General features: G+C 38.5%; 2 protein-coding genes across 3 annotated transcripts in view; both read right to left on the bottom strand.

Moving 5' to 3' along the window:
* ammecr1 (AMMECR nuclear protein 1) overlaps positions 1 to 50553 on the bottom strand; it is an 85082-nt gene extending 34529 nt beyond the window's left edge. Inside the window, exons 1-2 of the mRNA XM_079847043.1 lie at positions 48821 to 50553; positions 21863 to 21973 (exon numbers count right to left, since the gene is read on the bottom strand). Of these exons, the coding sequence (XP_079703169.1) occupies positions 21863 to 21973; positions 48821 to 49290 (581 nt within the window). The 5' untranslated portion in view covers positions 49291 to 50553. The remainder of the gene's footprint in view (positions 1 to 21862; positions 21974 to 48820) is intronic.
* A 14958-nt stretch (positions 50554 to 65511) lies between these two features.
* kif4 (kinesin family member 4) lies at positions 65512 to 220509 on the bottom strand. Of its 2 annotated transcripts, none has more exons than XM_079846990.1 (31): positions 220249 to 220509; positions 218865 to 218988; positions 218644 to 218758; positions 180378 to 180568; positions 180171 to 180260; positions 169866 to 170032; positions 168357 to 168451; positions 157421 to 157540; positions 152411 to 152586; positions 152230 to 152291; positions 146047 to 146179; positions 145619 to 145677; positions 145434 to 145539; positions 122237 to 122341; positions 119905 to 120090; positions 119721 to 119824; positions 119465 to 119609; positions 116711 to 116821; positions 116477 to 116560; positions 114809 to 114922; positions 113286 to 113441; positions 110026 to 110123; positions 81657 to 81786; positions 75984 to 76154; positions 74415 to 74519; positions 72490 to 72567; positions 72263 to 72355; positions 72022 to 72183; positions 69028 to 69143; positions 68825 to 68944; positions 65512 to 65978 (listed from the first exon to the last, which is right to left on the bottom strand). In XM_079846990.1, the coding sequence occupies exons 2-30, from the start codon at positions 218985 to 218987 to the stop codon at positions 68869 to 68871; spliced, it is 3471 nt and encodes a 1156-aa protein (XP_079703116.1). In that variant the 5' UTR covers position 218988; positions 220249 to 220509; the 3' UTR covers positions 65512 to 65978; positions 68825 to 68868. The 2 variants fall into 2 exon arrangements, with proteins under 2 accessions (XP_079703116.1, XP_079703115.1); XM_079846989.1 differs by having other exon boundaries at positions 69039 to 69143.
* Positions 220510 to 264963: the final 44454 nt, after the last annotated feature.

Below are 264963 nucleotides of genomic sequence, written 5' to 3'. Positions count from 1 at the left end.
ACTGAAAATTCCAGATCAAGCGCATGCGGCTAAATGTTTTTTCTTGTTATGAATTGTATCCTATTTTCCGTTATTACCGTTAACTACGCGAAGTGATATGGAACTGTAATGCGGTCAAGACCTGCCTGGAACTACTTTAGCCGTGCGTTTCCCTGAAAATAATGCACACCTTAGAACGTTCGTCAACCAATCAGATTCAAGCATTCAACGGCCCTGTAGTATAAATATATATATATATATACACACACACACACACACACACACACACACACACACACACACATATATATATATATATATATATATATATATATATATATATATATATATATATATATATATATATATATATATATATTATATATATATATATATAATATATATATATATATATATATATATATATATATATAATATATATATATATAATATATATATATATATATATTATATATATTATATATGTATATATATATATATAATAAAAAGACTTCCTTGATAACAATAGTAATTATATCAAACCTATTGTGAATAGAACATAAGAGTTGAAGGCCAGAGCTCTTTAAAAGATATTATTTGTAATAATCCGGTTGCACATCATCGGCCTACATCGCAAGTGTATAAAAATAGAGTAAACCAAAAAATGCCAAGGTATAAATCCAGCCTCTTTTAGAATACCATTATGAATAAGCCCTACATTTCCCAAAAAGAGTGAAAATCTGTTTGGCCTGTTGGTTAAGGTTTGATGAATAACAAATGTGACCTCCTTTCACCTTATTTTTCCAGGTTCATTTTTTGTTCAAATAAATCAATTCAATTAAAAGTTTGAAATCAAACTTCCCAGCGCCATTGTGTGTAGGGTAAGCTATTTGGGCAATGAAAATTAATCCATATCACTATCCAGCGTCCAAGTTGTACATTTAAAAAAATTCAGTAATTCTTAATAATTATGTTGTAAATTTGATAAATTCATGACATGTATCACTTTATTCTATAAAACCTATTTTGTTTGAATTCATTTTCAGTACATTCAAATAATAAATATTTTATGTTTTGATATCTTACACTCCCAAAATGAGAGGTGACGCAACCACACAAATGAACAGACTATTTTAAATGGTATTTTATAAGAAGAAATTAAAAATAAAATACTGTGGCATAATTTTAGGTTTGAAACCTTTCATATAAACAAATTTTATAAATACCAGTAGTTTCAAAGTTGAGATAACTGAAAAACCTTTGTCCGGCAATTTGTATATTCTCAAATATCAGCGTGGCACAACTGCAAACATGGGTCATTTGAATTGACAATGTAATAACAGTAAACATAATGCAGCATCCAGAAACCCAAACTGATCCTTGTGGCAGAGAGAAAAAGGTTCGAAGATCTCTCTCATATACTGATAAAAATAGCTATTTACAAATGTGGGTAGGTTGGTACACTTTCCATGTCAGACGGTACAACCAATGTAAAACTAGGAAATGCTACTTTATGATAAACTTCTTTATTCTATGTATGAACTTGTTACCATAGGCGAAAGATAATACAGGCATTCAAATAGAAGCCTGTTCAATGTAAAATCAGTTGCATAAGTCGGATGGCGCAACCAGGAAGTCTGGGGGTGCAACTGCAATGAATGTCACTATGAAATAAAAAACATTATTTAAGCTAAATAATAAATTTAAGCTAATATTGTCAATTATTTTTATTTTTTTATTATTGTTCTAAAATGTTTAAGTTAAAGATGTTTTATACTTTCCATGATAATTTTAAAATAATTTTAGATGCCACTATCATATCAAATAAAGAAAAATCGGTCACTTTATTTTTAGGTGTCTTTAACTACCATGTACTCACATATGGGTTGGTTTAAGGGTGAGTTAAGGGGTAAAGAAAGGTTCATGAGTGTAATTATAGACTGTGCTGAAGGTACACAAAGTCAGGCAACACAAACCTATTTCATGACTTGAAACAATATCTGTTAGCACATGCAGAAACGAAAATAAATTATTGTGTCTATTAAGAGATTTATTTTAAGGAAAAATTTGCGGAAAAGTGTAAAGAATTCAAAAATGTGAAGTGTTTGTCATGTTTAATTAATTAATGGTCTGGTTTCTACAAATGTCACTTAAGCCCTAATCGGACGGGATTAACTACAAGTGTAGTTGGAGTAATGTAATTTTTCGACAGGACGTCTGTAATAATAATGGCCTATTCGCAACAGTTATGTCTGGCCAAACGATGTTTTAATTAACTTATGTTGGTAATAGGCATTAGTAACTGACATTGTCCGTAATGATTACTGAAATGACAATTTGAACAGGACTAAAATCAATGAGAAGCTATTTTATTTAATAATTTTAGGTAATAATTACTTTACCCCACCTCTCCATGTAAAACTAGTCCTGTCAGAATAGGGCTTTAGGAGCAAAAATCTGCCTTTAAACTTTGAGAAGATAAAGATTGACATTTACTGTGATAATTATCGTTATCGACTGATATGAAAATAATTATTATGATAATTTTTTTTGCCCATATCGCCCAGAACTAAGCAGCATCAAATATTAAAAAATCGTCCACCCTCTCCTTCACCAAAGACAGGATATGCAGACAATGCTTATCCTGGGAGCCTGGTTTCTCCCAAGGTTTTCCCCCCAAAAAATTTCTCCATTCTGTCACCTTGATGGAGTTTTGGTTCCTTGCCACTATTGCTTTGGCTTTTGGCTTGCTTAGTTGGGGACATTTAATATTCAACAATATTACTGATCTGCCTTAAGGTGGATGATGATGCAATTTTCTTCTAGAAACAAACTTTGTTGTATTATTTATGTTATCACTGTAAAGCTGCTTTGATACAATATGTATTGTAAAAAGTGCTACATAAATAAAGGTGACTTGACAATGGCTGTTATAATGGCTCCATGTAGATATCTGCCTCCTAATTCATGCCTAAGAACATTTTCTTAAAAAGACGTGCTTAAAGACATGAACAGTAAATGAATAAAAAAAGAAAAGTTTTGTAGTCAACATTTGAAGGGGATCAAAACCTTTCATCAAAGTTATACATGAATTTTGAATACTCGTCCTTGTCTTAGGACAGCTTTGATGAACTTTTTTGATCCACTTCAAATGTTGACTACTGTATATAAGAGTCAATGCAGTTCTATTGTCAAAGTTTTTATCTTAGACTGTCTGGAAAATTTAGACATTTATGCCTGGCTCACACTACAGGAGTTTTAAAATCCTAACCGATTGTAAAATCTGGTTGCAGCACCTTCCCTTAAATCTTAAACATGTTCACACTAAAAGATTGGAAAAACACAGCGCGTCACACACTACAAAATGTTAAGATTATCGTGCCAGAGGAAGCGCCTCACGTGATCTCACGCAGCAGATCGGAAGCGAAAAAGCATGTAGGCTAAACACAATATCTGTCCTTCATATCAAGTCATATTCGTGGAAAGGTAGCCGTGACCAAGGAAAGCGAAATCTTTCAAAAATCATCCTTTTAACATTTAAGGATATTTCTAATGAATGGCGTCAACGCCAATACAATGAATCAATGCCATTGATCATGAAGTGACGCTTCAGCGTTGCCCATGTGCCACATTGCTGCTCAGCTGAGCCTTGTAAGTGGAGCTCAAAGCTCAAATTAAATATTAAAATAATTAACAGCTTGTTTCATTATATCTATCTTTGAATGAATCCTCTCTTTTTTTTACATTTCCGTTGAATGAACAGGGTAACTAAACCCTAAAACAATTTTTTTAGTTAATGATCTGTAAGACTGGGGCTTTATTAGTGCTGTTCATTGATTCGAGTAAATTTTTTGACATTTGGGTATAAAGTTTTAATTCTACAATATAGGGTGTAAAACATCTGAGTGCTGCCCTCTTCAGGTTGAACTAATGAATTTTCGGATGTTGCGGTACTGCATGACGTAAGCAGGTTCCAGCTCACCACGCCCTTGGTACAAGCTCACCCACACCCTTGGCACAAGCTCACCCACACCCTTGGCAGCCCCTGGTATAAAAACATCTTGTTTCGTCAAAACCACTGTAGTGAGTCAGGAGTTGGAATTGCGAGCATTGAAAATGATCAGGATAGCCTATATTAGCATCTAGTTAGCATAGCATTTATATAGTAATTTAGATTATTTTGTGTAGCCTATGTAGTTAATTCGCAGTTAGTGTAGTATTGTTAGAAGCATAGTTAGTTAGTGTCATAGTATTCCATCAGTTAGGAAAGCTTCAAGTTAGGGTAGATTTTTAGCATTAGCTTTATCTGTATTAAGTACAGTGGGACGTATGTGTAGTGTTGCTGGTTGCAACAGCACTGCTCGAACTGTAAAGCGGCGCAGTGCCAAACGCTGCTCCTCCTGCATGGACTCCATCACTGCAGCGGCGTCTTGATGTGAGTGAGCACATAGTCACAATTTATGTTAAAGTTAATCCTTGGGTCGACAAACGCACAGGAGCGTTTTGCTGGATTTTTTCACATAGTAGCAAAATAGACTTAAAATACTCTGTCATTTATCGTCATAAAGACTTAAGAAATATGAAAAAAATAAACAGTTAAATGTCTACTTTTTCCACTTAAAATCTAAATAAAACATTGTGCTTTTGTAAAATAAAAAAAATAAACAGGGTGTGCTTTCTGCCTCTGTGTCTCCGTGAACTTTTTTTCTGGAGTGCGTCTCTAAACTTACACAAAAGATGGAGATGTCAGTCGTTCTCATGGCAACTCATCTGCGCATACAGAGAGCCTATTGAAGCGAGTCTCAGGTGCACGCCCCCCCGCTCAGTCCCGCCCTCTGTTCGTCCCCTCTATCTCCACTGGGCTCTGCCCACTTTCCCAGGATTTTTCAAATATTGGCAGGGGGTGGAGTCAGGCTCTGACCAGGGGTTTAGTTACCCTTTAATGACTCACTCAAAGACCGTCCCTTCCCGCCACCTAGTGGCGTAACAATGTAACTGGACTGAGTGACAGCCTGTCTAGAATGCGCAGAGATCAATGCCAATACTGGTCAGCAGAAAGCCTCTTATAAAAGTGAGATTCGAGGAACTAACTGTTATAAAACAATGGCCTAACAAGCTCATTGTCAGGTTTATGTTGTGTGTATTATATTATGTGGACCTGACCCTTATTTTGACATTGTATCTTCATTTTAACACGCATGAATTTAGTTTCGGTTTCATTACGGAACATGTACTCGTCTTCGTGCCTGCTGACCACAGCGTAACATTTATTTATATTGCGCTGTTGAGTCACTCAAAATTACCTCAAGGGAAATTCCTCCACCATGACAGCCCTACTTGTTTCTTATTGGCTATTTTGACAGTACTGACGTAACCACAGTCTTGCTCATCCCGATTTAAAATCCTAAATATCAAACATGTTTGATGTGATCGGGGAGAGCCCGATTTGTGTGAGAGCAGATCAGGAGGTGCAAGATTCGATCTGTGAATGCCTCACATTTCCAGATAATCTGCGCCGAACATCGGAACCAATCGAGGTCATCGACAAGATTTTTTTCTCCGATATTCGGGAGGGGAAAATCGGGGATAAATCGGCCTTAAACTCCTGTAGTGTGAGCCAGGCATTAGGAAGTTAACATACTGTAGGATTTACCATGCATTTGTTTGTGATTGGATCAATTTAGACCACATTCATGGTCAATCTAAATACAAATATAGATCTGGATATGATATAGATGGTAATGCTAGGTGTAAAGGGGGCCATTGTTTGTGTATGTGCACTGATTATACCATTAATGATAACTAGTGATATAACATTATACTGGCCAGAGCGGTGTTTCCCAAAAGCATTGTAAGCCTGGCACATGTGGTCTCTTCAATCTACTTAGGCTTATAATGCTTTTGCAAAATGCGGCCCAGGTTGTTTAATCAGCCGATGTGTGGGCATTTGGAGATAATAGGTGTTATGATCTTCATGGTTGGCCGATTAACAGTAGTGTTATGAACTGAAAAGTTAAAAAAAAAGTTTCCATTTAAACAATTTTGTGTACATTGTATTTGCTAACATTTACCTGTATTTAAGGGACAATAGAACAAACAAATGAATAGTCAACACTGAGGGCACACTAGGGAATGGGAATATATATATATATAATCATAATATATAGATCATAATTTAGAAAAAAGGAGCTATACATAATTATATCTCCCAGCCTTAGGTGAAACACCTCTTCAAAAAAAAAAACAACAAGGAAAAGAAAGAAATCTGTCATGCATTTTGAATTTCTATTTACCCCTAAGTGAAGAACAAAAAAGAACTTTGACATGAGTGTATCAGAGCCTTAATTCTTCATCATTGCCTCTTTAGCCCATCCCACTTGCACATTATATGGACAGACCAAAGAACTACTACTACAGACTGCTCATTTAAAGGGGTCATGAATTGAGAAATCAAATTTTCCTTGATCTTTTGACATAAATGAGGTCTTTGTACAATAAAAATATCCTGCAAGTTTCAGAAATCTAAATTTCCTCATTGAAGTATGACATAATAATGTGACGAAAGACCGCCTCTGCAGAAGATCAATGCCTACTTCAACATCATTGCCTCTTTAGCCCCGCCCAATTCACACGTCATGTAGTAGTAAATATGAGAAAGAGAGAGATGTAAACACAGGATTACTCCAGCAACAAAAATTATATAGAGATGCCTTAGAAGATTGCAAGACGTTCTGCAGTGCCAAGTTGTGGGAAAAAAAACAGTCTTTGCATTGCCTTCCTTGTAGAGATGCACCGATGTATCAGCCACCGATATTTATCGGCCGATTTTTTATCAATTTACAACAATGGTTTATTATTTAACTACGTAAAGGCACTAAACTGTTTAATGTCTGCTACATAATCCAAGATTGATCCATAATCTAATATTCCTGCTGTGCTGCTGTCTGTGTTTTAATGTTAATCAAACAACAAAGGACAAAAAAAATAATTATATCGCTCACTACTCTTGACTAAATAACTTTTGTAACTTTCATAAAGATTCATATGTACGGTATGTATAGGACCCTATGATTTTAGCAATGCGGAAAACGCGGACGGAATCACGGAATCCAGTCATAAAAACATCTCTGGTTACTGTTGTAACCTCGGTTCCCTGAGAGTCACCCAACGAGCCATTGCATAGCAATGCTGAGGGAACTCTTCCCCATCTCCAAATTTCCTGAAACCTTATAGGATAACACCAGTAAAATAACTGGCCAATTGTTGCAAATATGCAAATCACATGCAAATGTTGACAATCCCTCGGGCAGTATAAAATGCGGGGGAGCAACAATTGTATCAGAACCTAGACTGAACGCTTGCACAGCTGATGGAGCGGCAAACACGACGGCATACACAGTCTCGTTCCCGCCTCTCAGGGAACCGAGGTTACAACAGTAACCGGAGACATTTTAAAAGCGGTCACTTCGACATTGCGTTGCAACGCTGCGGGAATGGTGTACAATTCCGGCATGAGTAGCGAAGATCAGCCCACCAATCACGGAGTAGAATAGCACACGATTCAACAAACAGTGATGCCGCTACGAGTGCTTACAGCTGGTAGGTGGACCTAAACCAATGGCAAGCTCAGGTACACCAATATCAGATCAGCTCAGCTCAAGCGAGCGGGCTGCACTGAATACAATCCAACTTGTAAAATCTGGCGAAAGTGTTCTATAAAGACCAAAAAGCCACAAAACATATATCCCACAAAACATATGGACGTGCCCTTAGACCAGGCCCATGAAGAGGCGATAGCCCTCGTCAAGTGAGCTCTGATGTTGAGAGGGCATTCCTGTCACTGGCTCGCATAAGCCAAAGCGATAGCGTTCACTATCCAAGTGTGAGCGCCTCTGCTTAGAAACTGCACGTCCCTTAGCACAGCCACCGTAACACACAAAGAGCTGGTCCGATTGTTGAAAGGCAGCCGAGTGGTCCATGTAGCCCCGCAAAGCCCAAACAGGGCAAACAACGCTCTGAGCATCACCGTCATGCGAGATCGACGGCTCAGAAGACAAGGCGGGTATAGAAATCACCTGCGCTTTAAAGGGAGTAGAAAGAGACTTAGGCATATAACCCAGTCTAGGCCGGAGAGTAACATTACAGTCATCGGTTCCAAAGCAAATACAATCGCTGTCCACCGAGAGCGCAAGTAAATCTCCTATGCACTTAGCCGAAGAAAGTGCGAGAAGCAAAGCAGTTTTGAGAGAAAACTCTTTAACAGCAATAGTTGCCAAAGGCTCAAAAGGGCCTACAGAACCAGCGCTAGGTCCCATGGTAGTACCGAAGGTGAGCGTGGGGGATCTAACCTCCTCTCCCCCTGAGAAATCTGACCACTAACCCATGTCTCCGCAGCACCGCCATCGCGTGCAGTGCGGAAGCCACCTTGTCCGTGGAGGTGTAGGCCTTGTCAGCAAGGTGGCCGGTCAGTCTGCACAGTCTCCTCGACGGGGGGCATGACATCTGCGGCCGGGGGTGAAGGCTCTCATCAGAAAAGAGACTGGGGAATGGGGCAACGGCCCCGGGCAGAGTTGTCACAGTCACCCCAAGGGGGAGAAGGTCCACCAGCAGCATGTCAGCGCAGTGCCCACAGTTGGACTCAGCCTCAGCCTCAGCATGGGCCAGGCAATACTTGTGCGGGTCGATGGGGCCCACGCAAAGTCGACAGAAGGAAGCCATCGGATGCGGTGAAGTATTTTGTGTTCGTCTTCAACGATGGCAGAATGAAGGATAAGATTCTGATGCAATTGTCAAACCCCCCCCCCCCCCCCCCCCCCCGCATTTTATACGGATCGTCAACATTTTCATGTGATTTGCATATTTGCGACAATTGGCCGGTTATTTTACTGGCATTATCCTATAAGTTTTCAGGAATTTTGGAGAAGGGGAAGAGTTCCCTCAGCGTTGCAACCCAATGTTGAAGTGACCGCTTTCGAAAGGGAATGGAATTTACTGTAAACGCGGAATGTTAATGAATTTGTCAACGTTTTGATGAATAAATAAAAAGTAGCTCAGTACAATGAAATAAAGTCGCAATATAGACTAGTCTGAATATTGAGCCACAAAAAGAGCATTTAAATATGAATCCTGCATGTTCTGTGTTTCTGTGTGAATGAATGGCACAGACATGTGGTTTTCATTTACCTCACACACACTGAAGCACAAGTGACGCGCACTGTTTTTTTCAGCCTCTGCTGCCTCACTATACGAGGACATGAATCCATGAACTTCAAGAGTCACTTTGTGAGCATTTTACCATTCATTTGAGAAAATCTATCATCATATCATAAACGCATAAACTAGAAGGTCTTCATGGTAAGCCGCCAAAATCAAAGTTCAGTTTAACTTGTAATTGTGACAGAAATATATTAGTTTTACAGTAGAATTTAGCTACGTCTCAATGTAATGATAATATATGTATTTTATTTATACAGTGAAGAATATGCAGTGTTATTTTACATTTGTTTACTTTATATCTGTACCTGAAAAATGTTAAGCACTGTTTATTTCATATGTATCTTTGTTCTGTTGTATTTATGTAGGCCTGCTGAATGCTAAATAGATCCAATCCATGTTCATTAGAAATTATTTGATGATGCAGCAATAAACTAGCTAGTATAACTTAATGCATGGTTCCTTTGAACTTTGCGGGTTTAAAACGTGATCAAAACACCATCTATTTTAATGACAAAAGTTCAAAAAAGAGAGCAAGTGAAAAATATTGGTGTCGGACTCTGCCAATAATTGTTTGTTAAAGTCAGTAAGCATGGCTGATTTATTTTTAACAAAGTTCCAGATTGCCTCAGTAAAGACACTTTGTCTGTTTGCGTAATTTTTAAATGAGAAACATTTTGACACAGGCTTTTCAGAGACTAAAAGATGATGCAGTGCCGACTATAATGGATCCGACAGTAATGCGAGTAGCGATGTTTTAACCATGTGTAACTATTGCTTTGTTTGTTAAAGATCGTTTGATATGTACTCATGAATATAAGAATGACAGTGCGACAAACGATGGTACATTCATTCATACTTCATTTATACAAAACCGCAAGTTATCCTGTCAACTATAAGGGTGGTAACTCCAAGTACTTAAACTTTATTTGTCACTACAATATGTAATAATGTAATAAGCATATGTAATATGCATATATGTTTCACAGTTGGCAAATGTTTCTATGCAACAAGATAAACACCTTTCTGTATTGTCTTCATTTTAACACTAATATAAATGTAATAAAATACAATACTACCTCACAAATACATAATGAATAAATATAAATAAAGATGATTACCAAGATGTCGCAGACTGCAGTATCCTTGGTATTTGAGGAGTAGGTTCGTCTTCTGATTCGGGTTTAGACTCTGGCTCCAACATGTATGGCGAACATCGGAAGTTTTCAAAACAATTCCACACGTGTAGTGGGTATGTTGAAAATTATTTAAATATGCAAAACTGTCACCCAATCATACCAATGGGCAGTTACTTCCAAGTCTTGAATGTGGCACGCCTATCAAAACGGAGTGTTTCAAAGAGAGGGTCAAAAACAGGATAGAAAATAACCTATTACTTCTAAATTAGGATGTTTTTTGATGTAAAAATCTTGCTAACATTATAAGTGGACCTCAAAGAACATTATAAAAAATAAAAAATAAATTGTTAAATGCAGTTCATGACCCCTTTAACTAAGTGTTCAAATAAGAGGGCTTAAATCAGGGTAGAATATGGCTTTTTATTTCTAAATCATATTTTTGATGTAAAAATGCTAGTAACAAAAATGCAGCTCAGAAAACAAAAATTTAAAATGCAGTTCATTATCCCTTTAATGTATCTATATAAATACACTTAAGAAACTTAAATATTTATATTTTAATTTTTTGTCTATTTTAACATTTTCCAAAACAACACTGGACCCCATTAACGTTTTATTGTATGGACAAAAAAAAATTGACATTTGCATACAGGAAACAGATGCATACAGGTGATGATAATTAAATTTTTGGGTGAACCATCATTTTACAGCAAATGATCGTGTTAGAAAGGCATGCAACGATTGTACTTAATTAAAACGTTTATGGCAGCAGCACCTGTGATGCTAAATTCTATCTACTCGTTACTATACTCATAACATAGAAAGAAAAAAAGAAAACAGACATTGTTATTGGTTATATAAGCTGCTACAAAGTTAATGAGAAAATGGAGAAGTGGGAATTTGGCAGCGAATACTGGGTTGAACTGAGCCAAGGCACAAGCATCTGCTCTGGTGTCTCCGTCCCTGCTGCGGGAAGAATGTGGCTGTAGATCTACAGATGGATGACATGGAAGCAAGGTCAAGCAACTGCTAGAGATAGATGTGTCTAAGATGTTCTTTATAGGCAATGCATGTACACGTGTAAGTTATATGTACAGGCAACTTCAAGTAAACCAACTGGAGGTCAACTTCCTCCTGAACAGAGTTAACCAGGAATGTTTAAGACAGCACGTGGAGAAGTTTAGTCACATGGCACTCTGAACGTGAGACTCGTCAGGGCTTGAATTTCGATGTGGTTATTTTGAGCATAATTTTAACCATTCGATTAAATTCATCATTCATCATTAATCATTTGAGGTCTTGCACTTAATGCGGGAAATTCCCGCAAACATTTAATCACATTGGCATGTAGAATGTATGAGTAAATGACTCCACACAGATTATAAGATCAAATCAGTAATTTAAACTTTAACTTTTACAAACAGTGCGAGTGGTTCAGCGGTGCTGCCTCTTTCTCTCTCTCTCTCTCTCTCTCTCTCTCTCTCTCTCTCTCTCTCTCTCTCTCTCTCTCTCTCAAAATGAGCTACACATCACCCATTGCATCTGCACAAGGCAAGCGTCAAGCGCGCTGCAGGCGGAGATACCAGACTCTTGAGTTTCTGGAGTCGGGACAGTTGACGGAACTGCCACTTGCCCAATTGGGCAAGTGTTGCATCGTCACTAATGTTTATCATTTGGTCGTCTTTTTAAAGGATTAGTTCACCTCAAAGTTGAAAATTGTGTCATCATTTACTCAACCTCAAGTTGTTTTAAACCTGTATGAATTTCTTTCTTCTGCTGAACACAAAGAAAGATATTTTGAAGAATGTCGGTAAACAGACAGACTTGGGTCCCATTGACTTCCATAGTAGGAAAAAAAAATACTATGGAAGTCAATGGGACCCAAGTTAGACATTCTTCAAAATATCTTTCTTTGTGTTCAGCAGAAGAAAGAAATTCATACAGGTTTGAAACAACTTGAGGGTGAGTAAATGATGACAATTTTCAACTTTGAGGTGAACTAATCCTTTAAGTCTTACCAATTTACACATTCAAGCAATTTTAAACTATTCAGTACTTGCGCGCTCTCTGAAAGATGGTTTTCTCTGCCCACATACAGCATCACAAACAGCTTGCTAGTAACAAAACTGAGCACGGATTAGGCTATAGCGCTTTAACGGTCAAAAAATTCTGGTCTTGGCGAGTATTCTCGTAAACACAGTCGATTATGTCTTAAATAAACATAATTATGACTTCTAAACATAAGTAGTTGATAAAGAAAACGTAACATGGATCCATGCACTAGATCTTAAAGTGACAGCAGCAGTGTCTGTCATTAATGTTGATAAAATAACAAAATATAGCTGACTGAATGGTAAGTAATCAGGATTACTAGCCTATGTATTTAATGTATCCAGGACTAAGAGACTATCCAGTGTTATTTTACATTTGATTACTTTTTATTCAGTTTCTATATTATATCTGTACCTGAATACTAGTGTTAGACCTACCCCAAAAAAAACGTATTTCATTATTTCTCTTTATTTCACTTGAATCTTTATTTTATTGTATTTATTTGCACAACTTCTTTCAATTTAATTCAAAGATTGAAATCAAGCTTCCTTGTGTTGTATAAACTCGTGAGCAACAACATTACCCCATTGTAAAAATAGAAATACAATGAGTGAGCAAACATTTAGGTAAGATAAATGTAATTATTATAAAATGTTTAAACAAAAATCCCTCCCATAAGAATCACGTAAGGTGGGAATTCCCCTTCTTGTTCCTCTATGGGGTCCCGAGAATATAACCCCCAAGAAGAAAATGTACATTTTAAAGATGAAGTTCAATGCAATCAAAAATATTTGACTACTAAATTCATCAGCACCATGGTCTGAGGGTACATGCGAAAGTTGGGAAGAGCACCATGAGATCTGAAAATGATATTTTTGCTCATTACTTTAGAAATTTGTGTCAGAAAATCCTAACCTTGGTCTCTGCGGATTCCTTGGGTCATGCTGAATCGGTTGATATTGACAAAAATTTATGTTGACAAATAAAAATGACAAATAAAAATAACATGAAAACATGACTATGAAAACATGACCGTACAGTGCATCCGGAAAGTGTTCACAGCGATTCACTTTTTCCACATTTTATGTTACAGCCTTATTCCAAAATGGATTAAATTAATTATTTTCTTCAAAATTCTAAATAAGTTTGTTTGAAATCTTTGCAAATGTATTACATTTTTGGCACCTTTGGCACCAATTACAGCCTCAAGTCTTTTACTCTCAAACTCTCAAGCTCCATCAGGTTGGATGGAGAGCGGTGCACGGGCATTTTCAGATCTCTCCAGATATGTTCAATCGGGTTCAAGTCTGGGCTCTGACTGGGCCACTCAAGGACATTCACAGAGTTGTCCCGTAACCAATCCTTTGTTATCTTGGCTGTGTGCTTAGGGTCGTTGTCCTGTTGGAAGATGAACCGTCGCCCCAGCCTGAGGTCCAGAGCGCTCTGGAGCACGTTTACATCAATGATGTCTTTGTACATTGCTGCATTCATCTTTCCCTCGATCCTGACTAGTCTCCCAGTTCCTGCCGCTGAAAAACATCTCCACAGCATGATGCTGCCACCACCATGCTTCACTGTAGAGATGGTATTGGCCAGGTGATGAGCAGTGCCTGGTTTCCTACAGACATGACGCTTGCCATTCAGGCCAAAGAGTTCAATCTTTGTTTCATCAGACCAGAGAATTTTGTTTCTCATGGTCTGAAAGTCCTTCAGGTGCCTTTTGGCAAATTCCAGGCGGGCTGTCATGTGCCTTTTACTGAGGACTGAGGAGTGGCTTCCGTCTGGCCACTCTACCATACAGCTCTGTCAGAGTGACCATCAGTTTCTTGGTCACCTCCCTGACAAAGGCCCTTCCCCCTGATCACTCAGTTTGGCCGAACGGCCAGCTCTAGGAAGAGTCCTGGTGGTTCCAAACTTCTTCCATTACAGATGGAGGCCACTGTGCTCATTGGGACCCTCAATGCTGCAGACATTTTTCTGTACCCTCCCCCAGATCTGTGCATAGATACAATCCTGTCTCAGAGGTCTACAGACAATTCCTTGGACTTCATGGCTTGGTCTGTGCTCTGACATGCACTGTTAACTGTGGGACCTTATATAGACAGCTGTGTGCCTTTCCAAATCATGTCCAATCAACTGAATTTACCACAGGTGGACTTCAATCAAGTTGTAGAAACATCTCAAGGATGATCAGTGGAAACAGGATGCACCTGAGCTCAATTTTGAGTGTCATGGCAAAGGCTGTGAAGTATGTACATGTGGTTTTTCATTTTTAATAAATTTGCAAAGATTTCAAACAAACTTTTTTCACGTTGTCATTATGGGGTATTGTTTGTAGAATTTTGAGGAAAATAATTAATTTAATCCATTAAGGAATAAGGCTGTAACATAACATAACAAAAGAAAAGGTGAAGCGCTGTGAATACTTTCCGGATGCACTGTATGATTAAAAAAAAATAATAATAACACTGCTAGATTATGATGCATCAATGTTATCGAAAAATAAATATCTAAAAGGAAATAGCTGCTTGAGGTAAAGCTGAAGAGTAAATTATCTCCAGAAAACTGAAGCCCGTTCTATGACACATCCTATGAGATTAGTCAGATATCCTAGATTCATAAACATTACAACTAGCATCTGCACAAAAGGACTCAAATGCACGTGAACTCGAGTGTGCTCGTTTTTTACAGTCTATGGTTTGAAAGGGAAACTCTGGATGCGTTCTTCCCTTAACAGTTGATACACGGGCAACTAAAGCAACGAGAATTTACAACATTCTATCACAATCCTGTTCTCATTATAATGCTATATATGGCGTGTATATTGGCACTGCACATCTTACACATTTTATTTTTCATGATAGAAAGCGATTAGTCAATGTGCGTTATCGAAGTCAACGAGACAACTTTAAATAAAACAGGTTTACTGTTAAAAAATGAGGAAAAAATAACACTGCTCCATTATTAATATCATCAATGATTTTGAAAAAGATTTTGACCATCTCAAATAACACAATCATAGTCAATGCATTTGAGCTCAAAATGAATGAACGGTCGGTAGCGTTTTGCTAGCTGGTTATTAAACAACCAAATGCGTCTTATATTTGAGATTAATCAGATATAGACAACAAAAGTAATCTTACAACTCACATCTGCAAAAAAAGGACGCCAATGCACACATGAACTTGACCGTGCTAGTCTGATGTGTACTTGTTGTGGATGTGCTCTTATTTTGCGCTGAAAAACTAAAGCGCAGATAATTTACAACATTCTATTACAATCGTGTTCTCATTATGTTATGTTATGATAGTTTGGCGCTGCACATCTTGCACTTAACTGCATTTCATGATCAAAGTGATTCCAGGCATCACTGCAGTGCACGCTTTCAAATCCAGTTTCACTATTTCGCCGGTCTGGAAAGCATGCTGTCTAACGCTAACAAATCAGACCTCAGGAACCGCCCCAAATGCTTCGATAAAAAAATAAAAAATAAAAAAAATAATAATTATATATATATATATATATATATATATATATATATATATATATATATATATATATATATATATATATATTCTGATAGGTTAAATTTTCATGATCGATCGTCGCTGTCACATACGAGTTCTCGAGTACTCTTGCCCATCCCTAGTTGATACTGATTTTGCCAGGATAAATCGGATAAATTGCCTATGTCTGACATTTTGAAATTTGTCATAAATTGTGATATTTTCTTAAAAGCTTTGACCTTTTGGCACAAAAGTTTTTCAAAAGATCAGGCTTTTTACAGAAAAGTTTTTGAAAACATTGTCAAATTAGTTTTCTTAGTGACATAACCTTCCTTGATTTATGCCGATTGTGATCTTATATCAAATGTCAGAGTACTTACCAACATCTGACTAAGATAAATGTACCATATGTCAGAAATCGAGTATTAAATAAAAATAATTGTATTTTATAGTACAATCACTACTAATATTTACTAATATTTAATTTCTTCATTTACAGATATTAAACCATTCAGCTAATATTTTGGGGGAAAACGGCAGGGGTTCCTAAAGCAGGGGAAGCCAACCCTGCTCCTGGAGGGTTACCTTCCTGCAGACTCCACTTCAGGGAGGGGAGTATGGAAGTAAAATAATGTCAAATGTTTTTGAAATAAAAAGCCTGTTGAATTGCACTACTTGAAAAAAAAATAGGCATTGCATTAACCATGCTTGCATTTTAATGCATTGTATTTTTAGGGCTTGCATTTTTATGGGCTGAAATTCAGCATGGTTGAATATTTAAGCTGTGAATATTTCAATTAAAAACATTTCAAACACCTTTTCATTATTAAAAATTCAATAATCCATATTCACCTTTCATATTTCACTTCCAAAATATGCAAACTGTTTAAAAATACAACCAATAATATTCAACAGGCAATTTTCGGGCCATTTTATTTCGCTTTGCAAATTCGCTTCCACAAAATTCAGTGGTTCAAATTCGACAGTAAATTCAACATTCACGTCCTGGAACTGCAGGAAAAGCAATAGATTACCGAGCATACTCTCCATCTGCTGTTAGTCGACCTCACCATTAGATGGTGCAAAAGTGCGTGTTGTTGACGAAGACCAGCAAAATAAGAGCAAGTCATTCATTCATAAAACTCATTTACAGCAATGTAAGTGTATTTGTGATTATTATGACGGCGGTTTTATGTTAAATTCAGTGCCTTCACGGTTACTTTTTCTGTGTAGGACTTGCATCTTTATCTACCGTGAACAAGATTATAATGTTATTCCCCGATGCGGATGTACAGATCCAATGTTACATTTTTGAGGTTGACATATATTTATCTTGGTTGTTTAGTTAGTTGCCTTAACTTTATATTGTGGCGATGTGCTGCATGCAAGCTATTAGGGTTTCCCTCAATACTTCTGGACATATACATTAACGTAGATTAATGGACTACAGTGATGTAAAAGACCAAACTCGCAGTCAAGCAGATTGACTCAGAATAACGCGCAAAGCTGAGCGTTTCCTAGTGATCGACTGGCATAAAGTTGGCTTGATGTTGGACATTCGCACATTTAGGGACCGGACCGTCTCTAAAGTGTATACGACTTATACACGTTTCTAACTCCGATAGCATTTGAATAGAACGACTTACAGTCATAAAACCAACTGTAAAGTGTTCATGTAGTGTCAGGCATAATGCGCATTGCGCACCCTTTGGATTTTTGATATTTATTCAAATAAATGTAAGTTTGCTATTGAAGTTAGAAACATGTATGCCAATGTTGTATGCAATTTTAGAGACGGTCCCTAAATGTGCGAATGTCCAATGTCAAGCCAATTTTACATTTAGTCATTTAGCAGACGCTTTTATCCAAAGTGATAAACAGTTAAATTAACAATAGGACAACAATATGCAAGTGCTATGACAGTTTAAGCTAATGCAATACACATAGGCATACTATATATAGTAGGCTATATCAGTATCACCAGTAGGCTTATATGTATATCGCCAGTATATCACGAAACGCTCAGCATGAAACTTTGCGCGTCAAGTTCATATTCTGAGTCCATGCTGACCTGTAGCCTATATAGTAGCCTACAGCCTACTTCCCCAATAAGGTGCAAGACTGATCTTTCATATCGCTGTATTAGTACATTAAGCTACGTTAAGCGTTTTGTCCCAACTGAAGGGGAATCCTTGAGTAGGCTATGAGGTATTGAGGGAAACCGATTATAATCCTGTTCATGGTAGAGAAAGCTGATGACATGTAGAATACACAGGTAAAGTAACAATGAAGTTATTGAATGAAACATAAACGTACAGCTTTTGTGTGTTTATCATCTTTTCCGCACATACTGAAACAGATAATCATTTACATTTTATGAATGAATGTCGTCGTCAACAACAAGCGCTTTTGCACCATCTGATGGTGAGGTTGACTAACAGCAGATGGAGAGTATGCTCGGTAATCTATTGCTTTTCCTGCAGTTCCTGGACGTGAATGTTGAATTTACTGTCGAATTTGAACCACTGAATTTTGTGGAAGCGAATTTGCAAAGCGAAATAAAATGGCCCGAAAATTGCCTGTTGAATATTATTGGTTGTATTTTTAAACAGTTTGAATATTTTGGAAGTGAAATATGAAAGGTGAATATGGATTATTGAATTTTTAATAATGAAAAGGTGTTTGAAATGTTTTTAATTGAAATATTCACAGCTTAAATATTCAACCATGTTGAATTTCAGCCCATAAAAATGCAAGCCCTAAAAATACAATGCATTAAAATGCAAGCATGGTTAATGCAATGCCTATTTTTTTTCCAAGTAGTGCAATTCAACAGGCTTTTTATTTCAAAAACATTTGACATTATTTTACTTCCATAGGGGAGGGGGTTGTAAATGAATGTACTAGACACACAGATAGATCTTAAATAGGTTACAGCTCAGTCTGACATCATTATGAATTATAATGATTTGTCAAGTAGCCAGCACTAGTGAACAAGGAAGATTATGCAGACATGTACTGATCTGCAAGACAATGTTTTATTTTATTGCCAAACTTGTCATAAACTGATAACTATTTCTACTGATAATTACTGATGTATTCAAGTGTGCAAACAAGCAAAAAAAAAAAAAAAAAAAAAAAAAAAAAAAAAAAAATCACAAAATGTAGTATACAGAATTGAGGAAAAACAAAATGTGTTTTAACAAATATAAACAAACAATATAAAAAAATGTCACTTAGGGCAAAACGTGCACACATTTCAAACATACTAGGTTAACAACATTAACAATTATTAACAATTTGAAACTGCTACGACAGCGGGAAGGATGCATGGGCCTCAATTTGCATTATTTTAAAGTTATGTTTAGTTTTTACCTAAAACCTACCAAGTTCAAACAGTAAAACACAAATGTGGATTTTTCATAGAATGGGCTTAAACAGCTCGCCCTTTTACAACAGATTAGTTCACAAACAAATGATAGTCGTGACCTAAATATGATTCTCATTTACAGTAATAAACCCTAAAATTCGGCATTAGTAACTTAGAGGATCTCCCGTTCTTGGCTCATTCTGAGTCAGAATTTTGAATTGTTTAGTGTGCTTTGCGAACCAATTTAACAGGTTAACTGAAAAGAATCAGCTTGTTCACAAATCAGACACCGCTATTGCATCTCGGACAGGGTAACAAATTCTTCTGTTCAAAATAATGAGGAACGACACGTTTTTATGAAATGTAGTGGAGTAAAAAGTACGATCTTACACTTTGGAATTTAGAGAAGTAGAAGTAAAAGTTTCCCAAAATCAAATACTCTGATAAAGTACAGATGCTTGAAACACGTACTTAAGTACAGTAACAAAGTAAAAAACTATAGTTGCAAGCAACGATTACGGGCCCAAGACCGGCACCACCACCCCGATGGCTTTAGGAAAACTGTGCAAGGTGAGCAATATGCATTTAAAGTGAGTAAATATAAAAGAGCATATATGAAGAGCAGGACGCGAGCCGTGGAAACGGAGAGAGGCCGGTGGCACGAGTGTTAATGAACGCGCTACACCACTCTGAAGTCCCTGGAGCTCCAAAGGATAACAGGAGGAGTGACGACAGTAAAAGACGAGAGAAGACCAGGCCTGGGACATTTACGTTGCGTGTATGTATGAGCAGTCGGCTATGAAGCACAGTCTGCCGTTTACTTCTGTTTTATTTTTTAAAACTTCCATTTACCGTTCACCGGTTCCTCATTCTTCCCTAAGCCTTGAACATTGTTACATTTATATTTAAAAGCATTTTAAATTGCACATTAAAATAAAACACTTGGAAAAATAATTACCAATAACTTAAGTAGGGCTTAATCTTTTTATTTTACCTCAGATCACATGCGTCACAGAAATGACAGCTCAAAAGACAACTGATGTGCGGGAGTATTTTGAATAAGAAAAAAACCCGGAAAAGTTGTATGTAAGCTGTGCCATTTCAAACTGGCATAATTCCACTAGAGCCAAGCGTAACCATATTCAGCACATGCACGTAGGTGAGATTATAACTGAGCTTAAGAATCAGAACGAGCTTTATTTGCCAAGTGTACATGTGCTTTTTTTTTTTTTGCCCACATTGCCAGCCCATAGAACCGCTTGTGGGAAAGTTATGAAATTTGGCACACTCATAGAGGACAGTCTAAACCAGGGGTGGGGAACGTTGATCCTGGATGGCTATTGTCCTGCAGAGTTTAGCTCCAACCCTGAAAAAAACACTCACCTGCCTGTAACTTTAGCAATCCTGAAGACCTTGATTAGCTTCAGGTGTGTTTAATTAGGGTTGGAGCTAAACTCTGCAGGACAACGGCCCTCCAGGATCAACGTTCCCCACCCCTGGTCTAAACTGTCACCATAGCAAATTTGAAATCTCTAACTCAACCCTCTAGCACCACCAACTGCCCAAAGTTGCACTCACATTTATGCTAATAACTTTAGAATCGTAAGGTAGGGAAACAAAATCCTTTATTCCTCAATTCGTCTACCCGTTCTCGAATAACGCGCAAAAGAATATGACAAAATTGAATCGTATCATCTTCAGACCGCCCCAACAAAAAGTTATGGATTTCGTGTCGATAGATGAAACCGTTTTCGTATAGCGCAGCAAAAAAGTTGAGGCATGATGCCAAAATGTCTCTTGAGGCTGTATCACTGAGGTGTTTTGGCATATTGACACCAAACTTTGCATGTGTTAGTCATCTTATTCTGATCACACCACACCAGTTTCGTAACAGCTCCACCTATTGGTCAAAAGTGATAAACCATTAAATCTCATTACTACTGATTTTATTTAATTTTTCAGGCATTTTGCCTAAAATCATATTAGTATGCCTTTAATTGCTCATTGTTACGGTTGCTCTAATGCCCAGCCATGCTTGCATGACTTATTGTGCCTTCTTTGTGCTTGCCCACTTAATTGCTGCTTGCAGCTATATTTATTATTATTATTATTATTATTATTATCATCAGTAGAGAGGGAGCACAATTAATGTGGAAATCTGGGTAAAAAAAATATGAATTTGGGCCACTTATGCCTGCAGTGTAAACGCAGCCTTTAACACCCCCGGTGTAAACTCTGCGGCGCTTTCAAAATTTTACATTTCGAAACCTACAAATTCTGGGTCAACCAATAGTTTGGGGTGGGACAATGTTAACTTAAAAAAAAAGAAAGGGAGCTGGTCTAATGCTGCAGTGATAACACACCACTTTAAAAAGGGGCGGGTCTTTTAGAAAAGTTTTCAGAGAAATTAAATCAAGATGCAGTAATATGTTAAAACAGGAAACCCTCATATTTTAGTAATAAATCTAATTAGAAGTCCAAATCTAATCTAATCTAAGTCCCCCAAATCTAAATAAATAAGCTTAAATTAAGCTTGAAGTAATTTTATGATATGAGTGGAGACATATTAGAGAGAAAAGCAGAATTTCAAAGATGCGGCATACCTAGTAAGGGTGTACTCCCTGAGTCCTGAGTGCAGGTTCATGGCAGAAAATGTACCTATACAACCCCTTAACCGCTTGTCCCGGCCGATTTTCCAAGTGACAAACAGTGGGCTGTTGGAAAAGAAAAGAACACCTATTAGCATCAGTAAAATCAGGACTTAAACAAGTGACCATAAAGTAGGACAAAGTGTGAACATTCTGCAAACAATGTATACCAACAAAACAAAAACTAATTCTAGAATTACAGAAGAAAGTAAAACCAATTAATCATTTAAAAGCCAGAGTGTGTTCAGCTTCCACTAAAATCACATACAAAAGGGCTTTGCACCCACAAATAGGATTGAGATCCAAATCTGTACAAACAGATGACACTTGCCCAATTCTTGCTTAATTTGTTACCAAGATACCAAGGAGATAGGAGGAGACATTTTATATAATCATTTTATCAAATACAGAGGACACTGTATTAAAGGTGCAGTAAGCGATTTCTGAGAAATGCTTTTGAAAAACAAATCAACACTAGGGCTGTACCAGTAAACTTGACAACCGTACCACTACAGTTGTAAAGCGCCACCACGGCGGTGGTCTGCCAAAACACATTTTCTTGTATGTGAATGCTAGCCTGGGTTTCCCTATGCTGCCTTGCGCGCAGCGCGATTTTATTCACGCTGCTAGGCAGCCTGGACACCATGGACCAGATTTTCCCCTCAAAAAGGGAACCAATCACAGAACGGGGAGGGAGCAGCAAGACGATGACGACGTCTATGCGACACACCGAAGTAGTTTGTTTATATCTATGGATCCAACATGGCATCAGACGTGAAGTTACCTTTCGATGCAGCCTTAGATAGTGTTCTAAGTAGTTTAGAACGCAAGTTTATTTCGTCTTCTTCCTTGTCGAATTTCTGTCGCTCTACACACGTCATCTGGTATAATTGAAACGACTGGCTATGAGTTACGTACAGGCGCATTTGATAGACATTCGTAGCGCCCAATAAACGGCTCTGGGCATTCGTAAACCACGCCTCAAATACGAGAAAATGAACATGTGGTTCCCAGACCACGTCTCAATGAGAAAGAGGTCTGACGTTAGCCAGGCTATGTGAATGCTGTTTTCCATGAATCTTATGACAGGAGTGAAGCACAAAGCTTTGTTTACAAAATAAATAAAAGGTTAGCAATTAAATGTTACATCGTAGCCAAACATTTGAATTTGTGACGAATGAGAGAGTTGTGCGTGAGCCCATAAATTTATGCTTTGTCAGCTTTGTATTCTTTGGAATTGAAAAATACCAGCCATCTCCGTCAAAACAAATTTTGCAAGATATTTATTTGCAACAGTAAGACTGCCACAGTAAGAGATGGCTATATTCATAATCTATGGCAAAAATTCTATAATAAATTAGGTTAGAGGATAATACAGCACCAAAAGTTATTTTAGAAAAATCATGAGTGCACAATAATTTTATAAAACAACCTGAACATTTAGTGAAAATAAACATTTAGTGGGGAACAAATAAATGGTAAAATGTTCCACCTTGCTCTTTGTATTGTTATAAAATACATTGATGAAAAACAATTATATATATATACATACACACACACCTTAAAGGGGTCATATAATGGTACATGCACTTTTACAAGTTGATTGCACTGAAATGTCTGTTGGCAGTGCCTGTACACAACCATCCTATCATGATTAAAATCCATCCAGTGGTTTTGTTTTAATCTCCATATATGTTTGACCATCTATGAAATCAAGCCGTTCGATATTGTGACGTCATAAGATCGTACGCCCCTCCCGCGATTGTGATTGACAGCCGTGTTTCAACACAAGACCCGCCCTGAGCGAGCTGTGACAGCCGTCGTCATAGTAGTCTTGATATGCTGGAGTAGAATGGCGTCTAAGCGATTGTGGTGTTCTGTTCTTAGATGTAATAAGGAACACAGCAGTCATTTGGATGTTCCTAAATCTGAGCCGTTGAAGATGCAGTGGCTGAGTTTTGTTTTTGAAACGATATGCCCAAAGGATTGACGCGGGGATTCCCTCACGGGGATTCCCCACGATCGTCCATGCTTTCATGTTTACGCGAATCATTTCACACCAGACAGCTTTACAAACGAGAAAAAACGGATCGGTACCAAAGTGTTACTGCTGAACCTCCAGAAGATGTGAGTGTAATGTTTTATTAACCTTTATATTAGTATTTATATTAATCTTTGCGAAATTTGCAAACCTTGCTGCAGGCTTCACAATGAATGCGTCTAAGGTTTACACTCAGGGTACATTACTGCATGTTTTCTATGTATGACGTTCTCAATATAATTCATAATCACACGTTTATAACGAATAACACGTGGTTATTGTGTTAGATACGGTGTACCCACAGAACAGAGGGGCGGGGTGAGCAAAGCTCATTATCATTTAAAGACACATGCACTGAAACGGCGTGCTGAAAACAGAGCTGTTTTTGACCAGGTAAAATTAGTGTTTTCTTACAATACTAATGAGAATTTTTAATTAAAGTATATTACAAACTTTTAATTTAGACCCTAAAGAATCATATTAGCTTGTACAAAAATGGCATTATATGACCCCTTTAAGGATTATTAGGAGCACCATACTAATACTGTGTTTGACCTTCAGAACGCCTTCAGAACTGCCTTAATTCTACGTGGCATTGATTCAACAAGGTGCTGAAAGTATTCTTTAGAAATGTTGGCCCATATTGATAGGATAGCATCTTGCAGTTGATGGAGATTTGTGGGATGCACATCCAGGGCACGAAGCTCCCGTTCCACCACATCCCAAAGATGCTCTGGTGACTGTGGGGGCCATTTTAGTACAGTGAACTCATTGTCATGTTCAAGAAACCAATTTGAAATGATTCGAGCTTTGTGACATGGTGCATTATCCTGCTGGAAGTAGCCATCAGAGGATGTGTACATGGTGGTCATAAAGGGATGGACATGGTCAGAAACAATGCTCAGGTAGGCCGTGGCATTTAAACGATGCCCCACTAAGGGGCCTAAAGTGTGCCAAGAAAACATCCCCCACACCATTACACCACCACCACCAGCCTGCACAGTGGTAACAAGGCATGATGGATCCATGTTCTCATTCTGTTTACGCCAAATTCTGACTCTACCATCTGAATGTCTCAACAGAAATCGAGACTCATCAGACCAGGCAACATTTTTCCAGTCTTCAACTGTCCAATTTTGGTGAGCTTGTGCAAATTGTAGCCTCTTTTTCCTATTTGTAGTGGAGATGAGAGGTACCCAGTGGGGTCTTCTGCTGTTGTAGCCCATCCGCCTCAAGGTTGTGCGTGTTGTGGCTTCACAAATGCTTTGCTGCATACCTCGGTTGTAACGAGTGGTTATTTCAGTCAAAGTTGCTCTTCTATCAGCTTGAATCAGTCAGCCCATTCTCCTCTGACCTCTAGCATCAACAAGGCATTTTTGCCCACAGGACTGCCGCATACTGGATGTTTTTCCCTTTTCACACCATTCTTTGTAAACCCTAGAAATGGTTGTGCGTAAAAATCCCAGTAACTGAGCAGATTGTGAAATACTCAGACCGGCCTGTCTGGCACCAGCAACCATGCCACTAGGGGTGGGCGATATAGCCTCAAAATTATATCACGATATTTCAAGAATATTTGCGATAATGATATTTATGACGATATAAAAAAAAAAATGTGAAAAATTTTTTTATTACATTTATCTCACCTAAATGTTTGCTCACTCATTGTGTTTTTACAATTGGGTAATTTTGTATTTCAGAGTTTACACAACACAAGGAAGCTTGATTTCAATCTTTGAATTAAATTGAAAAAAGTAGCAAAACATATATACAAAATAATAAAGATACAAATAAAGAGAAACGTTTTTGGGTAGGTCTAACACTATTCAGAAATACTACAGAAACTGAATAAGGTAATCAAATGTAAAATAACACTAATCCTGACTAAATTAAATTAAAGGCTATTAATTCTGATTCCTTACAATGAAAGCTATCTTTTGTTGTTTTGACGACAACATTAATGACAGACACATATGGCTGCTGTCACTTTTAGAGCTAGTGCCCGGATCCATTACTGTTATACTGTCTGTCACACTGTCACGCACGTTTTATGGTTATTTCAGACATAACCGACTGTTTACGAATATACTAACCATGACCGGAATTTTTACACAATTTTGCGTGTTTTTTCCCCCGTTAAAGCAATATAATCCGCGAAATAGAACTTTTGTTACTCGCGAGCTGTTTGTGAGGCGGCTTTACTGTATGCACGCAGAGTAAACATCTCTCAGAGAGCGCGCGAGAGTACTGAATAGTTTAAAATCGCAAATGTTTAAACTGATAAGACTTAAAAAGAAGTGAAAATGATCAACTTTAGTTACGATGCAAGTGACAAAAGACAATTCCGTCATGTCCTGACTGCTAAACACAAGAGTGTGGTATCGACGCTTGACTTGTGCAACCCATTTTGAAAGCGAGAGAGAGAGAAGACGCGGCACCGCTGAAAACTCACGCGGTTGGTAAAATCAATATTTGCGGGGGAATTTCCCGCATTATAAGTGGTAGACCTGCGGGAATTATTAAAATACTATTGAAGTAGCTTCTTTTTAGGTACTAAATCGTCATTGGAGGCTGACTTGCTGCTCTCGCGCTCAGACAGGTGTTGTTATTGTGCGTGCTAAGGAACGTAATGCGCCATACGTCATTGCATCGCTATATCAGTGATATCGCGATATGACACTTTTTTATCATGTAAAAATTTATACCGGTATTATCGTGGACGCTATGATATGGCACACCCCTACATGCCACGCTCAAAATTGCTTAAATCACCTTTCTTTCCCATTCTGACATTCAGTTTGGAGTTCAGGAGATTGTCTTGACCAGGACCACACCCCTAAATGCATTGAAGCAACTGCCATGTGATTGGTTGATTAGATAATTAATGAGAAATTGAACAGGTGTTCCTAATAATCCTTTAGGTGAGTGTGTGTGTGTATAATATATATATATTTATTAGAGATGCGCGGATGGGCTATTATTTCATCCGCAACCGCATCACAAAAATCATCATCCGTCCGCCATCCATCCGCACCAACGTCTTTGACCAATTTTCAAAACCGCACCCGCCCGTCATCCGCTGATTGGTGTATACATATATTTTTCATTTGATTGGTTCAACTGCCCGCCCGCCACCCGAATTTATATATATATATATATATATATATATATATATATATATATATATATATATATATATATATATATATTAGGGCCGGGACTCGATTAAAAAAATTAATCTAATTAATTAGAGGCTTTGTAATTAATTAATCTAAATTAATCGCATTTTAATTGCATATAAATTAGGGCTGTCAATCAATTACATTTTTTTTATCTAATTACATACTCTGTGATTAATTAATCTAAATTATTCACATACATAATTTTTTGCTGTGAAAGTATTAAATATTTCAATTCAAATGAATCAATGAATAATCATCATTAGTGACATTAAAGTTCAAAAACTCTTTTATTATTATTTTCACTGTTCATTATTAATTGAACATTATTATTAATAATTGTGTTGAACATGTTATTGAAATAATGTTCAAATGTTCAAAGGGTGAGCATTGAAATAATTGTGCCTAGCAAATAGCCTAATCAATACAATACAATTGAACATTATTAAATTATTGAACATTATTAAATTATACATTTAATATTAAACATTAAATTATAAACATTTACACTTGCTTCTACAGGTTTTTAACATTACTTCGAAAATGCTGCAATTTAAAGTTTGAGAATGTTTTTCCAGAATAAAACTTGTTTTACAATCTTGAGCATGTGTTATATTTTTATTAAATGTGTTTAATTAAGCCATTGCTGCAAGTAATGTGACAGTTAACAATATTTTAGTGTCCAGTTAATCACAAATTCAGTCAGCATTGTCATGACTCATGTTTCAACTGCAAACTAGGTTGTAATTGAATGTACAATTGTATTATCCCATGATGAAAGGTAAGACGGTGAAACAACGTCACGATATCAACGTTGATTCAATTTGCAAAACCGAAGCATAATTCAACATTGGTTCAAAGTCGACATACAATCTTTATTCACCCATATTGAAAGAGGAGACGGTGAAACAACGGCACGAAATCAACAATGAAACAACGTCACGACATCAACGGTGAAACAACGTCACGATTTCAACGTTGATTCGTTTTGCACAATCGAAACATAATCCAACATTGATTCGACCTTGGTCCCTTACGTTCACCGGTGAATCAACGTTGAAATGCCGGCTGTTTTTTTTTTATAAGTAAATGTTCCAATCAATGATCCAGGCAGCGCCAGCGCGTTCTCGTCATAGCCATATTGCGCCAGAACGCCCACCACACACCAGCTTACTGGTGAAGAGGAGACAGTGATGAAGCCAATCAGTATATGGGGATGATTAGGAGGCCATGATGGACAGAGGCCAAGGGGCAAATTTGGCCAGGATGCCGGGGTTACACCCTTACTCTTTTTCGAAGGACATCCTGGGATTTTTAATGACCACAGAGAGTCAGGACCTCGGTTTAACGTCTCATCCGAAGGACGGTGCTCTTTTGGCAGTATAGTGTCCCCGTCACTATACTGGGGCATTAGGACCCACACAGACAACAGGGTGAGCACCCCCTGCTGGCCTCACTAACACCTCTACCAGCAGCAACCTGGTTTTTCTCAGGAGGTCTCCCATCCAGGTACTAACCAGGCTCAGCCCTGCTTAGCTTCAGTGGGCAACCAGTCTTGGACTACAGGGTGATATGGCTGCTGGATGATACATAATGATTACATCGGCACATTTTGGGTAAAAATGGAAAAAATATTACTCCTCTGTATAGAAATGTGACAAACATATGAGTAAATATCTATCAATATTTCTCCAAATGTGCATGCTTTGGAACTAAAAGCCCTGAGGGACGTTTTGTCAAGCATTTCCATGACAACCTTACAGGAGATTTTTTCTGAATGGGGGCAGCTGACGCTCATATTTCAAACAAAAGATAGACAAATATTTACAAATTACGTTCACTATATGATTTTGAGTGTAAGACAGGTGTCAACATTTGAAGCTTGAATCTTAGGGCCCTTTCACACCTACCTTGTTTGGTCAGGATTTTCTGACTTTTCAGTTAGATCCGAATCAAAATTACAGGTGTGAAACCTCCCCCGGACCACGGTCCGGACCAAACACACTAAATTTGGTCAGACAAAAAGAGGTCATCTCGGTCCGGATCAAACTGAACAAAGGTTTGGTTCGTTTCTAGTGTGAAAGCATTTTCTGTATGGTTCGGACTTTCAGACCATTTACAGGAAGTTCCGGTGGTTCTCGCAGGATTGCTTGCAGACTTCTCCTACTTTCCTGCCGGCAAAGATAAAATGTTTGCACAACGAGGACGTTCATTTGGCGAATTTGAACTAGCCTCGAGTATAGTTGGTGCTGCAGGTAGTAATGCCGTAATAATAATAGTAGAGTGGCAACGATTTGCGTCTGTTCATTCATTCTTGTCAAAGTTGTTTTTTTCTTCTTGTCAACGATACCTGCCGAATAGACAACACGCTGACCTCAGGCGCACGTCCGTTTACAAACCAATCAATGTCAAGATGCAGCCCAGAGAGATGATGATGACAGGACGCAAGTATGTAATGTAAAGTTCTTTAGTGCGCTCACATAATTGCAATGTGAAACCAAACCAAAACTTACAGAATGTATAAAATGTATCAAAACATGAACTTTGGTTTGGAACCTTTGGTTCACACTTTCAGGTGTGAAAACGCCCTTAGATCTATTTAATGTATAGTTTGTCAAGCTTATTACATTACATTTAACTAGTGCTGCGATTTTATATTTAAAAAAAACAAATTAGCACTGTTAACGCACTTATTAATGCAAATGCTTTTAAACCATTCATGCGCGATAAGACATAAAAGAACGAGCTGCCTGTGAATGTCCTCCTGACACACACACACACACACACACACACACACACACACACACACAGATAGACGCGCGCCAGTATCAAGTTCTCTTTCGCGGTAGAACTAACAACATGTTGCCAAAATGAACGCGCTGCCTGTCCTGACTGTGACAGAAAGACTCGCGCTAATATCGTGCGTGCGCACAAAACAGCATGACAGAATACAGTTCTCTTTCGAGCTTTAACGAACAATAACACACACAATTATGCCAAAATGTCATAACATAAGAGTAGTCTTATGATGAACATGAAGAGTTGTGATGAAAGAATGAGGCGCGTGTGAGATCCGCGTCTCTGACAGCGGCTGGTCTTAAAGGGACAGTACAGTAGCCACTAATGTCGCTAAAGTTATTCTTTTTTATTTTTTTATTTTTTTTATTTTTTATTATTTTTCTTTACCCCTGACATGTATGATTATATGTACTCTTGTATGTAAATTATGTTTTGTTCTTGTTAAAATGCAATAAAAAAAAATCTGTTGCTAAAGTTAATCAAAGAACAAAGGGAACAGAGAAAAACACTCACTGCTCTTGACTAAAGAACTTTTTTCTTTAGGCTGATTATCACTAATCTGTGTGTGCATTTATTTTCCTTGAGAACCAAGCAAGTTGACTCATGAAACCATTTGTTTATTATATCGCATATCGCAATCGTAATCGCAATATTGACCTCAATTATCGCAATATGACATTTTCCCCAAATCGTGCAGCCCTACATTTAACTGTAACTTTGAGCTAATTTAAACAAAGAATGCTTCAGTGCGTCGGCATCCAGGTTAAAGGGGTCCTTATGCCTTTTCACTTTTTCAAATTTAGTTAGTGTGTAATGTTGCTGTTTGAGCATAAAAAAAGATCTGCACGGTTACAATGCTCAAAATCCACTTTCCAAGAACTACAACGAACGACTCGTTTGGACTACAACACATTTTTTCCAGGTTTTGTGAAGTCACAACGTTACACATTTAAATAAACGCCGCCAACATAATACGCAAAAAAAAAAAGAGGGCGAGGCCTGGATGAGCTGCGTTAGAGAAGACAGTGTTGTCGCTATGTCAAAGAGACACTATTTTTTCCACCCCGTTTCCAAAACTCATTTCTTTGACCTTCCTATGGCTGACTAATTTAGTGTGATTACAATTTATTTGAAACACTGTTCCTGAACATTCTAAGCCCACACTGTAAAAAATTCCTGTAAATTTACATGGAAATTTAATAGCAAAATGCTGTTTTCATGTAATAACTGCAAGTTAATGTTTTTTGCAATGCATTATGGGAGAACTTGGTCGCTTCAAATTGCGTGTTGACCAGCAACAGTATGACACTGTTATTTAACAGTATAATACCATATTTTCCCATGCACATGTGAGTATAGGAAGACATTTTAATTTATCTGAGGTCATTTTGCAGCTCTGCCTATTATTGTTTTATATGTAAACTACCTATTACTTTTAAATATTACATTTTAAACATCCAGTGATGTTTTTTGTGATTTAAATCGGATGAAGCGACTTTGTTTTAATCCACAAGATACCACAGGAACGTGAGCATTGTACAGACTGTCATCACATCACATTCAAACGGGTAAGAAACTTGTATTCAACTTGCACATTTTCCTTAACTTTATCTGAGTAAACAATTAGTGTGAAATGTTTTTTTTCTTTTCTTGTGTGTTTAATTTTTTTACGTGAGATTCAAACCGTCCATTATCTGCTGCTGTTATTTGCAACTACGTCTTTGATTTGATCTGTAAGTTACCAAGTACGTCTAAATATTAACATACAGTATAAAGATCCAGTGAAGTGTAATTAGATGACAGGATAGCGTGTTTTAGTCATGGAAAAGTAACCGAGAAATATATGATAGCTTGTGAGCTCGTTAGAATACACTCAGACTGCATTTGGTTTGTATTTGCTAATGTCATGCACAGTTTATGCATATGCAATGGACACATGTCCCAATCTTTATCGAAGCAAAAGATACGTGAGGTATGATCAAAATATATAAATCTTGTGTGATTACTGTGAACGTGCGTGTTCAAACCGCTGCAGAAATAGCAGAATAACAGATGGACGGACGGAATGTCGATAATTTTCAGATTTTTCTTTTTTATTGAGACTATTTTTTTATGTATCTCTTTTTTACATTATGTTTTCCTTGTCATTGTAGTTAAACTCCTGAAGGCTAACTTTGTAGAGAAGCAAGGCCTCATTCTTTAAAGAACTTTAAGTTTGCCTATTGTTTGTTCTATGAACACCTGTATATATACATAACTATAGTATAACTATAGTTGTTCACCTAAAAATGTTAGTTCTCTCATTTACTTAACCTTATTGTCTCTTTCTCTTGGAGGAAAAATTAAGATATTGCTGTGGAGAAATTATGTCTGTTTTCTAAGGGTGTCACGATTTCGATTTTAAATCGAAATCGATCGAAATTAATGCTCAATCTCGATTATCGAATCAAAATATGGAATCGTCTAGGGTTGTAACGGTATACCGGTATGACGATTTATCACGATATTGGCATGTACGATTATCATATCGTAAACATTTGCTAATCCACGGTTTTGAAAAAAAAAATAATTAAACCAGATCTCATCTGCGCATATGCAACTTCTTTTCACTTGACTGCTTAGACTCCACCCATACATGTGCGCTCGTTTTCCCCCGCCGAAAATAAGTAACGTTATACTTTTGTTATCTGAATAAACGAACGCGGAATTTTCCTCGAAGATGGGTTTAGAGTGCGGATCGGGCCGAATTTTTCTGTCCGAGCCCGACCCGCGTCCGAAAGAGCAGTAACTGAACCCGACCCGAGTCCGACAGGCATAAAGATATGTCCGAGCCCGACCCGAGACCGACAGTTAAAATCTTTTTCCTTTTTTTCATACTAATGAGACATGTACGTTTGTTTGTGTGGAAAGCCCGCTTTTATTAAGCAACTTTAGGAAGGCATTCGGAAATGTCAACAGGTCAGTCAGTTGTGTCCAGACATATGGACGAAGAGTGGCTGCAAAAGAAGGAAATATGTCGAACATGTTCTCCCATATTCGCGAACATCATCCCTCCCTGCAGATAAATTTATAAATGGTAAATTAATCAAATCGCTATAAGTGTGTGTATTAATATACAGCGGAAAAAAAATGTTCTGTGTGAAAGAGCAGCGCCATTTCGCCTAGTACATACTCAAGTATGTGTGACGCTCATGGTGTTTAAAGTGTCTGCTGTCTCACTCATATGAGGACGTGAACACATGAACATATCCAGAGCTGCTCTGCTTTTATTTAAAAGAATCATCATCAAATACACTCTGACTGAAACTCATAGGTGTTTAGTACAACCTGTCAAAATAAAAGTTTGATTTAGCTTAAAGAAATGTTACTATTGTACAATAGAATATAGCTTAGTTATAACAACAACAATAATAAAGTTTATTTAAACATTAAGAAATATAGTTTTTGTCTGTTTTAATTTAGTAAACCTATCCAGACAAACAAAAGTTGTTACATTTCATCTGATTGCATTTTCAATAATATATTTGTATTAAATCATAGAATCCAGACAAATTATATCAGACAAGTTACCCAGAATTTCTGAGGAAATAAAATACATTTCATAAGACTCTACTATCTTATAATAAGGCCTATCTTAAATAATAATTAATAAATTAAGAATAAAAATAAGTTAAGGTTTTATGAATTCAATTGATTAGACATGTTTGTTCAAATGGGAATTTATTTTTTCAAAAGGTAGACTCATACAAATTATTTTTGTTTTTCATTAAAAAAAGTTTGTTTTAATAAACCATAGCCTATGTTCAACCAAAAAACCCTATCTGTTTTCATTAATTTAAGGGCCATTGTAGCAGATGATTAAAATAATAATAATGATTGTTTAATACCGTATATCATGAAACCGTGATATTTTCTGAGACGATTATCATACCGTGAAAATCTCATACCGTTACAACCCTAGAATCGTCAATGCTGTCACGCCCCCGTGTCACGTCAGCTCGGCTTGCCAAGCGGAAAAAAAAAAACACGTGTTGAAGCGCTGCGAGTCAGAGCTGTTCACACGCTCTCACGCACAGAAAAATCGCGAAGCAAAGAGGACACGGAAACCGACAGACTAGAGCAGGTTAATTTATGATATAAAAAAAAAATCTCAGCTCTCAGATTCTGTCAATTTTATTACGAAATTCAAACAATAAATACCGTTTTGGCGCTTGTAAATGTTACGTGACAGATCCCTAGCGCACGTGAACCGATCATCTCTACTAGCTAGTAGAGATGATCGGTTCACGTGCGCTAATAGTAAAAAAAACACGAACACTGTTGAAAGATACAGTACAACTTCCGAAATGTATATTCCTCATACATAATATCGATCAATCAGTGTTTTTCATCAGCGTGAAGAGGTCAATAACATAGCTGGAGAACAATTATGTCACATTTACCTCAGGAAAGCCATTTAATGACCATAATATAGGCTATAGTATAGCACGTAGTTGGCAAGAAAAATAGCTATAGAGTATTTTGCTAAATATGTGTTCTATATTACATATTATATTTTTTTTACTTATATCATTAAATAAAGTTGTTATTATAATAAAAAAATCATTATATTTATTTTTAACCTTAAATAATAGCCTACTACCAGCTGATAGGGCTCTCTGTATGTTTACAGCATTAGGTGAGTTGTTTTGTTTTTTTTGAGACAAATTAACGCCTATCTTGTGTAGCCTACCTAATATTTATCCAAATAAGTCCATATTAAATCAAATCACAATAATTGAATTGAATTGAAATAATAAAAAAGCGTAGCATACCAGAAATTGTACCATGTAAACATTGTAACATGTCACTAAATCTAATAAAATTCAGTTTTGAATGTTAGTGTTAGTGAAAACTCTTAGTGACAATCACAATACACTTATTGTGATGCAATTTTTTTTTTACAATCAAACAAATCGAGAATCGAATCGAACCGTGACTTTAGAATCGAAAATGTAATCGAATCGAGGATTTGGAGAATCGTGAAACCCTTACTGTTTTCCCCAAACAATGGAAGACGAATGGGGACCAAACCTTCAAGCTCCAAAAGGAACATAAAGGTACAGTACCATTAAAGGGATAGCTCACCCAAAAATGAAAATCAGCCCATGATTTACTTACCCTGAAGCCATTCTAGGTGTATATGACATTCTTCTGTCAGACAAATACAATCGGTGTTATATTAAAAAATGTCCTGGCTCTTCCAAGCTTTATAATGGGAGTGAATGGGCACCATTTTTTTTTTTAAGTCCATCGAAGTGCATCTATCCATAATTAAATGGATAGATGGGTTAATAAAGGCCTTCTGAAGCAAAGCGTTGCATTCTTGTAAGAAAAATGTTCATATTTAAAACTTTATCAACTAAAATAACTAGCTTCCGGCAGACGGCTATACGCAAGTCGACTTAGGCCAAAAGAGCAACACTTGACGATGTATGATGTAGACGTAGGAGTAGCGTATGCCTCTCGCAGTTCAAACAAACAGGGCTGAGCAACCGCGTTCGTCATTACGTTGTGCGTCACGTTAAAGTGTTACTCTTTCGCCGTAAATCGATGCGTACGGCCAACTGGCGGAAACTAGTTATTTTAGTCGATAAAGTTTTAAATATGGATATTTTTCTTAGACCAACGCATCGCTTCGCTTCAGAAGGCCTTTATTAAGCCCTCAGAGCAGTTTGGGACACTTATGATGGATAGATGCACTTGTATGGACTTCAAAAAAATGGTGCCCATTCACTCCCATTATAAAGCTTGGAAGAGCCAGGACATGTTTTTATATAACTCCAATTGTATTTGTCTGAAAGAAGAATGTCATATACACCTAGTATGACTTCAGGGTGAGTAAATCATGGGATAATTTTCATTTTTGGGTGAACTATCCCTTTAATCTAAGTCACCAGTCGTTTAATGTAATATCAAAGATATAAGACCAAAGCATCAAAAACAAGACTCCAATTGCTAGATGTACGGTGAAACAAATTTAATCACTTTAGAAAACTGGTTAAACCATGTGACCCGCATAAATTAGGCTGCCTTTATCTTTCATTTACTATGACTATTGGTGTTCCCCATTATTAGCCGCGTTTCCACTGTCGGGCCAGGGCCGGGCCATGCTAGTGCGTGCCAGGGCCAGTCGCGTTTCCACTGTCACTTCCGGGGCTGGATCGGGGCTTACTCGAGGCCAACGGCCAGGATTTCTGGCCCGTCGAATACCTTGGGCCAAAGCGGGCCAGCTCGGGCTAGAGGAGTGGTTACCAACAGAGGAGGAGTTTACCAGCGCCGGATGATTCTGTCAGCATTAAAGACTTAAAAATAAAATAATTTAACTCGCGTTCATGTTTGAATGCCTTCTGTTTGTGATGCAAAAGACTATGCGCGCTAACCGTTACCATAGTAAACATAGTAAACGCTTGAAGATACGCATATAAAAAAAAACATAGCGAACGCTTGAAGAAATCAGACCAACATTAAAGGCTATGACAGTCATGTTTTTATTTTATCTGTCATAGCCTACGTCTCGTCTCTTTAAACCGGACTATCATAAAATAAAGTAACTTTTTTTTCGGGAGCTTCCTCTGTTTCTCTGACTGAAATATCTGTATGGGAGTCGAGAGATTGCTAAAGCTCCTCAGGTCGTGGCATAAAGTTGTAGAAATTATCATTTTTTTCTAAATGTGATGCAAATATGATAAAGAAACAGACGCGACTGAAAAAGTAAGTGTGTCCTCTTTCTTTTGTGAAATAGACCTAACGGTAATTTATTTCTGAGTGACTAATGTGCAATTTTGACAAATTAATTCATTATTATCAATGTATCACTTTTTATTGTAAATCTGTGGTAAAACATCGATGCTTGGGTTTTTAATATTCAAGTAAACAAACAAAAAAAATGCTAGCAAACGGCCGCTTTTATCGTGTTTGTTTTCAACGCTGTTTCCAGTGATTTCTGATTAGTTTTCTGATAAAACTTCCATTTGTTGGTGAAAGGATGGGTTAGTGTGACGTTGTTCCAGAGAGGCGTGTTACGGGCGTGTTTTAGTGAAGCGCTGTGGAGCTTCTGGCCCGACAGTGGAAACGCAGGCCCGGTGCTATTGGCCCGAGGCTATTAGCCCGGCACGGCCCGTTTAAAGCCCTGGCCCGGCCCTGGCCCGACAGTGGAAACGCGGCTAGTGATCTCCATTCTCTTCTTTTGCACTGTAGGGTCAAATAGACATTTCATTTCCATTAAAATATCATCTTTTGCATCATTGGAGTTTAAATCTGCATAAGGGTGAGTAAATGAGATTTTTTTTTTTTTTTTTTTACATAAACCATTCATATTCTGAATATGTTAGGCCTATTGCCTCTGTAGAATATAAGCAACAAGTAGCACATTAGGTTTTACATTTTTTATTTGCAGATACTGATACTAAGACAGTCATCTTAAATTGTTTTCTTTACCAATAGATATCTGCCACACCTGCTGACCTTGAGAAAATGCTTTCCTGGGTCTCCTTGTTTGATCCTTCTTGGTAAGTATGTCATATTAGACATGTCAGCATTTTGTTTCTCTAAAACAAAGCTCACACTCTAGACCGACACATAACTTTCGTTTATCAGGTGAAGATCCACATTTATGTGCCTCATGCTATAATCTACTGACTATAAATGTACTCTGTATGACCTCTGCAGTTAATTCCAAGTCTTCAGTGAATTATCCAGTAGTTTTTGGTTAGAAATTTTTAGATAATCAAAATTATACACTGCAAATCATTTTAATTGAAAATTTTCTCCTCTTATTTTTCAGATACTTTATTGGAATAAATCCAGAAAAGAGGACCAAAGCTGCACAGAGAAAAGAGGTGTGTAAAATAACTGGTAAAACTGTGCAGAAAAAGACTTTAACCATCAGCCCAAAAGTATCAAATGCTGATATATATTTTATAAACTATTTGTTTTGATATAAAATAATGGGCTAGTGTTCACTGAAGCCTGACTTAAGAGTATATTTGTATTTTATGAACAGGTAAGGTATGTATGTATGTATACTGTATATGTATGTAATTATGTATGCCTGTTTTAAGGCATATGGTAAAAGTCTATATAATGTTGTATGAGAATAAATCTAAAAGTTTATCTAGTGTTGTGTTGTTCTCTTTTGTAATCCACATAACAGAAAATGCAGGGTATAATATGCATTTAAAAATGAGATGGGGTTGTGAGTAGTAACACAACTACACAACTACTATGATGAGCTTACAGTGATGGCAAAGGCTCTAAATGTAATGGTGCGTTCAAGCCATGTCGGAAAGATCGTATTTATGAGTTGAACGCAATGTCGTTAATACGAGTGGAAAGCTTGGGATTTTCTTTAAGCCCTGATGTTTATGAATTGAGGGCGTGTCAGTGAGAAACATTGTGGAATATTACTTAAAGGTATTTCACTGTAAAAAATAATCCTGTAAAAAAACGGTAAACTACTGGCAGCTGTGATTTACAAATTTAACAGCATATAGCTGTAGCTGACAAAACAGTATTTAGCTGTTAATTTCAAAAACAGTAACACACCATATTTTTACGGTATGATGCTGGCAACCACAGCTGCCAGTAGTTTACCGTTTTTTTACAGGATTATTTTTTGGTGCATATTTTACAGAGAACAGCTTCCAGGACCTAAGATGAGTACAATGCAGGCTACACAAAAAAGCTTCTCCTGAAATGGAGCAGTTCCCACTTTCTCGGGAAAATCAGTTGTTTGTGGATCATAACTTTTAAGTTTTTCTTATTATTTGTAGTTCCAATTGTAAGTTTTATCTTGTTGCTATGATGTAAACAAAGGGCAAAGCTTTGCCTCTGCGCGCCTGCTAGCCAACATTAGTGTTGATATATATCTACTATATAGTGTTTCTTTAGCTTTTGTAAACTCTCGTTTTTAAGGCCGTTCACCACCCCTTAGGAAAATTAACCATGGTTTTGTGATCGATTACTGTTTGTATTACCATTAGATTTCCAACAAATATCATGATTAAATTGTGTATAACATCATATCTAAAAATAATAACATTACAAAAAAAACATTCCACTCTGAAACGTCCTGTGAAATCCGTGCTTGCAAAGTCTGTGCATTAAATCCGTTCTGCAAGATCCTCTTTTTTGTCACCATTCGAAAGTCTGAATTAGGGCTACACGATACTGGGAAAATATGCGATGTTGTTGAGTACTGCGATTAGGGATGGGCATTTTTCAAAAGTATTGCATTCGAATATTCGGGCTCATAAAATTCGAATATTCGTTTATTTAAAATGGCGTTTAACGAAAAAGCCTTTATTTTTTAAGTATTTATTTATTTATTTTTGTCATCATTTCTGAAGAAGCTTACGATTAGGCAATATAGACAACAAGCTTACAATATATGTTAAAGTTTTCTTTTAATTGAAAACATTAAACAGTAGGCCTATGTGTAAACAAAAAAATATAAAGAACAAAAGGATTTAAGCTCAAGCAGCGCGAACGGAAAAAACGGCTAATAAAGCAGAGTAGCAGATTGCGCCAGTTACCGTACAGCATATGATTATCGTGTTTATATTGTTTCACGTTTATGTTGAGAAAAACAATAATATCCACATGTAGGCGTGCCGCCGGAGAAAACGCGCTGCGCTGACAGACGTTTCAGAGACACAAAGATAACGGTGTTCTAGTTCTAAGTTTCTTACAGCACTTTGCGTTTTCTGTTCTTAAACCTCTACCTCAATGAAATTTTAAGGAAGAATATGTCTCAAAATAATTTTGCTATTAGATAAGTTATCATCTCGGATCACTCGCACTACAGCTGCGCTTACCTGCAGTCGTGATGCAGTGATGGACAGCTGTCTTTCTTCAGTCGACTGCTGTTTGGATTTCATGTGATTTCTCATTGTGGTGATGATATTATAACTCCAGATTAATTAAATAATTTGATCAAAAGTAATTCCATTTTGTAAGATCATTTATTAACCTCATTTTCGACTAGTAATTCCAAACTGCCGCGAGGCAGACGACGACATTATGATAAAATACAAACAACTTGTTAAACACGCGCCACAGTGCCACCCAGTGCATTTAATTATAACTGCGAGTTAGTGCTTGGGATTTATCAGGGATTCACTGCATTTACGACCGCAAAGTATTTACGGCTTCATAAATTCGATAAAATTCGAATAGTATTTTATTTTTCGAATAATAATTACAGATCGAATATTTGAAAATTCGAATATTCATGCACATCCCTAATTGCGATAACGATATTTCTTGCGATATTACATTTCCCAAGAGAAATGCTATTTTTATTAAGTTTTTTTTTTAGCGTTTATATAATGTAATGATCATACTAAAATAAACAGGTAGGCTAATAGATATTCTTCTGATCTTCAGAAGAATATCTGTTTTTTTCATAAAGAGTTAAAGGGGTGGTTCGGGATTTTTGACATCGGACCTCATTTTTAAGTCAGCCTGGTTGTTATTCATCAGTGGAGACATTTTTTTAAAAAAATTATCCAGTCCTTATATTTGGATAGTTAGCCGATGCTAGGCTAGCGCGAGTTAATGGTAGATGTTAGCCAGCCATTAAAAACCGTTTTACCCACTTCACAGTGCACCAAACGCAAATCAATTATAACACTAGACTATCGATGCAAATGTCCGTTGAGAGAATAATGTTAGAAATCAAATTTACCTTTCATCACATTGCATTAGTTATAATTTGTTCCCTGTAATCATAAGCCTTGTCTACAGCAGCAGCGGAGTGATATTGATTACCTAGGCAACCGAGTGAGTGTGAGCCGGTACACACATGTACTACACACACTGTAGTGCGTGTCTGTTCTGTGTTTACTTTTCGCCGCATTACTAACCGGAGCAAAGTAAAATTCCGCAGCTGCTGAGAAACTAGTTCCTTTGGGATCATTGAGATGAAAGGTAAGTTTGATTTCTAACATTATTCTCTCAACGAACATTTGCATCGATAGTTTGGTGTTATAATTGATTTGCGTTTGGTGCACTGTGGAGTGGGTAAAACTGTTTTTAATGGCTGGCTAACGCATCTACCATTGACTCGCGCTAGCCTAGCATCGGCTAACTATCCAAATATAAGGACTGGATAATTTTTTTTAAAAAATGTCTCCACTGATGAATAACAACCAGGCTGACTTAACATTGAGGTCCGATGTCAAAAATCCCGAACCACCCCTTTAACGTTACACATGCAACACTTTGATTAATGGTTGTCTGTGAGACTCTGTTATTGTTACTTGGCATTTCGTTAGCAGTTTTGGTAGATTTGAGCTTACACTTTTTGAAGTCTTCATATAGCTCCCTGAGATTGCGTTCCAGATGACTGTGGAGATTAGTTTTCTCTCGATGTGGCCAATTTTTCGTGCATTTTTCGGCTAGACTTAGTGACACAGTCACTTATGTTCACATATTGCGTTTTTTGCGTGCAAAATGGAAGCACATTTTTCCAGGCCTGCCTATGCCGCGACGAGATGAAAACATCGCTCACGCAGGTCATGGTTGCATAGCAATGACAGACGCAAGCACTTGTGGAAAGAAGGAGATAGCGGCGCGGCCGCACTTTCCATGCGTTTTTAGACGCGATATGTGAACGGCCCCTTTCACAGTACCTGGCTGCATTTATGACACGTCTTCTCTATTGAAGCCAAAATATTGCCATTTCAGACATACAGTTCTCTTTAGGCACAGGTTCTTCGCTGTTGTCATTTTCCTCGCTTGTCTCTACTCCCGCCATTAGTTTTTATTTTCCACTCTCTGCTCTGAGCCACTAGGTTCCCCTTTGGGCCCAATAGCATAATAGCACCTAGTGGGGAGGCAGGTATAAAGATAGTAAGGCCACATTTGATTGGTCGAATTTGGATAAACAACCTATGCATGCATGACACAAATGCTTTTTGCACATAAAATAAATGCAGTTTATCGCACCTCTCTACGATACGGATATCGCATATATGTTGTTCCAAACCCGTAAGAGCTTTGTTCATCTTCGGAACACAAATTAAGATCTTTTTGATGAAATCTGAGAGCTTTCTGAACCCCTCTAGACTAGAGTTCTCAACGGGTCGGGTCGGCCCGACAAACCCGACGGCACCCGCGGGTTCGGGCCGGGTTCGGGCCGAAAATATAAGCAAATGACTCGGGTCGGGTCGGGTCGGACCTCGGGAGGATTTTTTTTTTTCGCTAATTAAAAAATAAAAATTAAACATTTATTAATCATCGCTGCATCATGCTGTTCACCGTAAAGAAAGTCTGTCTGGCTGCTGTGTGTGCAACTAACGTGCCTCGCGGCTCGTGGGGTCAGAGTGTCAGACCACCTGACGCCGCTGCGTGCACGCTTTTAGCCTGGACGAAGAAGATGGAGTTGCCGTTGGTGAAAAGAAAACTTGCCGCAGGTGAATTCACCGTCGCCAGTCGAGGAGTGGGAAAATCAGAGGTCTGGAAAGTGTTTGGAGTGGTGCTGGATTCTGATGGAAATTCAACAGGTTATGTGCAATGCTTAAAATGCAAGGTGCTGATGAAATATGACAGCAAAAAAACAGGGTCGTCCAGCCTGAGCCGCCATACATTAAACTGTGGGCATGATTCGACCACCACCACAACGCAACAGCAGCTGACGAAGTTCCTTGCCAAAAATGTCCCCCTTAAAACAAAACAGGCAGTAACAGAAAAATGTGTTTACATGTGCGCCAAGGCCATTTTATTTTGTTCAGGGAGACGGCTTCTTAGAACTTGCACAGGAACTCATAAATGTTGGTGCAACACATGGCAGAGTTGCTGCAAGCTCTGTCCTCCCATCTCCCAACACAGTAGCAACACACTGTCGGAATTTGGCAGAGGAAAAAAGAGAAGAGCTTGCGAAGCAGGTGAAAGAGATCCTGAACAAAGGAGGAAAAGTGGGAATGTCTACAGATATGTGGACAGATGACTTCAGAAAGATTCACTATCTGTCAATAACGTGCCACTATGTTACAGAAGATTTTGAATTGATCGAAAAGAATCTGACCACGGCAATGTTTCCCGTGGATGAGAAAAAAACGGGCGATAACATCAAGAGGGAGCTGGTCAAGCTCTTGGTCACCAAGTTCGGGTTCGACCCACTGTCTTTAAAAGACATTGTTTGGGTTACAGACCAGGGGGCAAATGTAATTAATGCTCTCAGGTCATACACGAGACTTGACTGCATGGACCACGTCCTCAACACTGTCCTTCGCCATGCACTTGATAATGACGCACTGATGCAGGTGGCACCTGACTTTGCTGAAACAGTGACAGCATCAAAGGCGCTTGTCAGGTAAAGTAGTAGGCTACGGTAGAAATGTTTTACTCTTATAATATTAGTATCCTATTATAACCTAAATCTATATCTATATATTTTTTTTAAACCTGTACTTTATACCTTCCTTTTTGAGTCCTGAATAAAGTTATTATTATTATAAGTCGCTCTGGATTATGTCGCATCAGTAAAAAAATGCGTCATGGAGAGGAAAAAAAACCATAATAAGACAGTGATATATAATAATATAATATAATATAATAGGTAATATAAAATCTGAGTCTTTAGTTTGTGTTTGATGATTATCACTAGGCTACTCATTTGTGTAACAGCAGCACGCTCTCTTATTGTCTCTACAGATATGTAAAGCAGTCGGGAATGACAGCGCAGCTCTCAAAGACCATCCTGCAGATGGTAGATACACGCTTCAGCACTGTGTATTTGACCCTTAAATCCATCAGTGACATTTACGCGGAGCTGCAGGACAAACTGGAAGCGCGTGGAGAGAGTGACAGGATTGAAAAAATAACCCCCGACACTTTGGGCATGCTGGTGTCATTTTTGAAGCCCTTTTATGATGCTCAGCGTGAACTGGAGGGGGACAAATATCCCACACTGCATCTTGCGCTGCTATGGGTAGAGCGACTCCGACACCACTGCCAGCAAAATGCCAATGATACTGCCCAGCTGGCGGCTGTGCGTCAACGCCATGCGCACTGGTTGCAGGAAAAAATGGCCAAGTCTGTCACTGATCTCCACAAAGCTGCAACATTCCTGTGGCCGAAATTTAATCAGTTGCGGATGCTGCCCACTGACCAAAGGGAAAATGTGCAACAATATGTCAAGTCCCGCCTGTCAGCTGCGCAGCAACCGGTACCCGAGGCGGGCCCAGGTGAAGCGAGCCAGGAGACGAGTGCTTCGTTGTCGGCAGCAGCACCGGGCACGGCACCCGCCGCAAAGAAAACACCACGCTTTGATGAATGGGAAAATGTATTCGGGGTCGGGGAGACCGAATCAGGAGAGGATGAGGTTGACAGTTACGTCCGCCAAAGGCCAACAATGACCGACGATCAGGACCTGCTGGGCTGGTGGAAGACCAACAGCTGCGTGTATCCAAAACTGTCTCAGTTGGCACGGCAGGTGCTCTGTGTGCCGGCCAGCAGCAGCAGCAGTGAGAGGGTATTCAGTGCGGCTGGCCGTACCATTGAAGAGAGGAGAACTCGCCTCAGTCCATCCACTGTGGACGCACTATTGTTCCTCCATGATGCCTTATAAGCATGCGAATATTTTTCAAAACTCTTCAAAAATTGTGTGGTGTGAAACGTAGCCCGCCCGCTGCTGGGTACATGTTTGAGTTCTTTTTATTTATTATTGTGTGACGATTTTATTTAAGGCATTATATAGCCTATTTATATATTTAAAGTTTATTGTTTCAGTTGTTTTTGTATTGTTTGTATTGTTAAAAGGCGTGCAGTGAACATTAAAGTTTGATTTGAATTCCCGTCTGCTGGTCATGAATCATGATAATGCGTGTATGAGAAAAAAAAAACAAAAAACGGCCGCGTCGGGCCGCGGGCCGGGTTCGGGCTGATAATTCATGTTGATGTGTCGGGTTACATCGGGCCGGGCTTTAAAAGCCACGGGCCGGGTCGGGTCGGGTTTTAATTTTCAGGCCCGTTGAGAACTCTACTCTAGACTGCAACGTCAAACACATCATAACAATATGGTTGAACCACTGTAGCCATATGGATTATTTTAACAATGTCTTTACTACCTTTCTGGGCCTTGAAAGTGATTGAATCAGTGAATGACGTTGCAGTCTATGGGGGGTCAGAAATCTCTCGGATTTTATCAAAAATATCATCTTAATTTTTGTTCCGAAGATGAATGAAGGTCTTGGGTGTGGAACGACATGAGGGTGAGAATTTTCCTTTTTGGCGAACTAACCATTTAAGACTGTGCTTGTGAGGATACTCGACAAAACGTGAATTTTGTGTTTTTGACCATTCAAGCGCTGTCTGAAGTGGCTTTCTGTGCACACAAGTCATATGTGTGTCACACAGACAGGAGATTCACAGACGCACGCCAGTACAGCCCTACGTTCTCCTTTGTGTCTTACCGCGCTTAAACATTTGCTTGAATGAGAGTGTGATTGTATAATGGAATGCTAGCTAAAGGATGACAGGAAAAAACGGATGGTGCGTTAAATATTTTTAATGCGTTAAACTGAAAAACTTAATCACATGCATTAACGTGTTAATTTTGACAGCACTAGTAACTTCATCATAACATAATTCTACTTTTATTTCTGTATAGTCAAAATAACAACAAAACATTGTGCTTTTGTAAAAAAGAAAACAAACAGGATGAGCTTTCTGCCGTCTTGTTCTCTGTGAACTGTTGGCCCATTGTGGTTTGTTATTACATTAATTGATTTAATATAAATGTGCAATTAGTCGACTAATGGCTTAAATTAATGGCTACTATTCGACTAGAAAAATCTTTAGACGGGGCAGCCCTATAATACACACACTTCAAATATTAATAATCATGATTAATAATCGCAATTATAATTTTTGCGCAAAATAATCTTTATTATCAGTTTAATGATTATTGTGAAGCCCTAATATGAGCCATGACTTAAATCAAGGAACACTCCACTTTTTTTGGAAATAGGCTCATTTTCCAACTCCCCTAGAGTTAAACAGTTGAGTTTTACCGTTTTCGAATCCATTCTGCCGATCTCCGGGTCAGGCGGTAGCACTTTTAGCATAGCTTAGCATAGATCAATGAACCTGATTAGACTGTTAGCATTTCTCTCAAAAAAAGACCGATGAGAAATGAAAAGTTGCGATTTTCTAGGCCGATATGGCTAGGACCTATACTCTCATTCCTGCGAAATAATCCAGGAACTTTGCTGCCGTACCATGGGTACAGCAGGCGCAATGATATTACGCAGTGCCTGAAAATATTCCCCTGCTAGGTAACTTCCAACGTGATGCTGCGCAATATCAATGCGCCTGCTGCACCCATGGTACGGCAGCAAAGTTCCTATTATGCAGGAATGAGAGTATAGTTCCTAGCCATATCGGCCCAGAAAATCGCAACTTTTCATTTTCCGTCAATCTTAGTACACGATGTAACTACAGTTTTAAATAGGAAAAATATTGAAACTCTTTGGTCATTTTTTTGAGAGAGATGCTAACGTCTAATCAGATTCAATGATCTATGCTAAACGTGCTACCACCAGACCCGGAGATCGGCTGAATGGATTCGAAAACGTTAAACTCAACTGATTAACTCGTTGTTAACTCGTTGTCCTGGAGTTGGAAAATGAGCCTATTTTCAAAAAAAGTGGAGTGTTCCTTTAAGGCTGTATCCCTATTTGTAAAAGTATTTCCGTTTTGCAAAAAAGTTCATCCAGACAGCAAGCAAGTCTTTGATAAAGGGATAGTGCACCAAAAAATGAATCCCTTTAAAAACCATCCCTTTAAACTTCAATGACTATTTTTACATGCACATCAAATTCAGTTCAAGGTCTAAATTCGGGTTTAAAGGGATAGCCAACTCCACTTTAAAATGAAAATTCTGTCATCATTTACTCACCCTCATGTTGTTTCAAACCTGTATGAATTTCTTTCTTCTGCTGAACAGAAAGGAAGATATTTAGAAGAATGTCAGTAACCAGACAGTTTTTGGTACCATTGACTTCCATAGTATATTTTTTTCCTACTATGGAAGTCAATGGTACCAAAAACTGTCTGGTTACTGACATTCTTTTAAATATCTTCCTTTCTGTTCAGCAGAAGAAAGAAATTCATACAGGTTTGAAACAACATGAGGGTGAGTATCCCTTTAAGCCATATTACAAATATGATGTGGAGAAGTTCTGTTTCCAATGAGGATTTGCACTAGATTTTACACATTGCTCATTTTAGCACAGAAGCATGAAAGACTTTGTAGACTATTGTCAAGCTGTCATCAGATTTTTTATTTAATTTTTTAATCTAAAGTGTATTTTTGTTGTGGATGTCCCAATTGGGATACAGGATGTGCAATGTTTAGAGAGTAGCCTACAGTTAAATGTTCAGAGAGTAGCCTACAGTTAAAAGTTCATGTTGCATATTTTAGTTAAATTGGTAAGTTTAAAAATTTATATTTCTTTGTAAAATAGGCACATAATATCAGAATATGAATCTACTGATCAACATACTCCAGAATCAAACCGAATTCTAATCGTCTCACGGAATTTGAGGTGTCAGCAAATAATTGTCTATGGCCAAATAACAGTTGACTATGACCAAGACAACGGTTTCATATTTTTGTAATGCAGAAACTTAGGGTACTATCTATCTTAAATACATGCATATGTGTGTGTGCACAGTCCAAATCTGGTCAGTGTCTATCAGCAACAGCAGAGGGAGGCACTGCAGTGAAGACATTCATTACCTAGTTCGACGAACCCTGACTAACCGGATAAGATACACATTCCTTTAACGTTCTTTTTATAAAAAAAAAAAACAAAAAAAAAAAAACGAACTGTAGCTCGAGTAAACAGCTTACCCGAAAGGGTCCTAAATAAAGATTCAATGTTTGGGAAGTGACAAAATACCAAAATATAAAACTGTTTGTGATTTAACAGTTAACACGTGAAATGTTATTGTGTGCCCTGGTATCACTGTTTTTTTTTTTTTTTTTTTTTTTTGCTTTATTGCTAACTTAAATGAAAAATACCGTAGAGCTTTCAAATCTCTGAAGGAAACGTGAACAACTCAGGGTTGTGTTAGCTTACTAGCTCACGGTGGCTAACCACTAACAGCAGTGTTGTTGTTGTTGTTTTTTTGGAATCAAAACGAAATATTACTCGGTGTTTCTTAAAAAAATCTAACGAATTAAAAAAAGAAAGGGAGCTGAGGGTAAGTAAACAGAAAAAGTCAAATATTCGCCTAAATATGAACCGTGTGAACTGGCTAACGTTGCTTAGCATGTTAGCTTGCAGAGAAGCTTGAATAAAGAAGAGAAGGCTAACACCCATTTAATCTCTTTCAGAGAAAAAAAAAAAACATCAGCTCTAATTTAGCTGCTACTACCTAATTATCGGGTAACGTTACATTAGTGATCGATAATTTCACCAGTCTTCTAAATCATACATCCTAAATATTTTAAACCTTCAAATGTATATTATGTCAAAATGAACATTTAACCATAAATAAAATTAAATCTATACGACTAGACTAGCGGGTGTTTATACATTAACGATTTTTTTTTCTAAAACTCCCCAGAAACCTCGAGTTTGGGAACATGACAAACAACAGCTCATCGGGAGGGCTTGGGTTAGCGAGTAAACTATTCCTTACTGCATTTGGTTTGGACATCAAGCAAAGTAATTAACATTACGAAAAAAAAGGCATTAGACCAAGATGGGCACGAGCAAAACTTCGCCAAGGAGCATGAATACTCAAAACTTTGTTTGTTACTGCACAGAAAAAGGAAACACCATCTGTTGTTGAGGCAAACCAGGTCAAAATAGCCATCTTGCTAACGTTAGTACTTACTAGGGGTCGTTTGTAAACCTGGGTGTTCGAGGAGGCTGGTATCCGTATAGATGACAATAAAGCACGTCGAAGCAAAAACAACACATCTCCGCCGAAACGACCATTTTCCTGCCTCCCGAGCCAGGTCCGGGACTGAGAGTCGGGGAGAGGCCCGTTGAGTTGTAGCCTCCTGGAGTTGGGGACAGAACATTGGTGTTGCTCCCGCCGCTGCTGCCGCTGCTGCTGCTGCTGCTACTACTACTACCCCCTGAACCCCCCAGGCCGTTCACCCGATTCACGTTCCCGGCCACGACAGTCGAAGACGACCCGATCCCCAATTCCGATCCACAATGTCCGGTCCCGGCTACCCCGCTCCCCGCCCCGCCGGGACCCCCCGCACCGGGGGATCCCGACAACTTCTGCTTCTTCACCCCGCAGCACCCGGCCGCCATCTTCGAACAATCTGCACCGACACACCGCTTCCGACCCATCACCGTCACCGCGGGAAGGGCGGGTCGAAACGCAGACCACACGTAGAAATCCCACTGCGTCAGCACGTACGACGAGCAATGCTCCACCTTCCCTTCCTTTCCTTTCACAGACGTAACAAGCGAGAATAGCTTACGTTATATCTCTCCAAGAGAGAGGGGAGAGACTGCAATGTCACCCGATATTATTCCTTCGAAAAGACGTAGGGTACGCTTAAGCCTTACGTAGTGTTCTTAGGGAGACGAGCAGCCGCGAGTCTCCGCAAATTAAATGCTTCGACGGATCCAATGTATATTTGCTAGAGTAAGAGCCCCTCCTTTGGATGCTCTGTTCCGCTGCAACGATGCACGCAGGATTCTGTCAAAGCATGCACGCGTCCATCCATACATGAAATGACAGTCAAGCTAGGCAAATATATGGCCCGTAAAGCAGATCGGATTCAGGTCTCCCTACAAGGGAGTGGGGATCTTGAGTACGCAGGACCCAAACACGCCTCATGAACATTAGCAGACCCGAGAAGCGACGCAGTCTTTCAGTCAATCGATGTAGTTCGGCTGCATGTGTGATGTTAGCACCATGCTAGCCACAGCTCCTCGGTTCACAGCAGCCCTCGGGATCCTGTTAGCCACACCACCTCCTTTTATTGCAAGCCCGCCGTTTAAACTGAACTCGAAAGTTTTCCTTCGATGGATTGGAGTGCTGTCATCCGATTATTCGGGTACATTTTCAAGCGGCATAATATGGCCTCCGCCAGAAATCCACTGGATTCCCTCGGACTATCTGTGTGTTCCGTTCACGGCTGCTAACTTAAGCTCGGTTGCGGTTGAGAAAATATCCTATGCGATCATCTGAGGCACTCGTATTCTCTACTTTCACGCCGGAGTACAGAGCCCAGGACGTATTTTACGACAGATTCCTGCTTATAATACGCATTCTCCGTATTCACCAACTCGTACGTAATCACGGCGCCGTTTCTTCATCGAGGGAAACAGACGTCCTGCATTTGTTATGCGCTGAAACGCATAAATCCGTTTAGTCATCCTTTTGTCTTGTCATCATTAGTTTAAGTCTTCAACCTAATGGAGAAAGAAGACAGCAGTTAGCGAGTATCATGATGACCCAGCAGAATCCAGCCTGTCTGACACGAGCAACGTATGTTCTAGTCACTGAAACGAGTCAAAGTGATGTCGAATCTGCACTCATTGTATTATTTTCAAACTCACTAAACGATATGAAAACCTCTTATTCTCACCTGATAGCCTCACCACCCCTTACTAAACGTATTATGGGTTCACATGACAATAGAAAACCTAGAATATAATTTTTTAATGATGCATAAAAAATAATGATACCACAAAATGTCACTAAAAAGTCATGGGGATTTTCATAGTGCTACTTGTGTTGCTAGAACATTTAGTTATAGTGTCTGAGCATCAAAGACTAGTATAGGCAGAAAAATAATGAAGAATAAAATCAGTTATCAGTTAGAGATATTTTGCTTACTGTGGGTGTGCCATCGCCCAGGGCATGATACATTTACCTGACTAATAATAAATGTTTACATTCGATTAGGTCATGTAGGTAGGGTAGGTCATGTACAAACTTTCTTAATTTGTTATTGGGGGGGCTTTTTTTTTTTGTTTAAAATGAGATAAGCCTAATGGAAAAAACATAAATTAACAATCAGTGGAAACAGCAGTGAAGTACTCCACACTCTTCACACTGGAGATGATCAAACCACAGGATAATTGCAAAAATCTTAAAGAAAAAAAAATGCCAATACAAAATGGAGAAATATGGAAAACCCATTTACAAACACTATTTAAAGAGACAAACACAACCTGTAAACAAAATCAAATAACAAAACAATATGAAATACTGGAAATCAGGGATAACAAAATCTATTAGACTCCAACAATACTGTAAAATATATATTCCAGCATCTAGATCGCATAAGTTATAGGCATTTGTGTTTGGTCTCTGACTGAGAGGTGACTGACTGAGGGTCTGACCCATGTCAGGAATTCAGTAACAGTGTTTACTCATTTAGCCCGGCTTCCAAAGAATAAATATGCATTGTTCTGTAATTAATTCATTCAATTTTGTAGAAAGACGTTTCATTTTGTTCTTATTATCTTCTTGTTTTATTTTTTCTGTTCTTTATGAGACAACTCAATATTGTAGACAACTGTGCCTAGGGTCATGTAGATCAATAACGCACAACATGTATATCCACTTACACATGCACACTTTGTAACTCTTTTACAGCACAATTGGTCACTATATGTTAAAATATAACAATGAGTTTACATGCATGTTTTTTTTTTTTCAATATGTTTATTCTTTCATTTAAACAGTTTACAGAGCTAATTCAGTATTAAAGTTAACAATCTTTTCTAAACCACCCTCTGACAGCACACTTCAACCAATTTCAGAGCGAGTGGCTGCTGTAGAGAATACAATAAAAATAAAATAAATTAAGTAAAATCCATTGAAATAATGAATATTTAAAAAAAAGGGTAACAAATGAAAAAAAGGGTATTATCTTACAAACATATAGTATATAATAGTACTTGTAAACTTCTTTAATTTTAAGAAATCACAGGTTTACATTACCACATCAGCATTGTCTTCTAATATAATTTTTCATATAATTGATCAATTTGACCCAGATCTTCTCAAATAAGATGAATTTTTAGATTAAATATTTTTTTTTTCAACTGGAACATAACATAATAATAAACAACATTTCTTTGCTCCTATCAGGGCCATCTTCATAAAACGTAAATGTACCCTCTGTTCAAGTTGCTAGACTGATTCACACCCTAATAAAATAAATCTTGGAGTTTTGTTAATAGTATATATATTTTCCCAAGAGGTTTTAAGTTTTTTACATGCCCAAAACATATGTAATAATGTATCAGTTTGTACTTTAAATCATAGGGCAACATTCTGAATAAGAACCACTTATGTTATGTAATCTCTCTGGTGTGTAATATACATTGAAACTGAATTAATCTATGTCTGCTGTTACATGAGAATCTTAGGGCATTTTTACAAACAATTCCCCAAGTATCTTCTTCAAAAATACATTCCAAATCTTTTTCCCGTTTGAATTTAGAGGATGTTGTATCCTCTCCGTAAAGATCAATGCAATTGGCATACATATAAGATACATAACCTTTGGGCCCCTTTTTTCTCTCTTATAATGTTATCTATTGGTATCTTTTTTCTTGATCTCTGACCCCAACCTACTGACAAATGGATTGCTGACCTTCTTCACAACACAGGTCTGGAGAATGAATAATGCCTTATCTAGGGGAATTTCTTTGTATCCATAATCATACAGCTTTCATTTGCGCTGCCCAAAAATAAAAGTAAGAAATCTGGCAGTAATCCTCCTTTCTTAGATGGCATATGTGATAACTTAAATTTAACCCTTGGTGTTTTGTTTTTTCCAAATTAATGTTCTAATCAAGCTATAGAGGTTAAAAAACATTCGTGGTATAGGGACTGGAAGAATTTGAAATAAATATAAACATTCTGAAAGATCACTCGGTTTTTTTTTCTCAATTTACATAGCCAGTGTAATTACAGAGGACGTGATTTCCACCTATTTAGTCCTAAATACACAACTTTTCCTGGATTCCATGTGAAGGGGAAATTTTTTAAGGGCATTTTTTTCAGCAACTAAATTCATTGGCATCATAACACTTTTATTCATGTAAATTTTATAGCCAGTTAGTTATTGATCAAAATTTTTCCAATACTTGTGACAAAGTAGGCAGAGATAATTCCGGGTTAGTAAGATATAACATTATGTCAACAGCAATATAATGATTTATTACACAGCTCTTTGGAATACTTGATTCTGATTGGTCAATCACACTATCCAGTGGTATGTTATTCCTCGATAACCGCTAAAGTAGATAACACAGGCTCATCCGGGTTACTGAAATCAGCAGGACTATCCACTAGGAATGTTTTTTTCTTCGTGGAAGTTTTGCGTTTGGTGAGCTAATAAAATATTAAAAAGTCAAATCAATATTTTGTGTAAACAGTTACTTAAATATTCCATCCAGTATCGTGAGCATGCTCTCTCATTTCATACAAACGCTGCTGCTGCCATTTTGACTATTGTTTTTGTACACTAATGGATTATAAGATAACAAACAGATATGATATTAAAACAGTTTCATCTCAAATCAATATCTCTTATCCCCATAATTATCTATGTGTTGAAATGCTGTAGTTTGAACTTGCCGCGCTAGCAACTGCTCTCTCTCCATGGAAGCTTTGCATTTAAAGACCTAATAAAATATTTTGTGTCTTATTATTTAGATGCTTTGCGTCGGGGTCCTGATCACCCTGTCGGCGTTTATTCTGGATTATCCCTTACATAATATGTTCAGCTCCTCCTATTTCTAGACCCAAGATTGACTAATTTGTCCGTATTGCAATGGCCAGGGGTTTTACTGCCAATACAAAAAGTCGTGGAGAAAAAGGACACCCCTGCCTGGTTGTTCTTGATAAAGTAAATTGTGATGACATCGGAATTAGTTTGGACAACTGCAGATGGACTTTTACATAACATATGGATAATGTCAAGTAATTTTGGACTGAAATTCTATTTTTGCAGGACTGCCAACAAGTAAAGCCATTCTACTCGGTTGAAAGCTTTTTCAGCATCTAGATAAAGTGCAATCACTGGGGAGTCTACTTGTTCTGCCGAGAATATGATATTCACAAGCCTCTGTATGTTGTCAAAAGAGGACCTACTGTATTCTTAATAAATCCTATCTGATCCATATGGATTAGATTTGGTAAGACTTGCTCTAGACGTAATGCAATCATCTTGGAGAAAATTTCGCAATTAAGCAATGAGATTGGCTGGTATGAGGCACATAAATTATGATCTTTACCAGGTTTCAATAGAACAGTTATCAAAGCTTGATTAAGGGATTCTGGTAACTCTTTTTTTGTGAATTGCCTCATACAGTATGATTGATAGAGAACAGTAGATTGACTAATTTTTGAAAAAAAAATTCAACCAATACAGCTAAGGCCGAGACTGCAGTTTGAATCTCTCCTTTTGAGATTTCTTTCTCCAGTCTTCATCACACAAAACTGGAATATTCAAAGAAGGTATGAATTTCAGTTTAATCTACTCCTTGGGTGTTGTACAATAGTTTGTAAAAGCCAAAAAACTACACACAGCAGTGAGTATTGAACACACTATGAACACACACCCAGAGCAGTGGGCAGCCTTTTCTTTTTTCTTTTTTTGCTTCGGCGTCTGGGGAGCGGTTGGGGGCTGAGGTGTCTTGCTCAATACCTCAATTTTGGGTAATGAGAGTGGAAGAGAGAGCTGTACATTCACTCGCCCTACCTACATTTATTGTCGGTACTGAGACTCGAACTTGTGACCTTCAGTCCACAACTGCCCCTAAAAACAGTGTTGTTATGGTTTTGCTAATTTCTTCTTTTCTAAGCTGCCAAGCTAGAACTTCCCCTTCCACCAATCGTATCCCCATGTTCACAATAGCTCTGCCATGACCTATGAAGAACATACTAAAGAACATGCTTTTTTAACTTCTTTTAAAATATTATATTCAAAATTTTTACAATGTAGTTGTTGGAACAGCTGAGCATTTATACTGTAGTGTTGAAGTGTTCTCGTTCCATTGTCATAATTTCCTATTCAAGTGATTGTATTTGTGATTGGTACTTTTTTCTTTTACTGGAGGATAAACTAATAATTTGATTCTCAGACTACTTTATAATCATAAAGTTAGCAATATTATTATTTATAAAACAATGCCTCAGAGTTATTTAGTAAGTTGTTGGTGAACCACCATATTACAATTTGACAATTTTTTGACAAAGATTGTTGTATTTACATGAGTAGAGGGGCATGGTCTGATAATATTCTTGGCTGGTACTTACATAACTCAATCAAATAATCCTTTCCTTTGGGAACAAAAAAAGAAGTCAATTTTAGAGTAATTATTATGCCTGTGTGAATAAAAGGAGTATTCTGGAGTATTGATTATGATTTCACTTTTCTAACTTTAGTTTGTGTGTAATGTTGCTGTTTGAACATAAATAACATCTGCAAAGTTACAACGCTCAAAGTTCAAAGCAAAGGAAGATATTCGCTTTTAAAGAAATCGTTTTTTAAGGACTACAGCAAATGTCTGGTAGGGACTACACGATTCCTCGCGGGTTAGTGACATCATTAATCCTAAAATTTACATAAACCCCACCCCTAGGAACATGCAATCCATGTTGAGAAGAGGAAGAGTTGTTTATACAGCACATTTGGGAGTCTGTTCAAGCTGTCACATCCGTCTTTTCACATGCAATACAGTATGTTAAAAAATGCAATAGCATGTCACTCTGTAGGCATCTTACAACAGTTCCCACACAAGCGATTTATTGATTATCATGACAGAATATGCTAATCAAAGACTTGAAGAAAGTTAACTTCACATCAGCAACATAAATTCATCAACTAACCATTCAGAAACGTCGTGTTGCATTCTACATGTTGTGACTTCTTCTTGAGTCTCTCCATCATTGTCTGACTCCAGTTTAAACATAAAAGGCAGAATAGTTTCTGCCATTTTAGTGCATGTCTGCGTGAAGTAATCGGAGCTGCTAACACACACACACACACACACACACACACACACACACACACACACAGACACTCTTGTACATCTATCTTTATGAGGACATTCATTGACACAATGCAATCTCTATCCGCTTACCCTAACCTTACCCATCACAACTAAGTGCCTAACCCGACCCCTGACCCTAAACCGACCCTTGACCTCATTATAACCTTATCCCTAGAACCAAGTCTTGACCCTCAAACAGGCCTCTCAGAAACTGACGACCGGCCAACATGTCCTCACTTTACTCTCTTTGTCCTCACTCCAATGGACTAAAACTCAAACTGGTCCTCACAAAGATAGTTGTACAAGTACACACATACACACACACACAAAGCTCTTGAAGCCCTGCCCTCTGTGCCGAACAGCAACTCATTTGCATTTAAAGGGACACACACGAAACAACGCATTTTACTGACCCTCAAAAAGGAAACAACTTTAAGATGCTGTAAAAAATATTTGTGGGGTATTTTGAGCCAAATCTTCACATACACACTCAAGAGAGCAACAGATACTTATTTTACATATTGTAAAAAGGGGCTTTATACCACCCCTTTTCATATTTCAAAGATTTGGCAACTTGGTTTAATGCCATAATTTTGACAAGATTACCTATCCAATAAATTTTCTAAAATAAATTTTACTAAAAAATTTGACTAAATAAATGTCCCCTCCAATTATCAGCTCTGCAGCAGGGCATGTAAGTTTAAAAAATAAATTATGAATAAAGTCAGCACCCTCCATCTCTGGATGATATACATTAACCTACTCTCTGTAATGCAATTATTCCTCTTAAAAGAATGTATCTACCCACTTTATCTTTATCAATAGATTCCATTTGAAAGGGTATGGTTATCAATAAGTATAGCAACCCCTATTGATTGTGAGGTAAAGGAAGAAAAGAATACCTGTCCAGACCACTGTCTTATAAGGTTGATGGTCAGAGTCAGTCAAGCGTGTTTCTTGTATTAGATCAATTCCAATACTATGCTTTCTAAGGTATAAAATTACTTTTTTTTTTTCTTTTAAGCCTTTGATTCAACCCATTAACATTCCAGGTGACATTCATATTTTATCACACTTGTCATGAGCTATAGATTGTTTATTTCAGCCAAATAACCAAACATACCTGGCTAGCCACCTAAACCGGCGTCATGGTATAAACCCCAGGAGCACAGAACACAACAATATTGATTGAAACAAAAGGCTAAAGAAGGAATTAAAAAGCCAATTTAGGGGCTGATTAAAACAGCCAGCCACTGTAACACACCCATTTTGTCAGTTGCAAAGGCGGACAAAACAAAATGGCACTTAGTGCATGAATTGAGAGCAGTTGATGAGATAGAAGACTGTTCTGCAGAGGTCCCAAATCCACATACACTGCTGACTAATGTTTTTCCTGCTGCTAATTGTTTTACTGTAACTGACCTATGCTCTACTTTTTCAATGTCCCTTTAGCAGAGGAAACCAGAAACCTTTTTTCACCTTCACCTATCAAGGTAAACATTATTCGTACACCATAATGCCTCAAGTATTTTAAAATTTTAATTTGATCAAACTTCCTTGTTGAGTGATTAGGATGGAAGACACAGTAAGCAGACCACTCTTAAACAAAACTCCAAAAGAATGGGTGTATAGAAACAATAAGGGTTATAACACAGAACCTCATCTCAGTGATTTGGCAGGATGGTCCGAAGGAAATCTCAGTTAGATCCCTATCCTAACTGATATTTTAAAAGCGACTTTTCCTATAATTGGTCCCAGTATCCAAGCGTTGATAAATTCATCTTTGGACACTGGGATAGTTCCGAATAGTTTTAAGCATGCGGTTGTTCAGCCTTTGCTTAAGAAACAAGGTTTGGATGAGGGTTGCTTTAATAATTATAGGCCTGTCTCTAAGCTATCATTTTTATCAAAACTTGGAATGCATCGGGACATTAAGAAATGGTTAGCGCTGGGCCAGATTGGCTCCAACTTAATGAGGACAAAACGGAGACAGTTATTTTTGGTTCTCCAAAATTGAGTAGTAGTAGAGCTAAGCAATCATTTTCCCTCTGTTTCCTCCCAAGTTAGGAATCTTGGTGTAATCATGGACTCAGAACTGTGCTTAACTAAACAAATAAATTCCATGGTTAGGAATAGTTTTTATAAATTGCGGATTATTTCCAATATTAAATAATTTTTGTCAGTGCAAGGCTTGGAGAAGGTTACGCATGCTTTTATTACCTCACGCCTAGATTACTGTAACTCTTTGTATCTGGGTCTCCCTCAATCATCTCTTGGTCGCCTCCAGTTAGTACAAAATGCAGCTGCAAGGCTGCTGACCAGGACTAAGAAATATGATCATGTCACCCCAATTTTAGCATCCCTTCATTGGCTCCCGATTTATTTTAGAATTCAGTTTAAAATCTTATTGTTTGTTTTTAAAGCTCTTAATAATCAAGCTCCATTTTACCTTAAAGATCTTCTTACTCCTTTGCCACCTTCCAGATTAAGATCTGCAGACAAGGCTCTATTATATGTTCCCCGCTCCCGTTTAAAAACTAAAGAAGATAGAGCTTTCTCAGTTGCCACCCCACGACTATGTAATCAATTGCCTCTGGACATCCGCCTTGCACCTGCAAGGAAAGAAAAAAGGAGGACGGAAGAATCGAAGGAAAGCTTTTTTATACATTGGATTATTTTATCACTCGAGCGTCACCTCACAGCGTCATCAGCAGCACTCAAAGGATTTGCCCTTATGTTGTTGAAGTTTGGTTATTTAAGAAATTCATAATAAATAATAAAGCAAGATACCCTGTTGAAATATGTGAGATGTGTGGTCTATTTAAACTGCAAAGGTAAAGTATAAATTCAAATGATTGTGACCGATGTGAAGGGGGAGGCGAATTTATATGTGCGTCACGTTTAATCGATAAAACACTTCCGCAAAGGATACACCTGTGTATCCTCACTCATGGCTCCTTTGGAAGCCTCCTCACTCCTTGATCCTTGCCTCCTCGCGGTGCAATTAGAGAATTGAGATGTCCTTCAAGATGGCTGAGCTCGATCGGTTTCCGGGTCATAGGATGGAGGACTGAGGAGCGAGGAAACGAGGAGGGATATTGAGAAGCACCCCATTAATAGGGTATACTAAAGTAGGTAATTAAGAAATTGAGAAATGTACAGTAAAGGGTTAAAAATTATGTGAATTGATAGGAAATTAACCTGAAAGAATTTTTTTTTTTTTTGCATACATATTATTTGATTAGTTTCATTGCTTCAACATCCAAGACCTTGATCGTGGAGGGGGCCGGACAAATGGACGTATGTTGAGGAGTCACACAGGATAGAAACACTGGTCTTGAAATGCACAAAATATGAATCATAATTATTTAGTTGTACAAGTTTCAAATTAGGCATCTATAGGTTTACAGTTTTTTTTCAATTGATAACATCCTTTTGTCCAATCTGTAGTCACATTTTCAAAACTCTAAACACAATTAGCATAACATCGGTCTGTTGTGACCATACCATTAACACAATTCATGTTGTTTTCACACAAAATGCAGTCAATTCACACGTTTCTAAAATGCCTACATTTTCTTTACTTATAAGCATTCCCAATACCAAAATCATGGATCTTTATAGTCATTTTTACAAATGCTTAAACGCAGCATTCCAGAAATGAAGACCTATTCCAAACCATAGATACAGTCTAAAGTTTCTACTTCTGCAACAATATCAGCTCAAAAGTATTGAAACAAATATTCAAACAGCTGATAAGTATTTTTAAATGACTGATTCCAATCTCAAACAAGAGACATAGCCAGGTGTTGAAGACTTTCCATTACATGGACATACACAATAAAAAGGCACTCTTTTGATTAGTTTTGTTTAAAGCAACACAGAACAACACAGAGGAGCAGAAAAAGAAAGAAAACGTCTGGACGAGGGAGAGGACTAGATGGTCGAGGGAGAGGACTAGTTGGACCAGGAAGAGGACTAGTTGGACCAGGACAAGGGAGAAGGAGAGGTACGGAGAGAGGAGTAAGAATGTGTGCTGCTGTTCAAAGGAGAGTAAGAGCTGTTGTCACGGATGAAATTAGAGTCACCATCGCATGTGATAAATCATGGTCTATCATTGAGAGAGGCTGGTGAAAGAGTCCAGCCTAATCTCAGATGGTCAACTGTTGCTTCCATTATCCGGATTTTTCAACAAACCAACAGGTAAGTCATGCATTTCATGTGGGCTATCAATGCAGTTGCTATTTACTGTATTACAGTAACTGCTGGCCACCAGCAGTTACAAATACAAATATGTTGTATTTTTGTTCCTCTAAAGGACACAACGACTTCCTCGCTCTGAGGGAAGAAGAGAGCTTCTGAAGAGAGCAGTGAAGACCAAGAACATGCCATTGTAGGATGGGTCATTGCTGACAATGCAATACAACTGTGAGAAATTCAGACCAGAATTGTAGAGGACAACCTGGTATTGCAGAACGTGGAAAGCATCAGCCTGGCTACCATTGCTCGAACTCTGACCAAACACAGAATTCGAATGAAACAGTTGTACATGGTTCCCTTTGAGAGAAACAGTGATCAGGTCAAGGAACTCCGGCACCAATACTTCCAGGTATACGGTGTCTATACACCATGTCTGATTCTACAGTGACTATTCCACACTTCTTTTTTTACCACTATTCTCTATTGCTCTACACGTAAATATACCCACATAGTGAAAAGCATTTATGTAAAAATTGTTTGATTTTTCTTTCAGAGAATTATAGAGTTGGAGGCTTATCAGACACTGCATGAATTAATTTATGTAGACGAGGCAGGGTTTAACCTGGCAAAAACACGTCGACGAGGAAGAAATGTAATTGGGAAAAGGGCCACCGTTGATGTGCCGGGTCAGAGAGGAGCAAATATCACAATGTGTGCTGCAATCTCAAGTGCTGTTTGGTCCTGCAGAAAAGCCAGATTGGTCCCTACAACACAGAGCACCTCCTTTTGTTTTTAGATGACCTCTACCAACAACTGGTGCCAGAAGCAGAACAGGTGGGAGGAAACATGAGGACATTTGTGATTACATGGGCCAATGTAGCATTCCATCATTCACATGCACAAACTGGTTTGCAGCACATCCAAGAATGATTTCCCTTTTTCTTCCTCCGTACTCTCCTTTCCTCAACCCCATTGAGGAATTTTTTTCTGCTTGGAGGTGGAAAGTATATGATCATCGGCCACATGACCAAATGTCCCTCCTGGATGCCATGGCTGCAGAGACATCTCAGCAGAAGACTGTCAGGGGAAGATAAGGCATGCCAAGAGTTTCTATCCAAGGTGTATAGCGAGAGACAACATATGATATGATGTAGACGAGAACATGTGGCCAAATGCGGAGGATCGTATAGATTAAAACAGGACTTCTTTTTTCTGTGCCTTTTTTTTTCTGTCATTTTGTTTTATTTTTGCACACTTTAAACCAAAGGCCATGTATGTTTGTCTTTTTTGTTTCATTTTGTTGATCACTGACAGCAATTTCATATTGCTAATAAAGCCTTTACTGCAGGAATTCTGTCAATTCCTGTTTTTTTCTTCAGTTGTACATTCTATAAAGCATTGATGACTCCTTCACATTTAGATATTAGGTTGTACACATACTATCTAATGCACCATGAATTCACACACACATGAATTAAAAAAATGGATTTCATACTCTATGTTCTATACAGATAGAACTGAAACATGACAAGTAATGCAGTTTTTGTAATGCCACCAACTGTTAGTATACTGTTTCTCGGGAACGGTGGTCCCCAAAAACAATAAATAACATTAGAAGATTCAACAATACATTTTCCAACTGAAACAACTTTAACCCTTTAAGTGTCACCCCCCTTTTTTTAAATATACATGAAAATGCACATTTCGACTTTAAATGGTTGTAATTAAAGAATGCTTTGGAGTATAGACGTAAAATTGGTCTTGTTTTAAAGAAGACATTTGGCAGATTTTTGTTGAAGTGAAATAAATTAAGAAAGTGAAACAAAAAAAAAGTTATATAAGTTTGTGTTTATGAAAATGTACAATTTAAAAAATTTAATTATTCATATTTTATATAAAATATATATTTTTAAAACCTGGCCGACTCTAAAACTGCTAGAAAATCAAAGCCAAAAATCTGAATAAGTTGTGTTTCAAATTTTAGGTTGATATCTCAAAAAATGAGCTTTCAGTGAGATTTTGTTTGGGCGCAGTACCAAACATTTTCACTAGGTGACAACCAGACTCCATTACTGCCCATATAAGGGCGCCTTCATTTCCATATGTGTTATTAAAAACATATTAATATATTTTTTTCTAAAATAATTGAATGGATGATATCTTTTGAACTCTTGGCATGAAAACAAACTGAGGTTTCATCCATTCTTTCATGATTTTTCATGTTCATTGCTATTTCAAAATAAAGGTCTGAACACGCCTTATAAATATGAAAATATTCTTGTTGCAAATTGATAAATTACAGCTCCTCTCTAATTTATTTTGGAAATCATTCACCAAATATGAAAACTAGAGTTTGTAAGCTTTCAAATGATATATAGTTTGTCAAGATTAGTTTATGTTTATTATAGGATATTACTGTTTTAAATATGTAATGATTTTGGGCCCACCGGTGGGCCGGTGACACTTAAGAGGTTAAGAAACATTTTGGGTAGAGGTCAACGGATTCGCTTAAGTCTTTCGAATGGTGCAATGAAAACCATTATAATATCAATTATTCAGCAGGGCAACATTTTACCGCTCAGCAATAATGTGCGATTCATTGAATAATTATGTTAGTACAATGATTGACTACGTGTTCATGTTGGATAGAAAACAAGTGTTAAAGTTTTGACCGAATGATTCGATTTTGAAACGGGTTTGCAGTGTTTTGATATGCGTTTTGAAATGTAGAGTTCGTATTTATTTAAGAAAATGTGGTTTTGGGCAGAAAATTAACTATTTGGCTTATTGTGTGATGTAGGTGTGTTGCTGTGTTAAGAGTTTAGAAAAAGTATTTTAAGAATTGTCAAATGCTTCTTAGCAATTAACAGCTGTTAACATATTTGATTTATTAATTACAGTCGTCTAGTGTAAACCAGTGATTGTCAGTGAAAGAAGCAATTCATATAAGCAAAGCACTCAATTTAAACAGCTCAAGTAAGCACTTCATCACTTTTTCCAGTGTACTACTTTTTGTTCAATTCAAGCATCAATTAATTTCAAAGCTCTTCAGATCGCATATTCAGTGGGAAATTAATATATATTATAGTTCTGAGAATAAATGTTAAGTAAACGAGAATGTATCAATATTTCAATGAATGGGTGCACACTTTTGGTCTAAAAGCTCTAATGGTTGAAAGCGCCGTTTACAATAAATAGGAGCAAACACGATTGAACAGGCTTGTGTCTTATTACATTGAAAATATCAATAACTTATGGTTTCATTTGACTGCGGTTGTTTATTTTAATAAATATAAATAATATAAAAGGTGTGCATGATACTTGACACCTATATGAAGACTTTAGAGTTGGTTGTGTGACTGCAAGTCATTCTCTTCAAATGCTATGGGCTTTAAATTATGGAATATTTTGTGAGCCAATACGGTAGTGAAAATTAAGTGAAAATTTTACATTTGATTTGACTGTTCCAATTTATTAAATAATAAATGAGTTACTCTCAAATGTATATTTATTTGACTATATATGCATTACTGACGCAGTTATTCTTGCATGCAATGTTCCAAATTATATGCAAACAACATATGAAACCATTTCACTGCAGTGTTTTGGAGATGTCACATTATTCGACCTAAAGACCTAATATATATGACATTGAGATATATGACATTACTCCAATTTATGCACCAATAAAGGTTAAAGGTTATTTATGGAACCTAATAAAAAGGGTTTTATTTAGCACCAAAAAGGGTTCTGCTATTGTTACAAGCCGAAGAACCCTAACTTGATACAGTTTAGAACCATTTTTCTTAAGAGTGTATGCATACCTCTTATAAAACCATTTTACTGCAGTGTTTTGAAGATGTGACATTACACTATATTTCAGAGGCCTATAAAGATAATTTCTAATAAAAATAAAATAAAAAAATAGACAGTTATTTTAGGGGACATCCCAAACTATTTGCATGCTTCATGAAACTATTTTACTGATGCTTCGCTTGAACTGAAGGCGCTATAAGATCTATTTAGCCAAAACGTCAGTTCAGAAGTAACAAATCACAAAGCTTATTGAGACTTTCAAATGTCATACAGGCAAATTGCTTAAAAGTCTAAAAAGTCTATAAAATTACTCATGACGTGTGCAGCTCATGTTGTTAGTTAGTGCATTAACCATTAATTCAAATGAATTACCATAAATGATAAACTACCAATTTAACAAACAAATGTATACATTTAAACCACATGAAAAAGACAAGTCGACAAGATAATTAGCAGGCGTAACTATTACATTCTACTACTGTACTACAAATGTTCTTCACGGATGGGTGTGCAGCCAGAGAAGCAGCTGTTTTTGAAGTTTTTTAGGCCTCTCTTGTTCCTCCGGAGGAAGCTGGAAGTGTTGTTCATCGCTTCAGAGTCATCGCTGTTCATTTTAGTTAATTTATCAACTGAAAACAGCACTGACTGAAAGATGGATTCTTGAGATTTAAGAATCGATATCGGTTCTTCAAAAGGAGAATAGACTAAAATTGAGAAATCGATACTTTTACCCTGCTCTAGTCTTCAGTAAACTCTGCCAACTGATCGAACTTCCAATTTGAGCATAGTGGCCTCTAACTGTGATCCCCAACACTGTCTGTAGATATGGCTCAAGTCCCTCCTTCAAAGTGAGTCTATACAAATTTTTCACCCGAGCAGAAAAAGTCTGCAGCACTGTCTTAGATAAAATATGCACCCGTCACCAACAATGTAAAATTGGAATTAACCATGCATAACATTACAGCATTCTAAAACTGATTACAGCATTAGGCACTGATCCTCAACAAACTCGTCTCCATACCAGCGTGATGACTCAGACTTCCAACCAGATTAAACTGGATAAATATTCTGAATGTTCTGATCCAATCTGACTTCTGACCTGTAATACTGCCTGAATCAATCATACACTGTTCATTCGTTGGCCAGAGGAGAACTGGCCCCCCGACTGAGCCTGGTTTCTCCCAAGGTTTTTTTTCTCCATTCTGTCACCTGATGGAGTTTTGATTCCTTGCCACTGTCGCTTTGGCTTTTGGCTTGCTTAGTTGGGGACATTTAATATTCAACAATATAATTGATCTGCCTTACTTGAGGACGATGACGCAATTTTCTTCTAGAAACAAACTTTGTTGTATTATTTTCATGTTATTACTGTTAAGCTGCTTTGATACAGTCTGTATTGTAAAAAGCGCTATATAAATAAAGGTGACTTGACTAAAACATCCTTTTTCCAGGCAGAATTTAAAAAGGAATTGTGTATTTAGATATTTTAACAGCAATATGTTAAGAAATGAACACCACAAAAATAAAAATGAAGTCAACAGACTTTTAATAGAAATAAAATTTACAACCATGACTTTCAAAATGTCATACAGGCAAATTGCTTAAAAGTCGATAAAATTACTCCTGATGTGTGCAGCTCATATTGTTAGTTAGTGCATTAACCAATTATTCAAATGAATTACCATTAATGATAAACTACCAATTTAACAAACAAATGTATACATTTAAATCACATGAAAAAGACAAGACAAGATAATTAGCAGGCGTAACTATTACATTCTACTACTGTACTACAAATGTTCTTCACGGATGGGTGTGCAGCCAGAGAAGAAGCTGTTTTTGAAGTTATTTAGGCCTCTCTTGTTCCTCCGGAGGAAGCTGGAAGTGTTGTTCATCGCTTCAGAGTCATCGCTGTCACTCTCATTGTCAGCAGCGACTGGCTTTTTTTCAAGCTTCAGATTAGCAGGCAGGCAGCCCATGTCTCCAATCTCCTGTTTATGATACAGCAAACAAGTGTGTTTAATCAAGAGTGACTTTAAAGGAATAGCCTACTACACGTCATAATTTACTCCCAATTACCTTGACATAATTATTCATGACATTCTTGAAGCAGTATGCCGTTACTTTCAGGGTCAATGGAAAAAAAAGAATGGCCAAGATAAAGAAAAAATCTTTAAACAAAACTTTAAATTTTATGACAATGTTGTGTGGTGTAACCAAGTGTGCCGCACAAGTCCTGAAAGTGAAGCCGACGCATTTCAATCGCCCCCTGGTGGCTGACTGCAGTGTAGGTCATAAACCCTGCCCACTCCATGTAGTCCAGTGATGCACCTCCTCATGGAAATGTTGTGATGTCATTTCCATCAAGAGGTGTATAAATTTTTGGTCAAGCTCTTGTATTGATGATGCAAGAGTGCAGCACTTTGTAAAGTCTCCTCCAGCACATCCCAAAGACTTTCAATGAATTTAAGCTCTGGACTAAGAGGAGACAATTCATGTGTGAAAATGATTCTTCATGCTCCTCCCAACCATTCTTTCACAATTTGAGCCTGATGAATCTTGACATTGTCATCTCGGAATATGGCCTTGATGTGTCTTCCTACATGGTTGTTTAAGAAATGTAAAGCTACACACTTTTAGAACTTTTTCCAAACACATAACATTATATAAACATAATAATCACTGCAACAATGATCCAAACAGACTCATTTGCCAATTTAAAACCAAACAGCAACTTTTTTTTTTGTCCGGGCAGTGTATAAAATATAATTTCTGCCTCATTCTGTAACAGGAAACCATATCAGTTCACAAAAGGAAGTTATTTCAAACACCCGACTGACGCTAACACGAGTCTGTAGTAAAAATACACCGTTCTCATAAATTGTCATACTTTGACTAAACACAATTAGCATTTTAGTTTCCTCTAAATAAATAAAATCACACGGCATGTGTGGTGAGCAGGACGAATGGTGTGATTACTGATGAGCGCCAACTGAGCGACGCACCGGTCTTGTATCTCTCACAGAGGAGCTTCGGAAGCATAAAAGTAGGAGCGACGACAGTGAAGGACATGAGAGAGGACCAGGCCTGGACTTTACGTTGTGTTTTGTTTGTTTTATTTTGTGTCTGCAGGAGTCGTCCATGAGGGGCTTTTTTGTATTTAAAACTCCATTCCGTTTCTCTACAGGGAAATTGATTTTTAATGATAACTTATAAACCTTTAAAGACAGATCAACTGTGAGCTACGGGGTTGATAATCCATGGTATTTGCTTCTGCTGAAGCCATCAGCCTACCGGTACATTTTCAGCTTATTTATAAAGTCCCCCTGTGACTGTGATGGCCACTGTAGAATCTTCCAGGACTTTTTCTGAAACCAAGCCTTGGTGGAATTTGAGGTATGATTGGGATCATTGTCCTGTTGGAAGGTCCAATGGTGCCCAAGCTTCAGCTTCTTCACAGAGGTTTTCTCCTAGGATTTCTTGATACTTCAACAAATCCATCTTGCCTTCCAAACGCAGAAGGTTTCCAGTGCCAGAGGAACCAAAGCAGCCCCAGAACATCACCAAGTTATCACCATGCTTAACTGTAAACAGAGTGGGGTTTTTTTCAGCTTCATTCTTTCTCCAGACATCCAGAGGGCCGAAAAGTTCCAGTTTTGTTTCGTCGCTCCACAGAACAGAATCTCAAAACTTGCAAACTAGGCTTTCAACTGTGTCTCTAGGAATATTTAGTGCCTTCACTATCTTTTTGTATCCTGTTCCTTGTTTTCAAACCTAGCCAGTTCAGATATTTAGCATGTTTTAGCTCAAGCACACCTGGTGCAACTAATGAAGCCCTTGATTAGTTGCATCAGGTATGCTTGAGACAACACCTTTTTTTTTTGCAGATTTGTGCTGTTGTGAGGGAGGGTAGATCCAGGGGGTAGATTTTGAAACTGCAGAAGTCATTAAAAGTTGCATTTTCAGTTAAATTTGGGGAAACCACTTGAAACATTTTTTGTGTTGAGTTATTTCAATGACTTTTGATTGATTTGTTCATTGCAAACAGCTGAAAGACTGTGCCACTAACCTTTGCCAATAAACCTGCTTTGCAATGGGGGTTGAATAATTTAGATTGCAATTGTATACACATGCATAATTTGTAATAAACATAAAATATTGTTTTTATGAGTGCTGTCAATCTATATATTTTTTCCATTGGATTAAATCACACTCTAGTTGTGCGATTAATCGCGAATAATTATGAAATTGTGAAATTAAGCATACGCCATTTATCTTGTTTAACATTCATTTTGTCATAATTTGCTATATCCAGCAAAGTAAACAATCAGATTGAAGGGCGATTCTTACAAAACGTGTCCATATAATTCTATCATACATATTCTATTATATATATTACACTGTGAATTATTATTCTTTCTTCAGTGTAGTATGGGCACAGAGCAACAACAAAGAGCCTGTTTCATCGCAAGTCAAGCTGCGATACCGAACAGGACCCCATGGAGATGCCGAAAAACCTAAATCAACTTGCATAAACCTACAATTACTAAACACAGCAAAGTACATAAATCAAACATTATCCTGAATGTGTGTGGAAACAACACACACATATTTATATATTTACATATATAGATAGATTCACAAACTTTCAAGGATTTCAAGGACCCGTGGGACCCTGGATAAAGTTTTTTTTTCAAGTATAGTTTCCACTGTAATATTGTAGGGTTGAGATCCATATTGTGCAATAATCAAGGCCTGCTGATAATCCAGTTACACCCCCCCCCCCCCCCCCCCCAGAGAATTGGTAAAAGACCAAAAATTTCACCCTTGGTCTTACCTTTTTAGTAGGTGGCACACTAGGAGGTCTGAAAAATGTAGAATCTAGAGAACTGACTGCTGTGGGGTCCTCAGGGACGACAGCAGGCTCTTTAGACACTTCACTTGTATCAGTATGATCCTGAGGACAATGGCAGAAAAAAATAAGATAAGGACATGGTCATTCACAGGGTAAACCGACAACCGCTGGCTCTTTAAAAGAACATTCTACTAACCACATTGCGACATTTGTCAGGGTCACAGAGACAGTTCTCTCCACATGTAATTTTTCCCTTGCGGCAGCGACAAAGCTTGTTAACACAGCGGCCCCGACATGCACACTAGAGGAGACAGAATCATACACATAAATGGCTCGCTAAAAAAAGCAGTCACAAAATAAATGTTTAATTACAGGGTTCATTCAGATTTTTACCAAGAAATGTCCACGACTTGAAACAATATTCATGACATAATGCTCCATGAAAGTCTATGTATACATGAATTTTTATTCTTATTTTACGTTCAAATTTAGTATAGCATATCTAAAATCAACTAAAATGAATGACTTTTAATGCTATTTAAAGGTCCCGTTTTTCGTGTGTTTTTGAAGCTTTGATTGTGTTTACAGTGTGCAATATAACATGTGTTCATGTTTCGCGTGTAAAAAAAACTATTTTTCACACAATTTACTTATCTGTATACCGCTGTTTTCACTGTCTTAAGAACGGGCTGATAACTTCCTTGTTCTATGAAGTCCCTCCTTCAGAAATATGTAACGAGTTCTGATTGTGCCAGCGGTTCCTGTGTTGTGATTCGACAGCAGCTTAGCGCACGCTGCCCGGAAAGGTCACGCCTCTTACCATAACGTGGAGATGCATGCGCATAAATTGTAACCATTGATCTCTAAGTACAGCGTCCCTGGGAAGGCCAAACAAAGGTGATTGGACTCCGGGATGAAAATAACAGCGTCTCGACGACATGGCGACAAACACACTCTACAAACGCAACTCTTCCTCTTCTCCGTGGGAGCGCAACAAGACCACGCCCCCTTTTTTTGTGTATTCCTGTGGGCGGAGGTTAGTCAAAAAACTGTTCTAGTGACGTCATTAAAGGAGGAAGTAGAGGGATGTAGTCCAAACCGGCCGTTCACTGTAGGCGACTTCTGTTAAATAAAATATCTTGCTTGGCATTGAACTTTGAGCTTTATAATTTTACAGATATTATTTATACTCCAACAACAACATTACACACTAACTAAAGTTTGAAACATGGGATCACGAAGAACGGGACCTTTAAAAAATAAGTACAAGCAGCAACTGTGCCAGACTTTACTTCAGACAGAGAACAATGTCACATGACTGAATGCCCAAATGCCAAGTATTGTAATTTAAATACTGTAATTTAAACATCAATTAAACCAGTGCCTGAAGTTTATTTTGGAAATTGAAATTCTCAATTATCTCACCTAAATCCTAAATGTTTGCTCACTCTATGCATGTTTTTTTTACAAAAGGGGTTATTTTTTATGCAATAGCTTACACCGCACAAGGAAGCTTGATTTCAAATTTTGAAATGAATTAATAAACAGTCAGTAAACAATCAGTAAAATAAGAAATAAAATTACAAGCAGTAGCACAGATACAATAGAATAAATATACAAATGAAAGGTCTTTTTTAATGTAGGTCTAGTGATTGCACTGATCCAATATACTGATACGTTTTTTTTCTCAACTGTTTGTGTTCACTTAAGACATAACCAACTTGGTTTATGAGGATACTTAAGACGGGCATTTTGAAAATTTGTGTGTGCGTTTCTACGTTTAAGCTGCGAAAATGAACTCAATTGTCAAGGCACCATGGTGAGTTTTAGACCAGAAAATTATGCATATAAATTAAAAGAATTAGTAAAAAATATCTTGGGATGCACCGAAATGAAAATTCTTACCCGAATAGGAATATAATGGAACACTTGGCCAAAGACTGAACGAGATTTTTCGCTTTTTTTGTTCTATTTTATTTTGTCAATTTTTCACCAATGCATAAATCAGTCAAAATGTGCTTTTCAAAGAAAAAAAAAATCAAATACAAAACTACAATTTTTTTTTTTAAATATTTATTTAACACTTAAAAATATTTAACATTCCAGCAGACATACCAACAAGGAACAATATAACTTAAGATAAATAAATTGTTAACCTAAAAATATTTTTATTTGGCCATCTTTGAGCCTACAGTATATTAGGCCTATAACTGACTGCTGAAAGAATGTAACGTACTTTGTATGCCTTCAACAAAAAAAAAAGTGCATTAAAAAAGTAAAAAAATGTATTTCATGATAACGATATATACAATTGTTATTTTATTTGTATTAGGCCTATATAAAAAAGAATGAAGCAAATTACAAACTGACAAATATGGGGGAAAAAAAACACTTTTCTAGGTACAGTAGGTCTATTTAACATGTATTTTACATCTTTTATCGCTTGATAAATACATGTCTGTGTCAATGTTAAAGGCTGCTGTCACTTTAAGACTGAATGCTTGGATCTACCAGTAATACAGTATACTAACAGATGTCCGGTTTTAGCCATAACTGTCTATTTACGTGTGATACTCCACATGATGGGCATTTTGAAAACGGTGTCTGTATTTGACCATTGAGGCGCAAAGAGAAGTGAATCTGGGACTGTCTGAGAGAGCTTCTGGTATGCATCATTCAGCACGATACCACAAGTTCTTTTTTCACAACTTACTGCGCATAATAACTTGATGAACTCTTTTTTGAAGATCCTTGTTAAATGTACACACACGCGTCTTTGACATCTTCGCGTCTGGCTTGATCTCCGCACTGACTTGAATTACACCTGTAGTGCTGTAAGTTTTTGCAGATGACGTATTTTTTTTGCAAAATATAGCAGTTTGGAAGATGTGATCCATACTACAACCAAAGGTCAAATGCCATTGCCTATTGGCCTCAATGACTAGTCAAAGTCAAATTACTTGTGGAAAGTGTGGGGTGCACACTGAAAAAGTAGTATTGTTGATTTGTGCTTGTGCTACAATAATTGATTTGGAATTCCAAGAAAGAAGCAAAGCCTAATATGAGAGAGAGAGAGAGAGAGAGAGAGAGAGAGAGAGAGAGAGAGAGAGAGAGAGAGAGAGAGAGAGAAATATTTATGACAGTCTCAAGATTTACATGCATCACCATCAAAAACTTACCCCATTCATTTTCGACTTTTTGGAGCCTCGTCGTGTTCTGTCGTTTTTCTCTGGAACCCACTCGTCCTCTTCTTTCTCAGACTCTGATGGAGAGATGAGTTCATCAAGATCTATGGGCTCTTGCAGACGTGCCCGAGCAGTGGAGTGGCTTTTGGCTTTAGGCTAGATGTAGGGGAGGGGAAAGACAGGTCAGAATAGATCTCTAAATCTTTTTTTTTTTCCCCAGGTGTTGCAGGTTTACCTTAGGTGGAACATATTCAAAAGATGTATCAGGTGACTCATTCACAGAAGAAAGGACTTTCTTTGCACTGGTCAGCTGGGCCAGAAGTAATTTCTGTGGAGATCCGCCCCCAAAACAAAAGTTTTCAGAGTTCAGAAATTAGCAAGCACAACTTATGGAAAACTCAATCGTGAAATTCAGTTCCCACCTAAATTATGGTATGAATTTGTGAGCGAAAAGGCTTTTACCTGCTTGTATTGTTCATTTTCATTCTTAAGTTTTTGGTTCTGATCATCGAGTTCTCGCAGTTTTCCTATTTCCTCTTCCTGAGACAGAAAGCAGACCATACATTTATATTTTTAAATGTTCACTATTTTATTTGCTGAATGGATGTCATGTCTAATATGCAATTAGGTTTTACTGCACACATTTAAATGCACATTGTCTTTTACATATTACACAATGAAACTTCTACCAAATCTCAGACATGTAATCATTTTTGGTACAGAGTGAGAGAGAACATTTTGACAGTGCTGAGATCACCAGCACCTGAGTTCCCATTCTCAGAGTTCATTAGTTTACGGTCTCTGTTTACAGTTCTGTCTAATAAATTGTTAGAACTGGTAAACAAAGAAAGTAAAAAGTATACAAAAAGCATTAGAAAGGAAAAAAAAGGAAAAAACCCTTTAATACCTTCTCATCTACCATCAGCATTCTGCACATATGCATTTATTTACCTGGGTGAATCAAGCTGTGAGATATGCTGAAGTGCGCATTTGTAGACTGCATAAAAACATGTAAACTATGCAAAACGGACGGTCCATGTGAACTGGATGCAGACAGGAGAGGTCACTGAATTGCAAGATCGACTATTTTTAAACCCTTGATTTCACAGTATGCTGCACTTTAACCAGGTGGCCACTAGGGTTGGGAATCGACTAGAGGTCAAGAATTGGATACTTGTAATAAAATTAAAATTTCGATTCCTCTTATCGATTCCTTTGTGAACATTTCAATATGACTGAACCATTTGAACGTGAGACGACTCACGCGCTGTTTTCTGTGCTGCACACACATCCAAATCACGCTCACAGAAAGTGATTTTAAACCATTAGAACGAGAGACGACTCACGCGCTGTTTTCAGTGCTGCAGGCATGTGTAACTATATTGGGCAACTCTTAAAGTGACAGCAGTCTAATATTCCTGCTGCTGTCTCTATAATAACACAAATCAAACAACAAAAGACCAAGAAAATTCACTTGCTCTTGACTGAATAACTAACTATATTTGTAATGTATATTTTATTTATAAAGTGGAGTATTTTACATTTTATAGTTTCTGTAGCTGAATACCTGAAAACACTATTTCAATCGTATCTTTGTTCAGTTGTATCTATGTTGTGATTGCTAAATTTTTATTTGTTCGTTATTAATTACTGAGCGTTTACTTGTCTTTAATAATGTTTGAAACGCAAACGTTCCTTGCGTGAGTGTTCTTTAGCTTGTTGATTTTTTTTTAAAGATATTCAGCTACAATCAAATGTTTTGCAATATGACGAAATGTGAATGATATCTTAGGGTATCTTTATCTAACTTTATTGGAATCGATAAGCAGAATCGAAATCTGATTCGTTAAAATTCAAACAATACCCAACCCTAGTGGCCACCATGTTGTATTCATGTCAAATCACTTTGTACTCCAAGTAAAATGAACATTACCTTGTCTTGATCTGAAAAAAATATGATTCACAGTGCACACAGACTTAACAGTAACTGCCTGCACTGTTGGTTAGTGTTTACTTCCTTTATTACCACCCATATTTTTAACCATTTCATTGTGAAAAATAGTACAATAGGATTACAGAATGAAGTTGTCATAAATAAGTTTATTTTACAGATTTTTCTTTATATAAAGTATATTTATTTTTTCATACAATTCCTTATTAAAATTATGCATTTCTAATCCAGTAAATGTTAAAAATATGTGTAATTTCAGAAATTGTATTCCATGTGTATTTACCATCTTTAAATTAGAGTTCGATGTATACCGGCTTTATATTGATCACCCTGCTCTCTAAGATATCCATCAGCAAAAAATACAAATAAAAAACAATATTGGTTGACATCTACAAGAGAATACATGGAATGTATGGAGAGTTGTAGACATTCACACCTGAAACTTTAGACGCTGCATCAGCTCCTGCTCCCGTTTGGACACCTCCTCCCGCTTCTCCTGTGCCACAGGCTTACTCTGGAGCTGACCGAGGAGATACAGCACCTGGACACATCAGACACAAGGAATAAGTGAAAGGCCAATATATCAGCAACACTCTGTATGTACTTAAAGGGGTTGTTCAGAATTTTGGACATCGGACCTCATTTTCAAGTGAGCCTGGTTGTTATTCATCAGTGGAGACAGTTTTCAAGAAAATTCATCCAGTCCTTACTTTTGGATAGTTCACCGGTGCTAGGCTAGGTCAACGGTTCACGTTAGCCTGCCATTAAAAACAGTTTTACCCACTCCACAGTACACCAAAAGCAAATAAATTACAACGCAAGTCTACCGATGTAAATGTCTGTTGAGAGAATAATGTTAGAATTCAAACTACACTTGCATCTCAATGTTTGCATTACATTTACAGGAAGTGAAGAACTAGTTTCTCAGCAGCGGCGGAATTTTACTTTGCTCCGGTTAGTAGTACAGCGCCGGAAAGTAAACACAGAACAGAAGCGCACTACAGTCGGGACGTCTAGCTAGCTGTCAACATGGTGATTAGGTGTGCATTTCGCAATTGTACAAATAAACGAAATAATACGGCATCTCCAGCTGCTGTTGTCTCTACAGACATTCTTTCTCTTTCTGCCCTTTTAGCATCCATCTCGATTAGTTCTTCGTCTGTGTATTCCGGCTCATACATGTACGGTTCGTTGAATAACATGCATTCCTCGTCTTCAAAGTCTGAAACATTGCCATGGCTTCCAACGTGGCCATAGTCCTATGTCTTGTTGTATAATATTACTGCTTCTGTTGTGATGAGTGTCAGCGGCAGGTAAATACACTTGCGTGATTGTCATATGGACCGGCTCTCTCGGTTGCCTAGGTAACTTAATATCACTCCGCCGCTGCTGTATACTGTGCTAATAAATACAGGTAACAAAGTCTAACTATTGCAATGTGATGCAAGTGTAGTTTGAATTCTAACAATATTCTCTCAACAGACATTTACATCGGTAGTCTGCCGTTATAATTTATTTGCTTTTGGTGTACTGTGGAGTGGGTAAAACTGTTTTTATTGGCAGGCTAACGTGAACCGGTGAACTATTCAAAAGTAAGGACTGGATGAATTTTTTTGAAAACTGTCTCCACTGATGAATAACAACCAGGCTTCACTTGAAAATGAGGTCCGATGTCCAAAATTCTGAACCACCCCTTTAAGGGAAAGTGTATACTTTAGATATTGTAACTGGTCACCATAATAATCACATTTTAAATGGTTCTGCAGCATAAAAATAATTCACAAGTATAAAACAATTAAAATTACAAATTGACAATTAAACTTTATGAAAAATATAAAACTTAGTAGTGTAAAAATAATAATTAAACTTTAGCAGAAAAACCTACTTGCTATTAAATGTCAAAACTAAATGGAAAATAAAATGGAACTAATTCAACTAATTATTTGCCTTTATTACTATAAAAATAGCAGCTAAACATCTATGAGGAGCTTCTATGAAAGCAGACCTTCTCCTGGTGTCTCTGCTCCATTTCTACCAGGTGACTCTGGTGCTCCATGTCCATGGCAGACATAAGCTTGCGTTCATCACACAAGATCTTCTGCATATCCAGCAGGTTGGCCTTTTCCTGCTTCAGCTCACTCTCCAGCTTGGCACAGGTGGTCTTGGAGACTACAACCTGAAACAGGAGCAAGGAAATGAGTTAAACAACTGATTATTATAATAAACTGAACAAAAAAAAAAGAAAGAAAAGAAAAACATTCAATATACTGACTTCTAAACCTACTTACATTTCTCATAACAAAAGATCACTAACATTGAGTTTTGCACCATTGCTTTGGCAAAGTTGTCAATCGAACTAATCAAATCGTCTTTATCAAATTGAAAAAGGCTGCAACTGAATTAATGAAGCAGTAAGAATCCCCAAGAATCGGTGGTTTACAGTGATTTTAAAACTGCTAAGGAGTGTTGTTAGGCATGAAGTTGTTAGGCATAAATAAGCAGCTAAGCGCAGCACTTTTATTATATTAACCGGAAATTGTTTAATTTGTCCATAGTGAAGAAGTCAGATTTAGTAGGTTGTATTCGTATTGAAAATTCCCACGTCAGTGAGCAGCTCATGACCAAGCACTTTCAGCGTCTCAGGGAAGTAAGGTTTACAGTAAATGAAGTTAATGTCTGCATGATCATCTAGACTGAGTGTGTGAGGCTCAGCCTGAGCTGTATCCCTGAGCAGAGGAAGTTGTGGCTGAACTGTATCTAACTTGTCGTCCAGGATATCGCTGACAGGTGTTAGCAGGCAGTTATTGTTGAACAATGACACATGGTGCAGGTGTGTGCTGGAGGGAAAAATGGAAGTTGTCCATAAGAACTCTGGCACCACGTCTGTTAAGGTGGAGGGCATTGGATTTGTAGAATCCTTTGACACCCCAGAAAAGATTGGAGTGTTGCAAAAGCCATGTATTTAGATTTAGCACCAGAGAGAACATGTTCCACGGACTGAAACTGGTCTACTACCACCTAATTAAAAGTGTTTTGAAAAGCTAGATTGATGGTTTGTCAGTGTGTTGTGAAGTTACTTATTTAAATCCAAAATGTTGTTCTGGGTAGGCAGCACATAGTGGTAGCTTAGCCATAGGGCTGGGTATCGTTCAAAAAATGTCGATACCAATACCGATACCTTGATTTCGATACCGGTTCCTGAACGATACTTTTTTCGATACCAATTTTATGAAATCCATTTTAACAAGATTACATAACATATTACCTCAGAAAAACTTTGGTTTTATTTTTTCAGTTTGACTCATGCTCCTTAGCCAGTGCACAAAGGAACAAAAAAAAGCACAAAGGAACATAATATTCCTTATACATATACATAAGGAACAAAATATTTTTTTATAAAGAGCTCATGCTCACCAAAGCTGAATTTGTTTGATCAAAAATACAGTAAAACTTGCAATATTGTGGAATAGTATTACAATTTAAAATCTTATTTGAATATATTTCAAAATGTAATTTTTTCCTGTGTTGTCAAAGCTGAATTTTCAAAATCATTACTTCAGTGTCATATGATCCTTCAGAAACATGAAAACAGTTTTTGGAAACTATGATACATTTTTTCATGATTCTTTGATGAATAAAAATTTCAAAAGAACAGCATTTATTTGAAACAAAAATCTTTTGTAACATTACAAATGTTTTAAGGTCATTTTTGATCACTTTAATGCATCCTTAATGAAAAAAATTCTGACCAACACATTTTTGAACGACATTGTACATTCAGTAAATTGCAATATAAGCACTGTCAGAGTGATCAACAAGGTATCTCTTCATTTACCAGTCAAAGACGGAGCAACTTTCTGCTCTTATGTTTACTCCGTGCACTGTCAAGGGCTTCATCATATCTGTCGCGGTACAGGTCTTTGCAGCAATTATTTTACCGCAAATACTGCATCGCGCGCTGTTGGCATCGAGCCTGGAGAAATGTAGCCACACTTTTGATCGACTTTTCCACATCTTTAGGGTATTGTGAGTGTGTGTGCTCGCGTCTCATTGAGTATGTGCGCGAGTTTGTGTGTGTGTGCTCGCGTCTCATATGAGAATGTGCGTGGACAGTTTGTGTCCGCGTGCGCATCTCATATGAGTAGGCTATGTGCGCAGAGAGTTCCGCGCGTCTCGTGTGTGTAGAGTTTGCGTGTATGTGCGTGAGCGACTTTAGGCGTGTCGTTGTGCATTTCATATGTATTTGTTTGAGCACTGACGTTGACGAGTTAACCCCTTAGGTATCGAAATCTGGTACCGAAAAACAAGTCATTTTTCGATACTCGATAGTATCGAGGCAATTCGGTCGGTACCTAAAAAGTATCGAACTCTGTACCCAGCCCTACTTAGCCACCTACATGTCTGGTAATAGTCACCCACAATCAGTGTGTTGTGCTCAGCCTCTTAGCAGGGCACCTCTGCTGTTTGGCCTTGAGTGTCTGCTAGCTGTAGTTTTGTATCGTGCTCTTTCTTCTCTGATTTCACTTAGGAAATCTTCATTCATAGTCATTATTGGTTCAAATATTTTTGAGTTGTAATGGCAGTGGAAGAGAACCAGCATTGGCTTGTTGGGCCATCATTCTAGGGGTTAAGGATGTTGGTGCCACAATTTGTGATTCTTTGAAACTTTGGTGGCCCTTTGGTCTACTCCATAGAATATGAAAAACTTAAAGGGCACCTATTATGCAAAATTCACTTTTACATGGTGTTTGAACATAAATGTGTGTTGGCAGTGTGTGTACACAACCACCCTATAATGATAAAAATCCACCCAGTGCTTTTTTAAAATCTTCATAATTCATAAGCACTGTCTCAGAACAAGCCGTTCTCAGATTCGGGGCAATGTGACGTCACTTTGCACAGGCCCCACCCACCACTGTTGATTGACACTGCAGTTTGAGCATAGACCCGCCCTGAGTGAGCTGGACACAGTCCACCAGTGTTTCGACGCTGGAGCAGCTGTAGACAAGAATGTCTCCTAAGCGATTGAGGTGTTTTGTTGTTGGATGTAAGAATGAACACAGCAGTCTTCATTTACTCATTTACTTCATTTACTCATGAATTCATGTTATTCGAGGATGGATCAGTACCAACTGTTCGTGATCAAGCTTACAGGCTCCAGAGCGACAGGCCTAACGTGACTGATCACGGCAGAAATGAAGTGAGCGCGCACTTTATGACAGCTCATCGAGTCTTTTACAGATATAACGTTTACCAGTTTATTAAGCACCCACTGAAAAGATGTGTATATTTGTTAGTTGTAACGAGTGTTTTGTGTACTTCGCTGTGTATGTTCCATGATAATGAAAGGGAAAGAGAGAGAGTTTATGGATAAGACTTTAATGCACACTATGTTTATTCAGCTCTTACAGTGATTCTCTGGAGTAAAACTGACGCTTCATCTTTTGTGTGGTGTACAATAAACTTCATTGAACTCATCAGTATATTTTGGTCATCATTCGGGCGGGGTCCGCTACAGCTGGCTTGTATTAATAGTGGATAAAAGCAGATGACAAATAAGTTATATCCGTAATTAAACTATACCTCCATACAGCGTATATTCTCTGGCTCCGTGGGCATTATTGTCCGACTCGACTCCGGGTCTAAATGAACACCTAATGAAAGTTTCTGTTTTGATACTATCAGATGAGATTGTCCTGGCTATGAGCGCGAGGCTCCGCCCTATGGCCTGCCGGCAGCAGCTTATTTGCATTTAAAGGGATACACACTAATGACAAAATACACCAAAAAAATTACAATTTAAACATGCTGTAAAAAATTATCTGTTGGGTATTTTGAGCTAAAACTTCATACACACACTCTAGGGATATCAGAGACTTATTTCACATCTTGTGAAAAGGGGCATAATAGGTGCCCTTTAAAGACAGTGGTCGGGCAAGACAGAAGAGCCCATAATCTAAAACCAATGCATACAGCATTACATTAAATTTAAAGTACCTAATTAAATGTACTTTCAGTTTAATTTAAAATAAACTAAGTGCAAATATCCTGTCTTGCTGGCGAAGGCGATTTACACTAATAGAACAAACAAACTGACAAAAGATTGCAGTCTGTAAATAGCAAGAGTGGCGTGGAGAGCAAGTACAGGGTGCAGTTGATTTAGCCTGTCAAATCAGTGTTTTTCGTGATCCCAACAGACAAGCAATATGCATTCTAGCTATAAGATGTGAGCTAAATAAATAAGTAAAAAAAATAAAACATATAGCCTACATATTTGAAGTGCAGATGAGGATGAAGCAGATTAAATCATTTTGCATTTTACAGATAGTTTTAATCTCGGGCCTCTTTATTAGACTTTCACATTTTTGATGAAATCTGAGCGCTTACTCTCCCTCCAGTGATAGCTACACAACTACCACTTTGACGCTTCAAAAAGTTAAAGAAATCATAAAACTAATCCATATGAATTGAGTGGTTTAGTCAATTTTTTGAAGAGACAAGATGACTTTATATGATGAACAGATTGAACTTAGGCTTTTATTCACATATAAACATTCATCAACTCGCATCAGTTGTGGTAAACGGAAGCGCAAGTATGTTTGCTTGATGTGTGAGAACCAATGAGGTTAGTTCTCGTGACTCAAGCAGGTTTGGTTGAGCTTCTGTTTATGTTTGCTAATCAATATTTAAATGTGAATAAAAGCCTAAATTAAATCTTTGTCTGGCTATGTGAGAAATTTTAAAATGTTATAGCCATGAATAAAAGGCTTTTTATATATTTTCTACATTCTTGAGTGCCTTGGCCTCATATGTTTTTAACATTGACCAATTATAAAAAAATATGTAGTCCTACGCTATTATTATCAGAGCAGCGGAGAGCGAATCAGTGAACGAGGGGGTAGTTTAATTTTTCCAGCATTGCCCAGCACGGCTATACCATGCAACAGCACAGTAGGTCTATTACAAACAGAAACAAGTATACTACTACATAGACGTGTCATGATGTCGGCGCATTATTTGAGCAAATTTTGCTTTTCCGATGAGCATGGAATGTTCGGATGGGCCGTGAGCAAAACAATGCAATGCAAGCAAGATAAACAAACGTTCCTCAAAAGAAATATACAAAGTTCCTTAAAATATACAAAACTGATTGATGCCTTCAAAATATATAAAGTTTTCTAAAGGGGAGCATGCCCCGACCCGCCTAGAGGGCCTAACAACCATACCCCCATAGTTTCACAAAATCCTGTGGGAAACACTGCAATATAACATTTTATTGATTTAAGATTTCATCTGAAAATGCCTCACATTCCCAGATAACCTGCGGCGAACAAACCAATGACCTGGACAAGATTTTCCTTAGATTGTTGAGAGGTCTTGATTGGGGATAAATTGGCCGAAGACTCCTGTAGTTTGATTCGAAGACTCCTGTAGTTTGATCCTCATTTAAATAATCTTATGAATACACTTAATGCAGAATCGAATCGTTAATCGAATTGCATTGTGAATCGCCTCGAATCAAAGCGTTCTGAATTTGCAAAATCATTCTTGAATCCAAAACCTATAAATCGTGAATCAAATCGATGTCTACCTAAAGATTCACAGTCCTAGTGCAAACCCAGCAGCTTCAGTGCTTGGACCAAAAAAATCCTCAAATGTGAAAAAATGTTGCCTTCACCTCAGCCATGAGGACCTTCAGGGCGCTCTTGGCCTCTACGATGGTTGTGATAGAATCCCAGCGCTGTTTCATTCGCCCCTCATTATCCGCATCCAGAACCTTCTGCTGCAGGTCAGCTATCTGAGCACTCCTGAAAGAGTTTAAAGAAAGATATACACAGTGGGTTTAAAAGTTTACACATCCGTTAAAACTGCATCTTTTTGAGATGTAAAAAAAACATTATTAAAAATAAACTCATATCAATTAATTTTATACGCGGCTCCTAAAGCTTCTGTACGTACTAATCATGTCCTTTCAGAGCATTTCAAACTACAACAGGGCACAAGACAAGGTTGTCACCGTTTTCACACTGTTATTTTAAACCCCTTGCAATTACCCTACGGTCCAGTGCACAGGTCTGTGGTATCACCCGTGCCGGTATAGCGCATAAGGTTTCTTTATATGCAGATGATCTCTTTTTGTCTAACCCTCTTATTTCAGTTACTCAATTTTTTCTATTCTAGATATCTTTAGTAGTCTCTCAGGAATGGATACAAACTAAATTTCTGTAAAAGTGAACTGTTCCCATTGAACATCTTCCCTTCAGAATTCATATTCATATTTTCAATTCAAGGTTGTCAGTAATAGTTTTAAATACCTCTGGATTCAGTTGACCCGTAAATTCTCTGACCCATTCAAAGACAACATCAGTCCTCTATAATCATGTTAAGTCTCTCTTCGTGTCCTGGAAATGTTTCCCTCTTTCTTTGATAGAAATGGTGAATCTCATCAAAATTAATGTACTTCCTAAATTTTTATATATTTTCCAGTGCCTTCCTATATTTATTCCAAAATCCTTTACGGTCTTGCAGCGGAATATCAAAACGAATGAATTAAAGACATCTTATGAAACCAAAGTGTTTGGGTGGCCTGGCTCTACCAAATATTCAAACCTATTATTGGGCAGCAAACATTAGGAATCTGTTATTTTGGGTGCAGCAGGATTTGCAAAAATCTCAGTCCCAGTGGGTACTATTGGAAGCTGACTCTTGAACTCAAGCAAATTTACTATTCTTACTATTTGTACTATTTCCCCTTAAAGGGGCTATGTGTAGGTTTTTACTTAAAATCTTTAAGATAGAGTTTTCATTTGTACATGTATGAGCCAATCATGATGTAATAAAAAGAATGACACCTTGACTGTCCACCACGGTTGCCTTTATCAGCCTGCAGGCTCAATTGTGTGTGGAGGAGTCGGGCCCGAATCGGCGCGAAAATTCACAAAATGTGACGTCATGCGCGTTCTCGTCTACTTGGGCTTACATCCGTACGGCACGGCAGCCATTATTAGTAAGCAGCGGCAATCGGTAGTGTTTTCAAATGGACTCTGTGTATGGAAAGAAGCGACCAGCCTCCAGCACAATCCAGACACCCACGGAAACTCCTCTTAACTTAAGTTAAAAAAAAAAACGAGCGTGCGCACCGAGAACGAGCATGAGACTGGCTGCAGTTTCTCTAACGGCCACTGGTCAGTAACGGTTAGAAATTTCAGAACTTACGCAATGCTCCTTTAAGATGTCTATAGTTAAACATTCATTAAGGATTTGGTCTCATTTATGTTTAGCATTAGACCTTAAAGACCCTTTTTGCAATATAGGTGCTTTTCTGTCATTTTTCTCTTTACCAATAGACCCCAACCCCTTAACAGTATTGTTTGGTATCTAGCTAGAATCTGTTGAAATAAACAACACATTGGAGATATGCCCTAAAGGTTTTTCATACATATATTTCAGCCTATTTCCCTGCATTTTTCACATGTGAAACCCTCGTCACTGACAGAGAATGCATTATATTAGTCTCTCTGTCTCACCCTGACCCCGAGGCAGAGGCAGCCTTACCTATGTTTCACCCGTTTCAATTGAAACAGGCCCCGCCCTCCAAGGGGGGCCCCCAACAGACCAGCAAAATCCCATTCATTTTCTCCGTAGGATATTGATTTTCAGCCATAATGTCTAAACCATCCAAGGTAAATTGACCACGAGCTACGAGGTAGTGAAACGAATGTTTCTGCTCCTATAAAAGCCACAAGGTATAAAAATCAACCTTGTTATTTGCGATCTTCTGGAGAAATACTACACTACCCACAATTCTAAGCAAAACACTGACGTCTCTGATTGGTCGAACTCGAGTCGCGCCGCGGTTACCATGGCGACGTTTACCGCCCCCGCGAACGGTGATCTGAAGTAAATAAAGACCGGTAGTTTATGTGTTTTACTTTGCCTTTTTTGCCTTAAGGTTAAAACGTTTTTTTGAGCAGGAAAATAATTTGAATAGGAAATGAAACGTACATATGCCAGTGGTGCTGAAACTAAAGATATACCCACAAATTCATAAACCGTGCCCACGCTTTTGCAGTCCGTTCCCACGGGTTTGTAAACTGTACCAGAGACAAAGCCTAAAAGGACTTTGACTGTACTCACGGATTTGTGGCTTGCCTTCATTTTAGAAGAACACCAGGAGGTACGTTGTTAACGAATCTTATTGTGTATGGTGGAATAGCCTACATAAAATTGTTTTAACTGCGTCTGCATGCTTAAAGTGATTCTCAGTTGAATGACGTGCATCAAAATCTTGTGTTTATTTGTGATAATCTTAGCACTAAAAAAATAAAAAATAAAATAATCTTAGCACTTTAGTATTATTGTCTAACCTGTATTATGACTGATATTTGATATTAGAGCATATGAGCGGAGTGGAGCGGTGAGAATCTCCGCTCATTGCTCACTGAACTGTTCACCCCACTGCTCCCCCGCTCAAAGCTACATCAGGCTGCTCTGCTCATTTTCGCTCAGCGCTCAACGCAGTTTGCTTCGCGCTCCACTCAAACCGCCAAAAAAGGAACAAAAATCTACATGTAGCCTATATCACTCGTAGCGGTCCCCAACCTTTTTTGCGCCACGGACTGGTTTAATATCAGACAACCGGCCTTCAAGGTGTGTGGCGGATAAATACAACAAAATAAAATGATACGACTGGCATAAAAACTGGGTATTTTTTTAAATAGCCTATAATAATAAACGTGAATCCAATGTGTAGGCCTCGCAACTTTATTAACAGTGTCCTCTAACATCGCGCAGGCAAATGAGAAAGTCTGAACACAAACAAAATGCCCCCAAAAGAAAAAAAATCTCTATGTTTTCAGTGCTGATGCGTTCATGTAACATGTAAGGGTGGCGCTGCCAATAAAGCACCTAAAAGCTGTCACAACGAACGGCAAAATTAATGATTATGAATATGTAAAATATAGCAGGAGACATTTAAAAAAAAAATGTATGTCTGTCGGCTGGAAATGCTGACTCGTGATCTTCGCAGTAGTGAACGCGCCTGAGAGAAATGCACATTTCATACGGGAGAGCAGTCTGTTTCCTTTCGTTTTGAATTGTTCCGTTTAAAAGTAGACATTTCAAGCTTTATCAGGGTATCTGCACATTTTTGATCAACAAATTTAATGACTTTTAAGACCTTTTTAAGACCTTCAAGAATAAAAATTAAGACCATTACCACGGAAAAAATATATATAAAAATGACACTCTAGGGTGTTCAGGTTAACAAAGCACATTTGTATTTGAGCAACAGTGCAAATAGTCTTAATAGCCTTTGGTGGTCCAATTCATGCTTTCGTCAAACATGACAACGAAGCTGCCTTGATTCACACTTGACAGAAGTCCCCTTTTTATGTACTGAACAAGTCCAAATCGAGTAAGAGAAGAGGTTTTGTCCCTGCCACAACTAAATGTTTTTGCACATTCCTCAGGGAACATTGCCCTGAAGTGCTCATGTCTTCGTTGGATGTATAGGAGTGATGTCGGCTAACCGTGTGCAAAACCCACAGCATTTCAGCCTTCAGTGTATTAGTTGGGGAGAATGTAAAATGGTGCCCCAAAGACACCAACGCGGCTGTAATGTTAGCCTCAGGGCCGTAGCCTAGCCATCATTTCAAAAGTGAGGGGGACAGAATAACTACCAATTCTTTTTTCAGACTTGTTGACAGGTTTTTCCTTAATTGGCTTAAAATGCTATTTATTTTTAAAGCAATACAACAGAAAGAAAGAAATGCAGATGTTCAGTATACCGTATACTTTATAGGCTATAAAAAAAGTATACTTATACTTTATATACTTATGGTAAAATCCTGATCATGTATTTTACTAGTTAATAAAGCTAACTAAGCTAATAAAAAGAAAATTTTGTACATTTTAAAGATAAATTCATTAATCTGGTGCACTTTGAGTCACTCGAATCCACTGTTAAAAATAAATAATCCACCGGCCAACCGCCCAAACCTAACGTTATATTTTCTGATTTAGATGTCTGCATCTGATCATCGCATTACAATTATTCAAATGATCAGTGTTAAGCATGATAATATGGTAAAATCACACTGAATTAAGCTGATTTAAAAATAACATTTACTTAAAATAAAGTTATTTTGGCAAAATTACATTTCCTTAATAGCCTAGCAGAGTCTTACTAAAACTTTCCAATTGCAAACCTTTTAAAACTACTTCAAACTTTCTAGTTAGGCTTTTTCAAGAGAACTTAGTTTGTAGACAACAAACAAGCAGACAGTGGACAAGCAGATAGTGGCTGTTAATGCATGAAAATACAAATTCAGCATTAACAATCACCATGTTTATTCTAATTTGAAGGGCTTCGATAATATATCTGTGAAAATAAAAGATATTATGAATAAAAACAGTTAGTGAATATTTTAAATTTACAACAAAACTTAATTATTCAACAAGAGAAATAGGCTGAGTTATCCGCATTGTGCAACACAATTCGAATACCACATGAATTATAGATGACAACTTACTTGTAGTGCTTGACTTTTTCGTGAATAAGGAGTGAAGAGTTTTTTTTGCCGTTTTGAACTCATTGCGACCTCTATGAAAATTATTCGGCGCGGCCGCGCAGTTGCGTGCATTTGGGCGTGATGCACGAGTGACTGATTACCATGGAAACGTGAAAGTCACGTATGTAGATAGACTATCCTTGACTCTTTGGATTAAAAATCTCGATGTAGGCAAACAGCTGAATGGGGACAGTTGTTGCCTGACTGTCGCGCTTGTGCTTCCCCCCTTTCATATGCGCGTCAAGGGCTTTGCAGCCCACCGCACTTCGTATACCGTCGTTTTTTTGTAACCAGCCGCTATATTTCTCATCATCGAGCCAGTTATCATTAAATTTGCACTTCCCTATCTTAGCTCGCGTCTGCCACTACACTTCTTCGTCTATTTCTATGACAGGCCTACGGAAAACACGTACTGCCCCCTAAATGGTGTGTGATGCCTGTGCAATAGGCACACGCTACTTTTTACTGTCTTTAGACAGGGACGTGCGCTGGTGAAATGGAAAATACCGGTAGTTTCTCCCGACAAAAGGAGAAACTCCGCCAGATGAAATTTAATGCCGCCCAGATGAAATTTAATGCCACTCTTCAAAAATTTGTGAAATTTAATACATTTTAAGACCTTAAAAAACGTATATTTTATTTAAGACGTTTTAAGACTTAAGGATCCGCGGGGACCCTGTTTATATATATGTCTCAGGTGTGTGAGGCAAGTAGGCTATACGCTGAGTTTCGGTTCATTCATGAGACAAACTCCAGGTTCACGCCGGCGTCTTCGTATCGTGGTTATCCATTTTCTAATATATTTACTTCTTATTAAATCCAGACAATTGGTTGATGAAATATTGATTAAAATTAAGATACAATTAATACAAAACGAAATTAAATTTAAAGACAGGCTTTGTGCTTTCTGTTTGAGGTCTCAGTAAAAGTTTTAAAGCAGTTTTAGTGCTGCTTTCAGAGCGCTCACGTCCGTAACGGAGAACTGTCCCGTTCATAACATTGTTTTTTTTTTTGTATACATTTCTAAATAAATGCGACTTATAGTCCAGTGCGAGGCTAGGCCTATATATGTTTTTTCTTCTTCATGGCGCATTTTTTGACTGATGAGCCTTATAGCCTACTCCGGAGCGACTTATATTGATAGACTAGGCCTACACCTGTATATGAATTCTCATTTTACTTTTTGAAGTACTTTTTGAACTCGATTATTGAGCCGAGTTTTGCCTGAAAATAGTCTACTGTTGATGACTGTGCAAGACAAATGGATTCAGGGTCAGGCTTGATTGAGCATGCTTCAGACTCGTGGTGTGAGCGGAGCGAAATTGGAGCGGGAAATGCGACGCTCCGTCCTTTTGAAATTGCCGCTCTGCGCTCTGTCCAAGATCCGCCCGCTCGCGCTCCCCGCTCGCTCCCGCTCCACTCCGCTCACATGCTCTGGCGTGCGGTGATTTATGTTAGGATGGCGCTGCCAATAAAGCACCTAAAAGCTGTCACAAAGAACTGGCAAAAGTGGCAAAAAATAACGTCCGCGTCCGGTGTAGACACAGTGTTAAAGCTCATTCTGCTACGTTACAACATCAAGCAATATTCCAATAATTTATATAATTATAACACTTTATAGGGCCATTTTGCATTAAGAGTAGCCTAGTTTCACGTTTAGTACATTTTGCTTACTACTTATTTAAAATAGTATAAAACTACTGTACATATGTAATTATAAACGTTTTCATAATGATATTATTCATTTTACTTTACTAAAAAGATCTGAGTTCTTCCTCCACTGGGAGATATTAGAGAAATTAAGATTAAAAATAGAAGATAAGGTTTTGTCAGTGACACTTTTGATATATTTATTGATACAAGTTATGTTTTAAATAACGTGACTAAATTAAAAGACAAAGTCGTTAGTGAAGATTATGCAACAGTATTTAGAATATAATATAATATAAAATGCAATGCAAACTAGTTTGGTTACAGCTCAAATTCTCATTCTATCATTCACCCTGCCTCCATTACATATCTTTGCCACACAAGTGTTTGATCACCACATTTGAGTGATCATTGCAAAACGTTTATATATTTATTCTGTTTATACTGTGTATTCTATATACAGTACCCATCAAAAGTTTGTACACACCAATTGGAAAGTGTGTACAAACTTACTGTACTATAATACACATAAATAATATTGCTACTGTATTATAATATACACAAATAATATCGGCCGATATATCGGTATCTGGCTTTTTTTAATCGGTATCGGCGCCCAAAAATCCATATCGGTCGGGCTCTATTTATAACTATAAATGAGTTCACTTAAGACAGTAATATTTTTATCATAAAATAATTTATGAACGCTTTATTTTTAAGCACAAATTATGCAAAAAAATTAGGCCTATTTTATCCAAACCTGTAAAAGGTTAGGTTATAGCCTATAAAAATAAAGCAATTGCCAATGCCAATGCAATTTTTTTTTGCAAAAACTGAAGGCACGGAGTGCGGATTAGAAACTCGTGGGTACGGTTTATTAATACGTGAATACACCCGGATTGCAAAACCGTCGCAACAGATTTTTTTTTTTTTTCTCCCATAGTTTGACTTCCCGGGCTCCGTAATAATTCAAATTGAGGGGATGTTTGAGCTGTTTTTTTTTTAAGTCAGCTCAGACAATATACTGAAAATATACTACGCAAATCAATTAAGCAGTGAAGTTGCCCTGTGTGAAAGGGCAAGGCTTATTCCAACGTAAAACGCTGTATATATAGTTTTAATCAAATAAGGTTGGATTATTTAAATGTTGAGCTGCCTGTTCATGAAGCAAGTGCACGTAATAAAATAATATACCATTGATGCAAACCAACAGGAATCCTTGCTTTTTCTGCTCTATTATGTTTATGTTTTATGTGGGTAGGGCCCCATATTAGTTATTGAAACGGGCCCCCAGATGCTTAAGGCCGCCCCTGCCCCGAGGTTACTTTAGTAAACCAGGTCTGGTATCCAGACCAGATCTTGGGCCTGCAACACAGAGAAAACCACAACACAGCCATGAATGACAGCGATGACCACGACAACTAGACAATCCCAAGAGAAAGATCCACTGCGAACACCTCGTCAACTAGACAGCCCTCGGCACAGATTTCCTTAGCGGAGGCCATCCAGACAAGTCCTCTGCGCAAACTCTTATGGCCAGCTTCAACAACTTCTCCCACAAAATGCTGGTGTGATGCATTCAAATCTATCCTAATTCAAGCAGAAGGTGTCAGGGTGCCAGTCTGATCAGCTCAGGGTTTGTTTGTGTTGTGTCCTTTGCTTGTCTGGACCACATGGCTGACACATGGTGTGTGTGTTGTCATTCCATGTGCTCTATTGTCACTCCGCCCCTAGTTACCTTATCTCATAATGGCTCGCACTAGGGATGCTCATATTGACCGTTTAACCGTTAACCAAAAGTAAAAATTGACCGATTAATACTATCAGTTAAACGGTTTAAAACGTTTTTTTAAGCTTCTTTTTTTTTGTGTGTTTGCTGCATGGTTTAAAAATAAAATACTATATAGCTTATATTTATTAACTCATGGAGCGCATCGACGCGCAACCACACACGTGACACGTGCCTGCAGACATTTTTTTCCGAGCAAGGCAAGCAAAATGAAGCAAGCGAAAAGAAGCACTGTGTGCGATCATTTTAACAGAAAGGGCGACGAAGTTACCTGTAAATTATCTGTCCCATCGGAGAGGGTGTTTTCTGCCGCGGATCTAACTGTCAACAGGCTGGCTCCAGACTGACCCCACATCACGTTGATATGTTGCTTTTTTTTAAAATAAAAATTCATACAATAAAAAGGTGTTGAGGTAGGGCTGCTATTTTTATTTAACGAAAAATCTTAGTCTAACGGAAAAAAAATTGCCGGTTTTTGAAAGCTTCGTTCAAACGGATTCAGTGTTTTCTTTGTCATCATAATTTGTTAATTAAGTTTAAAAAATATATTTAGTGTAGGCCTATTTTGTTTTTTATTTGTATTATTTTATTCTGTTTTTCTCTCACTGTCAGAAATGCTGCAGGTGCGTGAAAATTTAAACTGAATCCAGGCAAGGTTATTTTCGTAAACGAAAACTGAAACTGAGACTAAAACTATTGGTCAAAAAACATTTTCGTAAACTGAAATAAAATTAAAAATTCATAATAAATGAAAAACTAAAACTAAACGAAACTAACAACTGTTACTGAAAAACTAACTGAAATAAAATAATAATTAACACAAATAAATACTCGTTTTCGTATTTAATAAGCTCTTTACTTTGGTGGAAAAGCTGACCTGTGGCTGTTTAGGGAAATGCCTGTATATGGCGCTTCACACGCGCGAAGTTGCTGAGGCGATTAACCGCTGTCCTGTGACGCGCTCAATGAAGGACCAGCGAACTCATCGCTAGTCCTAAGCGGCTGTTCATAACGCGTCTGTGGCAGTGGAATGGGAAATAATAACTCAAGGTAATGAGATGCAAGTTGAACTTCTTTTAACTTGAGCGTTTTTAGAACGTCCTTTCATTTGCGAGATGCGGGTGCAACAGCAAAACAGGTCCGTCAAGCACAAAACAAAAATTCCTTTAATGTAGGCTACTGTATGTTTGAGATGTCATGCTTTCATGAAGGATGACAGGCTGAAAGGTGCTGTTGTTATCTTCAGGGTTCGAAATGAGGGGGGTCTGGGGGGGTCCCGGACCCTCCATAAGTCATTAGGGACCCCCCATAAGAATTTATTTTTGGATTTTGGGGGGTCCCCGACAAATATATTTTAACATTAAAAAATGATTGTGAAAATTATAGGTCTTTAGTGACGTTTTATATTTATAACAGTAATTATTTTATTTCCTAGCGCGAGGCAGCAATCAGGGCAGCTATTAGCCGAGTGAGTTCCGTCACAGCGTCACAGATTGTTGTTGTGGTGCTCCCGCAGATACATGCTGTAGCTGAACGCGGCAAAACGAAACCTCACAAAGAGTGAAATCCTGAATGAAAATCTTGTAAGTGCTTCGATTATGTTTATATCTCCATAATTGCTTATAGTAAAATATTAGGAGTTCGAGTTCCTATATCAAAAGTTGCATTATACCCAGTGTGATTAGAAGAGGACGTTTGTCAATGTTTCTTGCTAGCTGTATGTTTATGAAGCCAAATGATCTGCCAGCTAACAGTAGACTATGGAAGCTTGTTTCCGCCACAGAGTGAAAAATATAAAAAGGTAACGTTAATTGCGACTTTTTAATCTCACAATTCTGACTTTTTATCTCAGAATTACGTGATATAAAGTCGCAATTGCAGGTTATAAAGTCAGAATAACGTGATATAAAGTCGCAATTGCAGGTTATAAAGTCAGAATTGCGTGATATAAAGTCGCAGTTGTGTGTTATTAAGTCAAAATTGCGTGTTATAAAGTCAAAATGATGAGATATAAACTCGCAATTGCGAGGAACTTGAAATTCTGACTTTTTTTCTCAGAATTGCATGTTTATATCTCGTAATTCTGACTTTATAATACGCAATTTGGAGATATAAAGTCAGAATTGCATGATATAAAGTCAGAATTGCGAGATATAAACTATGCTGAGGTAAAAAATAAAATAAAAAAAGTCCGTATTTTTTCCCTTAGAATTGGACTTTATATCTCACAATTCTGAGAAAAGATGTCAGAATTGCGAGATATAAAGTCGCAATTGCGAGAAAAAAAGTCAGAATTCTGACTTTAGCCTATAAGACGCAATTTCGACTTTATTTCACGCAATTCTGACTTTATAACACATAACTTCTGACATCCCAAGACCATTATCCCACCTTCAACATTGGTCCATATAATTTTGCCTACAGTATATAGTGTAGCATATGGAAGCTTGTTTCCGCCACAAAATAAAAAAATAAAAAGATAATTGCGACTTTTTATCTCACAATTGCGAGTTTACATCTCGCAATTCTGACTTTATTTCTCAGAATTGCGAGATATAAAGTCAGAATTGCGTGAAATAAAAATCAGAATTCTGACTTTTTTTCTCGCAATTGCGACTTTATATCACGCAATTCTGACTTTATATCACGCAATTCTGACTTTATATCTCAGAATTCTGACTTTATATCTCAGAATTCTGACTTTATATCTCAGAATTCTGACTTTATATCTCAGAATTCTGACTTTATATCTCAGAATTCTGACTTTATATCTCAGAATTCTGACTTTATATCTCTGAATTCTGACTTTATATCACGCAATTGCGAGATATAAAGTCAGAATTGCATGATATAAAGTCGCAATTGCGTGTTATAAAGTCAGAATTGTGAGATATAAACTAAACTATTCTAAGGTAAAAAAAAAAAAAAATCCGTCTTTTTTTCCCCCCTTAGAATTGGACTTTATATCTCACAATTCTGAGAAAAGATGTCAGAATTGCGAGATATAAACTCGCAATTGCGTGATATAAAATCAGAATTCTGTGATATAAAGTCAGAATTCTGAGAAAAAAAGTCAGAATTCTGACTTTATAACACGCAATTGCGACTTTATATCTCGCAGTTCTGACTTTATATCTCAGAATTCTGACTTTATTTCACGCAATTCTGACTTTATATCTCAGAATTCTGACTTTATATCTCGCAATTATGAGAAATAAAGTCAGAATTGCGAGATGTAAACTCGCAATTGTGAGATAAAAAGTCGCAATTATCTTTTTATTTTTTTATTTTGTGGCGGAAACAAGCTTCCATAGTAGCAAGGTAGTCTTCAGAATTTTTAATAATTTAATAATTAAATTTTAGGGGACCCCCCCAAGAGTCCTAAGTCATTTCGAACCCTGGTTATCTTTGTTTTTACAAAAGATTTCCAGCTAATAATATTATTATCCATGTGGAGACACACACACGCACACACACGCACGCGCATACATAACAGACAAACACACACACACACACACACACACACACACACAAGCGCGCATACACAAACATACAAACGCACACACACAAGCGCGCACACACAAACAGACAAACACACAAGCGCGCATACGCAAACAGACAAACACGCACACACACACAATCGCGCATACACACACACACACACACACTCTCTCTCTCTCTCTCTCTCTCTCTCTCTAGTCCACTATCTTTGTTGGGACTCTTCTTAGACGTAATGCAGTCCTTCCAGTTTTTCGCGATTCCGCGATCGCTGAATACAACGCAAAATCAACAAATTGTCGCATTTTTTTTGCGATCCTGCATAATTCCTAATTTAACCGCAAAATAATCACAAAAATGAAAAAGACCTCACAAAATATCTCTAGTTTAAAGTTTCAATGCATTTTACGTGGATACAGATGTTGCGCACGCGTGATGTCTGTGAGCGGTCTGTCAGAAACATGGCGAAAGAAAATTTGTCTCACCTGCCCTCTCACATAAGCACCAAGGACCGGGCTAAGCAATATCCTGATATATTGCACGAGAGCATGCACGAGAGTGGGGGTAAATTGTTTTGTGTTGACCGAGTGACTGCCTGACTGCAGTGTGTGTGTATGTGTGTGTGTGTGTGTGCGTGCCGTGCGTGTCCGTGTGTGTGTGACTGGCTGCGTGTCACCGCCTGTCAGCGTAAATTCTCTTTATAGCGCTTGAACAAATACACATAGCAACAATTACTTCAAAATATTCATCTTGGCGAGTATTTACGTAAAACTACCAGTAATAACTGATTGGGACTTTTGTCATTACTGTAGTAGGTCTTAAAGTGACAGTAACCTAATTTACCTGCTTTTGTCAGTGTTGTTAATGTTAATCAAGCAACAACAATAGCTACAGCACAATTAAAAAAAAACGTAAATTATCCACTGTTTGTAACTGTATCCTTGTATTTATTTGTCCTGTTTTGTTTCTTTTTGTTATTTGTTCCTTTTTTTCTTATTTCATTACTGAGTGTTTACTTGATTATTTAAATCATTTCTTGGATGTTCCTGGTTGTGCCCATAGGTTGTTTTAAAAGTTAATTTGATGCGAATTTGATTAGACCAAAATAAACAAGCTTTATGCATTTTGTTTGTGATTTGTGTCATGTATGACTATTGTGCATCTGACATAATACTTTTATGGTAAATGTGATGTCTTAATTATAAAAAATAAAAATCGCACATTTTTTCACAAATTTCTGGAAATTACCACCACAAAATCAGTCATTTTGATTGCAAAAATCACACAAAAAAATCGTGAAATCCTGGAGGGACTGGTAATGGTTTTTATATTACGTATGGTTTTTGCATATTCTGTCTCCTTACACTAAACCTGACCCCTAAACCTACCCATCACACACACACACACACTAACCCCACCCCTAAACCTACCCATCACACACACACACACTAACCCGACCCCTAAACCTACCCATCACACACACACTAACCCGACCCCTAAACCTACCCATCACACACACCCGACCCCTAAACCAACCCATCACACACACACACACTAACCCGACCCCTAAACCTACCCATCACACACAACATTTTGCATTTTTACATTTTCAAAAAAAAACTCATTCTGTGTGATTTATAAGCTTGTGTACCTTAATTTAGGCCCACAATGACACGAGTCCCCATGAGTGTGTGTGCATTCAGGTTTAAGTCCCCACCAGGATAGAAAAACATGTACACCCTCACACACACACACACTCACTCACACACTACATAGATACTTCATTATTTAATCACACTGGCTTCACAGCAGGTTGTCAGATTAATTTAGCTGTTTTTTACTAATTTAAAAAAGCAAAACTATAATAACCTTGAATCCAGGTTCTGTTGTTGATCTGTTGTGTATGCTGCTGTTTGCACTTTGCATGTTAAAATAAACCCTTTGATTAAAAAAAAAATTGTATTTTTTTAAAGGGTCACAGATACGCGTCAATTTTATTTGCATTTAATGTAGGGCTGGGGGAATTAACGCGTTAATCTTTGCGATTAATTTGAGATGTTTAACGCGTTAAAAAAAATAACGCAATTGACGCAGCATTTTTTTTTTGCCTTGTTTTAAAAGGGACAATGTGTAGCTTTTTAGGTATTTTATTATCTAAAATCAATATTTTTATTCATAAATATGCCCTCAATGGTGTACAAATACCTCTGCCAATGATCAGACTAATCCTCGTAAACGAAGAATTTATTATCTTTATATACATGGGACGGGTAGGTCCACGGAGGCTTCCATGTAGTTCCGCCATGTTGAAAAAGTATAATAACAGATAGGGACATAAAGTACTAGGCCAACGCGTTTCCACAACGCGTTTTTAGTTCAGAGCCCGCGTCACGTGACTGAAACCAGCAGACACGGACGGAGCAGTGAGAGGCGCTTGTCACTGCCGCGGCAAGTTTAAAAGGCTGCACTGCACGGTTATTTATAATGGAGGAGTCCATACATATGCTGAGTCACAGGATAATGAGCCCTCGTCGTCGGAAAAAGTCCAAAATAGACCGTAAAAGGAAACGTGACCGGAGATTACAAAAACAAGGGTTAATGTGGGGATAGCTAATGCAGGAGAAAGCTTTCAAAAGAGACCCTGAAGTTGCCTGCTTTCTTCTCGACAGGTAAGTCAATGTTACAGTCTTAAAGGTATAGTTCACCCAAAAATGAAAATTCTGTCAGTAATTACTCACCCTCATGTTGTTCCAACCCCGTAAGACATTTGTTCATCTTCGGAACACAAATTAAGATATTTTTGATTAAATCTGAGAGTTGTCTAACTCCTCCATAGGATTCTAAGGGACTGAAACTTGCTGGCCCAGAAAATGTATTAAGGACATCGTTAATATAGTCCAAGTGACTCCAGTGGCTCGATCTTAAGCGAAGAGAATATTTTTTGTGCGCAAAAATAAAAAAAAATAACGACTTTATTCCACTTTTCATTTCCTTCTCTCTGGGCCTCGGGTCTTTTCACGTAGTATTTAAGCGTAGCGCGTCTGTGTTGTACGTCACAAGAAAAGGTCTTAACATGGATGCTATTGACAATGAAATTTTCACTTGGTGGAAAACAGTGGGTAGCAAGCAGAAGAAATCAAAACATGGTGAAATAATTGAGGCTTTAAACTTCATAAGTTATAAACGGCTAAATGAGTTAATTTCTATCTTCACTTATGGATGCTAAATGTGAAGAAGTGTATTCTAAAAATGCAGAGGCACAAAAGTCTGAGGAAAAGTTTCAAGATATCCAAACACAGCTAGATAAATTACTAGCTGAGCTGTTAGCCCTGATTGAAAAGTGTAAAAAATCACAAAGACACCATTGCAGATCTTAAGGCTAAGCTAAATGCTAAAAGCAAGTCTCCCAAAAAGCTTAACAGCGATTGGGCTAAAAACGTACACTTCTTAGATGAGGCAGCCTGCTCTAATAATCTTGTATCTTTTCAGACAGATGAAGCATGTGATAAAGTTATGAAAAGAGTGCCTGTCTCAGCCCTTAAGGTGGTACGGCACCCAAACGGCACAGAGTCAACCATTCGGTGTCCCTTAACAGTAACTGAATGTAGCTTGTTTAAAGCAGAGATCAGACCATTCCCTTTGAAAGGGCCATTCGAACCATGGTGGAGACGCATTGTTAGTCTAAAACATGCATTTCAACTCGAGCCAAAAGATATTTGGCAAATTGTTATCAGCTCAATTCCAGATGTTCTGATCTATAAGATACCACAGGTTTTGATGACGGGCACCATTGTGCAGTCAATGCATCAAAATGAGCCTGAGAGCGAAATCTTGAATAGACTAAAACAATGCCTTTGCGAGCTGCGTGGTTGTAGTCCTGTTGGATGGGAATTGATTTTCAATCGGAAACAGAGTACTGAAGAATCATTTGAGATATATGCAGAAAATATGTTTGAACTTTTTGAGGAGTATTCTGGAATTGAAGGTGTTAACCACAACAATGTAATTCTCCTTGAATTCCTGCTTACAAATGCAGGGCCGCGTGTACAGCAATCACTCATGTGTGGTGCTTCTCCAGCACAAAATACATTTGAAGGTATTGTTAGCTGGGCAACAAGAACTGAGTCACGGAAACAAATACATGGTGAGGTAGCTGTGTTAGAATGTCATGAAGATCCTCCATCTGCAGGAGAATTCAGAAAGCCACACTGTGGCAAACTGAACAGATTTTGTAATTATTGTCACAAAACAGGCCATACAGAGGAAAAGTGTTGGTCACTGGGCAGAGGCAGACCTCCACCCTATTTCATAAAACGCAGACAATCACAATCTAATGACACGAACCAGCACTCAGCAAGTAACCAAAGCTCAAATGCATCTAAAACTCTTACTGACCTAACAACTTTGGACGCTCAAGGCCTTCAGCTATTAGCGTCATTTGCTAGTCGGGTAGCAGCCCAATAGCAAATAGCTTAATAGTTTACATCTAAATTCATTGAACCTGTCTGCATTTTCAAAATTGAAATTGTGCTTAACACATCGTGCACATAGAACACAATTTAGTTGTTTGTGCTACAACATGCACATAGGCTAATTTAAAGTTTATTCTTGAAACACAGGATTGCTTTACTGTAAGTGTATTTGAAATACTTAAGCAAAGGTGATATAGATGTTGTATTCTATTGTTTTGCTGTGGGTGTATTTAGAACACTTAGGTAAAAGGTTGTAGATGTTGTATTCTAGGCCATGTATCCTGTGAACTGAATTAAACATGTGGGTCTGTGCTGAATTTGGTGACTATAATGTGATTCACAATGAATTTGAAAATCAGAAACAGCGAACGCATCTCATTAATCCTGAAACAAAAACCTTTTCATAGTCAACGTTCCAGAGACGCGTCAGAGAACGTAGAAACTCTGAACTTTGAACAAAAATCATAGATTCTTACGTTTGAATTTATTCTGAATTACTCTGAGATTTGTTTTTCCCAAATAAGATTAACGGATTCGTATATTACCACAAGATTGCGTCAGAGATTGGCGATGGCTAATAACTGATATCAGGAAGTGTGCGGGCGACTTGGATGAGAGGATGGGTTAGGCCAACTAGGATCAGCTTTACGCTGGTTGATTAACCTAGCTTGGACGCTTCCGATGACTTCTGTTCTAATTTAATAGTTTTGGAAAACGATTGAATTAAGTTCCTGAAGGGCATCCAAGGGGGCTATTGAATATATCTTTGATTGTTGCACGTGGGAATTACGGCAAAATCTTAGCTATTTAGCTAACTGCCTCAGCTTCTGATCTTCGGGACTGACCACTTGTGTCGTGCATCCTTAGGAGAAGGACTGCAAAGCGATATAGTTTTCTTATCTATAAACGGAAAAATATAAAGTAAGAGTAAATAGAAGAATCAAACGTTAAAATGGCCATTTAAAAAGACTAAATGAGAAAAGGTATTTGAAACCTAGCAAAGAGAAAAGAGAAACAGCCAACGTATATCTTATCAGTCCTGAGCCAAAAGCCTTTTCATATTCAAATGTATTGACATGAGAACAAGCAGAGATTTGACCGTGCGTTAAGTTGTTACGGAGACTCTTAAGAGACCGAAAACAATATAATTGACTTGTATTGTTAGAGAATATAATTATATTATAACTTGAATTATAATAAACATTATATTACACTCGCGGAGCAGGACAATAATTGGAGAAGTGTGAAAAAAACTGATTAAAACTGAATTTCTAAAACAGATTTTCATTTGTGTGCTACCCAGTGCCAAAAAAAGGGGAAGGGTATGCCTTTATTTTTCACCGTTAGAAAACATGGCTAGAATTGTGGCACAGGTAATAGCAAACCAAATTGTGCAACAACTAAATGTAATCTAATCAGAGAAGTAAATTTACAAGGAGGGTGTAAAATGCTAAACAGCAGATAGAAGTACCACAGTTTTTTGCAGGTCCAAAAATATTTGCACTAACTAAAATGTGTGAACGACACCATAAACAGCAAATGCTAACCAGACAACCCACAGATCTGGCTGTAATGAGAGGAAGCAATGAAGGACTGAAGGCTGAACTGAAAGAGCAGCTTCAGGTGTCACAACACACTGAAACAACAGCAACAATTCAGACTTGGTCAATGAAACTCGGTTTCATGTGACATCTGGAATTAAAATAGCAACTTACATGATAATGGAACAAGTAAAAGAATTCCACACGTCTGAATTTAATGTTTTTGAAATATTGGAATTATCTGTGGTTCGCTCTCCTCTGTTTTCTGTCTCAGGCTTAGGCTACTTCTGCAAAATGGTGGAGCCCACCTGGAGCAAATCCAGGACAGCGGAATTGTTCGAACATAACCTGAGACTCGGGAGATGGGTGAAAAGACATTATAAAAGGCATTTTCACACGTCACACTATCACATTACTGCATAAATATGGCCTCACAGTTTAGAACTGGATCGAAATTTGCAACACAATTGTTATAGATTAGATTCCACCCATCTCCTAGACATGAACACTGAACACACCCCTCCATCACTATACCCTCACAGCATCATCACCTGGGGTAGATGGTCTATCCAGGCTGAACACTGCACATCAGACGAAGATGTGCCATCTTCACACTAACATATCCAGATAGCTTCACACACACAGGGTGGAGCTGATCTCATGATCATGGTCTAACAGAGACACAGAGAATAGCATACGCTATTCACAACAAACTGCTAACTAATGTAACACACATGAACAACTGAATGGCTACAGTCACAAATCAAGACAAATTCTAAGGCAGACCTGCCATTAAATTTCAAACTCTATGATTGTTGGTGGGAGTTGGAAGATCAGAGGGCCCCTGATTTCTCAACTTACCACTAATAACAGAAACATAATTAAAATGGATAAATCTGAAGTGAGACCAATTCAATCAAGTACAAAAATTTACAATTCAACTCTGTCATCGACTGTGACTTAGCCAGATCAATACACACACTCTCTCACAGACACACACACACACACACACACACACACACACACACACAAAAACACTCACAGACAAAAACACACTCTGACATTCTAAAAAATACTCACACAAACACACAAAACCATTGATTGGTTTACACCGACCTCTTGCTGCATTTCTGAAACCCATTTTGATTTCTGCATTTATCCTTTGAGTAATTCAGAAAAACATTTCTGAAACTTATTTTGATTTTAATTTCTGAAACTTATTTTGATTTCTGCATTTCCTTTGAATAATTCAGACAAACATTTCTGAAACTTATTTTGATTTAATTTCTGAAACTTATTTTGATTTAATTTCTGAAACTTATTTTGATTTCTGCTTATTTGTATTTTGTCCATTTTACTTGCAACAATGTATTTGGACATCAATTCAATTGAATCTCTATGTTTGGTTACACCAAAATTTAGCTGACACTCTTCATGAAATGTTGTTTTAACCTAGCAATGGTTGTTTTGTTAGAATGTCATTTATTTAAATGTTTCTAAGAACAGGGTAAGAGCTTGTAAGATCTTCCTTTGTCCTTCCTTGACCCTCTATAGGAGTATTATTGGCATGGTAATTAAAAATCAGGTAATTAATGAGACCAAATGTACCACTCACATTTGCTGACATGAACATGGTATTTTACATTGAACATGACATGATTTTGCTTTATTGCATTATGCGTTCCTATGCATTTCCTTATGACTGTAAGTTCATATGTGCTCAATCGTGAAGCGGACATTTAAGATGCTTTTCAGGTGTCAAAGGAGAACCCCTTCATCCACTGAGGTCTGCCCAGACCACCGTACCGCTGGAGGTGACAGGGTTGGTCAAGGAGGGTAAGATCATCATCGTGGAGAAGGTGCCAGGGAAGCGGAAGTTTCTCCATGAAGGAATGACACGTCAACTGATCAAGTCACAAGAGGTCCAGATTGACTATGAACTTTGCTCACGTCACAGGATTACAGGAAGAGAACCTGAACGCATCCATCCACCTGCTGGACTCAAGCTATACACCTGGTGAGAACAGGTGTTCTGCAGGTGAACACAGCCCACTGAGCTTCTACAGATGCCAACATTGCAAAGACAATTTTTGTGCTTCATCTTCAAGGATTATAACAAACGTCTTACTGTGACCCCGTAAGTGTTCATCAGAATGTGACCCACGGGATCAAGGAGGGAATCTGTAAGACTGAAAATACTGGTTGAGGCCCTGGTCTGAGACAAAGGGCTAATTACCATTTGACCTCCCCCATACGACCTCACTTCCGCAAACTACTAAGAACTCACACAAGAATATGGTTTAATGTGAATGTTTATCATTGACTGTTATGTTTTTGGTGTCATTTGAAATGTCTCAAAGTGAGTGGTACAGATATCTCATATCCAGATAGATAAAATAAAAGGTAATAAGGTTTATAGAAGTTTAGAGAAAACTGGTTAAGCCATTTGAGGGTGGTTTTCCCCATCCCCCATATCACCTGGGCAAACAGGATAAAGGAAGGTGTGCGTGCTTTATCTGGTCTCTTTTTGGCTGGGTACGAATGGAGTAGGTGGTCTTTTTCTCTCTCTCCCTCTCTCTCTTTCTCTCTCTCCCTCTCTCTCTATCTCAGGTACAAGCTGGGGTAAGATTATTTGGTGTAACCAATGTATAACCATTGTACTAGATATTTGAATTGATTGTGGAATTAATCTCTGATATCTGAAACATTAAATTGTTACATTTGATTATTCTAACTGATTTGACATTCTTTTTTGATTCTTTTTTGAATTTGATTCTTGAATTGAATTTACTACCTTTTTACCACCTATTTTACTACCATCACAATATTTTTACTACCAACACGGCTTCAAACTTCAACTGTAGCAGTGTTAAGTGTTAAGTAAAGTGACAAGTAAAGACATGAAATATCTTTCCATCCAGATTTTTTTTTCAAAACGCTATAAATCCATCCAGATTTTTTTTCAAAACGCTATAAATCCATCCAGATTTTTTTCCAAAACGCTATTAATCCATCCAGATTTTTTTTCAAAAGCTATAAATCCATATTTTTTCCCCAAAAATTGATGGTTTGTCTTTTTAAAAAAGTGTTTTGTCTTATTTTGTGTTTGCATTTGAGGAAAAAAACCTGTAGCCTGAACGTTCGTTCTCCATTAACCCTCTGGGGTCTGGGGTGTTTTTGGGGTCCTTGAGATGTTCTGACATGCCCTGACATTTGTGCTTTTTTCAGTTGCTTATAAACATATTAATGGCAAAAAAAAATTACACACTATTTAGCACAAACAGGGCTACCATAATATGTGAGCAACAAGAATGTACATGTCTGCATTTTTGAGAGAATAATGTTTATGCGTGGTTATTGAAAAAACTAAAAACTAAAGTTTCTGAAATAAGGCCACAAAACACATACTAAATATGTGGCAATAAGACTTTTGACTAATGGATTTCATCGCCTAGTGTTTTTTCTTCAAAATGATATGAAAATCATCCTGCCTAATCATCCACAAAAAAACGATACATTGATTTTAGTTTTGTGAAACACTTTTAGTTTGGAAAGCCAATATGCGGATGGGGCGTAAACGCTCCAACAGCATCATGCATATGTAGTAGTTCACACCTGGTGAGACTACGTCCCTGCATACTTAATGAGCCATTCATTCAGGTGACGTGTCACCTATAGCTAACTTAAATATACAAGCTTCATAAAAATGATCATTCTAGGAGAAAATTTCAGATGGCATTTAGAGGCTTTTGCATCTGAACTCTTCATATATACACACACACATATATATATGCATGCACATACATACTTTATAATCTTTTCAAAACTAGTCAACGTCTTTCAAAACTAAAGTATACATTTTATCATACGTATTTCAAAGTAAAGGATTCATTAGTTAGTTGATGACTTTATTTTTGACAAAACACATACAGTATATATTCCTCATCTCAGTATAGCAATAGAGTTTGCTAAAAGCTGTTCATTCAATACAGCAGTATTTGAAAATCGATCATATTTTGTAAAATTACATTTATATTTGCATTTATGTCAAAACCTAGACACTTTTAAACATCAAAAGGACATTTATTAATATGTATTCGTGTCAAAATGACAAATAAACAGATTTTCCTATTCAATTTTGCATGGAAACGCTTCCAAGACGCTTGCGTGTCGCGTGAAAAATAGGCGTCGGTTCTATTTCTAGAATGCACGCGTTTTCCACGCGGCTCGTGCCGCGCCTGAGACGCGCGTCTCACACAGGCAGTATGCAAACTCTAAACTGTTAACATGGATGGGAGCCGAAATAAAAACGGACACGCCACGCAGCTGAGACGCTTACGCCACGCATCCAGTGTTTCACCGGCCTTATCCAGCGGATGTGGGCGTTTCACAGGTTTGTATGGATCGCCTCACATTTGCGTTTGAATAGCGCGGTCTCCGTAGGCGGAGTCACATTAAAACTTAATTAGCTGAGATGAGAACGACTGACATCTCTCTCTTTACATACATATTATATAAACTGTGAATATTTGTTTTTTATAAAAATTACTTCATTTGAAAGAAGATAATTCAAGCTTCATGCCTGTGTGACTGTATGCCTGTTTGACTGAGTATTCGCTGAGTTACAGTTCATTTTCGGACGCGTTTCAGAATTGACTTCACTGACGGAGAGTAGGCAGAACTCGCATCATGTTTATTTTTCTTTGTTTGGCGAAAAGCACAACACTTTGTTTTTATTATGAGCATACACAAAAAAAATACACACTAAACAGGATCGATTGATGTATAACACAAGCATATAAGATAAAAATTAATATTTTTTTTTTATTTTTTTTTTGCACTCATACGAAAAAAAACGAGCCTATCGCGCCGGCGCGATAGCCGACCTCAGGGGGTTAAGGATGCTTTTAAAACTTTCACAGAGACATCAAACAGAAAACACAAAGCCTCTCTTTGAAACGAATTTCGTTTTGTATTAATTTTATCTTAATTTTAATCCATGTTTCATTATTTTGTATAATCACGACACGTTCAGACATGAACCGAAACTCAGCGTATATAGGCTACTCGCCTCACAGACCTAAACAAATTAGAAATATCCTATATCTATTATCTACAGAAAGCTTGAAATTTCTACTTTTAACCAGAACCATTCAAAACTAAATAAAAGTAGGCTATAGGCTAATCCGTAAGAAATGCATTTTTCTCCGGCGCGTTCACTACTGCGAAGATCGCGAGTCAGTGTCAACTTCATCTTTGCAGCTGACACAGAAACACTTGATTATTAATAAACAATTAAAATGTCATAATATATTTTTTACAGCGTTTAGGTGCCGTTTATATGAACGCGTCACCACTGCATGAGAGAGAGAGAGAGAGAGAGAGAGAGAGAGAGAGAGAGAGAGAGAGAGAGAGAGAGAGAGAGAGAGAGACAGACACACACACACACGCAAGGTCTCTCCCTCTCTGCCGTGCGCTCGCTACACGGTTTGCATGCGCGCTTTTGCTCACTCGCTCGCTCTAGATTCGCAGGAGATTTGAACTAATTTCCAGGCATCATAACATTACAAAAGGCAATTGTAATATTTTTTTATTACTATTTTGGTATGATGAACATTCACTCGCCAGTGTGGCGGATAGCCTTTTGAGATTTAGGCTACTCGCCAAACGGAAAATCTAACGCACTAACGGAAATTTACTACCTCGTCAGATGACGTTTACTACTTTTTACTACTTTTTACTGGCCTTAATTTGCCATAATTTAATTTACTACCTTTTACTACCTTTTACAACCCCGCGGAAACCCTGTTTAACCCTCTGAGGTCGGCAAACGCGCGGGCGCGTTTTGCTGGATTTTCTCCACATTGTAGCACTATAAACTTAAATTACTCCGTCATTTATGGTCATACAGAAAAAAGAAATATAAAAAAAGAATCTGTGATATTTCTACTTTTGTATGTGTCCACTTACAATCAAATCAAAACATTGTGCTTTTGTAAAATAAAGAAAATAAACAGGGTGTGCGCTCTGCCTCTCTGTTGCGGTGAACTTTTTTTTCTTGAGCACGTCTATAAACTGAAACAAAACTCAGCGAATACTTGTCACACATTTATGAGCCATACACCTTTATAAACATTTAAGTGTGTACTTTTAAATGATCGGGTTCAAAACGAAAACAAATATTTTCTGTTTAAGTAATTTGTATAAAACCAACAAGATGTCCAGCTTCTCAAACGCGCAAAAGATATTCACATGCAAATCTCCACATGGAACGCGAACGCGCTCGTTACCTCAACAACAAAACACCAAAACACTTCACTTCACTTTTCGTCGAGTTTGAAAGACGCGCCTGAGCTTACATTGGATTTAGGCTACCTCAGAAGAAGAAGAACGCGATTTGAAGACAAGAAAGATTTAAGGTAAGAAATTCTTACATGTTTGTTATTGTTGCATAAATGTCACATTGCAGTTGAACTGTTGCTAGATATATGGGGAATATTATAATATTTAGACCCTTGTTTACTGTTAGGCCTACTGTGTTTGTGGATATCTGGTCAAACGTAGATATGTATGGTAACCATAATGTTTTATATTTGAGCGCGATCGCGTTTGAATGTATCAGATTTTGCAGCGCGATCGCGTTTGAATGTATCATTTGAAAATTTGAAAAGCAAAACACACCAAACGGCTTCATGTTTTTACTATTATCTCATTTCATATCATCATAACGAATGGAAACATTTGAAGTAACATGATAATCAATATATTTTTCTCTAGCTTGGTTGTTACGGAAATATTTTGGAAGATTTATACTGCTATCTATTGTTATTATTATTTTACCCAGCACTGCACATAGCCTATGCCTACAAGGCACAACAAACCTGGTGTTCATTATATTGTTGGAAACATTTGTGTGTGTGTGTGTATTTTGTGAATTTTAAAAAGCAATTTTAACCAGAAAAATCTAATATTTATTTCCAAAATCGTGCAGGCTTTTCTCTTGATATCAGTATGTTCACTTTTTTTTCAGGGCCCAGATGCCACTGAGTCCTGCCGACTTCAACATTCACATGAGTCTCTGGAACATGAACATGGTAAAGTGAAAATCAAACACGAAATGAAAGGTATGTACAATGTTTTTAGGAATGGCACAAAGGTCTCTGTCTTTCAATAAGTGCTTTTTTGCCATTTGTTGTGTCTATTTGGATTATGTTGTGTAAATAAATCCAAACAATCTAAAAGCCATTCTTTTTTAAATCTCCTCATTTACAGTATTGTGCAAGGTTGCTCAGAATGACAGGGGCCTGATAGCTCCTAATAGGGCCGTTAGGGGAGGTTCTTTGTCTTTCTCAGGTGAGAAAAGCTTACATATTAATGAGCTCTCGCATAAGGCTTATTCACACAAAACACGTCGTAAAAATTTTAAATCAATATATTGTCTTCTCTGAATGAGCAGTCAGGGTGATTTTCACATAGTTTTAGAGCAAATATTCTAGGCTATGTCATACAATTTTCAAAAGTCTTGTGAAGAAATAATCAGTAGGGGTTTCATGGCCTTATTTCAGTGAGAATTTTTTTTGTATTTTCACAAACCACGCATAAATGTCATTATCTCAAAACTACAAACTTTTACATACATGCTGTTGATATATTATTGTAGCAGAGTTTGTGCTGAATACAGTGTAATTAGACTTTAGCCATGAAAATGTCACAAGTAAAAGAAATAACCAGAAATGTCAGAGCATGTCAGAACTCCTCCAGGGCCCAGAAAACAGCTCAGACCTCAGAGGGTTAATGGTTAAAGGGAATAGTCAAACATTCGCTCACTTTTAGTGAGGCACAGATATTATTAAAACCTTTCATTTATGGAGTCAGATGAAATAACGAGAATACATATGATTAATATATTACAAATTTAACCAACCAATACTTTGCATGAGTGAGGACAGAACACGTGATAACCTTCCCCGTGTATTGGCGAACCGGCAATTGGACCAATATATAACGGGCCTTACATTACCATAGTTCATGTTTTTCACAGTCAGTAATTCATACTGTAACATTCTTTTTTTCGTTGTTTCAAGTTTCAGTTTGTTTTAAATAACAAACCTGTTCACCGAAGGAAAACTCGAAGTGCTATTGTAAGACATCCTGTCATAGCTTTTTGGTACATAACGGCTACCGTAGATGCAACGCGCATTTGAAAAAGCGAGGCGCTGGAGAGCACTATTCGTTTGAATGCAAAATACAATTTCACCACTAGATGGGAGTAATTCCTACACATAGTCCCTTTAATGATTTCCTGTTGCGGCTGCTATTGAAAATATGCCGTCCCTTCTTGTTCGGCGATCAAGTTAGGTTTCATTCTCGCGCAGCTTTCATGAGCGGGTCTTTTCCGCTCCGTGTGCGTGTGTGTGCGCTCTCCGTTCCTTGTGTGTGTGTGTGTGTGTGTGTGTGTGTGTGTCGGCGCGCTGCGCTCTCTGCTCAATGTTTCTCTCCGTGTTTGCGCGTCGTTAACGGCCCAAACGCTCCAATCATGTAGACCTACCAGTCACGCACTGGAAAAGCAAAGTCCACTCAAATATCGTGAAATTTCTCAGTAGTAGACTTCTGTTTGCTGAGCTGGTATAGTCATGCTAGGCAACAATGGTAAAATTACCTGCTCTGATCACATGCTCTGGTAATAATAGCTTTGTAGGACTATTTTATTTTGATAATTAGTAAAAAAAAAAAAAAATCTGTTAAATTGATTATGTTGATTGATTATTGAAAAGGAATAATATATTGATTAATATTATTTTAATAGGGATATTTTTTCCTGTGTTGTTTAATTTAATTAGGTGATTCTAAGTTTAAATATTGATGATTACAAGCTTGGGGAAAATGCAATTAATTGCAATTAATTACAGCAAATTGTGCAATTAATTAGTTAATTTTTTTTTATCGATTCCCAACCCTAATTTAATGCCAATTCAATATTATAATCTTATCAGTTAACGGTTAATAATCAATTAACGAGTGGCGGTTGTCGGTCGGGAAAATTAATTGAAATGAGCATCCCTAGCTCGCACTGTTTTAGTTTGTTTCTGTTTTAGTTTGTTTCTCACCCTTTATATTCCTCTCTTGTTTTCTGTTATGTGCCAGATCAATCTCTGTAGCTTTAAGTGGGTCGCACACCGGACGCGCAGCTCAGCGCCGCGCCACGTCTAGGACAACTCTCACCTGAAAATCCGTTAGCATCAGCAATTTTCTGATTTCTGTAAATAAATATAAAATTAAATGTATATTGCAGCACGGGGTGAAGTCCGTATATACATTAACTACGATTTGAGACACATAAATGTAAATTTAATATAAAACTATGTAAATGGCGCTCTGTGGCGCGGCAGGATTTTGAACACGGTCCTGAGCCGTTGCTGGGCGCCGCGGACAGACGCCGAAAGGCGCCGCCGGTGTGTGTACTCTCATAGAGAATAATGTGTTCGAATTTAAAAGACGCGGCGCTGCGCGGCGCGTCCGGTGTGCGACCCCTTTTAGTCTTAGTCTTTTCTTCCTACCATTTATCTGAAGTTTTTGAGATTTGGTTATTTCTTCATTTAAATTTTTTTCTGTTCTTCTAGCCTTGTTTTTGAGCTCCCATCTGGTTAGTTTAGCTTTTTCCCCTCCCCTTTTCTTTTTGCCCCCCAGCTCCACTGTCCGATTTGGCTGCCAGATGCCATCCTTCCTGTTGCTCCCTTCCTGCTCCTTTTTGGTTCTTCCCTGCCGACCAGCCCCAAAGGATTCCAGCTACCATCACCAGGTCCCTACCTCTACTTTCCAGGTTCACTCTGGAGACTGTACTCATTTCTCCCCCAGTGTTGCTGTTTGGATCTGCTCTGACATTTCCCTTATCGGACGCATCCTGTTGGGCTGATGTAGCAGTCCCTTGTTTCTGGCAGGAATCCTTCCTGATCCCCCTTCTGACTATGGCCTCACTATTCCTAATTTTTTTCCTGATTTTGTGTGCCCTTGATATACAATAAATCACTTATTCCTGCAACTGATTCCTCTTCTTTTACTCCCCTGACAGAAGGAGCTAGATGAAATATTCTGATATCATATCAATCCACAATCTGAGTTCTGATACAACCTGGAATCAAAATCACAGCATGTTCTTTTATTTGGTCTGGAGAACTGACCTCTCAAGTGAGCCTGTTTTTTTCTCCATTTTTGTCACCAGATGGAGTTTGAATCCTTTCCACTAACGCTTTGACATGCTGAGTCGGGTACACTTAATATTCAGAAATCTTGATTTGACTGCACTGACACTATTGGATTAGAACTGAATGATGACATCACAGCTTTCTGAAGATCTGCATTTCTTAATAGCTGAATTTAACTCATTTCATAATTGACAAACTTTACACAGTTATTGAACAGAAATGAATCAACACTTATTTGCATTCACTGTCATCACTCCATGCAGATACAGTCCAAAACTAGCGTGATTATACATTCACTGTGGTTCAGTTTTAGTATGTCTGACCTGAGCCCCATCTCGGTCTCCAGACTCTCCACTTGCTTGCTGATGGAGGCTTCCAGATCACCTTGGCCTTCCAACTCTGAAATGGTCAGTGTACGACGCTGAGAAAGAAGAAAAAAAAAAAAAAAAGAAAGAAAAAAAAAAAAAATTAAATGCCTCAATCTGCCACTGACAAATGACTGAGGCTTATAGATAGATAAGATGGAGATAGATAGATACATCTTAAAGAGATAGTTCTCCCAAAAATGATAAATCGATTTATAGATAGATGATAAATGAAAATTGACACTCACCCTTTTGGGAGAACCATCTCTTTAAGATTCATCTATCCATCCATCTATGTCAGTGATTCCCAACCCCCGGTCCCCGGACCGGCGCCGGTCCGTGGACCCGTTAGTACCGGGCCTTGAAATATTCCCAGAATAATGTTTCTTTTTTTCTTTTTTTATAATAATAATAATAGTCTTTTTTAAATGCTTTTTAAGTGCTATGACGTCATGTTATTTAATCCAAAACCTAAACAATAAATAGATTAAAATGTGTTTCTTTGAGCGCCTTGCGATTGCTTAGCAACGCGTCATATCTGAACGGACTGCAAAAAAGCGCGCTGCACCTGAAGTGACAGGGAAGTGGAGAGATGAGCGGCCGCGATATTTTTTTACAATGGCTGATTTCATTGCGGACAGTTCTGGTAAAAGGAAAGGCGATGACCAACTCGAAAATAGAGAGAGAGAGAGAGAGAGAGAGAAGTCAAGCTTCATAAATACAATACCTCATACATTAGGTATATGGATATACGACAACAGGCGATTCCGTGGCGCCAAATCCGTTGTGTGTTATTTGTGGTGAAAAACTGTAAGCTGGTTTTCATTCATTTGTGAAGCAGACCTTTTTAAATTTCGTTTTATTGTATCCTGGAATTTGTGTGCATTGTTTTGGATGCATATGTTTTTTATGGATGCTCAGGAAGAACAGCTTGTCTTGTGCACAGCTACAAATATAGTAATATCAATAAGCAGTTCATGCTCACATTAAAATAGTTTTGTTCTCATTGGTCTGATCTGGTATTTTTTTGTTAAAGGTTAAAGCTTAATCTCTAATTTTATACTTTTAAAAATGATTGGCTGAAATCACTAAGTTATGTGTTTGCTATTGTATTCTGAAACTGTCTGACTGTTGAAACTGGCTCTTATTTTCATACAATTAGCCTTTGTTGTCACCTGTTGGTGTGTGAAAACACTAAGTTGCTGTTGAAGTAATTGTCTTTAGTGGTTCTGGAGAGATTTGACAGGTGAAATGGACTGGTATTTTCATACAATTTGCCATTACTGCCACCTGCTAGTGAGTGAGTGCTGTGTGAGTTGCTTTGGAAGTAGACCTAATTGTATGGCAGAAAAGGGAAACATTTTGTGAACCGGTCTGAAAGTTTAAAAAGATTGGTATATTCATAAAAGTAGCCTTTGTTGCCACCTAGTTCATTATATGCAAATAAATGATAGGCTGTTACTGTTTTACACAGTGATATGTTCCAAACGATGCATCTTAAAATTGACAACTGGTCCCTGGAATTTTTTTTATGAATATGCTGGTCCCTGGCACAAAAAAGGTTGGGAACCCCTGATCTATGTCATTGCAAACCCATAAAACATGTTAATCATTTTAATATTCTCTCACAATTTTTGTAGATCTATTGAAAGCCTAAGTAATAAACATTTTCAAACATTAACAAATAAAAACATTGTAAAAGTATTCCATACAAATCAAGCAGTTTAATCCAAGCAGGGCTCTGTGTCTTTAAATTATTGCATTTTGCTACCTTTTTTTCTGGCGGTGCATCTGCATTTTGTTAGAGGTTGCACTGCTTATTTGGGTAAACTTGGTAGTTGGACCAATGTCATGTCTGTTGCATATGAGAAACATCAAAAGGCAAAAGCTCTAGAAGTGGGACAAAATGGGACTACTCATTTGAACCGCAAGGACGTAAGGACGTAAGGACCATTTATGAATTCGCTCCAATAGTCAAGTCACCTTCATTTATATAGCGCTTTTAACAATATGGATTGTTTCAAAGCAGCTTTACAGAGATAATAGGAAATTACCGTAACAGATTGTTTAGGCTTTACAACAGCTCTAGGATAAAGTTATTGTCCAGCTAAAGTTAGTTTTGATTGATTGATTCACTTCCGTTGCGAAGATCATTAGTTATTAATTTAGGGGCCACTAACACGACACCGTTCTAACAGGAAAACCCTTAACGCGCTCCGGCCACCCATCCGCACAAAACAGTGCCTGGTGTCTCGAGAACGCACTCCCTGAAATAGATTCGAAGGTGCAAACAATTATCCGTTATCTCTGCGCAAACCTCAAAAACGCAAACCCGTCACGTACATGCGCATTATGTGTTCAGTCCAAAGGTATGCGCGTTTGAATATATATGTTTGCAGGTGTGTAGTCCTTTACAAATCAACCCTCAATAAACTACTTGTCTGGCCTTAATTTATAATACATAAAAAAATGTTTTCGTGTCTGCGTAGCCACGCGAACCGGAATTATCCCGACAACATTTTATCTGTACTGAGGGGAGGGGAGGGGAGGGGAAGGGAAGGGAAGGGGGGCTTCACAGGGGAGGGACAGTGAAGGCCAGTAGACAACAGTGTAAGCTCAGAGCAGGTGTTTACACTTGCAAACCATTCTTGTTCATGCAACACCATAAGCAGCACTGCGAGATCCAGTGAGAAGTGGTTCGTCAAAAAACACAGTTGTTTAAAATGGTTTTTACAGCTGGAAAAAAGAACAATGCCATGAACGATCTAGTTACAAAGCTTTTCGATCTGCAAACCACCACTATTAAATATGGATCTACTGTAGTACTAACACTTTACTGTAACACTTATTTTCACAGAAAGGTGTTATGTTACTGTTATTAATGATAACAAATTGACAACTGCATCTAAACTCAAGCTCAGTGCTTAATTGTCAAATAATGTGCATAATATTACCCTACCTTCTCAAATTTGTGCACATGAAGCACAAGAATTAATGAGGTTCATCATAAAGCATGTATTTTCAGAAGACTTGGATTAAACCACTCAATTCATACGACCCATAAATCATACATCATTTTAGTTCCAAAGATGAACAAAAGTCTTATGGGTTTTGTTTTATGGGTCTGCCTTGCAAGCACTGTTACAAAGCCCTGACACAAATGTAGTAAGCAGAATGATAGTATATTTCATGCAGAACATGGTGTGTGTAAATCTCACCCGGACTTTGGCTACAGGTCTCTCTCCTGCCTCCATCTGCTGGCGAAGCTGAGCGATCTCCTCTGCCAGCATTTTCCTGTCCTCCAGTAGGTCCTGTAGATGCCGGCGGGCCTCCTCTGTGCTCACAAGCACTTCTACCTCGTTCAGCAACCAATTCTTAACCAAGCAAAATGACAATTACAACTAGGGCCGAGCGACAAAAAGATTAAAGGTTAATTTGAATAAAACCACGTAAAAATGAGGTTGTTAAAATCTTTACAGATGTTACTGTTGTTGTTAATGAACAAATTTACATCTGCATCCCAGCTCAAGCTACTACCAGTTAACTCAAGCTACTGTCAATTGTGCATTTCTAAGAGACAAAACATGTAATGTTATTAATATTGCAACCTGCACTGCAAACTGCCAAAGATACGTGCCATCAAAGTTAGGCAACAACACAAACCTGTTTTGTGACTTGAAACAATTATCCTTTAACACATGCAGAAACTAAGAAATACATTTTTCTATTAAGATTTTAGAGAAGCAAAGTTAGCATCAGTCTGGATTTAGCCTGTCTGCCATTTTTGCCAGACCAATGCAAATCGGACCACATTTTTGTTGTAAACTGGTAGATGTGCATTCAAAAGATTTCAAGTCAATACTTTGGATAATAAAGTAGCCTATGAGGAATTGTTTATGGACCAGACAAAATACCTGTAATATATAATGTTGACTAAAACTTTTCATAAAATTATTTAAAGGCTGCAATGTGAGGTTTATCATTTTGTGAAACTGTTTTTTTTTTGGTCAAAACTTTTTGAACATGAAGTACATGTTAGTAGATAAGTCACCCAACCAATATTTTTTGTTTGTTTAAAATCTGGTCATAATTTTTAATGTGATTTTATACAACAAAGAAAAAGGTGCATAGTGCTGCTAATTTTATTTGTTTTTTGTTGATTTTCTTTTGTTGATTTTCAATTATTTCAGTGTGTGTATGAGTTCTTTTTTGAAAATGTTATCATATTTTAATGGCCTATTAAATGGCCTCTGTTTTTAATGGCCTATTAAAATGTTAAATGTAATGAATATTTGTTGTGCTTATTTGATTCTCAATTAAAACAACTATTACAACATTACTGTAAATAATAGAACCCAGGCAACATTTATATAAAAAAAAAGAATAAGTTAAGTGACAATCAACATATCAAGTTATATAAAGCTTGAATGATCGAGGTTGGGATCAGTATTGGCCAATCACGATGACAAGAATCCAGTCGTAACGGGTGCAAAAATCCTGATCGGAGCATCCCCAGTAGGTGTTGTTAATTGAAAGAAAAAAAATAAAAAAATAAAAAATAATAATAATTCAGTAATATTGACCAATAAACAATATGGCATCGATACATTATACAGCCTAAGCTGGTAGACCATTTAAAAATAAATTCAAACTGTACTTGAATCAATTAGCCAAGATCCAAAAATAAATGACAAATAAGCTAGACGTCAAACCAAACTCTGTTTTTTTCTAAGTTAAGTACCTTGACTCTGCTGGCGACACCCTCGGTTCCACGGTTATGAACGTCTTTACGCTTCTCTGCAACTTCACTTCTCTTCTGAAGTGCATCTTTCAGACGCTTGTTAGCAGCTGCAGCCTGTGGATGAACACTACATTTTTTTACCATACTGTATAGGGCTGTACGATATTGAAAAAAATGGACATTGCAAAATTTAGTTTTTCTGTGATATATTGTGATATGAAAATTTCACCAAATGATTTGTATAGCTCTATTTGTAAATAATTAATCATTCTAGGATGATTGGGGTGATTTTGTAGGGCAGTGAATCATTGCATATAAAAATAATAACCAATTAAAAGCATAGATAAAGACAACAGAACATAGATACAAATTAAATAAGCAGTGCTTAATGTTTTTTAATTATTTTTGTTTTGTTTTAGGTAAATCTAACTGTATTCAGGTTCAGACATTGAATAATCAAATGTAAAATAACTACATTGTCTCTGTATAACTGTATAAATTAAATCTTATTAATAAAATTGACCATTCGCAGGGAGTTTGATTGACAGGCGATCTGACCAATCATAATCCGCCATCTGTCCGACAAATCAGTCATGACAGTTGGTAGATTAACGTTGGAGGATTTGAACTTGAAAAACGCACTGACGTCTTTCCGCGGTTAAAACAACATTCCTTCTTATGTTCATTCATGTTTATTTGATGCTATAAATTAACTAGAAGGAAGAGATGGGTTCACGAGAAGCTTTAACTGAAGCGCCACAGCGATCTGACAAGACACATTCAAGAGCCACAAAACAGTATTTATTGTTTAAATTTGTTTTAAAAAAAAGACTAAATTTGAAAGCTGAGCCTTTGTTTCATATCAAAAGTAACCCAAAAGTAACCTGGTCTGTCAGCGCGTTGTCAGTGTCCTCTTTGCTCCGCGATTTATTTTTCACTGTGTGAGAACATGGTGTGACGTGAGAGCGGCATGGCTTGTCGGACATAGCAACAGTAACTAAAGGGGACGGGTCTTTGCGAACTGTCAATTGATTGTTAAAGCTACAAAAGTGATTTTCTCTTTTGTTGTTTGATTAACATTGATGACCAACAGCTGTGGGTATATTAGGCTGCTGTCAGTTTAAGACGAATGCGCGGATCCAATATGATGATGTGCATCCGTTTACTTTCTCAATTGTTTACAACACATAACCAACTGTTTATGAGGATACTCGCCGAGACGGGCATTTTGACCTAATTTTGTGTGAATGTGTCCGTTCAAGCTAAAAAAAATAAAAAATAAACAGAGATAAAGAACTGAACTCTGTGTTCCAGTGTTGTCTGTGCTGCGAGTTGTCATCTTGCGGTTGATGTTTAAACTGACATGACTTAAAAGTACATGCAAATGATAAACTTTCATTTTATGATGGCTAACTGCAATTAATCCGCAAATCACATGCGTTCCGAATCCTACGGATCACCAATCCACTATGATCCCAAGGATGTGCACATCCTAGATATCAGTCTTAAAGTCTATCAGTCATGAGATATCAGTGTTAAAACGATATATCATGCAGCCCTAATAGTGAACACTGTCCTATCATCTAAGGGGGGAGATGTGTTAGACAACAAAACAGCAGGTGCAAATTAGTTCAGAACTGCTGTACAGCTTTTGGAAAAACAGCTCACCTCCTCTGTCTTGCGACGAAGAATATTGGCCTGTTTCTGGAAGTCTCTCTCCAGTTTTAGCATCTCATATTGCCGTTTACGATCCTGAAATGTGTACAGCAAACATTTAATTTCCTACAAAACCTTATTAATAAAGAAACATGAAAAACAGGAATGTCAAACACCAAAAACGGTAAAATTACACCATCTGTAAATGAAACAAGATCAGAGTAAAAATTTAAGATTGACACTCACTTTCTCTTTGAGCTGCAGTACTTCTTTATCTTTCTTCTGTTTCCACAAACGAAATTTCTCAGAGTCTTCCTTCATCTGTCTCATGAGCTGCACTCGCTGGGACTTCATAGCCTGCACAGATTAACCAGCAATTTTTCCACTGATAATTTTTTTAAGAAAAAGTTTCAAGCCTTATTTGAACCCATTTTCATTGACTAAGGCTACGTTCAGAGAGCAGGTAAATGTGGCCCAAATCTGATTTATTTGGCTCACGTGACTCTTTTGCCACTTCCATATGTGGTACTAAATCCAATACAGGTCAGATGTTTTGCAATGCGACCTCAGTCTGAACCGTCATATCGGAATTCATGCGACTTTTGTCACAATTCTGTGCTCATGGGAGTCATTTCAAAGATTTTACATACCCAACGTTATCAAGACAGATGCGAAAGGTAGTCATGTGTCAGAACTTATAATTATTACAGTGACAGCTCTTTATACAAGCAAAAAATTAGGGCTTGTATCATAAAGGTTTAAAAACTCTGCTCTCTTTTTTCATATCTTCGTCTTTGTTGTCTGCGCATAAATTCGCTAACTTCGGTGGCAGATCACACTTTAAATTAACATGTAATCACTTACTTTAAATGTCCTCTATGTTACTTCCACATAAGGTGCTACTTGACATCTTTTTATCCTTCTTTTGAGTATGCCAGTCAGTCCAAAACCATGATCTGTTTGTACTGGAATCTCATATTGGCCACATTTAAAACAACGGGAGCAGTTATACCAAAAAAAAAAAAAATTGGATCCGAGCAATAAATTGGAATTGAGCACTAAGGCTCAGTGTGAACGTAACAATGCTGGTATGACTGAGCCAAGAAAGGAACCAGCTTAAACAATTTATGCGAGCAGTGGCAATAAGAAAAGTCTATGTAATTGTCATTTTAATGAAACCATTGTTTATAGTTTGAAGGCACGATGCCTTAAAGGTCCCGTTCTATGTGATCCCATGTTTCAAACTTTAGTTAGTGTGTAATGTTGTTGTTAGAGTATAAATAATATCTGTAAAATTATAAAGCTCAAAGTTCAATGCCAAGGGACTACACCCCTCTACATCCTGCTTTAATGATGTCACTAGAACCGTAACCTCCGCCCACAGGAACACACTCAACACAGGCGTATTGATGGCGAAATGTCAACAGACGTGGTTGATGTTTATCTATAATCGGATACCGCAAAAGTTTAATTCGAAGTTGTTAGTTTGCTCTGTCCATTTCACCACGGACTGTTTTTCTAACCTGGAATAATATCAAGCAGGCTTCTCTCAGCGTTTCATACTGACGAAGGGGGCAATTTCAACTATATTCCAGCAAGCGGTAAGTAGTGATTTAATATGGAAGTAGCGATCACTCTTCACATCGTTCGTTTCTCTTAGTAGGATGAAAATAATCTTACTTAAACTGTGATTAATATACAGAAAGCGATCAAAGAACAATCCCTTTCCAATCGCCCAAGCTATCAATCACACAGCGCGAGTTTATCTGGACACTTGCCAAAACTCGTTATGAAATCAATGACGCTGTTACACTGCACAACGAAGCTCTTACTGTATTTATATGCCTCATGTTTGCATTGGTGAAATCATTAGTGAGAGTGCAGAAACTGCGTTGAAATTATAAGATCTTTCACGCGATCAACAGGCTGTCATCTGCTCAATGCTCATCATCACTGCAACCTTTTATGTGATGGGAATAGATCTAAATACTTAAAAAAACTTCTCACGATTCGTTAATCCAGATAGCTGTAATAGTAAAAACGTATAATAGCTGTAATAGTAAAAGTTTTCCAGATAGTTCCACATGTAATGCCAGATATTTCATATGCAAGCATGTCAGCCAATCACAGCAATGGGCGTTTACACTGAAGTCTCACAGCAGACACGCCCCTTCAAACAGAGTGTTCAAACCAGGGAATGAAATCAGGCTAGGAAATATGCCTTTTATTTCTAAATTATAACAATTTTTGATCTAAAAAACATACTAACATTATAAGGGCACCCCTGGAAACATTATAAAATAATAAAAATAATCCATGGAATGGGACCTTTAAATAGTGACCATTTGTCTTTGGTCTTTTGCCCTTTTTAATGATGTCTTAAGGCTGATTTATACTTCTGCGTCAGACCTACGCCGGAGCTTCTATGCTTTAGGTTACGCGTTGGTTTTCATTTATATTTCTGCGTCGTTGTCCACGTGGACGTTCCACTAGAAACAAACATTGATGTATTGTTTTGATTTGATGCTGTGAAGCTGCTTTGATGCAACCCGTGTTGTGAAAAGCGCTATATAAATAAACTTGACTTGATGTGCAATTACACATGTAGAGGGAGCATGTGAAACCCGAGGGAGGGGTTCTAGCAGACCAATCACAGCGCTTGCGGTCCACGTAGAATTGACGTGCTCTTACATTTTTGGAGAGGTGCACGTCAGGGTACGCGCGCTACACACAGCCTACGACGTAGCTACGGCGTGAGTTTGACGCAAAAGTATAAATTGGGCTTTAGGGTTGACAGGACAGGTTGTAACAAATCATAAAATAAAAATAAAATCTAACAAAGCAAAATCTTTCACTGTCTGCATCACTATCCACACAGGCTGTTAGTATGTCCACTAGAGGTGGAGATTTTTTTTCTTCAGATTACACCGCAACCTGGATGTAAGGAACGTCCCATTCCGAATCAGCAAATGAAGCACATGAGGCATTGTAAACACAAACCTGAATCTCTTGGTTGAGTTTAGTAACATTGCGCACAGATGACTCTTTGAGTTTAAGCAGCTTGGATTGATCTTGCAGTTTCTTCTTTAACTCTGTGATTTGTCCTTCCAGCTCTTGAAGTCTTTTTCTGCGTTGTTCACTCAATCTAGAGTAAAACAAGACATGAAAAATAATAAACTATCAAAGTGTCATTGTGTTGCAGCATTAGACCTGGCAATTTAAGTTTGACGAGAAACTGGCACAGATATTGAGTTACTTGGCCTGATTGGTGTCCTTCTTAGCAGACTGCAGAGCATGGATGAGATCTTCCTTCTCTTTCTGCAGAGAGCCAACAGCAGCCTGCAGACTTTGAACATTCTCCTGGAGAGGTGAAACAAACAGTAACATGATTTTCATGGTGTTCAGCAATATCATTTTTATGATTTAGTTTCCAGGCTTACCTGATATTCTGTTTGCATGGGCTCCAAATGACTATCATTCTGACACATCTTCTTGACAAAAGCCTCTTTCAGTGCCAAAACTTTATTGAGCTCAATCAGTTCTTTTGACATCTGTGCCTGCCGCAGTGCATGCTGGGCTGTGTAGGCTTCAGGAGAGCCTTTGGCTTGGGGATCAGCACTGATGTCCTAAATTGAAATTTGAGCAAAAAGCAAAATAGGGTAATAAAAATTTAAAAAATTAAAAAATGATTAGGATTTAAAATCAAAAAATGTCCAGACTACATTAGGGTTGGGAAATCACAGGGTACCTCACGATACTGATAATATCACAATACAGCAATTCTGCGATAATCAATATATTGCTAGACAATCCCATAATGATACATGACGATATCTGTCTAACTATGAAAACAAAATGCCTGTGAAAATGTTAAGTGCAGGTTCTCGCTTTATTCAAGTCCAAACTGTTAGAAAACATCACAAAAAGTTCTTCTGTCTGTAAATTAAATTTAACATTTAAGTAAATTAAACATTATACTTACACTTTTCTTTGTGTGTAAGCTGACACTTAACTGCTTATCAACTTGCTTTATATAAACCCTGTTACATATCTATCCAGGTACATATCCTGGTACGCATTTACCAACCTCTTATTTAAACCTGGGAACATCTCAGTGTTTACCAGCTTCCTTGAAATAAACCTGGGAATAGTGTTGTCAAATTTGGGTATTTATATATACATTTTTAAAATGTGACTATACCAGCATTTCCCCCTAGCATTTTGAGCGCTGTTGAGCAGATTCTTAAACGCATCTGAATTGGTCATGGTGTTCACGTGCTGGCAACAATGATCAGTGCATCTTCGACGCTCTTCACAGAGCGCTTACACAGAGACACGTGAGCGTTTGAAAGCAGGCGTCCATCAGTGAATCATCTATCATCGGATATATTTGGGACCACTGATAGACGAATCCACTGATAGACGCCTGCTTTCAAATGCTCCCATGTGTATCTGTGTAAGCGCTCTATGAAGAGCATCAAAGATGTCTATTTACAACATGTGCGTCCCATCAATGGTATAAAAGCCGAAGTGCGTCCAGACTTTGGACTTAACATTGCTGGGGCATCTATTATTTTACTCATACTGCTGTCCACCATCTTATTAAAAAACTCTTTTCATAGGCTAGTTAACTTATGTTCACGCTTCCCTCATTCATGCGTTGAGTGCCACCTCGAAGAGCCATGAAGAAGTGACGCTTGGAGCAGGGAAATCTATTTAAAGCACCTTATTTTATTAATTAAAATATCAATATTTGGCACCAGTGCATCGATTTTCGTATCGCACTGAGAAGGACAACAATATAATCGCCCTATCAATATTTTGTCCCACCCCTAGATGACATTTCAGTTGGGCATATGACAAAATGAAGTTGCATATGGTAAACTACACCAAAATAGCCATATGACTTCCTTTCTTTCAAGAAATACTAAGCAATTTATTTAGCTGGACGTTTAACACTGTGCATTGCCAAACAATGAATGTGGACGGATAGTGGATGTCAGAGAACACGGGAGGTGATATTCCAAATTTAACATTGCACACAAGTATGGTGTTATATCATTGATTATTCCTCTCATACTCTGGTGATAGAAATAAGGTGCTTATTTGGAGAGTGAGATGATGCACCTCCATTTTTTTCCGCATCAATTTTGAAAGCCTTGTCACATATGTGGGTATACGTAGTAACCAAAGAAACTCATGCAGATAGGTTGGTTTTGTCTGGACACAAATTTTACATTTAGTCATTTAGCAGATGCTTTTGTCCAAAGCGACTTACAATTTAGGACTAAGTTAAGCAAGTCATCGTGAAGAGGCAAAAACAACGCAAGAAGTGCTCAAAATACAAAGTTCTGGCATTGTTGCTCTCTGTGATGGAACCACAAGCCGTCGCTCATTGACCGATCATAGACTTCTGGTAGGGATGTAGAATCGTAGGAGCGAGTGAAAGTAGGAGGGTGCTGAGCCTGTGATAGATCTGTAAGCAAGCGTCAATGCCTTGAACTTGATGCGAGCAGCGAGTGGTAGCCAGTGCAGAGAGATGAACAGAAGAGTGACATGGGCCCTTTTTGTCTCGTTGAAGACAAGACGAGCTGCAGCATTCTGAATCATTTTATTTGATCACTTACAATTAATAATGTGGTGGACAGGCTTCCTGAAAAGATCTGATTTGAGAAAAAAACTAAATAAATCTAATTTGCCTGCAGTCTGAACTTAGCCAAAATGTGCAGAGTGGTGGGTCCCACAGTTGAGAACCACAGACTTAATACATACCGCTGGTGGGCCATTATCAGAACCGCCAGGACTGGAACACTCCACAGATGAAGCACTGGCTGAAGTCATGGCATCAATGGTGGCAGCAATCCCCATACTCTCGCTCTGTTGAACCAGGTCATTTGGTTTTATTGTAATTTCAAATCACTGTAAACTAATGATAATGAAAATATCCTACCAACCAATCAGAACACATTCAGTGATCAAAGTTTAAAATCTTTGGAGTCTGTTTATGGTGTCGTCGAAAAGTTTAAATACTGTATTTAACTATTTTAACTTAACCCTCTGGGGTCTAAGGTGTTTTTGGGGTCCTTGAGATGTTCTGACATGCCCTGACATTTGTGCATTTTTCAGTTGCTTATAAACATATTAATGGCAAAGGTATAATTACACTATTTAGCACAAACAGGGCTACCATAATATGTGAGCAAAATGTATGTACATGTTTGTATTTTTGAGAGAATAATGTTTATGCATGGTTATTGAAAAAACTAAAAATGAAAGTTTCTGAAATAAGGCCACAAAACACAAAATATGTGTCAAAAAAACTTTTGACTAATGCATTTTGTCGCCTAGAGTTTTTTCTTCAAAATGATGGGAAAATCATCCTGCCTAATCATTCACATAAAACAATACATTGATTTATATTTTGTAAAACACTTTTTGTTTGGAAAGGCAATATGCGCAGGGGCGTCAACAATCCTACACCATCATGAATATAGAGTAGTTCACACCAGAGGAGACAATGGGGCCCGCATACATAATGAGCCTTTCATTCAGGTGTGTCACTGAGCCACAGGAAAGAATGATTTGAACACCCTGCTATTTTGCAAGTTCTCCCACTTGGAAATCATGGAGGGGTCTGAAATTGTCATCGTAGGTGCATGTCCACTGTGAGAGACATAATCTAAAAAAAAAAAATCCAGAAATCACAATATATGATTTTTTAACTATTTATTTGTATGATACAGCTGCAAATAAATATTTGAACACCTGTCTATCAGCTAGAATTCTGACCCTCAAAGACCTGTTAGTCTGCCTTTAAAATGTCCACCTCCACTCCATTTATTATCCTAAATTAGATGCACCTGTTTGAGGTTGTTAGCTGCATAAAGACACCTGTCCACCCCATACAATCAGTAAGAATCCAACTACTAACATGGCCAAGACCAAAGAGCTGTCCAAAGACACTAGAGACAAAATTGTACACCTCCACAAGGCTGGAAAGGGCTACGGGGAAATTGCCAAGCAGCTTGGTGAAAAAAGGTCCACTGTTGGAGCAATCACTAGAAAATGGAAGAAGCTAAACATGACTGTCAATCTCCCTCGGACTGGGGCTCCATGCAAGATCTCACCTCGTGGGGTCTCGATCCTAAGAAAGGTCAATGGTCAATGACCTGAAAAGAGCTGGGACCACCGTTTCCAAGGTTACTGTTGGTAATACACTAAGACGTCATGGTTTGAAATCATGCATGGCACGGAAGGTTCCCCTGCTTAAACCAGCACATGTCAAGGCCCATCTTAAGTTTGCCAATGACCATTTGGATGATCCAGAGGAGTCATGGGAGAAAGTCATGTGGTCAGATGAGACCAAAATAGAACTTTTTGGTCATAATTCCACTAAACGTGTTTGGAGGAAGAAGAATGATGAGTACCATCCCAAGAACACCATCCCTACTGTGAAGCATGGGGGTGGTATCATCATGCTTTGGGGGTGTTTTTCTGCACATGGGACAGGGCGACTGCACTGTATTAAGGAGAGGATGACCGGGGCCATATATTGCGAGATTTTGGGGAACAACCTCCTTCCCTCAGTTAGAGCATTGAAGATGGGTCGAGGCTGGGTCTTCCAACATGACAATGACCCGAATCACACAGCCAGGATAACCAAGGAGTGGCTCTGTAAGAAGCATATCAAGGTTCTGGCGTGGCCTAGCCAGTCTCCAGACCTAACCCCAATAGAGAATCTTTGGAGGGAGCTCAAACTCCGTGTTTCACAGCGACAGCCCAGAAACCTGACTGATCTAGAGAAGATCTGTGTGGAGGAGTGGGCCAAAATCCCTCCTGCAGTGTGTGCAAACCTGGTGAAAAACTACAGGAAACGTTTGACCTCTGTAATTGCAAACAAAGGCTACTGTACCAAATATTAACATTGATTTTCTCAGGTGTTCAAATACTTATTTGCAGCTGTATCATACAAATAAATAGTTAAAAAATCATAGATTGTGATTTCTGGATTTTTTTCTTTTAGATTATGTCTCTCACAGTGGACATGCACCTACGATGACAATTTCAGACCCCTCCATGATTTCTAAGTGGGAGAACTTGCAAAATAGCAGGGTGTTCAAATACTTATTTTCCTCACTGTATATGTATATGTATATATATATAAAAATTGGTTCACAGTTGGAAACACAGTTGTTGGTTTTTTCACAAGTTGTGCTTGCAAATTGTATAATATCCAAGATAAACATTTCTAGTTATTGTGCAGTTAATTATCATACTGTATTTTCAGAAAGTTTTGGAATATATTCTCTACCCAAATGTGTCACTACTAAAAACACAATAAAAATTATTTAAAGAGAAGGTTTATATTAACCTTTTAAGATTTTGTTTACATCTATCCTTGTATATATTTTTGCTATTTTATTAAAAAAGTTATACAATCTTAGTTGATTATTTTTGACAAAACATATATACATATTTAACACATGAGCAGAAATTGGGAACATAAGCTTATTTGATGTGGCAGTATTTTACAGTAAAATCTTTATAATCTATCCAATTTTTGTAGTTGATTTTTACTCATCTCAGTATAGCAATAGAGTTTGCTAAAAGCTGTTCATTCATTCACACACAGAAACGCGATTCATATTTAAACCGTCTTTTTGCGTGTACAGACACTTGCGATTAGAACAAAGCAAATATAGAACTGACCTCTTCCTCAGCTGGATCTGTTACTCCTCGAAATTAAACTTCCAGCACTTCTGAGGTAAATTTTCCAGAATTATTATCAAGATAGTATTATTCCTCACAGCGTCTTAAAGTACATGAGTCTGAAAGTGAACACGCGGTGTGTGTTATCCAGCTGAAGTGGGCTCAAAGGTCTGGATGGATCACCTCACATTTGCGTTTGAATAGCACGCGCTCTCCGTGGCGGGGTCACATTAAAACATGAGCTGAGATGAGAACGACTGACATCTCTCTCTTTTCATACAAATTACATAAACTGAGAATATTTGTTTTTTATAAAAAATACTTTATTTAAAAGAAGAGAATTCAAGCTTCATGCCTGTGTGCCTGTTTGACTGAGTATTCGTTGAGTTACAGTTCATTTTCGGACGCGTTTCAGAATTGACTTCACTGACAGAGAGAAGGCAGAACTCGCTTCATGTTTATTTTTCTTTATTTGGCAAAAAATACAACACTTTGCTTTTATTGTGAGTAAACACAAAAAAAATACACACTTAACAGGATCGATTGATGTATAACACAAGTAGTCAAAATCAAAATAGTATTTTGACTCTTTTGCACTGATAAGGAAAAAAACGAGCAGATCACGCCGGCGTGATTGCCGACCTCAGGGGGTTAAAGCCACACTAGGTAGGAATTCCGTTTTGGTCAAACAACGACCCCTAGAGTCGCTGTGGACTACTTGTATTTAACGTTACTGTCGTAAATACCACTCACGCAGAGCAGTCTCTTCACTCACGGCCTGATTCTGATACCCTACCCCCTGTATACCGGGCGGTCCCTGTTCAGTCGGATGGAAGCTGTAACGAGTGGAAATAAGGTGTGTCCCCTTTAAGAGCTACGCGCGCCCTGTTTAACTTTCGGCAGTCTGTATTGTATGTGCACCTCGAACATTACGTAAGCGGATTGTTTCTGTTTGATGCTCATTCGTGTCCTATTTTTGTCTATCAAGTAATGCTGTGGACGGTAAAACGTGTGACAGACAGTTACACGAGTTCGATTGGGTAATAACAGAGACAATTTGTATAAAAGGACTTTGGTAATAAACACAACGCGTTTCAAATCGTCGGACATCGAACATCGAGCTAGCCTCCGAAGATGTCTAAGTTACTAATCCATCAACAAGAACGCCAGGTGCTTTTTAGCTCACACCAACGAGTGAAAGCTTGTCCGAGTGATATACAATATAAGCAATATACTTACAAGTCCAACAGCATGTGAGGACGTGTTGGGGGAAGTGAGGTAGCCTATGCCGTAAAGCAGTCGAATTTTGTAGTTCTTTTTGAGCGCGGGCGTTACTTCCTGAACCCCGAAGTTTAAAAGTACGATTAAAAACTATACAGACCCCGCCAGGCTATGGCAGACATGTCATTCAACCTATTGTAAGTCGATGTACCATCACAAGAGTCTTGGAAATATATTATGAAGGTTGAAAAGTTACCTAGTGCTGCTTTAAGGTGCTTTAGTCAGCACTCCTGTGAGACACAGCAGACAGAGCTAAACCTCATCCTTACATGTCACAGTACCACTGATAACATCTTGTTACTCAACTACATCCTTCAGAGCACTTTTTCCAGTTATCTTTCACTCCGCCTTCATGCTCACCACAGACTCCTCCACTGGTCACCTTTCACTGTAACCTCCACGTCATTAACCAGTTCTCCTCTTTGGACGTCAATGAAGAAACAGACTATGTTCTAGTACCTTAACATTATGCCTTGCTAATATTTTCCACCAGCTTCAGTCTTACCTTACAGGCAGATCTTTCAAGGTTTAATGGAAAAGAAAGGGATTCTGAGTTACATCAACCGATCACTGGAGTGCCTTAAGGTGCAGTGCTCGCTCTTTTCTCCATTTAGATAACTTCACTGGGAATGATCATAAAGGCACATGGTTTCTCCTACCACTGCTATGCAGATGACACCCAGCTCTTGTGTCATTTCAACCTAATGATTCTGTTTGAACTTGTATCTCTGCCTAACTTTCAGCCATTTCTGCCCGGATGAATGAGCGTAAACTACAGCTTAACCTTGCCAAGATGGAGCTTCTTGTAATTCCTGCAGATCCGTCAGTTGACCACAACATCACTGTACAACTTGGTGTCCACTAGTGTTGTCACGATACTAGAATTTCTAACTTCGATAAGATACCTTGAAAAATATCGATATTCGATACCATTTTCGATACCACGGAGAAAAAAAGTGCCACAATATTAAGGAGTTTTTTTTTTTTTTTTTAAGCTAAATATAACAAATCTAGACCATGACAATGAGGTATATTTTACATGAACAAAAATGTCCTGAGGTAGTGCACTTGTTCAAAAGCATAAATGCTGGTTAATACATTAACGTTATTTGATGAACAGATTTAAACACAAACGTGCATGCATAACGCGAGAACAATGCTCACTGGATCGACATGAAGTCAAGTCAGCTTTATTTATATAGCCTAGTGCTTTTAACAATACAGATTGTGTCAAAGCACTTAACAGTAGTGATCGACCGATGTATCGGTTTACCGGTATTTTTCCCGATATTTAAGCATTTTCCCATAATCGGGTATCGGTTTTGTAATATCGGATTCGCCGATAAACGGCGCCATCTTGTGGCCGTTTTGAGAATTCCGCCATTGCAGCCCGCGTCTGAGGAGATTAGTCAACAACAACTCTGTGCAAAGGTAAAACATATGTTCTGCTTGCTTTGCTTTAATTATTCAACTTTATTTAACATAACAGACATGCAGAAATGAGATTTGAGACTAGGGTTGGGTACCGAAACCCGGTTCCAATAGGGAACCGGTTCCGACGTAAACGGTAGTAACCAGACCGAATAAGAACGAAACTTTCGGTGCCTGACGTTTTTTACCGCCCCCTATAAAACATCTCGCGGCACGAATGATCCAATAATAAAACATCTCCAGTTAACCAGCAAAGCATTCATTTAGTTCGTTTGTTAAATAAGAGACGATCTAGCGCTGAAATGTGTTTTTTTAAATCAAGTGATCAAAGTGCTCGTTGCCGCTGCGATCAGTGGCGCGGATACAGTGTTTTCTCGTGGCTCGCGCACACCGCACTTTTCTTCACTCGGACGCGCACTTCAATACGTTGCGGAGATCGATCTATTTATGAGGCGCCGTCTATATGATTATGTGCGCGGAGAGTTTGTGTGAGTGTGTGTGTGTGCTCGCGTCTCAGATGAGTATGTGCGCGGAGAGTTTGTGTGAGTGTGTGTGTGCTCGCGTCTCAGATGAGTATGTGCGCGGAGAGTTCCGCGCGTCTAGTGTGTGTAGAGTTTGCGTGTGTGTGCGTGAGCGACTTTAGAAGTTGTGCATTTCATATGTATTAGTTTGAGCATTCAGCAGTATACATGTATGTGTGACTACCTAGTATACGTGTATGCAAGGGTTTCATATGTGCGTGAATGAAGTTTGATTTAAGCCCTAGATGGCGCCTCATATCTATTCGTTCTGGTGAAATCTCAAAATATAATGGACACAAAGTGTCCCTGCTTGATATACAACCACTGATGAGCATAATCGGTAAAAAAAAAAAAAAAAAAAAAAAAAACTACAAATGCGGATTAGAACCCAACACCTCTGACACGCTTGACTAAAGTTCAAGTTCAGCTGCCAGTGTTCCTCTTCGGGTAAGTCTAGCATTTTAATGCCAACTGCAAATCTTGCATATCAAGTATGAAGTATATCAATATCAAGTATATTTATATGAGGCTATACTGTGTGTGTTAAATATTTCTGCTCAGTGTCAGATATTTCTCTGTTCTGTAACAGTCATAATATGAGAAGACAAAATTTTGATCTTAACTCAAGTGTTTTGTGCTACATCAGTAGCCTTTTAAAGGGCACAATTTTTCATTTAATCAGAAAATCTTTTTCAGAAAATCACACACACACACACACACAGAGGTATTATTTTTTTTGATAAAGTGTGTGCAGTTTAGTTTTCTTAAGTACCGTTTCAAGAACCGTTTAAGCACCGGAACCGTTTGAAAAATACCGAGTAGGTACTGGTATCGGATAAAACCCAACCAATACCCAACCCAATTTGAGACATGAATGCCTGATATAGTTTATTTATGCAGCTTGGTTCTAAAAAATTGAGACGAACTCATGGAGTTATGTATAGCGAAATCCGTCATGTCCTGCACCAATAAAGAAGTAACTTTACATGAATTAAATAAAACAGACATGAATGAGTGCATATTGAAAATAAAAGCGCTGAATTCTCTATCTGTTGTATTTGCTCACCATTAGTCTCGAGAAAAAAGTTCGTTCATATTGCTGAGCACTCACTGGGTTGATGATCAGGAATGCTCAAGCACGGCCACTGAATGAAACTTTTGACAAGATTATCTTGTTTAAACACCCTAAATTATATTATCATTTACTACATAACCATTATTTCGCTAATACAAATCTAAATAAATACCGCTCTGTGGAAATGATTATTTATTATCTCCACACGCGATCGCGGTTGAGTAGCCCAAGTTATAGTTCTGTGTAAATGCATAGATAAACAGCACGTCAGAAAGGATTTCATGATCTAGACCAACAAAAACATTATTAATAATTAATAACATACTAGTGGAACATGCAAATATGCTGTTTTGTTTGTTACTTTCCTGACAATGTTATATTCCAGCTAATATTATTCAGTGAATTAATATTACCCAGTGAATTATTCCTCACTCTTTAAACCTATTAAACGGCACATAAATCTTCTAAAACTGTTTAAAATAAATTACATTTCAATACAAAATACAATACAAAAAATACCTCCAACATGTGGAACCACTTAAAGATACATCACTCAACTATCTTTGAATATATGTTAGAATAATTTTTGTGCTTTATTTTTTACCTCAAAGCTTTTATTTTTAAACAAAGACACTTAGTAACAGTGCACTTTATTTTTTGGACTCAGACCCCTCTATTTATTTGTGTATAAATATAAAGTTTTTTTATGTATGCAAGGAGGGAGTGATTGTTATAAATAAAATTGTTTGTTCAGTTCATTTGTGTTGTAATAATTGTGTCAAAAACAGAAGTATAACAGTAAATAAATATCTGTTCTGCATATCGGTAATCGGCACATAAACATGCAAATAATCGGTATCGTATCGGTTATAAAAAAATCAATATCGGTCGATCACTACTTAACAGTATCAAATTGGAGGATAGAGTGTCAGTAATGTATAATAAAAAGATTAAACATTCAATTTTCAGTTAAAGGCATTTCATTATTGAATTCAGAAATGTCATTGTCTAGCTCAGTTTAGTTTAAGTAGTATCTGTGTAATCAAATGAATGATAATCGCTAATGAAGGCAAATTGCAGAATTAAATAATAATTTTTTGAATAAAGTTAAATAAGCACATTTGACCACAGTTAAAATATTTATTTGACTAAGATTCCTCAGTCACATTATATTAACTTTAAGAATTACGGTGAAAAAACGAGACAACACACACGTACTCATATCAACAACAATTCTAGGCCATCTTGGTTAATATTTCAGAAATCTTAAAATGAGAAGAGTTACCAACCTCTCGAAATTTATATAGATCCGGGTGTTGGTCTTTCAGGTGCTTTGCTATATTAGCCCCCGATCACACCTGACGCGTTTTTCAGGTTCGAGAACAGAACGAACCATCACACAGAACGAGCAGTGCGCTGCGGCTTTTATGTTGCTAGGCAACCACTGAAACAGCTGTCCTGTCAGTCAAGTAAACGTCAATTTAGCCTTTTATTAACTTTATTTACATTCTGTTAACATTGTGGTAGTTACGGTTCGTGAAGTCTTTAAGCTCCTGCTAACCCGCGAGAGCACCACAAGTTTATCCTCCATCATCGCACTCTCCGGGCGTTCAAGCAACTAGCTTTCATCACTAAAACGGAAGGCCCGCGAGGCGCATAAACAGCGCGCAGAACGCTCGCTGGAAACCAATTGAAAATAGGAGCCTCTCACTGCAAAAAAAAAAAAAAAAAAAAAAAGGCGGCCCCATTCACTTCACTTTTGCTATTTAACCAGAGCGAATGAGACAAGTGCGCGTGTGCTGTTTGTCAACGCGCCTTTGGAGAGAAGTGAAAGTGACAGCTCGGCTAGTATCGATACTTCGGGAAATTAGTATTGGTATCGTCCAGATATTTCAGTATCGATATTTATCGAAATATCGATATTTTTGACAACACTAGTGTCCACAACACTAAGGCCAGCCAGGGGGAGTATTTCAACTCATATTTCAACAATCGACCGGTCATGCAGGTTTGCTCTTTAAAACCATCAGGAAAATCAGACCCTTTCGGGTCAGAGTATGCAAAGTCTTTTTGTCCAAGCTCTTGGTGTGTCCCGGCCTTAAAGGTGACATATGCATCACAAGACGGTGTACCCAGAATGTGTCAGTGAAATTACACCTCAAAATACCCCCCAGATCATTTATTATATCTTGTCATATTTGCCCCTTTTTGGGTGTGAGCTTTGTCCCTTTAAATGCAAATGAGCTGCTGCTCCCCGCCCCCATTCAGAAGTCGGCCTATCTTTTACACAAGCTTCGGATACAATAACAAAATACGCTAATCTCACTCATCCAAAATCTCAGAAATAACCAGTAGCGGAGTGCAGACTTAAGGAGAGACTCAGGATGAGGTTGCAACTTTGAGACTGCACCTGGATGTTTCTGAATGGTTAGTAAATACATTTATGTAGTTGTTGTGGAGTTACATTGATTCATCTCATCGACTTGCCTGTACCGTCATGTTTAAAGGCACACTATGCAGTTTCCGTTTTTCTCAAACAGCGACCCCTAGTCTCGCTGTGGAGTACTTGTATTTAAAGGGTCATGAAACCCCCCTCTTTCAGCTCAAGTCTAGCTCACAATCTTTTTGAAAAATGCAACTTAAATGGGCGTGGATGGCTGTGAGAAGAAGGGAGGAGAGTGGGTGTGGCACGGCAGGGGAGAGGGGAGGGGGGAAACTGTCAGCGCCAGTGGCCCATGCATATCGACTGTCACTAAAAATAAGTGGTAAAACGTGAGGAAATGCTAGATTTTTTTATAGCTGGCAAAGTTAAAGTCTAATGAAATACACTGACACCTTATTTTTGTCCTTTCAAAAGTAACTGAATGCCCTGCTACATATATAGCCTACTACAGTAATCACAATTGTATTTAAAACATAAATGTACATGCATATGTATAATTATATCATTATAAAATATATATTTGTTTATACACTATAAATGCATATATTTTAAAATAATAAATTTTCCGCTTAAAAAAAAAAACGTTCCGTACATAGCCTAGATCTACGCGCCCCCTAAACCCAAATAAGAAATTTACACAAATTAAGCATACGTTCCATACAATTGAACGATAACGAGTAACGATAACGAGTAATAACAAGTGATTATTTAACAAAAGGCAAGTAAAACGGTCAGGGTTACATTTTAGACACACACACACCTCTGAAGTGATAGAAAAGTCCTTGGGAACGCATCACTCGCAAGACGCAAACTGCATTGCTGTACAAGGCTGAAGTCCACCATTCTCCAGTTGAATGGTTGCTACGCACACATAGTTTAGATGTGTCCGTGGTAGATGAGTAACCAACCGCCCACAGCCGGAGTCTAGCCCGGGCAGCATCGCGGGGAAAGATGCACTGGAGCTTTTGCACCACGAAAACAAACGCGCGTCCCCTCATTGCCGCTCTCATCTACTACGCGATATCACACACATGGTGTCATGAATAATTAAGAGAAAGTGTCTTCTCATTGGATAAGAAAACTCAGTCATGAATAATTATGAGACACCGATGAGTCATCAAAGTACTATAGTGCTCTGCCGTGGAACTACACGGACACGTGTAAGACGTGGACACGATAAAGATTTTAAACCCGGAAGATGAAAATAGCAGAAAAAAACTAAAACTTAACCATTTCCCCCCCTACTATTAAATCTAACATATGCTAATATTGTCTTCAATGGTGTTCAACACACATACCTCTGTTAAAATCTCAGAAAATTTGATTTAGGGTTTCATGACCCTTTAACGTTACTGTCGTAAATGCCACTCATGCAGAGCCGTCTCTGCACTCTTCCGACCGCGCTTTCTTCATCGTCTCTGACATGATTCATGTCTGAAATGCATGTTAGTGTCTTCCATAGAGGCTGCTTCATATGGTGTTGATGTATGTGACATCATGCCGTAAAGCAGGCCGGGCGCCACCTCTCAAACTTGCATTGCTGGTTTTTCCAGTGGCGGCGCGCATATATATATATATATATATATATATTAGTGGTGGGCCGTTATCGGCGTTAACGCACTGCGTTAACGCGAGACTCTTATCGCGCGATAAAAAAAAATATCGCCGTTAATCTATTCTCCAAGTTGGGTTGGGAGCTTTGGTTGCTGGCTCAAGCTACACAAGCTATGATGACGCAATCTACCCGCGGCCGCGAGGAACACCCGGCTGCAACGCATCATATTCGTCGTCATCTTAAGTAAACACGGCTGAAAGTGAAAGCTGGTGTAAAAGATCCGTGCAACATCCATTATTTGGACTTGGTTTGTATTTAAGCCGTCCGACGTAGACTGTGTGGTGTAACAGTTCGGTAAGTTAACACACGACTAATGCGTTCTACCACCTCAAATTCAAAACGAAACATATCACTGAATACCAGCGCGCGCGTATTATTCCCAATATATCTTAGTGGTGTAGCACATAATCTCTTTTTATTAAAAGCGCCCGATTTTAAGAATCGTTGTTGTGTTTCTTTTTAACTGAAAAGACATCAGTTAGACAATATTCTAATTTTAAATTTGGGGTTTCATAAGCTCCAAGCTATAATAAACATTAGACCTACTTAAGTCTCTGCAGCTAGTGTACTTAAATTTTATTTATCTGCAAAATTATGTTGTATACTTACAGTTTTGCACAATATATGTTCTCAAAACTACATACACCCTTTCAAAAAAAAAAAAAAAAAAAATTTAGCAGTTGTTTAGCAGGGTCTGTGTAACCTGTTCTGAAATGGTTTTATTATAATATCGTTATCGCAAGAGGCTGCAATGTATATCACAATATGGATTTTAGGCCATATCGCCCATCCCTAATTGATAGCCTATAGTAGTTGATAATAACATAGGCCTACCTAATGTTGCCTACGGACGGTAACAGTACAGTAGTAACCTTTTACAGTCTATGAGTAGAACAGCTTTCTCAAGCAGTTTGTGATGCATTTTGGAAACAGGAGATGAGCCCCTGGTCTAATGCGCCACCTGGCTTGAGAAACCCGTTCTCAAAGACTTACTTTTATAGTCATTATTTGGGTAGCACACATACTCTGAATGCCTTCGGCAGAATTCAAATGAGCCATTTTAATCTAGATTAATTTCAAAATTAATCTAGATTAATCTAGATTAAAAAAATTAATCTATGCCCACCTCTAATATATATATATATATATATATATATATATATATATATATATATATATATATATATATATATATATATATATATATATATATATATATATATATATAGTACCAGTCAAAAGTTTGGAAACATTACTATTTTTAATGTTTTTGAAAGAAGTCTCTTATGCTCAAGCCTGCAGTTAAAAAAAAAAAAAGAAAAAAAAAAGTAATATTATGAAATATTATTACAATTTAAAATAATGGTTCTCTTTTTTAATATACTTTAAAATGTAATTATTTTTGTGATGCAAAGCTGAATTTTCATCAGCAAGTACTCCAGTCTTTGGTGTCTTATGATCCTTCAGAAATCATTCTAATATGATGATTTATGATCAATGTTGGAAACAGTTGTGCTGCTTAATATTTTTTTTATAACCTGAGATACTTTTTTCAGGATTATTTGATGAATAAAAAGCTAAAAAGAACTATTTATTTAGAATAGAAATCTTTTGTAACAATATACACTACCGTTCAAAAGTTTGGGAACCATAACTTTTTTTTTAAGAAATTAGTACTTTAATTCAACAAGAATGCGTTAAATTGATAAAAGGTGATGGTAACGATTTATATTGTTAGAAATGTTTTTATTTTGAATAAATGCTGTTTTTATGAATAAATGCTGTTAACGTTTTACTCAATGAATCCTGAAAAAAGTATTCCAAAAAAAATATATTAAACAGCACAACTGTTTCCATCATTGATAATAACTGAGTATCAAATCATCATATTAGAATGATTTCTGAAGGATCATAAGACACCAAAGACTGGAGTACTTGCTGATGAAAATTCAGCTTTGCATCACAAAAATAAATTACATTTTAAAATATATTTAAAAAAGAGAACCATTATTTTAAATTGTAATAATATTTCATAATATTACTGGGGTTTTTTTTTTGTTTTTTTTTTAACTGCAGGCTTGATGAGCATAAGAGACTTCTTTCAAAAACATAAAAAATAGTAATGTTTCCAAACTTTTGACTGGTACTATATATATATATATATATATATATATATATATATATATATATATATATATATATATATATATATATATATATATATACACAGTGAGGAAAATAAGTATTTGAACACCCTACTATTTTGCAAGTTCTCCCACTTAGAAATCATGGAGGGGTCTGAAATTGTCATCGTAGGTGCATGTCCACTGTGAGAGACATAATCTAAAAAAAGAAAATCCAGAAATCACAATATATGATTTTTTAACTATTTATTTGTATGATACAGCTGCAAATAAGTATTTGAACACCTGTCTATCAGCTAGAATTCTGACCCTCAAATACCCCTTTTCCACCAAGGCAGAGCTGGTGCTGGTTCGGAGCCAGAGCCTAGTTTCAAATCGGTTCTTTGTTTTTCCACCGCCAAAGCACCAGCTCCGAACCAGTAAAACTGGTTCTTAAGTAGCACCAAATCATTGCAGGGTCTAGAACGGAGCCAAGAAAGAACCGCTTGCGTCAGGGGCTGGGGGCGGGGTTACCGTGACCAACAAGACGAATAGAAACTTGTGACCGCCATTTTTAAATAGCAGCTAGTCGAGCTAATAGCAGCTCGATTATAATATCCGTCTATGTAAGTTACGGCGAGCTGCACGAACGCGTTGGATTCCGATGTATTTTTGCAAACCCATGAGCATCCATAGTATTGCAACGTCCGTTATTGTTGATGGCTTGTTCGAGATGCATCGGAGCGGCGAGGACCGATCGGAGCTGCGGGAGTGTTTGGAGAGCATACGACTCCTTGTGCTTTTAGATCGCTATCGCAGTGCTTTGATGTCATGCGGCGATCGATCTGCGAGAAGCCGATGCATCTCGAACAAGCCTGGCGTGTTTGTGTTTGGCGCTACCGCACTAGCGGTTGCTGGGCAACATGAGACGTATACAGTGACGTAAGATCTGGCTCTGTTGTGGCTCTCTTGCCGGTGGAAAGGCAAACCGGTTCTTAGTAAGCTCGTCAGTCGAACCAACTCTGAACCAGCTTTGGCTCTGGCTCTGAACCAGCACCCGGTTCTTGTTGGTGGAAAAGGGGTAAAAGACCTGTTAGTCTGCCTTTAAAATGTCCACCTCCACTCCATTTATTATCCTAAATTAGATGCACCTGTTTGAGGTCGTTAGCTGCATAAAGACACCTGTCCACCTCATACAATCAGTAAGAATCCAACTACTAACATGGCCAAGACCAAAGAGCTGTCCAAAGACACTAGAGACAAAATTGTACACCTCCACAAGGCTGGAAAGGGCTACGGGGAAATTGCCAAGCAGCTTGGTGAAAAAAGGTCCACTGTTGGAGCAATCATTAGAAAATGGAAGAAGCTAAACATGACTGTCAATCTCCCTCGGACTGGGGCTCCATGCAAGATCTCACCTCGTGGGGTCTCAATGATCCTAAGAAAGGTGAGAAATCAGCCCAGAACTACACGGGAGGAGCTGGTCAATGACCTGAAAAGAGCTGGGACCACCGTTTCCAAGGTTACTGTTGGTAATACACTAAGACGTCATGGTTTGAAATCATGCATGGCACGGAAGGTTCCCCTGCTTAAAACAGCACATGTCAAGGCCCGTCTTAAGTTTGCCAATGACCATTTGGATGATCCAGAGGAGTCATGGGAGAAAGTCATGTGGTCAGATGAGACCAAAATAGAACTTTTTGGTCATAATTCCACTAAACGTGTTTGGAGGAAGAAGAATGATGAGTACCATCCCAAGAACACCATCCCTACAGTAAAGCATGGGGGTGGTAGCATCATGCTTTGGGGGTGTTTTTCTGCACATGGGACAGGGCGACTGCACTGTATTGAGGAGAGGATGACCGGGGCCATGTATTGCGAGATTTTGGGGAACAACCTCCTTCCCTCAGTTAGAGCATTGAAGATGGGTCGAGGCTGGGTCTTCCAACATGACAATGACCCGAAGCACACAGCCAGGATAACCAAGGAGTGGCTCTGTAAGAAGCATATCAAGGTTCTGGCGTGGCCTAGCCAGTCTCCAGACCTAAACCCAATAGAGAATCTTTGGAGGGAGCTCAAACTCCGTGTTTCTCAGCGACAGCCCAGAAACCTGACTGATCTAGAGAAGATCTGTGTGGAGGAGTGGGCCAAAATCCCTCCTGCAGTGTGTGCAAACCTGGTGAAAAACTACAGGAAACGTTTGACCTCTGTAATTGCAAACAAAGGCTACTGTACCAAATATTTACATTGATTTTCTCAGGTGTTCAAATACTTATTTGCAGCTGTATCATACAAATAAATAGTTAAAAAATCATACATTGTGATTTCTGGATTTTTTTTTTTTAGATTATGTCTCTCACAGTGGACATGCACCTACGATGACAATTTCAGACCCCTCCATGATTTCCAAGTGGGAGAACTTGCAAAATACAGATGTGGCCTTTAAAAATGCGCGTCTCAGAGAGAAGAATGCTGTGAGCACTTCCGAAATTCTGCGGGATCGTGCAGAAGGGGGATTAGATGTTGGACGCAGGAAATAATAAAACCTGTAGATGGCAGTCGAGTTTCATGTGGCCATACTGAGTTGACGAAGTATGACGAATACAATGTTTTCTTTTGCCAGTTACATAAACAGTCACATATTCTTTATAAAAATCTGACTCAAACGCGCATCATTTGTCTTATTTTTTTTTCTGTGTACTTACAGTAGAAGAGACGTGATGTAGGCTATGATAACTGAGTCTTATAACACAATAATTTGCGAAGACCTTTGAAGAGACCGAGATCATTTGCGCATTATCATTATCTAATTTTACATTCAGTTCATTTTTGCATCTTAACGTTTTAAATAGTTTTAACATGGTTGTAATGCGCTTTTCTGCATTACTGTACAGTACTTTTTATATTATCATGTTTCCCTTATAGGCGTCGATTTCGGTGGGGACGGTGGGTATGCACCCACCAAATTTCGTCATGAGTCATTTTGTACCCACCACTTTTAACTTCAGTCCATAATAATTTGACTTTGGGTTCTATTGACCGTTTTCAGTGGTTATGAGGAGCTTAATTAATTTAACCTGAGATGTGCGTTATATCGCCTTTTGATCATTCGTGTTGTCGATTTTTGACACAGTTTCATTATATGTTCATAATAATTTGATTCATAATTATGTCATTTTTTTCTAAAAGTAAAAAAAAACTTTTCTAAAAGCAATATTCTAAAGAGATACAAAGACAGTGTACGCCACCAGATTTCGTCATGAGTCATTTTGTACCCACTACTTTTAACTTCCGTTGACCGTTTTCAGTGGTTATGAGGAGCAATATGAGAGATAATTTTTTGTAATCATTGTCTGACACAACAAAAAAAAATTATAATATTCATTTTATTTTAATTTTCGTGTTCGCATTTATGAGGGGAAAAAACAACGTGTCATGCAGTTTACGGTTATGGACGTGAGCGCTCTAAAAGCGGCACTAAAAGACTGCTTTAAAACTTTCACAGAGACCTCAAACAGAACAGCTGCCTTTCTTTAAATTGAATTTCGTTTTGTATTAATTATATCTTAATTTTAATCAGTGTTTCGTGAACCATTTGCCTGGATTTAAGAAGTAAATATAGCAGACAATCACGACATTGGAGGCCCCGGCGATATCTCATAAATGAACCGAAACTCAGCGTGTAATGAACATTCACATTTACAGTGTATTTAGACACATTTAGACGCATTCATAATCATTACTTTTACCGGTTCTTTGTGGCAAGCTTTATGCGTGCGGTCGTGCGCAGTGCGGCTATATTACGTAAACACTCATGATCCATATAAGTAGGCCTAGGCTAATTAAATTAATATAAAGGGGCGATTTGTCCATGAATTACTTAAATGAACAACTAGCCTAGTATACTAGTCGACTAGAAAAAAAAAAAAGAAAAAAAAACCTTTTAGTCGAAAGCAGCCCTTATTCCACATATTTTCGAACCAGGCAACATGACATCTGTGTTGAGCGAGCGACCGGAATGAATAGCGGAGCGGAATATTCAGAAATGCGCTCTCCACTCACGAGCTCTGATCGGAACAAACCCGAACCTCACTGTCTGCTGAACTTGCAGAATCATCAAAATATAATATTTTCTAAAGAAGAATTTTAAAACTTTATTGGTGGTAGTTGAGAAGAATTCCTCTTTCCATATCCATATTTCCATAATATAAATGTACATTACTGTTATTCTTATTATATAAGAATAATACGTATTTTTTACAACATTTTTAACATAATAGAGAATATAAGTTTAGCGTGTTGTGTGTATTTCCTAATTATAAGCTTTTGGTGAAATTGCAACAAAACTAAAAGAGTAAAAGTGCATAAAAACATAAAAACATGGCGTCGTCTCAAGAAATATCTGCGTACACACGAAACCACTGAAACCGATTTTAAAACGATGTAGCCTAGTAGGCTATACATACCAGACCAGGCACTGTAATTCTGCCACAGTATACTAAAAACGGAGAAGACTTAAAGCATGCGCATAAACCTTGCGCGCTATACAACAATAATATTAGGCACAGTAGCTTCTTTTTTTCTTTTCTTTTTTTATCAAGAACTTTGTTGAACAATATGAACAACCATAAATGGTCTGGTACAAAATATGAGTCACGATATTCGATAGTTAACGGATGCATAAAGCTTGCCACAAAGAACTGGCAAAAGTAATCATGTGTCAAGTATAGCAAGGAGACATTTTAATTGTTTACTAATAATCTAGTGTTTTATGTGTCAGTCAAAGATGTTGACAATGCTGACTCGTCATCTTCGCAGATATTGTGAACGTGCCTATAGAGAGAAATGCACAAGAGAGTTGTCTGTTTCTTTTCGTTTTGAATTGTTTTGTTTAAAAGTGGACATTTCAAGCTTTCTAGATACATTTCTGAGTTTCGGTTCATTTATGAGACGAGCTCAGTTCACGAGCAATGCAAGTTATACCGCGCCGGTGCCTCCATTTCCTGATTAAATAGTCTTAAATGCGTTTTCGTGGACAGAAACCAATATAATCTTACATTTACATTTACATTTATTCATTTAGCTGACGCTTTTATCCAAAGCGACTTACAATTGCTATATATGTCAGAGGTCGCACGCCTCTGATTCGAACCCGGGTCTCTCACACCAAAGGCATGTGTCTTATCCACCACGCCACACCACACCACGTGATTAAATCTTCCTGATTTAATCACGTAAAACATAAGTCTAAACACAAGCACCACTCTTCTGAATGATGGTAACCACAAACCTCCAAGAGTTTGTAAACCAATTGTTTGTAAAACATATTTAATACTTACAAATTCAAAAAAAAAAAAAAAAAAAAAAAAAAAAAAAATGTTTTGCAGTGTATAGGCTAAATAAAACGACATTAAGAAAGTTATTTCCAAAATGTAATTAATTGCACAGTCTTTGTTTTAGCTGCTTGTTTTAGCTGCTAACAATTGCACAGAGTCAAGAAAGTACAACCACCCACCCCCCAGGTCTGCCGATTCAACCCCCAATGCTAATCGATCTCCTCTCAGGGAATCAAAAGAAAACCGGTTTTTCCAGTTTTCACCAGCGTGGGGGCGGGGTTTTAATCCCTTGCAGTTCCTTTGTTTAAATGCTATTTAAGCAAATCTACTATACATACGCTTTAAGTTATTTCAAATTAATGTTTATAGCTTAATTTGTTGATATCGCGTAACTTAATTTGACATATGTTGATATAACCAACTGACATTGTAGATTCCATTGCATGCCAGGAAGAGGCTTATGCTTTGTTTTAAGTAATGAGCATTTACTATAATATAGCCGCACTCAAGCGCACGACCGCACGCATAAAGCTTGCCACAAAGAACCGGTAAAAGTAATGATTATGAATGCGTCTAAATGTGTCTAAACACACTGTAAATGTGAATGTTCATTACACGCTGAGTTTCGGTTCATTTATGAGATATCGCCGGGGCCTCCAATGTCGTGATTGTTTGCTATATTTACTTCTTAAATCCAGGCAATTGGTTCACGAAACACTGATTAAAATTAAGACATAATTAATACAAAACGAAATTCGATTTAAAGAAAGGCAGCTGTTCTGTTTGAGGTCTCTGTGAAAGTTTTAAAGCAGTCTTTTAGTGCCGCTTTAGTGCGCTCACGTCCATAACCGTAAACTGACACGTTGTTTTTTCCCTCATAAATGCGAACACGAAAACTAAAATAAAATGAATATTATATTTTTTTTTTTTTTTGTGTCAGACAATGATTACAAAATTTTTCTCTCATATTGCTCCTCATAACCAAAACGGTCAACGGAAGTTAAAAGTAGTGGGTACAAAATGACTCATGACGAAATCTGGTGGGTACACGTACACTGTCTTTGTATCTCTTTAGAATATTGCTTTTAGAAAAACTTTGTTTTTTTACTTTTAGAAATAAATAATTATGAATCAAATTATTATGAACAAGTAATGAAACCGTGTCAAAATTCGACAACACAAAGAATGATCCAAAAGCGATATAACGCACATCTCAGGTTAAATTAATTATAAAAAACAGGGAACATTTTGTAAAAGCAAAACTGAACAAAATGCATAATTAAAATAATTGTATTAGGCTATGTGTTACCGAATATTTAATACCACTTCCCCATAATGTTGTAATTATTTTTTTAAAACAACATCTGTCAAACTGTCAATCAGATACCTCTTATCTGGTCATTTTTATTTTATTTTAGAAGTCATAACTGTTGATCACCCTTTATATGGATTTTGTGAATATGAATATTTAGAATATTTACAAACTGTCGGCAAGACCTCAAGCCAACCCCGGACATTCTGAGACTAATGTGGAAAAATCTTTATGCTTAATGCATTAAGACAGTTTAATTAAAATATTTATTAATAATTTAATGGCAAATCAGATGCGCCCAACGTATGCTACGCGTTGTGCTGCGACATTACCTCACAAGAAATATCTGCCCAAGAACAATCACACAAGAAATATCTGTACGAATTAAGAATCTGGGTAAGTCGCATTATTTAAGCCTTGCATTATGTTAGGATGATTTTGTGTATATATATAAAAAAATACTGCTGGGTTTTTACAGGCAGAGCCACGTGCATTATGCTCACACTAAATTCTCTGTTGCGCTTAGTATAAATGCGCATTGCATGCACAATCATCTTAATAGTTGTACAAAAAAGTTATGCGCTGGCAAGAACGTCACTTTGCTGTTTTAATAAAAGCAATGTTAAATATTCTGCATGCACTCATCTCCTGGAAACCACAGCAATGACAAAGCATATAAAAATTCGTAAACGTTGTCCAATACCCCTTCTTGTCTTAATGAACCTTTTGCATTTACAAATATTTTCAAATGTTTGTATAATACAGTAGCCTACTGTAAATATTTGTGTCTATTACTATTTATAATTTATATTTTATTGTGGATGTTTTCTCACAATCATGACGTAATGTGAAGTAAAATAAAAAATCTAATGTAAAGTTGTTTTTTATGCGCCACCTGGTGGATATTCTGTGAAGCGAAACACATTGAGGGATTTTTTTAAATAGGCCCCCCCGAAGCACTTGCAGAATTCTGCGAGACTCTACGAGACGAATTGCCGAATGCCGCGGGAGAAAACGCGCGTTTTTAAAGGCCAGATCTGTAGCAGGGTGTTCAAATACTTATTTTCCTCACTTTATATATATATATATATATATATATATATATATATATATATATATATATATATATATATATATATATATATATATATATATATATATATTTATATTTATATTAGAGGTGGGCATAGATTAATTTTTTTAATCTAGATTAATCTAGATTAATTTTGAAATTAATCTAGATTAATCTAGATTAAAATGGCTCATTTGAATTCTGCCGAAGGCATTCAGAATATGTGTGCTACCCAAATAATGACTATAAAAGTAAGTCTTTGAGAACGGGTTTCTCAAGCCAGGTGGCGCATTAGACCAGGGGCTCATCTCCTGTTTCCAAAATGCATCACAAACTGCTTGAGAAAGCTGTTCTACTCATAGACTGTAAAAGGTTACTACTGTACTGTTACCATCCGTAGGCAACATTAGGTAGGCCTATGTTATTATCAACTACTATAGGCTATCAATTAGGGATGGGCGATATGGCCTAAAATCCATAATGTGATATACATTGCAGCCTCTTGCGATAACGATATTTATTATAATAAAACCATTTCAGAACAGGTTACACAGACCCTGCTAAACAACTGCTAAATGTTTTTTTTTGTTTTTTTTTTTGAAAGGGTGTATGTAGTTTTGAGAACATATATTGTGCAAAACTGTAAGTATACAACATCATTTTGCAGATAAATAAAATTTAAGTACACTAGCTGCAGAGACTTAAGTAAGGTTAGGTCTAATGTTTATTATGGCTTGGAGCTTATGAAACCCCAAATTTAAAATTAGAATATTGTCTAACTGATGTCTTTTCAGTTAAAAAGAAACACAACAACGATTCTTAAAATCGGGCGCTTTTAATAAAAAGAGATTATGTGCTACACCACTCACTAAGATATATTGGGAATAATACGCGCGCGCTGGTATTCAGTGATATGTTTCGTTTTGAATTTGAGGTGGTAGAACGGATTAGTCGTGTGTTAACTTACCGAACTGTTACACCACACAGTCTACGTCGGACGGCTTAAATCCGAACCAAGTCCAAATAATAATGGATGTTGCACCGATCTTTTACACCAGCTTTCACTTTCAGCCGTGTTTACTTAAGACGACGAATATGATGCGTTGCAGCCGGGTGTTCCTCGCGGCCGCGGGTAGATTGCGTCATCATAGCTTGTGTAGCTTGAGCCAGCTCCCAACCCAACTTGGAGAATAGATTAACGCCCATATTTTTTTTATCGCGCGATAAGAGTCTCGCGTTAACGCCGATAACGGCCCACCACTAATTTATATATATATATATATATATATATATATATATATATATATATATATATATATATATATATATATATATATATATATATATATATATATATATATATATATATATATATATATAGTTAATTTCACCAAATCATTTTCTGTGATGTGTAGAGGGTTGAAAAGCAACCAGATCTGTCTATTTCTTTATATTTAAAAAATCTTTAGACAAAACTAGAATGTAGTTTAGCCCTAGTTCAAACATGGTTCAAAAGATAAACTATTAATCGTATTTCAATCATGACGATTTCTGCTTTTTAAATTTTATTTAGGCCTATTCATCATTTGCATTATCTTGAATTAGTAACAAGCCTCCACTATCTTTCCTGCTCAGGGTTGCCAGATGTCAAAATCTTAAAAATGCCCCAAATGGAGCTTTTTTTTTTTTAGGATAGATTTTCTGCCCAGTGTTTTACTTCATCTGGTCAATCTGGTAATCATGCACACATGCTGTGGTGGGGCCAGTAAAACTTTTGCAAGCCAAGTAAAAATCTGTACCACTGGACCAAACGGGAGATGCTTAGCACTGAGCCACGTGCCACTTTTAGGATGGCATATATCGGTGTTTCCCCACACATAATTTACTTGGGTGGCAAATGATATAAGGTATATTAAAGACCACCCAAGTAGATCTGATAAGCCGCTGCAGAGAAACAAAGCGAGAGAGATTTCCCATTTCCACTCTTTGAAAGAAAACAATACATTCTCCACTAAAGGTTTTCACCACAATGGTCAAATTCCAGTCAATACCTGCAGATCTAAGATGAGCTGTTGAAGGTTCTGGATCACCTCCATATTCTCCTTCAGTTCCTGGTCTTCCAGGGTCTCGACCACTTTCTTTAGGTCCACCTTACACCTGAAATTAGAGACATGTTCAAATTACTGAAATTTTTTAACCTCATTGGTTCACAGATCGGCAAGACATCGATACTTACGCTGAGTGCTGCCTCAACTCCTCAAGCTTGCTTTGCAGTTTCTCATTTGTCTGCTCCGTCTGAAAGAACAATTAAATTATTAAATTAATGCACAAAATTTGAAGATGAATGGTTAACAGTAAAGTTAGGCAAAATTTGCCAAAGCTTCCTGGATCAACATGCTAGTGGTAGGTACACTGAGAAAATGTGCTGGCCATAAATGTTTTGCATGTCATTAATCTATTTAGTCATTTCCCCTTTTTTTATTTTTCAAGTAAACTGTGCAGGACATTGGTCGTTTTCAGCATTAAACATTAAGTTCTGTTAAGATGCAACCTGTCACAAAAACAGTGACATCCACTGTAATTTTATCACACCGCAATTTGTTGCTGTGCTGCATGAACAAAACTAACATTCTCAGAACTACTCAGCTAAATTATGATCCTCACCATGATGATCCTTTCAAACATAAGAGCAGTTTGTCCCACTGCCTCACTCAGCTCTCGGCTTAGCTTGCTGTTTTCATCTTGCAGACAGCGATTCTGCTCCAGGATCTTTGACACATTCCCTGCTGGCTCAGACCTACAAATCAAACTCATCTTTAGATTTAGATATAATTAACACTCAAAAACTGAGCACATAAAGCAGTTTTTATATTTAATGACAATTGCTTCTACTTCAATACTCATGCTTAAATGTAAGCGATGAAGCTGTATCTGGTCATAAAAACATGTTGACTTCATTAAGCAAAAAAATTATTTATAATATATATGATTCTTTTTTTCTAGGTAACTAACGACCTATGGACATTAAATAGTTTCCTGCTTACAAGCAGATTTATTAATGTATTTCTACTGTTAAAACAGTGATTTAGATATTACATATATATTACAGTAAGTAATTTCGCTGTAATGTACCTTCTGATGTTCATACATTTTGTGCTGCAACTGGTAGTAAAGTGGAACAGATGATTGGTTTGTGTGATGTGGCTTGAACTGAGGTGGCTACAGCAATCTATCAGGCCACATTAAAGAGCGTCAAAACGACATTTCAATTTGAATTCTGAGAGTTACGTTCCTTAAAAGTAACAAGACAAATCTTATTGCAATTATTGGAATAATTGGATGAGAGGTGCACTACAAATAATGGTTAGTGAAGTTTTATTCACAAGTCAACAGAAAACAGCACAGGCTAAAAAGATCTTGGGATTTAAAAATCAATATTGGTTAAAAATCGATTCATTAATATTGGTAAACCCAGACCTAGAAGAAACATTTATATAATTAGAAATGTGATATTTCAACTGCCTTGTGCAATTTAAATATTTGCATTCATATTATCTGATTGTTAATCATGATATCTAAAAATTAATAGAAATTTAAAGGGGTGGTTGATTATGATTTAGTTAGTGTGTAATGTTGCTGTTTGAGCATAAACATCTGCAAAGTTACAACGCTCAAAGTTCATAGCAAAGGGAGATATTTTATTTTAAAGAAATAGCTTTTTCAGGACTACAACAAACGGCTGGTAGAGACATTCTTCCCGGGTTAGTGACATCACAAACCCTAAAAATTTACATAAACCTCGTCCCCGGGAATGCGATTGACAGATTATCATGACAGAATATGCTAATCAATGACTAGAAGATAACTACACATAAGCTTCCTAAATTCATCAACTAACCATTCAGAAATGTCCTGTTGCATTCTACATGTTGTCACTTCTTCTTGTGTCTCCATCATTGACTCCGGTTTGAACATAAAAGGCTAAAAGTTTTTGAAATTTTCAGTGCATGTCTGTGTGAGGTAAAAGGACACAAGCTGTTGTAGCTCCGCCCTCTGTGCTGGGAGCAGCAGCTCATTTGCATTTAAAGGGACAAACACATAACTTCTCATACACACCCTGGGGACATCAAAGACTTGTTTTACATCTTGTGAAAAGGGCATTATACCACCCCTTTAATTTAATAGTTTGGGCTCTTTTGTTAATTCTCACCATTTATATTATAGTAATGTTCCGAGTGAAAGGATTTTTTGTATGGTTTACAGCAGGGAATGAAAACAATTCAACAAAGACATCAGTAAACTAATATAGAAAGTTTATTAAGAATTACGAGTGATTCTGAGAATGTAAAGTTGATGAAAAATGAAAAATATTCAACCCAATTCAAATTTTGTGCAGAATCTTTTCTTTATAACCTCCAACAATCGCTGTCTGTAAGCCCTTAAAAGATTCTGTCACCTCCCTACTGCAATCTTAGCCAATTCCTCGCTAGAAAAAGCTTCCAGATCACTGTTAATCTTTGGTTTTCACGATACCACTGCTTTCCACAAAATATTTTCAATGAGCTTTAAATCTGAAGACTGTACAGGCAACTTAAACTTGGTTCAAAGATCAGTCATAGAATATTACGTAGATTTGGATGTATACTTTGGGATGACTGTCCTGCAGGAAAATCCATTGATCATCAAGCTTCAGTCTCTTAAGTATCAAGCCATTTTGGCAAAGATGTTGATGCCTTTGGTGCAAAAAATTCATGATGTCCTTCATAGGGTCAAGATTTCCACTTCCTGCAACAGCAAAGGACCCCCATAACAAGACTGGACCACCTACATGTTTGACCATAGAGATGGTGTTCTTCTGCTCATAAGCTTTGCCTTTTTTGCACCAGACATACCGCTGATTCATGGCTCCAAAAAGTTCCAGTTTGGTCACATCACTCCATAAAACATTCTTCCAGAACTCTACAAGTATATCCAAATGTTGGTGTTACGGAAATCATCTTGTAGCCATAGACTTTCTACTGTAATAAAAACTTGTTCTCTATAGCTTTTGTGAGAGCTCTTTTGACTTGGCCATATATGCTACTCAACTTTAGCACATGCATGGGCTAAATGTATGTAAGTGTAACATCACCAGCTAATTCAGTTTTGTTATAGAGTTTCCAAAGACTTATACCGTGACATACAAATAAGTGAAACAGCAGTGTTGAATAGGGGTTGAATAATTGACAGCTGTATTAAAAAAAAATCCTATAAAATTAAAAGCATTACATTATTTATTGAAATTATAACTTAATTTGCCACTGAACTTATGGATGCCATTTTTTTTTTAACTATCTTTAAAAAAGGTAACATTTGTATAATACGGTCTATGGGGGTGGTTTTAATCATTTTGATCGCAACTGCATATAACATAATGGCGCTCCACATCTTACATTTAATGGGTTAGTTCCCCCAAGAATAAATTCTGTCATTAATTACTCACCCTCATGTCGTTCCAAGCCTGTTCGTTCATGTTGTGTAAACAGTGCAGTGCTTCAAAACATTAACACAGTTAACCAGTCGACCTGTCAAATAGTCACACAGGCTATTTTAACGATGTCTTTGCAACATAATTGCCCCTTTCAAGGCCCAGAAAGGTAGTAAAGGCATTGTTAAAGGTGCTCTAAGCAATGTTGGGTGACGTCACTTCTTGAGTCTCTCCATCATTGACTAATGGTTTGAAAATAAAAGGCTAAATTTTTTTGTAATTTTCAGTGGATGTCTTTGTGAGGTAAAAAGGACACAAGCTGTTGTAGCTCCGCCCTCTGTGCCGGGAGCAGCAGCTCATTTGCATTTAAAGGGACAAACACAAAAACGTCAAGTATTGTCAAACAAAACGGAGGCTAGCTGGACCCTCCCTCCTTCTCATCCCGTCCCCCATTCTTCTCTTCACTGTTATGAGTCACGATATGAGTGTGATGCTGACGCAGGAGCCGGCCAATACTGAGCCGGCGTTCTGACATAGAACATTGAAGCACTGCGTTTTTAACATTAACAAAGGTCTTACAGGTTTGGAACGAAGTGAGGGTGAGTTATTAATGACAAAAACTAATGACAGAATTTTCTTTTTTGGGTGAACTAACCCTTTAACTGTATTTTCATCTACTTTATCAAGTGATTCCTGACATCTCCACCCATTTTCGAAGCCATGACGAGAAGCCTACTGTAAAAAAATAACACTGCTGGATTATTAATATGTTTGAGTATGACTGCCTCAAATAACCCATAGTCTATTAAAAAAATAATACAACAGCAGGAATATTAGGCTGCTGTCAGTTTAAGACCGAATGTATGGATCCTAGTAGACCTATTGCCCCCTAATAGTAGACTAAATGTTAGTCCACGAGAAGAGGCATGGTCAACTAAATATTAATCAGTCTGTTAGTTGCAGAACAAAAAATCTCCACAGGAAATGCCACAGAAAAAGGTGACGTGCAGCCCCAAACATGACATATAACATGCCATTATGATTAAATTGCCTATATGATTAAAAATCCCACCCTCCGTCCTAGCGCTACCAAATCAGGTGCTGGTGCCACCATTTGTAGAACTTATTGGCACCAGTGCTACTGCTCTCAAATGTTAGTCTGGAGCCCTAGACAATATATCACACAACAAAAAGTGGTTATCGTGACAGGCCTATGCATAGCTGCAGTAGTAGACCAATTCAATGATACTAAATGTGACCCAAAGTCTTGTATCATAGCAGAGAGAGAGAGAGAGAGAGAGAGAGAGAGAGAGAGAGAGAGAGAGAGAGAGAGAGAGAGAGAGAGAGAGAGAGAGAGAGAGAGAGAGAGAGAGAGAGAGAGAGAGAGAGAGAGAGAGAGAGAGAGAGACACCAATCACCGACAGGGGTGGGTGTTGTGTGGTTTTGCGCTCGTGCACGGCTGCCTATGACGGCTACATGCGAAAATCTCACAACACCCACCCCTGTCGGTGATTGGTTGGAACACTATTTATTTTGGTTTTGAGTGGTGGTAAAACCAACTGTTTTTTAGGGCTGTACTGTCCCAGTCGATTAGTCGATTAATTGGTCGATCTGGTTCGACCAAAATTCTGATTGGTCGATTTTTTGCCGCGTTTATTTCATCAGTTTTGCTGCGCTGAGGCGCGCTCATCAGGTGGAAAGCACTAACTGCTAATGGGGGTGTTTTCAGAGTACCCTTGTTTCACTGTAACAGTCTGTCTTCAGAACACCCCCCTTGTTTTCACCTTTTTTGGATTAGCCCAACCCAAGAGAGAGTGTCGAGCGATAACTAGAAGGTTTGATGCTGAATATTATTTATTTAGTTGTGAGAGCGTTTAATAGTCAGTCCTCTTCTAACATGTCAACAACAAAGAAATCGACAGTGTGGCAGCATTTTGTTAAAATTGATAACAGGAAAAAGGTCGAATGCAAAGTTTGCAAGCAACAGTTTTCCACAGCTCGACGACAAACATGACATATCATCTAAAAGTGGGTAGCTGACTTGTCTGCGTTAGCTTGCCCTGTCTGTTTTGAGTAGGCTATATGAACATAACAGAATTTGCATATTTCAATGTTTTAGTGTGATAACCTAACTTTTTTATTTTTTATTTGGAGCCTAATGCGCAATTGCGCTGTGCTGTTGGTTGTGTTAGTTTTGAGCCTATAGGATGCTTTATTTTTCAGTTATGCACTTTATTTTGTTTCTGCTCTTGATCTGGTTTGTTTAATAAATATTCTTTTTTTATTAAAGTGGACGTGCCTTTTGTGTTTATTAAGAGTAAAAGCTTTAAGTTAATAGTCTATTCGTGTCTCAGCTGCAAAGCTGAGCTCATGTTCAGCCTCGCTTGGTGCGAGGACATGCACGGTGAAATGATAGTGTCTGACAGTTATAACTTATTATTATAACATATGACAAAAATAATTGTCTAAATTATGTTGCATATTCCTCAACAGTTCTTGTGATGATATCACTAGTTGACAACATAGTACTATTTTCGGAAATCATAAGCTATGATATTGCGCAGGTGCACGTGACGCAGCGCTGTCAGAGCTAACAGACTCGAGTGTCAGACTCATTTCAGTGCAAAATAATTAGGTCAAAAACGATTTAATATACTGCAAATAGCCTACTAGTTGTTTATGTTTATTTATAATTCATTTAGGCGGACAACAAGGCTACCAAGTCCTGCGCACAGTGCGCATCTAATTAATTTAACGTTTTTTTTTTCTAACGTCATTTTTAGTCGATTTTAGTCGATTTTTAGTCGAAAATTTCAGGACTTCAGTCGACCAAGATTTTCTTTGGTTGAGTACAGCCCTACTGTTTTTGTGTGCAGATCTCAGAGCCTAGGCTGCCTACAGATATGCATTTTTTGACGGCATGCTTATGGGGGGGTAGCTAGCGGATCATTAGGAAAGATTAGATGAATGTGATCATTTATGTTTGGGCCTGAAATCACTGATACAACCTTTAAGGCAGAAAATTAAATAAAAAAATAAAAATAAAAACAACGTAATAGAAAACCCTTAAATAAACCCTCTTACAAGACTGCCAAATAAAAATGAAAAGTCAGTAATGCTTCACAATAAGGTTCCATTAGGTAACATTATTTAATACATTCACTAACATTAACAATGAGCAATTGATTTGTTACAGTATTTATTAATCTTGGTTACCATTAGTTAATAAAAATACAACTAATACATTTTTTCCACATTTACTAATACAATATTAAAATCAAATTAAGAATAATGAATACTTAATGTTTTTTATGAAGTTAACTAATTTTAAAATGGAACTTTACTGTAAAGTGTTACCCAAAAAAAATCTTAGGCCATACCCAGTCAGCACAGATGCAACACCACCACGGGCATGTAGCAGCATCACCTGAAGATCTTGCACCTGTGTTTAAAAAAAGAAAGACAGAAATTAGAATTACCTACATAATTCACTCAGCATTCAATTTAATTTTAAATAACTTAAGTAACAGCTGTCCTTTGAAAACACACTAGACAAAGTACCTGCTGTTTGAGTCGCTTCATTTCTAGTGCGCGTGGGTCAACATTGAGAACAGGCTTATTCTTGATTTTACGGGCACGGTCCGCATAACGCAACGTGTTGATGGTCTCCTCAATGTTGGAGTCTGCTGGACTGACACACGCAATCATCAAGGTGTGGCTGTTTCCTCCGAGGGAGTCTGGGGAAAAGGTTTGAGAAGCATTTCATGACCAACTAGCCCAAAAAAACAAAACAAAAAAAAAACTGTTGACATGTTGCTAGATGTTATAATGTTAGGCATTGGGTGCATCTCAATCAGCTCCTTAGCTCATGAATCAGTATATCGTGTTCATGAACTTGAGCACTGGTAAGGACAGTAAAGGACGCTGGCTCAGTACACATTGGGACACTGATGACTATTTCTGGCGACATGACGATGGTACTTATAAACAACAGCAGAGTCAATGTTTTTCTGACATTACTTGTAACGATATTTAAAGTGCATTATGATCATTTTTTTACTTGTTACATATACATGTATATACATATACAGTTTCTCATTGCGCTGTGTGAAATACAGACGGAATGGTGGCTAAAAACACCCAACCGCTCAATGAACATAGGATACGCAAACTAAATCTCTCAGTTGGATAAAAAAAAACCAAGTGTCGCTAAAAAAAGTTTCAAAGGATGACGATTCTGCATGAACACTGTTGAACATATTCATGTAGTTTAAATGATTGTACTGTGAGTGTTTTATAATGGATGCTTGCCAAAGAAGCATGTTTTGGAGAAGTTTGTGAGGATCCGTGGTGTTTATGTACACATAGGCATCAGATAATCCAAACATGGACACGATTGCTTGTTCTGACAGTGGAAATGTCCATTGATGACATCGACCTGCCTTCAGATCGCTGAGTTTCCACACATTCAGGATGTTTTTATTTTTTATTTGTATTTTGGTGTTTAATAATTCTGAATGGATCCATATAGTAGCTGTATGCAGTCCTTTGGCAACTCCCTGTGGTCTTGTTTGGTATGGCAGGTTGACTTGCGCTTATTTGTTTAAGTTACTGTGTAACTGACCAGAGCAAGTACTTTTAAGTTGTAAAAATTGTCTGCACTGTCATTTTTGCAAAGTATGTTTGAAAAAAAGAACACTGAAGTTTTAAAGGGTTAGTTCACCCAAAAATGAAAATTCTGTCAGTAATTACTCACCCTCATGTTGTTCCAACCCCGTAAGACTTTTGTTCATCTTCGGAGCCTCTGAGTGAGTTCACGAAGTGAAACAGTGCAGCGCTTCTGGGTTGTACGTCAGAACGTAGGCTCACTATTGGCTGACGCTGGTCATGTGTGATGCGCGTGATACTGGCCAATAGTGAGCCTACGTTCTGATGTACAACCCAGAAACACACACTCAGAGGCCCACACAGAAGAAAATGAATAGTTGAATAAAGTCGTTATTTTTGTTTGTTTTTTTTGCGCACAAAAAGTACTCTCGTCGCTTGATAAACTTAAGGTTGAGCCACTGTAGTCACTTGGACTATTATAACAATGTCTTCACTAACTTTTCTGGGATGGCAGATATCGATTACCAAGCAGCCTATGAAGGAGTGAGCCAGCTCTCAGATTTCATCAAAAATATCTTAATTTGTGTTCGGAAGATGAACGAAAGTCTTACGGAGTTGGAACAACATGAGGGAGTAATTACTGACATAATTTTCTTTTTTGGGTGAACGAACCCTTTAACTATCTTGAATTTATTTAGTTTAAAAACACCAACATGAAGTTGAAAAGTAATAACACTAGAATACAAATGTTTTTGTGAATAGACGGTTGGGGGAGGGGCTTGCAGTATTGATTCAGAGTAAAAGCCTTGGGGTAAAAAAGGTTGAGAACCACTGCGGTTAAGGGAACAAGGTGAACATCAATGCTTCCTGGTTTTCACCGTGCATTGTGGGACTTTTTAGGGAGCGATCGTTTCAGTGCCCTGGAAGGATTCTGAGATTAAGACACCCATTAAAATGGCAGACTCCCTGATCAGTGCCCTGACTACTGAACTAGGGAGATGATTGAGACTAGCATTGTTAGCAGGATAGTTGCTAGGCTGTAGCTAGAAAGCTCTAGGAGGAGTTAGTCAGAATTTTACTCTTTTACTTTAGGATTTAGTATGTCTTAAATTCCCGTTGTCATATAACGAGTTCACTCACTCGTTATATGACAAGGCTCTAGACTACGACCATTTTTTGAGAATTTTTGGAGTCACATTTTTGCGAGTGCATGGTTACGCACTCAATTGGCGTCTGCCTATTTACACTTGCCTTAGGGACTTATCTAGTCTGACACGCATCATCGAATATGGCAAATCAGCTATTTTCCTGTAGTTAGTCCTGTTGGAGTTTTCCCTCTTTTGCACCTCACTTTTAAATCGGTAATTTGAAAATGCAAACAGCCGCATGGGCATTCATAACAGTGCGGAGCAAAGTGAGTGTTTTCAATTAATTCCTATGGAAGCTTCTATATAGGAATGAACTGAAAATGCTCACTCCGCACCAGTGAATTCGAATTAGCACTAAATCGGGGTGGCAATTGCTTGAATGGTGAGTTCATTATTATTAACCCCCTGAGGTCGACAATCACGCCGGCGTGATCTGCTCGTTTTTTTTTATATCAGTTCAAAATACTCTGTTGATTTTGATTTTACATACTTGTATTGTACATCATTCAAAACTGTTAAATGTCTTTTATTTGTGTACACTCATAATAAAAATAAAATGTTGTGTTTTTCGTAAAACAAAGAAAATAAACATGATGCGCGTTCTGCCGTCTCTCTCAATGTGAAACTCATTCTGAAACGCGACAGAAAATGACCTGTAACTCAGCTAATGTTTGTCACACAGACTTGAAACGCATGTCTATACAACGCTTGGAATCTCTATTTTTAAAGTATGTAAATAATATAAAAAACAAATATTCTATTTTTAAGTAATCCATACGAAAGCAGCGGCATGTACAGTTTCTCAAACGCGTCCTCATTAAATTTAATTTGAACACGCCTACGAGCGCACGAGCGATTGACATGCAAATGATCCATGCAGAGAAACGCAGACCTGTAAACGCCCTCATCACCTCAAAACAAAGAAGCAGAGAATTCGTAACTTACTCCTTACTGTGTTTGAAAGACGCGCCAGAGCTTACATTGGATTTAGGCTACCTCAGAAGAAGAAGAACGCGATCTGAAGACAAGAAAGATTTAAGGTAAGAAATTTTTACATATTAGTTTGTTATTGTTGCATAAATGTCACATTGCAGTTGAACTGTTGCTAGATATATGGGGAATATTATAATATTTAGACCCGTGTTTACTGTTAAGCCTACTGTGTTTGTGGATATCTGGTCAAACGTAGATATGTATGGTAACCATAATGTTTTATATTTGAGCGCGATCGCGTTTGAATGTATCAGATTTTGCAGCGCGATCGCGTTTGAATGTATCATTTGAACATTTGAAAAGCAAAACGCACCAAACGGCTTCATGTTTTTACTATTATCTCATTTCATATCATCATAACGAATGGAAACATTTGAAGTAACATGATAATCAATATATTTTTCTCTAGCTTGGTTGTTACTGAAATATTTTGGAAGATTTATACTGCTATCTATTGTTATTATTATTTTACCCAGCACTGCGCATAGCTTATGCCTACAAGGCACAACAAACCTTGTGTTCATTATATTATATATTGTTGGAAACATTTGTGTGTGTGTGTGTGTGTGTATTTTGTGAACTTTAAAAAGCAATTTTAACCAGAAAAATCTAATATTTATTTCCAAAATCGTGCAGGCCTTTCTCTTGATATCAGTATGTTCACTTTTTTTTCAGGGCCCAGATGCCACTGAGTCCTGCCGACTTCAACATTCACATGAGTCTCTGGAACATGAACATGGTAAAGTGAAAATCAAACACCTTGGAAATTAAAGGTATGTACAATGTTTTTAGGAATGGCACAAAGGTCTGTCTTTGAAGTGTTTTTTTTTTGGCATTTGTTGTGTATCTTTGGGTTATGTTGTGTTGTAAATAAATCCAAACAATTTAAAAGCCATTCTTTTTTAAATCTCCTCATTTACAGTATTGTGCAAGGTTGCTCAGAATGACAGGGCTATTAGGAGCTATATTAGGATAGCTCCTAATAGGGCCGTTGGGGAGGTTCTTTGTCTTTCTCAGGTGAGAAAAGCTTACATATTAATGAGCTGCCGCATAAGGCTTTCTAACACAAAACACGTCGTAAATTTTTTAAATCAATATATTGTCTTCTCTGAATGAGCAGTCAGGGTGATTTTCACATTGTTTTGGAGCAAATATTCTAGGCTACGTGATACAATTTTCAAAAGTCTTATGAAGAAATAATCAGTATGGGTTTCATGGCCTTATTTCAGTGAGAATTTTTTTTTGTATTTTCACAAACCACGCATAAATGTCATTATCTCAAAACTACAAACTTTTACATACATGCTGTTGATATATTGTTGTAGCAGAGTTTGTGCTGAATACAGTTTAATTAGACTTTAGCCATGAAAATGTCACAAGTAACAGAAATAACCAGAAATGTCAGAGCATGTCAGAACACCTCCAGGGCCCAGAAAACAGCTCAGACCTCAGAGGGTTAAAACAACGAAACAGTAAAATGACAAACTTGCTTAAATAGGCGCTTTTACATTCCAATTTGAAACCAAATCTTCCGCCATCAGTCACATTTGATAGTTATAAGATTAAAAAAAAAATTGCCAACATGTCTCGTGTCACTGTCAGTCTTTTTACATCAGTAAAAAACTAGGATATGCAGAATAAGACACGTTACTATTCATCAGCATGCATTGATTAATCCCATGTTGTAGCCAAAAAAGACCAACTAAGAAAGTTAAATCGCACCAGTGCGACCAGTGGGAAGAATGAGTCTAGAGTCCTTTAAATGTTGCAGTAAAAAAGTGATTTGATGAACAACTGACTTTATGGACTAAATTAATCTTACCCTGTAAGAGGCGCGTCAGTTTGGAGTCCCTGTATGGCACAAAGGTCCCCTTCTTGCTTTCATCACCGAGTGCACTGATCACATTCCCCAGAGACAGCAAACCACGGTTAATGCTGATTCCTGTGAGACAAATGTCATCAAGAGTGTTTAAGGAATAGTTCCCCCAAAAGCTAAAATTCTGTCATTTACTCACAGTCATGATATTCAAAACCCATGAATGACTTTCATGGAACACAAAAGTAGAAATTTTGGAGAATACACTTTTACATCAAGCAAATAAAAATAAAAACACCACCAATAATGTATGCAAGAAAGTAGTTAGATGTGAGTTCATTTGCCCATTTAGGTAATCTTTAAGCTATTGAGGTTGAACTTCTTTGGCTTGCTGTCCACAGTGAAGAAGAATTGAGAAAACGGCTTCAACCCAAGCTCTGATATAACCATAGGGACTACTAGTGCTTGGAAGATAAGAATGGGTGGCAAGATACTTATATTAATAATACTGTTATACTGGCTATACTGTACATCCAGCACTTTATAGCTGTTACACATACCCAGCACTTGATTGATTGATCCTGGTTAACTACTTCACTAAAGTGCTACCACACTGCATTTTTTTTTTCCTTCCTTTTCTTTCCATTTTAAATCTCCTTTTTAAAATATCTCTTGGATCCGTTTTGCCTCTATTGCCATTTAAACAAGTGCAACTGCGTAGCTTAATGAGGGTCTGCAAATTAGTTCCTGATGAAAAACTAAGCTTTAAACACGTTATTTCCATCATTAGATTGGAAAACACAGTAATTTCTGTGAAGCTTGTATATAATTTTAGTTAAAGCTGTTAACTTAAGCAAAATCTTGTAGGTTTTTTCCTTTGTTTTTTCTATAACTAGTGCAAAATGCCCGTGCAAAATCAGTTTTTGTGTGTGTTTTTACTTTAGTAATTGTTGGTTTTGTGTGTTTGAGTGCACATTGTTACAATTACACAGCAAAAATTCAGTGACATTTTTATTTGTGCATGGTAGAAAGCACACAGTGAACTCCGAGAAAACACTACGCTTGAGCAAACAGTTTTTGAATAGGCTACTACAAATGATGCCCGTGAAAGAGACTGTGAACGCATTGAATAGGATATGTTTAGTTGGTGAAAAGTATAGGTTAATATTACACAGTAGCGATAACGTTAAGTGCACCAGAATGAAATATAATATTCAGAAGTAAACAGCATAGCTGACTTACAGATTCAGTTAACATACACAAATGAATAAGCGCGTCGATTCAGGGAGCAGTGCAAAGTGCCCATTGAAAATCAGTTTTTGTGTGTGTTTTTAGTAATTGTTGGTTTGGTGTGTTTGAGTGCTCATTACAATTACACAGCAAAAGTTTAGAGACATTTTTATTTGTGCATGGTAAAAAGCAAATACTGATACTGACATAATGACATACAATAAATGTGGAAAATTGAACTACATGCTTGAGGGAGCAGGCTACACAGTGAACTGAATTCCTGTAATTTATATATAGATAACTAGGAAAACCTTGATTGGTTTTCCCTAAAGCCCCTTTCACACAGAGATTCCAGAAAACACAATGACAATGTGTCCCGTGACAATGTGGATCATTTGATTTTGGTTCATTCACTCTGCCAGTGATTTTCTTGGAATCTGTGCATGCGTTCACACAAATCCCCTAAAGATCCAGTAAAGACATGTGACATCAGGATGTGTTTGTAGACATTTTTCCATCCTTCCTTGTTCCTTGTTGAACACAAACTTTCTTTGTTAATGTGCAACGTGAACATCGATCTGCATTGAGTACTGCCTTTGTTTACTAGGGCCGGGTACCGAGTTCGATACTTTTTAGGTACCGACCGAATTGCCTCGATACTATCGAGTATCGAAAAATGACTTGTTCGGTACCAGATTTCGATACCTAAGGGGTTAACTCGTCAATGTCAGTGAGCCAATAAGCACTAAAAACAATAGTTTACACGGTTACGCCCAGAGACGCGACTAAGCGTCCCAACCCCCATAGATGCACTTGAAGCGTGCAAGCATCCCAACCCCCTAATATGGGGTGCCGTCTAGGGCTTAAATCAAACTTCATTCACGCACACATATACAGTATGACACACTTGCATACACATATACTAAGTAGTCACACATACATGTATACTGCTGAATGCTCAAATACAACGACACACCTAAAGTCGCTCACGCACATACTGTTGGCATCGAGCCTAGAGAAATGTAGCCACACTTTTGATCGACTTTTCCACATCTTTAGGGTATTGTGTGTGTGTGTACTCTCGTCTCATATGAGTATGTGCACGGAGAGTTTGTTGTGTACTCACGTCTCATATGAGTATGTGCGCGGAGAGTTTGTGTGTGTACTCACGTCTCATTGAGTATGTGCGTGAGTTTGCACACGCAAACTCTACACACACGAGACACGCGGAACTCTCCATGCACACTCATATGAGACGCGAGCGGCGAGCGCGCACTGTGTGCTCACGTCTCATTTGAGTATGTGCATGGAGAGTTTGTGTGCGCACGTGCGTCTCATGAGTATACACAGTGTGTGGTCGCGTCTCATACGAGTATGTGCGTGGAGAGTTTGTGCCCGCGCGTCTCATGAGTATACACACAAGTGTGTGTTCACATCTCATATGAGTATGTGCGTGGAGAGTTTGTGTGCGCACGTGCGTCTCATGAGTATACACAGTGTGTGCTCGCGTCTCATAAGTATGTGCGCAGAGAGTTCCGCGCGTCTCGTGTGTGTAGAGATTGCGTGTGCAAACTCACGCACATACTCGAGACGCGAGCACACACACACAAACTCTCCGCGCACATACCAAGCATGCCGCACAAGTCCTGAAAAGTGAAGCCAAAACGTCTCGATCGCCCCCGGTGACTGGTCCTAGTATAGGTCATAAGCCCCGCCTCCCCGTGTTACTACCAACTAGACCAACTAAACAATTAAATTACACTTCAAATATCTTTTTTCCAAAGGTGGTTTCTTTCATTTGCTGTCGTTTTAATCACGCTGATGTAAGTTCAAGTGTCTGTTTCAAAAATAAGTTGGTTTTTAGTTAGTTACGTGATGCTATAAAAACAGTGGTGTGACGTCATGATTGACCCCTGTGATTGACAGGTTCTCTGAGCGAAGTAGTCACTGAAGCACCAATGGACATTTTTTTTCGGGATCTTCGGAGGACTGAGGAGATTGTATTTACTTTATTTTAACAAGCCTCTTGTCGTACTGCAATACATTTTTAAAAAAGTGTGCAGAATGCACTTTCCCTGAGTGCATTCTGCGAGAGTGAGGCGGAGTGAGGGCGGAGCGTTGATTTCACGGCTTTACTTCCTGCTCAACTACTGCGCAGGTCTGGTCCATTTTTTACAGTCTATGGTCTGGTCCCGAAATCGCTACTGCGCAGACTCAAGTTCCAAGATGTCAGCGCCATATCGAGACACTGGCGGCTTCAGTTCTCACCAATGGAAGAGAGCGAAGGGGCGTCGTCCATATTTTTTACAGTCTTACAGCACATACACACACACGCAGTATTTGCGGTAAAATAATTGCTGCAAAGACCGGTACAATGACAAATATGATAAAGCATTTGACTGCACTGAGCAAACATAAGAGCAGAAAGTTGCTCCGTCTTCAACTGGTAAATAAAGAGATACTTTGTTGATCACTCTGACAGTGTTTATATTGCATTACAACATGGCGTGGTTGAATTCTAATGTAGAATGCGGTCTGTTATTTCTTGAAAACAGAACGCTGCCAAGTATAACACACCGTTGCCATGAGTGTTGCTATGGATGCAGGATTCTAACCGTAGAGACGGAACGGACTATTTTCTTTAGCGGAAGCAATACAATCGTTTTTAAATCAATAAACTCCTTTTTAAATCAATATTTTGTGTCAAATTATTGATTTATTTGGTAGGGAGCCATGTATTAAGCGGGATAATGTAGAGCGAGGCAGTTATAGCGAATACAACCCCTTCAGGCTGATTCAAGACCCCTCAGCTTCGCATCGGGATCCTGATCAGCCTGTCGGGGTTGTATTAGCTATAACAACCGCCTCGCTCTACATTATCCCTTACATAATGACCTACTGAATGTACACTGCCGTTCAAAAATTTGTTGGTTAGTCAGAATTTTTTCTCAGTAAGGATGCATTAAAGCAGGGATTCCCAAAGTGTGGTACGCGCACCCCCAGGGGTACGTGAGCTACCACCAGGGGGTGCGCGAGAGGAAAAATGTAATGGTGGTCTGTTTTTTTAACCCTCATGTGGTCTTCGGGTCATTTTGACCCGGAGAAGATTTTCTTTTTCCCAAAAATACTAGTTAATGTTATCGCATTGGACTGAAACTTAGTGACTCTGTTCCCAAAGGGTATAACTACTTCTCAAATCTTTTTTGAAAAATTTCGTACTTTTTTTGCGGGGGTTTTGATACCTTGTTACACTTGTGGTCTTCCCGGGTCAAAATGACCCGCCTATAAAAAATAGCTTATAAATCACTCATTATACCATATTTTCACCCAATCTTGGATTCAATCTTTTTGTCAACTTGTTCTCTTTCAATTAGGACTGGTTTTATATTTCTATTTGCATCTAATTAATCGTAGGCCTCATTTATTTGACAGTAGGGATCTCATTTTTTGAGTAAAAAAAACATTATTTTTGAATAATTTTGGAAATATTAAATGAAATCTGAAGAAAATTGGCACTGTTTATCACACTAGTCTACTTTAATATTTCACTAGGAATTTTATTTTGAAAAACTTTTATTTTGTAAAAAATTGTACATAGTCACACTTGTGGTCTTCCCGGGTCAAAATGACCCGCCTATAAAAAATACTTATAAATCACTCATTATACCATATTTTCACCCAATCTTGGATTCAATCTTTTTGTCAACTTGTTCTCTTTCAATTAGGACTGGTTTTGTATTTCCATTTGCATCTGATTAATCGTGGGCCTCATTTATCTGAGAGTAGGCATCTCATTTTTTGAGTAAAAAAAAAATATTTTTGAATAATTTTTGGAAAAATAAAATAAAATCTGAAGAAAATTGGCACTGTTGATCACACTAGTGTACTTTAATTTTTCACCAGGAATTTTGTTTTGAAAAACTTTACTTGTGTACAATATGGTACAGAGTTACACTTGTGGTGTTCCACTGGGCCATTGAGGGCCATTGTGGGCCATTGTTTCAATGGGCCATTGAAAGTTAATGGGAGAGACCAATGCAAACAATGAATGGAACAACACAAAATAGGTATCATTTTAAAGCTTAGAATCTCAGCTTTTTAATGCATCTAATCACTTTGATCAACTCCTAACGAGAGCTGAGTTATCACTCTAAAACAAGAGTGTTCCCCCGCAGGCGCCACCTAGCTGCGAAATAAATAATCATAATATTTTTCAAAACTGTTACCTTGATCAACTTAAAATAGGTGTCATTTGAAAGCTTAGAGTCTGAAACTTACAATGAATGTAGCCAGTTTGATAAACTCCTAAGTAGTGCTGAGTTATTTGCTGATAAATAGAAAAAAACAAATTCATAATTTATAAACTACTTTTTTACTACATTCAGCAATATGTCAAATACATCATACAGCTCAGATAGTCCTGTGTCATATGTCATTTGAAAGGTCTCAATTAGTAGAATACAGCAAGCATAATTGTTTCAGGCTTTTTTCTAAACTTGAGTGAGATTTTTGTAAAAGAAGCCCTTCAAGAGACCCATGTGTAAACCATACATGGATGATGGAAGTTTAGACACATTTCCACTCGTAACTTCATGAAACATGCTCCGATTGTGGAAAATAACACATCATTATTTACAGCAGATGCTTACAATTAAAATGAGTCCAAACTCAACATAATCCATCACTCAGAACTAAAGATATTCCTCATGGAGTTCTAACACAAAAAATACTACAGACACACAGACTCACATAGCCAAGCAAGGTAGCTTAGACTTGGCCTTTTTACTCGTAACTTCATGAAACATACATCGATCATGGAAAATGACACATCGTTATTTACAGCAGGAGCTCACGATTAATAAGAGCCCAAACTCAATATATTCCATCAACAAGATCTAAAGATATTCCTCATGGCGCTCTAACACAAAAAATACCACAGACGCACCTAGCCAAGTATATACTCATGAAGCTCTCACGTTTGGTTTTTGCTCATAACTTCATGAAGCATGCACAGATCGTAGAAAAATGTACATCATTATTTTCAGTAGACTATCACAATTAAAAAGAGCCCAAACACAGCACAATCCATCACTCGGATCTAAAGATATTCCTAATGGAGTTGTAACACACAAACCCCCACAGGCGCTCACAGAACTTTGAATATAGATGTAGCCTAGCACTTATGTCGCGTTTTAACTCGTAACTCAATGAAGCATGCATAAATTGTGGAAAATGGCACATCATTATTTACATGAGATTGTTAAGATTAAAAAGAGCCCAAACTCACCATAATCCATCACATGCTCATATGTGTACATAAACAATGAACATGCTCCTGAAAATGTTTCAGTCTCTCCCATTCACTTTCAATGGCCCATTGAAACAATGGCCCTCAATGGCCCAGTGGAACACCACAAGTGTAATTCTGTGCCATTTTGTACAAAATAAAAGTTTTTCAAAACAAAATTCCTGGTGAAAAATTAAAGTACACTAGTGTGATCAACAGTACCAATTTTCTTCAGATTTTATTTAATATTTCCAAAATTATTCAAAAATAATTTTTTTTTATTCAAAAAATGAGATGCCTACTCTCAAATAAATGAGACCTATGGTTAATCAGATGAAAATAGAAATATAAAACCAGTCCTAATTGAAAGAGAACAAGTTGACAAAAAGATTGAATCCAAGATTGGGTGAAAATATGGTATAATGAGTGATTTATAAGCTATTTTTTATAGGCGGGTCATTTTGACCCGGGAAGACCACAAGTGTGACAATGTGCCATTTTGTACAAAATAAAAGTTTTTCAAAATAAAATTCCTGGTGAAATATTAAAGTAGACTAGTGTGATAAACAGTGCCAATTTTCTTCAGATTTCATTTAATATTTCCAAAATTATTCAAAAATAATGTTTTTTTTACTCAAAAAATGAGATCCCTACTGTCAAATAAATGAGGCCTACGATTAATTAGATGCAAATAGAAATATAAAACCAGTCCTAATTGAAAGAGAACAAGTTGACAAAAAGATTGAATCCAAGATTGGGTGAAAATATGGTATAATGAGTGATTTATAAGCTATTTTTTATAGTCGGGTCATTTTGACCCGGGAAGACCACAAGTGTGACAATGTGCCATTTTGTACAAAATAAAAGTTTTTCAAAATAAAATTCCTGGTGAAATATTAAAGTAGACTAGTGTGATAAACAGTGCCAATTTTCTTCAGATTTCATTTAATATTTCCAAAATTATTCAAAAATAATGTTTTTTTTTACTCAAAAAATGAGATCCCTACTGTCAAATAAATGAGGCCTACGATTAATTAGATGCAAATAGAAATATAAAACCAGTCCTAATTGAAAGAGAACAAGTTGACAAAAAGATTGAATCCAAGATTGGGTGAAAATATGGTATAATGAGTGATTTATAAGCTATTTTATATAGTCGGGTCATTTTGACCCGGGAAGACCACAAGTGTGACAATGTGCCATTTTGTACAAAATAAAAGTTTTTCAAAACAAAATTCCTGGTGAAAAATTAAAGTAGACTAGTGTGATAAACAGTGCCAATTTTCTTTAGATTTCATTTAATATTTCCAAAATTATTCAAAAATATTCAAAAATAATGTTTTTTTTACTCAAAAAATTAGATCTCTACTGTCAAATAAATGAGGCCTACGATTAATTAGATGCAAATAGAAATGTAAAACCAGTCCTAATTGAAAGAGAACAAGTTGACAAAAAGACTGAATCCAAGATTGTGTGAAAATATGGTATAATGAGTGATTTATAAGCTATTTTTTTATAGGCGGGTCATTTTGACCCGGGAAGACCACAGGTGTTATAGGGTTTTGAACACCACATGAGGGTTAAGTGGGATTTTTCCACACAATAAAAAAACATGAACAGTAAACATTTCCTTTGTAAATTCCTTTTCCTTTACTAAACTATAATTTATTAGTTTTTGATAAAACAAATACATATGAAATGCACAACGACACACCTAAAGTCGGTCACAAACTCTACACACACGAGACGCGCGGAACTCTCCGCGTACATACCATAGGTACATACTCATATGAGACGCGCGTGCGCACACACACAAACTCGTGCACATACACATACTCAATGTGACCCGAGCACACACACAAACTCTCCGCGCACATACTCATATGAGACGCGAGCACACACACACAATACCATAAAGATGTGGAAAAGTCGATCAAAAGTGTGGCTACAGAAATTTCTCCAGGCTCGATGCCAACAGCGCGCGATGCAGTATGTGCGGTAAAATAATTGCTGCAAAGACCGGTACCACGACAAATATGATGAAGCCCTTGACAGTGCACGGAGTAAACATAAGAGCAGAAAGTTGCTCCGTCTTCGACTGGTAAATGAAGATATACCTTGTTGATCTGTCTGATATAGTGTTTATATTGCAATAATGTACACTTCCGTTCAAAAATGTGTTGGTTAGTCAGAATTTTTTTGTAATGTTACAAAATATTTCGTTTTTAAATAAAACTAAATTACGCGGCTGAAAATAACCGTGCTTTCTGTTACTGAGCCTCTGTCTGTCACGATCGTCCTCTTAAAAGTGGAAGCTTGTGCGTAGAAGCAATATTGAAACTTTGTTGATGTTGTTATTGTCATGCGTGTTCTGGTTATTTGCGCATGATTAAACATGAGTCTTTATATGGCGATAAAACAAAGCTTTGTTGCGTTATTTTTTTGAAGTGGGGATTGGGGGTGCGCCAACCCGGTTGGGACATAGTAGGGGGTGCGCAGGAAAAAAAGTTTGGGAACCGCTGCATTAAAGTGATCAAAAGTGACCTTAAAACATGTGTAATGTTACAAAAGATTTGTTTCAAATAAATGCTGTTCTTTTGAAATTTTTATTCAAAGAATCATGAAAAAAATTTATCAATTTCCAAAATATTAAGCAACAAAATGTTGATTTCTGAAGGATCATGTGACACTGAAGTAATGATTTTGAAAATTCAGCTTTGACATCACAGTAATAAATTACATTTTGAAATATATTCAAATAAAATAACAGATTTTAAATTGTAAAAAAAAATTTCCTTTGTGCTTTTTTTGTTCCTTTGTGCACTGGCTAAGGAGCATGAGTCAAACTGAAAAAATAAAACCAAAGTTTTTCTGAGGTAATGTGTTATGCAATATAGTTAAAATGGATTTCATAAAATTGGTATCGAAAAAAGTATCGTTCAGGAACCGGTATCAAAATCAAGGTATCGGTATCGAAATTTTTTGAACGATACCCAGCCCTGTTGTTTACACAGGGCGCATTCTGGGACTGATTCCAGCAATATTACTAGGTCCCCATTCCGGGATCGAGCTTTCCTTTTTCTGTTTTGAATGCGCGCTCGCTTTCACTTTCACGCGTACCCTGTGCATATAGGCCTATAATTTGCTGGCATAACGGAGACGCTATTAATATATCAGGGTATTGAAATGGGTTTTGAAAGCCCACCCACTATTACTTTCACTTTCGTGGGAGCAGCGGCACGAACTAGGGGCGTACACGATACACTCGTGTCACGATTCGATACAAATCGCGATACTGAACTCATGATACTATTGTGATATTTTAAGCCAAAATAAAGATTTTTATTATATTCACCCATTGAATTATTATATATTATATTCAACATTATATATAGTAATTGAATGTAGCAATGTCACTGAAACGTAGTACACGCGCTTTCAATACAGGCATTTGTTGGATTTAGACAAGCCGCGCACGCGCACACACAATCTCCCGGTGCTTTATATGTCCCACCTCTCCCGCTATTAATGCACTATACATATAATAAACCATCTAAAATGCTTTGAATAATGATATGAAGGCATTTAAAAATGACTATTCCCAAACTGTAGGCTAAATGGTTAATTCATCCATAATTAATTATTCTGCATGCCATTTCCTCACGCGAGAAAACATGTCAAACAACAACTACCACAACAAGCCTAGTATATATTTCCATTGAATATGGATGGGGCAACACATTTTGTTGGAAAAGAAATCATAAAGGTAGTTTATTTGTTGTTGTAAGGGGTGGGTGATAACGCTATCACTATATAGTTATTTTGCATTGAATAAAGTTATAATACATTTTTGGTACCATTGAAATTTCATAAATCTCATCACCAATTTCAATATCACAAAAAACATACTAGCAGAAGTATAAAAAACAGTTCACTGAAGTCAAATAAACAGCAAGTTAAAAAAAAGAAACAAATAAACTGATTACTAGCAATAGGACAAAAACTACAAGAGAACAAAAGACACAAATAAAACATCTACTTGAAAAACTTCAAGCACTAGAGAAAAAAGAAAAAGAAAAAAAAACCTACCAGTTAATCGCATCTGCCAGTATATCAACTACCCCTAGCTGTGTTGTTTAAATTAATAAATATATGTTTTTTTAATTTATCCCAGTCCCTGTCCATTGTGACTGTGGACATTATATTATGTAGACTTTTTCCTTTTGTGTTGCACAGAATTCTTAAAATAAATTACAATTTTCTTTCTTAGGTGAATTAATTTACACCCTTGAGTGTAAAACAAGTCATAAGAAATGCTGGCATGGAGGGATCCCATTGAAAATACAAAACTATTAACTTAATTTTTTTCAAAATTAAGTAAATTAGCATAAATATAAATAAAAATGGATTTTTGATTGCACTCACCCTCTTTGAGCCGATCTCCCTCTGCTTTAGTTTTTTTTTGTCTTTCAGATCCAGCGAGATCCACCAAGTGCAGTTTGGACACCATGACATCATTCCTTTACAAATAAATTATATAATTAAAATATATTATATAAAAAAATTATATTTATTTTGTGTGTGTGTGTGTGTGCGCGTGCGTGCGTGTATGTATGCATGTATGTATCCATATATTAGCATACATTAGCAGTTCACCATAATCATTTTTAGACCTGCATACTTTACTTCAATTAGCACCTTCTTGCATCAAAACAACAAATGCTTATCACTTTTCTCATGCGCATCTTTCAAACACAAGCTGCATGTCCATTCTAAATAGGGCTGCAACTAAAAATTTTGATAATCGGTTAATCTGTCGATTTTTCCTATTAATCAGATGAAAAATCTAAAAATCATTATACATTCAATTAATTTCAATCCATTATTTAAAAAATAAATAAATAAAAAAAAAATAATAATTCCACATCCTGCCCAGTGCTGTCCTCCAAACAGTGTGAAATAATGCCTATGAATAGGGGATGCATCTATGTAGGCTATGCTGTACAAAAGCAAAAAAAGGTTATAATACAAACATTAAAATAGTAAGCAATCAGTTGATTTTAGGTTTAATATGTAAAGCAGAAATGAAAACAAAATTTTCTTTTAACTTTTACGAGGTATGAACACAAACAATCCCTTGTCTGAATAGTTATATTAATGGGTTATTCTAACAATAAATGTGATTACTTTTGTTACATGTAGAATTTTAAAACCTACAATTTATTTCTAGCAAAAATGTTTTAGCAAAATGTGTATTTCAGTCATTAAAGTATCAGTCAATAGATTTATTGCGCTCCTGTTTTATTGCGCTCCGTCTTTTTGACATGCATGTGCGCACCAGTCTGTCTGTCAAGTCTGTGATGTTTAGCAAGACGCTTGTCAGAATATACAAAAAATGGAAATACTCATGGGACTTTCTTACATTTACAGGTAAGGATATAATCATAAAATATAAGTTATGCGCTGAGAAAAAAACACGTGTCAGATGCATTGAACAGCACACGCATCTGTGAAAGCACGACAGGGCGAGCGCTTGCTGTTGGTTTAAGTGCTTATAAATATAAAGCATTCTCATGTTTCCGACAATTAAATCATGTATCTTTCCCGGAGCAGCTCACTCTGTGTACTCCACTATTTTCCATATGCTTTTTGTCCAAAGAAATAGGTTATTCACTATTGTAAAGCAACGTGCACAGAGTGCAGACACGATTAATCGATAATCAAATTTGTTGTTGATCACTTTCACTATAGATAATTGATTTTATCAATTGTTGCAGCCCTAATTCTAAATATATAATCTTGTGACAAATTAGCTAATTTTTCTCCAATTCTGTAAAACCTTATACATCTTATACAGCCAACTGTCAAATTTGACAGCCTCCAAACAACTACTTCAAGTTGCTTAGTTTAACAGCATATGCCAAGATTACATACTTGTCTCCTTTGCGTCGCTGCTCCAGTGATATGGTAAAAATGGCATGTGAGCGAGATGAGGCTGCATTCATGGCTGTTGAGCCCACTGTTCGTGCAGAGTTTCCCAACTCAAGACAGCTCACCATTTCATGAGCGGTGAACACATCCTTTTCTGTCAGTCCAACAATCTACACCAAGAAGACCGAAAACAAAAACAGACACCAGTGGTCATACAGGGCACATGGGAATTAAGGATGTATTCAGAGACGACAGCCTTGTGGGTAGCGCTCCAACGCACAAGTGCAGTTGTCCCTGGGAGGTAAGCCCAGATTTGTGGTCCAATTTTCACTCGCCCACAATCAGGGTTTGAAATTAACACCCGCCAAATGTGGGTAAAACTCCACAGTGACGGATAACACATCAACACACTACCCAATTAGGTGGGTTATGATTAAAATATTATGCTCTATCACTTTGCATGGTATCACTATCAGAGCCTTTACCCTAAAAGGAGCCTCAAATTAGGGGTGTGACGGTTAGTATATAACCCTGAGACCGACGGTTATAGTTGAACACCGTCATTAGATCTCTATAACCGCCATAACCGTGTTATTAAAATATTTTTTACAAACATTTTTTTATCAAAGAGAATGTTTAAATACTAACTAAAAACAATTGTTAACAGTCTGTGTCATTAATGGTCTACGTCGTTTCCAACTGTATTTGATTCTTTGCCAAGTACCAATGCAAGTTTTGTTTTGTAAATCGTCAGACATGATTTTTACCACTTCATTAAGTTTTTCTTTGTAGAAAGCCTTTCTTTAAAGCAAATTTCGTTTTGTATAAATTGTATCTTAATTTTAATAAATGTTTCATCAACCAATTGCATGTATTTAATAAATAAAAAGTATAGGGATATAATAATATAGCAGACAATATAATAACCGTGACATGGAGGCGCCGGTGCGCCGCGTTCACTTGCAGTGCATTGTGAACTAGAGCGCATCTCATCGTAAATGAATGAAACTCAGTGTAGACTAGGGCTGGGCGATAAAACGATAACGATAATTATCGCGATATAATTTTTCTCGATAAAATGATATCAAGAGTTCGATAAATGTTCGATAATGTTTATGCGCCAAAAGCGGAACAAAACTCATTTGAACCACGCACCACACGGACCATTTATCCGCTCGGCTCAAAGTCCAAACGGCAGCGCGAGCTCACTAGAACAGATGCGTTTAACCAGAGCCCGTCTAATTTTCCTATTAGACATTCTCTGGTTTAACTCTGATCGGTCTCTGTCACGAGATCCAGTGAGAAGCGCTTGAATTCAGCGAAGAACACAATGTCTCCGTGATTTAAACCAGTTTAAAGGCAGATGAAACAGCGCTGACAAACATGAGAAACACTTGTGCGCAACGATACTGTCAGAAGGCTTTTCCGTCTACAAATTCCCATCATTTACCATGGATTTACTGTAACGTTAGCCTAGTAATATTAACTGCACCATGAAATGTGGGATATTGAATTGTATTATATTAATGTAGACGATGTATTAAATTAAAGGACTGATGGAATATAAATACAGTATTTAATCATGTATTTAGGCTACTGTTTTTCATACAAATACCATAGAAACCATAACGTTACATTTTGCCATGATAGTGAGGTTATCATGATCTAAATGCATGATACTGGATGACCAATGGTTAAGTTTAATAAAACTCAAACGGTCAGAATACTACATTTTACCAAATAAAAATTAGCACATGCAGAAACTAAGAAATTAATTGTCCAATAAAGATATTTATTTTGTTAAGGAAAAATGACAAATGTTTGAATGTTCTACCTCAGATTTGTGAAATGTTCACCAGTTTGGCAAGTGTTTGTCCTGATATGTTCTGACAATAAAGAGTAGTTTAAAACCACAATTAACGCTCTGGTTTCTACAACTTTCACTTAGGAGCAAAAATCTGCCTTTAAAGGAGCTGTATGTAAGAAATGTATTTCAATTAATCATAAAATGGCCCTGATATGTCACAAGACATTGAGAAATCATGTTCATTTCAAATACTTATATCACTGACAACAGTAGTCCGGCCAGGATATTGTCATTTAAAAGTGATAGTTGCAGCCCTCAACTGATGTTGATGTTGTCATGTTGTGTTTTGGCCTGATGCCCCACCCTCCACCTATCTACCAATCACGAAGTCAGTTGTGTTTCAGCATGCGGGTTGCCAGCTCTGCTCTAGTTACCACAGCTGCAGCTACAAACGTGTCAGCCTACGTTCCTGCTGGATTCTGCAGCCTATCTGGCAACCTCGAGTCAGGGGGGAGGGGGAGGGGATACACTGCTCTACAGTAATTTGAAAGTGATTGCAGTACCAGTTTTGGCCACAATCTTACATACAGTTCCTTTAAACTTGAAAGAAATAAAGATTTGACTTTTATCGTGATAATTATCGATATCGACTGATATAAAAAAAACTTATCGTGATTTTTTTCTTTTTTTCTGGCCATATCGCCCAGCCCTAGCGTAGACCTATGTCTCATACATTAGCATTAAATATCTTTGCTGCATTCTTTCTAGAACAGACAAGGGCTTTCTTGAGGCTCACATCAGCAGAGCATTGCATCGTCCATAGACCGCAAAACAATCAGCGGATGGCGGGCGGGTGCGGCTTTGAAATTTGGTCAAAAAACGTTGGTGCGAATGAGTTTTGTGATGCGGTTGCGGATGAAATAATACCCCATCCGCGTATCTCTATCGATAACAACATTGAACACTACACAAATATTAATTAAATTTTTTTTAATTTACGCGATCAAATAGCTAATCAGTGTCTGCTCGTTTATTCAAACTAAGTTGTCCTATAACAGACAAACGTCACATTGTTTGAAATTCAGCAGATCAACAGCCTTGAGCAAACCATCAGTTTAGTTCTAACACGCCCATCTTTAAAAGGGGTAAGGATACTTAATGTATCAAATAATGAGACTAAGTTCGATACTTTCATGTCTCGCCCATTTAAATTAAACTGTCCTGATGCAATTTGTTGAGGCTCCAGTTGATCTTTGCTGATCTTGTCTTGATGTGAGAGAACCAGTGGAAGTCAGAGGATCTTTGGTGAATGGAAAGACAAGGCCGCAGTCTGGCACAAGCTTGGGAGTCCTTAGAAAACTTCTAGTTCAGCATCATCTTCATATCAGGATTTCAGAAAGGGACTAAGAGCGTGATCTTGTGATCAGTGATTTTTAAAGCATGAAGATGTCACATCCTCTGGAGGTGTGTGAGTTGTTCCCTTTGGAGGGAATTTATTTACGACCTTTTGTTCAAGCAGGCCTCTGAACATGTCATTTGACTGGGTGTTTAACCATAGAATCTTCAAGATTCTTATAATACTAATGCGTCACAAAGCTAGCAAAATGTAATGTAAATTTACAAATGGGGACGAAGATTGGAGTTTATAGAGACTAAACATGCTACACATATGATTTTGGTTAACCATAGTATGCAAGTCTGAAACATTAATCCAAAAGAGTTTAAAAGAGAATGAATACATGGACCAAACCACATAAAAGGAAAATCATGAGATGGGAAAATTAGATGCATGTTATACATCTCAAGTGGTTGTATGTAGAATATATAGGATTAAAAGTAGGGATGCACCCAATACTGAGATCATGTACTCATACATGCAAAAATGCTCCAATACCAACAACCGATACCAGGCAGCGTTTGTACACTTGTGTCCAGACAAAAAAACACTGACAACAAGAGTATAATGGGGATAAAAAAAGAAGGCAGTCTATGAAGTAAATGTATCTTATTAGTGGAATATTAAACGAAATATGGTAACACATAGCTGTGGTACGCAAGCTGATTAGAGAAAAACGTGCAGTGGATTGAGTACGCAGCAGCACAGACATGTGAACTCGTCGAGCGCATCCCTTTTCATAGATGTCAGTGGAAAATTTGTAGTTCAGTCGGATGAAAGAAAGGAGAACGAGGCATGTAGCTTTTTATTAACGGTCCACTCAGCACATGTTATTTGGATTCAAACTAAATCGTATATTTAAGTATAACATGAAACTGTTACCTGATTTATGTATAAGGAGTGATTACTAGTGGTCGACCGATATTGTTTTTGTTTTTTATGGCCGATGCCGATATCTTAGAGAGGAGGATGAAAGTCACTTGCTTTGTTGTGAAATCACAAACTTTTCAAATGACTGAGTTGGTCTAATAATCTGTGAAGATTCATTTAACCAACATGCTATTGTAAATAAATGGCGGAAAAATTATGGATGGAACATGATTTTTTTAAATATATAATTATATATAAAAAAATTCTATAATTCAGAAGGTATGTTTTAGAGGAAGCAACAATTTTTAATCACTTAGTGTCTGACAGATGTGTGACTATGCACCTGTGTAGTGGTGCACATTTGTGACTAGGGGTGTCCATGGTTAACCGATTAACCGATTAACCGTTAAAAATTGCGTAACCGAGTGAAACATTTTGCTCGGTTAAGTGGCGTCAATGGCGTGCATTGAATTTAGTTGTAATACATTTTTGCACCACCAGAGACCGCTAGACCAGTTTTCTAATATGAAGCGGGCAAAGATAGCGCGCGTCCGAGAGTGAAGGCTGTGCGCGAGCCAGAAACAAACATAGTATCCGCGCCACTGATCGCAGCACAATAATATCTGTCTGCAGAGCCGCAGAGCCACAGCTTTACCCCAGCAGTTTTACCCCGCGCATGCACAGTTTCATCACAACAGTTTTACCCGCAGAATCCGTTTACCGTTACATTAACCCATACAATTTGTATTATGCATTTCCTAAACATGTACTTGCTAATCAAACACTTTATATGAACAAACTACTAATCTATAAAACACAATAGGTCTTCCGACCTTTTACTATTGTGTTGATATGCGCGAGGGAGAGAGAGCAATACAGCGCTCGTGTTGTTTGAAGGCGGTGAGAGTGCGCGCGCGCGGCCGGGGCTCTCTCACTGTTTGTTCTTATGCGCCCTGTCCACTGATCTAAATAATTAGTTGTTACGACGACTTATTTGTTCCCTCGTTTTAATAAATCGTGGACACGTTGAACTAATTCCCTCCCTCATTTTGATTTAACGAATTACAACGTGGCCAAAAACAGTTTGATACTATTAGTGAATGCTAAAGACCTATTTTTTTGTGAATTGGTGAATATTCAGGTGAATTATTTCGTGGCCACGAATTAATAATAATTAAACTGTTTTTCTTACCTGTGAAGATAGCTCTTCAGTGAAGGCCGACTATTCTCGTACAGCTTTTTATTCCTTTTTTGGTGAATTGTTTCGTGGCCACGAATTAATAATACCTCAGCACGTTTTACAAGACCCTTCTCGATCGCAGCGGCAACGAGCACTTTGATCACTTGATTTAAAAAACAAAACATTTCAGCGCTAGATCGCCTAAAAAAAATTTACGCCTATCTCGGGATTGCGGCGCGCACACTATGGTTAACCGAGTATTAAAGGGGTCATGAACTGGATTGTTTTATTATTTTATAATGTTGCCTGGGGTGCCCTTATAATGTTAGTATGATTTTTACATCAAAAATTGTCATAATTTATAAATAAAAGCCATTTTTCCAAGCCTGATTTCTGCCTCAGATTTGAACGCTCCGTTTTAAGGGGCGTGTCTGCTGTGAGACTGCAGTGTAAACGCCCACTGCTGTGATTGGCTGACATGCTTGCAATGAAATGGCTAGTATTACATGAACTCTCTCGAAAACTTTTACTACGTTTTTACTATTACAGCTATCGAGATTAACAAATCGTAAAAAGTATGGTTTAAAGCATTATATTTAAATCTATTCCATCACATGAAAGGTTGCAGCATGATGAGCACTGAGCAGATGACAGACAGTCTGTTGATCGCGTGAATAAAGATCTTATCATTGCAACACAATTTTTGCACTCTCACAAATGCTTACACCAAATCACAATGCAAACACGATGTGAGTACACAGTAAGAGCTTCGTTGTGTAGTGTAACAGTGTCATTATTTCATCACGAGTTTGGTAAGTGTCCAGATAAGCTCTCGCGGCTCGCGCTGTGCTGTTTGATTGACAGCTTGGGCGAAAGGGATCGTTCTTTGATCGCTTTCTGTAGGCTATATAATTTAATAACAGTTTAAAAAAAGATTATTTTCATAATACTACAAGAAATTATGTGAAGTTGATCGTTTAGTCACTGATGCATAAACAGTATTGAACGATTTTAAGAGAATCTGAACTTGAATAATTACACCGAAATCACTGATCGCAGATCAGGCATTAGAATACACATGGTTACTTACATGTTGCTGGCAGATCCGTGTCGGGAAATTGTGATTGACTGATTTAATAAAGTTTAACCATGCTGGAATCCGAAGGAAGCTTATGACTGTCTTCTTCCACAAACAGGCACTGCACAATATTTAGTAAACAGCATGTTTATTGCTTGTAAGTAGCTCGATCCGGTAGCAATTATCATGTCGTCCTATGTTATTTAGCATGTTTGGGCGAATCGGTGGGCGGGGCTAAACAGGCCGTGTTGAAGTAGGCGTTTATCTTCTTTTGTGGAGGCGGTGTTTTATCCTCTTTGACGTCATAGTTCCCCACTTTGAAAAACGAGTCGTTTGCTGAGCCTGATGTCTATAAAAGCTTTTATTGGACTAACAAGGTAGTTTTCAGTTCTGAAACTTACAGGATATTATTATAGTATGATGATCTCTTATATGTCAAAAGCTCAAGGAAACTTTGATTTCTCAGTTCATCACCCCTTTAACCGCTAAGGGCCTCGGTTAACGGTTAATGAAAAACTTGAAAACGTGCAGCCCTATTTGTGACTGTCCTGCTAAGTTCGGGATCTCTGCAATTTATAGGCTCTGATGCCCATACACTTAAAGGACAATTCCGGTATTTAACACTTTGAGTCTATTTTATAGTTTGTTTTGGATGAACAAGAGTGGTGGACAAAGAAATTTTGTCAATGGTTCCTGTCGCGACTTTTTGACTATTTTAGAATTGCCCATGACCGCATTTGAATGGGAGTCAATGGCCATGCACAAACATGTCCTTAAAACAACCCTTAACGTTCGTTTTCAAAACTGTGCAACTCACCGAGTGGTTAGTGGTGTTCGTTGATGTTCCAAAACAAGTAGCGTAGCGAAATACAGTTTCTGTCGTGTTTTATTTGGCATTTTGTAAAATCCATTGATTTCCATAGGAGGACTAATTGCTCGTTGATATTACTGCGCTAACGGAAACGGAAAGGATGCTGTTTACATTTGATTGTAGTCTTTTAGGTCTTTTCGCTCGGTTTCCTGTCTCTCAGAAGCTATGCTCGCCTCAACGCTGAAATCCTACGAATTCCTGATAAGAATTAAACTAGTAAAAACTATAATAATTCTTAAAAAAAAAAAAAAAAAAAAAAAAAGCTATGCTCGCCTTAGAAGGCTAGCGTGAGCAGAGCAACGGAAGTTGCGGAAGTTTATACGCGGTTGTGAGGTATCTGAAAAAATAGTTCCACTATAGAAAAATAAACGGATTGAAATCATACATTGCGCCGATATATTTGTTTTTAATCATCAACGAACACCACTAACCACTCGGTGAGTAGCACAGTTTTGAAAACGAACGTTAAGGGTTGTTTTAAGGACATGTTTGCGCATGGCCATTGACTCCCATTCAAATGCGGTCATGGGCAATTCTAAAATAGTCAAAAAGTCGCGACAGGAACCATTGACAAAATTTCTTTGTCCACCACTCTTGTTCATCCAAAACAAACTACAAAATAGACTCAAAGTGTTAAATACCGGAATTGTCCTTTAAGGCAAACTCATGACTCATGATTAGACTCATGCTCTTGATTGCTGATCGTTCACTCAGCACATGTTATTTGGATTCAAACTAAATCGTATATGCAAGTATAACATGAACTGTTACCTGATTTATGTATGAGGAGTGATTACTAGTGGTCGACCGATATTGGTTTTTTGATGGCCGATGCCGATATCTTAGAGAGCAGGATGGCCGATATAAAGCCGATATTTTTATTATATACTTTATATTTATTTTAATCAATATTTTATAAATTTTAAATAAATTAGAAAACAAATCTTTAAAATAAACATGCTTATACTTTAGATGGCAACTTCTTGAATCTGCAATCCTATTACAGTATTTTTCACAAATAAAATAATTGTTTAAAAATGTGAATAAAAAGCAAGTAAACACTGTAACATTGCACTCAGTAATCTGGTAATATTGTGCGCACTGGTAATCATATTTTTTCAAATAAAGACAAGGTAACGCTAATATTACATACAGCACACAGTGAAAACGCTGGATATAGCACAGCATATTTTAAAATGAAGGATTTAAAGTTTTTCGATCGCGTCTCCTGTGAAGCTGATCTTCTGTTTGCATTCACTCACTTCGCACGGACCGACCGCCACTCGCACTAACACGTTTATGCAGGCTACAAATGCACACACAAGATATCACAGCTGGATTCCATTAAATCTGCAAGGTTTGTGAAATTAAATGTTTATTAGATATTCAGAGATTTGTTTAAATGATGTAGATGCGCATTTGCTGAATGTTGACAGTAAATGAGATAATATAAAAGCAACACTTTACTTTTTCGCATACCATTTACTTTTTGTTTATCAGTTCTGTCTAACAAAGTATTAGATATGACTGACAGAGATCGTAAACTAATGAAGACAGAGAATGTGAGTGAGCGCTGTGTGATCAGGCGCTGCTGTTCTCTTCTCAGGCACTGGTGTTCTCAGCGCCGCCCGTCAAAATAAAAGTCCCGCTTCCAACACATCGGCCAATCAGAAAAACTTATCGGCCGATGCCGATATTTTAAAAGTGCCAAATATCGGCCAATATATCGGCCTTGGCGATATATAGGTCGATCACTAGTGATTACCCACATTATTACAGGACGTGTGCAAGTCAAGAAGTTCCATGAACGCAAACATCCAAAGCACGCACTTTTTTTCATCCCTAAAAATTTTCCAAAGGAAATATTTATTTGATGAACAAATTAAGTCAACTACTATGATTTATATTATTTTGGTTTCTCTACCAATACATTTTAAAATTACAAATGCAGAGAAACTACAGGTATCCGGTTATATGGTATCGGCAAGTACCAAAAATAAAAGTATCGGTATCGGACTCGCTCTGGAAAAAGTGGTATCGGTGCATCCCTTAATTAAAAGAGTTTATTTCTCCTTCTCAACAAGGATTAAGTGAGAGTCAACTCTTTGCAAATTCCTTTTGGGGTCGTAAAAAGTCTTTGTCTTAATGTGTCCTGTAACAGCCGGGTTCTGCCAGTGTGTTAGCTTCATTTGGGATGTTATTTTTTTATTTTATTTTTTTAGGGGGGGGGGGGGGGGGGGGTCATAGACCTTTGTTGGGAGAGTGAGTTTGCTGGATTATTCATTAAATATAATGAATAATTTGTGTGTGTCTGATTGGTCCAGATGCTACACGGCCAAGAAAAAATCGCAAGCAGTGAATCTCTACTACCCCCTTTTTAGGGGGATTTTGAACAGGACATGGGGTTTGAAGATTAGGTTCATAGCAGTTGTAATGGGCATTTTTTCAAATCTACCAATATTTGCTCTTATTGCAGCAACTTTTTACATTGACCAGCATTTACCTAATGCAATAACAATTGGTAATACTTGAGAAAGGCTACAGAAGTCTAAAACAATCTCTGAGTAAGGTAGTCAAAACACGTAACCACATCAGATCTGTTCTGAATGTGACCTATACACCAAGACTACTACCTTACTTATATCATGCCACTTAGCACTTTCATAAGGTATCCCATGTAAAAAATGAAGCTTGCAAAATACTTTGTTTCAGGCCATCAACAGGGCTGAAATACTAAATTCCAATTTTTTACTTTCCAAAATTCTAATCAAATTCTAAAATACTTAGATTAATACTAAATCAGTATTAATATGAAAGGGGGGGGGGGGTCAAATCACATTTCACCTAAGGTGAAATAAGAGGGGAGGGTCTCAATGAAAGTGGTCACAGGAAATGTATTTGAAACACACATTAATACCATTGGGAAACAGTGATGATTCTCAGCTGATCGAACCCGAAAAATATCTTATAACAACTGGGAACACGGCCAAAGGTTTTAAAAAGCATGAGGGTGAGCAAGATCAAGTAAATGGGGTCAATTGTAAGTTCATGCTCATACTACAAAAATACTTTGTGGTTCTGCATGGTTATAGATTGTAAAACTCACTTTGATGCCGTCTTTAGGATCCTCTCTGATACTGATGACGGGTTTGTCCTTTGACGTACACAGCAGGTCCAGTATCTCTTCATTGTAAATCTAAGATTTAAATAAAAAGTTTTTTTTAAAACACACCCCTAAGTTACACAAAATAAGTATTGACTTCATTCATAAATTAAATCCATAAAGGAGGACAACATGCTATGCAAGTTATACCTCAAGGTAAGATACAGTAAGTAGAAATTCACAGTCTGCACATTTAGACTTTTCCTGATAGATTCTTCGTATCACTCGCGGGATGACTCCAACTGTAGGCTCGTTCTCTTGTTCAGATGTGTATGTGCCACCCATAGAGAACGTCTTCCCTGACCCTGTCTGTCCATAGGCCAGAACAGTGGCATGATAACCTGTGATTGCAAACAACGAACATTCGTTTACATTGAAGTTATTTGATATTAACCATGCCTTGGGTCTTAGCATCAGATGGCATAAACTTGGACCTCACAACACGTTTGCGGAGTCTGATGAAAAAAAAAAAAAATTAACCATATTGGCTGAGGTTAATGCAACTTTCAATCCCCCAATCAACTCCCCTGTTCCTCGAGATCTACCTACCTGCAGAGCTCAGATCCAACACACCTGTCCGTAATTATGAAGTGCACCTGAAGATCTTAATTAGCTGGTTCAGCTATGTTTGATCAGGGTTGGAGCTGAACATTGCATGAAGGTAGATCTCCAGGAACAGAACTGGGCACTCTGATTTAAAGGGGTAGTTCTGCAAACAGAACCTTTTTTTTTTTTTTTTTTTTTTTTTAGAATACTAGAAACCAAACAGTTTTGGTTACTACAGAATACCATTGTATGGACAAAAAAATAAAAGAATCAAAGAAAATGTGTTCCACAGAAGAAAGAATATCACAGGTTGGAAACAACATTGTTGTTGTTCAGAAGCCCAGTCGTGCCCAACTCTTTGCGACCCCATGAAGTAAAGCATGCCAGGCCTCCCTGTCTTCCACTATCTCCATAGTCTGCCCAATTTAATGTTCATTGCATCAATGACACTAACCATCTCATCCTCTGCCTTCCCCTTCTCCCTTTGCCTTCAATCAATCCCAGCAATATTTAAATATTTATTTATTTATTTTCCCTCTTCAAGGCTTGCACCTAGGAACCTATTTCAAGGTTTGCGTTCTCAAGCCACCAGGCACTGTTGTTGTGCAAATAAGCGGGCCGGAGCGCCTTAAGGGTTTTCTATTAGAACGGTGTCGTGTAAGTTAATAACCAATGATCTTTGCAATGGAACTGAATCAATCAAAACTAACTTTAGCTGGACAATAACTTAATTCTAGAGCTGCTTTAAAGCCTAAACAATCTGTTACTTAAATGTCCTATTATCAAGTCAAGGTCAAGTCAACTTTATTTATATAGCGCTTTTCACAATGCAGATTGTATCAAAGCAGCTTCACAGTATTAAATAAAATAGTACATCAGTGTTTGTTTCTAGTGTAAAACGTCCACGTTTGGTAATGCTGATCAATAGTATTGTTGATTGATTGATTAAATTAAGTATCCCCAACTGAGCAAGCCAAAGGCAACAGTGGCAAGGAACCGAAAAACTCCATCAGGTGACCTAATGGAGAAAAAAAAGCCTTGGGAGAACCCAGGCTCAGTCGGGGGCCAGTTCTCCTCTGGCGTTTATGAACTAGAGACCGGATTTAACTGTAAGATTAAAAATATTATATAAATGCCTGGCTGAAGAGATGCGTCTTTAATCTAGTTTTAAACTGGGAGAGCGAGTCTGAGCAACGAACAGTATCAGGAAGGCTATTCCAGAGTTTTGGAGCTAAATGTGAAAATGATCTCCCTCCTTTGGATGATCTGGATATCCTAGGTATGACCAAAAGCCTCGAATTTAGTGATCTTAAAGAGCGCGATGGATTATAGGGCGATAGAAGATCCGTTAAGTAAACTGGAGCTAAGCCGTTTAGGGCTTTATAAGTCAGTAGCAATACCTTGTAATTAATACAGAACTTTATACAGTCCCTCCAGTTTTTCGCGATTCCGCGATCGCTGAATACAACGCAAAATCAACAAATTGTCGCATTTTTTTGCGATCCTGCATAATTCCTAATTTAACCGCAAAATAATCACAAAAATGAAAAAGACCTCACAAAACATTAAATTATAATCACCCAATTGAAAAATCTCTAGTTTAAAGTTTCAATGCATTTTACATGGATACAGATGTTGCGCACGCGTGATGTCTGTGAGCGGTCTGTCAGAAACATGGCGAAAGAAAATTTCTCACCTGCCCTCTCACATAAGCGCCAAGGAGCGGGCTAAGCAATATTCTGATATATTGCACGAGAGCATGCACGAGAGTGGGGGTAAATTGTTTTGTGTTGACCGAGTGACTGCCTGACTGCAGTGTGTGTGTGTGCGTGTGTGTGCGTGCGTGTGCGTGTGTGTGTGTGTGTGTGTGTGACTGACTGCTTGTCACCGCCTGTCAGCGTAAATTCTCTTTATAGCGCTTGAACAAATACACATAGCAACAATTACTTCAAAATATTCATCTTGGCGAGTATTTACGTAAAACTATCTGTAATAACTGATTGGGACGTTTGTCATTACTGTAGTAGGTCTTAAAGTGACAGTAACCTAATTTACCTGCTGTTGTCAGTGTTGTTAATGTTAATCAAGCAACAACAATAGGCTACAGCACAATTAAAAAAAAAACTAAATTATCCACTGTTTGTAACTGTATCCTTGTATTTATTTGTCCTGTTTTGTTTCTTTTTGTTATTTGTTCCTGTGTTCTTATTTCATTACTGAGTGTTTACTTGATTATTTAAATCATTTCTTGGATGTTCCTGGTTGTGCCCATAGGTTGTTTTAAAAGTTAATTTGATGAGAATTTGATTAGACAAAAATAAACAAGCTTTATGCATTTTGTTTGTGATTTATGTCATGTATGACTATTGTGCATCTGACATAATACTTTTATGGTAAATGTGATGTCCTAATTATAAAATATAAAAATCGCAAATTTTTTCGCAAATTTCTGGAAATTACCACCACAAAATCAGTCATTTTGATCGCAAAAATCACACAAAAAAATCGTGAAATCCTGGAGGGACTGTTTATAGGTAACCAATGTAGTGATGATAGAATTGGTGTTATATGGTCAAATTTTCTTGATCTAGTAAGAACTCCAGCGGCGGCATTTTGGACTAACTGTAGCTTGTTTATTGAGGATGCAGGACAACCAGCTAATAAAGCATTACAGTAATCTAGTCTCGAGGTCATGAACGCATGAACTAACTTTTCTGCATCAGAAACAGATAGCATATTACGTAGCTTAGCAATGTTTCTAAGGTGGAAAAAGGCTGTTTTTGTAACATATGAAATATGATTTTCAAAAGACAGGTTGCAGTCAAGTATAACACCCAGGTCTTTTACTGTAGATGATAAAGTAACAGGACATCCTTCTATGTTAAAGTTGTATTGTGAGAGGTTTTGTGGGCGTTTTTTTTAACCGATAAGTATTACCTCTGTCTTGTCTGGATTTAATAAAAGAAAATTGCGCGTCATCCAATCTTTATATCTTTAACACACACTGTCAATTTGGATAATTTAGCGTTTTCATCCGGCCGTGATGAAATATATATTTGAGTGTCATCAGCATAACAAATGGAAACTAATTCCATGTTTCCTTATAATATTTCCAAGTGGCAGCATATATATTGAGAATAATAGAGGGCCTAACACAGATCCTTGCGGCACTCCATAGTTTACTGGAGTTATGATCGATTTTTCTCCATTTAAATAGACAAAATGGTATCGGTCAGATAGGTATGATCTGAACCAGCTTAATGCTTGTCCTTGAACACCAGTATAATTTTGTAGTCGATCTAAGAGTATTGTGTGATCTATAGTATCGAACGCAGCACTAAGATCAAGTAAAACTAGTATTGAGATACAGCCTTGGTCAGAAGCTAAGAGTAAATCATTTGTGATTTTAACGAGCGCAGTTTCAGTGCTATGGTGCGGCCTGAATCCAGACTGAAACTTTTCATAGATGTCATTTTCATAGATGTCATTCGTAAGAAAGAGCCTAGTTGGGCAGACACAACTTTTTCTAGTATTTTAGACTAGAAAGGAAGATTTGAAATTGGTCTAATTTGCTAGGTTATTTTGGTCTAATTGTGGTTTCTTAATGAGTGGTTTTATAACTGCTAGTTTAAATGTTCTTGGAACATGACCTAAAGTTAAAGACGAGTTAATAATATTGAGGAGAGGCTCTTCCACTATAGGTAACACTTCTTTCAGTAGTTTAGTTGGTATGGGATCTAATAAACATGTTGTTTTAGAGGAAGTGATAAGTTTATTTAACTATTTGTTCTACAGTTGTAAAGCACTGTAATTGTTCTTGAGGGGTGATAATCGAGGCTGAGTTATAAGGCGCGATTGAGGATTGAACGTTTACAATTGTGGTTCTGATGTTTTCTATTTTCTCAGTGAAAAAATTCATGAAATCATTACTACTAAACTGTAACGTAATATTTTGTTCAGGTGACGCTTGTTTATTTGTTAGTCTAGCCACGGTGTTAAATAAAAACCTAGGATTGTTTTGGTTATTTTCTATTAGATTGCGGAGGTGCTCAGCCCTGGCTACTTTTAGGGCCTTTTTATAACGTGACGTACTGTCTTTCCAAGCGATTCTAAAAACCTCTAAATTAGTTTGTTTCCATTTACGCTCTAAATTACGGGTTTCTCTCTTTAGAACACACGTAGTATTGTTGTACCATGGTGCTTTAATTTTCTCTCTGACCTTTTTTAGTCTAATAGGTGCAACAATATCCAGTGTTCCAGAGAGAATGGTGCTCATAGTGCTGGTTAGTTCCTCTAATTCATCTGTTTGTTTGGGTTCACTGAGCATCTGAGACAGATCCGACAAGCAATTTGAAAAATTATCTATGGATGGATGGAAGGATTGTTCTGCCTAATCGATAATGCGGCGCAGCATGATATATTACAGGGGTACGTAATATGCAAGTTACCATGTAATGGTCAGTGACATCATCACTTTGTGGAATATCTATATCGGTCGGATCGGTTCCATGTGATATAATTAAATCGAGTGTATGATTAAAACGATGAGTTGGTCCGGTAACGTTTTGCTTAACCCCAAAGGAGTTTAATAAATCTATAAACGCAGCCCCTAACGCATCATTTTGATTATCTACGTGTATGTTAAAATCTCCAACAATTAATGCTTTATCGACACTGACCAATAGGTCTGAGAGAAAATCTGCAAATTCTTTTAGGAAATCAGCGTAAGGCCCTGGCGGTCTATATACGGTAGCCAAGGCTAAAGATAATAGGGATGTTTTTTTAGCATCTAAGAGCGTAACATTTAGTACAAGTACTTCAAATGAAATAAACTTATAACCCGTTTTCTGAGTAACACTAAGAAAATCTCTATAGATTGTTGCAACACCGCCGCCACGACCAATCAGACGGGGCTCATGTTTATAGGAGTATCCTGATGGAGTAGACTCATTTAGACCGAAATAATCATTTGGTTTAAGCCAGGTTTCAGTAAGGCAAAGTACATCGATGCTATTATCTGTGACTATTTCATTTACAATAACTGCCTTAGGTGTGAGTGATCTAATGTTTAAAAGACCTAGCTTTAGAAATTGCTTTTGTTTACTAATAGCAACATTTTCTGTTTTAATAACAATTCGATTTTTCCTAGATCCTGCAGAAGATTTATGATTTGATTGCATAGAAATTGTCTATTCCTCGTTTAGTGCGATGTTCTACACTAGTATTTATATCAGTTAATTTGGTGCAGCAGAGACTATGATTTGGACTTTTGGTTACTAGTCGAAAGGTATTTAACATATCACTGTAAAGCTGCTTTGAAATAGTCCATATTGTTAAAAGTGCTATATAAATGAAGGTGACTTGACTATTTCTTTGCATTGATCAACTAAAAAAAGCCATCCTATCTCTCCTTACCATTCTCTGGAAATTCAAAAGTCCAAACGGCAATGCAGCGCGAGCTCACTAGAGCAGATGCGTTTACTCTGATCGGTCTCGGTCACGACGAGATACAGTGAGAAGTGCTTGAATTCAGCGAAGAACACAAATGTCTCAGTGTTTTAAACCAGTTTAAAGTAGGGATGCACCGATCCGATACTCAGTATCGGTATCGGCTCCGATACTGCCATTTTTGGCGGATCGGGTATCGGTCAGACAAGGCCGATCCAAATCCGATATTGTGCGTATACTATTCTGTGTTATTGTTAAGCCCCACAAAAGGCACACAAACATTATAAAGCACCATAAGTTTTCGTGCACAATATTATAAGTGTTCTGAAGCCATTATATAGTATAATGTGAGATATAAATTAATATTTAAGTCATTAAATTCAAGATCACATAAACGTTTCGCATAAAACAACTTTATCTTGCTGGACTTTATTGCTGTACCTTAATCATGTTACTTTCTACCGGGTGTCTGAGGATCACAACACTGGAGTAAAGTCAGAGCACTATTTGTTCTTCACGCGCACAGTAACTGAAATTTAAAACTGTTAAAAGAAAATGCTGAATAGATCATTGCATAGATATATACTGTATAATACACTACGCATCAATATGTATTTTCTTTGTGCTTTCAATGCGGACTCTACGCGCTGCGCGTTGTGACTCATGTTGCTTCAAGCGCATCATTCTGCGCTCGGGATGCGCATAAACGCTTGGTGCCGCACTGTATTGGAGCCTTTCATATCATAATACAGTGACGCAATGAAAGATTATTAATAGCCGTTCTTGTTCTGTCCTATCTATCATATGTTGGTACCCCATTAAACAGCTGTGCTATACATTTAAAAAATGTCTCAATTTTATAGTAGGTTATATATAAAATAATTGCTATTTTTGATTTTTATGTTGTTTTTCATAAATGTATTTTACAACAATACAAAGAGCAATGTGTAAAGTTTTACCAGATTTAGTGTTACACTTATTGTCTAATTTGTTCCCCACTAAACTTTTTTTTTTTTTACAAAATGTTCAGATTTTATACAATTATTGTGCACTCATGATTTTTCTAGACTAAATTTTACTGCTGAATTATCCACTAACCTAGTTTATAAAAGCATTTATGTCAGATTATGATCATATATTTTTTGTTGTTGTTGTTTTTCTTTTTTTCAGCTCTTATTTTCAGTTCAACACAGAGTTATAGAAATTCTACTTGATTAAAAAAAAACTGCGCTGGTATCGGTACGGATCGGTATCGGCCGATACTCAGAATTTTTGGTATCGGATCGGATCGATTCTGAAAAAATGGTATCGTTGCATCCCTAGTTTAAAGGCAGATGAAACAGCGCTGACAAACAGGAGAAACACTGTGCGCTACAGTCAGAAGCCTTTTCCGTCTACAAATTCCCATAATTTACCATGGATTTACTGTAACGTTAGCCTAGTAATATTAACTGCACCATGAAATGTGGGATATACATATTGAATTGTATTATATTATTAATGTAGACAATGTATTAAAGAACTAATGGAATATAATTACAGTATTTAATAATGCATTTAGGCTACTGTTTTTCATACAAATACCATAAAAATCATAAAGTTACATTTTGCCATGATAGTGAGGTGCTATAGGCTATGCCTGGTTTTATCTGAGGTTATCACGATCTAAATGCATGATACTGGATGACCAATGGTTAATTTTAAAGCTGCAGTCGGCAAGATTTTTTTGATCATATTCACCGAAACCGACACTGTGCTCCGACAAAACAACATAAATCAGCCGGTTTTAGAAAAAAACCCACGCTTCTACTCCACCTGGAGCCGGTTATTTGTTTTGCAAAAATCCACCCAGTTCTTCTGGTCCAATCAGCGTAGGGCTGTGTGAGATCTGACTGTCAATCACAAGCCGCGTTTCCATTACCCTTCAAATTGCGCAAATTGAAATTGCGAATTAAAAATACGCTCAATGGAAACACGTCAATTTCGCAAAAACTCCCGTTTATCGCAAAAAAGTTTTTACGCTCTCATGAGGTGGTTTTCCAGGCAATTCGAAAAAGGAATATTTCGCAAAACTGCAATGGAAACAGTTTTTGCGCATTTACAGTCACCTGACTTAGAAGACGCGGTGTGTTTGAGGTCTATCTATAGCTACGCAAATAGGCCTAATAATTATTTTATATTATTTTATTTTAACATTTAATAGGCTATATTTAGAAGACGCTTTTATTCAAAAAAAGAACAAAGCTGAGTGTGGAGCGCGCACTGCATGGCACGGAGGCGCGGGCGTGAACACTTGCATTTTCCTATCAACAGTGGAAACAACTTAAAAATACTCTTATCATTTCTGGTCATACAGAAAATAATAATACATTATTCTCAACTACTTTTATTTGTGTAAACTCACAATAACAAAATAAAACGTTGTGCTTTTGTAAAGTAAAAGAAAACAATCAGACGCACTTTCATGATCTCCGTAAACTGGAGCGCGAGAACTGAAACAAAATATAGGCTAAAGCTTGAAATGTTCACTTTAAAACGAACAAATTCGAATCGAAAGCTAATACCTTCTGATTTTGTAATTCGTATGAAAGGTGCATTTCTCTCTAAAAGCGCATCTGCTTAACAGCGGAGCGGAGATGGAGATGTGATTTTAGCCAAAACAATAGTTTATTAATAGCCTAATATTAATGGCTCTTCTCATTCAGCACTGCGGGAAAACATCAATTCCAGGTTCTAATTTGGTCTTAGAAAACCAGTAAAATCGACATGTTTTCCATATTAATTTGTGACTATTTTAAATGTTAAGGGGCAAAAAGTCATAAACAAAAATCTGAAAATTCGTCGATATTTACTTTTTTGCGCAGCAGTTGGTGTAGCCAGTTCAAATTAAAATTTTGGTGTTCAACTTTGCGTTTTAAAAAGACAACAACCGTTCATTTTCGTTTTTCAATTACGGGTTAAAAAAGGAAAAACGAATGGACACAAAATAGCCTACATGGATCGTTTGGACAGAATACGAGATTACAGTATTCTTCTTTATTAAATTCATTAAAAAAATAAATAATTAGACTATAGGAATTCTGGATTCTAAATCTCAAAGAAATGCCACAATCAAAACCTCGGAGCAGAAATGAGGGCGAAGCACCCAGAAACTCCATGTGTCGTTCGCATTATAAGGGTCTTTCCCTGCCATTAATGCTTGGATAACACGCCACGTGTTAATAATAATGTTCCATTAATAATAATAATGTCTAATGCGGTGGCTGTGATATTATATAAACCAACGTCAGTTGCCGTGATTTTTGGAATGACTTATCGCGAGAGAAAAAATGACGTTTTAGTCGCATAACATCGGTTAATGGAAACGCCGTCATTTCGCAATAGTTTTTTATCGATATTTAGATAATAGCGCAAAACATTTGCGCAAATCTGTAATGGAAACGCGGCTACAGTTAGTGCACACGCCACAGATCCCCTCTCCCCTCTCGTGCACGTTACAATATCACAAGCACATGCCTGAAGTTCACAGGTGTGTTGGATTGTACGAAGCGTGATGGCGAAAATCTACTAACAAGCTTCCAATTCCTCGGTTAACAACCAGAGCTAGGAGGTCCAAAACAACCAAGGAAAAGAAAATGATGATTCGATGCTGAAGAGACGGGCACGTTCACAGAAAATCTGGTGCACACGCACTGAAAAGCACGAACCAGGGGGCCAATGTTTCGTAAAAAATTTGAAGCTTCCCCGGGCGCCGCCATTGATTAGCCGACCCCTCACCTGCTGTTAGCATTCCATTGACTCCCATTCATTTTGGCGTCACTTTGACAGCGAATAACTTTACATCTGAGGCGTTTAAAGACTCCATTTGTCCATTATTTCTAAAGAAACACGACAAATGTATAAAAGGCTCCATTACCTTGTATCTTACGTTATGGCCCCGTAGAAGCCGTTTTTGTAAAAATAGGCTAACGATTGCGTCATGCGCCTCTCTGTCGCACAGTAGAGAGATTACCGTATGGACAGGAGGAGAAGCTCGCAGGCAATCGGGGGGACGTGGAGACAAAATGACAAAATAATTAATCAGAATACTTAGCAAAAGTTTCTCCTGCTCCTAGCTCATGGACACCTCCTACTCACACTCTCCGTCTCTGCAAGTTTCAGAAGGGAATGATTCAGATTTCTCTTGGCTAGGGTTGGGTACCGAAACCCGGTTCCAATAGGGAACCGGTTCCGACGTAAACGGTAGTAACGAGACCGAATAAGAACGAAACTTTCGGTGCCTGATTTCGGTGCCTGACGTTTTTTACCGCCCCCTATAAAACATCTCGCGGCACGGATGATCCAATAATAAAACATCTCCAGTTAACCAGCAGAGCGTTCATTTAGTTCGTTTGTTAAATAAGAGATCTAGCGCTGAAATGTGTTTTTTTTAAATCAAGTGATCAAAGTAGGCATGGGATGATAACCGGTTTCAAGGTTTACCGCGGTTTGAAAAAGTCACGGTTTCAAAACCACAAACAAAAAAAGTTATACCGTTCCTACGATATGTGCATTTTTTGTATCGTCAAAGTGAAAGCGCAGGACGCCCTAGATTGTGTGTGTGCGTACCTGCAGCGAAAACAATGCAGCCCCTCCCCCATCGGTTACTGCTGGCAGGCGCGTGTATGTGATTGTGCACGTGATCCGCAGTCAGTGAGACTCACTCAGCAGTAATTTAAGTTCAGGATGGCGAAGGAGGTGAACCACCACAACTTTTCCCCCCATCAAAAAAGACCAAGTCAGCGGTGTGGGATTTTTTTGGGTACCGGAAAAATTCTGACGGCCACGGCTTGGAAGAGGAAAGTCAACCGACATGCAAATCATGTTTAAAAAGAGTCGCTGCTAAAGGAGGCAATACATCAAATATGATTTCTCATCTACGGGAGCACCATCCAGCACTCTTCGCTAAATTCAAGGTGAGTTGTTAACTTAAAGCTGTCTTGAAATGAACTTTTGCAAACATCTAAGTTACCGAGTCAGATAACACGGCTAATTAATAAACATTAGCTAACATCAACTAATTTCCTCTTGCACGTTACTTTACAGAGTGGGGAATAGCAGACTATATATGTACTAACGTTACGTTTCTGTGATTGAACATTAGTACAACAATTAAGTGAATTCACGTCTTTGCTTTTAAGCCTTCTGCCACGTTAACATCTTTTCAAAATCACGCCATTAAAAAAAAAAAAAAACTCCTCGCTGGCTCTCACGTGTCTTTGAGTGTTCGTGAACTGATGAGACTGTGTGTGTGTGTGTGTGTGTGTGTGTGTGTGTGTGTGTGTGCGTGTGTGCAGTACACTCGCACTCTCTGCGTTAATATCATAGACTGTAAAAGGTTAATATGCATCAACACTGAAATTAAAATTTATTTTAGAACATTATTTTGATATTTTTAGCAGTACTATTTGTTTTTACACACACAAAAAATTAAATAATGTAATTAGTTTTTGTTAAATCTAGTAAATTACCACATCGCATCTATTTTTAAAAGTATACTGATTAAAAGATGAAGTGAAAAAAAAAAGACTAGTTACAGATTTAGCTTAAATTTAACATGTCAGTCTTTGTTTTTCTTCTTTGTAGAGCAGCTGTGGCTTCAGCAGCAAAGGACCATCCTCCTCAAAAGCTGCAGGTCAGCCAACAATCCAAGAAACTTTTGAGAAACAGCTTGCTTATGCACCCACATCCAAGGCTGCAAAGGACCTGAACAGTGCGGTGGCATACTTTATTGCAAAAGACATGATGCCTTTTCAAACTGTGGAGAAACCTGTTTTTTTTTTAACTAATGAAAATGTTCTATATGTTTCCTAAAATAAAATATACTGTGTTCAGTTGGAAAAAAAAAGAGTTGTTTTTTTACCCAGACATTTAAATATAACATTGTAAAGCAGTAATTACAATACCGTGATACCGTGAAACCGTGATATTTTTATCCAAGGTTATCATACCGTCAGAATCTTATACCGGCCCATGCCTAGATCAAAGTGCTCGTTGCCGCTGCGATCAGTGGCGCGGATACAGTGTTTTCTCTTGTGGCTCGCGCACACCGCACTGCACTCGGACGCGCGTTTCAATCATAGACTGTAAAAAATAGGCTTCAATACGTTGCGGAGATCGATCTATTTATGAGGCGCCGACCGTCTATGATTATGTGCGCGGAGAGTTTGTGTGTGTGTGCTCGCGTCTCAGATGAGTATGTACGCGGAGAGTTTGTGTGTGTGTGTGTGTGCTCGCGTCTCAGATGAGTATGTGCGCGGAGAGTTCCGCGCGTCTCGTGTGTGTAGAGTTTGCGTGTGTGTGCGTGAGCGACTTTAGATGTGACGTTGTGCATTTCATATGTATTAGTTTGAGCATTCAGCAGTAGGCCTATACATGTATGTGTGACTACTTAGTAGGCTATATGTATGCAAGGGTTTCATATGTGCGTGAATGAAGTTTGAAAAATATAAATATAAAAATATATATAAGTCTCACAAAATATAATGGACACAAAGTGTCCCTGCTTGATATACAACCACTGATGAGCATAATCGGTAAAAAAAAAAAAAAAAAAAAAAAAACTCCGAATGCGGATTAGAACCCAAAACCTCTGACACGCTTGACTAAAGTTCAAGTTCAGCTGCCAGTGTTCCTCTTCGGGTTAGTCTAGTATTTTAATGCCAACTGCAAATCGTGCATATCAAGTATGAAGTATATCAATATCAAGTATATGAGGCTATACTGTGTGTGTTAAATATTTCTGCTCAGGGTCAGATATTTCTCTGTTTTGTAAAAGTCATATGAGAAAACAAAATTTTGATCTTAACTCAAGTGTTTTCGGCTAAATCAGTAGCCTTTTAAACGGCACAATTTTTCATTTAATCAGAAATCAGAAAATCTTTTTCAGAAAATCTCACACACACACAGGTATTTTTTTGATAAAGTGTGTGGTTTAGTTTTCTTAAGTACCGTTTCAAGAACCGTTTAAGCACCGGAACCGTTTGAAAAATACCGAGTAGGTACTGGTATCGGATAAAACCCAACCAATACCCAACCCTACTCTTGGCACAGCTACTAGAAGACAGACGGGTTGCTCACGTCACATCTACGTCGTCAATAGGGATGGGTACCGAAACCCGGTATTAAACGGGCCCCGGTGCTGAATAATGAAAGACCGTTGGATCGATAAGCTCGGACATTATCGGTTCTGCTGTCGGTACTGGAGAAATTAAAGTACACGTGCTATTTATTATTGCTATTAAGAAATTATTATCTTGCAAATTTAATCTCACCAGCCACTTCTATATACACTGCTCAAAAAAATAAAGGGAACACTTTTTAATCAGAGAATAGCATCAAGTCAGTTAAACTCCTGTGATATTGATCTGGTCAGTTAAGTAACAGAGGGGGTTGGTAATCAGTTTCAGCTGCTTTAGTGTTAATGACATTAACAGCAGGTGCACTAGATGGGCAACAGTGGGACAACCCCCAAAACAGGAATGGTTTTACAGGTGGAGGCCACTGACATTTTTTCCCTACTCATCTTTTCGGACTGTTTTTCACCAGTTTTGCATTTGGCTAGGGTCAGTGTCACTACTGGTAGCATGAGGCGATACCTGGACCCTACAGAGGTTGCGCAGGCAGTCCAGCTCCTTCAGGATGGCTCATCAATTCGTGCCATTGCCAGAAGGTTTGCTTCGTCTCCCAGCACAGTCTCAAGAGCATGGAGGAGATTCCAGGAAGACAGACAGCTACTCTAGGAGAGCTGGACAGGGCCGTAGAAGGTCCTTAACCCATCAGCAGGACCGGTATCTGCTCCTTTGTGCGAGGAGGAACATGATGAGCACTGCCAGAGCCCTACAAAATGACCTCCAGCAGGCCACTGGTGTGAATGTCTCTGACCAAACAATCAGAAACAGACTTCATGAGGGTGGCCTGAGGGCCCGACGTCCTCGAGTGGGCCCTGTGCTCACTGCCCAGCACCAGGGAGCTCGATTGGCATTTCCCATTGAACACCAGAATTGGCAGGTCCGCCACTGGTGCCCTGTGGTTTTCACAAATGAGAGCAGGTTCACCCTGAGCACGTGACAGACAGGAAAGGGTCTGGAGAAGCCGTGGAGAATGTTATGCTGCCTGTAACATCGTTCAGCATGACCGGTTTGGTGGTGGGTCAGTGATGGTCTGGGGAGGCATATCCATGGAGGGACGCACAGACCTCTGCAGGCTAGACAATGGCACCCTGACTGCCATTAGGTATCGGGATGAAATCCTTGGATCCATTGTCAGACCCTATGCTGGTGCAGTGGGTCCTGGGTTCCTCCTGGTGCACAACAATGCCCGGCCTCATGTGGCGAGAGCATGCAGGCAGTTCCTGGAGGATGAAGGAATGATACCATTGAAGGGCCACCACGCTCACCTGACCTACATCCAATAGAACACCTCTGGGACATTGTGTTTCGGGTCCATCTGACATCACCTGGTTGCACCTCAGACTGTCCAGGAGCTCAGTGATGCACTGGTCCAGATATGGGAGGAAATACCCCAGGACACCATCCGTCGTCTCATTAGGAGCATGCCCCGACATTGTCAGGCATGCATACAAGCACGTGGGGGCCATACAAACTACTGAGTACCATTTTGAGTTTCTGCAATGAAATTTCAGCAAAATTGACAAGCCTGCTGCATCATTTTTTCACTTAGATTTCCAGGGTGTCTTTGAATTCAATCCTCTGTAGGTTGATCATTTTCATTTCCATCAAACGATGTGGCATCCTTTCGTTCAGAACACATTACCCAGTCCATATTAGTATAGATATCCAGCATGATATTTTTCCCCATTGAGAGGTGTGTAGGTGTGTGTGTGTGTGTGTGTGTGTGTGTGTGTGTGTGTGTGTGTGTGTGTGTGTGTGTGTGTGTGTGTGTGTGTGTGTGTGTGTGTGTGTGTGTGTGTGTGTGTGTGTGTGTGTGTGTGTGTGTGTGTGTGTGTGTGTGTGTGTGTGTGTGTGTGTGTGTGAGAGAGAGAGAGAGAGAGAGAGACGATGAGGACAGAACTAAACATTCAAACGGTTACACTTTAGATCTTTGAAATTAAACTAATTTTATTTTAGATTTTGGCTTCCAATGATTATAAAAAAGAAGATATTTGAGGTATAACCATTAAAAACTAAAGCCACATTCTCTCCAGTGCAACTTCCTTCCCTTCACAGAGGTCCGCTGTCATTTCTCCCTAAAACCCAAACGTAACGTCAGAATCTGCACGATCGGTGATTGTTGTAAAATGTAGTCTATACTGTTGCTAAACTGCGGGACGCGTTTGATAATAAAAGGATATTAAAAGTACCAAAATTGACGCTGTTCCAAATGCGGCGCACGCTCCGAAACACACCCCAACGAGACAAGCAACGTATATTTTGGGCTTTGTGTGCGCATCTAAACGATCAAATATACACACGTCAAAATGCCCGTCTTGGAGATTCACTTAAACAGTTTATTCACTTAAATACAGTTTATGTCTTATATGGTCATTAAATAGTTGGGAGAAAATGTGATTCGTTATAATGATCAGATCTGCATTTGGTCTTAAAGAGGCAGCAGCTCCATTAATGTGAATCAAACAACAAAAGGCAAAGAGAAAACCAGTCGCAGCTCTTGAATGAATAATTTTGGCTTTTATAAGCTTTAATCTATCGATGATAAACTATGCAGTGTTATTTTACATCTGACTTTATTAGATGTCTTTTTAGCCCATATTACTCCTGAACAGTAATGTCAGTAGACATTACTGAAATTAAAGCACTGGGTATATAATTTGTATATCTGTTTTATTGTATACTTTTTTTGTTTGACCATTGTTTTTTGTTTTTGGTGTCCTATGCCTTCTGTATATAAAACACAAAAGCCTGCACCCTTCTGCATAACATACATGTTTTGCATTGCTTTTTCTTTTGCTATAGATATTTATTTAACATTTCAAAATATAAAGCAATATTAATTATGTTCTAAATTATTTTTTTCCCCCTTTTTTTTAATATAACAAAAAGAACCGATAAGAATACCGTTAAAGTACCGGATCGATAAGGAGTATCGGTAAGAGTAGTAATACCGTTAAAACCTTAACGATACCCATCCCTAGTCTTCAAGCTCAGTTTGAGTCTGCGCAGTACACTCAGCCATCAAGAAGTGAGAGCTTCTAATTTGCTTCACTTTTCTCCATTGAAACCTATGGGGGGGGGGGGGGGGGTCGCTGTGTCCAGTTTATATACTGTCTATGGCACGAACTCGATGGGAGGGTGTTCAGTGGTAGTGGGGGAGGGGCATGAGAGTTGTAAACATTCAAAATTTCAGCTAAGTCCCCTCAATCTGCCAGACTTGACGACTGCAGCTTTAATAAAACTCAAACAGTCAGAATATTACATTTCACCAAATAAAAATTGGCACATGCAGAAACTAAGAAATAATTTTTTCTATAAAATATATTTATTTTGTTAAGGAAAAATAAATGTTTGAATGTTCTACCTCAGATTTGTGAAATGTTCACCTGTTTTGCAAATGTTTGTCATGATATGTTCTGACAATAAAGAGTAATTAACCCTCTGGGGACCAAAAACGCACCGGCGCGTTTTGCTCGTTTTTTTTTTTTTAGCAATGAAAAATAAACACAAAATGCTCTGTTAATTTTGATCTTTAATTTTCGTGTTATACATCAATCGATCCTGTTCAGTTTCTATTTTTTTTCTGTATACTCACAATAAAAATAAAGTGTTTTGCTTTTTGACAAATAAAGAAACTTTAACATGATGCGATTTCTGCCTTCTCTCTGTCAGTAAACTCCCATTTGAAACGCGTTCGAAAATGATCTATAACTCCGCGAAAATTCAGTCAAACAGACCCACGGGCATAAAGCTTGAGATCGCATCTTTTAAATGAAGTCATTTATATAAAAAACAAATATTATCAGCTTCTGTAATCTGTATAAAAAGAGAGCGATTCCAGTCGAGCTCATTACGAGCTCATTGACTTTAATTCGTTCACGCCTACTCACGGAGCGCGCTATTCACAAGATAATGTGCTAAGCCATCTATGCAAAACAGGTAAACGCCCCCAAGCAAATGCATTAAACGCTTCAAGTTTCATCATTTCGTCACCTACGCGTTGGGAAGATGACACGGTACACCGGTGCGGAAGCCCTTCAGTTCGTCCTGGATACTAGTAGGGCTGGTCCGAATACCATTTTTTGAGCTTCGAAGCTTCGATAGGAATTAACATCGAATATTCGAAGCTTCGGAGGGAGGGGGCTGAACATATTCTTCTCTCTAATAAAGGCAGGAATCTCTATGCGTCTGTCTGTTTGCATTTAGATTATTTATCTTGCATTTAGAACCGTTCATCCAATCGACTTCACGAGTGCAGTGTCACATTTGGTGCAATAGACACGCGAGACGTGACACGTTCAGAATTAATAAACTTTTAATACAGAACAGCGCGAGCGGGAAGCGCGCGCGCGCCTCACGCGCAGGGCTCCGAGAACGGACACTGCACTAGTGATACAAAACACAGCCTAATATTTTTCTGAGTAACAAATAACTCTCAAATCAGAAATCAGCAGCACAGTAATTACTGACACAGTAAAGGGTAGGCTAATATATTCTTTCTATTCTATTTCCACAATGTCAAAGCAACGCAGCTTATAGCCTACAAGCTCAGGCATGCACTTCTGCCCATACAAACTCCGCTGTTCTGCGCTCTAAAATAAGAGTATTGTATTTCGCCCAAAAATGCTAAAAAAATAACCGTGTGAGAGCGTGTTTTAGGCTATATCATGTTATAGCCAGATATGACGACGCTTACAGCACGCGTCACCGCAGATCAGCATCTATTCATCAAGCCAACGTGCAAACTATCGCAAATCAAAGTGAAAGTGGGTCGCAGATGCTTTAACACACAATCAACTTCATTAAAAGTAAAGAACCGAAATGATCTTACCAGGGCTGTTGCCGCTCTCTTATTGCGGTCTTTGATTTAGAAATTTTAGCTGACGATCAGTAAAATGCAGCTTATCTGTTGCTAGTGACGTGCACTCCATTACATCTGCCTATAGCGCGGGATTTGAAGTTCGGATTCATATCCGTTTTGCAAAAACACATTTATGTGTTCATTGTTCATATTGATAAATCAGAGAGAACTATCCGATCTGAGAAAACGCATGACAGCCCCATTCAAGCGCGAATGGGAACCGTTTCTAGGGGGATGCCAGGTGTGAAAAAAAAAAATAATAATAAAATAAATTTAAACGAATATTCGAATGCCAAATTTGAAAATCGAATACCAACCCACCGAACGAATATTCGAATACTCGAATATTCTGGTACAGCCCTAGATACTAGCGACGAAGAGTCCAGATTTTCATCAGAAGAGGAGCGCGACTACTCTGATGACGACCGTTTGTATTTTGAAGAGCGACTTGATGCAGCCGTGGATAGAATTTCGGATGAGTAAGTATTTATTCTTACTTGCATTAGTTGACAAGCTATTCAAAACATGAGCTTACATATTATACTGGGTGGACTTGCCATCCAGAGTATTGACATTTGATATCTACCTATATTCAACACGATCTAATGAAAGTGCATATCTATACCATGAATTTAATATCTCGTACCATTTCAACGTCAAAAATGTTTTGTTTTGTTTTTTGTGTACATATGCTACACCCCTTGGTTAGGAAATTTGTATGTGTATGTGTAGCCTAAATGATATGTTTAGATCATTATGTATGAAAGATAGAATTTAGAAATTATTTTAGGCCTAGTAGGTGTTTAGATTATATTTTGACTATATAAATGCTGCCTCATTATCATTAACGATGCATGCTCGCAAATATCAGCTCGCAAAAATAAATGTGTGTAAAAATGTGTAAATATACCCAGTTAATGAAGTGCACAAATGTGTTAGGCTAATGTTTGCGGTGTGCCTCTCCGGTAATGGCCCATTGACACGCATATAGGCTTATTGCACGCGTCTAAAATTATTTACATCAGTTATTCATTATAGACTAATGCTACTATAGTTATATTTATGTAATAATATTCTTCAACTTTTTTAAAAGGAATGTAGCTTCATCACTACCTCCGCCTGCAACTCGGAGTGCGCTTAGCAACACAGTCAGAAATCAGAAAGAGTAAGTACATATTTACCCACTATTTTACAGATGTTAGTTCAATTTTGTTTATACTTAGTGTTAATAATATGAGCCTGTATGACTTTATTATTTATTTTTGGAGATTGGTTGATGTTACATATGTTTTGTAACTTTTTTGTAACCTGCCTTTACTTTTGTTTATTTATCGCTCACAATTGCTTTGTTTATAGCCGACTGATTATTTATTTTGGTCACATTTGATTTGCTTAGAGCTCGCATCAACGGGGCATAAGCATTTACTGTGAGATACCTGCCTTTACTTTTGTTTTTACAAAATTACAATAAAACAGATTGAAAAACAAAACATTTGAATCTCCTCATTCTTTGTTCAGGCTGCCTCACCTGATGGCCCATTAGCACTTGGGGGAGCGTCTATGTCACACCCCTGGTCTGAATCTCATTAATATTGATGACCCATTACCACTCCCACGCATAAACCTCTTCTGACAAAAAAACTGTTTTACAATGTTTAAATCAATGTAGTGTTTTATGTGAACAATTAGGCAGGATGATTTTCACATAATTTTGAAGCTAGAACTCAAAGGGACAACATCAATTAGTCAAAAGTCTTGTGGACACATATTTAATATGTGTTTTGTGTTCTTAAATCAGCAACTTTCATTTTATTTTTTTACAATAACCACGCATAAACATTATTCTCTTAAAAATACAAACATCTACATACACGTTGCTCGCATATTATGGTAGCCCTGTTTGTGCTATATAGAGTGAATTTACACCTTTGCCATTAACATGTTTATAAATAACTGAAAAAGCACAAATATCAAGGCATGTCAGAACATCTCAAGGACCCCAAAAACAGCTTGGTCCCCAGAGGGTTAAAAACCACAATTAACGCTCTGGTTTCTACAACTTTCACTTAGGAGCAAAAATCTGCCTTTAAACCTTTAAGATTTGACATTTATCGTGATAATTATTGATATCGACTGATATAAAAAAAATAAAAAATAAAATAGCGTGATCATTTTTCATATCGCCCAGCCCTAGGGGATGGTTTCGGAACTTCTATCCTTAGTTCTTCAGGCACTCTTTCTACCAGATCTAATCCTTGAAATCTATGCCTCACCTCCACCATATATATTTATAAGGGATATGATTTAGGTCATATCTGAAATGGCCTTTGGGTTTTGAGTGGCGTTGCCCACTTTCTTAAATTTTCAAGGTATCGTATCGAAGTGGGAAACTCCAGTATTGTGCCAACACTAGTTTACATTATATTATTAGGTCTGAATCGCAGGGTGTTTGTGCATCAAAGCAGCAACCATTTACCCCTGTTGCTTGGAAATGACAACGCAGGAGAGGGCATCTTATACATAGTGTTGCTAACCTCACATTTTGTTTTTTTAACCTGTGGTTTTGTTTTCAAAACATCAGCACACAACAGCACTTGCTTCTATCTGCTGTGAATGTAGTGCAAATGTTCTAAAGAATGCAGGAGTCCATTTCTGCTGAAGGCGAGCAGAAATGAGATATACATTCTCTCTGCTTGCAGTGCGTCAGTCACGCTTGTCAGGAGAGTGAGTGAGATGCACACAAATGCATTGTTTTTGTCGAATCATATGTTATCAATAGCAGTTCACTTTCCGCCATTTAGTACGATTGAGTTCATATCAGTTTATTGCAATCAGTTTTATATGGGTACGCACCCAAGTTAAGAAAATGTTCATCCAAACAAACCGAACTCTGGCATCAATCGAACCCGGGTGCGCATCAAAAGTCAGGGCTCCAGACTGCGACTATTTTCATGCGGGTGCAACCAAAATGTTGTAAGAGGTTGTGCTGGCAAGACCACAACATTGCCCAACATCAGTTGGCAAAGGAAATTAAAGCTGAACGAAATTGCGCTACTCATTTGTGAATCACGGACCGTTTATCAGTTTGGACAAAAAATTCAGTGCAACGCAAGCCGATCTCGATCATGCGACACCGTTACTACACAGTGCTGGGAGATCCAGTGAGAAAGCGATTGATTTTGCCACAGAATTATTAACATTGCAGCGAGGTCTACTGAGAAGCGTTCAAATTCTTTGAAGATTACCCTCACGCCACGTAAAATGTAAACATCAGATGTTGTTATAGGAAACATTCTCAAAGTCGCTGCCGAAACAAAAGTGCCAGACAAGCAGAAAATTCCCGGGAAGGCTTCCAGGAGGCATCCGGAACAGATGCCCGAGCCACCTCAGCTGGTCCCTCTCTATGTGGAGGAGCAGCGGCTCTACTCTGAGCTCCTCCCGAGTGACCAAGCTTCTCAACCTATCTCTAAGTGATCATCCAGTCACCCTGCAGAGAAAGCTCATTTTGGCCGCTTCATGACCTTAGGTGAGAGTAGGAATGTAGATTGTAGGGCTGGGTAAAAAATATCGATTTCTAGATTTTAATCGATTCTCATTTTTACGAAACATTAACAATACCGATTCTTAAATCCCAAGAATCGATTAGTCATCCTGTTTTCAGTTGATGAATGAAATGGATCATTGTTGCGCGCATCCCATCCGATAAATTGCAATAATCTTTGTGCTTTGTTATTATTGATATGAAACAAAGTCTCAGATTTCAAATTACGTCAATTTTTTTAATTACCGTTTTGGCGCTGTGGCGTGAGATCGCCCTGGCGCAGCTCAGCTCAAGAGAAGCAACAGAAGCAACGGAAGCAACTCTTCCACCTTAATACCAGTTACAGCGCGAAATAAACATGAATGAGCATCTGAGTGTGTTAAAAGGTAGAGTACAACTTATCGAAGTCCGTATCATGTCTCATGGAATCGCTCAGTGTTTCAACCGTGTAAAGACGTTAGTAAACAATGCCATGTAACGTCACATTTACCTCAGAACAAACATATCCAGTGACCATAAACTCATTAGTCAGCTAGAAAAGTTAACTCTAGAGAGGAGCATTTTGTTAAATATATGCACCATATTATATATTCATTATAATTTTTAATGTTCTTCAATATTTAATGCATGTTTGAATAAATCTGGAAAGTTTATGACAGCCATCATTTAAAATTTTATATAATTTCATATAACTTTTTTATTATAAAAATAAATGTGTATTTTAAGTGTTTGTATACAAATCAGTTCATTTTTACCTTCAATATTATAGTAGGCTAATGAAGCCTATAGGCTACAACTGACTCCCATAGTTTACAATAATAGTTAAAGTGATTTGTTTTCCTTGAGAAAATTTGCAATGTATTGTACCTGATATCCAAAATAATCGATATTGAATCGAAATCGAAATCGAATTGCAAGCTTGTGAATCGAAATCGAATCGAATTGTGAAATTTGTGTCAATACCCAGCCCTAGCAGATTGACCGGTAAATCGAGAGCTTCGCCTTGCGGCTCAGCTCTTTCTTCACCGCGACAGACCGGTACATCGACCGCATTACTGCAGAAGCTAGGGCTGGGCGATATGGACCAAAAGTCATATCCCGATATATTCAGGCTGAGTATCGATATACGATATATATCCCGATATTTTTTCTGCAAAGTGAGAGCAAATGTTCAAATGTAGTTTTATTGAAACCAGCTATTTCAGTGAACAGTTGCAAAATCAAATCAAATAATAAACAGTTTTCTTCACCTAAGTTAGGGCTGCACGATTATGACAAATCATAATTGCCGATTATTCCCTTCGAATTATAATTGCGATTTATTAATTATGATTATCAAAGTTTACATTGAATATATATATATATATTATATATATATATATATATATATAAATAAATATATAAGGGGTGGTTAATCTGTCTGATTTCCCGATTCGATTACGATTATTGAAGTCCCGATTCGATTACAGTCGATTTTCGATTATTAACGATTCTCGATTAGCGATTATTGATTTTCCATTTCACAACAGTAAACGAAAACACACTACAAAGTGATTGCAGTATTAAAAAAAAGTCATCTGCTGAATTACTTAACTCTTTTATTGAGTAACAACAACTCAAAGCACTTTCTGTGTCGTGTAGTAATAACTTCAGAATTATTTGTATGTAGCTTATGTTCTGTAGAACACAGAAATAAATACATCGCATTGTGTTGTGACTCATCAAGTTGAACTAAACAATAACAAATAAATGAAAGGCTTATTTCCTTTAGGAAGTAGATCAGAACCAACATACTGTAGACTACAGTATGTAGAAATTGGACAATTTTCTTCTAGAAAGACAAGGTGTTCAGGTGGAGGAAGACTGCAGGTTGCAGTCGAAACATGTCAAGGTAAAGAAAAAGTTTTCTCCACCTGAACACCTTGTCTTTCTAGAAGAGAATTGTCCAATTTAATCATTAAGAAGACAAAATTAACATTTTTGAACAACTTACTGTAGCTTCAATTAGTAACATACAAAGCCACTCTTATACACAACTAAATAATAAAGAGTTATGACTTGAAATGTTTGCTGTATACTACAATCAAAAACAGCTTATACAAAAAAAGTGAATGAACATCTGCAGAGAGCACAGTCAAAACGTAACTTTTTGTGACTGAAATTGCACATATTGCAGTATAAGGTACGTATAACAGATCGGTTTACACAGTGTACTGATGTGAAAACTAAACAATACAGAAAGCAGCTCTCATACAAAAATACTAAATAGGTAACAATGAAATTGCCAATTTTACATACGTTAGCTTTTAACGAAGAAGGTGCCGTTCGAATTTGGCGCTCAGCCATCATGAGTCTGTTATGTATGTGCGCGTCTCTGTTATGTGCACGCACAGACTGTCCGCGCACTGCACGTCCGCTTATAGTTCCGCCTTTTGCGTTCCGTCAATATTACGTTATTAGAAAAAAAAAAAAAAAAAAAAATTTATATATAATATATATATATATATATATATATATATATATATATATATATATATATATATATATATATATATATATATATATATATAATTTTTTTTATTTATTTTTTTAGAAAATCGATTTTGACATTTGTGAATCGATTCAGAATCGTCCACGTCCGCATCGCGATGCATCAAATAATCGATTTTTTCCCCCACCCCTTATATATATATATATATATACACACATACATACATATATATACTGTATATAACATGTTTACACAAAATTTGTTAACACACACAAGTACTTTTCCCCCTTTACTTAACATAAATTGTAAGAATATGACTAATAGTACTAATAAATAAACATTAGGCCTATGCTAAAGCTATTAAATAGCAGTCCCAAACTAGTTTTTGTTAATACAATGTTGGTATGAGCCACTACAGTCATTTAAAAAAAAAAAAAAAAAAAAAATAGTGGCATTTTGGGGTTAATATGGAAACGACAGTAACCATGGTGAATACACAATACTAACAATAACTGTTAATGAAACATGGAAACTGCTCCTGGTGAATAGAATGAAAATCATACCTGCATTACTTTTATTTCGTGTAATTTACAACGTAACGGCATTGCATGCTCGTAGTTTCTTTTGCACTTGATCAGTGAGGCGATACAGCGCGCGCCACTGCATTTGCGCGTGCAATAGAGTGTGTGCTACGAGAACAGGATAACGGCTGACAGGACAAGAGTCACTGCCTGGTAGTTCCTATTGTGCTGAGTTTTCTGAAGTAGTCATGATTCGCCTCTCATAACATAACATGCTCTAAACACGCACGCAGAGTGGAAAAGGAGGAGCGGGAGCGTGGGGAGCAAGGATCACAGCGCAAATTTAAACTATATCGATATATGCGATATGGTCTAATTCCACATCGCATTTCAAAAATATATCGATATATTTTTTTATATCGATATATCGCCCAGCCCTAGCAGAAGCTGCACCGATCTGTCTGTCAATCTCTCGTTCCATCCTTCCCTCACTCATGAACAAGACCCCAAGATACTCAAACTCCTCCACTTGAGGCAGGAACTCTCCAACCTGAAGTGGGCAAGCCACCCTTTTCCGACTAAGAACCATGGCCTCGGATTTGGAGGTGCTGATTCTCATCCCAGCCGCTTCACACTCGGCTGCAAACCGTCCCAGTGCATGCTGAAGGTCCTGGTCTGATGGGGCCAGCACGACAACATCATTCGCAAAAAGCAGAGACGAAATCGTGTGGTCCCCAAACCAGACACACTCCAGCCCCTGGCTGCACCTAGAAATTCCATAAAAATCCATAAAAATTATGAACAGAACCGGCGACAAAGGGCAGCCCTGCCGGAGTCCAACATGCACCGGGAGTCTGCACCAAGCCCCTGCTCCGGTCGTACAGGGACCGGACAGCCCTTAGCAAAGGGCCCCGGATCCCATACTCCCAGAGCACCCTCCACAGGACGCCGCGAGGGACACAGTCGAATGCCTTCTCCAAATCCACAAAGCACATGTGGATTGGTTGGGCAAACTCCCATCAACCTGGAGAGGATACAGAGCTGGTCCAGTGTTCCACGACTGGGACGAAAACCACACTGAATCCGAGGTTCTACTATCGGCCGTATTCTCCTCTCCAGTACCCTGGCATAGACTTTCCCGGGGAGGCTGAGAAGTGTGATCCCCCTGTAGTTGGAACAAACCCTCCGGTCCCCCTTCTTAAAAAGAGGGACCACCACCCTGGTCTGCCAGCCCAAAGGTACTATCCCCAACCGCCACACGATGTTGCAGAGGCGTGTTACTTCTAAAACTAAAAGTTTCAAGAAAACTCACTTATTTAAAAATAAAAAAATACATTAAATTACCATTGTAACCCGTAGATGGTTGCAGAGGAGAGCTTATTGGCTTATTAGCATTTCCACTACCTAATTTTTTTCCACTTGTTTTGCTTTTGAATGAATATTTAGACATTATGAATGATAATGAAGTTAATTTTATCTACATCTCAACTCAAGCTCAGTGCTTTCTCATCCCTCCATTGTTACTAAATCAGGGGCTAGCGCCACTTTCTGTAGGACTTAGGCTACGTTCAGACTGTCAGTCCAAATACGATGTTTGTGCATATCCAAGTGAAATCCGATAAGATTTAGTAAGTGTGAACGGCAAAAAAAAAAAAAAAAACAGCTTTTTTTTTTTCCAATCTGTTTCAATCTACATCCATATGTAGTTTGAAATCCTATTCAAATCGCATTTCTGGAAACCTGTTTCAGCCTGATCGCTCTGATCGGATTTCGTGTGGTTTATGTGACTCTCACGCCACATAAAACAAATGTCAAACGTTGTTATTGGAAACATACTGAAAGTTGTTGCAGAAACAAGGCTGTGTTGTTCCAAAGTGCCGGACGAGCAGAAAATGACAATATAACGGAGACATGTTTGTAAACCGACGGAGACGACAGCACGGAATAAAGCCGCTCATACCAGCCTCCTACAGTTCTGCCGTTCTGTCTAACCCTACTGACACAGTAAACCAGCGAGGCAGCTAAATTTAAATAATTTTTGCGGTTGCGGTTGTTGTATTTGCCGTATTCCTACCAACATACGTCATTGCTATAGAAACCAATGCCAATATTCCGGAAAACAAAAAAGCTGCATGGACACAAATCGGATCTGAACAGTTGCGATACACAGTGTGGACGTCAATAATTTTAGATGAAATTCCAATCAGATACACAAATAATCAGATTTGGACTGACAGTGTGAACGTAGCCTTGGCTGCTGCCCTCAAATGTTAGTCTGGAGCCCTGTGAACTTAAAATAAAAACTCATTGTAATTTAAGTTAAGTCTATTTATTATCAAGGCATTTGTCAGTCAAGTCAAGTTAATTTATATAGCACTTTTTACAATACATTGTTTTGTAGCAGCTTTACAGTGATAACAGGAAAATAATGCAACAAAGTTTGTTTCTGTTGTTCAGCAGATCTAGAAGAAAATAACGTCATTGTCTAGCTTAAAGCTGGGGTAGGTAGGAATGGTCTAAAAAACTTATTTTTCAAATTTGTTTAAACTTTATGTATATCAATACATAATTAAAATGTAAGTACTCTGAAAAAGAAAGTATAAAAATCGAGTGTATGTAGACCTCTAACGACTGTTTTAAAGACAGCTCATTATTTCCATTCAGTCCACCCCCTCCCGTTCTGGGCTCCTTCCAAAGCCACGCCCCCAAAACACATGAACGCGCGACTCCGACCGCTGAGCTGGGGTGGGTTTCCCGAAAGCATCGTTGGCCAACTATGGTCGCAAGTTCCGTCGTTACCAATAGAGTTCAATGGACATTGCGATGAACATGCGACCATAGTTGGCCAACGATGCTTTCGGGAAACGCACCCCAGGATGGCTGGAAAACGCATTATTTACCTGAGACGAGCGGAGAGGAAGGAGCGCAGTGCATGTAGTGACATCATGTCAGAATCACATGTAATAAAAAAAAAAAAATCGAACTTTATCATTATGAATATAAACAAATAAGATGTATTTTAGTAGCCTACTCACTATCAAGCTAGCATATCGATATTGGTAAAGTTTAAAATATATATTTTTTGATTCGCTAACGAGTTATAACTATAAGGCAAAGCTAAAAACAGGTTGCATTGATACACGTTTTTCCATTTCCATTAGTTGCACTGTGATGAAGATGAATTTCGTGTAAGATTCATAACATATAATGTTAGGCCTACTAACTGTTAGCTGTTAAACATGTATTTTGTCACCGATGACGGCGGATAAACAGTTATGGCACATTCACTGGTAGGGACGAAATGCTTTACATTGACTGGCCTGCCCATACTTTGACTACAAACTTGGTCCTCAAATCATTACGTATTATGCAATACATGTAATGTAACTTTATAACGTTGCACTCTTTCTATGAGTTATAAATAGCTAGTAAGATAATATAACGGTAACTAACGTTGCAGTAGGCTATGTAAATAATTATTCTAGCGATATGTAATGCTAAATAAGGTTTGCTAGTACATTATTTCAGCAACATGACAAGCCAGTGAATTAGCAGGTTTCAATTGTTGCTTTGCACAGTGCGTGACATTTTATCTGTATGTTATGCGGCTAGAGTTTTAACACTGAGTCAATGGGCTCCGACGGGCTTGTTTATCGTCATCGGTCTATTTCCGTTTACCTGTCTTTGTTGTATGAGCAGGTTCCACTCGAGAAATTGGCAGTTTTGGTTGTTTGTCCGCCATTAGCACAGCTGCTCGGCACACCGGCAATCTTGATTTTGAATGACGGTATGCGCTGTGCAAGAGAGGGGTGTGATCAGCGCGTACGCGAACTTGATTGACACTGCTAAGACACTCCTCCTGGCTCTGATTGGTTGTTTCTGACCGGGAGCGGTGTATTTCTGCAAATGGCAATAGGACCACTGGGAGGAGCCAGAGGAGCTTGATTTTATCACAGATTATCTGTCTCATATTCTACTGTCAGGACATAATGACAGTTTTAACAAATATGTAAAAAAATTAATTTTTACAAAAGTTACCTACCCCAGCTTTAAGTAAATTCAGTGATGGTTCATTTTTGTTGTAAAAAAATTATTAATTTAGTTTATTTATATACACTCACTTAAAGGATTATTAGGAACACCATAGTAATACTGTGTTTGACCCCCTTTCGCCTTCAGAACTGCCTTAATTCTACGTGGCATTGATTCAACAAGGTGCTGAAAGCATTCTTTAGAAATGTTGGCCCATATTGATAGGATAGCATCTTGCAGTTGATGGAGATTTGTGGGATGCACATCCAGGGCACGAAGCTCCCATTCCACCACATCCCAAAGATGCTCTATTGGGTTGAGATCTGGTGACTGAGGGGGCCATTTTAGTTCAGTGAACTCATTGTCATGTTCAAGAAACCAATTTGAAATGATTCGAGCTTTGTGACATGGTGCATTATCCTGCTGGAAGTAGCCATCAGAAGATGGGTACATGGTGGTCATAAAGGGATGGACATGGTCAGAAACAATGCTCAGGTAGGCCGTGGCATTTAAACGATGCCCAATTGGCACTAAGGGGCCTAAAGTGTGCCAAGAAAACATCCCCCACACCATTACACCACCACCACCAGCCTGCACAGTGGTAACAAGGCATGATGGATCCATGTTCTCATTCTGTTTACGCCAAATTCTGACTCTACCATCTGAATGTCTCAACAGAAATCGCGACTCATCAGACCAGGCAACATTTTTCCAGTCTTCAACTGTCCAATTTTGGTGAGCTCGTGCAAATTGTAGCCTCTTTTTCCTATTTGTAGTGGAGATGAGTGGTACCCGGTGGGGTCTTCTGCTTTGATTTCAGTCAAAGTTGCTCTTCTATCAGCTTGAATCAGTCGGCCCATTCTCCTCTGACCTCTAGCATCAACAAGGCATTTTCACCCACAGGACTGCCGCATACTAGGGCTGTCGCGATAACCGCAATATTGCAGTACCGTGCTACTGACAAGCCAACCGCAGAGAAATTCAAGTAACCGCAGCAACCGCGATATTCGCGCGTTTTCTTTTTTCATAAGGCTATACCCTTCTTGTTTTGAACTTCGTGCATGTGTATTGAATGTTTAAATGTTAAATAAGTTAATAATGATAAGACGTGGCGATTATGATTTTATCATGGTGATTTGTACAGAGGCTTCGTGGATTTGCACTTGCCTAAACAGACAGTAAAGAGAGTGATCGACTGAGCGCGTGCGATTACCTGCGTCTGTCTTTGAGGTCAAGTCATATTCGTGAAAAGGTTGCCGTGTCCAAGGAAAGTTAAATATTTGTCCTGTCATCCTTTTAACGTTTAAAATAAAGGGTATTTACCATGAATGGCATCAGCGACAGCGCTGGTCAGCATCCACAGCGCGAGGAACTCGCAGTCGCGGGAAACAAAACTCAGTGAGTCACGCATTGCTGGTTAGCTGAGCCTTGAAAAGTGGAGCTCAAAGTTAAAAATAATTAACCTTGTTTCATTACTATCTTTTAATGAATCAATCAGCGTTTTTGAACGTGTTGTTGAATGAATGGTTTAATGACTCACTCAAAGACAGTCCGTTGCCGTAACAACTGCGCGCTGAGTGACAGGCTTTCAATGCGGAGAGACGCTGTTTAGTTTCGGTTTATTGGTTACTGAAAATGTACTCGTTTTTGTGCATGCTAACCACATCGTGACACTTATTTATATAGCAACAAATAAATATAAATAAATTAAAATAAATTAATAAATGCGGTAAAACCGCATATCGCGCTATTGAGCCACTCAAAATTACCGCAAGGGAAAATCCTTCACCGCGACAGCCCTACCGCATACTGGATGCTTTTCCCTTTTCACACCATTCTTTGTAAACCCTAGAAATGGTTGTGCGCGTGAAAATCCCAGTAACTGAGCAGATTGTGAAATACTCAGACCAGCCCGTCTGGCACCAACAACCATGCCACGCTGAAAATTGCTTAAATCACCTTTCTTTCCCATTCTGACATTCAGTTTGGAGTTCAGGAGATTGTCTTGACCAGGACCACACCCCTAAATGCATTGAAGCAACTGCCATGTGATTGGTTGATTAGATCATTGCATTAATGAGAAATTGAACAGGTGTTCCTAATAATCCTTTAGGTGAGTGTATATAGCCCCTCTGGAGAAAACAGTGATGTCATCGTCCAGCTCAACGCTCATATAAAAGTGTCAATGCAGGCAGATCAGTAATATTGTTGAATATTAAATGCCCCCAACTAAGCCAAAAGCCAAAGGCGACAGTGGTAAGAAACCAAAACTCCATCAGGTGACAGAATGGAGAGAAAAAAAAACCTTGGGAGGAGTAACCAGGCTCAGTCGGGGGGCAAGTTCTCCTCTGGTCAGTAAAACAGTAAAAATGCAGGAAAATGTGAATAACTGTGTTGCAGGTTGATTTGAGCTGTGCCCCTACATTTTCTGCTTGTGCTCCTAAAAAGAGGTGTTTGGTAGCTTCTCTGCTTGGCCCATATTGAATGAACTGGGCTAAGCTAAGTGCTAACAAAGTTTCGCCACAAGACAGAGCGATTTAGTGCACGCACTGAGACGAGAGAGGTATGTATCAACTCGTCTTAGTTACGGGAATAACATAGTTTAATATGAAAAAACGGTGGAGTATCCCTTTAAGAGTTAACAGTTAGATTGATTTATACAAAATCTTTTGTGGTAGTTAACCAATCATCCACACCTGCAAAGTTGGTTAATAAAACAAAAGCAATAATTAAGTAATAGTTAGTTAATTGTTTGCACAATATGAGGTACATTTAAGCATCTGAAACCTTATCAGTTTGACAATTTTGTCTTGCAAAGTGGCATGTAAAAATCTAACTTGACTTATTTTCTTATATTGAATTGTTTTATTTCATACTCCTTAACAGATACAGTTTTTATTTTACTAAGTTCTTAAAGATTTTTGTCATTTCTTGGAATATCTAAATATCCAGGTTTTTCCAGGAAAATTAATAGCTTAGTCAATTCATGTGTAAAAAAAATTAAATTCTTGACTCTGCATTGCACTTATGAAAATGTTTTGTAATAACTTTTTTTTTTTTTTACTTTTTCTACATTGTATTTTAAAATAGTACATTCTCAATAAAATATAGGTGAAAAAATTACATGAACCAGACTTCAATCTTAATGTGCCACCCAGTGCTGGACCTAGTTGCGCATTTCGGATGGGAATTTACAGCTTATACAAACAAATTAATAGATAGGTGTTCAACTGTCCTGCCGTTGTATCACAGTGAATTAACTGACCATACACAGCACAGAGGCTTTGAAACTCATGTTTCAAAAGGAAAGACAAATTCCTATGAGGCAGGCCCATTTGAATGACGGAGAGGGTAATGCATAATATTTCCAAATAAATCATTTACAACCTACAGAAGTTTGTTTTCTTTCCAACCTCTTTGCTTCATGCGAGAGATGCGGCCGAGTAAGTGATCCAACTATACTCCCAAAAAAGACCATATATATCAAAAATAGATTTTACGCTCGCATGAGGTGGTTTTTCAGACAATTCGAAATAGGAATATTTAGCAAAACTGCAATGGAAACAGTTTTTTCGCATTTACAGGTCACCTGGTGTACGTAAAAGTTGATCTCTCTTTAAAGAAGTCGCTGTTTGTTTGGACAGAAGACAAGACTTTTTTTAATTCATAAAAGACAAAAGTATCACGGGAATACTAGATTCTAAGTCAAAACCGAGGTGTCAGTTTTTTGTACCGTTACACAAAACTGACACCTCGGTTTTGACGTCACGATTAGGTGTAGAAGGGGGGAGAAAACTAAACATAAAATTGCTTTTTTTTTATAAACAGTGGTTTACTGAACAAATTGTGTCTGTCTTTAAATGAATTCAGTTATAATTAAAAGTTTAAGGATAAAAAAATATATATCTCTGCTAATGCTGTAAACTGAGCCCTTACTTGCACATTATTATAATATTAAAGCTTAACAATAGAGCCCAAACTATTAGCCTAAATTCAGTTGCTATTTATTTTTAGATATAATAATAACTCAAATAACAAATTGTATGCTAACATGTAAACTGCACATAAGGCAGTTTTTGCATTAACTTCTAAATTTAATTGTAAAATTATGTTTTTACTCCAATTAGCCTTTCGCCGAGCCCCGCCCCCCTTAGTTACTGTTGCTACATCCGACAAACAAATGGTCAAACACGACCAGCGCGACAGATTGCCATGACGGGAAGAGGTATACCCGTGCGTGTCAGTGACCTTTTTTGGAGCAATACCTCCGTGATATCCTCCAGATCGAGGCAAAAGGGGTTACAGTATGCAGTGGAGGGATATATTCAAAATATAAAAATACGCAATGAAGGAGACACGACTACTATTGAGGCTAATGCTTACCGGTCTCAAGCGAAATCTGAGAAACCCCATGACAATCGCAAAAAAAACATCTCTAATACCCACGCAATCGACAAACACACTTGCAGACGGCATCTTGGAAGTTTGTGATCAACCAACATCCGTAGGCATCGTAGACCTCTTCTTCTGTCTTGATTTTCTCCGATTTGTTGCAGACAATCGCAGTTATCTGAGCTGTTAGCTATATTTTGCTCATTTTTATTAGCAAATTTGATTTAAATTTTTTTGTTCCAGTTCAGCCCTGCTAACGTTATGTGCTTTGTTCTTGGGGAAGGGAAAAACTAACGTTAGGGTTGCCAAATGTCCCGTATTTTGGGCATTATTTATTTGTCATAATTAATAATGCATAATTTATATCTCCCTTGTCCTGTTTTTTTAACTGCAAAGCTGATCTAGCCACTGACTGATACAGCAGCAGTGTTCACGACATCTGTTATCATCCTATCAATAATAATAATATATTATATATTATGATATAATATATCATTATTTAGGGACAAATCATTGTTTGATTTACTGCTCCGAGCGGGACTATCAATGTCAGCATTTTGATTTCGGCAAATCAGTTTAGGCGAATGCAAACAACGTGATTATTGATTCCAACATCCACCCACGCAAGAAAACGTGCAACCTACCTGAGGGAATAATACGCTGATTTACTGCTCAATAAATATTTCTGATTGTTATCAATGTAGAAAACTGTTTTTGTTTTTTTTCAGGATTCTTTGATGAATAGAAAGTTTCAGAGTTTTCTGAAATAGAAAGCTTTTCTAACGTTAGAAATGTCTATACTGTAACTTTTGATCAATTGAATGCATCCTTGCCTATTACTTTTCTTAATTTCTTAAAAAATCTTACTGAACCCAAATTACTTTTACCGGTTCTTTGTGGCAAGCTTTATGCCTGCGGTCGTGCGCTTGAGCGCGGCTATATTACGTAAACGCTCATTATCCTGTAGGCTATATAGCCTATTTAAGTAATTCAATTAATATAAAGGGGCGATTTGTCCACTAATGGCTTAAATGAATAACTATAGTCGACTAGAAAATGTTTTTTGTCGGAGGCAGCCCTTATTCCACATACAGTGAGGAAAATAAGTATTTGAACACCCTTCTATTTTGCAAGTTCTCCCACTTGGAAATCATGGAGGGGTCTGAAATTGTCATCGTAGGTGCATGTCCACTGTGAGAGACATAATCTAAAAAAAAAAAATCCAGAAATCACAATATATGATTTTTTAACTATTTATTTGTATGATACAGCTGCAAATAAGTATTTGAACACCTGTCTATCAGCTAGAATTCTGACCCTCAAAGACCTGTTAGTCTGCCTTTAAAATGTCCACCTCCACTCCATTTATTATCCTAAATTAGATGCACCTGTTTGAGGTCGTTAGCTGCATAAAGACACCTGTCCACCCCATACAATCAGTAAGAATCCAACTACTAACATGGCCAAGACCAAAGAGCTGTCCAAAGACACTAGAGACAAAATTGTACACCTCCACAAGGCTGGAAAGGGCTACGGGGAAATTGCCAAGCAGCTTGGTGAAAAAAGGTCCACTGTTGGAGCAATCATTAGAAAATGGAAGAAGCTAAACATGACTGTCAATCTCCCTCGGACTGGGGCTCCATGCAAGATCTCACCTCGTGGGGTCTCAATGATCCTAAGAAAGGTGAGAAATCAGCCCAGAACTACACGGGAGGAGCTGGTCAATGACCTGAAAAGAGCTGGGACCACCGTTTCCAAGGTTACTGTTGGTAATACACTTAGACGTCATGGTTTGAAATCATGCATGGCACGGAAGGTTCCCCTGCTTAAACCAGCACATGTCAAGGCCCGTCTTAAGTTTGCCAATGACCATTTGGATGATCCAGAGGAGTCATGGGAGAAAGTCATGTGGTCAGATGAGACCAAAATAGAACTTTTTGGTCATAATTCCACTAAACGTGTTTGGAGGAAGAAGAATGAAGAGTACCATCCGAAGAACACCATCCCTACTGTGAAGCATGGGGGTGGTATCATCATGCTTTGGGGGTGTTTTTCTGCACATGGGACAGGGCGACTGCACTGTATTAAAGCTGCAGTCGGCAAGTCTGGCAGATTGGGTCGACTTAGCCAAAATTTTGAATGTTTACAACTCCCATGCCCTCCCCCACTACCAGCGAGCACCTCCCATCGTGGTCGTGCTCGTCAGTGCGTGTGTACCTGATTTTCTGTGAACGCGTCCGTCTCTTCAGCATCGATCAACACCATGGACTCGGAGGTAGGCTGCCCTGGCTAATCTACCCATAGATAGCAAATAACCGAGGAATTGGAAGCTTGTTAGTAGATTTTCTCTCCGCCATCACGCTTCGTACAATCTTCAGGCGTGTCGTGTGCATGTGATATTGTAACGTGCGCGAGCCGCGAGGGAGGGGGGATCTGTAGCGTGTGCACGAACTGTGATTGACAGTCAGATCGCACACCCCCCTGCGCTGATTGGACCCGATGATCCGGGAGCGGTGGATTTTTGCAAAACAAATAACACGCTCCAGGTGGAGTTAGAAGCTCGGGTTTTTTCTAAAACCACCTTATTTATGTTGTTCTGTCGGATTATAGTGTCGATTTCACTGAATATGATCAAAAAAATGTTGCCGACGGCAGCTTTAAGGAGAGGATGACCGGGGCCATGTATTGAGAGATTTTGGGGAACAACCTCCTTCCCTCAGTTAGAGCATTGAAGATGGGTCGAGGCTGGGTCTTCCAACATGACAATGACCCGAAGCACACAGCCAGGATAACCAAGGAGTGGCTCTGTAAGAAGCATATCAAGGTTCTGGCTAGAGCTGGGCGATTTTTTCCCCCTAAAAAAAATCTGTGATTTTTGCGATTTTTAAAAAAATCTGTGATTTTTTTTAGAAAAAACTCGATTTATGATTCGATTCGATTCGATTGGGTTTCCATGGGTTTACACGATTTGTTTGTCTGTTACGATAGTCACTGTGTCAGATTACACGATTTTGACTCCTAAAAATGACTTTCCGACCAGTCATCGCGAGCCGTCTCACACACACTCATTCACTCGCACATATACACAAGCTCACTTAGCCTACACGCACACTCACACATACACACTCACTCACATACACGCACTCTCTCTCTCTTTCACACACACACACACAGTCACAAACTCGCTCACTCACTCACTCGCAAACACACACTCTCACTCACTCTCGCTCACTCACTCGCGAACACACACTCTCACTCACTCTCGCTCACTCACTCACTCGCGAACACACACTCTCACTCACTCTCCCTCACTCATTCACTCGCGCGCCGTCGTCGTGGAGGACCGTTAAAAAATTAAACATGCTAGTCTTTTTGTCGTGATGTCGTGAAACATCGAGGGCTGCGCCGCAGGGAGCGTGCTACGGAAACCCTGAAGGAAGATTTGGCGAATGCAAAATGTATTGTACGCTATACTGAAGAGGGGGAGAAAAAAAAATAAAAAAATCGAAAAAAATCGATTTTTTGAAAATATGAATCGATTTGACCTACCAACTCAATTTTTAAATCAAATCGATTTTTTTCCCAGCCCTAGTTCTGCCGTGGCCTAGCCAGTCTCCAGACCTAAACCCAATAGAGAATCTTTGGAGGGAGCTCAAACTCCGTGTTTCTCAGCGACAGCCCAGAAACCTGACTGATCTAGAGAAGATCTGTGTGGAGGAGTGGGCCAAAATCCCTCCTGCAGTGTGTGCAAACCTGGTGAAAAACTACAGGAAACGTTTGACCTCTGTAATTGCAAACAAAGGCTACTGTACCAAATATTAACATTGATTTTCTCAGGTGTTCAAATACTTATTTGCAGCTGTATCATACAAATAAATAGTAAAAAAAATCATACATTGTGATTTCTGGATTTTTTTTTTTAGATTATGTCTCTCACAGTGGACATGCACCTACGATGACAATTTCAGACCCCTCCATGATTTCTAAGTGGGAGAACTTGCAAAATAGCAGGGTGTTCAAATACTTATTTTCCTCACTGTATTTACAAACGCCGTGGGCGGAGAATGTTTGTCAGACCTGCTCACATAGTAATGGTTGCTATGATGTGTGATTGGACAATGGCCGTTTTGGGGGAGGGGCCGGCGAAAGGTCAATTCGTTGTTGAAATAATCATTTACACACTGGCAGTCATTTTCATGACATTTTAAACATACATTAAATCATCAAGACATCACTAACAAGTTAAGTAAAATATAATGAATATGTAGGCTAATATAGTGCTTAGCAAAAGAGTTAATTTCTCTGGCGAACTAACAAATGAGGTAAATGATGTAATGCAACTTGGATTATTGTTTACAAGCTGTTTTAGTGATATCTTTCCGCCATTGAAACACTGATTGAGCGATTATATGAGATAAGTTTCAGTAAGTTGAATTGTAGCTTTCATTCACGTTTATTAGGAGGAGATAATCGCGTTTACTCGCACTGCTGCTTAATCTGAGGTGCTTATAGTTATCTGTCACGCCACATTAAAGAGCATCAAAACGGTATTTATTGTTTGAATTTCATGATAAAACGGATATAATTTGAAATGACACTGTTTATCGAAAGTAACAAAACACAGAGCTTAATGCGATTATTGGTGGTGGTTAGGCTACAACGCTGTATTCGCCTTGTACACATAAGACACACAAAAATTTGCAGGACGAATACATGTACAGTTACACCCCTAATTAGGCTACTATTTAATCAAATGCCAAAGAGGAAAGAATTTTTTGTGACAATGTAAAGTGTGGTCAACCTCAACATTGGGGCAGCAGAGGGCGGGGCGAGTTCGGTACGGTTTGAATATTGTTACACCCCCCCAAAAAAAAAAAAAAAAAAAAAAAAAAATCACTGAATACATACACACTGTACTGACTCAGTGTGCAAGCTATTGTGTCTCACAACTCTGTATTTTCAAAAAAGGAGATCATAAGTATTTCTGTGCTGGTGTTAGGGCTGGGTGATTTAAATCGTGAGATTGTTATGCGCATCTCGTCAGTAAAGCCGGTTCCTTGATTAGTAGTAAATCGCCATCACCTGCTTTCAGATGGAGCGGCATTTACTACAAAGAGATTGTAGCGATACGACTGGCGATACGTCCGCGATTTTAATGCGATATGGCTCAGCTTGTCAGTTAACTACGGCTCTTTGTAGTAAATGCCGCTCCATCTGAAAGCAGGTGAAGGCGATTTACTACTAATCAAGGAACCGGCTTTACTGACGAGATGCGCATAATCTCACGATTTAAATCGCCCAGCCCTAGCTGGTGTCACCATTAAATTTGGTCGCACCAGCATGGTGTCAAGCCACTTTGGGCTGAAAACAAATCAGAGACCCGCAAAATCCTAGTGGGACTGTTTTACAAACCTTTAAAAAGCCCAGACAATAAAGGAGACACAGCGGAGTTGAAAACTTCTTCCTGTTCTGTTGTGGGGTCAAACACATAATCATAGGTGAAAGCCTTGTCAACGCCAACAATGACCTGAAATGGGAAGGAAAAAAAAAATGATTTCATGAATCTTGAAGTACTGACATGACCTTTTGATGCAAAAGAGTGAATGAAATAGGCAAGATCTCATGATACACACCTGAGGTTCACCAGGTACAAAATTAAGACAGCACTGACATCCTTCATTTATCTCTTTGGGAACCAGAGGCCGGCATCTCAGCGCAACCCTCACAGGAATGGCTCTCTCATCCTCCTTGGTCATGCTGGAAGAGCAAATAAGGCTGAATCAAAAATGACAACCCAACTCACATATTGTCTTTCAAAGCCAGTGTGCACAGAGCAAGACCAGACCAGTTACATAGTTATTGCCATTATGTTAATACTGTGTCTAAGAATAATTAGTCTGATCAACTAAAGACACCAAGGAAAGCCTGTTGCACTACACAAGCTTAAAGTTGTCAAATTCACAATGCATTATGTGAAACATTTAGCCTAGACATTGAACAACTTTAGACAAAACAGCTGACACTCGTCACAGCTTTCCTTTGTCAGAAAAGCTCTGTAAGGCACACTGAAAAAAAGGTTCACACGGTTCAAAAAGGGTGTATAAAAAAAAAAAAAAGTGGATTTAGTGGATAACCAGAGTCCCCCAAAAGTGCACCCTGCAATTCACCTTTCAATTGCATCATGAAACTAGAAACTACAATTCTTTAGTATTGGGTTAATCCTGGTCAGCGAGGGACATAGTTGAGCACTCAGAGTTTGACATCACTAATTGCCTGCATATTAACAAAACACTACTGTAGCCTTTTGGGTTGGAGGTGCTTAAATCCTAATGTGTTCCATCAATGGCTCCTACTTATTTTTTGCAATAACATTATTAAAACCAAAGATTAAAGTTTGCATTTGAAGAAGTTAGTCAACAAAAAGCCACTTTTGTGAAACTAGTACAGCTGACAGTTAATTGCGGTCTACAGCAACATTCAATGTAAAGTTAGTTTTATATATAGTTACTTTTTCATCCAGTCTAAGTTTGTATGCAACTGACTAAAACAAGGTTTCTGCAGGTTTTATAATAGTAGATTTAAGACTTTTTAAAAGACCTTTTCAAGACCAAGTAACGAAAACATAAAGGACTAAAGAGAAGGGAACACACGTCAATATGTTCTCTTTATGTCTAGGGAGCACACAATGAGTTGCATTAGCAACACTTCAAAGTTTCAAAATACAACCTCCTACCAATCTCCATTATTTTTTAAATTTTATTATTTTAACAAAAGAAAACAAAAAGCTTAATTCCTGCTTAAACTCAAAATCAGTCTTCAAGAAAAAAACATGACTAACTTGTTAGATTATGGTTTATCCAACAGGCCTAAGTCCTGAACTAGCCTACACTTAAAGCCATTATCATGTATCTTTATACACACTTTCTACATATAAAAATACATTTGAACTAAACAACACACGAACAAAATAAGGAGCTGATAGCAACAAACCGGGATGTTTAAAATGCATGTCATTACCTTCCGCCCTGTAACGTAACGTTAGTCTGTTGTTATCGGGCTCGAAGAGTAAAACGTAGTAAACGTTCCTTTTTACACAAACTTGACAACAGTTTCAAATAAAACAAGAAAAATGGTAATCTTAATCGCCCTCACGGGATACCGTTATCTTTTGTTAAGACAGACGTCCTTAACAGTTTCTGCCATTCAAATTCGAGCACAGCGTTAGCATCTCTGAAGAAAGACCCTGCCCGCCACTTTCAAATAACCTGCTCCGCCTCTGCCGTTATTACGTAGAGGTCGATCAATTCAGCTCCGCCCATAGACTGTCGTAAAAACTGTATTGATTTTGAACGATAACAAACCTTTAAAATACAGACCTACTAAAGCCGTCAGGCAGCATAATTTGGGGTCGCTATGTCCATTTCTTTTACTGTCTATGATTATTTCAGCCTATTTTTAAAACAATCGTGTTTAACAGCGAAATTCCTGATGAAAACTACATTACCCATGATGACGCTGAGCGAGTGAGTTTGAGGAAGCTTGATGATGACGTTGATCCGCGACCATGGTGTGCTGTAGTCCGTTGATAGCCTACCGTTAGCATTTTATATCCGACGGCTTTATTTAGGCTTCAAAATGTATACATTTTGGATTAACTTGTAAAGATTATCTTGATAGACAAAACGTGTAAGGGTCACAACTCTTTGTTGAACACAGATCTTATTTTTTGCGATTTTCCAAAAGTCTATGGGGAAAATGCATTGCTTTTTGATCGAGGGAACCCATGCGCCGCTAACTTCCGGGTTGGCCTACAAAGTGACGTCATTACTTCGGCACTCTATACCAATCAATCAGAGTCGAAAAAAGCAACACGCGCCAAAGTAGCTCTTTAACTCCGCCCACTCACATCGCAATGCTTCATGGGATTGTAGTTCTTTCCTCAGTAAAGCAGTGGTCAGGGTTGAGTCATAGAGTATAAGTCTAAAAAATAAAAATATGGTTGCTTGTTAGGAAATTCTAAAAACTTTGTTCTTTACATTTATGGTCGCTGTTTGTCTTCTCACATCTAATAGCCAATCAGGGTTTGGGTAAAATACTGTTGCCCTATTTGTATTTGTAGGATATTTATTTATTTATTTGTGAATCGAACTAACTTACACTGACCACCAGGCTGCTGCATAACACCCGCGGAGACAACTCATTATATGTACAATCTGAAATTAAAAATAAGATTTATTTAGTTGTAACACTCCTGTGGGGAGCTCCGAAACGGAAAAGCGTTATAGATAAGTGCACCTTATTAATTCGTTGTCTTTTGCTCAACTTGTGTTATTGAATGTAACGTTAACGTAATTTGCTTTAGAGCAGGTGCACTAGTTTAGAGTGAAAGAAAAATATTAAAGAGTAACGTTAGGCTATATGGGCCATTCTACAGAATTGGTGCAAAGTCAGAGTTGGAAACATCTTGAAATTTTTTTGTTTTTTTACACAAATTTTGCATGTATGTAAATTGTATAATATCCAAGGTACGCTTTTCTAGTAATTGTGCAGTTAATTCTCATATTGTATTTTTAGAAAATCCTGGAATATTTTCCTTCTCCCCAAATTTGTCACTACCGAAACACAATATTAAATAATTTATTAAGAAGGCTTATAATGACCTATTAAGATTTTGTTTACATCTACCTTATAAATATATATTTTTTCTATTTTAAAAAAATATTTTTACAGGTTAAATCAATAAAGGTTATAATTTTAATAATATTTTAAATGTAATTTATGAGATTTGTTGTATTTTTAATCCAATCTTTCTTTGTAGAAGGCATAAAATTTATCATACTGATTTCAAAGTTAAGGATTCATTAGTTTGAATATGCATTGAACCAAACACTATCATAACATCTTAGTTGATAATTCAATATACTTTATTTTTGACAAAACATCCCATGTTACGGTAGTGACTTCACATTTTTGGTAGTGACAGTAATGTTTTGGTAGTGACCACAATACTTAGTTTGCCATGGCTGAATCAGACTGTCCACATTTTATGTTAATATAAATAAATAACTATGATGCACATATGCAGTCAGTAAATATAGCAGACACACATCTGACAGTAAAGATCTTATAAGCACACCTAGAGCTATTCTATACTTTGGGTCTTGAGGTGCAAGTGAGAAGAGGTATGCTCATAGATTTTTCTTCCTAAAAAACAACAACAACTTACAATGTAGACTGTTTCAGAACCACTTTGTTTTATTTTCACATTTTCAACATTTTGTTTGAGTCATTCAGATAAATCTCCAGAACCACTGAACTGTGTGTGTGTGTGTGTGTGTGTGTGTGTGTGTGTGTGTGTGTGTGTGTGTGTGTGTGTGTTTACATAAAACATTAATTTCAGAATAATTTTCCTCATTCAGATAAATCTCCAGAACCACTGAAGTGTGTGTGTGTGTGTGTGTGTGTGTGTGTACTGGTGTCTGATCACCCTCACTGGAAGTGCTAGGTGGTGTGGAAGCCCTGCAAAATGTCTCCACCTCTTTTTGTCTTTTCACCATCATCCTGTGTCTTTTCTGTCTTTTCCTCCATGCTTTTCTGACCTGTCTTTGCTCCCTGTCAGATAATTCACTGATACTCTTCAACTTTCCTCCTTCCCTTCCCTTTGTTTCTTATTTCTTTCTCTTTCTTTCCTTAAAGGATTAGTTCACTTTTAAAAAAACTTCTGCTGATAATTTACTCACCCCCATGTCATCCAAGATGTCCATGTCTTTCTTTCTTCAGTCAAAAAGAAATTAAGGTTTTTGATGAAAACAGAAGCAAGAAGAACAGAGCAAGGCGAGCATTTGTGCTTATAAAACTTAAACTTTTTTATTTATTTTTGAAATGACCGATCGTTTCGCTAGATAAGACCCTTATTCATCGTCTGGTATCGTTTAAAGCCCTTTGAAGCTGCACTGAAACTGTCATTTGGACCTTGAACCGTTTGGGGCCCATTGAAGTCCATAATATTGACAAAAATCATGGAATGTTTTCATCAAAAACTTTAATTTCTTTTCGACTGAAGAAAGAAAGACATGGACATCTTGGATGACATGGGGGTGAGTAAATTATCAGCAAAAGTTTTTTTTAAAGTGAACTAATCCTTTAAGTATTCCTCGTACTTCACTGGGTCTTCCCTCAACCTTTGTTTGTATTCTCTCTGTCTCTCTGTTGTAGTTTTTTTTTTTTTTTTTTTTTTTGTCATGTTGGTGTTTTCTGTCATTCTCCCTGTCAAGTTAATCATAGAAATTAACATTACTGACAACAACCTTACACCTAAGCTAGTATCATGGACTGCAACCTTAAGTAATTGTAACCTCATCACATTACAGAATTTTAACAGAATCTTGCATACTAAAACACTACTAAAACATACTACAGTAGTAATTATTTGCATAACTGTACTAAAATGTAGTTTATTCCTCCAAATAAAGGATTATGTGTTCCCTTTTGTCACTACCAAAACAATAATGTCACAACCGAAACTTCAAGACATGTTACGGTTGTGACTGTTTTGGTAGTGACAATTTTAGATACTTTTGAGCCTAGCTCGAAGATGCTAATCAGCACATGGTTAGCAATCACTGGTCAGAACAGTTGAACACATATAACAACTAAATTTTATGGAATAACATCCAAAAAAGTTTTCTCAATAGCAGAAAAAATGAGTTTGGTAGTGACATTCCTTAAAGTTACAACACAGATTTTTAGACTTTAGAACACATTTACTTCAAAATGATGGGATCAATCTACTCACCATATAGCACATGAGAGAGAGGGACACAGGAATATTTCCTGATCAAAAATGTAGGGCTGTGGTTAAAATCAGTCTCAGCCAATGGACTACAACATTCACTGTTTTGGTAGTGACATGAAAATGCGGGACAAGTTTTTTTAGATAAAGTTTCATGATTTAAAAATAAAAAATAAAATAAATATTTTTTTTAACTTCATTTTTTAAAAGAAAACAAAAATATATTTTTTAAAACAAGAATGGAAAAATTTGCAAAAATTTTTTCAATATAATTTTCACAAGTTGAAATTTAGGGGTTAGGGTTTGGGACAGCCACCTCCTAATTGAAAGTAGCCCATAAATAATGATTTTATATATGTAAAGCTTACTGATATCTTAAATATTATTGTGGGTTTCAATAGATAATTGAAGGATCTTAGTAAACATCTAAGATTTTAATAATTAAATGCTTTTCAAATGTGTTTTTTGGATGAGGGACAGCAGTTTGCACCAATTCTGTAGAATGGCCCATATACCAGTGTATAATGCGATTAAAATGGTAGTACTTAACATTTTACTGCAGTGGGGATATATGATTATGAGCGAACATACTAACTGAAGTTTATCTGAACGCACTGTTTGGAACACCAACAGTTTTTACAGTCTTGGTTACACCAGAGCCCGCCATATTAGACATTCTCTGGTTACACTTTACAACAAGGTTTTATTTGTTAATATTAGTTTTCAACATTAGTTAACATAGAGTAAGAATGCGTAGGCCTAATACTTCAGAATTTATTAATCTTAGTTTTCATTTTTACAATTAAAATCAAAAGTTATACAGTATTTGTTAACATTAGTTAATGCACTGTGAACTACAAGAACAAACATTGAACAGTTGTATTTGTATTAACTAATTTTAACAAATACTGTAACAAATGTATTGGTAATATTAGTTAACACATTAACTAATGTTAACAAATGAGACCTTATTGTAAACTGTTACCGATATTTTGCATATACTGCTGCATGAACTCTGACAACAACATTTATCAAACCTATGCACTTAAAAAACTAATGCTTAAGATTTAATAATGACTTCACAATGTATTCCTTTATTTAAAAGATGCCGTTCAGAGAAACCCTCACAGCTAATGCTGCTGAAATGGAGGTCGAGGGATCATGGACTGGTGGCTTCAGCCTCAAACTGGCAGCAAATCGAGGAGCACACACAAGATAAGTCTTCCTAGTGTTGATCAGGAGGCAGACACACTCTGGCAGTTTAAATCTATATTAACAACACACCTCTTTAACCTAGCATAAACATAACGCATTTATATAATTAAAATCCCTATAATCCTATATAATTCAAAAAGGATTGTAGGCCGCATACATTAGCTCAACTAGAACCGGAAACACTTCTCATAACAATGAACAATGGCATCTACGCTAATGTTAGTCTCTCTGTCTCATTCTTATCCCGAGGTTACTGTTGTCAGTCGGATCTAGTCCGTATCCAGATCAGATGCTGGACCTGCACCCTAAGATGAACACAGTAAGCCCTGAATGTCAGAAGAGACCATGACAACTAGACGAGACCTAGAAACAAACACCTGTGAACACAGGTGTTTGCCTCCACACAGACCCAACGGCCAGCTTCAACTCCCCTCCCACCAAATGCCGGCGTGATCTTATGAAGGTAAAAGAGTAGCAAAACTCGAGAGTATGTAGATGTGAATTTGAGAACTTGTACAATTAATATTGTACTTGTACGCTAAAATTTACACTCACAGCTCCAATGTGAAAACTTGTTGAATGTTGAGATCAGCACTCGCAGAAAATAGTCACAAACCTGTATTCTGAATTTTAAGCTGCAGATAGTTACAAATGTAAAAGCCATTCACAGAAATACAATGACAGACACAAACTTATTCTTTCATTCACATTCGCAGCACAACCTCAATTAAGCACTTGCAACTTCTCAAATCTGCCATTGCAATATCAAATCTTCACACATTGACTTCTATTTTCGCGATATATTAGATGCTTTAATTCTTTAATTAAACTGTCACTTTTTGAAGTTTAATAATCATATTTCACTCTATATCATGACTTTTGTTTTTCTGTCCATAACATTAAGACTATTTTTAAAACGCCTTATGTTAAAGGGTGCTCATTCCTGTTCCTGGATATCTGTCCCAGCAACAGGAATGAGCACCTCTTACCTAAGGTATTTTGCATGTGCTGTTGTGATCAGCAAATGTGGAAAAACTTAATGGATTATTGAAAAATAATCACTGTAAAATATATTGTGATGTTAGACTGCTTTTTCAAATTTATAAAAAGAAATAGGGAATTTCTCAGACTTTGAAATGTAACTTTTTTTCTTGTTGTCTTAGGTGCTTCCTGGGCATCAACCTTGATACAGGATCTAAATCCAAAAAGAAGCAGGGTGGCATCGATCAGCAAGTTTGTTCTCTATTGCGAAAACTTGTGGATTTTGAATGGATGGCAACATAAGCAGATTTTGTGCTTTTTTTCCATTTGCTCCGGTCATTGTTGGCTCTCTTCATTTTCACCTGCCATATTGCCACTGAATATGTTGGACTGCCCTTATGGTTGAGACCTTCACTTCTACCTGGCTATTGTTTTGGATTTTCCCTCTGGCTGTGTTTATTGGACTGATATCTCGTTGCCTACTCCTGCCTAGCCTGACTACGTCAGACTTCTTACTTCCGCTCAATTTCATTTCGCTTCTGTACTCAGTCTGAGACAGCGTAATAGCTTTCCGTTTTCCTCCGGCCTGAAAACAGCCGGCCAATCAACGAACAGAGGGCGGGCTGAGAGCCGTGACATAGACACTGATTGTACCGTGGATGCGTAGATTTACTTCACATAATCTGCAAAAGTCGTTCACAGCCATGTTCACTCCGGTATTTCGCTCGATGGTTTTGTTTTCGCATCATACATGTGTTTACAGTGGAAGTTAGATGCGCTGAGCATGCGCATAACACACGCCATAACCAAACGTTATGTGATTGGCTTACGGGTAACCAATGATTTTAAACTTCAGACAAGCGCCCCCCCCCCCCCCCCCCCCCCGCGAGAAAGAAAACGGAAAACAATTATGCCATGCCAGACTCTGTCTACGAAGCAAAGCGAAGTAGCAGAGTTTGGTATTACCAGGCTAACTCCTGCCTGCTCTCACACTTAATCTGCCTCATCCTTCTGGGGTCGCTGCCAGTATAAATTAATAAACAGTTTTGTTTTTTGGGTCCTTACCCATTACCTGACCTGTGCACATTCATAAGGTAAAACACACACATTCACAAGCCAACATGCATTCAACATACATACACATTCACCTTTACCAGTTCTTGTGTCATTGCATTTGGAAGAATTAGAATTAGAATCTGTGTTCTGAGAATAGTGTCAGTCAAGTTAGAGTCTGGGATGTAGTCCTAACAGCTTAATGCAACATGTTTGTTATAATATTACTGTATCAATTGTAAAAAATAAAACAATTGAGGAAAGCATTGTTTAATCTTTTTTTTTTTTACTACTACTTTTCTGTCATCACATTGCATTGCTGTATTTAATTGTAACTTTACAGTTAATTACTGGCTACTAATTGCATTAATTGCATTAATTTTACAGCTGAAACAATGAATTACTGTACAAGTTACAGCTGATAACTATTTATACAGTTATGCACTGTGAAATTACAGTAATGATGTGATATCATTAACTGTGAAATCACTGTACACAACACTAATTTTACTATAATTTACATAAAATTTCTTACTGTAAATTACTGTGAAAGTGATGCAATTAGTAGCCAGTAATTTACTGTAAAATCACAGCAGAATTTTTTTAGTGTGTAGGCTACATTTAGCAATATAGTGGGTGGATTATGTACTGTATATGATGTATATTACATTGAACTATGCTTTTCTCCACTGACGTTCTGATGTTCAAAGCATTTCTAAGGATGAGTGAGTGGAGGAGGATCATTTTCATTTTCTAAATGAAGCAAGGGTGTAGAGTTACATTCAAGCTATTTTAAGGCATGAAGAAAAAAATTTCACACTTAAATATATCGTTTTGTTGATCAAAGATGAGTTTTAAGGGAGACCATTTTTGACTACAGGGGACTTCAAGTTTATTTCTAATGTAGTTGGGTCATTCCAGAATTGCGGGTACATTTCAAGTATAGAAAGAAAACAAAAAAATATGATTTTCTTTTTCTGTTAAACCTTTTTATTTTCATAGAAGGCACTTTAAATTCAACATTTTAAATATTTGCTGATCTTAAACTTGTAATATTTAAAATATTAATGCTGAACATCAATTTACTAACTGAACATCAATGTAAAAATATGTCAACTCTGTTACAGACAAAATGGGTTGATTTATATGGGTTGATAACAGAGTTGACGACAACAGAGTTGACATTTTCCACCATTTTGTGCTTTATCTCAAAATGCTAACCTCAAACCAGATACCACATGGCATGTCTAAAATCATAATTTTATGGGTTTTCACCATATTATCGTTTTTTAAAAAGTGAATGAGAGATTCACTGCAATATCACAATAATAGATTAGACAAATAATTAATCTACTATTGGTGTATACTAAACATTTTGTACAAATTAATGAGAGAAGAATAATGAAATACTTCACGCTTTCCAGAGTTTCCCACCAGAGGAAGTGACATCCCTTGGTGCAAGTCACATGCTTTTTCTACAAACGCTTTGGAGGTTTTTGTTTTGTTTTGTTTTATAACAGAGGTAACAGAGTTGACCAGAATGTAGGGACAGACACAAAATCTATTTATTTATTAATTAAATTACAAATAATACAGAAAATATATATTCTATGCAATTGTTTATATAACTTAAAAGAGTAAACAAAAAAAATATTTGAAAATTAGACTTAATTATTTCATGATAATTCAAGTTGAATGTATGAATCAGGAGGCGGAGACAGTCAATAATAGGTGCAGTGGGAGTCATTTAGTTAATTTTTCCCCATTAAATTGTATTCCTAAATATACATAAAGCATTATTTTTAGTGATAGTGTAATATAATTTGTGTTATTATTCAAAATTGATTCAAAAAAGTTTTTTTATTATTTAAATAAAAGAAGGTTTATCTGGGAGACTCGAAATGTATCCCCAATTCTAGAATGACTCAGTTATTTGAGACTATTTTGTATTTTATTTTACCCTTGATATCTGTAAAATTTAGATCTTTCTCTTGTGGTGTATTTCTCAGAAGGATCAATACTTTTCATTGGATTGCATCCATTACAACAACAAAATTCTTAGGTCTAACTGGTATTTTAAATGTATTCAAAAATTCCATCGTTTAAAAGCTGACTAATATTAAAACCAGTTATCAAAAAAGAGAGATTTATTTTTGTATATGATATCCTTGTTGTTCCAAATATAATATTTCCTAGGTGAAAAATTATGCTTATAGGCGCCATAAAAGCTTGTTAATGAAATGTTGCAAGCTTAACGGTATTTTCAATTGAATAACTACTCTTCAATAAAAATGAGAGGTCACCCAATTGCTTGAATACATAGTTCGTTAAGGAATTCCAGATATTGTTGTAAAGGGATTCCACTGGAGGCAAGTTATAAAGAACCCAAGTGCACTGTAAAAACTAAAGGAGCCTCAAATATCCTGTCGGATACTCAAGGAACTTCAAAATGTAATTTAGGTGCCTCAAAGCTCTTTCTCCTATAGTGGGGTTACTGGAGGAGCATTGACTAACTTTGAGGTTCTTGCTGGAACTTATGGGATCCTTTAAGCACTTTGTATTTAGTTCAGAGTTTCTGGAGTCACCTTTTCATTACCATGAGACCTTGAAGTGCTTTGGGGGAAAATAGAGGAACTTGAATGCGATAAAAGGGTTATTGGAAGATCTTTTAACATTTAAGTGGTTCCTGGAAGATCCAGGGCTGCCAACTCTCACGCATTGAGCGTGAGACTCACGCAATTGACACTTTTCACACACTCTCACGCCACACATCCATTTTCTCACGCACAGAAAAATTGCGGAGCAAAGAGGTAACTTACTTTTAATATTAAACTAATTCTCAGCTCTTAGATTCCGTCAATTTTATTACGAAATTCAGACAAAAATACGTTTGGCGCTTGTAAATGTGACGTGACAGATCGCTGAGCGCCTCAGTTCAAGTGCACGTGAACCGATCATCTGTTACTTTTTTATTTAAAGATGCAGTACAACTTACCGAAAGTATACATAATATCGAAATTAGTGTTTTTCAACCACGGAAAGAGGTCAATATAACAGCAGGAGAACACATAACGTTACATTTAGCTCAGGAAAGCCATTTAATGACCATAGCATGTATTAATTGAATAGAAACAATAGCTAGAGAGGAGATTTTGCTGAGCACTATATTACATATTTATTATATTTTTACTTATGTCATTAAATAATTGTTATTATAACAAAAACTGCATTATATTTAATTTAATTTGTTATTTTCAACCTTTAATAATACCAGCAGATTGGGCCCTCTATGTTTACAGCATTAGGTGAGATTATTTTTTTAAATAAAATGTAAAATAAACATGTATCCAAATTAGTCAATATTGAATAAAAATTTGGAATCAAATCACAAGAATGGAATTGAAATCTTGAAATTTTTGTCAAGCAATAATAAAAACTGTATCCTACCAGTCATTGTACAATGTAAACATTGTAACATGTTGTCACTAAACTTCATAAAATTCTATTTAGTTACCAAATGTTTTGACAATCACAATTACACTTATTGTGATGCAATATTTGTTTTTACATAACCACCACCACCACCACCCCCCCCCCCCCCAACACCCCCCCCCCCCCCCCCCCCGCCAAAAAAAAAAAAAAACTCTCACTCCAAGCTAAACTCAAAAGTTGGCAGCCCTGAAGATCTCTTATGTTAAAGCCAGCATCTGTAGGAACCCAATGGTTCAGTGAGGCCAGAATAAGATTATTATTATCCTATTATTATTATTACTACTACAGGCTATTAAGTTTGATTCAGTATACATACCCAGGTGAAAAAGACTAAATGTATTAAAACTGTACTTGAGTGTGTGTTTAGTAGACCTACAATACAAATATACTTTAATGCATTTTTAATACATTTAACAGTAGTCTACATCTTTTTCACTTGGGTAGCTTACATTTATTTAGTATAGGCCTATTTTATTAAGTAATTTAAACCTTAAACAACAACACTAAATAATAATAATATTAATAATATGAAGAAGAAGAATCAGGAGGAGCAAAGTTTTATTCTGTCTCGAAACTGCTGATCCTCAGCTGTCGTCGCTTCAGTGATCCTCGCGCTGCACGCGCGCAACAAAGCTCAGCTGATCGACGTCATCGGGTTTGAAAAGTAACGGCTCCTCTCATCAAAGCTTCCGCCGTTTGTTCGGCTCTCCGTTACAAGGTTTGTAAACTCGCCAAATAAATATACATAGTCTACTCACTATATATTCAAACACAGATATAAACACACATAAACTAAATTTATTATACATTACTACGTTTTTACAGTGTTTACCACTCATTTATTGCACAGTATCTGGTATGAAGATCTTAGCCGCGATGCGTTGATCTAACGTAATGAACAAATGGAAATTATTGATTGTCTTAGATTGATTTAGTAATTCAATTCAACATATTCTGTACAACTGTGTCTTCAAATTGCTGATATAGCCTAACTAATTTAGCTGATTCCTGCTGTCTTTATTGGCGTTTGTTATGAAAGCAGGTTAACTTTACTTAGGCTACTACATGTTCCCTCATTCTCTCACATACCATTTTAAAGCCATTTACTGGTCAATAAATATTATGTTGTGAATAATCAGCTTTGTTCTTTTGTTTCCCCAGAACAACCATTACATTTCTAAAATAATCTGAACATTTCAGTGGCAACATTGAATTACAGTAAGTTACGTGCACCACATGCAAGTAGGCCTACTTTATTACTATGAACTTTAGCTGTGTGAAATTGTATTGTTTGACTGTGTACTTGTGTTTTTTAATCAGTTATTCTCTGAAAATCTTCCCTCATGCTCTCAAATCTCATTCATGTTACTCAGAAAAATAATACCACAGGTTTGGTTCACAAATAATGCTATGCTTTATCATTTGCATTTGAATATGAGACATTTTAACTCTGAATTATAACTTCAAGTTTAGTTTTTTTTTTTTTTTTACAAAAAAAAAATTAAAAAAGGAAAAAGCTATTATATGGCTTCAGAAGACTTACAACACAACCCATAACACATGAGTTGTGAACTCATTGATTATTTTTAGGATCTTTTCTGGGACATTTTTGGAGCTTAACCATTTTTACATAAAGTGTTGCATTGAATTGAGCTAGACAAGTGTACATAAGAATGGTTTCATGAATGATTTACACAATTTTTTTCGGCTTTTGTTTCATGCAGTGAAAGCGGACGGTGACAGGGGTTGCATTATGCCTGAGATCTTCTTTTGGGTTCCACAGACAGAAAGTCAAACAGGTCTGGAACGTCACAAGGCTGAGGAAATTATTTAAATTTCACAACTATCACTTTAATAACCTTACTAACAGTACATTTTGTACTTTGCAGGGATCTCGGTAAGCTGAAATACAAGTTTGAACTAGGGATGCACCGATCCGATACTCAGTATCGGTATCGGCTCCGATACTGCCATTTTTGGCGGATCGGGTATCGGTCAGACAAGGCTGATCCAAATCCGATATTGTGCGTATACTATTCTGTGTTATTGTTAAGCCCCATAAAAGGCACACAAACATTATAAAGCACCATAAGTTTTCGTGCACAATATTATAAGTGTTCTGAAGCCATTATATAGTATAATGTGAGATATAAATTAATATTTAAGTCATTAAATTCAAGATCACGTAAACGTTTCGCATAAAACAACTTTATCTTGCTGGACTTTATTGCTGTACCTTAATCATGTTACTTTCTACCGGGTGTCTGAGGATCACAACACTGGAGTAAAGTCAGAGCACTATTTGTTCTTCACGCGCACAGTAACTGAAATTTAAAACTGTTAAAAGAAAATGCTGAATAGATCATTGCATAGATATATACTGTATAATACACTACGCATCAATATGTATTTTCTTTGTGCTTTCAATGCGGACTCTACGCGCTGCGCGTTGTGACTCATGTTGCTTCAAGCGCATCATTCTGCGCTCGGGATGCGCATAAACGCTTGGTGCCGCACTGTATTGGAGCCTTTCATATCATAATACAGTGACGCAATGAAAGATTATTAATAGCCGTTCTTGTTCTGTCCTATCTATCATATGTTGGTACCCCATTAAACAGCTGTGCTATACATTTAAAAAATGTCTCAATTTTATAGTAGGTTATATATAAAATAATTGCTATTTTTGATTTTTATGTTGTTTTTCATAAATGTATTTTACAACAATACAAAGAGCAATGTGTAAAGTTTTACCAGATTTAGTGTTACACTTATTGTCTAATTTGTTCCCCACTAAACTTTTTTTTTTTTACAAAATGTTCAGATTTTATACAATTATTGTGCACTCATGATTTTTCTAGACTAAATTTTACTGCTGAATTATCCACTTACCTAGTTTATAAAAGCATTTATGTCAGATTATGATCATATATTTTTTGTTGTTGTTGTTTTTCTTTTTTTCAGTTCTTATTTTCAGTTCAACACAGAGTTATAGAAATTCTACTTGATTAAAAAAAAACTGCGCTGGTATCGGTACGGATCGGTATCGGCCGATACTCAGAATTTTTGGTATCGGATCGGATCGATTCTGAAAAAATGGTATCGTTGCATCCCTAGTTTGAACAAGAATAAAAATCCTCCTGTAAACCTGAAAATCATTGAAGTGCCTGGACCATCCACCAGAAAAGAGGAAAAACAAACGGAAAACGAATCTGCTGTACCTTTTCACTTTTCTAACTCTTTAAGTACCTCACACCAACTTGGTCCCATAGTGACATTTTTGACCACAAACGAAATTGCTGATCGTGTGGATTCTTATTGAAATGACTGGAATTCACCAGTGAACATTCACAGAACAACAGATAATTTTACTGCACCTTAATACTGTTTCTGGGTCGAAGCCTCTACTTCCTCTATCTTGTTTCATGAGAATACTCAACAACCATTTATGAACACTGTTGTTTTAAGTCACACATTTAAGCTTTTCAAAAGCCATAGTGTACATTACAGTCTCAAGTCTCACGGCATCCCAGACTTCAACACTTTATGATTCAAAATAGCTGAATAACTAACCATCTGAGATTTCGGTATAGAGATAAAGGTTAGGATCATAATTTTCAGGAATATTACAGCACAATGAGTGTATATTAGCACTGTTTGTTGTTTGTTTTTGGCATCTGATAGAGCTTTTGGACTTGGAAACAGTAATGTCAGACTTACCATCGGACTGAAACACAAATGTTTTAAAGTTAAGTAAAGATGGACATTTTTAATTAGTCAAAATGTAATTTTTTTTACATTGATTTATTTTGTGGAACATATGTGTTTCCATGCATTTTGTTGAGATGTCTTTTCTTGTTTATCTATTGTATATACATGGTTGATTATTCATGTTGCTTATGTATTATACTATTTTTTTGTGTATTCATTGATATTAATCTATAGTTAGCTTTTTTTCCCATGTGCATGGAAGTGTATGTATAAAAATGAATATCAAATATGTAATAAACAATTCTTATTTTGTATTTGGTTCAATGTGTTTATTATAATAGAAGTCAAAGGTAACCACAGTAACAACGTGAAATTAAATATTTAAAAAAAAAATGAAATTTGGTTCCTGGAGGCACCTAAAGTGGTTCCACACAGTGCCTAATATAAGAGTTCCTCAGGAAACCTGTGTGGTTCCTCAGAGAACCGGCCCTTTTTAAAGGGTCCCTAGAGGATCTACAGATGGTTCCGCCGGTGTGGCAAAGTGAAGAACCCCAAAAGATTCCTCCAGACACCTTTAATTTTTACAGTGTGCAGTTTATTACAAATAAAACAAAACATGAAACAAAAACATGGCGTGACATGAAAACAAAAACCAAGGCATGAACATGAACTTACACAACAGCAGAACTACAGGAAACAATACTTGACCAAGACACATGGCAAACAAGAGGGCTTAAACACACAGACTAATGACAGGACAAGGGACACCTGTGAACAATGAACAGACAATTAACCAATGACAAGACACATGAAACATGACAATGACATGAAACGTGACCAAGACAAGACCAAATCGTGACAGCTCCTCCCCTCTATGGGTGGCTCCAGACACCCAAACAAAAGAAAAAATGTTCAAGCAGGGTTGTGGAGCGGAGGCAGTCTTGGGGGAGGGATGGTGGGCCAGGCCCGTGCAGGGGGACAGGACATGGGTCGTGGCATGGCGTAGGCGGACCTGGGTTGTGGCAAGGCGTGGGCCGTGGCATGGCGGCCAGGATGGACCTGCAGTTCAGGTGGCCAGGGTGGACTAGAATAGTTCAGGTGGGCAGGGTTGACCAGACAGTTCAGGCGGTCATTTTCTTGGGGGCAGCTATGGGGTAATGGCCTGGAATAGATACCAGCTCAGGAACAGACGTGACGTGAAAAGTCTCTGGCTCGGCAGACGTGACGTGAAGTTCAAATGTGTGCACCGCCCACACACACCACATGGCTGTGGCCATAATGGTTAGTGTAGCAGTCACTGAGGGCTCAGGATTAGTGGTAGCCATATCTACTGAGGGCTCGGGTTCAGGCATGGCAGCGGCCATCTCTGCTGAGGGCTCAGGTTCAGGCGTGGCATGACTCAGACTTGGCAGGCATGACATGAAGAGACTCAGACTTGGCAGACATGATGTGAAAAGACTCAGATTGGCATGCATGACGTGAAGTGGCTCAGGCTTGGCAGATACTGCGGGTTTGTGGGGCTTCTCCTCAAAACCCACAGTAAATAAGGAACCGCTCAATAATAGGGCATAGTCCATGTATTGTGCTAGAGACCAATGAATTTTTCCCCCAGGCAGCTGGGAGCAAACAGGCTAATTCAAACCCACCCTAAAAATGTCCTTGAGGGGCACATCATTAAAGTCCAACAGGTGAGAGAGTTCACAAAACTCTGCCACATAATCCTCTGCCACCTCAATGGTGAGGTTGTCTTGACGAAGACAAAGGAGGGCAACTGCTGAGTTCATAGTAAATGGTCAAGTATTCTGTAAAGGGGATTCCACTGGAGGCAAGTTATAAAGAACCCAAGTGCAGTTTATTACAAATAAAACAAAACATGAAACAAAAACATGGCTTGGCATGAAAACAAAAACCAAGGCATGAACATGAACTTACACAACAGCAGAACTACAGGAAACAATACTTGACCAAGACACATGGCAAACATGAGGGCTTAAAGACAGCTGTGAACAATGAACAGACGATTAACCAATGACAAGACACATGAAACATGACAATGACATGAAACGTGACCAAGACAAGACCAAATCGTGACTGTCTTTATTCTTTAAATATTGAATAAGCCTATTTTAAATACATTGTTTAAAGCATCATAACTCAACACCTCTGCACCATGATCTTTGGAGATGCATAAAACTTATTTTCTCAGATAATGTGGCATGTTTTTCCAAATTAATTCAAAAAGCATTTTAAGTTTATGGGGAATATCCAATGATAACAACACATAGCCTAAACTGATCTGGAGATTCTTTCGGCTTTTAAAAAACATACCCATGACAAATCTTTTTGTAAGCACATATTAAACCTCTTACTAGTTTTAATTGTTTAATTTAATTGTTTAAATTTTTTATTCAAAGTCATAGTCTTATAGTTCAATGTGCAGCCTTGACGTTTTAATCCAAGCGATGGTAAGTAGATGTAAATAGATGTACATTTTCACAAACAATGCCACCAACAGAGATGTACGGTGCAGAGAAGGAAAGGGACCTAATTTAAAAATATTTGTATAATTAATTAATCATTCCATATAAAAAAAAACAAAAACAAGTATAGCCTAACATGGTTCTACTAATATGGTTCGAATTTATTTTATTACAAATATGTGGCTATAGCTATTTCAGCACCTCTTTAGGCCTAGTGCTTCTTGTCTTTTTCTCCTTTTTCCAAACCTATTTTGCTCACAGGAGATAGGAGGATAGTGAATGTCCTCCCGCTTTGTTGAAATTTGATGATTTTTGTAAAATAACTTCTGTTTTAGCTTTTCAAACCCGAGTTGTTTCAATGCAGGTGGCGTAATTTGTGGGGGGGTTGGGGGGGAGATAACCCCCCCAATATTTAAATCTATGCATTACAACCCCCCCAATATTTATACCATGATCACATGAAAAATATGCAGACTCAAACTTCAACCCCCCCAATGTTCAAACCAAATCTACGCCCTTCAATGTAATATGTTGCAGGCTCATTTATTAATAATAAATAATATTAATGATTATAAATAACATAATAATATTGGGCTTGGTTTGGGCTTGTTTTTGAAGCAGCGGTTGCTGTCTTGCGAGAGTTTCCAACACTGAAAGTGGTGCATTCAAGTTCATGTCGGAACATAGCGAGGCTAAGCCAGGGTGGCACTGGCCCACTCAGATAGACGACAGGTCCACCCAATCAAATAAGACACAAAATATAATTTTTTTTGTGAGAAAGGAAAAGAATCATGCATACATGACAATAATAAACAAAACAAAAGATTTATCAAATTCTGAACGGATATGTTGCCTATTAATCGTGCAAACTCACCTTAGTTCATTTGGATGACACAATCTCTCAAAGTTCCTTTATAATCAATAAAGCTGTCCACACTGCACAACAAATCTCTTATTTTCATAATGTCTACACTTTGTACACAAAGTTCCTTTATATTCAGCACTGGACAAAAACTCCAAACGGCTTTAATTGCCCATTGGCTACATTGCATATGGAAGCCTGTTTCTGCCACAGTTAGCTAAATAAAAAATATGATTGTCTGTGTGCCTTGTTTCATGTGCGGAGCGTGGTGTTTGGATCCTGGCACTTCGCTCTAGTTTGGTTTTGGTTCTGTGTCTGGATTCAGACATTCATGCTCCATGTTTGTCTTCTGTTAAGAGCGCACGGAATGAGCATTCGCTTGTCCTTTTGTGCTATGTCTTGTGCTATTTCGAGTTCACTCGGGCCGTAAGCTTTTCTGTCTAAATGTGTGTTGTTGTGTTCTGTGTAGCATGCGGTTCGTGTTTACATCGGCCGCATGCTTTCATGTCAGGTTGGCTGGTGCTTTTCACTGGCTGCGTGCTTTCGTGTTGTCAGGTTTTGTGTGAACACAGCTTATGAGCTCTTTTTAGCTGCGTGTTCGTGTCTATTTTTGTTTGAGCACGTGGCTTGTGATTAAGTTTGTTGGCCTTTTTTTTTTTTTTTTGGTGGTCATCATTCTTGTTTTTGTCATGTTTGTTGTGACCACATTTTCCTTGTGCCATGTGGTTAATTTGCCCTTCCTCGTTACCTGCCTTGTTTGCTCTCTATTTATTCTCCTTGTGTTTGCAATCCTGTGCCAGATCGTCATCGTATGTGCTTCATGTTTTCCTACTCCTTGTGTCAAGTCAAGTCAAGTCAAGTCAAGTCGCCTGACTATCATATCTGTAAAACTGAGTCCTCGCCTCATCCCTTCACCCCAACCATGACAGTACGATCTAGCCACAAGAGGACTCAGCAGAGAATGGGCATCTTCCTTTTTCCATCTCCCACCACTGGACTGCCCATCTTCCTCTCTTCCAGTCAGTAGAAGCCCCAGCCCTCCGATGACCCGTACATTTTGTGAGCGACAACTGAGTGAAGACTGTGAGTGGAGCTCACGTCATCGTCTCGACTGCAGGCAAGACCAGTGGCGGCTGGTGGGTTTTAAAATAGAAGAGGCACACAAAATTTTAGCGGTCGGGTCCCCTCCCAATGATTTTTTTAACTGGTTTAAAATGGCTTTTTTGGTCACTTTTAGATAGAAAATTTACGGAAAATGACACATATACAGTAAGACAATATTTGCTCTTATCATCCGATCGTGGTTGTATCTCTATTAGTGTTACTCGATCTTAGTGCTGCATTTGATACTATTGACCACAACATTCTTTTAAATAGACTCGAAAATTATGTTGGCATTAGTGGAATTGCATTAGCATGGTTTAAATCATACTTATCTGACCGTCATCATTTTGTAGAGTAAATGAAGAGATGTCTGGAGTACCACAAGCTCAGTACTAGGACCATTGCTGTTCACTCTGTACATGCTACCCTTAGGAGATATCATTAGGAAGCATGGCATTAGTTTTCACTGTTATGCTGATGATACTCAGCTCTATATTTCTTCACGCCCTGACGAAACTTACCAATTCACAAAATTAACGGAATTCATAGCTGATATAAAACTGGATGACTAGTAATTTCCCACTATTTAATTCTGAAAAAACAGAGATTCTAATTATTAGACAAAAAACTTCCTCACGTAATAACCTAGAATACTATCTAACACTTGATGGCTGCTCTGTCAAGTCTTTGTCGTCAGTTAGGAACCTGGGTGTGCTCTTTGATACCAATTTTTCATTTGAAAGTCACGTTTCTGGTATCTGTAAAACCGCATTTTTCCATCTTAAAAATATATCTAAATTACGTCATATTCTCTCAATGACAAATGCGGAACAATTAGTTCATGCGTTCATGACATCAAGGCTAGATTATTGTAATGCTCTTATGGGTGGTTGCCCTGCATGCTTAATAAACAAACTACAGCTGGTCCAAAACGCAGCAGCTAGAGTTCTTACTAGAACCAGGAAGTATGACCATATTAGCCCAGTGTATTAGCCCATATTAGCCCATATTAGTAGATTCTGTTAACACTGCATTGTTTCCCTATTAAACATTTAATCAATTTTAAAATGTTGCTAATTATTTACAAAGCACTAAATGGTTTAGCTCCCCAGTACTTGAGCGAGCTCTTAACGCATTATAGTCCTTCACGTCTATTGCGATCTCAAAATTCCGTCTGTTGATAATACTCAGAATATCAAAATCGACTGCTGGCGGTAGTTCCTTTTTTTATTTAGCACCAAAACTTTGGAACAGTCTCAAAATTTGACAACATTTGTCAAAATGTTGTCAAAATTTGACGTTTGTCAAAATGTTGTCAAAATTATTCCAGCTCACATGGCTACGCGGAAGCGATAAATAATTCTGTATTATCAATTTTTAAGGCCAGACAAGTAATTTGTTGAGGTCATTTTGTAAAGAAAGACTACACGCCTGTGCACATATTCAGATGTGCATATAGACTAAACACGTAATAGCCTACGCATATGCACGCCGTCAGCGTTTTCACAGTTTGGGGGTTTTAAGTTTGCGCAGAGATAACCTTTTTTTTTTCCAAAAAATTTCAAGGCTTGCACCTTGGAACCTATTTCAAGGTTTGCGTTCTCGAGCCACCAGGCACTTTTGTTGTGTGGGTGAGCGGGCCGGAGTGCATTAAGGGTTTTCTGTTAGAACGGTGTCGTTTTAGTGGCCCCTAAGTTAACAACTGATGATCTTTGCAACAGAAGTGAATCAATCAATACTAACTTTAGCTGGACAATAACTTTATTCTAGAGCTGCTGTAAAGCCAAACAATCTCTGTTAATTTAATTTCCTATTATCACTGTAAAGCTGCTTTGAAACAATCTATATTTTTTAAAGCGCTGTAAAATATTTTATGATAAAAATATCCGTGTTAAAAGAGCATGTTCGGCTGTTTAGTGAGGCTGATTGCTGTATGTTATGTCTTCATGACAAGAAGCACAAGCAAGTATATTCCTCTTAGGAAACTTTTAATAACAGTTATGCACAAGCAGGATAACATGCAAGCAGATGCTCAGCATTCTCTCTCCCTCTTCTCCTCCCACTTCACATGTATGTCTAAATCAAGAAGCTTGAGTGCCATCTAGTGGTGCATTAATGTAAGGACATCACATATTCCCCTCTTAGTTAAATGAATTCTTCCTGTAGCCAACAATTGACATGAAATAGAAATAAAGAACATCAAATCAGTAATGTATCAACAATTTCACATGTATAAGAATACACTAAGCAACACATTACATGAATGCAAATGAGCATTTAAAATAAACAATATGAACAAAACTACTCAACTGCTATTCAGTACTTGAATGTTCATGTGAATGTGTGTTGCAAAGTCCATGTCAGTTTCTGTGACTCATAAAACATAGTCCTTTAGCCAACCTGGCTCACGTCTTGACGTGTCTCACATGGATAAGCATCAGAAGACACTGAATTTCCAGACAGTGAAACATGAGAGGGAATCAGGTTTTCAGCATTTATGGTCAGTCCATTATCCAGTGCATTAGTCGACACAGGTGCAAGACACGATGCATGCCACTACTTTCCATCGTCTAAGAGATAGGTGTAATGTCACAGGTCGGGGGGAGCGCCAGCGGGCCGCCCACCCCTAAACTGGAGCACCGCCCCGAGGAGCAGACCGTGGAACACATGAGGCAGACAGGAGGTTGAAATAAATAACAATGTCTCTTTATTTTGCTTAATTATAAAAACAGTCTTTTAAAAGTTGGCTCCGTGGTTCTTCATTACTGGCGATAGAGGCTAGACAGCAGAGGATCCGTTAACAGCTCTTAGCTTCTCCTTCGTTCACCGGCTCAATGGTTCTCCATTCCTGGCGACAGAGACTGAACAGCAGAGGGTCAGTAACAGCTCATAACTTCACATTCTCTCACCGGCTCAATGGTTCCTCCAGCTCTGAACATCAGAGGGTCAGTAACAGCTCATAGCCTCACATTCGCTCACCGGCTCAAAGGTTCCTCCAGCTCTGAATAACAGAGGGTCAGTAACAGCTCATAGCTTCACATTCGCTCACCGGCTCAATGGTTCCTCCAGCTCTGAACATCAGAGGGTCAGTAACAGCTCATAGCTTCACATTCGCTCACCGGCTCAATGGTTCCTCCGCTTCACAGAGGATCCCCTCGTTGGGCCACCAGTACACTCCACAGTATACATCCCACACTCGTGCATGCACTGCAACCATATAACTCTTCACACGTGATCAAAATAACTTCAAGCACTGTAAATACAAGACTCACAGGGAATAGGGTGGTTGTACCGTGTCCAAACTAATGCCTCAGCAGATGGAAATATCAGAGCACTGGTCAACTGAAGTTCGTTCCTCCCTCCTCATCCATGGGTCCTTCGTGCCGCTGGCTTGGGGTTTTCCAGACTGTGTGAGGAATAAACACACCACAGGTACTACAAGTTCTCTTCTTTCGCGGCTTCCCTCCGCTGCCTTTCTGTGTCTCTCTCCCTGTGTCTTCGCTGCTTTCCCCCCTCTTCCTCTTCTCACTTCAAAATGGCCTTTTATACTCCACTTTGGGAGCATGTGCCCCAATCACCGCTCTAGCTCCTCCCCCTCCACACCTGCCGCTCATTTTTTAATAATCACCTAATCACCCGGTGACAGTAAGGGCCAACTTTTTTTCTAACCTTAACTGGAGGAGTGAATTTTTGGATGTCCTTTTGGTACATGTACTGACTTTTTGTCACGGTTCATGGATTCATTGACTCGCCCTCGCTATGTGTGTGTGTGTTGTATGAATGGGCGCGGCTCATCAGCACGGCTCGTTATTTCCGCTGATGAGCTGATCAGCGCCAGCTGTTTTGAATGAGAATGTCCTATATATTGTTTGTCACCTCGTCTTGTCTTTGTCAGATGGTTGTGGAGGTTCTCCAGTTTGCTCACTGTCATTTCTCCTCGCTCCAGTTCCTGTTTCCCGTTCTATGGATTTCTGCCATGTTCTGAGGACCGTTTCCCGTTTCGCGGTCTGCCCACTGAGTCCTGCGTTGCCGAGCCTGGAATTCTTCTGCCTGCCTCTCTTTGGACCTGCACTACCTCTTTACTTCTTTGTGTTAATAAACACCAATACTCACTTGCTATTGAATCCTTGACTGTTCTTTTCGAGCCATGACAGAACCATCTGACCACGCCATGGATTCAGCGAGTGCAGCCGATATCGGGCAGATGTTTGCCGGTAACCATGCCCATATGGATCGTCAGGATGAACAGATCGGAGCCTCGGGTCGGGCGATACAGGCTCTGGTAATGCAGGTGTCCGAGCTCACCTTTCAAATACAACGTCTGAGAGGTTCCACTGTGCCAGCCCCGCCCCCGCCTGTTCCCCCGGAATTTCACAACTTCAACCGACCAGAGCCGCGCATCCCCACCCCCGAGAGGTCTTCGGGAGAACCGAATATGTGCAGAGCTTTTTTAACCAATACTTGATTTGGTTAAATCTTCTCTCTCTTCAGCCTGTGACGTTTTCTTCCGAGGAGAGTAAGGTGGCACTTGTGATGACGCTGCTGTCTGGACGTGCGGCTCTGTGGGGAACAGTGGTGTGGCAGAATCAACACGCCTGCTGCTCCTCATTCCAAGCACTCGAGCAGGAGATGAGGCGCGTGTTCGACCGCGCGGTCGCCGGACGCGAGGCGGCCCGCCAACTTGCCGATCTCCGACAGAACAACAACTCTGTTCCCGACTATTCCATCCAGTTCCGGACGTTGGCCGCCGAGTGCAAATGGAACGAGGAGGCGCAGTGGGACATGTTCCTGGTTGGCTGACCGTGTTCAAAGGGAGATTTACACATTGGAATTACCCAAGACTCTTGATGAACTGGTTGAACTTGCACTACGAGTCGATGCTCGCCTAAAACAGAGAGAGAATCGACCGTTCCAGACTCCAGTGGTTGATTTCGCTGAGTTTCCCGGTTTTGGAAGTGTGAACACGGTCAGCCCCTCGAACGATCCTGAACCCATGCAGGTAGGTCAAGCTCGGCTCTCCCGGGAGGAGAGAGAACACCGCCGCTCGAGGGGTCTGTGTCTATACTGTGGGGAGGCCGGCCACTTTGTTTCCACCTGTCCTTTAAAAGGCCAAGCCCGGCAGTAGGACGGAGGCTACTGTCGGGCGGGCTTTCCATGACCAGACCCTTGAACGCCACCCTCCTCCCGGTGAGACTCCAGTGGGCAGGCCGCTCCTTCAGCGGCCAGGCGCTGGTGGATTCGGGAGCGGAGGGTAACCTGATGGACTTTTCATTGGCTCACAAACTTCACATCCCCATCACAGCTCTGGAACACACTATCACCATCCACGCACTCAATGGACAGGAACTCCCGGGCATCACTAACACCACTGGGCTCATCACACTTATCACCTCGGGTAACCACACTGAGAGGATCTCACTCTACCTCACCCAGTCACCTCACTCTCCTATTGTCCTGGGTCATCTGTGGTTGGTGAAACACGGACCCAGGATAGAGTGGGGTCAGAACTCTGTGTCCAGTTGGAGTGATCAATGTTATGCCTCATGTCTTTTGTCTGCTGTCCTGTCTGTTTCTCGTTCTGTGTTGCAGGAGGAGCCAGTGAATCTGTCTAACGTGCCACCGGAGTATCTCGACCTGAAAGAAGTGTTCAGTAAGTCCCGGGCTGCTTCTCTTCCTCCACATCGTCCCTATGACTGTGCTATAGATTTACTGCCAGGTACCTCTCCGCCTAAGGGCAAGTTATATTCGCTTTCTGCTCCAGAAAGGGAGGCTATGGAGAAATATATTTCTGATTCTCTAGCAACTGAGTTCATCATGATTCTTTTTTGTGGGGAAGAAGGATGGTTCTCTGCGACCTTGTATTGATTACCGGGGGTTGAACAGCATCACGGTAAAGAATACTTATCCTTTGCCGTTGATGTCTTCAGCCTTCGAGAGGTTGCAGGGAGCATCAATCTTCACAAAATTGGATTTACGTAATGCATATCATTTGGTTCGCATCAGGAAGGGGGATGAATGGAAGACACCCCCAGGGGGCACTTCGAATATTTGGTTATGCCGTTCGGGCTTTCCAACTCCTCAGCGGTCTTCCAGACACTCCTCAATGATGTGTTGAGAGACATGGTAGATCAGTTCATATACGTTTACCTGGATGACATATTGATTTTTTCTTCATCTCTCCAGGAGCACGTTCAACACGTCAGACGAGTGCTTCAAAGGTTGCTAGAGAATGGGCTTTTTGTCAAGGCGGAGAAATGCGCTTTTCATGCACAGCCTGTTCCTTTCCTAGGGTACATCATTTCGTCTGAGGGAATACGAATGGATCCTGAGAAGGTTAAGGCTGTGGTGGAGTGGCCAAGCCCAGATTCCCGTAAGGCCCTACAGAGGTTTCTGGGGTTCGCCAACTTCTACCGGCGTTTTATTCGCAACTTCAGCCAACTAGCCGTGCCTCTGACTGCCTTGACCTCCCCCAGAATGGCGTTCAGGTGGTCAGACACAGCTGAGGCTGTGTTTGCTAAACTGAAAGGCCGCTTCGCTTCAGCCCCCATCCTTATAGCCCCTGATCCATCACGTCAGTTCGTGGTGGAGGTCGATGCGTCAGAGGTGGGGGTAGGAGCAGTGCTATCCCAGCGTTCTCCCACAGACGACAAGATGCATCCCTGCGCGTTTTTGTCCCGTCGTTTATCGCCTGCCCAACGTAACTACGACATTGGTAACAGAGAGTTGTTGGCAGTCAAGTTAGCATTGGAAGAATGGCGTCATTGGTTAGAGGGGTCAGGGGTACCTTTTATCGTCTGGACCGATCACAAGAACCTGGAATATATCAGAACCGCCAAAAGATTGAACTCCAGGCAGGCTCGGTGGGCACTTTTTTTCGGTCGTTTTTCAAACCGAATCGTTTGTTTGTGCCGGAGGGATTACGGTCCGACGTTATTCAGTGGGGGCATTGTTCCAACGTAGCTTGTCATCCAGGAGTTAATCGCACTAGTTTCTTAGTCAAGCAACGATTCTAGTGGCCACTTATGGCTCGTGACATTCACAGTTTTGTTTTGGCTTGCTCGGTTTGTGCCACTGGTAAGACTTCCAATCGACCCCCAGATGGGTTACTTCAACCGCTGCCTGTCCCTTCGAGACCCTGGTCCCACATAGCGCTAGATTTTATTACCACCCTCCCACCCTCTCAGGGCAATACGGTCGTTTTGACTGTGGTGGACCAGTTCTCGAAGGCGGCTCATTTTATTCCCTTGCCCAAATTACCCTCAGCCAAGGAGACAGCGTTGACCGTTGTTGATCACGTCTTTCGCCTACATGGCCTCCCGATGGACGTGGTTTCTGACAGAGGACCCCAGTTTGTGTCCAAATTTGGGAAAGAGTTTTGTAAGTTACTGGGAGCGACTGTCAGTCTGTCCGCAGGGTTTCACCCCCAGAGCAATGGCCAAACCAAGAGAGCCAACCAAGATTTGGAAAGGGTGTTACAATGTTGGTCTCCAAGAATCCTTCCTCCTGGAGTCAACAACTGTCAATGGTGGAGTACGCGCACAATACGTTGCCAGTGTCATCCACGGGCCTATTTCCGTTTGAGTGTAGTGTAGGTTACCAGCCACCAATTTTTTCCAGTCTGGAATCCGAAGTCGCGGTCCCCTCCGCTCACGCCTTCATCCAGAGGTGTCACCGCTCATGGACTAGAGCCTGTTGTAACAATTTCCCTTACACTATCAAAGCAAGAGAAAATTACTGCGCGCAAAACATAAGGTAACGGGCGGATCGGATACCTACTGATATAAATAAAGCCAGTAACAGCTTACTTTCGTTAAATAAACACTAAAGAAAAAAATATATAGAAAAAGATCAACATGTATGTAGACTTAAATTAATTATATATTAACGAAAATACAATGAAACACAAGTTCAACCAAGTGTATTGAGAGATATCACATTATAATACCCAGACGGGCAGCAACATGCGCTTATTTCACAGCTGGAGGCACGGCCGCACTCCGACACAGCAAACAAACATTCTCAAATTATGCACACACAAAACATTCTCAAATTATGCACACACATTTAACCCTCAAAACCCCAATGTCCCAATGTCCCAATGTCCTGGCCAGCAGACCGAATGTTCATTCAAGCGACATAAATTGTCCGTACAAAACTACAATGTCCTCCGCGAGAAGAAAAAGACACAAAACAAAAATATAAGGCGAAGCGTGGCGAGAAGCCGCAGTCAATACATCCCCCGTGGACTTACGCAATCTCGTCACAGTCTGTTTAGCCGATGGGAAGCTGTGGTAGTCCAGAAAACAATTGACATGTAATCCACAAAACAATAGGGTTTTAGTCCCTTTGATGAATTCTTCATGCAACTATTACACAGAGCCCGCTAAACTCAGACCGCTTCCCCGTTTGAACTCCGGAGTCCTCTCCCGACGTCACTTCCCATTCTCCTTAAAACCATATTGCGTGACATAAAAATGACAAGAGGACAAAACAAAAACAAATAAAAGTCCATATAATAGTCCGTGATTACACCACAGGCATCTGATACAACATTTAGCTTTTTTTCATGTGAAGAGAAAAAACAATACAACAAAGCATGTTTATCATCACCTCAAAAAAAACTGTACATAAAGGCAGAATTAGGTGACTATTACATCCCCCCCCCCAGCCAGCGGCTTATTGGGACCATAGAATGGTTTCAAGTCGACCACATTTACGTTATCCACCTTCAGTTTATCAGTTAGCCAACGAACACGGTAGTTTACAGGACCTAGTTTTTTCTCTACCCTAACAGGCCCTGACCATTTGGGTGCAAACTTGGCAGAGAATTTAGCTGAGGCTTTAGACAGAGGATGTGACCTAACCCAGACCAGATCCCCAACTGCAAAGTGTACATCTTTGCGTCGTGCATTATAGTACCTGGCTTGTCTGGCTTTTGCCATTCCCACATGTCGTTCGACCTCCTTCAGTAATAATGTATGTGAGTGTACTGTGTGGTATGTAGGTGTATTGGGTGCAGGAGACTTGTGAATAAGGCGTTCTAACGGGCCTTTAAGGCTGCGCCCCATCTTGTGAGCCGTGATGACGTCTTGGGACAGTTGAATGCCCAGGCCAGTGCGCTGTGGTCTGTATACACATCAAATACCTCTCCTTCAAGGTAATGACGCCACTTTTCCACCGCCCATACGACAGCCAAGCACTCTTTTTCTGAGGTGGAATATCTCAGCTCAGCGTCATGGAGGGCTCTTGAGGCAAATGCAATGGCTCTGTCTTCACCCTCCATTGTCTGCATCAAAACAGCCCCCAAACCCACATCACTGGAGTCACAGTGCACCTGAAAACCAGACTGTGGCTCTGGCTGAGCCAGCACTGGTGGAGACTTCAGCAACCCTTTAAGACGTTCAAAAGCAACCTGACACTGCTCATTCCACTCCCACTTGACTCCTTTTTTCTTGAGGTTATTAAGAGGAGCAACAATGTCTGACAGCCGAGGAATGAACTTATGGTACCAGCCCACCAACCCCAGGAATCTCTGGAGACTTTTCAGATCTGTTGGGGCTGGGTAAGCTGTAATGGCCTCCACCTTTGCCGTTTCCATCTCTACGCCTTTACCTGAGACCACATGTCCTAGGAAGGTAAGTTGAGTTTGCATAAGGTGGCATTTTGCAATATTCAGAGTTAGGTGGGCCTGATGAAGTTTTTTAAACACTGCCTCCAAGTCACCCAGGTGCTGCTCATGAGTCTTGGAGAAGACAATAATGTCATCTATGTAGACGAAACAGGTTCGGCCTTCAACTCCCCCAGAACATTCTCCATCAAACGTTGAAAGGTGGCACCAGCATTTCTCAGCCCGAAAGGCATGACCTTAAATTGGAATAGGCCTAGGTGTGTGATCATAGCTGTTTTTTGTTTGCTTTCCTCATCCATGGCCACCTGCCAGTACCCACTCTGAAGGTCAAGCGAGCTAAAATATTGTGCTCCGTGCATGGACTCTAAGATCTCATGAATCAGTGGCATTGGGTAAGCATCATGGTGTGTTTTGGCATTAAGTCCTCTGAAGTCTACACAAAAACGGAGCGTTCCATCCTTCTTAGGTGTCAAAACCACTGGGGAGGCCCAAGCAGAAGTGGAAGGCTCTATGACACCATTTTTGAGCATTTTCTTCATCTGTTCCTCAATAACTGCTTGCTTTTGTGGTGACACTCTATAAGCTCTCCTCCGTATTGGCAGCTCGTCAGTAGTCAAGATCTTATGTTTTATGACGTCGGTGGCACCGGTGGAATCTGTCCAAACTGTAGGCCACTTCTGCAGCAGTGGTCTAACCAGCTCAGGCTGTGCGTCAAACAGCGGAACTGGAGGAAGTTTGTTACCGACCTCATCCATCACTGCCATGTAAAAATTAATTGTAGGCTCTGCATGTCTCCACCACAGGGCCTCACGACCCTTAGGCAAGAACCGATACTCTTTGCCGCCTGGCATCACATATTTCCTCAGGTGGGGCTTCAGAACAATTTGGCTGGCGCACATGAAATCTAAACCCAGCAGTAAGGGCATGCAAAGTTGATCATCACTGAGCACATGTATGCTGACGGTGATATGGGCATCATGAAGGGAGAGGAGTAAGGTGGTTGTCCCTATAGCTTTACTCTCTTGGCCATTTGCCATAATGAACCTTGGAATTTCACTTGCACTCAGTGTCTCACCTGCCTTTTTTATGTTGTTCCACAGAGTTTTACTCATTAAGGAGTACGTGCACCCTGAATCCAGGACAGCATCACCACTGGAGCCTCGGATGGCTATTGGCACCACCAGGAGGGTTGGAATACCGAAACGGTGGCCACATCCGCACTATGCCCCCGGCCTTGTCCGTGTTCAGGTTTTTTGCTAGGTTTTTTAGAAGAGCGGTCTGAAGGGTGGGATTGTTGTACACGACTCCAATAATCCTTAGAGTTACTCCAATCCTTCTCAATAAGCGATCCCACCTTGACCACCTGTTCCACGGTAGACACGATACCCCGCAAACCACTGGCCAGCCTTGGGTTACATGCACTAAGGATGCGTCGCACAATCTCGTCTTCCTCCATATCTGGTCTCCACTTCAGACAGAGTGCCCGATGATCGTAGGCAAAATCCCGAATGCACTGGGAGGGTGACTGCACCTGTGAGCGGAGCTGATCCTCAATCTCTGTCTGGTAGTCAGTGGGAAGGAAAGCCTCAAGGAAAGCTCTTTTGAATTCTTCCCAGTTGGCAATCTTGCCGCGAGAAGCCAACCACCAGCTCCGTGCAGGACCTTTAAGAACAGCATTGAGTGTGCCTATGAGCTCAAAGTCACTCAGTGGTCTGAGGGTGAGAAAGTTTTCACACTGCTCAATGAAATCAGTAACATCAGTAGACTCCCTCGACTCCCCGAACTGGGGAAACTCCATTCTAATAGGGGGTTTGTTTGTAGCTGCACCCGATGATGAAAGGGTGACATCCCCTTTAGACATATGCCGATTAGCAGATGATAACCCAGCAGGTGTGGAGAAACTAGCTGGCCTCCAAGAGGAACGATATTTGTTGCGAGTCTTTTCCAGTTCTTCACCCCACTGCTTATCTCTTCGCTTTAAGCAGTCCACCAACACCTGATCAAATCTCTGCAATTTAATGTCAACATACTCTTTAGCCTCCTTAAGCATTGACTCAATAGATGCTCTGAGACCCTCCTCCCTGTTGAGTGTGCTGTCATTTGAGTCTTTGAGACGGTTTTCCAAGGTCTCCATCTTAAACTGAAGTTCCTGGATTTGTTCCCCCATCGCGACTCCTTCAGCATCCTCATCCACATCCAGCGGTGGTTGTTCTTCTGCCGGTGGATCCAGATACAGAGAGTCCAACAAGGTGGTTATTTCTGTGACACCACTTTGGTTGTGTCTAGTGGTAACGTGGCGATATGGGTCAGCTTCCTCAGAAGGGATGGGTTCTGGATCCCAGTCTATAAGAGAGGCGGCATCATCTTGGGGCCCATAATTTACCACATTGGTCCCCTGCTGGCTTGGGGCAGCCATTAATGGCGTAAATAATTAAGTCAACAAGGGTATGTAAATAATGCAATGTAGCAATAATACAAAGTAATTAACGTGCCTTGAGTGAATGCGCAAAGACTGTGTAAAAAATACATATATATATATTGACTTAGGTAACTGGGTTTTCATTACAAATACTTTTGATATATGCTGCGGGAAAAGGGGAAAATAATAATAGCAAAGAAACACACACAGGTTTTTGAGATTTTTTATTTTCTGTTGAGTTAAATGATGGTGGCAGTGTAAAAAGGAGAAATAGCCTATATAGCAGCACTGCCACCATCATTTAACTCAACAGAAAATAAAAAATCTCAAAAACCTGTGTGTGTTTCTTTGCTATTATTATTTTCCCCTTTTCCCGCAGCATATATCAAAAGTATTTGTAATGAAAACCCAGAGTAAACAACTTAGCAATATTTTACAGTAGGAAAAAACGGGTATACATTCACAACAATACCAAAAACAAAATCATCCAAGATCCCCGTACGGGCCACCACTCTGTAACAATTTCCCTTACACTATCAAAGCAAGAGAAAATTACTGCGCGCAAAACATAAGGTAACGGGCGGATCGGATACCTACTGATATAAATAAAGCCAGTAACAGCTTACTTTCGTTAAATAAACACTAAAGAAAAAAATATATAGAAAAAGATCAACATGTATGTAGACTTAAATTAATTATATATTAACGAAAATACAATGAAACACAAGTTCAACCAAGTGTATTGAGAGATATCACATTATAATACCCAGACGGGCAGCAACATGCGCTTATTTCACAGCTGGAGGCACGGCCGCACTCCGACACAGCAAACAAACATTCTCAAATTATGCACACACAAAACATTCTCAAATTATGCACACACATTTAACCCTCAAAACCCCAATGTCCCAATGTCCCAATGTCCTGGCCAGCAGACCGAATGTTCATTCAAGCGACATAAATTGTCCGTACAAAACTACAATGTCCTCCGCGAGAAGAAAAAGACACAAAACAAAAATATAAGGCGAAGCGTGGCGAGAAGCCGCAGTCAATACATCCCCCGTGGACTTACGCAATCTCGTCACAGTCTGTTTAGCCGATGGGAAGCTGTGGTAGTCCAGAAAACAATTGACATGTAATCCACAAAACAATAGGGTTTTAGTCCCTTTGATGAATTCTTCATGCAACTATTACACAGAGCCCGCTAAACTCAGACCGCTTCCCCGTTTGAACTCCGGAGTCCTCTCCCGACGTCACTTCCCATTCTCCTTAAAACCATATTGCGTGACATAAAAATGACAAGAGGACAAAACAAAAACAAATAAAAGTCCATATAATAGTCCGTGATTACACCACAGGCATCTGATACAACATTTAGCTTTTTTTCATGTGAAGAGAAAAAACAATACAACAAAGCATGTTTATCATCACCTCAAAAAAAACTGTACATAAAGGCAGAATTAGGTGACTATTACACTGTGAGACTCTACTCCAGGTGGGGGCGAGCACCAAGGCTAAAGCCGATTGCCACCGGTCTAAGCCCCCCGTATACGTCGTTGGTCAAAAAGTGTGGCTTCCAACCGGGAACATTCCTCTCCGCTCCGTTTCTAATAAACTTGCTCCCAAATTCATTGGCCCGTTTACTGTCACCAAGATCATTAGTCAACCTTCCTCCAGCGTACAGGAGGATTCATCCCGTCTTTCATGTGTCTAAAATAAAGCCTGTGTTTCATTCTCACATTAATCCGCCTGCCCCGGTTCCCCCCCTCGCTGCGACTCGTAGATGGGGAACCTACATATTCGGTTAATCGTATACTGGACTCAAGACGGAGGGGACGCGGATTCCAGTACTTGGTGGACTGGGAAGGTTACGGTCCGGAGGAGAGAAGTTGGGTTCCTGCTAGGGATATCCTGGACCACTCCCTTATCGATGATTACAATCGACAGGTAAGGGTGTCTGGGAACGCCAGGCGGCATTCCTGGGGGGGGGGGGGTACTGTCACGGTTCATGGATTCATTGACTCGCCCTTGCTATGAGTGTGCGTGTTGTATGAATGGGCGCAGCTCATCAGCACGGCTCGTTATTTCCGCTGATGAGCTGATCAGCGCCAGCTGTTTTGAATGAGAATGTCCTATATATTGTTTGTCACCTCGTCTTGTCTTTATCAGATGGTTGTGGAGGTTCTCCAGTTTGCTCACCGTCATTTCTCCTCGCTCCAGTGGAGGTGGAGGTGGAGGTCTAGCTGCTCTTTTTAAAGATATCTATCAATGTAAGCAAATATCATATGGGAATTACTTGTCTTTCGAATATCTGGGTATTGTGTTAAAAGGTGCTCCACGCATTTTACTTATCATTATTTACAGGCCTCCAAAATACTCTCCAGCCTTTGCTGAGGACTTTACAGAACTGTTATCAACAATTACCTCAGAGTTTGACTGTTTTGCCATTGCTGGAGATTTTAACATCCACATAGATAGTGCAGAGAACAATATGGCAAAAGAAATCAAAAGTGTTTTAAAAACTTTTGATCTGACTCAGCATATACATGGACCCACACACAATCGTGGACACACTCTAGATTTACTTATCAGTAAGGGTCTAAACATTTCATCGATTGTTATTAAGGATGTAGCACTGTCTGATCATTTCTGTATTTTCTTTGATATATTGATCTCTCCTGCCACTGAAGCTAGATCTGTGTCTGTCAAGAAGAGATGCTTAAATGAGAACACTAGTGTACTATTTATGAATGCTATATCCTTAACACCAAGCATATCTGCAGACTCTGTTGATTTTCTCCTTGATTCTTTTAACTCAAAAGTTAAAAGTGTAATTGATGATATTGCTCCTGTGAAAGTCAGGAAGAAGAGTGGCAGACAAAAAGCACCTTGGAGAAACTCAACAGCAGTGCAAAATATGAAAAGACAATGCAGAAAAGCAGAGCGCATGTGGCGGAAGACAAAACTTGTAGTCCATTATAACATCTACAAAGACAGCCTTCATGCTTTCAATATGGAACTAGGCAAAGCTAGACAGACTTTCTTCTCAAATATTATAAACAGTCATTTAAACAACACACGCACTCTTTTTGCAACTGTAGAGAGACTGACAAACCCCCCAAGCCAGATTCCCAGTGAAATGCTCTCAGACAACAAGTGTAGTGAGTTTGCTTCTTTCTTCTCTGAGAAAATCAATAATATCAGAAAGGTGATCAGCACATCCTTGAGTTGCACTGAGGTCAGACAGATCAAACCACCTGAGAAAGTAGTTACTATGTCTGACTTCAAAGAAATTGATGGCAAAATTTTGGAAGAAACCGTACAGCACCTTAAAACATCAACCTGCACCCTTGACACATTTCCCACATCATTTTTCAAAAGTGTGTTAAACAGTTTAGAAGCAGATCTTCTAGAAGTGGTAAATGCTTCACTTCTCTCTGGGAGTTTTCCAAACTCCCTGAAAACTGCAGTTGTCAAGCCCCTCCTGAAAAAGAACAATCTGGATAAGACCATATTAAGCAACTATAGGCCGATCTCAAATCTTCCTTTCATAGGCAAGATCATTGAAAAAGTTGTCTTTAATCAGCTGAACAAATTCTTAAGCTCGAATGGATACTTTGACAATTTTCAATCTGGTTTCCGACCGCACCACAGCACAGAGACAGCGCTCATAAAGATAATAAACGATATTCGCTTAAATACTGATTCAGGCAAATTATCAGTGCTGGTACTACTCGACCTCAGTGCTGCATTTGACACTGTCGATCATAACATACTTCTTGACAGGCTGGAAAACTGGGTGGGGCTTTCTGGGATAGTCCTAAAATGGTTCAGGTCATACTTAGATGGGAGAGGTTATTATGTGAGTATAGGAGATCATAAGTCAGAGTGGACGTCCATGACATGCGGAGTCCCTCAAGGCTCAAATCTTGCGCCACTCCTGTTCAACCTGTATATGCTCCCAATGAGCCAAATAATGAGAAAGCACCAAATTGCTTACCACAGCTATGCAGACGACACACAGATTTACTTAGCCCTATCGCCTAACGATTACAGCCCCATTGACTCCCTGTGCCAATGCATCGATGAAGTCAACAGTTGGATGTGTCAAAACTTTCTTCAGTTAAACAAAGACAAAACTGAAGTCATTGCGTTTGGAAACAAAGATGAAGTTCTCAAGGTGAACGCATACCTTCACTCTAGGGGTCAAACAACTAAAAATCAAGTCAGGAATCTTGGTGTGACACTAGAGTCAGACCTTAGTTTCAGTAGTCATGTCAAAGCAATAACTAAATCAGCATACTATCATCTGAAAAATATTGCAAGAATTAGATGCTTTGTTTCCAGACAAGACTTAGAGAAACTTGTGCATGCTTTCATCACTAGCAGGGTGGATTATTGTAATGGACTCCTCACTGGCCTTCCCAAAAAGACCATAAGACAGCTGCAGCTCATATAGAACGCTGCCGCCAGGATTCTGAGCAGAACCAGAAAATATGAACATATCACACCAGTCCTCAGGTCTTTACACTGGCTGCCAGTTAGATTTAGGATTGATTTAAAAGTATTATTACTGGTATGTAAATCGTTAAATGGCCTAGGACCTCAATACATTGCAGATATGCTCACTGAATATAAACCCAACAGATCACTCAGATCACTAGGATCATATCAGCTAGAAATACCAAGGGTTCACTCTAAGCATGGCGAGTCTGCTTTTAACTATTATGCCAGCCGCAGCTGGAACCAGCTTCCAGAAGAGATCAGATGTGCTCCTACAGTAGTCACTTTCAAATCTAGACTCAAAACACATCTGTTTAGCTATGCATTTAATGAATGAGCACTGTGCCAATGTTCGTCCGACTGTTTGTACTGTACTGTACTGTATTTTATTTTATTTTTGTTTTAATTATTCTTATTTCTTTTTATTATTTTAATTTCTTCTATGTAAAGCACTTTGAATTACCATTGTGTATGAAATGTGCTATATAAATAAACTTGCCTTGCCTTGCCTTTTCAGAACTCTGTGGAAGCGGTGAAGTAAACTGAGGCCCATTATCACTCACCAGAGTGGTCGGGTTGCCATGTCTACTGAAGACAGAGGTAAGAAAAGCAGTCACCTGTTTTGTTGCAATAGATGCAGTAAAGTCTACCTCGGGCCATTTACTATAGTAGTCAGTGAGTGTCAGAGCATATCGACAGTCCCAGACAGCAGTCTCGAAAGGGCCCACAATGTCTATCGTCAGTTTTTCCCAAGGTGCAGAGGGTAAAGGAACAGGCTAGAGTGGCACAGCAGAGGTTTTCACAGTTTTATCCAGAGAAAGGCATAACTGACAGGCGGTAATCTTTTCTTCCACAAGTGAGTCCATTCTGGGCCACCAATACATTTCACGCAGGCGTTGCTTTGTTCTCACAATCCCCTGATGGCCCTCATGTGCAATGCGGACCAGTGACTCATGCAGTTCTCCAGGTACCACCAGTCGAGACCCTCTAAACACAAAATCAGCTTGCACACTGAACTCATGTTTTAGTTTGTAGTATGGGCGTAGAACAAGATCCAGAGCAGCAGGAGATGAAGGCCAGCCACGGACAATTTGTGTGCGTAGTGCAGAGTTCAGAACAATGAGTAGAGGCACAAGCAAATTCATCCTGAGATATGGCAGTCGGACCAGTGGACAGTAATGTAACAAATTCGGGCTTTGTATCTGACTCATCTAAACCATCTAAACATTAGAAGTATACTGTCTAAAAGTGAGCAAATACAGCATCTGTTACTGGGTTCAAACCTGAACTTTTTATGCTTATCTGAAACCTGGCTTAATCAAAATGCTCCATTAGCAGCTCTGAATATCCCTGGTTATAACAAAATTTACTGTAAAATTTACAGCAACTTACTGGCAATTTTGGTTGCCAGTAAGCCTGTAAATTTTACAAGAGTACTGTAAAACATCAACTACAATTTAACAGTAAAAATACAGCACACCTGTAAAATCAGCAAAACAAGGACAGCTGTGCATTTACAGTTCTTTACTGTAATCTTTACAGTATGAATTAACAAATTGCTGTAAATTTTGGTTGCCAGTAAGCCTGTAAATTTTACAAGAGTACTGTAGATTTCACCTGGCTTTCGAGCCCTCATGTGGTATCGTGCACTCGTAAATAACAACATTAAAGGGATAGTTCACCCAAAAATGAAAATGCTGTCCTCATTTACTCACCCTCATGTTGTTCCAAACCTGTATGACTTTCTTTCTTCTGCTGAACACAAAAGAAGATATTTTGAAGAAAGTCGGTAACCAAACGACTGATGGACCCCATTGACTTCCATAGTAGGAAAAAAATAATAATACTATGGAAGTCAATGGGGACCAGCAACTGTTTAATTACCACCTTCTTTAAAATATCTTCTTTTGTGTTCAGCAGAAGAAAGGAAATCATACAGGTTTGGAACAACATGAGGGTGAGTAAATGATCACAGCATTTTCATTTTTGGGTGAACTATCCCTTTTTAAATCACAGAAAGGTAATATAATACTAAGTATAGTGTAATAAATGTACATTCCATCTTTTAAAAGTGAAATTGAAAAAAACTTTGCAGGATTTAGATTTACGATACTGATGACTGTTAACCCAAACATCACAGTCTGTGTCAAGTCAAGTCAAGTCACCTTTATTTATATAGCGCTTTTTACAATATAGATTGTTTCAAAGCAGCTTTACAGTGATAACAGGGAAATAATGCAACAAAGTTTGCAATACAGCAGATTCAAAAGAAAATAGCGTCATAGTCCAGCTTAAGTAAGTTCAGTGATGGTTAATTTTTGTTGTAAAAAGTTATTAATTCAGTTCATTTATGTATAGCCGCTCTGGAGAAAACTGTGATGTCATCGTCCAGCTCAGTTCAGTTCTCATATAATGGTGTCAATGCAGGCCGATCAACAATATTGTTCAATATTAAATGTTCCCAAAGCGTGCTGCCATATATGGCCTGCTGCACTTAATCAGCATTTTCATATTATCGGAAAACGTACTCGGTTACCTAACGTAACCTCGGTTCTCTCTAGAAGAGGGAACGAGTATTGCGTAAGTTGCTTACGCTACGGGTAAAGTTATCTTTTCTCGAGATATGAAGCCAAAAAATTATCCTTAATTTTGTATTTATTGTCAACGCAGTGCGGCAGCCAGCATACCATAGCAGGCTGTATAAGCGTGCTCATTGGCTGTCCTACGGCAACTGCAGCAGCCTACCGGTGAGCCCTGCGTGACGTCGCGCCCTCCACGCGTCACAGCCCGCCAGAATGGGTGTGGCTTAGCATATATTAGGAAGGGCTCAACAGGCTGAACCCTGGTTTTCATTGACTGAAGCGAATAAGCTGGTGGCGCGAGCAGGGCAGGTTACGCAATACTCGTAATACTTAGGTAACCGAGTACGTTCTCTTACGAGAGGTTCTCTCGTATTGCGTAAGTTGCTTACGCTACGGGAAACCCTTGTCAACGCCGTGCGCGCCGAGCATCCACTGCATGAGTCCCAGGGAAAGCCCGGGGAACACAAAAACATGTGGGAAACAGGCGGTCAACAACACGGACCAGCACATGTAATAAGCACTTCATAGGAATACAGAGCGGCTCCGCCAGTCTATGTATAAACGTGTGGAGAACAGGCGGCCAGCAACGCGGGCCAGCACAAGTACATAAGCACATCATAGGGAAATACAGAGCGGCTTCGCCGGTCTATGTATAGAGAATATAACCCCTTCGTGCAGGTCAACCAGAAGAGCTAGTAGTCACGTGAGAGTAGCCTGCATATGAAAAACTGGGCAGAACATACACATCACCTAGACTGATAAAAGTTTAGCCTGCAAGGCGGGAACTTCCAGGTTATAAAACCTAACGAATGTAGAGGGGGAGGCCCAGCCTGCCACCATACAAATGTCGTGAATAGAAATCCCGCTGGACCAAGCCCACGACGAAGCCATGCCTCTAGTGGAAAGGGCCCTGACGCCCATAGGGCACTGCAGGTGTTTGGGCACATAAGCTGCTGCGATAGCGTCCACTATCCACCTGGACAGGCTATGTTTCGAGGCGGCGAGACCCTTGGTGCGCCCACCGAACGAAACAAAAAGCTGCTCAGAACGCCTGAAGGCGGCGGAGCGCGTGATGTAAACTCTCAGCGCCCTGACGGGGCATTGGAGGTTATCACTGCCCTCACTATCGGATGCTGGCAGAGCCGATAGGGAGATGATCTGCGCTCTAAAGGGAGTGCTAATCGCCTTGGGGACGATTGTCTCGGTTTGAGGATAACTTTCGAGTCATTTGGTCCAAACTCGAGACATGCGGGGCTAACAGATAGCGCGTGTAGATCCCCCACACGTTTTACTGATGACAGAGCTATCAGAAAAACGGTTTTGAGCGAGAGGTATTTCAGATCCACGGATTCTAACGGCTCAAAGGGAAAAGCTTTCAAGGCCTCTAGGACCAAAGAAAGATCCCAAATCGGAACCGAAGGGGGACGCAGGGGATTCATCCTCCTGGCTCCTCTAAGGAAGCGGATGATGAGCTCGTTCCTTCCTATTGCACAGCTGCGCGTCGACTCCGCGAACGCTGCAATAGCTGCCACATACACTTTGAGCGTGGAAGGGGACCTGCCCTTGTCCAACAGCTCTTGAAGGAAGGAAAGCACCCACGAAACCCCACACGTGCGTGGGTCCAGGCTCTTTTTAGTGCACCATTTGGAGAACACTGACCATTTAGACGTGTAGAGTCTTCTCGTAGAAGGAGCTCTAGACTGTGTGATCGTGTTCACGACCCCTTCTGGCAAGGCAACGGGTATCCGTTGATTATCCACGCATGCAGAGACCAGCGCTCTGGATGGGGATGCCAAATCGATCCACCGGCTTGAGAGAGAAGATCTTTCCTCACCGGGATCGGCCATGGGGCTACATGCGACAGCCTCACCAGCTCTGGGAACCAGGTTTGGTTCTCCCATTGCGGGGCTATGAGGAGCACTGAGTGGCGCGTTGCTGCGGAGGGCAAGCGTACAGCGGGCAGCTGGGCCAGGTTTGGGCCAGCGCGTCCTCGCTCTTCGAGAGGAACCTCGGGCAATGAGCATAGACCAACGCTACTTTTGCGTCATCGAAGGGTAACGCCCCTTTTTGGGGGAAAACAAACAGATTCCCCTGAGAACAGAACTCGCTCGCTCTAGACCTGCAAAGTTTCTTGATAGCAAAAATCGCACAAACATACACTCTCTTTGGACTATTCAGACATCTACCACTATCTCGTGGAATCACCAAGTAAGTAGCCTATTTTTTTTTGTCATTAACACACTCATAGTATGACAAACTAGACGATGAGGCCATGTCAAGAGGAGTCGGTGGTTTACTTGGATCATATTTCACTTGATTTAAGCTATTGACATAGTTTTGTTGTCGACTAGCTATAACTTACTAGTTAGAAAGACGAAGCTGCTAGCAGCTACGTGATTAACGTTAGCTCTCACTAGGCACGCTACCTTGGCTGTTAACTGATTTTACTGTTGAAATAGTGGCAGGCTAGGACTAAAGTGGACTTGGCTGGTTTCTGCTTGTGTCTAGAAAGTGCTAGGACTTTGAAAGTTGTAAAAAGGTTTACAGTGTACGGCAAAATATGTATGGGGCATATTTTTCATTGTCTCTACCCCACTTAAGGTACGGACTATTTATGTTTTTAGCCTCTGACATGATTGTTCTGATTACAGTGTTTGAGGGTTTCTTACTAGTATAGCTAGTCGACAACAAAACTGTCAATAGCTTAAATCAAGTGAAATATGATCCAAGTAAACCACCGACTCCTCTTGACATGGCCTCATCGTCTAGTTTGTCATACTGTGAGTGTGTTAATGACAAAAAAATAGGCTAACGTTACTTACTTGGTGATTCCACGAGATAGTGGTAGATGTCAGAATAGTCCATATTTGGCCACTGCGTGGGGTCATTAATCCAGTTTTCGACCATTTCAAAGGGACACCTCTGTAACTCCCTATCCAGTAGCTTCTTTAAGTACCGCTCACGGTCCTCGGCCGGCAAAGAGAGTGTATGTTTGTGCCATTTTTGCTATCAAGAAACTTTGCAGGTCTAGAGCGAGCGAATTCTGTTCTCAGGGGAATCTGTTTGTCTTCCCCCAAAAAGGGGCGTTGCCCTTCGATGACGCAAAAGTAGCGTTGGTCTATTGTCTTTTGACGCAAAAAAGTCGACTTCCGCTTTGCCAAAAAGGCGCCACAGCGACTGGACTGTCTGAGGGTGCAGGGACCATTCTCCCGGGGGGAAGTTGTCCCTGGACAGTCTGTCTGGGCCGACATTCTCGTGGCCCAGTACATGCGCGGCTCTCAGCGAGCGCAACGAGTGATGAGCCCCACAAGAAGGCGTTCTGTCAGTTTGCAGAGATTCCGGGATCTGACACCGCCCTGGTGGTTCACGTAGGACACCACGGACATGTTGTCTCCAGACAGTTTATATGAAGGCATTTCTCCTGGTCTGACCACAGACCACAGGCCGGTCTGCCCTCGAAAGAGCGCCCCAACCTAAGTTGGAAGCGTCTGTCGAGACAACCTTTCGGTACGAGACAGCTCCCATTGTCACTTCCCACTGGTACCAGTCGGCCGCTGACCAGGGTTTCAGTGCTGAAACGCAGCTCTGAGTCACTCTGATTCGCATGCCGCCGGACGCCCAGGCTCGGTGAGGCACTCGAGCGTTCAACCAGCGTTGCAGCGGGCGCATACGCAGTAGACCCAGCTGAAGCACTGCTGCAGCTGATGCCATACAACCCAACATCCTCTGAAATGTTTTTAGAGGAGCGACACTGCCTTTCTGGAAACGTCCAGGTGTTGAACACGGCGCGCGCGCTGTGTCGACAGCCGGGCCGTCATTGCCACAGAGTCCAGTTCTATACCCAGAAAAGAGACTGACTGACTGGGCAGTAATGAGCTCTTGGTCCAGTTGACCGTGAGACCCAGGCTTTCCAGGTGGCTGAGAAGCACTGTTCTGTGTGAAATAAGTTCTTTCTCTGACTGTGCTAGAATCAGCCAATCGTCCAAATAGTTCAAAATCCGCATGCCCTGATTTCTCAAGGGAGCGAGAGCCGTGTCCATGCACTTCGTGAATGTATGGGGTGCCAAAGACAGGCCGAACGGCAGGACGGTGTATTGACATACCTGACCGTCGAAGGCGAATCTCAAGAATGGCCTGTGACGGGGTATCATCTGAATCTGAAAGTAAGCGTCTTTCAGATGGAGGGAAATAAACCAGTCCCTCGGGCGAATCTGCGCGAGGATCTGTCTGGTTGTGAGCATTTTGAACGGTCTTCTCATAAGAGCTTTGTTCAAATATCTCAGATCTAGGATCGGTCTGAGAGCTCCGTCCTTCTTGGGCACTAGGAAGTAACGGCTGTAAAAGCCTGACTCGCTCAGAGAAGGAGGTACCGGTTCTATGGCCCCTTTGCACAAAAGTTTCGCTATTTCTGCACGAAGTAGGTGTGCTACTTCCCCATTCACTCTCGTCTCGGTTCATGCTCGAAAGCGCGGGGGACGGCGAGCGAACTGCAACGAATAGCCCTGCTTTACTGTGCTCAGCACCCATTCTGACACGCCTGGAATAGCTTCCCATGCTTTTGCATGTACAGCTAGGGGCAGAATGGCCTCCGGGTTCCGATTGCCGCACTCTGTGGGCTTGAGAACCTGACTCGGAGGCGCGGGCGTAGTGCGTGCGCTCTCGGTGCTTGAATACGGCGGCTCGCAGACAGCGATGGCTGGCCGTTTTACACACGATGTCCCGGTGGCTTCGTACGGGGAGCATATTGTGCGAGGAACGGGGCGCGAGAGCGGCGCCGGGGGTAAAATGCTTGTCAGTATTTTACGAGCGTAAGCGCTCGTGAGCGGGCACAAGACTTACATTCGTAACGTGACCAGCAGGAAGTGGCCGTGTAACGGAGCGGGCAGTGAGCAGGTGTGGGCACGGGTTCGTGGGCACATGTCCTACATCTAACACTTGAGCGGCTTTTGCCAGCTTTATGAGAGTGGGCTCCGTGAAAGGCACGGGGGGTATAGTGCTTGTGTGTAGGGGTGAGCACTGAGACGTGGGCACATTTTCTACACTTAAAATGCCAGCGGCTTGAACCGGATAACCAGACATTACACTCTTTTGAGATTTCTCTGGGTTGCCGTGAAAACGGCGGTTGCGTGCAGGCGAGCGGGTTGTATTACCGGCTCGTTGGCTGCAAAATACACTTCTGCAGTAGTCTTTCCAAGGGGACTGACAGAGTAATGCTTTGAAGGCTCATATGTTTAGACATAGAGATAGCAAGTTCGCTTTCCGTATGTAAGAAAGCTGGCCGTGAACAGCATAATTTTTATCTGCCGCCAGAGCCAGGATTCTAAAACGGGTCTCTGGCGCGAAAGCTCAAGGTTTCGCCACTGAGCCACAGGGGAAAACACACAAAAGCTTTCGGTCAGCGTGAGCATATAAGAGAGCGCCATCATGTTCTGTGTCGGCATTTGTTTGCAGGCGTGCATGTATTATAACAGGCTCATATACTGCAATATTAATATTTCTAGCCGCCTGAACTTAAGAGGGGACTGAGAAATGTGTGAGAATTGGAGGTTGGTCCGGCCTCGGCGGGACTAACAACACTCTCTCTCCTCCTTTCGCCGGTGAGTGAGGCACGCGGGGTGCTGAACATTGCTCGTGACCGTCTGCTCTGACTTCCCTTGTGAACGGCGCAGCTCAAACAAAGGGAGGGAGAGCAGGAAGAGGGGTCGTAATAGGCGAATAGCCAGAGAGCGTCAACATATCTTGTGTCGGCGTTAGTTTGCAGGCGTGCATGTATTATAACAGGCTTGTTTACTGCAATATTGATGTTTGCAACAGCCTGAACTTTAAGAGGGGACTGAGAAATGTGTGAGAATTGGAGGTTAGTCCGTCCTCGACGGGACTAAAACACTCTCTTTCCTCCTTTCGCCGGTGAGTGACGCACACACGCGGACCGCGAGGGCGGGGTAGCTTCCTTGCAATGTAAAGAAAGTTAGCCCCGTGACCGTCCGCCTCTGACATCCCTTGTGAACGGCGCAGTTTGCGCGGCACAACAAAGAGAGAGAGAGCGGGAAGAGGTGTCGTAATCGGCGAGTAGCCAGAGAGCGTCATCATGTTTTGCGTCGGCGTTCGTTTGCAGGCGTGCATGTATTATAACAGGCTCGTTTACTGCAATATTGATATTTCCAGCCGCCTGAACTTGAGAGGGGACTGAGAAACGTGTGAGAAATGGAGGTTAGTTCGGCCTCGGCGGGACTAAAACACTCTCTTTCCTTCTTTCGCCGGTGAGTGACGCACGCGCGCGGGTGCGGTAGCTTTCTTGTAACTTAAAGAGAGTTAGCCCCGAGACCATGACAGGGTGGGGAGATGCATCTCGTCAAATTCAGGGCAGCCGCCCTAGCGAGTGCAGCTTCTGCACGGTAACGGACCAGACAGGAAGCGCAGAGGATGTGACCGACGAGGTGCGAGGCATTTGAAACAACGCCTCGTAGGAAATTTCTCTTTTAGAAGAGAGTGTGTGTCGCAGCGGTGAACACACACAGCAGAAAGGATATGACGCCGGATAGTGTAGCAGGCACGGATGGCTGAAGGCGGCGAGAATCGTCCGGCTTCTTCAGGTGCTGTCCTAGGCTTGCTCTGTTGCTTGTTTCGACAGTGGCGGCTTCTCTCAAAGATCCAACGATGCAGAGAGTTTCACTGAAGAGATGAAAATCAGAGTTCAGCCTGTTGAGCCCTTCCTAATATACGCTAAGCCACACCCATTCTGGCGGGCTGTGACGCGTGGAGGGCGCGACGTCACGCAGGGCTCACCGGTAGGCTGCTGCAGTTGCCGCAGGACAGCCAATGAGCACGCTTATACAGCCTGCTATGGTCTGCTGGCTGCCGCACTGCGTTGACAATAAATACAAAATTAAGGATAATTTTTTGGCTTCAG

The sequence above is a fragment of the Squalius cephalus genome (assembly GCF_949319135.1).
Source record: "Squalius cephalus genome assembly, chromosome: 17".
Taxonomy (NCBI): domain Eukaryota; kingdom Metazoa; phylum Chordata; class Actinopteri; order Cypriniformes; family Leuciscidae; genus Squalius; species Squalius cephalus.
This window is presented reverse-complemented; position numbering and strand designations above follow the sequence as displayed.

Excerpts from the sequence above, each read along its gene's own strand:
- kif4 (XM_079846989.1), bottom strand. The coding sequence starts at position 218,987 with ATGACCAAGGAGGATGAGAGAGCCATTCCTGTGAGGGTTGCGCTGAGA. Across the intron at positions 180,261-180,377 it reads TTACTGTATCTTACCTTGAG|ATTTACAATGAAGAGATACT; the intron begins GTATAACTTGCA and ends TTTAAATCTTAG. Across the intron at positions 122,342-145,433 it reads AGCTCATCTTAGATCTGCAG|AGCGAGAGTATGGGGATTGC; the intron begins GTATTGACTGGA and ends CTGGTTCAACAG.